This window comes from Bactrocera dorsalis, chromosome 3 (assembly GCF_023373825.1).
Source record: "Bactrocera dorsalis isolate Fly_Bdor chromosome 3, ASM2337382v1, whole genome shotgun sequence".
NCBI lineage: Eukaryota > Metazoa > Arthropoda > Insecta > Diptera > Tephritidae > Bactrocera > Bactrocera dorsalis.
In genome coordinates, this window is record NC_064305.1 from 44,497,206 (window position 1) to 44,785,563 (window position 288,358).

The 288,358-nt window shown below is 37.6% G+C and overlaps 2 protein-coding genes and 3 pseudogenes across 4 annotated transcripts; 3 read left to right on the forward strand and 2 right to left on the reverse strand.

Annotated features, from left to right (window-relative positions):
• Positions 1 to 4,460: 4,460 nt before the first annotated feature.
• On the forward strand, positions 4,461 to 5,497 carry LOC125777191 (uncharacterized). Of its 2 annotated transcripts, XR_007422144.1 has the most exons (3): positions 4,461 to 4,738; positions 4,798 to 5,171; positions 5,230 to 5,450. XR_007422144.1 is itself a non-coding variant. In XM_049451464.1 (2 exons), the coding sequence occupies exons 1-2, from the start codon at positions 4,991 to 4,993 to the stop codon at positions 5,478 to 5,480; spliced, it is 432 nt and encodes a 143-aa protein (XP_049307421.1). In that variant the 5' UTR covers positions 4,461 to 4,990; the 3' UTR covers positions 5,481 to 5,497. The 2 variants fall into 2 exon arrangements, 1 of the variants encoding a protein (XP_049307421.1); XM_049451464.1 differs by having other exon boundaries at positions 4,461 to 5,171; positions 5,230 to 5,497.
• Positions 5,498 to 19,440: 13,943 nt separating this feature from the next.
• On the reverse strand, positions 19,441 to 22,584 carry LOC125777593 (uncharacterized; annotated as a pseudogene).
• Positions 22,585 to 31,581: 8,997 nt separating this feature from the next.
• Positions 31,582 to 206,010, reverse strand: LOC115066313 (lissencephaly-1 homolog). Of its 2 annotated transcripts, none has more exons than XM_049451364.1 (9): positions 205,852 to 206,010; positions 168,766 to 168,875; positions 168,408 to 168,708; positions 160,289 to 160,445; positions 160,055 to 160,232; positions 159,857 to 159,992; positions 108,736 to 108,891; positions 59,579 to 59,774; positions 31,582 to 32,114 (listed from the first exon to the last, which is right to left on the reverse strand). In XM_049451364.1, exons 2-9 carry the CDS (start codon positions 168,801 to 168,803, stop codon positions 32,041 to 32,043), a joined length of 1,236 nt encoding a protein of 411 aa, XP_049307321.1. In that variant the 5' UTR covers positions 168,804 to 168,875; positions 205,852 to 206,010; the 3' UTR covers positions 31,582 to 32,040. The 2 variants fall into 2 exon arrangements, with proteins under 2 accessions (XP_049307321.1, XP_049307322.1); XM_049451365.1 differs by having other exon boundaries at positions 168,766 to 168,843; positions 205,852 to 205,994.
• Positions 121,071 to 121,200, forward strand: LOC125778000 (small nucleolar RNA U3; annotated as a pseudogene).
• Positions 206,011 to 238,979: 32,969 nt separating the features above from the next.
• Positions 238,980 to 251,536, forward strand: LOC125777594 (uncharacterized; annotated as a pseudogene).
• Positions 251,537 to 288,358: the final 36,822 nt, after the last annotated feature.

The window sequence follows — 288,358 nt, forward strand, 5'->3', positions numbered from 1 at the left end:
CGTCTATTATGGGATACGAACAAAAATGACATTGCCGAAGACATTTTACATCGTCTTCACTAAAAATTGGAAAGGGATCAATTTCGGTTGATACTTCCGATGGTTTGATATCAATTCCATCTGCCGTTTATCGATTGACGAAAGATGAACTCATCACGAATGTGTATCCGAATATTGGCCAAATTATCGTAACTGCGATTCCTTAAGTGTGCGCGCAATGTTAGCTGCCAAAAATACCGATGTTGTTGACTTAAACTGGAAAATTCAAAAGACGACGCCGTGAATTATCCAGTGGAATTTCTAAATTCCTTGGAGAGGATTGGTATACCACCGCATTATTTGCGTCTCAAAGTTGGGTCTGTCGTTATTATGTTTCGCAATCTTCATGCGCCGAAACTGTGTAATGGAACCCGACTGATTGTGATGCACCTATCGAATACAATGGGCAGAATGCTTGATTCTACGAGTTCCTTTGAGTAAAAAATAAATTTAACTTTCTCTTCATTTCAAAACACATAAGTAATTTCACGCAGGACAACGGCTGCGGGGTCAGCTAGTTTTAAATATTTTCATTTAGATGCAATTTATATAGCTACAAATGCCCCAGAAAGGAGTGCATTTAATAGAGTTGAACGACGTATGGCAACTCTCAGTCGCGAACTTACTGGTGTACTTTTAAATTATGGAGTCACAGAGAGTGATGACAACAACGCTAAGTTTGCTCCATTATTACTAAAGATATTATTAAATCTCCAAGCATCAACCCATCTGAAACAAGTTCCATGATAGTTATTGCCCTAGTGTCGAGTCATACTTATTTAAAAGATCGTGTAGTATATGTGGCCTATATTTTTCTTCATATTAAGCCACCAATCAACACATTGTTATTGTTCAAAATGTGACAACTTGTGACAAGGAGGAGGGAGGGGTTAAAAAGTCCTTAAATTCGTGTGACGTAATTTATGGATGGCCCCTTTTGTTATATGGGAATGTGGCATGGTTGTGCCCGGATTTCTCCCATTCTTGCTTGGAATGTTATGTACCAATTTTGGTTGATATGGGTCAAGTAGGTCCCAAGATATGGATTTTCCCGTAATTGTGAGCGGTGTTACGCCTATTTTCCGAATTTGACACCGGCTCTCTCTTTACGAATAGCTTCTCGTAAACGACGCATAACACTCAAATAGTATTTCCTTTTGGCAGTTTTGTCGGTAGAAAAGAATTCGGAAAGCACCACACTTCGATAATCGAAGAAAACTGTAAACATAACCTTGATTTTGGAAGTGCTTTGGTGTGAGGTTTTGGTTTAGGCTCACCTTTGCCACGATATTCCGACTTCACCACGATATTCCATGGATAAATTTGCCACGATATTCGGCCGATTGATCGTCCGTTTCGTGTTCGTGTTGCAGATTAGTTGGTGTTGATGACCGTCCTGGAAGTGATTCGTCGTTAACGCCTTCTCGACCCTCTTCGAATAATTTGTATCAATCCAAAACACTTGCTCGCGACAAGCAATTATCACCGAAGGCCTTTTTTAACATTTTGAACGTTTCGGCAACAGAAATTGATTCCAATGACAAAACAAAATTTAATGGAACTTCTTTGCTGAATAATTTCACACATTGTAAAAATCGCCGTAATAACACTAATTTATTTTGATGTAACATTTGGCACAAGTGTCAGTGTCATATCATCCTACAAGAAAAATATTTCAAGGATTGGGTGTTTACGCGAAATTTTAATTAAAAAGTCGTACTATGTATACTATTTATTTATACTATTATGTTATATATACTATAACGATATAGTTACAAAATAAATAACAAGTATAATTTCTAAATAAAAAAATCATGATTTTCTTCTAAACCGCTTAATAGGGGACTACCACGATTAAACGGAAACAAGTAATTAGTTACCATTTACAGTGAAATATTCAGTGAATAACATTAGGAATCAGCTATGTTTAAATGAGTTAAGCATCCGCCCACTCTACCCGGTAAAACTGGCGCACCTTAATAAACCAGCTCAGTTCACCACAGCATGATTACGATTAGTAATCGGTTAGGTTATTTTCTAAAAAGAATCGTAATGATTATTTAATTGTGCGTTTGAAATATTGGGATTATGTAATGATTACGATTATAAAGAATCAAAAAATAATAAGGATTATTATAAATTAATGAAAATAATCAAAAATAATCAAAATAAATAATTGATTCTTTTCAGCGATTCTTTTTGATTATTTTTGATTACTTTCAATCCAAAATATCAAACAATTTTTCTCTTTAAATTTTAAGACATTTTTTTATTAAAATTTTTTAAATTGTTTTTTGTATAATCTGAGCCTCAGATTCTGAGATATATGCATTTATATGTATAATATGTATATATATTATATTATTATAAATATTATATTATAAATGATGTTATTTTTGCTATTATTAATAGCAATTCAGCCATTCAATTTAATCAGCCCCATCGCGAAATTTCCCAGTTCTGATCATCAGAATAAGCTTCAATGAGCGTAGCTGATATTTACACCTGTATGAAAAACAACAATGCTGAAGGGAGTAGTGTTAGAATCCAAGAACGGTTGTTAACTTGTTGGTACGCTTACGTTAACAAATCAAACAAGAGCTTTATAAAGTGTCAGTCAGTTGTTATTAATTGTGTTTTGTGTGCAAAAACGCTCCATTTGAAGATAACATGTCACAAACTGATCAATTGGTTTTTGGAGAAAGCGACTTCTCAAATGATGGTTAAATTTTGGACAAGAATTACGTGCCAAGCCCCGGCAAGAGGAGAAGGGTCTTCAAAAAAAATTCTGGAAGCTCTATAAAAAACCAGTCTTTTGAGGTGTCTGGAAAACCTATTTTCAACGCGAGATTTTAGACGGATATTGTAAAAGTTAGTTTTTATGTGCATATGGTTCAAATTAGGGTTGTTTTAGTATTGTTTGTTTTAAAATTTAAATTGTTGTGTTTGGTGTTGTTGTAAGTGTTTAATGAATTCAACTTTGAATTCACAGATTTCTGATCAGAATAAAATGTCGACAATTGCAAAATGTGTCGGATGTGATCGGAAGATAAGAGCTACTGGTGACGTGACCTCCAATTTTGTGAAACATTTACGGGTCAAACATAGCGAATTGTATGCGGAATACAAAAGTTTGAAGTCGGGCAGCCCTTTTGGCAATTCTGCGCAAGCTGCCTTCGATAGAAAGCTTTTGCATGCTATTGTTGATGGAGCACTGCCTGTCTCAATTTTAGAAAGAAGGTCTTTCATAGACCTCTTGCAGATCAGTGGCATGAAGATAATGAGCAGGCAAGCAGCTGTAAAAAAATTTAAGGAGCATTATGGTGAAGTGGTACACAAAATCAAGTCGGAAATGGCCTTCGTAAAACACTTCTGTACAACCGGGGATATTTGGTCTGGGAACCACCGGAGCTTTTTGGGGTATACTTGCCATTGGCTTACAGAGAACCTGGAACGCAAGTCGGCTGCTCTTGCTTGCAGGAGAATATTCGGCGTGCACTCAGCTGAAAAAATTGTGCAAATCATTGCCGAAATTAATGCCGGCTTTGGTCTGAGCTCGTCCAATGTTATTATGACGGTGACAGACAATGTATCCAATTTTGTTAAGGCTTTCAAGGAGTACGGGTGTACGGAAACTTCTCATGAAGATGATAGCGAAAACGATTTGCCAGTTTTCCAAAACGAGCTGTTTCTGCCAAAGCATCTTCGATGTTGCAGCCACACGCTGAATTTACTTGCTTCCGCCGATTACGTGAAGATTTTGAGAAGTGAGCAGGCTTTGTATATCCAACATTCGATGGTAACTGAAAATTGTTAACGATTTTGTTGAACTATAATGTACTAAAGAGAATATTTTCTTCTTCTTCTTCTTTACTGGCGTAGACACCGCTTACGCGATTATAGCCGACTCAACAACAGCGCGCCAGTCGTTTCTTCTCTTCGCTACGTGGCGCCAATTGGATATTCCAAGCGAGGCCAGGTCCTTCTCCTCTTGGTCCTTCCAACAGAGTGGAGGTCTTCCTCTGCTTCTCGCGGCGGGAACTGCGTCGAATACTTTCAGAGCTGGAGTGTTTTCATCCATACGGACAACATGACCTAGCTAGCGTAGCCGCTGTCTTTTAATTCGCTGAACTATGTCAATGTCGTCATGTATCTCGTACAGCTCATCGTTCCATCGAATGCGATATTCGCCGTGGCCAACGCGCAAAGGACCATAAATCTTTTGCAGAACTTTTCTCTCGAAAACTCGCAACGTCGACTCATCGGTTGTTGTCATCGTCCAAGCCTCTGCACCATATAGCAGGACGGGAATTATGAGCGACTTATAGAGTTTGGCTTTTGTTCGTCGAGAGAGGACTTTACTTTTCAATTGCCTACTCAGTCCGAAGTAGCACCTGTTGGCAAGAGTAATCCTGCGTTGGATTTCCAGGCTGAATATTTTCCAGACATTCGTGGGAAATTATTGTGGAATGCTTGGGATCGACATTGCTTGTGCCCGTTGTAACTCGGTAGAATTCACTGTTCGACGCAGTAACGAAGTTACTTTGGGCCAAGGACAAGTTGAATCCTTTGTGCGAAAGACTCAGCTTGTCACAATTTTCTCCGAGCGATTTGCAGTATCTGGAGATGTACCAGTTGTTAATGGGGCCTATTGCTCGTGCCTTCGACTACCTTCAAGGAGAAAATAACGTGCATTACGGTAAAATGTATTAGTATTTTTTATCGGTTTCACATTAAGTAAGTGTATATTCTATGCAGGCTGCTTAATTCCGACTCTGATGACCCTCAGCAATAGATTAAATAAGCTGCAAAACAAGCCAGAAATGCAGCAAGTTTCCTCTGTGGTTGCTAAATTGGAGCAGCGTTGGAGAGATCGGTTTGACGCATTTTTTACTTCAAACCGGAGGCCAATATAGCACTAGCGGCAACTGTACTAACTCCAGATATTAAAATGAGCTGGATCAAGGTGTTGCAAAGGATAAAACCGGAGGTGACAGCAGCGGACATAAGTATCTGGGTTTTAAACACAATTTGCGATTTCTATGCAAAAGATAATCGTGCTTTCAATGCACAAATATTGAAAAGTATTGAATTATTTGCAAATAATAGGCATTTTGATTTTGACCTCAACGGTAGGATTGCTTGAATATTCTTAGATTATTTGTATTAAATTCATTTATCTTTATACAGACACAGATAACGAAGAAGGAACAAATGCTACTCCTGAGCCAAGTGCTAGTGATCGTCGGGCTTTTTTGACCCATCACTTTTTCTGTTACTTAAATGACAATTCAAGAACAGACGACACTTGGGTACAACATTGCAGTCTAAAAGAAGCTTTCGTTGCCTTTAATACTCCCCTGACATCCTCAGCACCAGTAGAGAGGCTATTTGATAGTGAACAGTCCAAGGCGCCAGTCAATGTCGGACTTATCATTTGAGAAATTGGTGTTATTGAAAGCAAATTCTAAATGGAGTTATTGTTATTTTGTTATAAATGAATTTTGTTTTTTTTTTGGTGTTACATTTAGTTATTATGTTTTGATTCCAGACTCTTGAATATCTTTATCTATAAAATTGAATAAAAAAATTTATTAAAAATTAAAAAAAGCAAAGAGACCTAAGTTGTTTGGGATTGAAAAGAATCAAAAATAATCAAAAAGAATTGCTGAAAAGAATCAATTATTTTTTTTGATTGTTTTTGATTCTTTTCAGTAATCCTGAGTAATCCTGATTATTTTTTGATTACTTGTAATCTTAGTCATTACGTAATCTACTTGGGACCAAGATAATCGTAATGTAATCAATTATTTCACTCTCAAATACAAAGTAATCAGATTACTAATAATTACGATTAGTAATCAAAACTTAACAGGTGTTGGGTTCACTGCCCGCTGGACTTACCACTTGTGCCAAATTGCGTGTTTTAAAATAAAACATCCGATTTCCCTTTCACAACTCGTATAACCGGTTTTATTTTACAATAAAAGTTCGCCTTCTAAAGGCCGTATAGAGGGGGTTTCGGACACGTTAGTTTCACAATTGTGTTACTCAAAATTAATAAAATTATAGATGCAAATTATGGAGATCGGTACAAATGGCGATAACTAGCGGCGTGTGGCGAAAAGGCGACGTGCATTCAGTAATGGACGAATCAATACTGACTTGTGTAAAAGCGGACCCTTTTTCCGTGGAGTGATGTGGTGTGTGGATCCTGCGCTCGCGCGTGTGGGTGGTGTTGATGTGGAGTGTGGTGTTGGCGAGGTGAGTGTGGTGAGTGTACGTGTTAGTGATGGGTGTAGGTGTGGTGTGGGGCAGGCGGCTAAGGCTCATTTAGCCATCCCGGCCCCCCTAGGCGAATATTTCAGCCTAGAATCCTCTGAAGCTGCTGCAGAGTGGCTACGACACTGCTGAGGCCTGAGGTGCGGCGCGGACGCGGTCGTTGTTGCTGGCGTCGTGTGGACGCCCCATTATGTGGCCGCCGGGCCCGGGATGATGATGGCCCTATGGTTCGACGGGGCCGTGCATCCCGGCTTAATGGCGGTCGTTGTACTGCCCCGCGGTTGCGGCCGGCAGGAGGTTGGCTGGTGTCATTCCGAGGTGTACGGTGTAACATAGTGTGATGCGGGCGCATACAAATTTGGCACAGATTGCCCGACGTACATTCGTGAGTTTGGTGGACAGGCATCAGGCAATTGAGACAATGGCCGTGCGCCTGCACGACCAACTGGCGTTGTTGAGGTGGCAATCCCTTAAAGATGACGCATTGTAGCAGCCGGTGGGGTCGACGACATAGGGGACATCTACGGCGCTGTGGGTCGGCGATAAGCGCGGGTGTTGACGGCAATGCGGCCGTTCCACTCCGAGGCACTGTTGGGGTGGTTGTTCGCGGTCGCTGCAACTGGGGCAGCCGCTTGGCGTTGCACATTGACAGTCGAACGAGTGGTTGGTGTTGGGGCTGCTGGCATGTCTGCATCCATATTGATCTGTTTGGAAGAGTGTTATTTCAATTAGAATTTGGTTGCATATAGGACATATGAGCATGGCTGCCACGTTATGCGGCATGAGTGGGTCGTTAAATTAATCGACTACTTTTGTGAGTGATTTTAAATATATATATGTATATATGTATTTATATAAATTTTTATTTTATTTTGTTTTTATATTCGGTTTATTTTAGCGGTTTGTCGGTTTTCGTTTCGCGGTTATCGGCGATCGGTAAGAAGCATAGTTTGACGAGCGGTCTTGTTAACTTTCCGGATTGCGTACGGAGATCGACTACGCGAATATGGCCGTCGGAGCCTGGATAAAGTTTCTCTATGCGGCCCAGCCGCCATTCGGTAGGTGGCAGGTAATCGTCGTGAATCAGGACACAATCTTCAACTTTTAGCGCATTTTCTATATTTTTCCATCGGTACTGAAATTATGATGGAGAATTTTAATTTTTTCCCATCTATTTAATAAGGAAAGCGACTCCACGCCTGGCTCAGTTGTGGCCAGAATGGGTGTTCCTTTTAAGAAATGCCCTGGAGTTAGGGCTGTGAAGTTGGAGGGATCTTGCGATAGTGCTGTGAGCGGCCGTGAGTTGAGAACGGCTTCAGTTTTAGTTAATAATGTCGTGAATTCTTCATAGTTAAATTTATAGCTGCCGGCTAGCTTCTTGAAATGAGATTTGAAGCTCTTTACAGCTGATTCCCATAAACCACCCATATGAGGAGCGCTTGGAGGTATAAATTGCCAATTGATACCTTGAGGGGCGTACTTTTGTACGATATCAGGGGACACCTGTTTTAAGAAATCCACAAACTGTTTTTCTGTGGCTCGTTCGGCTCCTATGAATGTTTTGCCATTATCGCCCATGATTTTGGATGGGAAGCCACGTCGAGCGACGAAGCGAGCAAATGCCGCGAGAAAAGCCTCCGTCGTCAGATTAGTACACAGCTCAAGGTGCACTGCCTTTGTCGTGAAACATACAAAGACAGCCACATAGCCTTTCAAGAGAGTGGGAGATCTTAGCATGGACGCCTTTATTTGAAAAGGCCCAGCAAAATCGACACCTGTCGTGAAAGGCAGAGCGAAATTGCAGCGTTCAGGTGGAAGTGCTGCCATAATCTGAGTTCGCATTTTTTGTTTATGCATAGTGCAGATCTTGCACATGAAAATGCATTTTTTGATCTGAGGCTTAAGACGGGGAATATAATACTCTTGGCGTACCATATGTTGCATGAGGCGCTGTTCGGCGTGCAACATTAATATATGGATGTAATTCAGGAGTAATGTGGCAAAAGGAGATTTCTTAGGTATTATGATGGGGTGGCGTTCGTTGTAAGTCAGACTTGAATTAGCGAGCCGACCATTGGCACGAAGCAAACCTTTCGTGTCTAAAAATGGGTTTAGTACTAAGAGTGAGCTCTTTTTGTCAATTGGCTTCGATTCTCTTAGTAACGATATGTCGCGACTGAAGTAGCGCGTTTGGGTTGAGGCGATAAGCGCGACCTTTGCTTTTTGTAAGTCCTGGTGCGTCAATGTATCGCAATGGGTGTAAGTTACTCCTTTAACTGTAAGTTTAAGTTGCTCTACGAATTTGAGCATATATGCGACTACTCTGAGGGCTCGGGGGAACGATGAAAATCGTTCAAGGATTTCATTATCATCCACTATTGTATGATAGGTGTCGATTTTTCGACTTTCTGGGGCGATTATGTTGCGCATTGTCGATTGTGGCCAAGAATCTGTGGATTCGGTTAACCATTGGGGGCCATTCCACCAGAGCGTGGTGGTGGCAAGATCCAGGGGTTTGCACCCTCTTGTACCTAGATCAGCAGGATTGTCGGCACTGGCTTCGTGTCGCCATGTGGCTGCTCCTACTAGGTCAAGTATTTGAGAGGTTCGATTAGAAATATATGTTTCCCACGAGTGTGGTGGCTTTTCTAACCAGGCTAGAACGATTTCGGAATCGGACCATAGATATAATTTGCATTTGGTCATGTTCATGTGGGTCTGCACTATGGAAACCAGCTTTGCTAGTAGCAGAGCGCCACAGAGTTCAAGTCGTGGTAGACTTATCGTTTTTAGAGGTGGTACTTTTGCTTTTGCAGCTAGTAGGTGGCTTGTGGTTGCGGTGTCGCTTTGTGTGTCGTGGCACAATATGCCTTTTCAGAGGCATCGCAGAAGCCGTGTAGTTCCACTTTGTATTCGGGGCATAGTTTACCCACCGTGGAATGGTGCAAGATGTCTTTCAGATTATTTTTCCACTTTTCTAAGCGAAGAGGTTTCACTTGTTCGTCCCAGTCTGTTCCGTCTAGCCATAATTCTTGAATCAGGATTTTCGCTTGTATCATAATTGGCGCAAGCCATCCTGCGGGGTCAAAAAGTTTTACCATTGAGGATAAAATTTGCCTCTTTGTTATGGCAGATAATGCGGTTATGGACTCTGTTGCGTATGAGAACTGGTCCGATATCGCATTCCATTGGATGCCCAGTGTTTTTGTTATACTTTCCTTTTCAAATATAAGGAAATTAGTATCCAATTTGTTATCGTTTGGTATATTTTTTAAGATACTTAGGTGATTAGCTGTGATCTTTTTTAGAGGAAACCCTGCGGTGTTGAGGGCCTTTATCACTTGTGATAAGGACTCGTATGCTTGTGAGAGGCTGTGGCTCCCAGACAGGATGTCGTCTACATACGTATGTGTTTTTAAGACTTGTGTTGCCAGAGGAAACTCTGACTTTGTGTCTTCTGCCAGTTCGTGGAGTGTACGAATGGCGAGGTATGGGGCACAGTTTACGCCAAAGGTAACTGTTTTTAATTTAAAGTCGCGTAATGGACTATTGGGAGATTTCCGGAAAATAATTCGTTGAAAATCTTGATCATCTTTATGTACGACTATTTGTCGATACATTTTTTCAACATTCCTATTGAAAACGTATTTGTATATACGCCAATTTAATATGAGGAGCATTAAATATGGTTGGAGTGTGGGGCCCGTGAATAGAATATCATTGAGGGAATTCCCCGAGCTAGTGCATCTGGAGGCATTAAAGACAACTCTAACTTTTGTTGTTTTTTTGTCAGGCTTTACTACTGCATGGTGTGGCAAGTAGAATGAGTGATATTTGCCTTTTATGATTTTTTCGCATGGGCTTACTTCCTCCAAGTCATCTAAATGGAGGTATTCTGCAAAGACACCATCATAATGTTGTTTGAGCTCACCTTTTCTAGGTTTTTTCCATACTTAGAAACTGCTGTATTGCAGAGGTGCGAGAGTGACCTATGGCGAGTGTATCTGGAAATTGTTGTTTAAATGGTAGTCGTACGACATACCGACCATTTCCTGATCTAGTAGTTGTGGCTTTGTAAAAGTCTTCACAATACTGATCTTCTGGCGTTGTAATGGTAATGGGGAGGAGTTCTTCTAACTCCCAAAATTTCCTTAATTGTGAATTAAGGAATTCATTTGATAACTCTTCCACTTGAGTTGTCATGGTGGTAACTGGTTCTGTTATTAGTCCACTTAGTATCCAACCGAATATAGTATTTTGAACTAGAAGGGTGTTTGAAATTTTCTCAACCCCTTCTAGAATAATTTGAGGTATAAGGTCGCTGCCTAATAGAAGATCTATTTTAGCGGGGGTGTTGCAGTTAGGATCTGCTAGCTTTAGGTGTGTAACCTTTTGCCAATGCTTGCTATTTATATGATAGCTTGGAAGCACGTTCGTAAGTTGCGGTAAGACTATAGCTTCTGCTTGAATGCGCTTATCTGCTTGGGGGAAAATTAGGGTAATGGGACAGATTTTATTTGAGTTTCGTACTACTCTTCCGCCCATTCCCGTAATTTTATAATTGGCATGTTTTGTTGGTAGTTTTAGCCTATTTTGTGCCCTAGACGCTATGAATGATCGTTGTGATCCTTGGTCTATTAGGGCTCTCAATTTGAAAAGTTCTCCTCGGTGTTCGATGGAGATAACTGCTGTGGGTAGTAGTACCCTACTTTGGTTTTCGCTGTGAAGCGTTTGTGTTTTTAAAGCCTTTGAGCAGCATGGTGTCTCTTAGCAAATTTCGGGATTTTGTGTTTCGGGAGTTGCGGTTGCAACTAAACCCGTGGCTCTTTTGGAGAAAGCGCTACTTTGGGGTGTGCTAGGAAAGTTATTGAAATGTAACATTGAATGATGCCTCTCGTGGCAATATACGCAATTGAATTTGCTTTCGCAATTATTGAGATTATGTGAGTGGGACAAGCAGTTTGTACAGAGTCTCTTTGCTCTGACAAAGTTGTTCCTTTCATTGATATTAAGTTTTTTAAACTTTTCGCAAGCTTTCAGCTTGTGCCCTCCTTTACACAGTTCGCAGGACGTTTGTTTATATTGTTCGGATGTGAACGATTGATTTTTAAAGAAGCTTCTGTTTAAATTGTGGTTGCTACTAGCTTGGGGTCTAATGAAACTTCAATTTAGGTCGTGTTGAACGTTTTTAGTTCTGACCGTTTTTTTATCTACACTTTCCGCGATTTCATATTGGGTAGTTAAGAAATCTTTCATTTGGTGCCACGTTGGGCATTTTCTTCGTGATGAGAGCGATTGCTCCCACAGAAGCAAAAATTTTTCCGGTAATGCCGCGGAGCATATATTTACCAGTATGGGGTCCCAGTTGTCTGTGGGAATATTCTGTGTCGCTAGAACCGACAAGCAATTTGAAACAGTGGATTGAAGTTTTATAAATTCTTCACTTGTTTCTTTCTGAATTTTTGGTAAATTCATTAATATTGTGACTTGTTTGTCGACTAATATTCTTTCGTTCTCGTATCGAGCGTTTAAAGCTTCCCAAGCATAATTGAAATTTTCGTCATTAAGAGCGAACTGTTTGACTAATACCCCTGCTTGACCTTTAGTTTTGTATCTGAGGTGATACAATTTTTGTGCATTAGATAATTTTGGGTGGTTTATGTAAACGGCTGTGAACATGTCCCGGAAGGACGGCCATTGTTCATAACCACCATGAAAAATTTCAGTGTCACATGCTGGCACTTTAAGGCGAATGCCTGAACTCGCCTCTTGGCTTTGAATTTGTGGCAGCTCTACTCTCGGTTGTGGAGTAGGTGCAATTGCTTTAATTAATCTCAATTGATCGGAGATCATAGCTCTCGTTTCCTCGTACTGGTCTAAGCAGTGTTCATATTTGGAGTATGCTGAAGATTTGAAATTTTCAGATAGATCTGATTCGTCAGATTCTACAATTGCGTCATACGCAGCTTGGAGACGTGTCCAGAAATTGCTTAGATTTTCTTTTTTGATTTCTAATACCGATTCAGAGTTATCTTGAATCGGTGAAGATGAAAATCGAGTGCAGTATCGAATTAGACTGTCACTCTCAGCAATAAACTTAGTATAGGAAATATCTTTCAGCTTTTTTTGCTTTGTAGCACCTTGCTTTGAGCGTGTAGCATCAGCAGGTATACATGGGCTCTTTTCTTCAGAAATCATTTTTTGTACTTTCAGATATTGAATCGATTTAGATTCCTTAGAATCTCCGTTCATTTAGACAATCGGTAAAGTTTAAAAATATGAGAAAGAAAAATTTCTCTCAGTGTATATCTGTTAACAATAGATACGTTTGAATCTTTAAGATAAGCGGTTTGTATGTTTGTTGTATATACACCGTATAGAATAACGAACGCCTGTTTCGTTTTCCTTATTGTATTTTTGTTGTATACGCAATGTACGAACTAACGAGTGTGTGTTTCGTTTTCATTATTCTTAATAGTTGTGCTATTAGTTTGTTTTGTTTTCTTTCTATTTTATTTATTGCTTCGTGTTCCTAATCTTCTTCTTCTTTACTGGCGTAGACACCGCTTACGCGATTATAGCCGAGTCAACAACAGCGCGCCAGTCGTTTCTTCTCTTCGCTACGTTTTGTTTTCTTTCTATTTTATTTATTGCTTCGTGTTCCTAATAGTTGTGCTATTAGTTTGTTCTTGTTTTTTTCTATTTTATTTATTGCTTCGCACTCGTTAGTTTATAATTGCTTATTGCTTGACGATAATGAGAGAGAGCAAAAGGTTAATGGCCTGCTTGCTTGTATATTAACAAGGACAAGGGGTATTGCTGAAAATGTGCCGATATGGTCTTTGAATATATAATATATAATTAAATGTTAATATGCCACCAATTCTTGGTTTTTGTTTATTTTATTTGTCCGTATATATTTTAAATTTTTTTTTTATTAATAGAATGTATTGTTTCCTTAGTAAACGGTTGCATTTACCGCACCGAAATTTTTCAATTGTATTTTTCAATTTAATTTAATTATGTACACTATGAACCTTATATGTATGTACATATGTATCCCGGCATAGGCAAATTGTATGCCGTGTGTATGCGTGTATATTATTGCCGTACGAATAACGCGGGATGAGAAAATGACAAAGTGCAGGTATGCTCTTTTATCACCAATGCAAATTTGTGGAAGTTATAAATATTTTACGTTGTTGATACATACATATGTGTGTATGCTAATTTCTTTTGTTGCCAATTTTGGTAATACATATATGTAATGTATATGTATATACGTTGTGAATATTGTGCATATATGCATGGTTGATATTGTTCCTTTTATTTTAATTTTCGAAATTGCCTTAGCTTACTTAGCGCAATCCTGCTTATACTGTTTTGAGTATAAGGGGTATTGCCGGAAAATGTTGTCAAGTGAATACTTGAAAATGATTTTTTTTTATAAACTTTGTGTGCTTGTGAACACAAGTGTAAGCATAACTAGGCTTTTAACAGATATGTACATATATGCCAGTATATATATAATTATATATTATACTATATACTGTTCATACATATATTTGGATGTACATATGTAATGTACCAAACTGTTTTCGGTTTCCCGGAAATCAACCGTAAGTTCAAACAGCTTGGTAGCAACCGTTTTATTAAAGTATACAGTTTTTAGAAAGTTGAACTGTAACTTTCAACATACATACATATGTATATGTCAATATATAAAAAATTTCTACGAATAAATGGAGTCGATACACTCACTTTGGGCCGCTTCAAGGGTATTTGAGGGCTTTAGTATGCGGTTAAGTGGGGGTTGTTTGCAGTTGCCGCAGTGTCCCAGTTGTATCCTATTTGTTTCCTGTTGCTGCTAATGTTGATGTTACTATGGTGGGCCACGGTATTCCTTTTCTTTCTGCTCTTCCGGTTGTTGTTTGGCTCGTACTTATGTAGATGTCTTTAGTATATTTTATTTCCACGATTATTAATTTTATTATTTATTATTATTTTTTGAAAATTATTGCACTTGGGGTTTATTGTTTTTCTTTCACTTGTTTGGTTTGAAGCTTCGCGCCCGTTTAGAATTAAATTAATTTACGCGCTCGGCTTTTTGTTTTTCTTTTTTTATGTATAGTTGTTCAGCACAATATTGTATTTATATGTTTTTATATGTCTCAAACGAGCTTTAAAATTTTTCGTATTAGCATGAAATTTTATTTTTTTTTTCCTTTTTGATTTTGATTTCAATTTTTTTTTGTATTTTGATGTAACGGTAGGGAACCGTTTTGTGCTTTCCGTTTTCAACTTTGTTGTTTTTTTTTGTATGTATGTAAGTATTTGTCACTTCACTTTAATAATACGTGCAATAAACTTTTTGTATATATGTACATATGTATATTGCACTAAATTTTTGTATATTTCTATATGTGTATGTATATGTCGCCTTACTTAATTTTGTGCACGAATTTTGCATTTTTTTTTTTTGAACAAGTTTTGTATGTATGTTTATGTCACAATTCTAATCTCTTTGTTTTTTTTTTTTTTTCAATAGTGCCGTTCTTTGCGGCTCGAAGGACCAATGTTGGGTTCACTGCCCGTTGGACTTACCACTTGTGCCAAATTGCGTGTTTTAAAATAAAACCCCCGATTTCACTTTCACAACTCGAATAAACGCTTTTATTTTACAATAAAAATTCGCCTTCTAAAGGCCGTATAGAGGGGGTTCCGGACACGTTAGTTTCACAATTGTGTTATTCAAAATTAATAAAATTATTGTATTCACAAAATTATAGATGCAAATTATGGAGATCGGTACAAATGGCGATAACTAGCGGCGTGTGGCGAAAAGGCGACGGGCATTCAGTAATGGACGAATCAATACTGACTTGTGTAAAAGCGGACCCTTTTTCCGTGGAGTGATGTGGTGTGTGGATCCTGCGCTCGCACGTGTGGGTGGTGTTGATGTGGAGTGTGGTGAGGTCGAGGTGAGTGTGGTGAGTGTGCGTGTTAGTGATGGGTGTAGGTGTGGTGTGGGGCAGGCGACTAAGGCTCATTTAGCCAACAGGTATGTGCTTAAGGCGGGTATTGTCACTTGCGAAGCGAATTTATTTGGCGAAGCGAACGCTTTAGCGAACATACCGCAAATTTGCATTGTGAATGGCGAATGAACGTATTCGCTAAAATACGTCGTTGCCATTCATGAAAAAAGTAGTGCGTTCATCCGAATTTGACATTTGTGCCATTTATACTTAAAAATTTTTTTATTATATCAACTGAAATTCGAAAATATGTTTAACTAGCTGGCCCCGCAGCCGTTGTCCTGCGTGAAATTATGTGTTTTGAAATGAAAAGAAAGTTGAATTTATCATTTCATTTTTTTTTTTCAATGTAACGCAGCTTGATAAACAAAATTTTTTGGTTTCTGTTCCGGTGTACAGAAAAGATGGCTTTCCAACTCGTGTGCACGCCACGTATATCTAGCCGTGTGAAAAACATAGAATTTCCAAACTTATTGCACACACTATGCGACTATCCTTGTGTCCTGTTGAGTGTCATCTCAAATGCAATTTTCGCTGGAAACTGAAATGGCAAATCGTTGGAACTCAAAGAAATTCGTTGAATCAAGCATTCAGCCCTTTGTATTCGATAGCTGCGTCACCATCAGTCGGGTTCCATTACATAGTTTCGGCGCTTGCAGATTGCAAAACATAATAACGACAGATCAAACTTTGAGACGCAAATGATGCGGTGGCATACCAAGCCTCTCCAAAGAATTTAGAAACTCCACTGGATAATTCACGGCGACGTCTTCAATGGAAAGACGATCGGTCGATTTGTATGAGCGCAAGTCTTCCGGAATTTGACTTTGAATCTTCCAGTTTAAGTCAAGAACATCTGTATTTTTTGGCAGTTAATATTGCGCGTGCATTTAAGGAATCATAGTTAAGATAATTTGGCCAATGTCCGAAGATTGGTGATGAGTTCATCTTTCGTGAATTGATAAACCGCAGATGGAATTGATATCAAACCACCGGAAGCATCAACTGGAATTGACCCATTTCCAATTTTTTAGCGAATACGATGTAAAATGTCTTCGACAATGTCATTTTTGTTCGTATCTCATAATTGACGCGGATTTAAAGGCTGATATGGTGAAATGATTATCGCGAAAAGTGTGGGAACTTCAGTGGCATTCGAAGTAGCTATCGCATCGTCCAACATTTGTTTCCACTGATTATCGTGTTCCAGCAATTGTAATTGCACACACCATACCATTCACAGTACGCAATACGCCGCGTACATTAATCAGTAGCAACCGAAGGTAGAAGCAATCATCGTTTTTTGGGTGGGTTGTGTAAATTCATCCTAATGCATTAGTTGAGAACACACCTGAATGTCCATCTACTGTTCGGTCTTGCATTCAGCGTAACTATTTGTTCGACGATGCATTCCATGAATGCAAGGTATTTTCAAATAGAGCAATGTTCTCGTAAGCGAATCACTGACGAAAGTTGAGAAAAAAACTCGTCAATGTTAGTTTTGTTGTTGGCGGTGTTACCACCGGCTGTAATGTATTCTCTGGGCGGAAATAAACTCTTTGGCCAATCTCCATATTAACTGCGAGACACACAACAATCGGAAACCGTTCATGAATTGCAAAAGTAAATATCCTACAAAGCGCTTTATTGCAGTTCACGTATGGACCGTATCGTTTAAGACCATTAAGCGCCATGTTGCTTCCCTTGGTGACGTACTTACAAACGTATTTTATAGATTACACCAAACTGCAATACTAAACATTGATATGAGTTTAGAATGTGAATTAGACAACAGTGGAGAATATAGTACGATCCATATGTTGTCAACTTCGATATTCACTACTCTAAGTTGTATGGTCGTCTGATGAGCTACGACGATGGAGTGGATATCCATCATTTCCAGTTTGCGATTCCGAAAGAAAAGCAAGCGGATAGTGTTTCGTGCATTTATTGTTAGACATATAAACCGAAAAGGGATTGTAGTGTCCGCAAGGTCCATGAACCATATTGCTTTCCACCACTTCATATAATACTGGATCTTTCACACGTAAAGTTTTCACTGAATAATTTTCAATTGTTCAATTCACAACCTGTCGTAAAGCATCGTAAATCGTAATAGTAATAATTTTTCTCTTGAATAGCCGGAATAAAAAAGCAAGCGATCGAGACTGAACTATTCAAATAATTTCCAAATCAAAATATTGAAAAAACAAAACAGAAATTGAAAAAAAAATGTTTTTGGAAAAAAGTTACTTTTTGGAATTATCCAATTTGCCGACTTTTCATGAAAAGTATAAGATGTTTTTATTTCTAAACCTTCCTTAATCCACAACGAACAACCTCTTAAAATTTCCTCAATATTGGTTCAGCCGTTCTCTTAGCGTTACTAACGAACAAACATTCATTCGTTTGTATGAGAAAAAGAAAAGGACTGTTTTTAGGGGTTTTCCGGCAATTATTCGAATAATCCCTGAACCTAAACGAATATTTTAAAAAAAGAATTATCAAATTTCGTTCAGTCGTATTAAAGTTAATAGCGTACATACATTTTGGCGATTCATTTTTACATACATACATATTTATATAGACGAAGATGTAAGGTTGTTTTTATTGTTTTTTTTTTTTTTGAAGAAATGAAATATTGAAATGATTCCTACAAACATGAATTTTGAACAAATGCTTATGATTTGAAATATAATTTTTGTATTTATGAGTTGTATTAAATTTTGACATAAAGAGATAAAAAGTATCCTATGTCCTTACCCTGGTTCTAAGCTACCTCCCCACCAATTTTCAGCCAAATCGATTCAGCCTTTCTTGAGTTATAAATAGTGTAACTAACAACAACTTTCTTTTATATATATAGATAACGCGGATCTGTATTTTGAAGATAATTACGATGTGGAAACGCGAACTAATCTTCTTCGACAGCGCCGTTTTATTAGAGATAATTCTAATCCTACAGAGCTACCTAACACAGTGTATGTATCCAGTTCAATTATAATGAATAATAAGAAGTTTTTGTTCAATGTACACGTATTTGTAGATTCGTTGCGAATTTCCGCTTAAACAAGGACGCATTTATGTATGTGCTGGATAAAATCAAAGACAAATTTCATTGTCGGATGTCGTCTTCCATAACACCGATGTTAAAATTGTGTGCCGCACTCAGATTTTTTGCACATGGCAGTTACCAACAAGCTATAGGGAATGAATTTCAGTTGGGACTTGCTCAACCAACAGTTTCCCTTATTTTAAAAGAGATCATACCCATTTTGGAAAATGAAATTTGTAGTACCCATATAAGCGTAGATATGAGTGAAGAAGAAAAGCAGCAGGCAAGGAGCAAATTTTATTCAAGATCGGGAATACCAAATGTACACCCCTATCACGCATTTCGACTTGGATTGAAATTTTCTCCGTTTGGCGACTTTGGTATCATGCGTTCCGTTCCCGTTCAGTTCAACTTCGAAATTTACAATTCTGCCTATCATGCATTTCGCTCGTAGCTCCGTTTTGCTAAGTTGCAATTTTGTTGGGGGAGAACTTTTTGTGTTTTTATTTTGCTGAGAAAATTTTATTATTTGCGTGATTTTTTTTTAATTTTCTAAAAATGTAAGTAAAACTTGTATTTAAGAGTTGTAAAACATACGATATTTCCAGTTTTAGTGATGTTTTTTGATATGCTTTCAGGTCAAAAACAACAACACCAGAGCAATATGGAAAATTGGCAGATATGATGGAGAGTAAGCTAGATATAGCCAACGGTTTCCACCAGCGTCCTAAGGAAGATGTGCAGGCTTTTTGGAAAGAGGTAGCATCAAATTTACTTGCCGTCGTTTCTTCCGCAAACGTATCTAGGACATGCGTCCTTATTCAGACGAAAGTTTTTCTGAATCTAAATAAGTAAACAAATTGTAAGAAAAATGTATACTTTCACGTGCAATTACTTACAGCCCGTCATTCATCTGGAAGGGATCGCACATATCTCGTAATCTTCTCCTTTCAATTCTCACCCAAGCATTCTGAGATGCGCTGCTCTCCTCCTCAACCAGTAATATCGCCGCGGATAAAGATTCCATAGTTACGTTTAATAAAAATAATAACAATATAAAAATTTTACTTTTATTTATTTTCTTTGAACAGCAGTAATTTGTGTATTTTTGCTTTGTTATGTTCCAGTTTCACATATTTCAAAGCAAACAGCTGATTTCGAAAGAGTTATAGCTCTTCCTCTTCTTCTTTCAATCCAATCGTAACGCATGATACCTAATTTCGACTCCGGCGGAGCGTAGAGCGGGAACGTAATCGAAATGCATGATAGGGGTGGTAATAGGCTGCATCGATGGAACCGATATTGCGATTTATGCTCCTACCACAAACAAACACCTCTATCTAAACAGAAAAGAATTTTTTAGCATAAATGCAATGATTGTGAGTTTTTATGAATTTAATACAGTAAAATTGGTATAAAAATTTTGTTATATTTTTATTACAGGCTTGTGACCATGATATGAATATCCGTTTTGTGGATGCTAGATATGCTGGTTCTACACACGATTCGTTCGTATCGAACAATAGTTCTCTAAAGGCATGTTTAGAGGCAGCGCATCAAAATGGAGATCAGAACTCTATTTATTTAGGTATTCGCAATATTTGACTACTGCGCAAGTTTAATCTTGACATATGAATATTGAAAACAATAATACATTTGCAGGTGACTCCAGATACCCACTAAGCCCTTATTTATTAACACCTTTCCGTCATGCAGAATCTGGAACTAGGGAGTCAATTTTTAATAAGAAGCACGCGAAAGCGAGAAATGTTGTTGAACGTACGATTGGAGATTTGAAATGCCGTTTCAGATGTCTTCTGAGTGATAGAAAAATGCGCTACGATCCTGCTAAAGTAACATCTGTAATTAATATATGCTGTGCCTTGCACAACATTTGTAAAAAATTTAGAATAGGTGATCCGGAGGAGGCTGAAACCTTCTTTGATGCCGTTGTACCATTGGAACCAATTAATGAAAATGGCAATGGTTCACCAGGAGAGCGCCGCAGAAGACAAATTGCTGATGCTTTGATGTAAATGAAACTATACCGACTTCAGTGAATAATATATTGTATTCTTTTATTTTATTCAATACTTTGAAATTCAATATTACATAGATAATAAATATATAAAAATTACAAAAACTACATGCTTTTAAATTAAGGCCCCTATTATGAGTTGCATTCGATCTTCGCTATTCGCTGGCTATCGAAAATCGAAAACCGTATGTCAAATTCGTATTATGAGCTATGTAGCCCTGTCGAAATTTTCGTTGAGCATCGAAATGGCTGTCGAACAGAATTTACCTATCGACAGCGTAGCGTAGTGAATGGAAATTTGTGAAAATGTAGGTTTTTTGCGTTTATTTATTACTTTATGGTAACAAATAATTAATTTATACTATTTTTTTTAATTTTATGCAGGCCGAAAGTCCCCAGGAAATCTGGTATTACCATAAAAATGTGATTTTGCTTGTTGCATTTCAGCCTCGGTATAATTGAATTTTATCCATCTTTGGCAAATGAAATTCTCCAGGGCATCGAGTACCTCAGATAGTACCACAGACACCGTGGGCTGTGCAAGTCCAAGCATGTTTTCATTGAGCACAAAATCGTAAAGCTGTTGCCAATTTTAGTATATTGGGAATAGATTTCGCTCGTGTGCATCGCTGCAGCATCTCCTCTGTAGCGGACAGCAAATCAACAAACGCCTCTTTCGACAAACGGCAGTTTTTTATAAATCTACAAATAAAATTTCCTAAATGTTGAACATGTAGTAACCTCTAACAGATAGCATTGTACTTACGTAGCGGAATCCAATTCCAAAGGGTTGGAAGCGTCCCTTAGCTTCTTTCAATTTCTAGCCAATTTCAGTAACTTTCATCCTCCTCTGAAGAATCGCCAAACCACAATTTAGTCCTAGTCATATTTTATTTTAACTTATGTTTATATTTTCTTTATTTATAAAATATTTGTTAGTTTTATCTGACTGATGTATACTATCGTGAACATTCAAAATGATTGCAATTCACAATAACGCCAATCTTCATCGAATGAGCGTCGTAATACCAAATGCAAATTCGTTCGACCAGCATTTTCGATCGTTGTCGAAGATCGAATGCAACTCATAATAGGGGCCTAAATTAAAAAAATCACAGATTCAATTCCGTCACTTCCAATAATAAAGTAAAAATAAATTCATCACATGGTTAAAATATGAAATAAAAAAAAATTCATAACATTCTTATGAAATAAACTATAAACTAAATTCAATCTATTTACAAGCACCCTATTTTTTTGCATTTTTAATTTTAAAATTTGTAGTTTTATTTCCATCTTTTCTTTATGTCTTTTTTTTCTCTAAATATTCTTCCTTCTTCCTTTCTTCTTTCATTTTCATTAATTTAATTTCTTCCTGTTTAAGTTCATATGTTTTTCTTGCATACCTTGCAATTTCATCAACTTTTTTTTCCATTTTTGCAATTTTGTTGGAAAGGATGTCTTGAACTTCGGCTTGCTTTTCCAACGCTTTCATCCGAATGACTTCACGTTCCTCTACTGTCATTCGAGGACGGCTGCTTGAGGATTGCGATGCCAAATCCATGGCTCGTTGTGTTTCCTCGGTCGTGCGCTCTTCTGGCTGAATTTCATTATTATTTGCCGCAGTTTCTACTTCATTAGAGCCATATGCTAAGCCTGTAGGATTTACAGCCGCCTGAAGGTGAAGAAGCTCATCCACACTTTCCTCTAATGGAGATAAACTTTGCTGAGCATAAGGTCCTCCTCCTGTGGCAACAGTTTCGCGGCGGTTTGTCGCTATTTTTTTTTTAGTTTCAGTTTATAATCTAACCAAACCTAAATGCTACACATAAGTAACTTCAACCAAACAAATTAATTAAATTTTTACCTTATTCCACTCGCGTCCGTTTCGCAATGGTGGACCAATGGCATTGAGTTCGGCAGCGAACAGGTCCCATTGCTCTGCCCTGCTTTCTTCGTCGATCCGAAATTCCCCATTCCTCTGGCGACGTCCGGATTATTTTCCATTAACGCAACCAATTTTTGGAATTGTTGCGTTGTTGTACGTTTTGTTCTAGAAGTATCGTTTTGTTAAATATAATTAAATAATTACATTTGCTTAAATAACGATCAAAATTTACTTACGTCCTTTCCATTTCAAATAGCGAATAAAAAACACATTCGTCAAATTCTGACACTAATGGCGAAGCGAATGACGTTTTTTCGCCAGTGGCAATACCAGAAATTTATTTTCGCCACTCGTTCGCCATTTTCTGGCGAATTCGTTAGAGATTCGCAACTTACAATTCGCCACGGCGAAACTCGCCAAAATTTTCATTCGCTTCGCAAGTGACAATACCCGCCTAATACAGCTGTAAGTAGGATTTCATATAACTAAGTAAGCAAAGGCAAACATTAAAATTATAACATAAAAAGCAACACAAAAAATAAAAAAAAAATCAAAGCAGACATATGTACATACATATATGCATATTTACCGAGTGCAGTTCAATTACACATAGCAAATATAATATTAAAGTGCATACGGGAGCATACCTGCACATTATCCACTTCGCTTTCGCGCTCTCTTCCAAGTGCGAACGTACATGTGTATGTATATATTATTTGTACACATAATCATACGGCATAGAATCTGCCTGTAATTTTATACCCTACAGTGGGTACCATTTGCTTAATTATTAAAATTATAATTTTTAATTATACATTTTTATTCATTTACCGAAAATAACTAAACGATAAGGTAAAGTAACACTGCCTTTACAAAATACATTTATTGGAACGAATCCAAAAAAAAATAATCAGATTAACGCAATATAAATCAAATTATTAATTTGAATAACATACATTAAAACATATGTACGTACATACATATATGTATATTTAAACAAACACATTGGCATCTATTCTGCAATACCACTTGTTCTTTGTCAAACAAAAACAGGGAGGATTGAGAAAAAAAACATTACCGCATATTCTTTGCCCACCAACTATTCGTGCATACTTATGTACAAAGCATATTGATCTCTTCGACGAGCTCTCAATTGCACAAAAACAAGTACATACAAGCCAAATATTAAGGTGTGCCTATATACCTATATAGGGACATAGAAAAATACTTAAAATTAATATTGCGGTTTGAAAGCAAAGCATATAAAAAATAAATAAAAAACCCATCTTTTGCAAAAAAAAAGTATATATACTTAAAAAGTTTTCAGTTAACACTGAGAAAACTTTAATTCATTTTAAAAAATATTTCTACATACAACCAAAATAATGAACAATAACAAAAATCAAAGTACACCTGGAGCTACACGCTCAAAACAGGTTGCTAGATTTATTTCAGAAAGTGACAGTTTAACAAGATACTGCACTAGATTTGCCTCTTCACCGATTCACGAAAACTCGGAATCGTTATTAGAAATAAAAGGCCAAAATCTTAAAAATTTTTGGACTCGCCTCCAAGCGGCTCATGACGCCATAGTAGATTCTGACAATTCAGATCTACCACAAAATTTTAAATCATCGGCTTACGATATTTACGAAAACTGCTTAGACCAATTCGAAGAAACAAAAGCTATGATCGTCGATCAAATAAAGCTCATTAAAACAATTGCACCTACTCCCCACAGTAGAGTAGAGCTGCCACAAATGCAACAATATCAAGAGGCAAGTTCAGGCATCCACCTCGAGGTGCCCGCATGTGACACAGAAACATTTTACGGAGGTTATGAAGAATGGCCGTCCTTCCGGGACATGTTTACAGCCGTTTTCATCAACCATCCACAACTATCAAAGGCCCAAAAACTGTATCACCTCCGATACAAAACAAAAGGTCAAGCAGGCGAAATAGTTAAACAGTTCGCATTAAATGACGACAATTTCAATTTGACTTGGGAAGCTCTAAAAGATAGATTTGAAAACGAAAGAATACTGGTCGATAAGCAAGTAACGACACTATTAAACTTGCCTGAAATTAAGAAAGAAACAAGTGTAGAATTCATTAAACTAGAATCCACTGTTTCTAATTGTTTGTCGGTTCTATCGATACTTAATATCCCCACATACAGCTGGGATCCTATTCTGGTAAACATATGCACCGCAGCATTACGAGAAAAGTCTTTATTATTGTGAGAGCAATCGCTCTCATCTCGGAGAAAGTGCCCAACGTGGCAACAAATGAAAGATTTTCTCACTACCCAGTACGAAATCGCAGAAAGGGTAGACAAAAAAATAAATACAAGTAAACCAAAAGGTATTCAGCAAGACTTTAATAGAAGCTTCCACAAGCCCCAAGCCAATAGCCACAATAATTCAAATAGAAACCCTTATAAAAATCAAACGTTCACATCAGAACAAAGAAAACAAATGTCATGCGAACTATGTAAAAGAGGGCATAAACTTACATCTTGCGAGAGGTTTAAAAACTTAAAAGTAAACGAACGAAATAATTTTGTCAGGTCAAAGAGACTTTGCACAAATTGTCTGTCACATGGCATACATATACAAATTGCAAAAGCAAATTTAATTGCTTACATTGTCACAAAAGACACCATTCGATGCTTCACTACAGCACGTTTCCTAGCTCACCTCAAAAGAGCGCATGTAATAGCACAAAAAGAACCACGGGCTTAGTTGCAAAAGCAAATCCCGAAAATTGCCAAGAAGCGCCATGCTGCTCAAAGGCATTAAAATCGCAAACGCTACACAGCGTAAATAAAAGTAGGGTAATACTACCTACAGCAGTCGTCTCCATCGAACACCGAGGAGAACTGTTCAAACTCAGAGCCTTAATAGACCAAGGATCACAACGATCATTTATAACGTCTAAGGCACAAAATAAACTAAAATTGTCAACCAAACAATCAAATTTTGAAATTACGGGAATGGCCGGAAGAGTAATCCAAAACTCAGATAAAATCTGTCTCATTACCCTAATTTCCCCCCAAGCGGATAAGCGAATTAAAGCAGGGGCCCTATTCTGTAACTCGATTCGAAAATGTATTCTATTCGAAATTCGGATCTAGTTTATAATTATGCGAAAGTTGTACCACCCTGTGCCAGAATAAATACGTACAATTTTCGTTTTTGCTTTCTACAACTCAAAAGCTATCGAATATTTTATCCGAAAATTGGCTTGAAAATCCGAAAATCGAGTTACAGAATATACAAAATCCGAATTCGAGTAAATTTTTTTTCGAATCTAGTTACAGAATAGGCCCCCTGAAGCTATAGTCCTACCGCAATTAACAAATATGCTTCCAAGCTATCATATAGATAGTAGACATTGGCAGAAGGTCTCACTCTTAAAACTAGCAGATCCTGACTGCAAACAACCATCTCAAATAGACATCTTAATAGGCAGCGACCTTATACCGCAAATTATACTGGAAGGTGTTGAAAAAATCACAAACACCCTTCTAGCTCAAAATACTATCTTCGGTTGGATACTAAGTGGACTAGTTACTGAAACAGTTTCTACCATGACAACTGAAGTTGAAGAAATATCCAACGAATACCTTAATTCACAATTAAGGAAATTTCGAGATATAAGGATACTTCCTCCTATATTAAAAGCGCATACAACTTTTTGGCCCCGCAGGATGGCTTTCGCCAATAATGTAAACAAAAAACCATTTCTAAACAAATCCTAGAGCGGTGGTGGGCTACTAAACGCCAAATTAGTGCACACGCACTAAAACATTAAATATAATATAACATAGTTGTATCAAAAAGTCGAAAAATCGACACATAAACGATCGACAAATAAAACATCCAAAGGAAGTTAAGGGATCACCACTCCCAATGCGATACAGTGACGCACCTACACTTACAAAAGGCATATGTCGCTCTTAACACATACATCTATCCAAGCGCTCCTCATATGGGTGGGTTATGGGAATTAGCTACACAAAGCATCAATAATAATTCTACTCCACGAATCGAAGCCGTTCTCCATTCACGGCCATTCCCTCCCTTCAGGGCTAAGGAGTACCCATTCTGGCCATATCTGAGCCAGGCGTGGAGTTACTATCCTTCATAAGCCGAGAATAAATAAGGTCCAAACATTGCCGATAATACAGAAAAGGCATATGTATATTAAACTACCGGTATGCTAAAACCGATAAATAATAAATTGTAAATTGTAACAGCTAATAAAATTAATAAAAGTAAACAACTTTTTTGGTATAATAATACAATAAGTCGTGAAAGCACGCAAAATCAATTATTACCTCAATCACCAATATTTACACAAAATACAATTGGCTATTAAAACCAAAATCGCTTCTTACAGCTAATAATCTGCGGCTTCGGTTACTCCACCAACAGTAAGCCGAAATACATGCAGTAGCATATACATTAGGGTGATTCAAAAAAATTTAATTTTTTTTTTTTCGTTTGGTACTCTGAAAAATAGGTTCCTAGACACCTCTAAGAAAGCCTCTCCAAATATGAGTTTTTAATTGTAACGGGAAGGTCCTCCGCCTAACGGTTTTTTATTTTTTCTCATTATCAGATAGAAAAATTTATATCTCGCTTCCAACTACTTGAAAAAATATCTTGTTAATTAGGTTTTGTAGGAAATTGAATGCTCTAAAATATGGTCTCTTATGATTTTTTCGTAAACCCAACCGTTTAAAAGATATTAACAGTTAAAATTTGATGATTTTTGGGAAAATTTTTTATTTCTTAATAATTTTATAACTCAATGAAAAAAAATTATTACGAATAGGTTTTTGGAGAGGCTAACTTAGAATTAGGAGGATGGAGTCATGTGTAGAAGTTCACGCAAGTGAGGAAAGTTCTCTGATTGCCATTCACTTGGGAGTGGCCAGAAACGATTCTTTTACATGTGACTCAAGCAGCTCACGACTTCCGGTCTTTGACCAAGTATCCTCTGGGTAGCCTAAGAACATCCGTTTGAAGGCGAGCTAACGTGAGAAGGCGAAACATCCCCTGCATAGGGTTGTGCGCTGGGTTTGGGACCCGCCACGTAAAAAAACACCCCCAATGAAAATCAACTATAAGCCTCGGATGAGAAACCCCCCTTTCGATGACGACCATGGCAAACGAAATAAGGACAAGAAATGCGATGGACGGGACAAGGACAGAGACGAGTAGGTCCTTGTGACATCTACTACAGTGGCCATATAAAGGAGCGCAAGTTTGGTGTTGGATTCGTGGTTGGAGAGAGACTCCGTCGCCGAGTACTATCATTCACTCCGGAGAATGAACGTCTAGCCACAATCCGCATCAAAGCGTGGTTCTTCAACATTTCGCTGATTTGCGCCCACGCCCCGACGGAAGAGAAGGACGATGTGACCAAAGATGCCTTTTATGAGTGCTTGGAGCGCACTTATGAGAGATACCCCCGCCACGATGTCAAAATCGTGCTTGGCGACTTCAACGCCAGGGTGGGCAAAGAAGGTATCTTTGGCACTACGGTCGGTAAATTCAGCCTCCACGAGGAAACATCCCCAAATGGGTTGAGGCTGATCGACTTCGCCGGGGCCCGAAATATGGTTATCTGTAGTACTAGATTCCAGCATAAGAAGATACATCAAGCTACCTGGCTGTCTCCGGATCGAAAAACTACCAACCAGATCGATCATGTTGTGATAGACGGAAGACACGTTTCCAGTGTTTTAGATGTGCGTGCGCTCCGAGGTCCTAACATCGACTCGGACCACTATATTGTTGCAGCCAAAATTCGCACCCGCCTCTGTGCAGCAAAAAACGCACGCCAACAAACACAAGGAAGGTTCGACGTCGAGAAGCTGCAATCACAACAGACAGCCGAACGATTTTCTACTCGGCTTGCACTCCTGCTCTCTGAGAGCACTCGTCAACAACTCGGTATAAGGGAACTGTGGGACGGCATTTCAAACTCCTTACGTACAGCTGCAACCGAAACCATTGGTTTTCGGAAAGTGCAAAAGAACAGCTGGTACGACGAGGAGTGCCGTGTCGCAGCGGAGAGAAAACAGGCTGCCTACCTCGCAACGTTACGATCGACCACAACACGTGCGGGATGGGATAGATACCGAGAGTTGAAGAGGGAAGCGAGACGCATTTGCAGACAGAAGAAGAAAGAGGCCGAAATGCGTGAGTACGAACAGCTGGATAAGCTGGCCGACAGGGGTAATGCTCGAAAATTCTACGAAAAGATGCGGCGGCTTACAGAAGGTTTCAAGACCGGAGCATACTCTTGTAGAACCCCCCAAGGTGATCTAGTTACCGATGCCCAGAGTATACTTAAATTATGGAGGGAACACTTCTCCAACCTGCTGAATGGCAGTGATAGCACAACACCGGGAGAAGGTGAACCCGATTCCCCAATCGATGACGATGGAGAGACGTTCCATTACCCGGCCATGAAGAAGTTCGAATAGCAATTTCCCGACTGAAAAACAACAAAGTGGCAGGGGCCGATGGATTGCCGGCCGAGCTATTCAAACACGGCAGCGAAGAACTGATAAGGAGCATGCATCAACTTCTTTGTAAAATATGGTCGGACGAAAGCATGCCCAACGATTGGAATTTAAGTGTGCTCTGCCCAATCCATAAAAAAGGAGACCCCACAATCTGCGCCAACTACCGTGGGATAAGCCTCCTCAATATCGCATATAAGGTTCTGTCGAGCGTATTGTGTGAAAGATTAAAGCCCACCGTCAACAAACTGATTGGACCTAATCAGTGTGGCTTTAGACCTGGTAAATCAACAACCGACCAGATATTCACCATGCGCCAAATCTTGGAAAAGACCCGTGAAAGGAGAATCGACACTCACCACCTATTCGTCGATTTCAAAGCTGCTTTCGACAGCACGAAAAGGAGCTGCCTTTATGCCGCGATGTCTGAATTTGGTATCCCCGCAAAATTAATACGGCTGTGTAAACTGACGTTGAGCAGCATAAAAAGCTCCGTCAGGATCGGGAAGGACCTCTCCGAGCCGTTCGATACCAAACGAGGTTTCAGACAAGGCGACTCCCTATCGTGCGACTTCTTCAATCTGCTGCTGGAGAAAATTATTCGAGCTGCAGAACTTAATCGAGCAGGTACAATCTTTTATAAGAGTGTACAGCTGCTGGCGTATGCCGATGATATTGATATCATCGGTCTCAACACCCGCGCCGTTAGTTCTGCTTTCTCCAGACTGAACAAGGAAGCAACGCAAATGGGTCTGGCAGTGAACGAGGGCAAGACGAAATATCTCCTGTCATCAAACAAACAGTCGTCGCACTCGCGACTTGGCACTCACGTCACTGTTGACAGTCATAACTTTGAAGTTGTAGATAATTTCGTCTATTTAGGAACCAGTATTAGCACCACCAACAATGTCAGCTTTGAAATCCAACGCAGGATAACTCTTGCCAACAGGTGCTACTTCGGACTGAGTAGGCAATTGAAAAGTAAAGTCCTCTCTCGACGAACAAAAGCCAAACTCTATAAGTCGCTCATAATTCCCGTCCTGCTATATGGTGCAGAGGCTTGGACGATGACAACAACCGATGAGTCGACGTTGCGAGTTTTCGAGAGAAAAGTTCTGCGAAAGATTTATGGTCCTTTGCGCGTTGGCCACGGCGAATATCGCATTCGATGGAACGATGAGCTGTACGAGATATACGACGACATCGACATAGTTCAGCGAATTAAGAGACATCGGCTACGCTGGCTAGGTCATGTTGTCCGGATGGATGAAAACACTCCGGCTCTGAAAGTATTCGACGCAGTTCCCGCCGCGGGAAGCAGAGGAAGAGGAAGACCTCCACTCCGTTGGAAGGACCAAGTGGAAAAGGACCTGTCTTCGCTTGGAATATCCAATTGGCGCCACGTAGCGAAGAGAAGAAACGACTGGCGCGCTATTGTTGACTCGGCTATCATCGCGTAAGCGGTGTCTACGCCAGTAAAGAAGAAGAAGAACTTAGAGGTGCTTAGGAAGCCATTTTTCAGAGTACCAAACGAAAAAAAAAAAAATATTTTTTTTGATCCACCCTAATATGCACTGATTTTTGACGATGAATACCTCGTAAACGCTTAACTTTATCGAAAAATTACAGTAGACCATTTTTATAGAGCAGTAAATTTCCTACAAAACTATGAGTTTCATCATTCATAATAATTTTTTTTCATTGAGTTATAAAATTAATAAGAAATAAAGAAATTTTCCAAAAATAGTCAAATTTCAACCGTTAATATCTTTTAAACGGTTGGGTTTACGAAAAAATCATAAGAGACCATATTTTAGAGCATTATATTTCGTACAAAACCTAATTAACGAGATATTTTTTCAAGTAGTTGGAAGCGAGATATAAATTTTTCTATCTGATAATAAGAAAAAATAGAAAACCGTTAGGCGGAGGACCTTCCCGTTACAATTAAAAACTCATATTTGGAGAGGCTTTCTTAGAGGTGTCTAGGAACCTATTTTTGCGAGTACCAATTGAAAAAAAAAAAAAAAATTTTTTTTGAATCACCCTAATATACATACGCAATACTAGGCAAAATATTTGCCCAGGGGGCCCAGGATGTTTAAATGAGTTAAGCATCCGCCCACTCTACCCGGAAAAACTGGCGCACCTTAATAAATCAGCTCAGTTCACCACAGCAGATGACACTAAAACACAACTCACCACATCAGTAAACCAACCCACTCCGCAAAAAGGATGGACAAGGAAAAAGCAGGTCACTTCGTTACACACAGTTCGCATCAACACATCAACATTCGATCTCCGCACATTAATTTTCGTCCTCAACACATTCCTTTTCCGACAACCATCCCGCGCGTCGCAATTTTCGCTAACAACGTCGTCACCATACGATTCCTGCTCGCTGCCAGTCCTGTGCGCCACGAGATATAATTCGAATCTCAGCGGTCCTGCGTGATATGGTGGTCGTTACCATGCCCAATCATTTTTTACATCTCTGAGTTTAATAAAATTCTATAAAGTTAACCCTAAAGAGTCTAACATCTATCAAATTAATGTGTTTTCTTTTACCGAATTACTGGGTGCTTATTGAACTAAAAATAAAGTGGTGGATGCTTCCCACTAAATTGAGCATCCACTTATTCAAGCTACATTACTGCGAGATTTGAATTTTATTTTTAGCATAATTAAAAACCAACTTTCGAATAAATTAAAAAGTATTAATATATCGATCTTATGTTTTATTATATATTTGAACAATCAACGACAGTATTAGCAATATATCTCCAAATATTAATCCAACCATGTTTTATTTAGCTGAAAACTAAAGTATGTATAATTAAAAAAGACGTAAAAGCATATATTGAATAGAACTGTTTATATATAAGTATCTATTTATATTTACCGACTGTAAGCTTTGTTATTTACTTTTATTATAATATTACATTAATATACTTGCTCTTTAAATTTTTCATCAGTTGCTCTAGTTCTTGCTTTAAAATAAATAATATTTTAATAAGATTTTCGTTATACTATAATCATTACTAAATAAATATATTATATCGTATTGAATTACATATGTATGATAATCTATTTTATATAATTTTACTTCTGAAATTCAAATGATGTCGCTTGGTTATAGGTAAAAGTAATCCATCAATGCAATTAACGGCATTCCCAAACCTTTACGGTCTGATCTACGCTTCCGGAAATAACATAGGGATGAGTTTTATGGAAATCTGAAAGAAATAAAAAGTTTTGGAATATATTTTCTTAGTAATGGTTTAATTTTTTTTATAAATAATATACACATACTAGATACATATTATTAATATATTCTCAAAGGCATATAGCTAGCGTAATTTACTTTTGCGTTTCTGATCAAATGGAATATATCCAAAACAAATTTTTAGAATTTAATGATTATTTGAACAACAGGAGATTTATCATGACCTTAAAACTCATGTAAAAGCATCATATGCATTTAACACAGAAATCAATTACTTAAATTGCCTAATTCGCACTGGTTTACTAATACTCCTGGAGTGGGCGCGGTGAATGGGATGATAAAAACAGAATAAGTAGTCTTTCAAATTCAGGCCATTAACATAACACATTTTGTAATAAAGTTATTTAATATTCATATTTTGTATGATTTTCATTAGCTTTTGATTTCAAGCTTTCAAAATCCACACACACAAAATAGCACACACAATTTCTTTGATATTTCCAAATTTCTGTGAGGTATTCGACATACAATATTCTCCAACTCTTTACGCCTTTACAGTATACTCCATACTAAACTATTATTAATACAATTTTTTGGAGCTAGTTTTTAAGTAGACCTTGGGCTTTTACTAGTAAAACTTTTTCAAAAACGAAAATTGTTTCCTCTATCATGGCCGTTAACCGAGTGTAACTGAAACCACAAAATTTATTCATTTTAAAACAAATAAACGTGTCGCAATTTAATAGAACTAAGTGTCTGTAAACTTTATTGGTCACTGTATGTCCGCACTCAAACTAAGTTCAGACTTCTCACCAAGAAGGCAATACATTTTTTTTGTCTTAATCTTTGGTTGCTGCCGCTTTTGTTTTACTAAGTGGCTTTATTTCTTATTCAACTTTTGATGGATATACAGTTAGTCACATAAGTAAGTATACACTAGGTACGACGGGATTATTCACCTAACAGTTTTGTTAAATAACACAAAATAAAATTAATAAAGCTTTATTTACTTAAAAGAAACGTAGGGATCATCTCCAGTACAAAAATATTTACAGAATGACTAAAATAACTTTTTTTTTTTAATTTTATACAAAATCTGATATAAATTTATATCACAAAAGTAAGTGTACGATAGATTAAGTGGTAGAAAAGTAAGTAAAAGGCAGTATTAAAGTTATATTCTAATATTTGGTTAGGTAAGGTTATCCTTTAGACTTAATAATAGTTTTAAGTCGCGATGACATTGATGTTACAAAGTTTTGTGTTACTGCTGGCGGTATTTTATTCCACTCCTCGTCAAGGATATTTTTTAGTTGTTCTTTATTTTTTATCGAATGTTTACGCACTTGACGCTTTAAGTGTTCCCATAAATGCTCGATAAGGTTTGTATCCGGTAATTGTGGCGGTGTTTTCAATTGTTTTGGCACGTTATATTAAAGCCATTCTCGCACAATATTCGATGTGTCCTTGGAGTCATTGTCTTGCTGACCCCTCCATGTTCAATTTAATAGCACTTTGTCTTAAATTATTTTTTCGGTCCACAGGATTCTCAATAAAAAAACAAATTTCCCACCCCTTTTCACGCCATGCACCCCCAAACCATGACCGAACCCCCAGCATACTTAACAGTGCCAGTCATATTCATAGGATCTAACTCTGCGTTAACTTTTCTCCATACCTTTTCACGACCATCGGATCTACTTATACTAATTCATCTGAAAATATGACTAGGTTCCAGAATGTTTGATCATGTTTTTCGTAATCTTTTGCAAATGCGATCCGTTTATGTCGGTTAAAGGTACTCACGAAAGGTTTTTTCCTAATACTACGTCCATGATAGCCAGCATTATACAATATACGTCGAATAGTTTGGGTACTACATTGTTTTCCAATCTCATTTTCCATTTCAGATTTTGTTTTAGGGGCACTAATCTTGGGATTTGTTCTTACTTTGCGTACAATTAAGCATTTTCCCTATGACTGAAGACCCGTGGGCGACCAGAGCGCGACTTATTTGCTGTGTTCCCCAACTTTTATCTACTAAACGACCGATTTCACGTACAGATTTATTTTCTTTGTGATATTTTATTATCAAAGTTTTCAAATCGTCAGAAATCTTTTTTCCTCTCGGTGCCATTGCTGAAAATTATGTCATAAATTAAAAAACCTATATTTCTTCAATTGTTTAAACTCTCTTTCTATTGTTTATTTAAATTGCTTAAACTTTTGTAAATCAAAACGAAAAATAAGATACACATAATCACCAAGCAACCCACTCTGTATACTAACTTTTGTGATATCAATTTCATTCTCATCACTAAAAAAGCCATGCGTGCCTAACGGGTTTTAAAATCAACAGTTAAATTGAACCACCAATTGGAAGAAGGGAATAATTACAAAAAGTTCGAACTGAGATAATTAGAAAAAACTGATTTACTCTCAACGTATAGATCAAATACCTATGATATCTTAAAATTAAATGTAGTAAACATTGTTGCCGATAATATGCTTTAAAAAAAATATTTTATGTAAAGAAAAACAAAAGTTAGGGTAGTTTGAAATTCTTGGAATTATTCCCTTTTGAAAATTTATGAAAATAAAGACACAAATATTAAAGAATATTAGCATTTATTATATTAATAACATAAAAAAGATATTGTATTAATCCTCATCTATATCAGGATCGATCGCAACATTCGCTTCTTTTGGTAAGCTATTTCCTTACGATGTTTACCACGCTGATCTTCTGGGGATTTACCTTCGGTGATAAGACGAGTCAATCGGAATATATGTTTATTTTTCACAGCGTATAATATGGAGAATGCTTCACGACATACTTTTATCTTTTTAGTATTTTTCATGGCAAAGTAATGAAAGCTACTCTCACCGTTTTTTTTTTATTCTCATTGTCCGATTGGCGGCGGCGGGTTATAATTGAGCATTCAATAAGGCTCATAAGATACATGTCTTGCTCATTTTTGGGTCGTCCATTATAAACTGTATCCATTATTGCTTGTCTATGTACATATATTTCTGAACTGATGAGTGCACTTTTTTGCATTTACAATCACGTTCTTTATTGCTTTTTGCCTCTACTCTCCTCCCTGTGCTTGTACTTGCGTACGATTGACACAATAGACGCTGTGTTTTTTGTATTTTCTTTTTATAAAGGTGAAAATTACTGGTACCCCTCTTTTCTTCTTTTTTGGAATGTTAATCTCATCATCAGATGATTGGTTCTCAGTTGACATTGTTCTTTCTTCTTTTAAGTAATCACAACGACGCGCACCACAAATGTTTGTATTCAAGGTCAGGTGTCAACTAAATAACTAAACAAAACAAAATCGCGATGATCTAAGCAGCCGGCTAACCAGCCAATCAAATTCAGTTATTACTAATGGTTTAAGTGAATAAAAATGTCAAATTAAAATGACCTTTAATTGTATGACAAAAGGTTGTTAGTTGGAAGAAAGAAATAAATCCATGCTTTATTACCTTCTTCCAACTTACATTTTTTTTTGGCTGCTAGTATTACAATGGCGTGTGACGTTTTTATTTCTTTTTTCAACCTGAAGCGTAGTTTTACGATTGAAAAGAGCTAATATGAGGAAAAATCTATTTCGTCAAAAACGGCTTTTATTCTCTTCTTCCAATTGGTGGTTCAATATGTGTGCTTATAAAAGCGCATGCCAATACGTAAATTCCTTGAAATTTTTTTTTGAATATACATATATTGGAGAAATACGTTAATTCCAACAATTTGTAAAGACAGAGCTGGTGTATACTTACTTATGTGACTAACTGTATGTATATTTATGGAAAGCCCATTTGACCATAACTTCTTCTTTATCTGTAGGACTATTGATTGGAAGCAAATTTCTTGAGCTTTACTTGTGTCAGATTTTCACGACCCATTGGTGCTGCTTATAGCACATTTCTTCTTCTTGGATGTTTTAAATATTTCGTTGTTTTTAATAAACTGTGCTCGTTTTTTTTCAACTTCAAGATTTTTGAGAAATTCCGAGACTCTGATTCTTATAATCGCCTTCTGCTATACTTTTCTTAATTTGCGCTTCTTTTTTCTCTTAATTTAGAGGGAAGATAGGTTTTATGAGGAAAATGCGATTGATTATTGGGAATACATTGATATGAAAAGTCGAGGGAATGACTTTTGCAGTATTTAGATCAAATTCATTTCTAATATGTGAATTTAATTTATGCAAGCATCCTGGTACTGACGGAAGTAATCTATATCTCAGTTTACGCTGTTATTAACTTTTGCCTTCTTGTGCGTTTATACTGTGTGTTTACCGTAACAAAATTTTCTGAAATTCCTTTATATACAATAAAGCACAATAGATCAGGTATTTGACTTGGATCAGAGGACCAGTAGATACAACAGCATAACAATGATCATGTGTTATGCATTTATATAACTCCTTTCCTTTTGAATTGGTAAGTCTCGATGGTTGTTGAAAAAGTTATGATATACTGTTGTTTTACATTTAATCGTGGCGGACCATAGCAGAAGCTTTAGATTTATTTGCATGGTTAATTAGGATGGTTATAATGTTTATTAAATTATGTCATTTCTACTTGCTTAATAAGTTGCTGTTTAAATTTTTTGCAAAGTGAACTTTTTTAATTTGCTGGATGCCTTACAAGACAATTAACACATTTTGCTGGTGAGCTATGCTCTTGGGATATTGTCGATTAGAAGGATTAAGCCCACACTTTGTGCATCCAAATTTTTGACAGCGATAACTTCGCGCAATGTAACTCGATTTAATAGATGACCCTACGATTCCAAGTACATTATTAAAGCGTTTCAAATCATATATTGTTTCGTTCTTACTATAGAGTTTAATATCAACAAAAAAAAACATCTGCAACGGTTGCTTTTTTGACGACTTCGAATGTTGACAATATTCCGTACTTTATGCCTTAGATTTTTAATTACAATTTAATAAGCTCTTTCATGCTATTTGTAGAAAGTAATATTCTTTGTTTTCACGTGTTTAACAAGTAGTCTATAGGAACTAACATTTTTGATCATTAGTCTAACTTGTCCGTCTCCTGCTGACTTATACATAATTAAAATCCGTTTCATGGATTACTGAACTTAAGATTTTTATCATTTTATTTATGTCACAATTTATTTTCCATACTAAACCCCGGGGAAAAACCAGTTTTCATACAGTTTCAATTTGTAATCTCATTTTGCTAAATTGGAATTTCAACAACAAAATATAATAGCGCACGGATCACACGATGTATCACATTAAAAACACATGTTTCGTACGTACGATGGATATCGGCCATCACTACTAGACAGTGCCCAATAGACACACACGTGGTGTGACTAAATATCTTGTCGGGTGCATTTAGTCAACTGTTTCGAGGCGAAATGTAAATGCCTTAACAAATTTTTGGTGAGCTCAAAACGCTCGATCTGGGGGTGTGAAGGATCAATCCTAACAACTATAACTATGAACTATTAGATGAGGCCATAATATCTTTAGGGGCTTTGGCATGTGCAAATGTGCAAAAGGTCGAATCGTCTATCGGCCAGCTACCGCTACCATTTACAAGCTATGATGCAGCAACGCAACTGTGTTCGGAGATATTCCGTTACAAAACATACGGTCGCTGAACAACAATATTAATTTCCTACATATCGACTCAAAACACCGAAAGATGGGTGATGTAAGCTTGCTCTGCCGAGGTGTTAGCCACGTTGTTTGCCTGTAACCAGCTCCTTCGGGCTCTGGTCAAAAAGTGTGCATTGGGCGTAGGATTAGTAGCCTGCGTTGGCGCGAGCGAGCGCTGGTCCGTCCGTGTCCGGGACCGTTCCAGGCCTCAGGGAACTGTGGTAGGAGCATAGACACCGAGGGTATACCCGTTCCTGTCTATTTCGGCCCGCCCCCTTGCATACGATGCGCTGGTAAAACAAAACAGAAGATAAGGAATAATTTTTTGAGAAACAATACAACCAACGCTACGAGCAACAGTGACAACAGTAGCAACATCTATGCCACTCTGATGAGTAGCGGACCTATAGTAAAAAATAACGGAATTAGTAAGGAAATAAAACTCTCAGAGAACACCAAGTTCGGATATAGACCCCTTTAAACGCGCACCAAGGTTAGGTAGATCGCTCACAAACGCGCTGAGTGTCGAAAAGCCGACAAGGGCAAAAGCAGCCTTCCAAGATAGCATACCACTGGCTAAGCAAGTACTCTCATGGGTAGACTGCATGAGAGAACTAGGAGAAGAGATTAAGAAGCTAACGGAAATGATGCGGCCACCACAGCGAACCATCAATAATAACATAAGCGACCTTCTTAGTAACATAGGAGTACTATATGGAAAAGCCCAGAATGAGCACATAAAAATGAAAGAAAGAAGAAACTTTCTGAATATGCCACCGGACACGGATGTAACACCAAAAAGACCCCGTGACGAAAAGTAGGCCAAAAGACGGACCACACCGAAGAAAAACAAAGTCACCCATGCAGAGGAGCCAAGACAGCCTAAGAGAATATAGAATATATAAAATAGATAAGCCTACCATAGGTGCTCTAGAGGTGCGGGACCTAGACGAAATAACCTCTGAAGCAACATCTGCAGTGCTATACGTGCACAAAAAAAGGAGCTAGACGATATTGATAAAGCATCAATAAAAACATCAGAGCGGCGTATGCGGGCACGCAAACAGCCGTGCTAAGCCTCTCTGCTCACCACGCGAGATTCCTACTTGACGCGAGGAAAATAAAAATAGGATGGGTTGTTTGCCGTATCAGGGAGAGACTGACCCCTAAGAAGTGCTATAGGTGTTTGAGCAAAAAGTGGACATAGCAATACTAAGCGAGCAGTACAGAAATCTGGGTAATGAAAACTGGAGCTCCGACCAAATAGAAAAAGGTGCCGTGTGGGTCTGTAGGAACAAGCCATTATCAGGACAAGCCTGCTACACACGTGCAAAAATCTGTGGCATAAACTTTTACAGCTGCTACATCCTACCGAGCGTCCAAAAAACGAAAACGAAAGAGTTCTAGATAATCTGGTACGAGACATCGCAAATATAACAATGAACACGACACATTAGCAAGACATGTGACGCCGCTATGTGCAGAAAAGGGCAGGGCACGCACAGAAAGCCTGCATACTGGGGGAATGACGAAGTTGAAGTCTTACGAAGCGAATATCACAAAGCAAGGCGTCTATGCCAAAGAAGGCGACAATCGACGAATTACGCAGTGCTGCAGGAATGCTTTAAGAGGAAGCGAAACGACCTTAAAAAAACTATTAAAAGGAGAAAGACCTGCTGCTTTAAAGAGCTGTACAATAAACTAGACGAAAATCCACGGGGTGATGCCTACAGGATAGTGATGACAAAAGTACGAGGACACAAAGGCCAAACTACTAAGGGCTGTAGTAGAAACCCTCTTTCCCGCGCAACCGTCAGAAGAATATCGTTCAGAAGAAACCGGAACAATACCTACACCGGTCACGGACAAAAAGGTTGTAGAGGCAGCAGAACGGTTCGCCAATAACAAGGCATCAGGGCTGGACGGCATACGTAACAAGGTCCTAAAGATAGCCATTAAACACAACACTGACCCGTTCACAAGACTGTTCGCAAAGTGCCTACGAGGGCTTATTTCCAAACCAAACAAATCGTCTGGAGAAGCAAACTCGTACCGACCACTGTGCATGCTAGACACGGTGGGAAAAATACTTCTTCTTCTTTACTGGCGTAGACACCGCTTACGCGATGATAGCCGAGTCAACAATAGCACGCCAGTCGTTTCTTCTCTTCGCTACGTGGCGCCAATTGGATATTCCAAGCGAAGCCAGGTCCTTTTCCACTTGGTCCTTCCAACGGAGTGGAGGTCTTCCTCTTCCTCTGCTTCCCGCGGGGGGTACTGCGTCGAATACTTTCAGAGCCGGAGTGTTTTCATCCATCCGGACAACATGACCTAGCCAGCGTAGCCGCTGTCTCTTAATTCGCTGAACTATGTCAATGTCGTCGTATATCTCGTACAGCTCATCGTTCCATCGAATGCGATATTCGCCGTGGCCAACGCGCAAAGGACCATAAATCTTTCGCAGAACTTTTCTCTCGAAAACTCGCAACGTCGACTCATCGGTTGTTGTCATCGTCCAAGCCTCTGCACCATATAGCAGGACGGGAATTATGAGCGACTTATAGAGTTTGGCTTTTGTTCGTCGAGAGAGGACTTTACTTTTCAATTGCCTACTCAGTCCGAAGTAGCACCTGTTGGCAAGAGTAATCCTGCGTTGGATTTCCAGGCTGACACTGTTGGTGGTCTTAATACTGGTTCCTAAATAGACGAAATTATCTACAACTTCAAAGTTATGACTGTCAACAGTGACGTGAGTGCCAAGTCGCGAGTGCGACAAACAGTCGTCGCCGACGTGGTCGGTTGTTGATTTACCAGGTCTGAAGCCACACTGATAAGGTCCAATCAGTTTGTTGACGGTGGGCTTTAATCTTTCACACAATACACTCGACAGAACCTTATATGCGATGTTGAGGAGGCTAATCCCACGGTAGTTGGCGCAGATTGTGGGGTCTCCTTTTTTATGGATTGGGCATAGCACACTTAAATTCCAATCGTTGGGCATACTTTCGTCCGACCATATTTTGCAAAGAAGCTGATGCATGCACCTTATCAGCTCTTCGCCGCCGTATTTGAATAGCTCGGCCGGCAATCCATCGGCCCCTGCCGCTTTGTTGTTTTTCAGTCGGGCAATTGCTATTCGAACTTCTTCATGGTCGGGCAATGGAACGTCTGCTCCATCGTCATCGATTGGGGTATCGGGTTCGCCTTCTCCCGGTGTTGTGCTATCACTGCCATACAGCAGGTTGGAGAAGTGTTCCCTCCATAATTTAAGTATGCTCTGGGCATCGGTAACTAGATCACCTTGGGGGGTTCTACAGGAGTATGCTCCGGTCTTGAAACCTTCTGTAAGCCGCCGCACCTTTTCGTAGAATTTTCGAGCATTACCCCTGTCGGCCAGCTTATCGAGCTGTTCGTACTCACGCATTTCGGCCTCTTTCTTCTTCTGTCTGCAAATGCGTCTCGCTTCCCTCTTCAACTCTCGGTATCTATCCCATCCCGCACGTGTTGTGGTCGATCGTAACGTTGCGAGGTAGGCAGCCTGTTTTCTCTCCGCTGCGACACGGCACTCCTCGTCGTACCAGCTGTTCTTTTGCACTTTCCGAAAACCAATGGTTTCGGTTGCAGCTGTACGTAAGGAGTTTGAAATGCCGTCCCACAGTTCCCTTATACCGAGTTGTTGACGAGTGCTCTCAGAGAGCAGGAGTGCAAACCGAGTAGAAAATCGTTCGGCTGTCTGTTGTGATTGCAGCTTCTCGACGTCGAACCTTCCTTGTGTTTGTTGGCGTGCGTTTTTTGCTGCACAGAGGCGGGTGCGAATTTTGGCTGCAACAATATAGTGGTCCGAGTCGATGTTAGGACCTCGGAGCGCACGCACATCTAAAACACTGGAAACGTGTCTTCCGTCTATCACAACATGATCGATCTGATTGGTAGTTTTTCGATCCGGAGACAGCCAGGTAGCTTGATGTATCTTCTTATGCTGGAATCTAGTAGTACAGATAACCATATTTCGGGCCCCGGCGAAGTCGATCAGCCTCAACCCATTTGGGGATGTTTCCTCGTGGAGGCTGAATTTACCGATCATAGTGCCAAAGATACCTTCTTTGCCCACCCTGGCGTTGAAGTCGCCAAGCACGATTTTGACATCGTGGCGGGGGCATCTCTCATAAGTGCGCTCCAAGCACTCATAAAAGGCATATTTGGTCACATCGTCCTTCTCTTCCGTCGGGGCGTGGGCGCAAATCAGCGATATGTTGAAGAACCTCGCTTTGATGCGGATTGTGGCTAGACGTTCATTCTCCGGAGTGAATGATAGTACTCGGCGACGGAGTCTCTCTCCAACCACGAATCCAACACCAAACTTGCGCTCCTTTATATGGCCACTGTAGTAGATGTCACAAGGACCTACTCGTCTCTGTCCTTGTCCCGTCCATCGCATTTCTTGGACGGCGGTGATGTCAGCCTTTATTTTCACGAGGACATCAACCAGCTGGGCAGCGGCACCTTCCCAATTAAGGGACCGGACATTCCAGATGCATGCCCTCAAATCGTAGTCCTTATTTCGTTTGCCATGGTCGTCATCGAAAGGGGGGTTTCTCATCCGAGGCTTATAGTTGATTTTCATTGGGGGTGTTTTTTTACGTGGCGGGTCCCAAACCCAGCGCACAACCCTATGCAGGGGATGTTTCGCCTTCTCACGTTAGCTCGCCTTCAAACGGATGTTCTTAGGCTACCCAGAGGATACTTGGTCAAAGACCGGAAGTCGTGAGCTGCTTGAGTCACATGTAAAAGAATCGTTTCTGGCCACTCCCAAGTGAATGGCAATCAGAGAACTTTCCTCACTTTCGTGAACTTCTACACATGACTCCATCCTAGAAATACTAGAGCGAATAATAAGCGTACGCCTGGAGCAACATCTCGAAAAAGAGCAGCCGGGACTGGCCGAAAATCACTATGGACTTCGCAGACACAGGTCAACAATTGACGCAATTAAAAAACTTACTGACGTCGCAAGTAAAGCTATAGAAGAACTAGATGGATGTATGGCTCCAAAGAGTACTGTGCGGTAGTCACATTCGATGTTAAGAATGTCTTTAATTCAGCCTAATGGCCGCATATAATAAGACCTCTCCAACTAAAGAAAACACCAATTACATCTCCAACTACCTGTCGGACAGGGTCCTGCTATACGACACAGACGAAGAACCACAACGCAATATGGTGACGGGCGGAGTTACACAAGGCTGTCCTAGGCCCACTTCTGTGGAATATCTTATATGATGGAGTGCTGCGCCTCCCATTACCCAAGCAGATTCAAATAACTGGAAACGCGGATGACATCGCGGTGACTGTGGTAGCGAAAGAAATTCATGAAATAGAGCGTCTGTGCAATCATGCAGCGGAAAAAAACAATGAATGGCTTATGGTAACAAAGCTTCAACTAGCTGGCCAAAAGACGGAAGAAGTACTAATCACAAGCATGAAGAAACTAGAGGTCGCCACACTCAATATTGACGGATATGCCATTACCACACAGCAATCTTTGAGATATCTAGGAGTGATGATAGACTCGAGCTTAAGTTACAAGACGCATATAGACAAAGCCTGAGAAAAAGCCTGTAAGGGGACGGCGGCGCTAACGAAGATAATGGCTAACATAGGTGGACCAAGTCAGAATAGACGAGTCCTCTTGGCCAAAGTAAGTCAGTCCATACTTATGTACGCTGCACCCACATATGGGATATAGCGCTGCAGCAGAAAACATACGCAGAAAAGGCGAAATCAATAGTACGACTGAATGTAATCAGAGTTGCATGTGTCTACCGCACTGTATCACATCAGGCGGCTGGAGTCAGAGCAGGCCACATGCCCCCAGACATAATGGCCATGGAAATTAAGTGGGTATTCGACAAAACGAAAAGCACTGGCGATCGCTTAACGAATGAAGAGAGGAAGCAGGAAAGACAAAGGAGCCTAAACGAATGGCAGAAACGATGGGACGAAGCAACTACGGGGAGATGGACGCACAGGCTTATTAGAAGCATACAATCATGGATTGGACGGAAGCACGGGGAAACTGATTTTTACCTTACGCAGTTTTTAACAGGTCGTGGATGATATAGCCGCGATGTCTGAATTTGGTATCCCCGCAAAACTAATACGGCTGTGTAAACTGACGTTGAGCAACACGAAAAGCTCCGTCAGGATCGGGAAGGACCTCTCCGAGCCGTTCGATACCAAACGAGGTTTCAGACAAGGTGATTCCCTATCGTGCGACTTTTTCAACCTGCTTCTGGAGAAAATAGTTCGGGCTGCAGAACTCAACAGAGAAGGTATCATCTTCTATAAGAGTGTACAACTGCTGGCGTATGCCGATGATATTGATATCATCGGCCTCAACACCCGCGCCGTTAGTTCTGCTTTCTCCAGACTGGACAAGGAAGCAAAAGAAATGGGTCTGGCAGTGAACGAGGGCAAGACGAAATATCTCCTGTCATCAAACAAACAGTCGTCGCACTCGCGACTTGGCACTCACGTCACTGTTGACAGTCATAACTTTGAAGTTGTAGATAATTTCGTCTATCTTGGAACCAGCGTAAACACCACCAACAATGTCAGCCTAGAAATCCAACGCAGGATAACTCTTGCCAACAGGTGCTACTTCGGACTAAGTAGGCAATTGAGAAGCAAAGTCCTCTCTCGACAAACAAAAAACAAACTCTATAAGTCACTCATAATTCCCGTCCTGCTATATGGTGCAGAGGCCTGGACGATGTCAACAACAGATGAGTCGACGTTGCGAGTTTTCGAGAGAAAAGTTCTGCGAAAGATTTATGGTCCTTTGCGCGTTGGCCACGGCGAATATCGCATTCGATGGAACGATGAGCTGTACGAGATATACGACGAGATTGACATAGTCCAGCGAATTAAAAGACAGCGGCTAGGCTGGCTAGGTCATGTTGTCCGGATGGACGAAAACACTCCAGCTCTGAAAGTATTCGACGCAGTACCCGCCGCGGGAAGCAGAGGAAGAGGAAGACCTCCACTCCGTTGGAAGGACCAAGTGGAGAAGGACCTGGCCTCGCTTGGAATATCCAATTGGCGCCACGTAGCGAAAAGAAGAAACGACTGGCGCGCTGTTGTTGACTCGGCTATAATCGCATAAGCGGTGTCTACGCCAATTAAGAAGAAGAAGAGGATGATATAGAGAATATCTATACAAATACCGACATGACGACGAAACAAATTGCTCCTTCTGCAGCAACAGCAATGAAAATGCATTACATATCTTCTTTTCCTGCCTAGAATATGAAAAAGAAAGACTAGAAATAGAGAGTGTGATAAACGATCGGGTGACTCCGGAGAATATAGTGCCTTATATGATCGAATCGAAGGTGGTCTGAGACAGAATGAGAGCGTGGGCAGCTATGCAAGAGCAAGAGTTAAGAAAGAAAGAGTGGCAACACAGCGAAAACAGAAGGATTAATCGGAATTAGAGAGAAAATATGTGAATGAAGAGCCGAAGCTTGGTCCCACGATGTAATTCCTAACGGCAGTTCCGTCGACCAAATACAAGCAAAGACGACGGAGTTCAGGGTTTAGTACGTAGGCGTACTGTGTCGGAAGTCCTGCTTGGGTCCGGAAAAATTACGATATCTTTACAGATTCCCCCTCCAAAAACAAAAAAAAATAAATAATAGGATAAGATAGCAGAAAACATTCATTCACAGCATCCTGGCCAAGAGCTAATACACTTCTGTTATGTTTATTACATTAAACTCAAAGGGAAAATTAAAAAAATAATTATGAATATTAGGTGAAAAGAAAATTTAATTAATCACTTTTTTCCACAATACTTCAAGAAAAATACCAGGTTGTGCCAGAATTATGTCAGCAGCCATGTGGGGCGATAACAGTTCAAACAGAATCGACCAACTTTCTTCTTCCTCTTTACTGACAACAGCGCGCCAATCGTTTCTTCTTTTCGCTACGTGGCGCCAAATGGAGATTCCAAGCGAAACCAGGTCCTTCTCCACTTGGTCTTTCCAACGAAGGTTTTCCTCTTCCTCTGCTTCCCTCGACGGGTACTGCGTCGAATACTTTCAAACCTTGCCAGCGCAGACGCCGTCTTTTGATTCGCTGAACTATGTCAATGTCGTCGTATATCTCATACAGGTCATCGTTCCATGCCTCTGCACCATATAGAAGGACGGGAGTAATGAGTGACTTATAGAGTTTTGTTTTTGTTCGTCGAAAAAGGACTTTACTTCTCAATTGCCTACTCAGTCCGAAGGCGTGTGTCGATTCTCTTTTCACGGGTACTTTCCAGGATTTGGCTCATGGTGAATATCTGGCCAGTTGTTGATTTTCCAGTCCTAAAGCCACAATGATAAGGTCCAATCAGTTTGTTGACGGTGAGCTTTAGTTTTTCACACAATACGATCGATAGAACCTTATACGCAATGTTGAGGAGGTTTATCCCAGGATAGTTGGTGCAGATTGGGGGGTCCCCTTTTTGTGGATCCAGTCTGTTTTTTTTTCCACTGTGACACGGCAGTCCTCGTCGTACCATCTGCTCTTTTACATTTTCCGAAAACCAATGGTTTCTATTGCAGCTGTGCGTGAGGAGTTTGACATGCCGTCCCGCAGTGCCCTTATACCGAGTTGTTGACGAGTGCTCTCAGAGAGCAGGAGTGCAAATCGATTAGAAAATCGTTCGGCTGTCTGTTTTGATTGCAACTTCTAGACGTTAGGACCTCAGAGCTTACGCACATCTAAAACTCTGGAGACGTGTCTTCCGTCTATCACAACATGATCGATCTGGTTAATGGTTTTTCGATCCGGAGACAACCAGGTGGTTTGATGAATTTTCTATGCTGGAATCTAGTAGTACAGATAACCATGTTTGAGGCCCTGGCGAAGTCGATCAGGCTTAACCCATTTGGGGATGTTTCGTCGTGGAGGCTGCATTTACCGACCATAATGCCAAATACACCTTCTTTACCCACCCTGTCGTTAAAGTCGCCAAGCACGATTTGGATATCGTGGGGGGCAGCTCTCATAGGTGCACTCCAAGCGCTCATAGAAGGCATCTTTGGTCACATCGTCCTTCTCTTCCATCGAAGCGTGGGCTCAAATCAGCAATATGTTGAAGAACTTCGCTTTGATTCGAATTGTGGTTATACATTCACCCACCGGGGGGATTACAATTACTTAGCGATGGAGTCTCTCTCCCAACACGAATCCCAGAACAAATATATTTAATCTTACAAGGACATCAAATAGCTGGGCAGTGGCACCTTCCCAATTAAGGGACCGGACATTCCAGGTGCATGCTCTCAAATCATAGTCCTTAATTCGTTTGCCATGGTCAGAATAACACTAATAAAAGAAACAATATCATTTTTGTTGCCTCCTTCGTTGGGGGATCTAAACTGTACATTTACCAAAAACATTGTTGCTGAGAATTTGTAAGATTTTAAACTTTTCTTAGTAATGATGGTATAAATACTGCAAAACCAACAATTTGGTAATCGCGGTGCGGTGTGTTTGCAATAGCACAACATAACTTGCCGTCCGCATCATTAGATCATTTATGTAAATTTATGAAAACCGTAAACGATTCGAAAATAATATCCAACCTGTCTGTCTTTAAGTAGACACAAGGGTCAAAAAATTATAACTTCGGTAATAGGGTCTTAAAATTGTGAAGACATTGCAAATATTGTCAGACGCTTATATTTTACTTTGCAAAACTTAAAGAATTTTGTCCAAAACTATTTGCCAATAGCGACAATCTATACTTGTCATCAGAAGCAGCTCCTAAATTGCTACCAAAGTGCAAAGACAAATTAATTCATGATGTAAATTTCCACTTCTGCTAGCAAGCTGAAAAAGCTGATTTTGTACAATTTCAACAAACGTTTGGAAGCGAAGTTCTTTCATTTTACGATATAGTCCGATACGATGACTTTCTCGCCAAGTAAAACTTGCATTGCTATTCAGTTTATTTTTATTGTGTATATTTACGTATTTTTAGATGGTAGTCAACAGAATTCTGGAGCAGTGAGAACCAATACAATACTATTTTACCCTGCGCAACTTTGAATCTGGATTCCATATTATGGGAACTACATTCATCGCAAATAGTCTTTAAGATCGTAAAATCAACGAATATTTTTACTTTCTGTCATAGATTAATAAGCCGAATGGTGCATGTTTTGATGGCAATACCAACAAAATATTAAGGGGTGTTGTATATTTTGTTGAACAGAAACTGAAAGATATTATATGACTAAAGCTTTGAAAAAATCCTATATGGTGGATTTTAAAAATAATTTTTTTTAACTCTATATTAAATTTTGCGAAAATAAAGAATAAGAAATACAAAAATTTGAACAAAAACAGTTAACCATATAAAGAATGAATGAAACGAATATTTATTTGCAAATTTTTATTGCCCATGTATTGGTGTCACTACCTCATTCTTCTTCGGTCTGTTTGAGTCGATATTTTATATCCAAAATTTTATCGAACCCATATATAAAAATAAGTTAGATTTCAAGGCATGTGCCGCTTTGTTTTCGACCAAAGACTCAATTCGATGCAATGGTGCATTTTTTGATGTCGAGTGTTCCAAAAAATAGGCAACCATTTGCGTTGATGTGGGAACAACTGTTTTTCAATTCGGCAGATCTTGAAACACCCATACAGTATACTGCTGCTTACTTTCGGGCGCATCATCAGTCACGATTTCATAAACGTGTTTTGAAGCACCGCTACCGTATTTTTAACACTTCTCCGACCAATCAACACGAACATACTTTTTGAGCGATCAGCCAATTGTGTGGGCTTCGCCGTGAACAAATGTGCATACAATATTGAATGTGTGCTGATCCCACTAATACTTATAGTTGTCTCTATCTCACGATAGGTCACATGACGATCTGGCAATATTAGTTTGCGCATAGAGTTTGGCAGTTTCGCAATAGTTTCCGGAACCACAACTGATTTTAGACGACCTTCACAAAATCCCTATTGAATGATCTGCGTCCTCGACTGAATTCACCAAACCATTGATAAACACTGGTATTTGATGAAGCTTCATCGCCAAAAATTGAATTAAGTTCATAGATTGAGATGAATACTTCAAGTTAGTGTAAAAAACACAAGCAGCAGCCGTATGACAATGCGTTCCTACTGTATTTTGTGACTTATTTTGTTCTACGAAAAACTGCCAAAAAAGGGGCCAAATACGATACCTTTTTGTTCAAACCGCCGTCATTTTGTAAAATTTCACATTTATATTATTTGTGAAATTCTTCTTTTAGATCAATATTACGGCCGCAATCGTGAAAATCGTACAGGACCTTTTTTTCTTTGTGACTTCAACAATTTATTTAACTATTATACACCCAATAAATAAACATAAAAAATCAGGACTGATTTATTAATTTAAACACTAAAAATAAAAATCGGGAAAATCAGTAATTTTTCGGAGAGTCACACTGAGACGATCCTTAACTTTTCTAAAATAGACAATAACATTCTCCACATTTTGCTGAATTCAAAGAGCTTCCCATTGTACTAATCACCTATAAACATGCCATGTAAGCCCTTTCAATCTAAAATCCCTGTCTACATGGTCCGTATCCATCGAAACAACTTGCTGCTAAATTGAAAGAAAGTTTGTGGAAGGAAAGCTTTAACGAGTGGACCAGCGCAACCTATAAATATTACATTAATTATAATAAATAAATATCATGAAATAACATATTTGTGTTAAGTAAATTCTATCCCAAATGACTAAAGTGAACCAATAATACAATATGGTATCTCTTCCCAAAATTTTTTATTTTTATTCAATGTTCTACATCTAATAGATTATTGCTTAACTGATTTACAAGAGGTTTTACAACATTGTACACTTCAACCCCACTGTTTACCCCTTTTACAGAGAAGTGAGAGGTTCAATGTATTTCAGAAGACTCCCCACCATACCATTTCAGTATGAGGTTTGCCTTTTATATTTCGATATTAGAAAACAAAAACAAGTATCAATCATCGAAAATCGCTATTTTACACTTCCAAATATTCTCCATTAAGATCTATACCTTTTTGCATAGACGTGTTTCGAAGCACTGATATCGTATTTTTTACCATTTTTTTGACCGCGACGCGACCCTTTTTGAGCAATCGACAAATTGAGTAAGATCGAAAGTAAAAAAAAAAAAACATTAAATCATATGTTCTTATGCCCATAGTTTTCGTAATTTCACGATAGCTCACATGACGATCTTGCCACATAAGTTTACGCACACCATCAATAAATCCAACGATAAATCGAAAATGTTCGCGATAGATTTCATTTTTTGGGGGAGATTATTATTTTAAGTTCCTGTAAACAACGCAAATAGCGCTCGTATGTCAAATCGTTCTGAGTACGTATGACCACGTAAAGTTGGGAATGTCCAGATTGCAACCTAAGGATTGCCAAATGCCGTAATAAAAAACGTAGATTTTGTCGTTTTATTATTAAAACCTTCTTCAATAGTGAAAATTTGTTCATTAGTAAATAGGATACTTTTTTGCGTTCCCAAACACTTTTTTTATATCTGAAATGGTTCGATCCTCGTGAGGACGACCACTTATTTTTTGTCATCAACGTTTGGAAAAATAATCAATAGTGCGATAAACAAAATTTTGTAAGATATTAAGCATAATAAGCTCATAAATTCCACTTACGCTTTTTCCACACTTACATATTTATGTAAAGCAATCACCTCACTATAATTTTTATTAGCTTTCCACTAAGAGTTAAATTCAGTTACATCCGAATATTGAATAGCTTTTTGGAGAGGCGTTCTTAGACGTGTCTAAGAACCTAGTTTTCAGAGTACCAAACAAAAAAAAAATGTTTTTTTTATCCACTCTAATATGCATTGATGTTTGACGATGAATATCTCATAAACGCTTAACTTAATCGAAAAATCATAGGAGACCATTTTTATAGAGCAGTAAATTTCCTACAAAACTATTAGGCTGTTCACGATAAGGTGGTTATGTGGTTATGTGATTAAGTAAACAACAACAAAATGCGTTATGACAAAATAACCAAAGTTGACCAACCTAGGCCCTTGTTTACAGATTATGTGGTTGTTTGCTTATTTCCAGTGTTAGAAAGTCGTTGGAATTTTACTAAATGGCAGCACAAAAAATAAATAAAACTAAGCGAATGGCATTTCCATTTAGATTTTCTTATTGGAAAATCTGCTATTAACAGCTGTTTTTTGTTTACAATCAGCAAATTATGCAAGATGTCTGCAAATTTTATACAAAGCATTTTTTGAACCCTTAAAATTCGGATTATTTAATAAGCACATACCTTCAATAAAGTCCATTTCCTGAATAGCAGAACTTATTTTAAATTCGATTATTTTGCTTTTTAAACTTTGTTTAGGCATTTTATAAGTTGGAATTTCATTGAACTAAAATTGTAAACAATGAACAGCTGTTTGTGTAAAAATAAGCAAATAACCATACAACATAGGGTGCTCACGGAGCATAGAGGTTATTTTTAATCTAATAATCACATAACCCGATAACCACCTTACCGTGAACAGCCTATATGAGTTTCATCATTCATAATAATTTTTTTCTTTGAGTTATAAAATTCATAAGAAATAAAATATTTTCCCAAAAATAATCAAACTTTAACTATTAATATCTTTAAAACGGTTGGTTTTACGAAAAAATCGTAGGAGACCTTTTTTGTAGAGCATTCAATTTCATACAAAATCTAAGGAACAAGATATTTTTTCAACTAGTTGGAAGCGAGATATAAATTTTTCTATCTGATAAGGAAAAATAGAAAACTGTAAGTAGGAGGACCTTCTCGTTACAATTAAGAACTCATGCTTGGAGAGGCTTTCTTAGAGGTGTCTAGGAACCTATTTTTCCGAGTACCAAACGAAAAAAATTTTTTTTTTGAATAACCTAATGTCCAGTCACCACCGGCGTCGATAATTGCCTGGAATCTCCGAGGCATGCTTTCTACTAATTTGACAGCGTATTCTAGTGACAAGAATCTCCAGGTCCGACGAATTTCGTAAGACAACTGCTTCAAAGTGAATGTGCGTCTTCCACGAAGCTTCTGTTTAATATATGCCCACACATTTTCAATAGGGTTTGCATCGGGCGACTGCGACGGCCAATCCAATGTAACGATGTCAGATTGAGTTTTCCACTGAGTACAGAGCTTGCTGCGGTGTTAAGGATCGCTGTCCTCCTGCAGAATCCAATCTTCATTTTTTCTGATGAACCATCGTTTGGCAGGTAGCAGTAAAGCCTTTTTGTAGATTTTTATCATTTTTTTCATTTCAAAAAGGACTTCAAATATTAATTTAATTTTTTAGTTTTACTAGTTCTAAGCACAATCCATATAGTGTTTTTATATGTTTACTTTTTATATAATTTCACAAATTTTAGATTTAGCACATTTTATCTCAATACGACGCTGCGCAAATGCAGCCCTCACGGTAATCGCAATACTACAAAACCAGCATAAAGCACTACAAAAAGGACAAACAACATTGTCGATTGAAATAAATTTTGTAAATTCCGCAACGATGCGCAAAATGAGAAACAGGACTTCATCCATTATGTTTTAAAGCTTTCGTGGCATATCGACGCTTTTGTGGTATACTCTACATTGCGGCCATTAAAATTAATCTTCGACTCTTCAGTCCAAAGTATGTTCCCACATAATAAAATCTAAGGCATAGTACTGGGTAAATATTTTTAATAAAGGAGCCTTAGGAGGGACGCGAACTAATTCTTCACATAATATGAACACCGCAATTAAAATTAATTCGTACTGAATCTCCACAGCAGCCATTATTGGTCAAGTTTTGGCATACCTGACAGTATTTCTCACGGTAACCTCTGGGACCAATGTTTTCATGCTATTTTTTATACTTTATTGCTGCTGAGCAACCGACCAATTTTTCCACTTTCCGGTCTAATTTAAATTTCGCGCGTAAACCCAACCGTCGAAATATTTTTTTTTCTAAGTTGCTAATACTGTCAGTGACGTCTGTACCAAATGTCACATCAAAATAATCATTAGTGTTTACAATTGTCATTCTGAAGTGCATAAAGTGCATTCGGTCATCTTTACGTTGTAAAAATATTCAACAAAAAAAGTTACCTTAAATTTTGTGTGCGGAATCAAACTTTTGGTGCCGAAACGTACAGAATATTGGAAACTGCTTTAGGTAATAATTGTTTGTCACGTGAAAGTGTTTTAGATTGATACGAATTAATCAAAGAGGGTCGAGAATCCGTTGACGACGAACCACATCACCATACGGATTAGTTTTAGGTGGTACGTACAACCGTTAGGTGAACAAAACTATAATACTAACTAGTTGCAAGAGTATGAAAAGAGGCCGGAATTATGGGTCGACAACTCGCGACAAAGATTTTTAAGATTAAATTAAATATTTTAAGCTTATAAACAAAGGACTTATTTACCCGTCTTTATATAACGGGTGATTTTTTTGAGGTTAGGATTTTCATGCATTAGTATTTGACAGATCACGTGGGATTTCAGACATGGTGTCAAAGAGAAAGATGCTCAGTATGCTTTGACATTTCATCATGAATAGACTTACTAACGAGCAACGCTTGCAAATCATTGAATTTTATTACCAAAATCAGTGTTCGGTTCGAAATGTGTTTTATCGACAAATTTTGTTCAGCGATGAGGCTCATTTCTGGTTGAATGGCTACGTAAATAAGCAAAATTGCCGCATTTGGGGTGAAGAGCAACCAGAAGCCGTTCAAGAACTGCCCATGCATCCCGAAAAATGCACTGTTTGGTGTGGTTTGTACGCTGGTGGAATCATTGGACCGTATTTTTTCAAAGATGCTGTTGGACGCAACGTTACGGTGAATGGCGATCGCTATCGTTCGATGCTAACAAACTTTTTGTTGCCAAAAATGGAAGAACTGAACTTGGTTGACATGTGGTTTCAACAAGATGGCGCTACATGCCACACGGCTCGCGATTCTATGGCCATTTTGAGGGAAAACTTCGGACAACAATTCATCTCAAGAAATGGACCCGTAAGTTGGCCACCAAGATCATGCGATTTAACGCCTTTAGACTATTTTTTGTGGGGCTACGTCAAGTCTAAAGTCTACAGAAATAAGCCAGCAACTATTCCAGCTTTGGAAGACAACATTTCCGAAGAAATTCGGGCTATTCCGGCCGAAATGCTCGAAAAAGTTGCCCAAAATTGGACTTTCCGAATGGACCACCTAAGACGCAGCCGCGGTCAACATTTAAATGAAATTATCTTCAAAAAGTAAATGTCATGAACCAATCTAACGTTTCAAATAAAGAACCGATGAGATTTTGCAAATTTTATGCGTTTTTTTTTTTTAAAAAGTTATCAAGCTCTTAAAAAATCACCCTTTATAATATTAAAATGACGTGTCACGTTATTTGTCCGCGATGGACTGATAAACTACTGAACCGATTTTAGCAAAATTTAGCACACTGTGTCCAGTTTGAAGCAACTTAAAAGATAGAATAATCAAAGCAATTCATAAATAAGAAATACAGCGAAAACTGTATTAAATGGACGCTCTATTAAGGGGATATCTTTATTACCATATTGACCGGTCCTACAATTTGTCGATATTTATTAAGTACAATCTATTAAGCGGAAAACTCTAATAACTGGACAGAAAGACTGGTTAAACAGTGTCTGTTTATGGGAGATTACACTGTGCATATTTCTAAACATACGCATGTATTCACAGTTCAACTGTAATTATAATTTTCAGTAAAATGCCAAACCTGAAGGGCCACTTTCTCAATTTCTGGTGATTTTATACTAAAATCTATATCACAGCAATGTGCCCGTATCCCCTAGTAGTAGTATATAAAGTTTCTGATAAATTTTCTCTTTTCCTAATGCAATATTTTTTATTCTCCTTTAAAAAAAATAAAAATTATATTGCTTTTAAAAGACAGGAAAAAAGGTTACTTTAAAGGCTACAAAATAAATATTGATGAATAATAATGATAATGTTTTGCGTTTTATTTATAATTTCCGGATCTTTGTTTGTTACAACGAATATATCAAAATCGGTTTTACAAATTCCTACAGCTGTATGTATGTTTGTCAGCAAAGTTGTTATTTGATTTGGGTTTTTTTTTTAAGTTTTATCAGAATTCAATTTTTTTATTAACAACACAATGTTACCCCGCGCCGTTTCCTCGCCTTTACTTTCATGGTATGCCCTATACACAGAGGCGTTTCATCTGAGGCTATATACATAGATATTGATTTGTATGGAGGAATCTATATTAAAACATTAATGAGGAAATTTCAAGAATATAATAATATAAACGTAATTATATAAATTCCAAGTGTAGCCAGGTCTTTCTTCGCCTTGTGTTTCTAACGGAGTGGAGGTCTTCCTCTGCTTCAACCGGCGGGTACTACGTCGAATATTTTCAAAGCTGGAGTGTTGTCATCCATTCGGACCACACAACCTCGCCAGCGTAGCCGCTGTCTCTTACTTCGCTAAACTATGTCAATATCGTCGTATATTTCGTACAGCTCATCGTTTCGTATTCGCCATTAACAATGCGCAAAAGACCATAAATCTTCTGTAGAACCTTTCTCTCGAAAACTTGTAACGCCGACTCATCAGATGTTGTTATCGTCCATATAGCAGAACGAGAATGATGAGCGACATATAGAGTTTGGTCTTTGCTCGTCGAGAGAGGATTTTACTTCTCAATTGCCTACTCAGTCCGAAGCAGCACCTGTTGACAAGAGTTATTCTGTGTTGGCTTTCGAGGCTGAAATTGTTAATTTTCTTAATACTGGTTCCAAACTAGACGAAATTAGCTAAGACTTCGAAGTTATGACTGTCAACAATGACGTGGAAGTTACGTCGCGAGTTTGTTGATGGCAGGAGATATCTCGTCTTGCTGTCATACGCTACCTGACCCATTTGCTTTGCTTCTTTATCCAAACTGGAGAAAGCAGAACTCATGGCACGTTTGTTGAGGCCGATGATATCAGTATCATCAACATACGCCAGCAGCCGAATACTCCTATAGAAGATTGTACCAGCTCGATTAAGTTCTGTAGCTCGAAGCAACAGATTGAAGAAGTCATGTTGTATGAAACTTAATTGGTATCGAATGGTTTCGAGCCTGACGGAACTTTTGATATTGCTCAATGTCAGTTTACACGGTCGTATTAGTTTTGCGGTAATACCAAATTCAAACATAGCGGCATGGAGGCAGCTCCGGTGGGTTTTAATCTTTCACTCGATAGAATCTTATATTATGTGATGTTGAGGTGGCTTATTTCACCGTAGTTGGCGTAGATTGTGGGATATCTCTTTTTGTTGAGTGGGCAGAGCACACTTGAATTCCAATCGTCGCGCATCCTTGCGCTTGTTGCATATTCAACAAGGAAGCTGATGCATACTCCTTATCAGTTATTCGCCGCCGTGTTTGAATAGCTCGGATGGCAATCCATCGACCCCCGCGACTTTGTTGTTATTCGAACTTCTTTATGGTCGGGCTTGGAAGGTCTGCTTCATCGTCATCGATTGTGGAAAGGGGTTCACCACATCCTGGTGTTATTTTTCACTGCCATGCAGCAGGCTAAAGGAGTTTTCCTTCCATAATTTTAGGCTGCTCTGGGCATCAGTCACTAGATCACCTTTGGGGGTTCTACAAGAGTATGCTCCGTGAACCGCTTTTTACCTATTTTTGCTATTCCCACATATTATTAACAAAAAAAGATGATTTACTCTATGAGTTTCATTAAGGTACCTCACGTACCATAATTATTTAATATCCTGAAGTCAGTTATAGGGCTAAGGCAAGTTTTCATCCGAGTTTATCCATTTTATGCACAAAGATACATTGTTGAAAAACACTGGCATTCAATTTCATGCAGATAACTTATACTTATGTATATTGTCCAATATTCGAAGTATATAAAGTCCGCCGCAAGTTAAAAAAAATAATATCAGGTACATATATGCTGACCAAGAGAATTATTGAGTCAGCCCAGTTTTGGTGCACGGGCATATTCTATCTGAGTTTCTATAAGATTAGTACTTTCGCAACGAACAAACAAATATATTCAATTTTAATAAATTTAACTAATTAAAATGTAACGAACGTACTAATTGTTTTTCATTTCTTTATGTTTCATTTTACTCATATAAAGCAAAACTGTCAAATACTTTTCAAACGCTTCTCAAATATGTAAACACAGGGTTGTTATATTAATTAGTGGTAATAAATTCGATATTGGCAAAATGCTTATTATATTTGTATGAGTCCTCAGTTAAGGGTCAAATTTAACTAGATTATATATTTGTACTAGCTGACCCGGCGAACTTCGCCCCGCCCAATTTTTATTTTTTTTTTTTTGGAAGTCATACAGCCGGTTTCACGAAATTTTCTAATTGAAAATTAAGTTTCATTTAATTTTAATTTTGATTTTTATTTAACTTTGTACTTAAGTTTGCAGCGTTTCACCATTATTCATAATTGGCAACCCAAAAATGACAAAGCAGGGATGTTAGTAAGAATAACAGCTGATTTATGTAAACAAATAAATTGTACTGAAACTTTGCAATTTTATAAAATTGTCTCTGAATTTCTCTTTGACTTTCTAATTCCAATGGGATGGTTACAAAGCGTTCTCTTAACAATGAAATGTTGTGGCACACTCTCCTTATTGCGCGACAGGAAGAACTTTTTGAAACGCCACATAGGTCACCGACAGTTCTTTGCATACAGCCAGTTGCAAAGAAACGCAATGTTGTTAAAAGCATTAATTCGGGAGACATAGCACCATTTCTGCAATATTTTCCAAAGAATAACATAACTTTTAATTGGAAATACTTTCTTGTATATAGGGTGATTTTTTAAGAGCTTGATAACTTTTTTTAAAAAAAAACGCATAAAATTTGCAAAATCTCATCGGTTCTTTATTTGAAACGTTAGATTGGTTCATGACATTTACTTTTTGAAGATAATTTCATTTAAATGTTGACCGCGGCTGCGTCTTAGGTGGTCCATTCGGAAAGTCCAATTTTGGGCAACTTTTTCGAGCATTTCGGCCGGAATAGCCCGAATTTCTTCGGAAATGTTGTCTTCCAAAGCTGGAATAGTTGCTGGCTTATTTCTGTAGACTTTAGACTTGACGTAGCCCCACAAAAAAATAGTCTAAAGGCGTTAAATCGCATGATCTTGGTGGCCAACTTACGGGTCCATTTCTTGAGATGAATTGTTGTCCGAAGTTTTCCCTCAAAATGGCCATAGAATCGCGAGCTGTGTGGCATGTAGCGCCATCTTGTTGAAACCACATGTCAACCAAGTTCAGTTCTTCCATTTTTGGCAACAAAAAGTTTGTTAGCATCGAACGATAGCGATCGCCATTCACCGTAACGTTGCGTCCAACAGCATCTTTGAAAAAATACGGTCCAATGATTCCACCAGCGTACAAACCACACCAAACAGTGCATTTTTCGGGATGCATGGGCAGTTCTTGAACGGCTTCTGGTTGCTCTTCACCCCAAATGCGGCAATTTTGCTTATTTACGTAGCCATTCAACCAGAAATGAGCCTCATCGCTGAACAAAACACGCGCGCGAAACACATTTCGAACCGAACACTGATTTTGGTAATAAAATTCAATGATTTGCAAGCGTTGCTCGTTAGTAAGTCTATTCATGATGAAATGTCAAAGCATACTGAGCATCTTTCTCTTTGACACCATGTCTGAAATCCCACGTGAACTGTCAAATACGAATGCATGAAAATCCGAACCTCCAAAAAATCCCCCGTTACTTACTTCTTAGTTTTGTGCTGGATTTTGTCCCTAATTAGTTCGAGTATCATCCAAGCAGACTGTTTAGTTAGACGAAATCTATCCCGAAAATCAACGTCATCATAATATATAAAAAAATTTTTTCTTTCCCTCATTATACGAGAGCGACGATTTATAAATATATTTATTAAAACCTCGCACTCCATATCACTTTCGTCGTCAGATTCCATTTTTTACAATATAAGTATTTATCTTCTGCTACTTGCAAATCAGCTGATTGGAAAACGTTAACATAGTTGCATATGACAGTATTTAATTAATATTTAAATGGCAAAGGGTGACCATTTAAATACAAATTAAGTCAAATGGTGAAACTGAAATAAATTAATTCTCACTTAAATCAGTTTCGTGAAACCGGCTGATAGACTCGTATAACTTCACCACAAATAATATAAACTTCAAACAACGCATTTTCATTTAATGTTTTTAATGTTTGTAGCGCCATCTACTGTAACATACCGCATTTACTCAATACTGCTGTTAGCGCCACCAACTGGTGGATAGCTCTTTGCTAATAATAAACAAATAATTTGCAATAAATAAATAATGCGACTATAAGGAGAGTTATAAACTATCCTATCTTTCAAGTTGGACCAAACTGCACACAGTGTTAAAAATTTCATTAAAATCGGTTCAGTAGTTTAGGAGTCCATCGCAAACAAACAACGTGACACGTGATTTTTATATATTAAGATAACCTGAACGCTTTATAACATTCAGAAGGAAACGGCGGAGATCCTACAGTGAATTGTATTATATATGTATACAAATAATTAGCGAATTGTATTGATGAAAACATTTCCGTTGCTATAAAAACTGTTAATGTGCAAAACAAACTTTTTGGTTTTGGTTGTTTAATGATTTTTTTTACATCTTACCAATTGAAGTGCAAAAATGCTGATGTGCATACAGCGTTTTCATACATCGCTTGTTGCGTAAATCCCAAACTCTAATGGTTTTGTCATCACTTGCTGATATAAGATATTTACCGCCTGGATGAAATGATAACCCTCTGACCCAATTGTCATGGCCATTCAGAGTGAACAAACATACACCAACACTAACATCCCAAATCTGTAACGAAAATTAAAAAGAGATAAAATACATATATAATGTTACGGAGCAATAACAGAAAAATATTTATTTCGTACATAGTTTCCAACTGAAATTATGTATTTTTAAATGCAGGCAGATAAAACTGAATGAATTTAAATGTAGAGTTAACTACTCCAAATGGAAATTGTGTTATAATAAACCGAATGGATTACGTTTGGTATCATATTTACATATAAAGGGTGATCCATTTCGAGGTTCTCTACTTTTTAAAAGAAAAAATACTGAAACATCAAATTTAATGGGGAATGTTTATTATCAGAACGAAAGAACATTCTTTTGGTATTTATTTTTAGAAGATTATCTTTTTAAGGTCCGTATCCAGCTCTCAAGTAATTGCTCAAGAAAAAAAGTACATATTTTCTTCAAGTATTTCTGACAGCTGGTTACGTATTGTGAATGATCCATATTAGAAGAGCAAGAGAGAATAAACAAAGAAAATGAACTTTGTGCGTAATATGTACGTATGTATGTGTGTAGTAACATAAATATTTTCATTGAAATTTAAGGAATGTTGTTGATGATTGGTAAATTTTATACAACATTTCAAAATGAAAAAATACTACATAATAATGATTTTAACTAATTTAGAATGAATTTAACGATTACTATGAATTTCCTTCAAGAAACAATTGTTGATTTCATGTTTCTTCGCAAAACCAGGGTTGCCATATTCGCATTTTATTGAAAAAATTTATTAAAAATTAGTACTAGATTTCGTTTGAGCTGTATACCAGCACAAGAAAATTTACCGCAGGAAAATGCGTTAACGGAGATGTGCTGATATAACATCTACAATACCAAGGTGCTTTGACAATTAGTCTTAGTACTTTGTTTTGAAATTGCTGCGATGATTTTCTTATCGTTTGCGTTAGTACATTTCCAGAGTTGTGCACCAGTTCTTAAGTCGGTTGTCCAGCTCCTTGCTTTTGTTTTTTACGTGAACGTTCCACCGCAGCTTAGAGTCAAGCGTCAATGCTAGTAAGTATTTAGCGGAGTTAAAGTACGGTATTCGTGCACCGTCTATGAAAATTGGTAAGTGCTGTATCTTGTTGTATGTGAAAATAATGTGTACAGACTTAGCTTCATTCAGTTTTATCTGTCATTTCTTTGCCCATTGTAGGACTTTCTTTACAGTTTTTTGGAGATTAGTAGTGGACTCCGTAATTAGTGACTGTTGTAGCTTGAAACTTATCAGTTGATAGTTTTTTTCCTCAAAATGTTTAATCGTATTTTTAATTAATATTGCCGCCACGGGTGCAATTGCTAGGATGAATCGTAGGTAAGTTTTATAGTTTTTAATTTTAATGTAGGTTTGTGACGTAAAATGTGTCTCCGATATCATACATACGTCAACATTTTCCGAGTTCAGTACAATTTCGATTTCATTCTTTTGTTTGCTTAACCCATTTGAGTTCCATAGAAGAATTTTTATAGATTTAGACATCTTTGGTATTAAAAAGATATTTTTCAAGCTTGCATAAGCGATTTTGTAAAGAAGTGTTGAATTCGTCTTGTTTGTTGAGTTTCTGTAAGATCTGCGATAAAATGCTGTTATTGGTTATATTATCATTATTATTTGCTTTTAAAACATGAGCAAAAGTAGATTTTTTGATGTTCCAGCTGTAATTTTGGGATCTTCTTGGTGTTCTACCTTTTAGGCTAGGCACTCTCGATAGTTGGCTGGATGTGCTTCCCCACAGTTACAGCATGCATTTAGGCTGCTGTTTTCTGGTTTCTAAAATTCAGATGTCTTATGCTTACCGGCGCTCTTAACGCATTTTAGTTGTTTGCCACAATAGTTTTGTGTATGGCCAAATGACTGGCAATTGAATTTAATATAGTTTTGGTTTCGTAAATCTTTTTTATGTTCTCCATGGGATCGGATGTTACCATTTAAGACGATTGACAGCACTCAGTGCATTGCTCTTTTAAGTCAGTAATAATCGATTTCGGATCACAAGAATTTTGGAAATTTTTACAATAACTCTAATTGGCCTCGTTTGCTTATTCTCAAAGCTATACCAAGATATATTTCTACTCGAAAGTGCTTTTGGTATACATCTGTAGTCCTCTATGGAGAAAGTGTTTACTTTGTATATTGCATTATTTAAAAGTTTAATGGTAAAACTGTTTTTTACTTCCGATTTTGCAATAGCATATATTTGCTGATAATTATTGCCTTTGGCATCTCCAGACACCATAATTGCTGGCGGCCGCAAACTATTTTTTTGGGGTAAGCGGTTTTATCTGCTTTTTCCGGGAGATCAGGAGAATACCTCGCTTTTCCTTTATTAGCTGATCTTTTTTTTTAGAATTTCATAATTTTTTTATAACTTTATTTTCATTATGAGTTAAAAAGTAGCAGTTGAAAAATACTTTGATATATAGTATTTCCATAGATAATTCATGAAATCACAAACTCTATGCTTCCCTGCGTTTTCACTACTATTCGCAATCAACATTTTTAATCTTCCGTTATCAACATTTTTGAACAACCAGGGAATTGTGTGGATATGTAATATACAAATGTATTGTTTTGGCCCAATAAACAATTTTCGATAATTACGAGAATATCAAAAAAATTGTTAGTACTTATTATAGGTTTTTTTTTGTAATTTTGATTAAATAAATTAATTAACTATTTCAGATTTATCTTATTTTTAGTAACAATTTTAGAATTTATTTCTTGCGCATTAAAATAAATATGTACATATATTTTTTTGTCCATTTGTTTGCATGTTTACGAAAGCAAATGCGAGTTACATACTACAGTCATGGACAGAGAAATAGCACATTTGAGAATGTAATAAAAAGACGTGCATTTTCGATATAAACAAAAAACACATGTTTAGGTCTGGACACAGAAATATCACAGTAGGCCGATTCTGCGGAAATTAAATAAATTTATTTGAAATCTAATAAGTATTATAGCGTGTAAGCACTTACAACGTTAATATTTTGTTGTGTGCGCAAAATTTTTTTAAATTGCTTGACATCGTCCGGTCGTGCTCTCCACTAATAATTGACACCTCGTTTGTGGGATTGCGTGCTATGCCTCCTTGCATTCAGTACAAAGTTCTTCCGAATTTTTTAAATTTTTCTTGGCAATCTGTATTTTAAAGACGTTCCATAAATTATCAATCGATTTTGGATCGGGACTTTGGGCTGGCCACCTCGGGACCTTAATGCTTTCTTCACTGAGCCAGTTCTTCATAGTTTAAGCTGCGTGCTTTGGATCGTTGTCATGCATAAAAATCCAATTCGCTGGCATCGATTCCAAATCGAATGGTTCTAGGGTATTTCTGAGAATATTTAGGTATGCAAATTGGTCCATTCTACCATCTACCAATTACCAATGGTCCAACACCGTACCAGGAAAACACTCTCCAGACCATTACGCTACCTCCGCCGTGCTTAACAGTTTTTGTAGTGTATCTGGAGTTACGCCTGACACCTGGGATGATGGAGAAATGGTTTTCCATACTATCCGATACGATTCACCTTAGTTTCATCGCTCCACAGAACACTTTTCCAAAATTTTACGTCCTTTTCTAAATGTTCTTCAGCAAAATCCAGCCGTGCTCTTATGATTTTGTTTGCCAGGTGTGGTTGTTTTTGACACATTCGTTCAAACAACAGATCATCATATAGACGTCTTCGCACAAATCTACTGGATCGTTAAGCCCAAATTCGTTGTTTATTTCCACCATAATCTCTTGGAATGATTTAAAAGGATTACCCTTGCATTTTCTAATGATAGTTGTATCGACAAGTTCCGTTGTTTTACGCCCAGAAGCTTTGTGGATTTTTTTTTTTATTTTTGAGCACATTCGGAACCCTTTTAACAAAATTGATGGTGTTGTATACCATAATTTCGGCAATCTGAGTTGGACTTTTGCCTTTTTGTAAGAACCAAATATTATTATCCTTTTTCCAGAGTACAATGCATATTTCTGCCCATTTTGAAAATATGTTAATTTTTTTTATAGTTATAGTTGAAACAGCGTATTTTTTGCACAATTGCTAATTAATACTGAGTATTTGTACCAAATAACTAAAAGTGTGCTATTTCATTGTCCAACCAAACTTCGTTACTCTCCGAGTAAAACGAGTAGGCAAGTCAGACCATACATAAATGTGGAAAATTGTTAAGATGCATTACTTGATAAAACTAAAAACTTATTTGAATAACTTATTTTGAAAGTGTGCTACTTCTCTGTCCATGACTGTATATACAAGGTGCGTTCCAAAGTAAACAGGACTTTTTGAATCTGGGGCCCCCTGGTGGCGCCATCTATTTGTCGACTGGTGCGTTAGAATTTGCTATCTTTATCGATTGTCCAGTGAGAATTTCATGACATTTGATTGGAAGTGAAGTTATTGTGTTTTAAGTATCAGTATGTTTGCGTTATCGGTTCGAAAATGAGCTTCGAACTATCCCGTAGTAGAGTGCACGAGTGGTTTCAACGATTTATCGCATTTTTACAGAACATTTGGGCTTAGGAAAGGTGTGTGCACGGTTTGTTCCGCACAATTTGACTGACGACCAAAAATTGCTCAGAATCCAACATTCGATTCGACGCTTGTGACCGATTATTTGACCAAAACTCACATTTTAACCATTAACCACTCCCTGTATTTACCTGATATGGCACCGTGCGACTACTTCCTTTTCGGAAAAATGCATTTGCCCATGAAAGGAAAGCATTATGCAGGCGCAGAGGCCTTTCAAAAGGCTTGCACCAGCATACTGGCGGCCATACCGGCCAGCGAGCTAAAACACTCTTCGACATGCCTTTGGACCGTGCAAAAAGCTGTATTGAAGCAGGAGACTATTTTGGAGCATCAGAAAGTTGTTAAAGTTATGATTTTTAGCTTTTGCCATCGTCGCGATAAGACGGTTTTGGGCATGCTCGAAGAGATGTTACAGTGCCTGTTTTTATTAGTGATGAGCGATATTTCACTACCGGTGATTTTTTTATTGTGATTGAAAAATCGCAACTGCGTTCACATTTTATAAATAGCAGTTCACAATAAACTTATGAAACTGTGATTTTTTAATAGTATAGTACATGCGACCACAATAGCAAATAGCAGAAAAGTAGCAGCTTTCTTCAGGATATTGTATATAAATATATAGTATATGCGGATATGCTATTTTTCGTCGTAGCGGTTTGAAGTTTTGAATGTAACGTTCTTACAATTTTTAATAATGCCAGTATCAAGGAAAAGGAGTGAAGTATGGCAGATTTTTTAAGTGGTAGATGAAATATATGCAAAATGCAATGTTTGCAAATCAAAAATTTCATATAAAACTTCTTTAACAAATTTAAGAAAACATGTCCAGAATAGACATCCTACAGTGGAACTACCACTCAACAGCTATATAAGTATGTAATACTAATAGAAACAACAAATCATACTACAACTACTGTAATTCAAATCCTTTCTAACTCGGAAGCTCCAATAGATATTGATAATGAGCCAGGAACTTCGAGACAAATTGTTACGGTGGCATAGGGAAGAGTTGAAAGTAAGTTTGAGCTCGTTATAAGTTTAAAAATTACTAACAATCGCTTTTATTTTTAGCTAAATACAACTAGTTTAAGGGGTTAGGGGTAGTTAGAATTTCCAAAAAATTATTATTTTTTTTTTGCATTTTCGTTAAGTGTAATATCTCAAAAATATTCTCTGAAAATTTCACGTTGATCCGATAATTAGTTTTTGAGTTATTCGACAAATAACAAAGAGAGCTCGGGCACTTCAAAGCGCTAGTGTGAAACTTTAAACGCGTTTTTTCTCTCAAAACTATGTTTTTTGAATCGGTGACAACTGTAACTCGAAAACCGCTCAGTAAATTTTAATGAAATTTATACAGCTTTTAGAATACATAATAAACTCGGGCCTGATCGAAGGATTTTTTGTTTTTCAAAAATTTAGATTTTTTAAGACCAATTAACTGTTGTTTTTTTTCCAAAAATTTAGAAAAAAATTTCCTAAGGCCGCCATTTTGTTAATTTTTGAAAAAAAACCAAATCCTTCTATCAGGTCCGAGTTTATCTATTTATAAAACTAATTCTTTTTGATCGATTAGTTTTAGATGAATCTTCAAGGACTTATAGTTGTCACCGCACGTACCTTTTTTTTGGAACAGGGTCAACACAAACAACTATACTTTGAAAATTAAATTTTTTTTTGAAATTTTCGTGACTTCAAGTCAACACATATGTAATAATGCCATATTACTACTTTTGTAAAATAACATGATTTAATAGCGAAAAAAAAATACTGAAAATTCTCATTTTTTCGTGCCTCTGACTACCCCTAACCCCTTAAGACAAACAAAAATAACGGCGGGTTTTGACAGGACAAAAATATCTACGAATACAAAAAAGGCAATCGATGACGCACTATGCTTTTTATAAAGGATTTACAGCCGTTTAGTATTGTAGAAGATGATGGACCTGCGAATTTGTAAAAGCATTAAGGCCAGGTTATCAGTTGCCTAGTAGGCATTCAGTTTCTAATACAATAATATCTGTATTGTATGAAACATGCCTTGAACAAATGAAAGAAAAAATATGTGAAGGTTCCAAATTCTGCATAACAACAGATTGTTAGACATCGCGTAGTACCGTTAGCTTTATTGCCATCACAGCTCATTTTCTCAATGCAAAATTTGATATGTGCGGTATACTATGGAATGCTGTCCAATGACTGAATCGCATATTTCAAAAAATTTGGCAGCGGAATTAATGGGAGTTACTGAGGAATGGGGGATCACTAGTAAAATTTTGCTAGCTATCTCTGATAATGCCTCCAATATTAAAAATGCGATTCAGAACGATTTAAAGTGGCGGAATCTTGAATGCTTTGCACATACGCTAAATCTGATAGTAAAAAATGCGATATTGTAAAAACCGCATTACTGCCGAGGTAAGTCGAGAAATCCAAAACCAGTAAAATGAGCAACTTACGACACCTATACCTTTTGTCTCCAAACTCTCAATATGGAATAAATTGGATACAAATATTGCCACAAATAGACCTAAAGGTACTATTACTTCGAGAGCTATTATAGAAATTCAGAGGTATGTATTTAGAAAACGAAGTCATCGACCGAACAGAAAATCTGTTACAATGGTGAAAAACAGTTATAAGTACACATATCTGTCACCAACTGCGCGGGAAAAATTAGCATGCGTAGCATCATGAGCGCCTTGTGAAAGGTTATTTTCTACGGCTGGAATGATAATAAGTGAAAGGCGAACGCGTTTAGACGATGAAAAGGCTAAAATACTAATATTTTTTAATACTAATGTTAAAAACATGTCGTAGTTATATACGTTTAGTAATTTTTAGAAACAACCAGAAGTTTCAACTGATTATGGAATATTTTAATTTAATTAAATTTTTAATTTTACTTATTGTTAAAACCAAATTTGAAAACTTTTGTGATGAATTTAAAAAAATAGTTTAGAGTACAAATTGAAACTCTTTTCATGGTTGCAATATTTATAAATATTTAATTAAGTTTTTAATAACACTTAGTTGTAAATTATGTGAATTTTAATAAAAATGGAATTACTTTTACTTTTTTATATTTATTTTTTTTTATTAAGATGCTCTTATAATTGTTTCGTTTAACCGAATATCATTTAATTTAAAACAACAATTGTAATTAATTAATTTTAGAAAAAATTATGGAATAAAAAAATTAATTTTTTAATATTTTCCCAAAGATTAGGAACTTTCCGTTAATAATTTGGTTTTGAAAATATTATTAGCGGGTATTCAAAACATTCTGATGGATTATGGAATTCCTGTCATTAGTTTTTCGTTGAAAATATTAAAAGCGGGTATTCTAAACAAACAAATGATCAAACACACTAATGGTAACTTCTTGTAAGAAAAATGTGAAACCATCATACCAACATACAAATGAACTATGCAATACGCTCTAAGTGTCAGGTAGCCGAACCGCTCCAACATTTGCGAAAATGTAGTAAAAAGAAAGGCGGCAAAACTTGACTCGAGTTACAGGACCCAAAAGAGAATTTGCCGCCAATAACGACAAAAGGTTTCTGTCGCTCCCGCGACAGTCGGGTCTACGTAAGTGGAACGGACCCGGATTCGGCCAAACACTGTCAAAGCGTCTAGTTTTTATAAATGAAGTGCGGTCGCTTGTTGTATGTGCGCCTGCATTTACGAATGAAAATGTTTTTATTGTAAGATTTACTGCATTTGGGCTTCGCCAATTAGCTGCCATATTGACTTGTGGTGATTATGCTATGTGAGGATTGTTGGTTTTGTCTAACAATGGTTAAATTTTGAGTAGGCATGTACAGTACCCCGCCAACCCATTAGAAACAGGGTAAATATGTAAAAATTTACGCATAACATTCCTAGAAAGTTTGCTAGGCGAAAAATTTTAATTTTTTCCACTGCCTAAGCATTAATTAGACTGTGCACTACATGTTGGCATGTGTCAAATATTAAAAAAATGTACCGTTGCAATTAGTGGGACTTAAATAAGAAATTATATTCAAATGTTTGCTTCACTTGGAGTTAGCATTTGTGATTTCTGACTCATCAGAGATAAATTGAGTGGCGTAGTGGAAGGAACCGAATTTTTTTTATAAGTGTTTGACTTTTATTTCAGAGAATCTAGAGTTTTATTTTTTAGGTAAGTATTTTTTTAAGTTTTCTGAAGCATAATAATATAAGAAATAAAAAAATGTACTTTTTAGGAAATGGGGAAAAAATCGGACATTTCTAACGAAACCCGAAGTGCTATTGGCGCACTTTTAAATGATAAAAGTGCATCCTATAGAAAAATAGAAAAAAAAATTGGAGTGATGCAGCTACTGTTGCCCGAGTAACAAAATTGTGCACACGTTCAAAAATGGTGCAGTTGCTCGCACAAGTCAGCGACAAAATGCTGCCCAAAATAGGAAAATATGTGATCGCATTCCGCATAAGGTTATGAGGCAGTTAGAGAAATTACAAAGGAGCTAAATGATGCCCATGTGAAAATATCACAAAGAACAGTTGAACGCATCTTTTCAGAAAAAAAAACCTGAAATGCCGTCGTCCAACAAAGAAACCAAAACTGACCATTCGAATGAAAAATCAGAGAGTAATATGGGCCAGGCTCCATCAGAACTACACACAGGTGGATTAGAACGAGGTAAACATAAAAAGTTATGAAAGACCCCTAAAAGTTTCCCATTAAAGTTACCTTACTAATTGACACGATTTTTTTCTTAACAAAATTATCTTTAGCGACGAATAGAAGCAGTGACAGAAGCCATTCAATTTCTGCAGCGTAGACCATGTGAGCGTTATGCGGAGAACTGCATCCAAAAAATGGTAAAACATCCCCCCAGTGCACTATGGTTCCTAGGACCACATTTTCTGGCCAAAATTCAAATAACTGTAATATAGTTTTGAAATTTTGCATATATATAATAAATAGGGTTTATAGAAAGAATGGGAGTGTTTAAAATGCCGCCACGTGCATCTATCTAATATACAGTGACTCAAACAAATGACCCCGTGGGGAATATTTTGCTATGAATACTTTCCTTTCGATTTTTTTTTAAGTTTTTTATTAAAATATAATTCAACACAAATAGCGCAAATCAACGTTAAACATTCTGCACAAAATTTCAAAAAATTCGATGAGTTTTCCCAAAATTTTGAACCTTGTATTTAGAGCTTTAAAACAAATTGAGAGTACGCAGCCCAATGAATTTTGGTATAAGGAAGTACACGTTTTCGTCGGCTCAGACTGCCCAATGATTTTAACAACATTTTTGAAAACTTTTTTCGTATAACGTATAATTTTTTTTAAATTTTCGTTGATTTGTAATAATTATCGTATATTCTCTTGGAAACTTTCAACTACAAAAACAATTTTCGTTATTCGAAAAATATTCTCTAAAACTGTGGAAAATTTTACAAAATAGGTTTGAAATTTAAATAATTTCTGATTTTTATTGGGTGATATTTTTATAATATTTGTATGTATGTTTAAACTTATTACCGTTAGTAGTAAATAATAAAATATTTTTTAGTTAACATATAAGAAGCTAACACCAGCGTAGTAACATATGTACATAAATATTAAATTGAATCATTTTCTAATTCTAAATTATTTAATAGCTCTTCGTATCCACAGTTAAGGCCCAAATTACCTTTCTCATCATTTTCATCAACGTCGTTTGCAGAAAATGTATCAGCGTCACCATCCGCAGAGCTTAATAAAGCAACAACTTCCTTAGGAAGTTGCATTCGTTTTTGTTTTTTTATGCGTTTGTCGAGACTAATCCTAAAAATTAAAGGATCTGATGTGTCAAAAGCTCTATTAATCACGTCAGTTAGATTGCTAATTCGGATGTTTTTCCGAGCATGATGTACCCTATCCGATTCATAAATTTTATTTCGCGATTCTGAGGCTTCTTCACCAGAATAACCAATTGGAAGTACCATGTTTTCGATGATCTTTTTGGAGTGAACTAAGACTTTATGCACAGTTGCTGTCATCGGGCACCAGGGATATTTTTGCATTATAAGTTCGGCGGTCCGGAAGCAGAATAATTCAAACTTTGCTAAGTTTAATGGAAGTTGGCAAAATAAACATATTAATATTATCTTTAAATTGTATATAAGTTCCTTGTTTACACCAATAATTTCAGCAAATAATTCGTGATTTTGAAATGCGCGGCGCGAAGTATTTCCGTCGTTTGTATTGCCAAATCCCCCAATTTTTGGTTTATTTACATGTAAACCGAGACGTGTCCAAAACAAACATTGAATATTCTTTTTTTCTTCTGCGACGATGTGTTTATCTGATTCGTTACGTATTTGCCACGTTTTTAAATTTTTTTTATACTGTGAGCGTCAAAAATAAGTAAACAGCAGTTCTATCAATATTAAAGTGTTTATAACAACACAGTCTTTAATGCAACAATAAAAAGTTGTATTACAGAATTGAAGGCTTATATTATAAGAGCTTAACTTAGTATAAATAATAAACAAAAATTAAACACAGCCAAAAATAATTCACAAAAACTAAAAATACTCCCGTTTTTTCGCGTCAAAAAAAAGTAAACAGTAGCAACAACCGTTGTTTGTTTTTAATACTTATTTCGGGGAAGCGCCAAATATCTTTTGGAAACCGTTATTATTCAAGAGATTAAGTGCCGTAAAAAATATTTTTTATATCATTATGTTTTTTTTTTTGGGGTTAAGTCGCTAAAATATCAATATTTGTAATGGGCAAGCGAACGACCACTGAAACGGTTAAAAATTCATATTAGATTTGCACAAAAAAGATAAATCTTTGCGCGAAATCAGAGAAATAGTTGGAAGACACTATTGCACAATAAAAAAATTATAAATAAACATGGTACACATCAGACTGTTGAGAATTTGTCACGGCCGAGCCGACCAAAGCGCCTTACTGACACTGAAGCGCGATAAATAGTACAGGAAGTAAAAACAAATCCAGCTTCAAACGCTGCTCAAATATCAAAAGATATAGCGGAGACATCGGGTAAAACAGTAAGTGCCAGTACAATCAGGAGAACTTTGCACAAAAGCGGTTTGCATGGACGAGTACCACGCCAAATAGCCTATACATCAAAAGCGAATAACAGATGAACTTGAAATTTGCAAAAAAGTATACAAATCTGGCTGAAAATTTCTGGGAAAACATTTTTTATACAGACAAAAGCAAATTCGAAATATTTGAATCGAAAAAGTTTCCCAAAATTTGGAGATCCAAAAATAAAGCCTTTACTGATAAGTGTGTTACCCACACCGTAAAGCACGGTGGAGGATCGCTTATGGTCTGGGGCTGTATGGCAGCATCTGGTGTTGGGAATTTGGTTTTTATTGAGTCCACGATTAACACATTGGATTATTTCAACATTAAAAAAAAAATGTTGCTCAAAGCATTGAAAAATTAGGCCTATTAGGAAACTGGATCTTTCAACAGGACAACGATCCTAAAACACAAGTCCAAATTTGTAAGTGAGTGGCTGTTATATCAAACACCAAAACTCTGGATAACCCTCTTCAGACCCCAGACATTAATCATATCGTGCATCTGTAGGAGCACCTTGACCGAAAAATCAGACAGAAGGACATTTCAAGCAAGGACGACCTAAATAAGGCTTTGATTGAAGAATGGAGCAAAATCTCCCCAGAATTTACAAAAAAAATTTTGCAGAATACATGCCCAGAAAAATAAGTGATGTCCAGAAGTCCAAAGGAAAGTAAACAAAATACTAGAATGAATATTAATTTAGTTTACGTACACAGATTTTAACTTAACAGAACTCTGTTTACTTTTTTTTGACGCGAAAAAACGGGAGTATTTTTAGTTTTTGTGAATTATTTTTGGCTGTGTTTAATTTTTGTTTATTATTTATACTAAGTTAAACTCTTATAATATAAGCCGTCAATTCTGTAATACAACTTTTTATTGTTGCATTAAAGACTGCGTTGTTATAAACACTTTAATATTGATAGAACTGCTGTTTACTTATTTTTGACGCTCACAGTAACTTAAATGAAATACAAACTCAAAAAACCGTATCCAACAATGTAGAGGAGAAATTTCGTACTTTAAATTACTTGATTTCGGTTTAAATTTCTCTGATTTAAGATTTCTTTCATTTAAAAAATCCTTAGGAGTAGCACAACATTGAGTTGCTTTTGTTCCGGTTAACACATTTAACACTTTTCCATCAATTGCCGTCAAATACAACCTATAATTTATTTAAATTGTTTTCTAATCGTCAATTTTTATTTTAAAGACCTCTAATTTGTCCAGTTCCGCTTTAATATCGTTGTTTTCTTTAGTTATTGTTTCTTTAGTTTCTTTAATATACTCAAGTTTTAAAAGAGGACAAAATCGTATAGACTGTGGTGTCCGATTGTACCACAAAATTGTGCCGTTTTCGTCACTCATACGTAATGGAGTAATTGTAGTGGCAAGAAGCGATGAATCAATTTGATGTGATTCAGTTGAATATTTCTGCTTGAAATTAGAATGACCTGTACTGCTGTCAAATCCATAGTTTACAATTAACTCCACTTTCAAAAAGGTTTCTTTCCTATCCTCCATCACCGCGACCACAACATCTCTTTGTAGTATACTAAGCCTCTCTGCTTTGTGTTCAAGCAATCTTTTCAAAGGAAATTTTGCCAAATTTTCGTTAACTACTCTTTCCTTCGGTCTGCATACACATTTCTTACTTAATACTTCTTTGTAAGAAGGAAAGATATCTCAATTTCGGCTAAGACTTTCTTCTCGAATATTTATATATTGTTGTTTGGTAAAGCTATTTTCCAACAAGAAAGCCAACCCCTCTTCAGCAGACATGCGAATTGGGCATTTCTCGTCGGTTTTATTTTCTACTAGTTTTCTTATTTTAGACATTTCATTTGAGTTGTTTAAAGTCCTTTTTAAAGTTACAGCCAAATCTATTTGACCTCTTTTACGGGCAGCCGTAGACGCAGCGGACACTATTAAGTCAATATTGTCGCCTTGCTGTTTCGATAATTCCGCAGCTTCTCTTCTTTGCGTTCTTGCAGATTTTTCATTAAATGTAAGGGATTTACGGCCTACTTTTGATGTGCTTAGTATAGAATATGACAACTCCGGTTTCATTATTTCGGTTTTTGTTAAAAGCCAGTTTTCATTTTGTTTCAAAAATACATCTACACGTCGATGACTTTTTCCCCATCTGTCATTAATATATTTACGTTTATATTATTCATCGGAAACGTCAATTGCAGTAACGTTTTCTAACAAAAAAATCAAAATCTGTTGTCTGTCTAAGGCACGTGTTTGCCTCCTCTTTCCATACTTCAAATAAATCAGCAAATCGCACGGAGTAGTGGTCTAAGAAACATGTGAATTATTCAAAAATCGCAAAAAAGAGCAAAATAATTTTTTGCACACAAACTCCAAATTGAGTTATTTATACAATCACAAAGTACCAAGACTATCAAACCGATTAAAGGGAAAACAAAATATGCAATTAACTCATGCGAAGTATCAGCTTAGTGATGGTAAAAAAACAGACGAAAAATCGAAACTTTTAAAAATCTATTTTGGCCAGAAAATGTGGTCCTAGGAACCATAGTGCAGTGTAAGGATTTGAAGCTGCATATCGTATGAAGTTCCTGGGCCAATTTATTTTGTTGAGGGAACGATGAATAGTGAGCAGTATATCAATGTACTTCAACATGTTTTTGTACCATATTTGGCAACACTGAACCCTCCAGCAGCCCAATACACATACAAGTATATGTATGCAAGATGGGGCGCCCTGCCACACCTCCCGACGAACGACTGATTTCCTTAGCAACTCGGATATCGACATATTACCTTGGGCGGGCAATTCACCCGTCCTAAACCCCATCGAAAACTGTTTGGCATTCCTTAAATCGAAGGTCTATTCCCGAAGAAATCCCACATCTTTATATTCGTACCTATTCATAGTGCCTCAAATCCGATGTATTGGTCCTACACCATAGCGCGAAAAGCCGCAGACCATTATGTTGCCGCCACCGTGTTTAACGGTCTTTTTTGTAGACTGTGAATGCAATTCTTTGCCTTTCGGACGACAAACGATCCGTCAGGCATCATTTTCAAACAAATTAATTTTTGTTTCGTCGCTCCACAAGATATTGCGCCCACTTTTTCTCATCACTTGGGGCGGACCAATTTGCATGATTTTTCGCGAAATGTAATCTTATCTAAAAATTTTTGCAATTATGGTATTCTTCTGGCAATCCTGCCATTCGGGAAGATATTATGCTACTAATATCGTATCCTTGAAGATACCAATGGGTCCTTTTTACCACGAGTGACGATATGGTTGTCCGTTGTTGTTGATGTCTTTTTTGGTCGACCGCGAGTTTCAACCTTCTTTTTCATCCTTAGGGAATTATGCACGAAATTCAATGAACGGCCTAATGTTTTAGCGATATTCCTAAGGCTTCGGCCATCTTTTCTGAGATTTAAGACGATTTCCTTTTCCTCCGCACTGCAATGCTTTTTTCTACCCATCTACATAATATTTTAGTTTTCAATGCTTTTTAAGCATGGAGCCAAACAACCGAAAGAACAAACCATTACAATAAATCGTCCGATTTGCTGAAAATCTTAAAATAATTACCAATGTACTTATTATTTTAACCACTTAGAAACACGAACATCAACTATCAATTGCCACGCCCACTACAAATGGGGAATCAGCATTTTCTTTTCATTATAAAAGATACTACAATATCGAAATTAATAAAATTAACCCATAGTTGCATTCGTGAACTTCACCAAACATTCAAAATGCAATCATTGTTTTAAGTTCTCCGACTAAACCTATATGGAGGTGAATGGGTTTCGCAGATAGTGAGTTTATATAAGACAATATTTTGATTCGATTTAATTGTGCGTTTTTTCTAATAATTGCCTTTTAGAGAACCTTAAATACTTTGTGAAGGCAGCATTCGCAGTTTTATATTCGATCAGGTTGGCGTCGGTTCTGTTTTGTTTAAGGGGTTAGGTAGGTTAGAAAATTTTACAAAAAACCTTTTTTTGTTTGCTTTATTAAATTCTACAATACCTCTAGAATATTGTCCTAAATTTTAAAGTTGATTTGAATAATCATTTCGAAGATACAGCCTTGAGATCTGGTGCGTTCGAGACTAGCTAGTGCCCCGTCTTTAAACGTGTTTTTCTCGAAACTGTGTTTTTTTTTTTTTTTTTTTGTTGCAATATCTTTGTATTTATTGAATCTGCTTTTTGTTTTGAAAGCCTAACAATAAGTAATAAAATCTTAAACCTATTTAAAACTATACACGCTCAAGCAAATGATTGAGCTGTTTTGGTGATACATTGCTCCTCAGTACGCGGGCATATCTCTTCTTTTAAGGCGTGTTTGATTGCAGGAATGTACCAAAGCATTAGCCAAAGGGTTTGGGTGATCACGGAGTTTACATATATATTTAATTCTGCTGTCTTCTACTTCTTTCCTTACCATAGAAATACCAAGGTCTTTATGGATATTCTCATTACGCATGTACCATGGTGAACACGTGATTGATCTAAGCATTTTTGATTGGAACCTTTGTATTATGTCTATATTAGTTGCACAGGTCGTACCCCACAGTTGAATGCCATACATCCAAATCGGCTTTATGACCGCATTATATAAAAGCACTTTGTTGTCTAGGCTAAGTTTGGAGTTTTTATTTAATAGCCAATTTAAATTTGCAGCTCTTATCTTCATGCAAGTTATTTTACTAGATATATGTTTTTTCCACGTAAGTCTTCTATCTAGGTGAATACCAAGATAGGTTACTTCATTCGCTTGGGGTACTAAAATTTTTGAAGTTTTAAAAAAAAACATTATCTAGTTATTGGACGATTTTTATATATAAAAGGCGAAAATTTGACCAAAAAATGAGATTTTTTGTTCAAAATCTGAGAAAAAAAAAGGGAAAACTTTAAAATTTTTTTATTTCCCACGTTCAAAAACGAGATTTAGATATGTAATATCTATGCTTAGTTTTTTAATTTTATATGAACCAATAATAAGTTATGCTGTCCACGGCGAGAGCACTTTTTTGTGAGACACCCAGGGAAATGAGGTCTAAACGGCTGAATTATCAACATTTTTGTATAGAAATTTCAGGAGATATTGTCAAATATGTACCTTTGATATAACATATTATATTTTTCAAATATATGATTTCTTATATTAAAAAAATATGTAAAAATACCTTTTTTTTGTACCTCTGAAACCCACCTAACCCCTTAAATCAGCACTTTTTCCTGTTTCCTGAGATGGTTATACAAGTCTATTATAGAACTTTGAAGAGTCTGCGAAATCTTCAGAAATGTTTACCTTGGTTCAATATTGTCAGATTTATGGAGCAATTAAGTACTGTGGTACAGTCACAAGTTTCCAACCTTGAGATTTCAAATTAGAGGCCATTTGTGACTTGAGTAGACTTTGCAATTCAGTGCCTGACAGTCACAAAAATCTCTGAATTGAAAACGAACAGATCTAATCAGCTGTTAGTTTTCGTTATTTAGCGAAATATATAGTATATAAACTTGAATGAAAATAAAAATGTCATAACATATATTAAGTTCTCTATATATTTAAAAAATATAATTACCACTAAAAATAAAAATATATGTTGACTTTGTTTCAGAATAGTTACGAAATTCATTCATTTTTAACTTTTTCATGTCCTAGTTGCTTACAAAATATAAAAAAACAACAACTGATTAAGTAATATAAAGGATGACCTATGTAAGTAAAGTTTCAGTATATTCAAAATGGCAAACAAAAGTTCTTTGTAGTTTTGTGACCTGCAAACTATTAGGTGTCAAATTGGAGACAATATTTTGTGACTATAGACTATCACAAATGTCACAAATTGAGACTTTACCTCAAAATGTCTCAAATAGTGACTAGAGACTGCTTACAGAATTGCTCTATTAATAGACATGAAGAGAGAAGTGATTATTAGAAACTGAGCGTTATTGTGATGGCCATTGATTACTTGATGTGAAAGTTTGAACATTATTGTGGATGAAACAAGGAAAATGGAATTTACTGGTAAATTCACTAGGTGTAGAAAAGTGTGTTGGTAGATCATCATTTATTAGGGACTGAAGTCATTAGTGATAGCTATATCGCAAAGCAGCTGTTCATTTTTACATACAATATTATGCGACAAAGTTACAACTACCACTGAAAATAGTTTCGCGTATTATTTGATTCTTTTAAAATGAATTGATTAAATATTTATGGAAAAAAACAATCACCGACAAATGAAGAACACCTGACATATTGCAATATTTGGCCTCCTTGCCACTATTAAATACCATAAATGCCACATTAGAGGAGTACTCTTTATTATAGTTATTTGGAGTATGAGGGCTAGAGCAAAGTCGAGGCGAAACTAAGGCAAACATGTTCACTTAGTTTAAATATGTTTCTTCCCATATTTATCGCAATATTTGAAAAAAGTTCAATGGAACTTCAAAAATCACTCTATTGGGTATATTAAAACTAGATACTAATTTCATACACAAGGTCTGTCGCAAAAGAAACAGAACTTTTTAAATATAACTAAAAATTTTAAGACAATTGGATATCTACAATCGATGTTATCGATCAAAAAGTGACAGCAGCTTTTGGTCACCGGTCGTAAAATGCATTTTGAACAAAGAGCAAATATTAAATTTTGTTTTAAACTTGGGAAAACATTTAGTGAAACATTTCAAATGATGAAAAAAGTTTATGGTGATCAGTGCCTATCCCGTAGGAATGTGCATGAAAATCGGCCGAAATCAGTGAAAAAGTGCAGGAATTTATTAAGAATGAGCCGAAATCTTCTTTGCGTTACATGGAAATGGAGTTAAATATCACCAAAGACTCCATTCATCGCATTTTGATAGATAAATTGGGTGTGCGGAAGGTGTGCTCCAAGTTTGTTCCGCACAAATTGACTGAAGAGCAAAAATTGCTACTAATCCAACATTGTAAGAAGTCGAAAAAGGACATAAACTACAAATATTCGACTATAACTGGTGATGAAACGTAGTGCTTTCAATATGATCCCGAAACCAAAAGTCAAAGTGCCGAATGGAAGCATCCAGATGAGCCATCACCGAAAAAAAGTCGTCTTCAGATGTCAAAAATAAAGAGAATGCTGATTTGTTTTTACGATTCCGAGGGTATTATACAACGAGAGTTCGTCCCGCCTGGCCAAACGATTTATTCTGTGTTTTACCTTGGTGTTATGAAGCGTCTTTTGTCACGCATTCGTCGTGCTCGACCACAATACCGTGAGGCAGGGTCCTGGCGCCTGTTGCACGATAATGCGCCGTGTCATCGGTCGACGCTTGTCACTGATGTTTTGACAAAAAACTCCATATTAACCATTAATCACTCACCCTACTCAACTCATCTGGCACCCTGTGATTTTTACATATGGGCATACCCAGAAACTGTCTACCAACCAAAAATATTTGAACTTAATCCAACCTAATTTTTTTTTTTAACGAAGCATTAGAATAGATATCCAATTTTATAAATTTATAAAAAAAAAAATTATTTCGATGATGATTAATACAAAAATTATTACCAAATCCTACCCTACCTCAGGTCTTTTCAGGTGTTATACAAAAAAAGTGAAATTTTTTACGCGTTCATCATTGCTTTAGTATTAACATAGATGGTCCAATCGAAAGCCATATTGTTATTCACTCAAAATAGAACGTTTAAAAAATGTGAAAAGAATGAAAATTTATAGAAAAACTTAAAAATGATGATTCATTATCAAAAAAGTAAAGGCTGACCACCGAAACCGTATGCAATTTTATAGAAAGAAAATAAAGGAACAAAAACAACAATAGCAACCAATAATATCGTTGGATGGTGCATATAAGTGCAAAAATACCCTTTACAAGGCCTTAAAAAAAGTGGGATTAGCGTTACCAAAAGACATTAACAAAAAAAGGAAATTCTTAGAATGCTTACAGAAAAATACTTGAAAGAGGAAGAAGAAGCTCAAACAAAAAATTCGGTTGACGAAAATGTTAAAATGATTTATGAGTTTTACACTAATGATGACATCTCTACGGAAACTGCCGGAAGAAAGTCCACACTTTTATCAAAATCAAAAAACCTTCCAATATTTAAAAGATTCATGGTTATGACAATTAGAGAAGCATATGAATTGTTTAAAACAACGTTTCCTGGAACAAATATTTCACGTACTAAATTTCATAACAACCGACCAAAACACGTGGAATTGTCTAGTAAGCTTCCACATAACATGTGTGTTTGCCAGATTCACGCCAATTTTTCATTTTTATTGGAAGCTATGTTTGGCATTTTTCGTATGTTCCCATCTAACTTCGGCAATTTTTTAAGAAAAGTGTGTTGTGACGAAACCAATGAAGTTTGTATGAGGAATGAATGCACCAAGTGCATTAAAGACATTACAGACGCTTTCGTCCCTTTGATTTACATTAATCAACTCGAAAAGCTTACTGAATGGAAGCATTGGAGAATCGTTGATAAACGCATCATCATTAGTTATACGAAAGGACCAATAACTGATTTGATTAATGAATTGGAATCTCAGTTACCTTCCTTTAAACTGCATACTTACGTTAAAAGGACTCAACAAAAATACTTTCAAGACCGAAAAATATCTATTAAACAAGATGAAGCTGTTCTGCAAGTCGATTTTGCGGAAAACTATAGGCTCCTCAATCAAAATGAAATTCAGTCTGCACATTTTAGTTACTCCCAAGTTACCATTTTTACTTGTGTTGCCTGATCAACTGTCACACAATAAATATGATGTTTATTGCTTTCTCCAGTTAATTGTAAAGAAACTTAAATAACAAAACGCTATTTCGAAGTTATTTTTATTTTCTGATGGCTGTGCAAGTCAATTTAAAAACAAGTTCATTTTGAGTATTATACCGTTTTCTAAAGAAAAATTAGATTTGACCAACTTTGAGTGGAATTTTTTTGCAACTGCTCACGGAAAGGGTACAGTAGACGGAATTGGAGCTGTCATAAAGAGAAAAATTTGGCAAATGGTGAAAGCTCAGAATATTGTTCTTAATAACGCCCATGATTTTTTTAAATTGGCAAAAATTAATATAAAGGGTATTTCTATTTTATAGGTAAGCAGTACATATATAAAAAATACAACTGCATTTCTTTCGGAGAGATGGGCTAAAGTTAAGAGTATTCCCGGAATAAAAAGCACCATTATTTTTCATTTCTTAATGAATAATTTTAAAATATAATTTTAAATCATAATTTCAACAAGATATCTCAAGTTTTCGCTTGCACCGGCACTGGGAACTCAACTTTAACTCATATTTATAGCGTCTACCAATGGGGATGACGTGATTCGGAATCGTGGCGGCCATGTTTGTTTACAGATTTGTATCAGTATGTTCAGTAAGGTTTGCCATTTCATCGTGTCATGTTTCACTTTGGTACAAAGCTTGGAAATTAATTTGATTTGCGGTCCCCGAAAAATTCTAAGATTTACGGTCAAAGAAAAATCGTCTTCTCAAATGAGTTTTATTTCTGGCTTAATTCGGGTGCGGTTCAGGAAACGCAATTGAAAGTTTGAGAACTCGTTGATTTTATACTCTCTGTTGTTATTACGAGTACAGAAACAATAAACATCCACCGAGTGAATCTCGTACTTTTTTCTGGCTAGGCAATATTCTAATAAATGAACAAACGAACCTAAAAAATTTTGAGGTAATATCATTCAAATTTTATTGTCTAAGAAAGAATAAAAGCAAGATTTTTGTGAGAAAAGAAAACGGCATTAGTGCAAACATATCCTCTGACACTACTAAGAATACGAATAACTCTCTAAAGGCATGCCGTAATAATAGTATGATAGCTTGCAAACATACTGTTTTAGGTGAAATAGCATATCTTAGCAATTATTAAATTTGGTTCATAACAATAACTTGACATCCTTGTATTAGAGTTTTGGAAATCAGACCAAATTACAGCTATTTTCAATATTTTTTGAAGGTGTAAAAATTGTAGAAAATATCGGATCGTAGTTCTAACCGGTGACTTTATACTGAAAATATCGGTGAATCTTCAAAATTACTTTATCAAACTAAACGTGTATCTTGTCTTGCTAATTAGGATATGTCAAGAACATAATGGTTTTCTAAGTCCCACGACATCGCGCGGATTACTATGGTTCCGTTAATCCTTTATTTTAACTCTTTCGCAATATTTTTTTTATCAATAAAATATAAGCTGCTAGTTTAGTCCTATTTTTCTATTTCAATAAATATTTAAACTTAATAAGTGCTTCAATCTTGGTTGGTATATATATTTTGTTCATATTCGAAAATACATCAATCCACTAGGCATATTCATCAATTTAACAGCAAGACTATTATTTCAAAGTATTTGATATGATTTGAATTTTATTGGAAAAAGTTATCTGACAACTTATGTTTTGCAATAACTTCTTGTTTGTTTGAATTCAGTATGAGTAATAACTAAAAATTAAAATAATACTTCATAATAATAACGATTTTAATTTTGTAAACCTTTGCAAAAAATAAATGAAATAAATCTATCAATTCAGTAAATATGCATATTCGATTTAAATTTGGCATTGCGAGTTTTCGAGAGAAAGGTTCTGCGAAAGTTGCATGGTCCTCTGCGCGTTGACCACGGCGAATATCGCATTCGATAGAACGATGACCTGTATGGAGTTATACGATGACATTTACATACTTCAGCGGCTGCGGTGGCTAGGTCATACGCATGGACGAAAACACTTCAGCTCTGAAAGTATTCGATGCAATACCCGCCGGGGGAAGCAGAGGAAGACCTCCACTCTGTTGGAAAGACCAGGTGGAGAAGGACCTGGCTTCGCTTGGCATTTCTAATTGGCGCCAAGTTCAAGTAGAAACAACTAGCGCGCTGTTGTTGACTCGGCTAAAATCGCGTAAACGGTGTCTACGCCAGTGAAAAAGAAGAAGGTACAAAAATAATTATTAAGTGAAATATATCATGTTGCATTTTGTTGCTTTTAAAATTTCTTAACGATTTCAAGACATACGTTAAAAACGTTCAATGATTATCGCTTTCAAAAGCAAATCAAATGACACAAAAGTTGAATTAATTGAAACGTATGAAAAAGGTTAATTTCGAAAACTTGAAAAGGTTTGTGCCAATTAACGTCCTTCATTGCACGTTTGCCACGTGAGGTATCGTCAATTACGTGACTGTTAATGATCAAACATAATAAAAGTTCAGAACCAATAGTGTCTTTTTAATTTTTTTTAATTTTCGAGACCTATTAAAATCGGAATTGGTTTGAGATTTTAAGTTTTTTTTTAGTTTAAGTTTTTATATATAAAGAATAAAGTGCCATAATTAAGCACTAAATTAGGATATAAAACTGGCACAGGGGATCGCAATAGTAAGGGACACCTCCGGACAAAATTTTTTGAAAAAATCGGCGTCGCCCCACCCTCTAATAAGTTTAATGTACATATTTCCTAAACCACTCAACCAAATTTGCTGAGTATAAATCTTAAAAAAACTTCTACCGACAGTGTGAAAATGAATGAAATCGGAGAATAACCCCACTCAATCCCCATATAACGGTACTGTTCAAAACTACTAAAAGCGCAATAAATGAATAAGTAAATACGTCAGAGACGTTACAATTCACCTCCGAGATGATATAAGAGAGCTTTATGGGAACCGGTGGAAAATTGGACAATGGGCGTGGCACCGACTACTTTTTGGTGAAGTCACATATCTAGGGAACAATGACCGATTTCGACTAACTTTAACACGTACCATTCCTTTCACATTCCTATGCCATGTATTCCTATATAACACAATATTAAATTCCATTTGATTTCTTCACATTCCAGTACAAACATCAAGCAGTAATTAATATAACGGGATAAAATTTTGCGCTAATAATTCCTTTAAACCTTATGACTAAAAATTTCCCAAATGCATGTGGCATGATAATAGTTAATAGATAAAATTGGGTCTACACCTATGTACAGTAGCCCAAAGTAATAATGGAACAGTAAAAAGGCAGAAGTTTCGAGCAGTATAATTGGTAGTATAGATTTAGTACAAATATTTTATATTTTATTTAAATAATTAATTAATAAATTAATTAATAAATAATTTAAAAAAATATTGAAAGTTTCACATTTTTTAATTTACTAGTTTTTCGTAAAAACATATACATATTTTAACCCCAAAATAATAATGGGAACACTATATGGCAACTCTACTTTTGTACTGCAGAAATCGCAACTAACTTCAATTTCTTATTAGTTAGTTTAGAACGAGTAAAGGGGAGTCCCAAAAATTTGGTATTCAGGTTAGACTAGTTCCGTGTTTAAGTGCTATAAGTAAGATGGCTCCACAGGGAGCACAGTTGAACAGTGGGAAACTGTCATTCGTTTGTCAAAATCGGGAAAATCTATCCGTGATATAAGTGAAATTGTGAATCGAGCTCCGCCAACAGTACTTAATATAATAAAAAGTACAAAAATAACGGTAATTTTAGCAATAGACAAAGCCGAGTTAATGCATATTTTTTTCTGAGTCCGATGATACAAGTGCTCCAATATTTGCTTCCTCAGCGGAGAAGTATTTAGGGAAAAATTGGGATCCAGAAACTGTGTGGAATGTGCTTCGGAAACACAATTATAATGAGAAAGTCGCGAGGAAAAAACCTTTTATAACCAAGGTCAAAAAACAGAGACGGATCAACTTTGCCAAAAAGCTTATTCTTAAAGATTTTTCCTTCTGGACGAAAGTAAATTTAACATATTTCGGTCATATGTTTGGAGAAAGACAGAGCTTAAACCAAATAACCTACGGCCAACTGTGAAGCATGGCATGGGGTCGGTAATGGTATGGGGCGCGATATATGCTAATGGACCAGGAGAATATGCGTAGATTGCTTATTTGAACATTTTGAAAACGAATGCGAATGTGGACCCGATACCAATGGTTGACTTTTGAGCGAAAATATCGTTCAATATGTGAGATATGAAATTGAAATTCACGCAGAATCCTTTTCTGGTAATAGTATTTCATTGTGTCAAAAAATGGTTGATGGGTTGTTGAGTTCACTGCCCGCTTCACTTACCACTTGTGCGCTTTATATGTTTGAAAATAAAAACTCTCGGTATGCACCACTTGTTGGTATATTTGGTTTTAACAATATAAGTTAACCACTCGGTTAGTGGGGGTTTCCCTTTCTTTACAATATATATTCACTTAATATATTTTTTAACAATGTAAGTTGAACACTCGATTCATGGGGGGTTTCCTTTTTTTTTAAATATGTGACCTGGTCTACGAAAATTGATCTAACGTGCGAAAACTAGTTTTCTGGGAAACAGCTGTTAAAAATAAACAACTCGTTTCGTCAGTTTCGAGTGAAAATTGATTTTTTGACACCTAAGCCCCCTTTCCGTAGACCAGGTCACATATACTTAAATTCACTTAGCATAAGTAACTGCACTTTTAGAATAAACTTTAATATTTGACGATGGAACGCTACGCAGCGGTGGCGGGTAAGCGAAGTCGATTCAAAGGCGGTCGAATCTGTACTGACTTGTGTATAGCCTGACCCTTTTTATGTTGAGTAGTGTGGTGTGTGTTTGAGTGTGTGGATCCTGAGCTCTCGCGTGTGGGTGGTGTTGATTTGGAGTGTGGTGATGTCGAGGTGAGTGTGGTGAGTGTGCGTGTTAGATATGGGTGTAGGTGTGGTGTGGGGCAGGCGACTAAGGCTCATTTAGCCATCCCGGACCCCCTAGGCGAATATTTCAGCCTAGAATCCTCTGAAGTTGCTGGAGAGTGGCTACAACGCTGCTGAGGCCTGAGGTGCGGCGCGGACACGGTCGTTGTTGTCGTGTTGACGCCCCATTATGTGGCCGCCGGGCACGGGATGATGAGGGCCTTATAGTTCGACGGCCGTTCTTCCGGGACATGTTTACAGCCGTGTACACAAACCATTCTAAATTATCTCAAGCGCAAAAATTGTATCACTTCCGATACAAAACAAAAGGTCAAGAAGGCGCAATAGTAAAACAGTTTGCATTGAATGACGATAATTTCAATTTAGCTTGGTAAGCTTTAAGACAAAGATATGAAAATGAGAGAATATTAGTTGACAAGCAAGTAACGATACTTTTGAACTTGCCGAAAATTCAAAGAGAAGCCAGTGAAGAATTCATGAAACTAGAATCCACTGTTTCAAATTGTTTTTCGGCTCTAGCGACACAAAATTTTCCACAGTTAATTGGGACCCCATACTGGTAAATCTATGCTCCGCGGCATTACCGGAAAAATCTTTGCTTCTGTGGGAGCAATCGCTCTCATCACGAAGAAAGAGCCCAACGTGGCAACAAATGAAAGATTTCTTAACTACCCAATATGTAATTGCGGAAAGTGTAGATAAAAAAACGGTCAGAACTAAAAACATTCAACACGACCTAAATCGAAGTTTCATTAGACCCCAAGCTAGTAACAACCACAATTTAAACAGAAGCTTCTTTAAAAATCAATCGTTCACATCCGAACAATATAAACAAACGCCATGCGAACTGTGTAAAGGGGGGCACAAGCTGAAAGCTTGCGAAAAGTTTAAAAAACTTAATATCAATGAAAGGAACAACTTTGTCAAAGCAAAAAGACTCTGTACAAACTGCTTGTCCCACTCACATAATCTCAATAATTACAAAAGCAAGTTCAATTGCGTATATTGCCACAAGAGGCATCATTCACTGTTGCATTTCAATAACTTTCCCCAAAGTAGCGCTTTCTCCAAAAGAGCCACGGGTTTAGTTGCGACCGCAACTCCCGAAACACAAAATCCCGAAATTTGCCAAGAGACACCATGCTGCTCAAAGGCATTAAAAACTCAAACACTACACAGCGAGAATCAAAGTAAGGTATTACTCCCAACAGCAGTTGTCTCCATCGGACAACGAGGAGAACTTTTCAAATTGAGAGACCTAATAGACCAAGGATCACAACGATCATTCATAGCGTCTAGGGCACAAAATAGGCTAAAACCACCAACAAAACATGCCAATTATGAAATTACGGGAATGGGCGGAAGAGTAGTACAAAACTCAAATAAAATCTGCCCCATTACCCTAATTTCCCCCCAAGCGGATAAGCGCATTCAAGCAGAAGCTATAGTCTTACCGCAACTTACGAACATGCTTCCAAGCTATCATATAAATAGCAAGCATTGGCAAAAGGTTACACACCTAAAGCTAGCAGATCCTAACTGCAACAGCCCCGCTCAAATAGATCTTCTATTAGGCAGCGACCTCATACCTCAAACTATTCTAGAAGGGGTTGAAAAAATTTCAAACACCCTTTTAGCTCAAAATACTATATTCGGTTGAATACTAAGTGGACTAGTAACAGAACCAGTTACCACCATGACAACTCAAGTGGAAGAGATATCTAATGAATTCCTTAATTCACAATTAAGTAAATTTTGGGAGTTAGAAGAACTCCCCTCCATTACAATTACAACGCCAGAAGATCAGTATTGTGAAGACTTTTACAAAGTCACAACTACTAGATCAGGAAATGGTCGGTATGTCGTACGACTACCATTTAAACAACAATTTTCAGATACACTCGCCATAGGTCACTCTCGCACCTCTGCAATACAGCAGTTTCTAAGTATGGAAAAAACCTACTTAGAAAAGGTGAGCTCAAACAACATTATGATGGTGTCTTAGAAGAATACCTCCATTTAGATCACATGGAGGAAGTAACCCCATGCGAAAAAATCATAAAAGGCAAATATCACTCATTCTACTTGCCACACCATGCAGTAGTAAAGCCTGACAAAAAAACAACAAAAGTTAGAGTTGTCTTTAATGCCTCCAGATGCACTAGCTCGGGGAATTCCCTCAATGATATTCTATTCACGGGCCCCACACTCCAACCATATTTAATGCTCCTCATATTAAATTGGCGTATATACAAATACGTTTTCAATGGGAATGTTGAAAAAATATATCGACAAATAGTCGTACATAAAGATGATCAAGATTTTCAACGAATTATTTTCCGGAAATCTCCCAATAGTCCATTACGCGACTTTAAATTAAAAACAGTTACCTTTGGCGTAAACTGTGCCCCATACCTCGCCATTCGTACACTCCACGAACTGGCAGAAGACACAAAGTCAGAGTTTCCTCTGGCAACACAAGTCTTAAAAACACATACGTATGTAGACGACATCCTGTCTGGGAGCCACAGCCTCTCACAAGCATACGAGTCCTTATCACAAGTGATAAAAGCCCTCAACACCGCAGGGTTTCCTCTAAAAAAGATCACAGCTAATCACCCATATATATTATATTTGAAAAGGAAAGTATAACAAAAACACTGGGAATCTAATGGAATGCGATATCGGACCAGTTCTCATACACGACAGAGTCCATAACCGCATTATCCGCCATAAAAAAGAGGCAAATTTTATTCTCAATGGTAAAACTTTTTGACCCCGCAGGATGGCTTGCGCCAATTATAATACAAGCAAAAATTCTGATTCAAGAATTATGGCTAGACGGAACAGACTGGGACCAACAAGTGAAACCTCTTCGCTTAGAAAAGTGGAAAAATAATCTGAAAGACATCTTGCAGATACAAATTCCACGGTGGGTAAACTATGCCCCGAATACAAAGTGGAACTGCACGGCTTCTGCGATGCCTCTGAAAAGGCATATTGTGCCACGATCTATGTGCGCGCACAAAACGACATCAATCAAAATACACCTGCAGGAGCTACACGCTCAAATCAGGTTGCTAAATTCATTTCACAAAGTGCCAGTTTAATAAGAGACTGCACTAGTTTTGCCTCCTCGCCGATTCACGAAAACTCGGAATCGTTCCTAGAAATAAAAAATCAAAATCTTAACAATTTTTGGACTGGCCTCCAAGCGGCTTATGATCTCCGATCAATTAAAGCTCATTAAAGCAATTGCACCTACTCCCCACAGTAGAGTAGAGCTGCCACATATAAACAATCAAGAGGCAAGTTCAGGCGTCCAACTCGAGATGGCTGCATGTGATACAGAAACCTTCTACGGAGGTTCTGAAGAATGGCCGTCCTTCCGGGACATGTTCACAGCCGTTTACATCAACCATCCACAACTATCAAAGGCACAAAAACTGTATCACCTCCGATACAAAACAAAAGGTCAAGCAGGCGAAATAGTCAAACAGTTCGCATTAAATGACGACAATTTCAATTTGGCTTGGGAAGCTCTAAAAGCTAGATATGAAAATGAAAGAATACTGGTCTATAAACAAGTAACGACACTAATGAACTTGCAAAAAGTTAAGAAAGGAACAAGTGTAGAATTCATCAAACTAGAATCCACTGTTTCAAATTGCTTGTCGATTCTTCTTCTTCTTCTTTACTGGCGTAGACACCGCTTACGCGATTATAGCCGAGTCAACAACAGCGCGCCAGTCGTTTCTTCTCTTCGCTACGTGGCGCCAATTGGATATTCCAAGCGAGGCCAGGTCCTTCTCCACTTGGTCCTTCCACCGGAGTGGAGGTCTTCCTCTTCCTCTGCTTCCCGCGGCGGGTACTGCGTCGAATACTTTCAGAGCTGGAGTGTTTTCATCCATCCGGACAACATGACCTAGCCAGCGTAGCCGCTGTCTTTTAATTCGCTGAACTATGTCAATGTCGTCGTATATCTCGTACAGCTCATCGTTCCATCGAATGCGATATTCGCCGTGGCGAACGCGCAAAGGACCATAAATCTTTCGCAGAACTTTTCTCTCGAAAACTCGCAACGTCGACTCATCGGTTGTTGTCATCGTCCAAGCCTCTGCACCATATAGCAGGACGGGAATTATGAGCGTCTTATAGAGTTTGGTTTTTGTTCGTCGAGAGAGGACTTTACTTTTCAATTGCCTACTCAGTCCGAAGTAGCACCTGTTGGCAAGAGTAATCCTGCGTTGGATTTCAAGGCTGACATTGTTGGTGGTGTTAACGCTGGTTCCTAAATAGACGAAATTATCTACAACTTCAAAGTTATGACTGTCAACAGTGACGTGGGGGCCAAGTCGCGAGTGCGACGACTGTTTGTTTGATGACAGGAGATATTTCGTCTTGCCCTCGTTCACTGCCAGACCCATTTGCGTTGCTTCCTTGTTCAGTCTGGAGAAAGCAGAACTAACGGCGCGGGTGTTGAGACCGATGATATCAATATCATCGGCATACGCCAGCAGCTGTACACTCTTATAAAAGATTGTACCTGCTCGGTTCAGTTCTGCAGCTCTAATAATTTTCTCCAGCAGCAGATTGAAAAAGTCGCACGATAGGGAGTCGCCTTGTCTGAAACCTCGTTTGGTATCGAACGGCTCGGAGAGGTCCTTCCCGATCCTGACGGAGCTTTTGGTCCCGCTCAATGTCAGTTTACACAGCCGTATTAGTTTTGCGGGGATACCAAATTCAGACATTGCGGCATAAAGGCAGCTCCTTTTCGTACTGTCGAAAGCAGCTTTAAAATCGACGAAGAGGTGATGTGTGTCGATTCTCCTTTCACGGGTCTTTTCCAAGATTTGGCGCATGGTGAATATCTGGTCGGTTGTTGATTTACCAGGTCTGAAGCCACACTGATAAGGTCCAATCAGTTTGTTGACGGTGGGCTTTAATCTTTCACACAATACGCTCGATAGAACCTTGTACGCGATGTTGAGGAGGCTTATCCCACGGTAGTTGGCGCAGATTGTGGGGTCTCCTTTTTTATGGATTGGGCATAGCACACTTAAATTCCAATCGTTGGGCATGCTTTCATCCGACCATATTTTGCAAAGAAGCTGATGCATGCTCCTTATCAGTTCTTCGCCGCCGTGTTTGAATAGCTCGGCCGGCAATCCGTCGGCCCCTGCCGCTTTGTTGTTTTTCAGGCGGGCAATTGCTATTCGAACTTCTTCATGGCCGGGTAATGGAACGTCTGCTCCATCGTCATCGATTGGGGAATCGGGTTCGTCTTCTCCTGGTGTTGTGCTTTCACTGCCATTCAGCAGGCTGGAGAAGTGTTCCCTCCATAATCTAAGTATGCTCTGGGCATCGGTGGCTAGATCACCTTTGGGGGTTCTACAGGAGTATGCTCCGGTCTTGAAACCTTCTGTAAGCCGCCGCATTTTCTCGTAGAATTTTCGAGCATTACCCCTGTCGGCCAGCTTATCAAGCTGTTCGTACTCACGCATTTCGGCCTCTTTTTTCTTCTGTCTGCAAATGCGTCTCGCTTCCCTCTTCAACTCTCGGTATCTGTCCCATCCCGCACGTGTTGTGGTCGATCGTAACGTTGCGAGGTAGGCAGCCTGTTTTCTCTCCGCTGCGACACGGCACTCCTCGTCGTACCAGCTGTTCTTTTGCACTTTCCGAAAACCAATGGTTTCGGTTGCAGCTGTACGTAAGGAGTTTGAAATGCCATCCCACAGTTCCCTTATACCAAGTTGTTGACGAGTGCTCTCAGAGAGCAGGAGTGCAAGCCGAGTAGAAAATCGTTCGGCTGTCTGTTGTGATTGCAGCTTCTCGACGTCGAACCTTCCTTGTGTTTGTTGGCGTGCGTTTTTTGCTGCACAGAGGCGGGTGCGAATTTTGGCTGCAACAATATAGTGGTCCGAGTCAATGTTAGGTCCTCGGAGCGCACGCACATCTAAAACACTGGAGACGTGTCTTCCGTCTATCACAACATGATCGATCTGGTTGGTGGTTTTTCGATCCGGAGACAGCCAGGTAGCTTGATGTATCTTCTTATGCTGGAATCTAGTACTACAGATAACCATATTTCGGGCCCCGGCGAAGTCGATCAGCCTCAACCCATTTGGGGATGTTTCCTCGTGGAGGCTGAATCTACCGACCGTAGTGCCAAAGATACCTTCTTTGCCCACCCTGGCGTTGAAGTCGCCAAGCACGATTTTGACATCGTGGCGGGGGCATCTCTCATAAGTGCGCTCCAAGCACTCATAAAAAGCATCTTTGGTCACATCGTCCTTCTCTTCCGTCGGGGCGTGGGCGCAAATCAGCGATATGTTGAAGAACCTCGCTTTGATGCGGATTGTGGCTAGACGTTCATTCTCCGGAGTGAATGATAGTACTCGGCGACGGAGTCTCTCTCCCACCACGAATCCAACACCAAACTTGCGCTCCTTTATATGGCCACTGTAGTAAATGTCACAAGGACCTACTCGTTTCTGTCCTTGTCCCGTCCATCGCATTTCTTGGACGGCGGTGATGTCAGCCTTTATCTTTCCGAGGACATCTACCAGCTGGGAAGTCGTGAGCTGCTTGAGTCATATGTAAAAGAATCGTTTCTGGCCACTCCCAAGTGAATGGCGATCAGAGAACTTTCCTCACTTGCGTGAACTTCTACACATGACTCCATCCTCCCTTCTATCGACACTAAATATTCCCACAGACAGCTGGGATCCTATTCTGGTAAACATTTGCACCGCTGCATTACCAGAAAAGTCGTTACTTCTATGGGAGCAATCACTCTCATCACGAAAAGAGTGCCCAACGTGGCAACAAATGAATGATTTTCTCACCACCCAATATGAAATTGCGGAAAGGTTAGAAGAAACAATAATCAAAAGTAAGAACAAACACGACCAAAATGGAAGCTTAAATAGACCCCAAGCTAGTAACAAAATCAATTCAAACAAAAACTTTTACAGAACGCAATCGTTCACATCTGAACAGAAAAAACAGACGTCATGCGAACTATGTAAAAGAGGGCATAAACTTATATCGTGCGAGAAGTTAAAAAAATTAAACATTAACGAAAGGAACCACTTTGTCAGATCAAAAAGACTCTGTACAAACTGCTTGTCCCATACACACAATCTTAAAAATTGCAAAAGCAAATTTAACTACTTATATTGTCATAAAAGACACAATTCAATGCTTCATTACAGTAGATATCCCATCTCACCCCAAAGAAGCGCATTTATAAAACAAACCAAGGGTTTAATTGCAAAAGCAAATCCGGAAACTGAAAATACTAAAAATTGCCAACAGACACCATGCTGCTCAAAGGCACAAAAATCTCAAACGCTGCATAGTGAAACACAAAGTGTACTAGTTGCAGAACCAGTTTCCACCATACCAACTCAAGTTGGGGACAAATACCTTAATTCACAATTAAGGAAATTACAAAAGTTAAGGAACAGTTAACAAACAAAACTATACAAGATCAGTATTGTGAGCACTTCTCTAAAGCCTCAAATACTCGATCAATTAATGGCCGGTACGTCGCACAGTGTATCGTTTAATACAAGTTAGGGGGACAAAAATATTTTAGTTTGAAATTTAATTGTTTTGGTCGTGTTGATTAATGATTTTAAGTTTCAATGTAAAATTAATATATTTTTTTTTTATATTTACGAATAGAAAACAAAAAATTGTGTAAAAAATATATTTAATTATTTTTTTAAATTTCGGAACATACAATAACATTTACTTGAATGTATAAAATACGTACTAATACATAAGTCCATTACATTTCAACTAATGAAAAACGCGATGATTAGTAAGGGATTTTTTACCGACAGACCTAATAATAACAATAACATAAAAATAACATTAACACACAATAACAAAATGTTAATACTACGATATCATTACTCATTGAATGACTCATCATCACTGTTAGATTCATCTGAACCAGATACTAGATAATCTTCATCGTCGTGGTCACATGTTACTTGACGTGGTACTTTTGATGGTATTGAAGGCGGGACAATTAAATTTAGAACTTCCTCCGGTAATTTATCTGTTCTCTTTTTAGGAACTTCTCTGAGTGAGTTGATTACCAGATCGGATGTTATTTAAAGTATATGTAGAAAATTTATATTCGTGGCTATACGTGACTGCTTTCTGGTGTGGTGTTCACGAAATCTACGGCAGTCCTTTTTAATGCCCTTTTTAGATACCTCCGAAACTTGTCCGATTGGAAGAATACAAGTTCTAATTACCTCCGTACTATGTGCCAGGATTTTGAGCACGGTGACTGGCATATAGTACCACGAATATAAATTAAGATAAAGGGTTCTGGTTTTGGAACGCGGATTTTCGAATTTATTGCAATCAATATCGCAGCCGGAGGATAGCATTCTCAATAAAATGCTAAAATTTTTAATTAGCTTAATATCCAATCCGGTAATCTGCCCACTCAGTTCCAGATTCATAAAGAACCTGCGGGCGGTATTTCCATCATTAGAGTTCATATATCCAGGTTTCGGTGTGTCTACTATAAGTCCCATCTGGTTTTTAAACTTTTATCTTACTTCCTCCGAACGCTGTTTTACACCTAGCCTTTTCTATGTCGCTTTTAGCTGGCCCCTTTTTTATGTCCAAACGATAAGCGCTATGGCCGGAGCTTCCGTCACATCCCCATTTGCTGATTAGTGTGAATGACGACTTAGAAGATATATTTTCTTGAAAACTTCACTTTGCGTTCTATTTTACATTTTCGCTAATCTTCAAATAACTCCATTTTTGAAATAGAGCAAACTCGATCGGAAAAAAAAAATAATTAAAATTTATGGGGGAAAGATATGGTACTCGATCAAAGGTCATTGTATAGCTTAAGGTTGCCGTTATACAATATTCAAAAATTAGCTTGGATATACAGTGGCGGACAAAAGTCTACATACACCCCCTATTTCCATTGATATGAGAGTTCAAAAAGTTTTTAGAAAAATGTATTTATACAGTTTTACTCTAATATTTATTACAATAACAATTAACTAAAAAAATTCTTTATTTAACATAAAACAACAAATTTATGGAAGAAAAACTCAAAAATTGCTTTGACAAAAGTCTACATACAGTTCAAATCTCATACTTTGTACTTTGTTATATTAACAGTAAGGTAACGTTAGCCTTTTTCTTTTATTTCAATATGTTTATTGTTTGATATTTATTGAATTTAGTTGTGGTTTAAACATTTCAATAGCTATAATGGCTCCGTAAAATGAAATATTGATGTAAGAAATTTGGTGATAAAATAAAGAAAAGAAAAAAAATCATATCGTAAAATTTCTAAAATTTTAAACTCGAGTCGAGCAACAGTACAGACAATGAAAATAATGGATCCAACGAAAATAAACCGCGCAGTGGACGCCCAAAAAAACAATCTCGTAGAGACGTCAGCATGATTCTCAACGAAGTAGACCAAAATCCAAAAGTAAATGCTTCAAATTTAGCCGAACGCATAGCAAGTACGTCACAAATGAGTATCCAACCAAGAACAATAAAAAAAAACTCTAAACGATAACGGATTCCACAGTAGAACACCACGGAAGAAACCTTTTATTTTTGAAAATACCGGAAACTTCGTTTAAAGTTCTCCAAAAAACACAAAGAAAAGGAAATGGATTTTTGGAAAAAGTTTCATTTACAGATGATTCTAAATTAGTGATGAAAGGGCTAAAATTTGAAGGAAAACTATCGCCACGCTTGAACCGAAGAACGTAGTATCAATTGTGAAGCTCGGTGGCGAGAGCGTAATGGTTTGGGGAGCTGTTGCGGCCTCTGGAGTTAGAAAGTTGGACTTTATTGAAAATGAAATGGACGGTTATAAGTATAAGTCTCTGTTGGAACATAATTTGAAGCCTTTGGTGGATAATTTAGAGCCCGGTTGGATATTTCAATAAGATAACGATCCGATGCATGCGGCGCAAACTGTTAAGGACTGGTTGCTTTATTATACTCCAAGGCAATTAAATACACCACCTCAAAGTCCAAATATGAATATTATTGAACATGTCTGGGAGATTTTGGAGCGTAGAATTAGAAAGCACCAAATTTCTAGCTCTGCTATACTCTAAGAGCGCATATTGGAACCTTGGAACAGCATTACATCTGCAGCGTTGACAAATTTAGCAGAATCAATGCCACGGCGTCTTCAAGCAGTTATAGATGCCAATGGGGACCCAACTAAATACTAAAACGTCTTAATAACTAGCATTTTGCTAAGTTTTTCGCACTGAACTAAGATATTTTTGTACTGTATGTAGACTTTTGTCAACACAATATTTGAGTTTTTATTCCATAAATTTGTAGTTTTATATTAATTAATGGATTTTTTTAAGTTTGTTGTTATTAGAAAGAAGATTAGAATAAAACTGTATCAACACATTTTTTTAAAAAGTTTTTGTACTCTCACATCGAAGAAAACAGGGGGTGTATGTAGATTTTTGTCCGCCACTGTATGTGGAAGTTGTAAAGGGTGATTTTTTAAGAGCTTGATAACTTTTTTAAAAAAAAAAACGCATAAAATTTGCAAAATCTCATCGGTTCTTTATTTGAAACGTTAGATTGGTTCATGACATTTACTTTTTGAAGATAATTTCATTTAAATGTTGACCGCGGCTGCGTCTTAGGTGGTCCATTCGGAAAGTCCAATTTTGGGCAACTTTTTCGAGCATTTCGGCCGGAATAGCCCGAATTTCTTCGGAAATGTTGTCTTCCAAAGCTGGAATAGTTGCTGGCTTATTTCTGTAGACTTTAGACTTGACGTAGCCCCACAAAAAATAGTCTAAAGGCGTTAAATCGCATGATCTTGGTGGCCAACTTACGGGTCCATTTCTTGAGATGAATTGTTGTCCGAAGTTTTCCCTCAAAATGGCCATAGAATCGCGAGCTGTGTGGCATGTAGCGCCATCTTGTTGAAACCACATGTCAACCAAGTTCAGTTCTTCCATTTTTGGCAACAAAAAGTTTGTTAGCATCGAACGATAGCGATCGCCATTCACCGTAACGTTGCGTCCAACAGCATCTTTGAAAAAATACGGTCCAATGATTCCACCAGCGTACAAACCACACCAAACAGTGCATTTTTCGGGATGCATGGGCAGTTCTTGAACGGCTTCTGGTTGCTCTTCACCCCAAATGCGGCAATTTTGCTTATTTACGTAGCCATTCAACCAGAAATGAGCCTCATCGCTGAACAAAATTTGTCGATAAAAAAGCGGATTACGGAACACTGATTTTGGTAATAAAATTCAATGATTTGCAAGCGTTGCTCGTTAGTAAGTCTATTCATGATGAAATGTCAAAGCATACTGAGCATCTTTCTCTTTGACACCATGTCTGAAATCCCACGTGATCTGTCAAATACTAATGCATGAAAATCCTAACCTCAAAAAAATCACCCGTTATACGTTAAAAACTTGAAAATAAAAAGAAAAAAAACCCCGTACAACGTATTAGCTAATTGCAAACCAAGTATTAAATTGCATAAAATATACATACATACCTTCTAAATTAAATTCCATTTTATCAACAGTCGTGTTTTCCTCTCCAAACCTTGTTAAATCACTATTTAAATTGTATTTTTTATTTAAATTGAAAACATAAAAATGATAACACTGTATCACTTCGATTAAGTTTATTGTACTTAATCGTATTAGAATATTTTGCGCGATTCTTACTTAAAATTGTGACATATCAAGGGTTGTTATAATCAGAGTACTGTCAATTATTTGATTGTTTACATTGACTTTTGTCCACCTACTATGACACAGGCGAATCACTGTGCGTCGTACGACTACCACTAGAGCCACAATTATCCAATACTCCTCAAATGGGTTTAAAAACAAAGTCAGGGTTACCTCTGACAGTCTAAATTATTAAAAGCACATACAACTTTTCTGCCCCGCAGGATGGCTTTCGCCAATAATGAAAAAAAAACACAATTGTAAACAAATCCTAGAGCGGTGGCGGGCTACTAAACGCCAAATTAGTGCATATGTACTAAAACATAAAATATACACAATAGTATCAAAAAGTCGAAAAATCGACATTTTCATAAATTTTCAAAATACATACAATACCAAAAGGAAGTCAAGGGATCACCATACTCCCAATGCGATACAGTGACGCACCTAGACTTAACAAAACCAAAGGTAGCTCTTATCGCACCTACATTAGCGCTTCTCATAAGGGTAGTTGGTGAGAAACTGTTGTACAACTTAAACATACCACTTAAAAAATTATTATTGAAGTTATACTTCTTATACGAGAAAAAGCATAGAATATATAACCGATATACCAAATCAATAAAATAAGAAATTGTAAATAACCACAAAGAAAACTAATAAGAGCAAACAACGCATATACATGTTCACTATAATAATAAGTCGGATAAACCCGCAAAATATAGGTCCGAACCATACGCACCTAAACCATACCAAATATATTTAAAACCAAAGCCGTTTTTAGCATTTACACGTATTCTGCGCCCTCGGGTACTCTACCAGAAGTACTTCGAAATACATGCAACAACGTGTAATACTAGGCAAAATATTCGCCTAAGGGGCCCAGGATGTTTAAATGAGTTAAGCATCCACCCCCTCTACTCGGTAAAACTGGCGCATCCTAATGCAACAGTGCAATTCACCACAGGATGCCACTACAATACAATACAAAGACAATCCACCACACTCGCACTAACCCAACTAACAAAAGCAATGGACAACATAAAAAAACCAATGGACAACATAAAAAGAATTGATTTTGCCGAAAAAAACATTTTTTTTAAGTCCTGTTTACTTTGGAACGCACCTTGAATTTGTAAATACAAATATACAAGTAGTTTGTTCTAACTTAAAACTAAATATATTTTAATAAAAAATATAAAGGGAGTGGTAAAATATATCTGCCTTTATATCGAAAAGATCAGTTAATTTGGTATTAAATGAACATATTTTCCAGACAAAAATTTTGCCTAGTGTGTTATATATGTATACTTATTCTCCGAAAACTATCGGATTTTTGATGATTGCATTGATTTTTTTAAAATAAGGATATCTGTTTAATTAACAAACATTGCGTATACATTTATAAACATACATATGCCTGAAATTGTCAATTTTAATGCATTTAAATCTGAATAGAAAATGTGCCAATTTGTTGGTATTACAGTTTTTAAGCTGACACATTTTTTTCTTGCAATTTTTGTGGTGAGCATTATAAGTAGGCGACGGATCATTGCAATCAAATAAAACAAGAATTTTCTTTAGTTCATATCATAACGCTTTACTTGTACGAAGGATTTGATGAAATTATTATTCCCATAAAAATAGTGTTGATTTTACTGAAAAGTTCGTTTTTTGAAGGTCTCTAAGTTTAGTTTTTCTTCCCTAAAAAATTATACTAATTGACTTTGTGACGAATATATCTGTATAAAGCGGGGGTTATCCATAAAATATTTAATCAGTCAATAAATTGTTTTAGTTATTTAGTGAAAGTAAGAGAACGTTTTTTCTTGACCATAATGAAGCTTAGCGTCAAATATTAGTTCAAATACTTAATTATCGATTTTCTCCTCGTAGGTTCCCTTATACATTTCGGAATTTGACAACACTAGTGTAGCAATCTAGAAAGTCAAAACATTTTGAGTTACGAACGCTATTTGTGTGGTTTACAGTAACTTAAAAAATTCATCTCGGCACAGTAAAATCAGAGTGGTACACAATCATTTTTTAACAGTTGTCTTTCAAGAAATCAGGAAAACCATCCGTCGAAGACGGAACTCTTTTCACCTACAGAATGCGACCACTCATCACACATCGACTATAGAATTGCATTTTTGAACGTAAAAAACAAACTAAGAAGTTGACGTTTCCCCGACACCTGAAGAGACGGTTGATGCGCAGAACGCGTGTTTTGGAGACATTTGGAGACACCCACATTTCTGTTGGATTCTGATTGATAGAAGCAACAGCTGATCCAAGATACATTTGCCCTTCAACTTCCGTAATAGCAGATAAATTGGAAAACTTACATTTCATATTTTGGTGGGCCAGCTGTTTATAATAGCTCCAAATATCAAACGGGGTTTCTGTTGCACATTCATCCGAAGATTCCGACGTACTAAGGCCATTATTTGCATCCGTTATGAAACTATTTAAATACAAAACTGTTTTGTTTTTAGCCAGTGCATCTTTAAAATGCAGCAATTTGAATCTCGGATCCAATACAGTAGCCAACGCCAGAACTGAATTAAATTCAAGTTTGTCAAATCTCTTATCCATGTTCTTTTGCAGTTCACTTTTTAGCTCCCCTACAATAGTGTCTTGAGCTGAAATTTTTGTCAGAGCTTCAGTTAAATAGCTTACTAAAGGTGTAACCTTGCTAATGGTAACGTAGGTATCAGCCGAAATCTCCCTGGCCATAATTTCAAAACACTTTAATAATTCAACCACCTCCTTAATTTTGTTCAGCTCGGAGGCATTAATCATAGAGGGTGCTTCTGGGCGAGTGAGCAGTACTTCACTTAAAATAGGGGCTAACTGGACAAATCTCTCTAATATATAAAAACACGAATTCCATCACGTTCTTACGTCAAGAATCATTTTCTTGGTATTACTTGTAGAAGCCCCGGTGTCTGTTTGTTTCTTCCGCAATTTACCACTGGCATAAACACTTCTTTTAATAAACTTAACAATGTCGCGCACCTTAGTCATCAAAGCTGATACTTCCGTGGACTTATCTATTGATTGCGTTACAACCAAATTAATCGTGTGAGCGAAGCAGGATATTATTTTTCTTCGCCAAACAAGCTTCTATTTAATTTCGTCATGGTTGACTCATTATCAGTTACACAAGCAGAAACTTTATTTATGGAAACGTTCCACTCGTTGAAAAGTTTAAACATAGTTTCTTCTAAATAAGCTGCTGTATGACTTTCGTGCAGTTCGATTACTCCTAACGTCCCATTCAACAAACGTAAATTGTACAAAAAATGAATTGTTACCCCAAGGAACGACTGATTTTTCATTGTCTCCGTCCATATGTCATACGTTAGGCAATAACTGTCGCACTTACGAATATACTCTTTGAAAATTGAAGACAGCGCTTCATATTTTTCATGCACTCGTAATTTTATTGTTTCTCTACTTGGAACTTTAAAAAGTGGAACCAGTTCTTTCATCATCTGCAGAAAACCTTTTCCTTCTACAGTGGAAAATGGCTTGTTGTCCATTATAATATATTTCACAATTGCTTCAGTAATCTTCCTTGATTTCGGGCCATCTTGGTAAGAAATACTTTTGACCTGCTCAAAAAAGTCTTTCACATTAGGTTGGCAACTGATCCGATTTATTTTGCAGTACTGACGGAGTACATGTACTAGGAGACGATTCAATACATGCAGTCTTCTTATTACTATTGTCGGATAACTCACTTGACGCTGTTGTCCCTGCGGTTGGTGATATGTTAGTAGTTTTGGAGGAGCATTCTGCATTATCAACTTGATCGAGTAATACTTTTTATGTACATTCTCAACGTGACAGCGAAAATTCGACGAGTTACCTGGTGTTTTTAGTTTCTTGTTGCAGAGTTTGCATGTGGCAGAAGCATCTGAATTTCTTATAAAGAAGCTCCAGACCTTGCTTTTTAATTTTGAAGGCAGCATTTTGAAAATCTGAAATATTATGTACATTGGAGGATGAAGTCACGTGTAGAAGTTCACGCAAGTGAGGAAAGTTCTCTGATCGCCATTCACTTGGAAGTGGCCAGAAATGATTCTTTTACATATGACTCAAGCAGCTCACGACTTCCGGTCTTTCACCAAGTATCCTCTGGGTAGCCTAAGAACATCCGTTCGAAGGCGAGCTAAAGAAGGCGAAACATCCCCTGCATAGGGTTGTGCGCTGGGTTTGGGACCCGCCACGTAAAAAAACACCCCCAATGAAAAACCACCAACAGCCTCGGATGAGATACCCCCCTTTTGATGACGACCATGGCAAACGGCAAACGAAATAAGGACTACGAATTGAGGGCATGCACCTGGAATGTCCGGTCCCTTAATTGGGAAGCTGCCGTTGCCCAGCTGGTTGATGTCCTCGTGAAAATAAAGGCTGACATCACCGCCGTCCAAGAAATGCGATGGACGGGACAAGGACAGAGACAAGTAGGTCCTAGTAGCATTTACTACAGTGGCCATATAAAGGAGCGCAAGTTTGGTGTTGGATTCGTGGTGGGAGAGAGACTCCGTCGCCGAGTGCCATCATTCAATCCGGAGAATGAACGTCTAGCCACAATCCGCATCAAAGCGAGGTTCTTCAACATATCGCTGATTTGCGCCCACGCCCCGACGGAAGAGAAGGACGATGTGACCAAATATGCCTTTTATGAGTGCTTGGAGCGCACTTATGAGAGATGCCCCCGCCACGATGTCAAAATCGTGCTTGGCGACTTTAACGCCAGGGTGGGCAAAGAAGGTATCTTTGGCACTACGATCGGTAAATTCAGCCTCCACGAGGAACCATCCCCAAATGGGTTGAGGCTGATCGACTTCGCCGGGGCCCGAAATATGGTTATCTGTAGTACTAGATTCCAGCATAAGAAGATTCATCAAACTACCTGGCTGTCTCCGGATCGAAAAACCACCAACCAGATCGATCATGTTGTGATAGACGGAAGACACGTCTCCAGTGTTTTAGATGTGCGTGCGCTCCGAGGTCCTAACATCGACTCGGACCACTATATTGTTGCAGCCAAGATTCGCACCCGCCTCTGTGCAGCAAAAAACGCACGCCAAAAAACACAAGGAAGGTTCGACGTCGAGAAGCTGCAATCACAACAGACAGCCGAACGATTTTCTACTCGGCTTGCACTCCTGCTCTCTGAGAGCACTCGTCAACAACTCGGTATAAGGGAACTGTGGGACGGCATTTCAAACTCCTTACGTACAGCTGCAACCGAAACCATTGGGTTTCGGAAAGTGCAAAAGAACAGCTGCTACGGCGAGGAGTGCCGTGTCGCAGCGGAGAGAAAACAGGCTGCCTACCTCACAACGTTACGATCGACCACAACACGTGCGGGATGGGATAGATACCGAGAGTTGAAGAGGAAAGCGAGACGCATTTGTAGACAGAAAAAGAAAGATGCCGAAATGCGTGAGTACGAAGAGCTTGATAAGCTGGCCGACAGGGGTAATGCTCAAAAATTCTACGAAAAGATGCGGCGACTTACAGAAGATTTTAAGACCGGAGAATACTCTTGTAGAACCCCCAAAGGTGATCTAGTCACCGATGCCCAGATCATACTTAAATTCTTCTCCAGTCAGCTGAATGGCAGTGAACGCACAACGCCAGGAGAAGGCGAATCCGATTCTCCAATCGATGACGATGGAGCAGACGTTCCATTGCCCGACCATGAAGAAATTCGAATAGCCTGAAGAACAACACAGCGGCGGGGGCCGATGGATTGCCGGTCGAGCTATTCAAACACGGCGGCGAAGTACTGATAAGGAGCATGCATCAGCTTCTTTGCAAAATATGGTCGGACGAAAGCATGCCCAACGATTGGAATTTAAGTGTGGTATGCCCAATCCATAAAAAAGGAGACCCCACAATCTGCGCCAACTACCGTGAGGTTAGCTGCCTCTATGCCGCGATGTCTGAATTTGGTATCACCGCAAAACTAATACGGCTGTGTAAACTGACGTTGAGCATTACCAAAAGCTCCGTCAGGATCGGGAAGGACCTCTCCGAGCCGTCCGATATCAAACGAGGTTTCAGACAAGGCGACTCCATATCGTGCGACTTCTTCAATCTGCTGCTGGAGAAAATTATTCGAGCTGTAGAACTTAATCGAGCAGGTACAATCTTTTTTTATAAGAGAGAACAACATCCGCGCTGTTAGTTCTGCTTTCTCCAGACTGAACAAGGAAGCAGCGCAAATGGGTCTGGCAGCAAACGAGGGCAAGACGAAATATCTCTTGTCATCAAACAAACAGTCGTCGCACTCGCGACTTGGCTCTCACGTCACTGTTGACAATCAAAACTTTGAAGTTGTAGATAATTTCGTCTATTTAGGAACCAGCATTAACACCACCAACAATGTCAGCCTGGAAATCCAACGCAGGATTACTCTTGCCAACAGGTGCTACTTCGGACTGAGTAGGCAATTGAAAAGTAAAGTCCTCTCTCGACGAACAAAAGCCAAACTCTATAAGTCGCTCATAATTCCCGTCCTGCTATATGGTGCAGAGGCTTGGACGATGACAACAACCGATGAGTCGACGTTGCGAGTTTTCGAGAGAAGAGTTCTGCAAAAGATTTATGGTCCTTTGCGCGTTGGCCACGGCGAATATCGCATTCGATGCAACGATGAGCTGTACGAGATATACGACGAAATTGACATAGTTCAGCGAATTAAAAGACAGCGGCTACGCTGGCTAGGTCATGTTGTTCGGATGGATGAAAACACTCCAGATCTGAAAGAATTCGACGCAGTACCCGTCGCGGAAAGCAGAGGAAGAGGAAGACCCCCACTCCGTTGGGAGGACCAAGTGGAGAAGGACCTGGCTTCGCTTGGAATATCCAATTGGCGCCACGTAGCGAAGAGAAGAAACGACTGGCGCGCTGTTGTTGACTCGGCTATAATCGCGTAAGCGGTGTCTACGCCAGTAAAGAAGAAGTAGATTTACCTCATACAAATAATTATATGTGCATTTTTGATTTTGTTTATATTTTTTGTTCACTGATATTTTTTGAATTTTGGTGAATGTAGAATAAACGGCTGATATGTTGCCGTTAATATGCAACGAAAATTGTTGCATTCTGCTGTCTTTCGTTGTACCGTTACATTAAGAATGTGCTTGTGCATTGGGTATTGCGTAGTAAATATTTATGTATATGTGCAAAATCAGTCTAGCTGATCTTTCTTGCTGATATTGTGGCGGATAAATCTTTTTGCGTGAAAATTTGTTTGCAAAACTATTGTAGGTGCAGTAGAAACTCGTTTATCCAGCCCTCAGTTATACGGATTCGCGATTATCCGGACTACCAATCGCGACCAATTTATATGTACCTACGTAGAAATTATAGAATCATGAACGTGTCGGAACTTGAATATTCCGCTCGCGCAGTGTGGGGTCGCTGCCGCTGCCCCGCGCGTTTCATTATTGTTTTAGTTCATTTGCAACGTGACGTGACATTTCTGACGTGCATGTCACGTCTACATATTTAAACCTGCCAAAGCGTAGAGACAATTTAACGACGCTATATGACTTTATGTAAAAAGTTAGCTAAAACAGGGTTGCGATTATATTTTTCCATGACATTGCACGCAAATATACATGGTTTTTGGTCTGACATATTTTACAGCCCTTGCAAATAATTTTCTGCGTGTGTTTGTTGTTGTGCCGGTGCACCGAGAGGAAATATATGCAATTCTTGCACCGTGCAAGGGATTTGCAAGAGCGAGAGAATACCCCTAGAGTGATACTGTGAGTCTACTACAACTGAAACGAATTCGTGATATAGCAGCAATGAAGAGAAAAAGTTGCTTATGTCAAATGACAATTACTAAATATTTTAAACCAAATTAAACTTATTACCTACCTACTTACTTCATGATTACCAAATGCAAATTACCAAATACATATTGTAGACAAATTATTCGTACATACAGTGGGCCAATAAAGTTTTCATACACCTAATTCTATTAAATTACGACGCGTTTATTTGTTTTAAAATGAATACATTTTGTGATTTTTTTCTATCCATATCAAGATATGTATATTTAACATTAAATATAGCATATAAAAAAAAATTTTGTTTTATACACAAATAAAAAAAATTTATGCTAAAGCTTAAAATGCGCCTAATTCATATCAAGAAAATTTACGTACACCAATGATTATTTATATAAGTCAAAAGAAATTACAATAGTTTTAGCGGTTTTTGGCCTACAATTTGTTGCTATTATTGTCCCTAGACATCGATATTCGCTCCCCACTCAATTTCTAGTATTATTTCCAGATATTTTGACCCACTAAGTCCATGATCCGGCTTTTTGGCCTTATTTTGATGAAATTCGAAGTTTTCGAATACGATTTTCCAAAAAGTTCCAGATATTTTGAATAGGATTAATGTATGGTGATTGCCGGACCTATGGAGTTTTTTTTAATTCCATAACAACCCTGCACGTGATGAGATGAGACGGGTGTTTTGGGTCATTATCGTGTTATAAATAGAAGTAGCCGCTATTAATGACCGATTTAAGCACACTTAAAATTTAATTTTTTCCCTTAAAATGTTTAGATACACATGATTATCCATTTTTTTACTAAAAAAATCCAAATGTTCAACTCCAGATGAAGCCACATACCCCCAAACCATAACATGCCTCCTATCGTGGCAATACATTTTTTCCTTGCTACTCTTCATTGATCTTTCTCCACATTTTTCGTGATCTTGTCGAACCAAATATATTAAATTTTGATTCGTCGGTGCACACGATGTTGTCCCAAAACCAATACGGTTTCTTAAAATATTGTTTAGCAACCGCCGACCTCTTCTTTTTATTAACCTTACTTATGTATGGCTTACGACGAGCGATTCGTCTATGATAACCAGCACTTATTAATACATTCCCTACTGTTTGGAGATTTATTTTTTTTTGTACATTTCAAAAATGGATAAACACATGTTTCTGAACATTTTAACAAAATAATTAAAATTTTAAGTGTGCTTAAATCGGCTGTTAATAGCGGCCACTTCTATTTATAACACGATAACGACCCAAAACACCCGTCTCATCTCATCACGTGCAGGGTTTTTATGGAATTAAAAAAAACTCCATAGGTCCGGCAATCACCATACATTAATCCTATTCAAAATATCTGGAACTTTTTGGAAAATCGTATTCGAAAACTTCAAATTTCATCAAAATAAGGCCAAAAAGCCGGATCATGGACTTAGTGGGTCAAAATATCCGGAAATAATACTAGAAATTGAGTGGGGAGCGAACATCGATGTCTAGGGACAATAATAGCAACAAATTGTAGGCCAAAAACCGCTAAAACTATTGTAATTTCTTTTGACTTATATAAATAATCATTGGTGTACGTAAATTTTCTTGATATGAATTAGGCGCATTTTAAGCTTTAGCATAAATTTTTTTTATTTGTGTATAAAACTAATTTTTTTTATATGTTATATTTAATGTTAAATATATATATCTTGATATGGATAGAAAAAAATCACAAAATGTATTCATTTTAAAACAAATAAACGCGTCGTAATTTAATAGAACTAGGTGTATGTAAACTTTATTGGTCCACTGTACGTACATACCTAAATATTTTATTGTATTTCATGATTAATGCTGCAGTTCAGTATTACGTATGTAGTGTAATCTAAGAAAATATGTACATACATACATATGTACATAAGTAAGTGTTCATTTCTTAATACATTGATTTTCGTTGCAGGATATGAATATCTATTCATACATTCGATTATCCGCATTTTCGATTATCCGAATGCCTATCGACAACAATTAGTCCGGTTTATCGAGTTTCTACTGTGTATTAACTTAATGGATTATTTGAAATTTTAATACATTTATTTAACTTTAAGCCTAAAATGCCTCGTGGTACTAGTTTGTCAGCCAAGGAACAAGGATTAATTATAGGAATGCATGAAAGCGGCTCCAAAATATACGAGATTGCATCCAGACTAAAGCGGCATCGAAACTGTATATCAAGATTTATTAAAAACCCCACCAATTATGGTACAGTCGACGCAACGGTAGGAAAACCAAAATTGATGATCGGTGCAAACGAATGATTCGACGGCTAGCAGTAGCGGATTCGATGAGTAGTGGTCAAATACGGACCAAGTTAAGACTGCAAATAACAAGGAATAGAATGTTCAAATTATTCATGAAAATAAGTTTATCAAACACACCTCCATGGTACCTAAACCAAAGCTCTTGCAAAGGCATATTATAGCACGCTTGCAGTTTGCAAATAAATACCAATTCTGGGCCGAAGAGTGGCAGAATATAGTGTTTAGTGACGAAAAAAAATTCAATTTGGACGGCCCAGATCATTGCAAGAAATATTGGGGAGATTCGCGTCAGGAACGACGTTCCTGCTACAAGCGAGGCTTTGGAGGGGGTACCTTGATGGTATGGGCTGCAATCTGATTCAATGGAAAGACACCTATATGCTATATATCCACTCAAATGAATACTAGTATGTATGTAAATCTTTTGGACAGTGAGTTGATAGAATTTGCTGGCAATATTTATGGCGATAACTGGACATATCAGCAGGATAACGCTTCAATCCACACGGCACAGGTTACGAAGCGCTTCTTTAATGACAGGCAAATTCCCGTATTACAATGGCCAGCATTAAGTCCGGACCTAAATCCGATCGAAGATCTCTGGGGGATCCTCTCTGCACGTGTTTTCCAAAACGGAAGGTAGTTTGAGACAGTACGTCATCTTAAATTAGCCATAGAGCCAGCCAATGGGCCAATATTGACATAACTATTCTACAGTCAATAGTTAATTCTATGCCAAAGCGACTTAATTTAGTTTTAAAAAATAAGGGCAAAACTATTGACTATTAAAGTAGAGATGTCTTTTAGTTGAACTCAAATAAATAAGATTTACAGGCAAAAATAGAAAAATGTACATATAAATATTTACTATAAGCATAAACTTAAATTTTGTTTTTTAGTTTAAAAAAATATTTGAAATTTGAAATTTGTTATTTTTTGTTTTTTTATATCTTATGTAATAATAAAAATAAACCGGCATACCCAGAAATATTTTGCAATTTTGTAATCTTTTCTTTTTTTGCAAAAAGTTGATGCACATATAATTATTTGTATGAGGTATTTACATATATTTTATATTCACTACACCTGTAATAAAGTTGTGATTGACAACAGATGAATTCGAAACAAAACTTATGCATATTAAACGCTCAAAAACAACTTCTAACACACATAGCACGAAATAGACTGTCACACAAAATGTATTTTCGATTTTTTGTAAAACTTATTTCGCATTAATTCATAAGCGAATTCTCAGTATTAGATATTCAAGTGCACATTCAACCAACGAATTCTCCGTATTTTACAACAAAACACATGACAGTTTGCTAAAGCGTTTCGAAGCAGATGTTTTCGCATTAATACCGAGAAAAAGTGCTGCAAAGATGTGGAGTAAAATTTGAAAAAACATCGGCATAAAACACCGATCCAGCCAACATTTTAGAATCGAAACATCGATGCTTTTTGACAACAAAAACATCGATGCATCGTTTGCATCCCTATTCATGTGGCGTATCTGAACAAGTGAGTATAGTAATTTCTATTGTTAGGTTGGTTTTAATATAGATATAAAATTTACGATACGATGTTACGTTTGCATTAAAAAATAATAATAAAATAAACGGATTAAAAATATAGTAAACTGTTTTCAAAGTACATACTTTTATGGTTTTGTCTCGAGATCCTGATGCCAAAAATGGTCCTTGATGGTGCCCTTTTTTATTATCAACGCCAGTACCTTCATTTATAGCAATTGTGGATATATCCGGTGCCCAAGCTATACATTCAACTGTGTGATCGTGATCTCGAAGTTCGGCCTATTCAAAAACAAAAAAAATGTATATATGTATTGCGAATATTTCAACTCAAAAAACATGAAAAAAATTAGAAGAATTATGGTATATTGATATGTACACATAGCCCATAAAGTCTGCGTTCACCTGACACATTTTTTTAAGAGAAGTAAAAATACTATGTTAATAGGCAATTCAGTTTAAATTGTTTACATTTATTTCTTCCTTATATTCTTAAGTTCCAAATGCAAAAACAAAAATATGTATTCCTATTTTCATATTTGTGATAACGGGATTTTAGTGTAACAACAAGTAAACTCTGCGTTCAGTTTGCTTAAATTGCAAATACCGTTACTTTTCATGAATTTGTTTCTTCTTTTTGCATAGGTTATATTGTATTTTAGTCTAATTTTTTTTTTTTTTTTTTTTTTTTTTTTTAACTTAAACTAACAAGCAATATTTTTCATAATTTATAAGGTACAACATAAAAGCTCTATTAAAAACTTTATTCAAAAACTAAACTTTGTGTTAAAAACTAAATATTATAATATCTGTTATTTGTTACTTGTTACTTGCTTAAAAGGTCACGAAACGTTGTCCTTTTCAGTCTGCGCCTGCTATTTCGAGTTTCTCCCAGTTGTCGGGCTTCAGCGTTTATGTGATTTTGTAACCTTGTAGCATGTTTCGATGCCGTTTCGTGAATGACTTCCCGAACCATTTTTATGCGGAGATCTCGATGTAGATCTGAATTGCGTATGTACCACGGGGCATTTACAATTTTTCGCAGGACTTTGTTTTGGAATCTTTGCACCGCTTCGATGTATAACGGTGCAGCGCATCCCCGTAGTTGGATACCGTATGTCCAAATGGGCTTTAACGTTTGGTTGTAGACTAGGATTTTATTTGAGGTAGTTAATGGTGATTTCCTGCCGATTAACCAGTTTATTTTGTTATATTTTAGTTTTAGTTCCGCAACTTTCCTTTGTATATGCTCCCTCCACTTTAATTTTGCATCCAACGTCAAACCAAGATATTTCGCTGAGGTGGAGTACGGTATTACCTCATTACCAATATGTAGGGGGATATACGTAGCACTTTTGTTAGTGAAGTTTATATGTACAGACTTCAACTCGTTTAGAGTAATGTTCCATTTCTGTGTCCATTCTACAATCTCGTTGATTGAAGACTGCATTCTGTTCGACGACTCGGATTGATTTTTGCCGGTAGTAATTATGCAGGTATCGTCTGCAAATGTGGCGATTGTGCAGTTTGGCGGCGTAGGCATATCGCTGGTAAATAGAATGTATAGAAGGGGTCCCAAGACACTTCCTTGGGGTACACCCGTTTTTATTGGCTGTAACGTAGTATACGATTGTCCCTGTTTGATTCGGAAGTAGCGGTTGCTCAGGTAGGAGGCAAGTAGCTCAGTTAGTTGCTGTGGAAAAAGACGTCTTAATTTATAAAGTAAGCCCTGATGCCATACTCTATCGAACGCCTGCGATACATCAAGAAAAACAGCTGTGCAATTTTCTTTTTTTTCCATCGCATTTTCTATTACATCTGTTACTCGATGAACTTGATCGATTGTGGAATGTTGCGATCTAAATCCAAATTGATGAGTTGGTATAAGGCCATTCTCTTCAATTATGTTCTGAAGTCTTCCTACAATTACGGCTTCAAGTATTTTGGACAAAATAGGCAACAGTGAGATTGGACGATATGACGAGGCCTCTTGGGCGCTTTTTCCGGGCTTTTGTACCATAATGATTTCAGATACCTTCCATGACAATGGGACGTATCTGAGATCTAAGCAAGCGTTTAATATCGATGTAAGTTTTTCTAATGCTTTTCGCGTTAGATTTTTTATTACATCAGCAGTCAACAAGTCGAAGCCGGGAGCTTTTTTTTGGCTTAAATCTAGTTTTAATGATATTTTCCACTTCTTTAATTGATGCTCGTTGGATTTCTCCTACGTATTGTGATCGTACCAGCTGCGGTAAAGTTCCATGGGTCACAGAGGGACTAAAAGTTTTCGTTAGTTTCTCTGAAAAAACTTCCGCTTTTTCTTCGTCAGTTTTGGCCCAGGATCCGTTTGGCTTTCTGAGGGGTGTATTAGACAATATTGGTTTTCTTGCATTTTTTACTGCTTTCCAAAGGGAATAATCGGAACTTTTATTTGGCGTTAATTTCTCAATATAATTAGAAATATTTTGATTCACGAGTAGCTTTATTTTGGTACTGAGAACCTTGGTTAAATTGTTCAATTCTGTTTTGTATTGAGGAAAACGCGTTATTTGCCATTTTTTACGTAATTTTCTCTTTTTCTTTATGAGATCTAAAATGTCTGATGGATATTTAGTATAAACACTTTTTTGTTTCGGAACAGGAGTACTTTTCCATGCTGATTAGTCTAATTAATCGCTTAAAGAGCTCGTGACGCGTTTTAATTATATTTAAAAAAATGGAAACTAAAGGAAAAGAAATTAGTCTGTCGGAAAGAAAAATTATCATTAAGTTGTGGAAAGATGGTGAAAGTTTCAGAAAAATTGGGCAAACTATTGGAAGAACGTATTCCTCGGTCCAGCGTGTAGTAAACAATTTCAAAAAAACCGGAATTTTAACGTCAAAACCGCGATCTGGCCATCCAAAAATATTATCAGTCCGGGAAGAACGCAAAATAATAAATATGGTGAAAGTTAACCCTCGAATTTCGTCAACAAATATTATTGAAAACGTAAATATAACCTTTAAGAAAACAATTTGTGCCGAAACTGCTAGAAAAGTTTTACGAAAAGCTGGATATCATGGCAGAGTCGCTCGAAAAAAACCATATATTTCACTTGTAAACAGACGAAAGCGCATTTAATTTGCTCATAATCATATAAATAAGTCTCCGGAATTCTGGAATCAAGTAATATTTTCGGATGAAAGTAAATTTTGTATTTTTGGCATAAAAGGTCGACAAATTGTGTGGCGTAAATCAGGAACTGCCCTTGAAAAACAAAATCTTGTTGGTACAGTGAAACACGGTGGTGGTGGAATTATGGTGTGGGGCTGCATGGCGGCTGGTGGTGTGGGTCAACTTGAATTTATTGAATCCACAATGAATAAATGGGGTTATTTGATCACTCTAAAAAATAATTTGAAAAAAAGCGCAGAAAATCTTGGATTATCTTCGACGTTTTGGTTCCAGCAAGATAATGACCCGAAACATACTGCTGAAATTGTTAGACTTTGGCTCTTATATAATGCCCCTAGACAGCTTAAAACGCCCCCTCAATCACCTGACCTCAATCCTATTGAGCATCTATGGGATCTGTTAGAAAAAAGAATTCGTCAGCATACGATAACAAGTAAAGAGGCTTTACGAAGTGTTATGCAGGCAGAATGGTCCCGGATTACAGCTGAGGAAACAGATAAGTTGGTAAAATCAATGCCAAATCGATTGCGTGAGGTTTTAAAACAACGTGGCTATCCAACAAAATATTGAACTTAATTTTTTTTTATCATTCTTAATGCTTTTGTAACTAGTTTTAAAGCTGAACGCAGACTTTATGGTGCCTATCAGAGATCTGCAACGGATACACAATTTCCGTGCACACTCGAACACTTACCCGAAACCGGCTTGTATTGCTTTCTTTGAACGAGCAGAAAGATTGCTTGTTAGCGACTGTGCGCAGACGAACGTGTTGATCACAACACTCGAGTGTCGTTCATACGTGTTTGTTTGGGTTCGGGTGTTTTGCGGATCAATATATTCGAGTGTCCGAGTTTAGGCTCGAGTGTGCAAAGCATTTTTTGTTTATGTGTAATCGTCAGAACAGTTGATTAATTTGCTTTGTGAGTGTTAAGAATGTTATATGATACGTATTACATGATATTTATTGAAAATAATGGCCGAAAAAAGAAGATTTTATTGGTTGCAAAATTGCGAATGGCAGTTACAGCTTGTCTGGTCTTATGTTATGGTTATGCAAATATATTTTTAATTTTAAAATGCGTCATTCCTTTGATACATGCATACATATAGTTTAAATGCTGTATTTCAATAATATTGACTGTTAAAGTGTATACAACATTAATAATTTCTCATATTTTTGCTCAGAAAAATTTGATACATTTCTTCTACACCCGTGTTCTGTCCGAGTATCCGTGGCAATAGTTGAACACATTTCGGGTTAGCTGCGGGTGTCGAGTGTGGACACTCGCTTGTGATCGTTTTGAAGAGAGTATGATCAAACAGACTCGAACACTCAGAAAGCAGCTGCCGGGTGTGCCACTCGATCGAACCCATTGCTGCCGAGTGTGGTGCTCGCTCGTGCTCGATTTTTAATGAGGGTGATCGAACAGGTTCGAACATACCCAATGCAGCTCTCTGGTGCCTATATTTACTTGTTGTTACACTAAAATCCCGTTATCTCAAAAATTAAAATAGGAATACACATTTTAGTTTTTGTATTTTGAACTGAAGAATATAAAGAAGAAATACATGTAAAAAATTTAAACAGAATTACTTATTAATATTGTGTTTTTACTTCTCTTAAAAAAAATGTGGCCGGTGAACGCAGACTTTATGGGCTATGTGTATATAGTATGCGAAATATCACCAAAACGTTTTTAAACGAAAAAAACTAATTAATTTCATTTAGTTATTGCTCATGAAATGGTGAAATTTTTTCAATTAAGAAATTTTTCAATTTTTATAAAATGTTTGTATCGAGGTCACTGATTTGATTTGAAATTAATCCTGACGTGATGGAGCAAAACGGACTTCAGATTCGGTTTCAGCGGCCCAAAATATATATAGTACACCATGTTTGGCCAAAGGAACCTTTCATCGATTTTTTTTCTGGACCTGTGTAATTATTAAAATTGAAAATAGTTTTGATTTATGTATATTACGAAAAATGTTGCAACCAAACTTATGTACTATACTGTACTGCGCTGTGCAGATTTATAAGCAAATTTCATTTAAATTAGAAAAAAATGTTGGTATTTGGACATCCTTGTAGTCGCAAAGCTTTGTTTCACAGAAGTTAACGCGACGCTGTTTTTCGAAAAAATTCAGTGATTTTCAAGCACCAATTCCTTTATTGATCATAAGTTAATGATCGCCATGAACGTGGTTCACCGTCAACGGGTTCTCGACCCTCTTTGAATAATTTGTACCAATAAAGAAAACAATTGCTCGCCACAAACAATTGTCACCGAAGGTCTTTTCCAACATTCTGAACGTTTCGGCAGAGATTTGATTCCGCACACAAAATTTAAAGCAACTTTCTTGTTACGTGTGAAATTATTCACACACCGTATACTCTCATTTTTATGATGTGTGAAATTATTTTACAAAGCAGTTGCTTTAAATTATACTCCAGAAAGACAATCATATACTAAACACTAGTGATTATTTTGATGTGACATTTGGCATAGATGTCACTCACAGTCATACTAACGTAGAAAAAATATTTTTCGTCAAACGGGTTTTCGCGCAAAGTTTAAATTAAATTAAAAAAATTACACTCACTTAAATTGACAGTTTGATGTGGGTCTTTGTGTGGTGGAATCATCGGTAGGTATTTCCTTCAATATGGTGACGCCGTTACTGTCCATTGAGAGCGGTATAGATCGATAATAACTAAACTTTGTGTTTAGAAGAAGTTGATCTTGACAACATCTGGTTTCAACAAAACAGGGCCACACGCCACGTGCAACAACCAAATATTTCGAGAAAAGTTTGGCCACCAAGAAGTTGTTATTTAACTTTATTGGACTACTTCTTGTGAGATTATTTGAAGTCATTGGTCTTTAGCAATAAACTAGTCTCTCTTCTTGCATTAGAAGTCAATATTGAATGTAATATTCATGACACATGACTTGATTTGGTGGAAAAAGTACTCGAAAATTAAGTTCATCTAATTCGTGTCTGCAAAAAAAGTTGAGGAGGCCATTTGAATGATGTTATTTTCAGAACTTAATTGGATCAACTGTATTTTACAATAATTAAAAAAATTTGAATTTCCTTAACAATTAGTGTGCTTGTTATTGTAGAGAAGTCATATCACTCTTATTAAAAACCCCTGTTTTAAGGTAGGGTGAGTTAGACCAAAACCAACCTCATTTCTATTAAGCACCACACCACTAAGATAATTTTAAAACTTTTGCGACTTTATTAGAATATTAGACGTTTTCGTCAACCTAAACAATTCAAAGTCAGATGGAAAGTCGGAAATCAAGATGTATTGGGAGCATAGAAATGGAAATGCTGATCATATTAATTATTGACATTGTTCAAGTTAATGAGTTATTCGGCGATTTTTACTTGTCACACGATATATTGTCATAGTACTCAAAAACACAAGCGTATACTAAACACTGATCGTTTTCATGTCACCTTTAGCACAGATGTCTCAGACAGTTATACCAACCTAAAGCTTAGTACGCAGCTCTCAAGAAACGTAAAAACTTCATATAAAAAAACGCTTAAGAAACGATCCAAAAAAGAAAGCTAGTACTAATTTTTAATACTTTTTTTCAATAAAATGTGAATATGGCAAACCTGGTTTTGCGAAGAAACATCAAATCAACAATTGTTTCTTGCAGGAAATTCGAAGTAATCGTCAAATTCATTCTAAATTAGTTGAAATCATTATTATAAAGTATGTTCCATTTTGAAATGTTGTATAAAACCAACCAATCATCAACAACATTCCTTAAATCTCAATGAAAATATTTGTGTTACCATACACATACATATATACATACATACGCACAAAGTTTGTTTACTTTGTTTATTCTCTCTTGCTCTTCTAATGTGGATCATTCACAATGCGTAACCAGCTGTCAAAATTACTTCAGAAATAATGTATTTTTGTTCTTGAGCAATTACTTGAGAGCTGCGTACCAACCTTAAAACAAAACACTTCAACGAATGGGTTTTCGCGCGAAATTTAAATTAAAAAGTCTTTACTGTATCAGCACATTTTATGACATGCATGTCCAAAGATATTTGAACATGGAGCGTGTCAATGGTCAAATTACGCCCATCCACGAACTCCATGTGTCTCTTTCTCTTTCCGGTATATGTACGAACCAAGACGCAATCAATGCATGTACATATCAAAAAAAGGATATGATTAATAAAATTGAGAGAACGTATTGTTCTAATAACGGTGCATCTTTGTGTCCAAAATGAGTAAAATCGGATGAAAACATCCCCAGCCTAGCATATAACTAATATCATATTTTTGTAAAATCCGATTGACTTTACTCATATATTAGTGATGGTACCTTAATTAAAGTCAGAAAGCATATTTTTCTGTTAAAATATTTAGTAATGACAAAATAGATAAAAATTGGGTCAACACTGATAGAGGTAGTGGTAGGTATACCTAAAATAAGATTTTAAAACATCCAGTTGGCATATATCATATATATTAGTCCACCGTGGATTTGTTCCTCTTGGACAAACCGTCAAACGCCAAGTTTTACGTGGAAGTCGGCAAGAAACTCAAACGTAGAGTCTATAGGGTCCGACAAGAAATCACAGCCGATTGGAATTGCACCACGACAACGCACCTAATCAAGGCCGGCATCCCAACGCTTCCCTATCCGCCCTACAGCCCAGATGTGGCCACCCGTACTTTTTTTTGTTTCCTTGCCTGAAAAGGCCGATGAAGGGTGATCCAAGCAACATGCACCTCGGCTCTCAATAGTATTCCGAACAATGCCTTCGTCACACATTCAATGCTTGGAAATTGCGCTGGCAGCGCCGCATCGGTGCAAAAGTAGCCTATATTGAAAGTTTTTAAAGAATTGTAATGATTGGTTCAATATTTTTTTTTTAAATCGACTCAGTCCTGTCACTTTCCGGACAAACCTTGTATAAAGATTTTCCTTATTCTAATAAACACACTGCTGAATATGTCAGTTAGTGTATCATATAAGTTATATATTTATAAAAATGCTTGGAAATATCTTGTTGAATATACCTGGCATTTTCTGCCCCCAATATTGCCTACATATATAGTTAATTCCCACCTATCTTTGAAATGTTAGGTTGCTCAAAACGTATGACATTTTAGTGAAATTAAGAGAACACGCTTTGTTAAAAATTATGTGGTTTAGCGCTGAATAAGGTTAAATACAGCATATTGTTTTTACTTACAATTTCTCCTATATCTTTTATAAATTTATTATTTTCGTAATTATTAATAGTTTTCCTTTCTTCAGTTTTAGTGCGAGGCATTTTTCTAATTTGAGTTGATGCTAACCTTACTCTGTTACTAAACTATTTAAGCTATATCTATATATGTATATAGAAGAAAGTTGTGTTAGTTACACAATTTATAACTCAAGAACGGCTGAACCGATTTGGCTGAAAATTGATGAGGAGGTAGCTTTGAACCAGGGTAAGGACATATGATACTTAATGTCTTTATGTCGAAATTTAATACAACTCATAAATACAAAAATTATATTTCAATTCAATTTTATGCTTGTAGGAATTATTTGAATATATGCGTACAATTTTAAACCTTAATTTAATAAACTAATAAAAGCATTTTCAATTTGACTTTAGTTTTCAGATAAAATAACAGTACTATGTCGCGCCGAGAAACCTGTCCCATTTCAATAAATAATAAAGGTAAATATGTTAATTTTGTTTGTTGTTACAACATAAACATTGCTTGTTTTTCTTCATGTCATTAAGAAATAAATGTCTTATTTGAAATAAAATGAATTTTTTGAAAAAATTAACATACTTTGCATACTATTCATATTTTAAGTTAAAAAAGCATAGTTTTTCGGTGTCCATTCTGAAGTTTTATAAATTATATAACGTAACTAAATGTAATCCGATTACGGCTTAAAGTGAAAGGGCCAAGAAAAAAGGCTCCTCTAAATACAAAAATTAGGACGAAATTGGACTCTAGAGGATTAGAAAAGGATTATCGTAACTTATAAATACAGTGATAACTAGAAACAAATATCCAGTGAATAACATGGTTTGGGGTAGTATTTCCTACTATAATAAAGCAGAATTAAAATTAGCTACAAATGAAGGATGGAATACTGACATAAATATTTCTTGCATCTACAAGCGCGAAAGGATTACTTTTAGGTACAACACCTTCTTTGTCAAAAGATCGAAAAATTCATCAAATTCAAAGAAAAATAAAATTAAATCATACTCATACACTAACGTGGCATTGTGTTTAACCCTCTAACAGGTAAGACCGCCCTGAGTGTGGTGTTTGCCCAACATCACCATGTTCATAATATGATAGCTGATTTCTTCGACATTGTACTTAAAAATAGATGCTGGTGTAGAGCTTCCCAACTTTAAATCCAATTTTTCCACAGGTAGTGGTCGCATTTAATGAAGTCTCTTGTCCGATTCGTAAGAAAGGTGTGGGAGGTAAGACAAACGAACCACTCGTTTGTTTTGGCAATTATTGGGAGAGGGTTTTGACTTCAAACTTAAATTCCTCAACGTTAATGAAGCATAACTAAATGAAAAAAATAAGTTCTACTAAATTCGAACTCTCAAACATCCTTATACCGATTCAATATCTTCCAGAATTTCTGAGCATCTCGCGTTGGTGCCAAGTTACATATGCGTAAATTGTGGAAGCAATACATTCACTGGAATAACAATTTTCAAACAACGTTAATTCTATTCGGAAAAAGTGACGTAAACAAGTAACAGAAATTGTCAAATCAAATATTACAGCTCCACGTTGTTGGCGATGCCAGCAAAAATGTCTTCGGTGCTGTTCCCTATCTTCGATCTCAAACCTTGTCGGGTTAAACTGAGGTAGGATCGTGTCACCGCATAAACTTAAGCGGTTAGGGGTAGTCAGAGGCACAAAAAAATTAGAATATTCAGTATTTTTTTTGCATTAAATCGTGTTATTTTACAAAAGAAGTAATATGGTGTTGACTTGAAGTCACGAAAATTTCAAAAAAAAAAACTTTAATTTAAATTAAGTTATAGGTGTTTGTGTTGACCCAGTTCCAAAAAAAGGTACTTGCGGTGACAACTATAAGTCCTTGGAGATTCATCTAAAATCAATCGGACCAAAAAAAATTAGTTTTATAAATTTATTATGTATTCTAAAAGCTGTATAAATTTCTTTAAAATCTACTGAGCGGTTTTCGAGTTACAGTTGTCACTGGTTCAAAAAACATAGTTTTGAGAAAAACGCGTTTAAAGTGCCCGAGCTCTCTTTGTTATTTGTCGAATAACTCGAAAACCAATTATCGGATCAACGTGAAATTTTCAGAGGTATAATAATATATAATATATAATATAAGGTATTGCACTTAACGAAAATGCAAAACATATAGTATAGAGTATAGAGCGTACACTCGGAGGTACAAACATATATAAATTAAACTTTAAACGCGTTTTTCCCGAAACGACATTTTTCAAAGTTGCTGACATCATAACTCAACAAGAAATTACTCGATATCGACTTCAAATTAAAATTGAGTATTGTTGAATACAGTTACAATGACCTTTGATCTTTTTGATTGGTTGAAAATTGTCAATTTGGCATTAAAACACGAACTTTTTATCATAAAAAAATAAGTTTTTTTTTCAAAATTACGCATTTTTTTTTAATTTTTGTAATTTTTCAAAGATCATAGGTCATTGTATAGAAAATATCTTTAAGTTCAATAAACTTTTTGAATTTTTTTGTCTGAGCTATTCATTCGGTCGGAATCATGTCAGCAGTTGGGGTACTTTTTTTTGTTCCTTTGAAGACAGCACATATCCGTTATTTTCCAACATTTTTGTAATCTTAAAATATAGCTAAAAATATACCTTTCTACTATTACGTTCAAAGAACTTCGAAACATACAATCGAGTACTTTCTTTTAAAAAAATTCACGAAAGTCGCCTAATTTTTCATGCGTTATACTGGTATAGCCTCTTAGGGCCGCTGTTCTGAAAACTTGTCACATCCACTGCATCGCCGACAACATCACAGACTGTTTTCTGTTAAGAAGCTCGAAATTTATTCATTGTAATCATTCCTTATAACGGGAGGCCATCTAACGTTTTAAATTTGAATTATCTATATATTTAGACATTGGAAACGTCAAATACCATTCGGAAAGTGACAGATATTCAGTAAAAAGTCTAAAATTTACGAAATGGGACGCTATTTACTAGAAGAAAACTGACATTGGAAACGTCAAATACCATTCGGAAAGTGACAGATATTCAGTAAAAAGTCTAAAATTTACGAAATGGGACGCTATTTACTAGAAGAAAACTGGGAAATATTGACAGATTAGGCACAAGATCGTTTGACCGAGGATGGTCAATTTTATCGAAAAATCATTTTTTCGGACGATGCTCATTTCCACCTCGATGTTTACGTTAAAAAGCAGAATTGTCGCATTTGGGGCACAGAAAACTCGCACGTAATCGTCGAGAAGCCAATGCACCCAGCACGAATCACTGTATGGTGCGGATTTTGGGATTGAAAAGAAAGACTTGAACAACATTTGGTTCCAGCAGTACGGCGCTACGTGCCATACAGCAAACGCTACACTCAATCTTTTACGCCCTATCTTTAAATTTAAAATTTTATATGGCCCACCACTATATAACAGATATCTGTACATTTATAAGGATGAATCGGGTTGATTTACAGGGAAGGTAAATTTGTGCCCACAATTGTATTTACAAAATATTATAACATATATGTTTAGTTCATTATTTTTTAATGTTTTTAAATTGTTTCTAATACAAAATGTAAATACATGTTATTGAAGTTATACTTCTTATACGACGCCGGAAAAGGTTGCGATAGATTCTGGTTGCGCAACCTTCCATATAAAAGTAACGCAAAGTTGCGCAACCTCGCTCCATCCATATGAATGTAACGCAACCTTGTCTGCGAAGATGTGCGAGCAGCAAGCGAAGCGGTGACAATCGGCGATCGTTTGTTCGTTTCTTTCGGCACAGCTCGGCCGACACAACACAATGTTGCCATGCTTATGCTGTTGTTGTTTTTGTAGAACAATGTTTCAATTTTTGGTTGGTGACATATTCACATGTGTGCGCATATGTATGTTTGTATGCTTGTGCATTATTGAAGTTATAGTTCTTTTTCTTTCGTTTGCCTTTCTGCGAATTCTCAACTATTTTGTGTGACTTTTAATTGAAATACTCTGCGTTGGCCTTTCAGAATCACACAGAATCATTTCTGTGGTTTTTGAAATTGACCCACGAGGACGAGGTATATCGTTTTATCTGGGAGCGCGAGATTTAAGAAAATCGCTCGCTTACAAGGGATAAAACGACTTCTGAGTGGCGATTTTAATGAATAAATTCACAGAATCATTTCTGTGCTTTTGGAAATCAATACTAATAAATATTTTTTTCTTACTAATAGAAAATAAATTTATCACAGCAATATACATAAACATATACATAATATTGCTGTGATAAATTTAATTTCTATTAGTAAGCAAAAAATTAATAATAAATTTATTAAGACTATACTTCTCAGGGCATCACAGCAATGTTATGTATATGTGTATACATATTATGCATATGTATTGCTGTGATAAATTTATTGCGAAAGCAAATGTTCTACAAAGTATGTATATTTCTATACTTAAACAAAATTATTAGAACCATCGTATGTTTCTTGCATTCATAACCAAATCATACTTAAGTCAGCGCAACCTAATTGTCAATGGTGGTGTTGGTGGTAAGCGCTTGGAAGGTCAAGATGCTAACACAGGTTCCAGGTTCGAATCCCGACAGAATAAATTTTTAATTTTTTGCTTTTAACATCGTATACAATAAAAATAAATATTTTTCTTTATTTTAATTTCCATTAGTAAGAAAAATATTTATTTGTATAGTATACGATGTTAAAAGGCATACATCTTCTATCCTATCTTGTGTATCTGCACATGCTCATATGAGTGTATGTATACGCATGTGTGCGCATTGGCTTGCATGTTCATACATTCATATATACTTATATGAACATATATTTGCATACATTGCCGAACAAATAAATCACAAGCATACAAACATACATATGCGTACACATATGAATATGTCACCAACAAAAAATTGATCTTCACAAGTCAATATGGCAGCCAAATTGGCGAAGAACAAAAGAGAGATGATTACGCTGCATATTCTCTTCCGCAACGAAGAGACGGAACTACTTTCTGAGTCAAAATTCATTCATTTAGACTTTGCTTTATTCTTCATTTTATGTGCATAATAAATTTATAAAATGTGAATTTAAGTTTTCTAGTTTTCTTTCATACAAAATGATATGCATTTCTGAATATCACTAAGAAGTATAACTTCATCCGCGCGTAGGGACTCCACGCACCTTTTTTTTAATATCATATTCATAAAGACTTACAACATTCTATATATTAAATATGAAATTTGCAGAAAAAGCATAAAGTACAGGTAAACCTCCTACAACGTGGTGAATAGGTTCCTGAAAAACTCCGCGTTATAGGAAATCGCGTTATAGGAGACTCTAACTCCATACAAAAATCAGAGTTTGGTTCCAAAGGAAAAAAATTTTCAATAAAATATTGGATTTTGTATAGTAAAAATATGTGCTTAATATAATTTTGTATATTTATTTTTTGAGTCATAAAAACATACATATTACGTAATTTAATACCATTCCATTTATTTAAGCAAAAACAAAACAAAATAAAATAAAATTTCAATTCTGCGCAAAATATTCAAGTTAAAAGATTTAATAAATTAAAGCCAAAATAGAACGATAACTCATCTCACTTAGTATGATATGTTTACAACGTTTTGTTCGTACTAGTTCAAAATCTGAGCTTGATCCACTATCTGATTCGGGTATCCTTTCGACGATCGAAAAAATCGTGCATTGAAGTTTGTTTGCTCTTATTTCGCAAATCTTTATAAATTTCTTGATAGCGGACTAAATTGTTTTGAAGATTTCGTTTAAATATTTCTGCTCTGTCACTTAAAGGGTCTTTCTCCAAAATATATTCTTCCAACTGCTTTGTTTATTTAAAATTTTCTCGATATTTTTTAGTGAAAGGTTTTCATTTTCAACATCGGAAAGATGGCCAGAGCTACATACCTCTATCTGATTCTTCATTTGCCATTGTCACTAAACTTGCTTCGTTTATTTCGTCGTCCGCAATTAATTCTTGAATATCAGCCATTGTTATTTTATCAAATCCATCACCTTCTATTGCATGCGCCAATCTCACTATGTTGCTACATATATTCATCTTCAATTGGTGTAGAAACAGTGCTCTGAAAGTCTATTTCTGGTATTAGTGCTTTCCAGCAAGCTTTTAGTGTTGAAGGACGAATTTCTTTAAGTGACGCATCAACAATTTCAACGGAATCAAAGTATGGGAAAAATGCATAGAATTTTATTTGGGCAAGAAAACCTTTTTCAAACTAAAATAGTAAATATTTGAAAAAATTTCCGTAAAAATCGCGTTGTAAGAGTAGCGTTGTAAGAAAAAACCGCGTTGTAGGAGGTTTACCTGTATGTTTAGAGCCTACATTATCATACAAATGTTCTGGCAATAACCCTACTAGATAACAATGCTACAGCCCGCAGATTTAAGAGAAATCAGGTTCAGATTTACTTTTTAGGGATTAAGTTTTGTATATATTGTAGATAAAACCTTAATTCGAATTAGATTAAAATTGTAAATAAATAAGTTAATACCAGCCAAAAAAAAAAAAATAAACAAAACAGCTATATATTGGACCAAATATTTATTTTATGAATTTTTATAGTATTATGTTTTTATATCACTTCGATACAAAGCTATACGATTGAGAGTTTTTATTATTACTTTTTGAGTAACACATGTTCTGCAATTTTTATTGAGATAACTTAACTGTTGGCCGATGTATCCATCATAAAGCCACTTGAAAGTTCGAAAATCTTTATATTAGGTATATGAGCGCTCTAGAAAGTATTGATTCGATTCAACCCATTTTGGATAACAGAATTACTATCATCAGGAAAGAAATCTGTCTGAATTTCAATTTGGTTGGAGTTGAACAATTTTTAGTCATAAGGTGACATACTTTAAGGACATTATTAGTGCAAAATTGTATTCCGTTAAGTTAATTACGTCTTGATTTATATACTAGAAAGTGAAAGAATCACGTGAGGTTAAAAATTTTATTACATGGGCAGTGGGCGTGGCTGTAATCCGATTTCGCCCATTGTCCAATTTTCACACTGGCTAGATCAAAATCCTGTCATACCATCTCGGGTGTAAACTTCCATCTCTCTGGCGTAATTAGTTACTGATTATTGCGGTTTTAGTAGTTTTTAACAGTACCGTTACAAGGGGAGTGAGTGGGATTATTTTCCGATTTAATCCATTTTCGCACTCTCAATAGAAGTTCTTATAATATTTGAGCTTGGTAAATTTGGTAGTTGCAGCTTTAGTGGTTTAGGAGATATGTATGTACATTAATTATTGCACATTGCAAGTTACCGATATTTGTATACTATCGGTAACTAACGCGTATCATTTTAGCTCCATTTAATTTTAGGCGTGCACATTAATTTATTTATGTTTGATGTGGGCTATTTTACAATGTACAGTCACACAATAAAGTCTAAAGTTGGAAAACTCGGATATTGCTTAAGTGCATCCAGAAACTGTACGGAAGTGTTTAAGAGGTAGCGGATTTCATAGTCGTGTACACAGGAAAAAATCGTTTATTAGTGCAATTAATAAACAGAAACGTGTTGATTTTGCTACAAAATATATTGAAGCAGATGAATGTTTTTGGGCCAATATCTTATTTAGCGACGAAAGCAAGTTCAACTTGTTTGGTTGTGGTGAGAAACAAAATATTTGGCGCAAAAACAAAGAAGCGTTATTATCCAAAAATTTGCTTCCTACAGTCAAACACGGAGGCAGTTCCGTAATGGTGTGGGGTTGCATGTCAGCGGCTGGGGTGGGTAATTTAGTGTTTATCGAAAAAACAATGGATCGTACGGTGTATCTGAACTTATTAAAAGATAATCTGAGGCAATCCGCAGATAAAATTGGTCTTGCAGAGGGTTGGTACTTCCAGCAAGATAATGACCCAAAGCATACTGCACGTATTGTTAAAGAATGGCTGCTATATAATGTACCTCATCAACTTCATTCTCCTCCCCAGTCGCCTGATTTGAACCCCATAGAGCATTTATGGGATGAATTAGATCGTCGTATCAGAAAAAGAATGATAAAAAACAAACAGGACCTAAAAAACGCACTACTAGAGGAATGGGATCTTATTTCAACAGACTATACAAAAAAAAATTGTTTTTTCAATGAAAAACCGATTAAGCGCTGTTCTGCAGAGCCGAGGTGGTCCCACTAAATATTGAATTAAATATTATTATTACTCTGTTTTGTTGAAAATACGTTTTGGTTAGGAGTATGTAGACTTTTCTGTGTTTGGAAAACAATAAATATAGAAAAAATATATATATAAATAATAAGCGTTCGTTTGGTATGTATTTTGTTTTTCCATTGTGCATAGATGACTCAGAATTGCAATTTTCGTGGGGGAGTACGTAGAGTTTATTGTGTGACTGTAGGTAGTATTCGATGTCCACACTCCACATTTCCAAAACAATTAAGTTTTAATCTAAAGAAATATATTTAGTTTAAATAAAAGCTCCTTTATCATGTTACAGTATTGCCCGCCACTGTGTATACAGTTTAATTTTTTACGTGTTCTTAAGTTAGCTGTGTCTTATGTTTGTCAGTGCACGGCGCGGAAAGCCCTTCGACGAATTGGTTTAGTCTCAGGTATCAAGCAAACAAAACAGCATTTCACAAGAATGTCAAAGAGCTGTTCTGATTTTGTAACGATGTTAAAGCTTGAAACGCTTCAAGAAGACTGGAACGGCATATGTTGAGATGAAATAATAGTTAATCGGATACAATACTTTGGCACCGACCAGGGAAAACCCTGCAAAAACATCAGGTGAAGAAAACAATGAAGCATAGCGGAGGTAGTTTAATGGTTTGGGACTGCTTCACCTGGTGTCATCATGTCCCAGTAGTAAAAATTTAAGGAATTATGAAACAGAAAAAATACCTAGGTATTTTTAAATAAAATTTGCTTACCCCGAAGACGAGGAGCAAGATGGAGACCCAAAACAAAGCTAAAATCGTGCCAAATTGAAGTCTTAAAGTGGCCTGCATAAAGTCCAGATTTATGAGCTTTTCTTAAAAAAGGTTGACTGTCTATGAAAGAATCTCTAAATATATGGAATATATAGTATACTTTCAGACACGCAAATTTTGATGCAGAAATGCGCAATATTATAGCAACAGAATTGTTGCATTTAATTATGAACATATTAGTATGAAAATGTCAAATATTCTTCTATTAATGCTCCCCACGGAATATCGATAAATCTGTGAGATATCTTAATGAAATATAGAAAGCATCCCTTCCTGGTAATAATGTGTCCAGATGCTAAAAATGGATGATTTGGAGTTGACACTTTGCTTTGTCCTCATATACCCTTTTTTCGCAATATTTTTTTATTTATTGTATCTGCTTGGTAAAGCCTAACAATAATTATTCGAATCTTAAATCTGTTTAAAACCAAAAAAGCTCACGAATGTGATTGACTCTTTTCGTAGAACTTTGCTCTCTAGTAAGCTGGTATATGAGGTATGACAATTAAGTAATGAGACTGATTCCATAAAAACCGTATATTTGAAAATTATTCTACAACTCTGCCATCACCTTCAAAGTAGTCCCCTTGGGCAGGTATACAGCGATTTCAGCGCGTTTTCCATGCTTCGTAACATTTCTGGAACGCTTCGACTGAGATTTCCGCGAGTACGAGCAGTTACGAGTTACAGTTACGAGCGATGTCTGGGCGCAATCTTTCGAGTACTTGGCAATAGTAGACTTGATTCACAGTTTACCCCGGTGGAACGAATTCTTTGTGGACGATTCCACGGCTATCAAAAAAAGGTAAAAATCATCGTTTTTACCTTCGACTTGCTCATGCGAGCTTTTTTCGGGCGGGGGGCGCGCGGAGACAACCATTGTGAGCTTTGGCGTTTGATTTCCGGGTCGTATTGCACTATCACCATCCACTCTTACAATTTTAGCGTACGTTTCCGAAGTTGTTTCGTCCAATCTGGCGCAAAATTTTATCGCGACGCGTTGCTCTTGATTTCGTTTTTCTATTTTCGTGACGAGCACTACAAACACACATCTACTCAACTTGACGCAGCAGATGAACTAAACAAGCTAGAGCGACGGTACATATATCAACGGAGAGGGGAGGTATGTCGGAAAAAGATAAAGGGAATTTCAAGATCACAGGTTTACCACAAGCGCGGCAATAAAATCAGTCTCATTACTTAATTGTCAAACCTCGTATAACTTGTAAACGTGTTAGATTGCAGGAATTTACCACGGCATTGGCCAATGGGTTTGGATGCTCGCGAAGTTTAGAAATATATTTCATTCTGCTGTCCTCTATCTCCTTCTTTACCATAGGAATATCAAGATCTTTTTGAATGTTTTCATTACGCATGTACCATGGTAAACTCGTGATTGTTCTAAGAATTTTAGATTGGAACCTTTGTATTATATCAATGTTGGTTTCACAGGTCGTACCCCATAGTTGAATGACATACATCCAAATCGGTTTTATGACTGCATTGTATAACAGGACTTTGTTGTCTAGGCTAAGTTTAAAATGTTTGTTTAAAAGCCAATTTAAATTTTCTGCTCTTAACTTCACGAAAGTTATTGTACTCACGTGAGCCTTCGATCCAGGTGAATCCCTAGATAAGTTACTTCATTCGCTTGGGGTACTAGGACATTGCTTATTTTAACTGTCCCAAACATTTCAGGTCTTAGCGAGAATGTAACATGGTTGCTTTTTTGCTCATTAATATTCATACGCCAGTTGGGTAGCCATTCTTCGACAAAAGGTAAGTGCTGCTCTAATACTCTTGATGCTCTGATGGGGAATTTGCTACGGCTTACTAGAGCTGTGTCATCCTCGAAAGTGGATGTGAATGCGTTCATAGCTGTTGGAATGTCTGCTGTATGTAATATGTGCAGAGTTGGGCCTATCACGCTACCCTGAGGTCTAATATGAAGTCTGCTACTTTAACTGTAAATTTGTTAGTGTTGGGAACTATCGAGTGATTTCAACTATCGATTGTTAATGACTGAATGATTTTGACTATCGAATGAATTTTTTCGTTCATTCATTTATTTAATCAAATTCAATAACTAAGCAAAGGCGTACTCTTCAAACAACAAAAAAGTACTGGAATTTTATTCATTTTTAATTAAACCAATACAAAGGTTTAATTTAATTCAATATTTTAATAAAACATAAAAATAGTAAAACACAGAAAAGATATTCAATATCATATAAAATAAATATAAATATCAGAAGAACGCAAAAAAATATTAATTATATATTAAAATTGCTATTTAAAAATATTATTTGATCTAGCTTTTCACCTTTAAGTCTATTTCTTCTATCATTTACTATTTGCCCAGCTTTAGAAAAAACCCTTTCGGAAGGAACTGAAGTAGCAGGTATACATAAATATTTTTAGGAAAGCTCGTAGAGTTCTGGAAAAGTTGCCTTTTTGCTGTCCCAATAGTTTAAAGGGTTGTCTAAGATATTGTTCCAAAGAAATATGTGCATTAACACTAGGGGCGTTGTGACAAATAGTTTTTGCTTCCGCTACTTTTTGGTCAAGTAGAGTCCAAAGAGATAATTTACTTTTATCCGCGGGTAATTCTATTACTGGGGCTGTAGCAGTCCTTTGGTTCCGCTGTATGAATGCTGATACCTCTTCTCCCAACCATTTTTGAGCATTACTAGAGTTACTTTCATTTCCAAAGGCAAACTTTTTAAACCGTGGGTCTAAGAAGGTCGATTTGGCACACATCTTGTCAGACTCTAGTTGGCCAAGTCGTCTCGAAATTACTTCCAACAAACTACTTTTCAAGCATTCTCCCTCCGAAGTTTTCATTTGCTGGGATCTTATTGCATATTGCAGTCCTCTGACTATAGGCCCCACTAGTGACATCGTTGGGTAGTTTTGTGCTGAAAGTTCTGTTGTCGTATGCTCTATCGGCTTCAATACAGTGATGGAATAACGTAACCTTTCCCATTCTGATGCATTTAGAAAGTTCGGTGCACTTGGTAAGGAAATTAGTACAGCAGAGAGCGGTTCTTTTATCAAGCATATACGTTCCATCATTATAAGGCCAGAGTTCCATCTAGTAGCAACGTCTTGCTTCATCTTAAGTTCAGCTACTCCCATTTGCTTTTGCATATTTTTAAGTTTTTCTGCTGCTTGAGAGCTATGATGGAAATATGTTACTATAGCTCTGCATTTCGTTATAAGCTCTAAAATCTGAGGAGCAGTCTTTATAGCATCCACAACGCATAAATTTAGGGTGTGAGCGACACATGGGTGGTGGTGTTTTTGCAGTATATCCCTTAGCGCTTTTTTAATATTTGCACCGTTATCACTCACTATCGTCACTATTTTGTTAAAAATTTACCACTCGTCAAAAATGCTTTTTAATTCTGTGAGCCGAACACTTCTTTAGTTGCCAGGACTGCTGAGTTCATTTTGCTTTCCCAAATGAAATGACTAGTTACAGACAAAAAAGACTTCTGGCTGTCAGTAGTCCACATATCTGTTGTTATAGAAATGTGTGAAATATTTTGCAAAATGGCATGAAGCTTTTTCCGTGTCTCGTTATATTTTGAAGGCAACATTGTGTTGGAAAGAAGTTTTCTGTTTGGGATTGAATACAAAGGCTGAAGCTTTTTTATATATTCTCGAAATCCTTCATTTTCAACAATAGAGAGTGGTTGCATATCTCTTGTAACCATTTTAATAAGAGACTCATCTATACTTGTCTTTTCAGTTTCCGAAAGCTCAGATCGCGTGCTTGTAACAAATAATTTTGTTTGCATTGCTTTTCTTTTTAATGGTCCACCACCTGAAACATTTCTACTGGGTATTGTTGAAGAACTTGTAGTTTCTACGTTCACAGGAGGTTCCAAAGAAGCACTACTTATCTCACTTTCAATAGTTTCTACTGTTAAGTTCACATATCTTTGCGTTGAAGAACAGCTTGGCATATCTAAGTCACTTACAGCAGGTGCTCGTTCGATTATCGCCGAAGAAGTCTCCTCCACACTATGTGATGATGGATGACTTCGTCATAGGTGATCGTTCATATTTGATGTGTTACCAGCAAACTTTAAATTTTTTTTAAAAATATTGCAGTTGACGTTATTACCATTATTAGTAAAAAAAAACTCCCACACGGCTGATCTCTTTAATACAGGGCGCATTTTTGTATTATCTAATTATGTATAAAAACATTTTCGCCATTTTCTTTACAAAATACATAAATAAATTTTATATTACCACAGAAAACACTGCAATTAAAAATCTAATACCAATATCTATATAAGTTGCGACCCAATTCAAATGTTTTACTATTGATGCTGCAAATAATACCAACAGTTAAAACGGTTAAGTGAATGTATACATAGCTACAATTTCGAATCGCAATACATAACCAAGTTGCCAACCTGCTTAATTCAAAACCATTGGATTTTATCAAACGGACTAGAAACTGTCATTTAATCTTCCCAAATACCGATGACCATATGAATCTACTTTAGTCATTTTATTAATTTAGCGATGCCTCCTACATTATCGCTTTATAAGTCTATATTTATTATTATTAATACTTTTCACTTAAATCTATTTTAAGCATCTATTATCTTCTACCACTCATACATGCATTCAATTTAATTTCCATTATCACACATAATTCAACATAAATCATTCAACATAATTTTGAAATACACGCAATTTAAGCATTATTCGTACATTTGCTGAATATAATACCATTTACTTGAAATGTAATAAATGAATTCGTACAAAAAATCTTTGCTAGATATCTACTTGCATAAAATCATTCATTCGAAAAATCATTCAATAGCGAAAATATACTAATGAATAAAAAAATAGTAATGAACGAAAAATTAGTAGCGAACAAAATATTCGTTTTGAACGAAATATTGGTATGAACGAAAAAATAATAATGAACGAAAAATTAGTAGCGAACAAAATATTCGTTTTGAACGAAAAATTGGTATGAACGAAAAAATTCGAATGAACGAAAAAATAGTAATGAACGAAAAATTAGTAGCGAACAAAATATTCGTTTTGAACGAAAAATTGGTATGAACGAAAAAATTGGAATGAACGAAAAAATAGTAATGAGTGATTTCTTGAAAACTATCGAATGAATGAAAATTGCTGAACTATCGAATAACTTGATTGTTTTTATTCGAGAGTCCCCAACAATAAAATTTGTTGTTTCTTAAATATGACTCCAAAGTTTTATGCAATTCGTAAGGTAAAACGTTTTTGATTTTCCATAAAAGGTCTTCATGCCGACCTTATCGGACGCCTGAACTACATCTAGAAAAATAGCTGAACAGTACTCTCTGTGCTCGAATGCTTTCCTGATTTCGTTAGAAGTTCTATTTACTTGCTCTACAGTGCCTTGTTTAGTAGGAAAACTGAATTGGTGCGTTGGTATTATATTGTTTTCGTGGAGGAAAGAAATCATCTTTGATACTAACACTTCAAATATTTTTGAAATACAGGGTACGAAACTTATTGGTCTGTAGGAACACGACTGTGTTGTCTTTCCCAGGTTTATCTATCATGATGATCTGCGTCATTTTCCACAAAATTGGATTGTATCCGAAAACAAGAATTCCAATAAAGAGCAAGCAGAGCACTTTTATAGCAATATTTGGTAACTCAATTATCATTATCTGATGCCTTTTTCGGATTTAGCTCTTTCAGAAGTAAAAGTCTTAATAGAAACAAGCGACCCACCTTGCCCAATACCGCTAATTGGGCAAGGTGGGCAACTTAAAGTTGTTCTTTGAGCAATTAGGTTGATTGTTTTTTTAGGGGATTTGCAAAGCATTTTGCCTTTTCCTCATCACTACGTGCCCAATTACCATTGAAATTGTCTTCGAGGCATGTTGGAATCTACTAGTGGTTTAAAAGGCTTTTGGCCTTTTCTAAGGGAGTTTTGCTCACAAGAATTTTAACTCATTTTCAGTGTAGTGTTCTTCCTCACATTTAAGCGCTTTTTAACTTACGTACAGCAGTTTTCAGTTGAAACAGAGTTGAAGCGACTTAACTGCCATTCACGTCTAGCTCGCCTTTTCTCATATACAAGTTTTTCTATTTCGTTATTAGTGATCTTTCTAAAACAACTGGTTTATTGTTCTTTCTGGTGTTGCTAAATACAGCTGCAGTAGTTATTACATCATTAAATTCTCTTCTACTTTCATTAATCAGAAAGAGTCCTGTAGATGTATATTTTGTATCAATATTGATGAGGCTGCTGATATATTTGCTATACTTCAACCAGTTAGTTTTATGAGATGTTAGAGAAACTTTTGGCTTATATATCATGGCCTCTTCGTTTATCTTTATTATTACAGGAGAATAATCAGATGGTAAGCCTGTACATGTATTAGCTGTTATAAACGAACTATCTATATTTTTGACTACACCACAATCTATTAAGTCGGGTATCTGTAATAATAAAATGAGGTGGACAGTATATAGCCGTAAGGTTTAAGTCACAACCCCGATTTTCTAGGGATATTGTCGTAGCTTGTAACTGTACTGTAGCATGAGATTTTAGAGCATAGTGGTTTAACGGATTTCTAACCAACACTACCGTCTCACCATACGCTTTTCCATCCGGATGATTTGTAACAAAGAGTCTAAATCCCGGTACATTGAAATTGTTTTTATTTGTTAGATGAATTTCTGATATAAGCATTTTATCTATATTTTTTTTCATAGAAATCTAATAATCTCTAATTTATGTTGGTTAATACCGTTAGCATTCCATATAGATATTTAGTATGTTCGTTTTTTACTTAATAAATTGTGCAGCATTTGATTTTGTGATTTTATAAAATCTTGGATCATGTTTTGCACGGTAGACATAAATTGTGTCATACACTGATTTAAAATCATAGTTTCAATACCTCCATTTGGAAGATTTTGCGGCAGTTGCATTTAAACAGCGTTGCCTTTCTCTACATTTACATAGCTTCCATGCATAGTATTATTCTAAAAAGTAATACGATTTGAACTTCTATATGAGATTGCTATAATTTAGTTACGGGGTGTTTGTAATATTTGATTACAATGTGCTTGAATTCCGACAGACAATTTCGAATATTAAGCCTTTATATACGAGGCGTGTTCAAAAAGTATCGCGAATTTTGAATTTTCGCGGGTTACGTATATTCGAATTTCAAATTTTTTGTGGCGTTATGTTGGTACTCATGTCTCTCACTTATGCCGACAAGCTCGGCCATTTTGAATGTTCATTTAATTGTTGACAGCTGCTTTGCTTGCACGTGTTTTGGATCGTCTTCGATTTTTACCTATCAAAAAAATTGCACCACGATAACGCCCCTGCTCACACATCTTTGCTTGTGCGCGACTTTTTGGCCAAAAAGAACACACTAATGATACCGCAGCCACCGTATTCCCCAGATCTAGCCCCCTGTGACTTTTTCTTGTTCCCTAAACTGAAGAGGCCCGTGAAAGGACGACGTTACGCTTCTCTTGACGGGATAAAGACGGCATCGAAGGAGGAGCTGAAGAAGATAAAAAAAAAAATATTTTTTGAAGTGCTTCGAAGATTGGAAAAACTGTTGGGACAAGTGTATAATATCTCATGGGGATTACTTTGAAGGGGACAAGATATTCATGAATAAATAAATAATTTTTGAAAAAACACAAAATTCGCGATACTTTTTGTACACACCTCGTACAGAGCAACCACAATTACTACATTTTTTTTTAAATCCTCTTTTTGAAGAGTAGATTTTGAAGTAAGATGTAGATCACCACGCACCACACCACCCACCTCTGTAGGGTGCAATATAAGTATGTTTTCGTGTGTCCATACTCTTGGCAGTTTGTACTGCACCATTTCTCTTATGTGGTTCCTCTACGGTGATTCTGCGATGGAGCAGATATTTTAAATTGTAAATCGGGTATTTTTTATTTTTCTTGAGTTAGTTAGAATTTGGCATCAATTCTATTTTGAACATTGGTTGTGGGACTTTGTTCCTGTTAAAAATATTTGCTACTGATTTAATACCAAAACCACCTTCTTCCAGTGCTTCTTTAATATCGTTAGAGTCTACCGTAGACTCTATACCTTTTATTACAACAAGTAGGCCTTTTGAGATCTTCAGTTGGTAAGAGTAGTAATTCTTGTTATTATTTGACAAGTACTTTACAACATCCATGAAATTTTTTTCAGTGTATGTTTGAATTTGCATCTATGTTACCTTTTTTCAAGGGCACAATATGAAAATTTTTTGTACTTATTAAATTGCTTAACTTATTTTTTAATTTAATTTCATTTACACTATAATTAAAATTAATATTTTATTATATATATTTTTTTTAATAAATCACGAAGTTTAGCCCGTATATCAATAAAATCGGGCGCTTTAGAATAAGCACAGAAAAGCTAATTTGTGTTTTACTCAGTAAACGTAATAAATTAAAAACTATAATTTTAATTAGATAATATAATTTAGTTTACTTTTGATTACTAAAAACATAAAAAAAGCCAAACTGAAAAAAATCCTGAACGAACGAAAAAGACCCATATAGTGGTATGGTTTGCGTGGCCACAAGTGTATTTTACTATTTCGATTAATTTATTTCTATTTCTATAGGGGAAAACATAAGTATAAAAGACGAAATGTCTTAATTATTGAGTTTTTGGAAAAAAATCCAGATATTTAAAGATATTAGATTTACAAAACGTAATGAGTGCAATTTTCTCTTAAAATATTTCTTTAATTCGGACCTCATTAAAAACTTTAATAGGATTGCTTCCAAATGTATAAATTTGCAAGTTTTGACACATTAGTAAACAGCTGATTTGAATATTGGTTTTACGTATGTTCGAAAAGACGAAAAACCAAACAGATTCTGTCACATCATTGAAAATCATAATTGCAATTCTGACAGCTAAGCAATTATGTCTTGGATTCCACAACATCCCAGATTGGTTGGTTACCTTTTGCACAATCTAAATACATGGAGCCACGGATACGTGACAAAGTAATTTTCGTCTTTCCAGTTAACTTTAAACCGTTTTTATGTCAATATTTAAATAGTTTAAGCGGAAATAGTTAAGCGCTAAATAAGAATGAAATAGGTCTTCACATTAGTCTAAACTCTATACTCTTGACCCATTTACAGCCAATGGTCGGTTTTTCGACCAGAAACTTTGAAAAATCGCCGAGTCGAAAATTATCAAGATGTGTCCTGAAGGCAATAATTGTATGCCATCGTGCATCTTTCTAATCTTGACAAAGATTTTCTTTTACTAATTAGCAAGACCCCAATTTTTTTTTTTTTTTAATTCGGAAATAATAGAGAAAATTTTTGAAAAAAATAAGTTTTCCTATATATTGCAGTGTTTGTCGCATATTTCACGCAGAATGTATTTTTCAGCAGATCGGTTGTAGTATAGAATGAGAAGGAATGCGCAAAATTTACTGGTTGATAAATCGACCACCGGCCGAAAACGATACGACAAATATTTCCACTTCACTATTTTTGTGTCCTTACATCTAGGAAGTTAACATAATGCAGGCGAGCTAATAAAACTAATGAGTGTAAATGTTTATTGTTGTTGCTATTATTATTTAAGAGAAAGAGAGAATTTAATGTAAGGAATGATTAAAGGAAAGACCAATTAGCAAGTATGGAAATTATCGAATGAGAAAAAGAGATATGAGAGGATAAGTAAGACAGGTAAAGAAAGAATGAAGAGAGAAGTGTATGTTGTTGGTAGTGGGAGTACTACAGGGTAGGCCATTTAAAGTTGACCCATTTGTTTCTAAAAAAAAAAGAACAAAAGAAAACAATGTTTTTTGTTCATTTCAAAAATAATTTATTTTGGTCCAAGGGGATTTGTTTCAGCTAATATTTAAAAATTAGATCGCGTAAATGGGCACCTTTAGCTTTGACAGCTAAATGCACTCTTTTTTCGACATTTTCCATGACTTTGGTCAATGTTTCGGATGATATGGCGGCTGTTTCACGTCGAATGTTGGCTTTCAGTTGAGCTAAGGTCTTTGGCTTATTAGCGTATACCTTGGATTTCAAATAACCCCACAAATAAAAGTCTGGTGGCGTCAAATCTGGTGATCTCGGTGGCCAGTCAACATCACCATTTTTCGATATCAATCGTTTTCAGCCATTTCGATGGCCCATTTGCCAAAATTAAGGCGTCGCGGATAATCAGCTGGGTTTAGTTTTTGTGCCATTTGAATTTTATATGGAAACATCTTCAAATCTTTATGAATTATGCGTCGGAGAGTGGTGCGAGAGATGTCTAATTCCTGAGAGCGGCGATAACTCGATGTCGATGGAGTCTCCTCAATACTGGCTCGTACAGCTTCGATATTTTCATCAGAACGTCTTGTGCGTTGTCTGGATGCATGACTGGCATTACTGAGATTACCGGTGTTCACAAATTTTGCGTATAAAGACTTAATTGTGTTCTTAACTGGAGCACTTTTCACTTTATTTTTTTTTGCGAAACGCACGTTGAGTTAACACAATTGAAAAGTTATTTTGAATATAAAGCTGAACAATTTCAGCGCGTTCTTTTGGAGTGTACTGTTCCATGGTATAAATTGTCTTCGAATGACGCTTCTAACGCGGTATGACATTAGCCGATTTGTCAGCGCTGTTAAAAGTTACAGCGTTGCCAGATGGGTCAACTTTAAATGGCTGTAGTATATGACTATAGTATACTTTCAATTTAAAATAAAATCTTTGTTAAATTGTTGATTACTGAGTTCTTTCACAAACAAGTAGACGCAGGAAGTATCATAATGAAAAGAATGCAGGGCAAAGTGCCGTCTTACAGTTCATACAATTTTTCGTAATTACATATAAGAAAATAAAAAAATCGAATAAATACTTGTTCATGGAACATTCAAGAGCTTTCTTTCGAAATATTTCTAGAATAGAATTTTCCAGAAGCTTCCAAGATCACGAATATAAAAAGGAACCCTTCTAGGCAGGTACTTAGTCGGTTGTTGTCCACGAGCATTAGCAGGTCTTCCAGTGAGATTCGCAGGTATGCCTCCCTGCTGTGCGGTAGTAAAGTATTCCGTTCTTGAGTATAATATTGACAGTGAAATTTTGAGTTTTCGAAAATGTTTCGTAAGAGATACCGGAGTCAAAGAGAGATTGAGGAGCCTATGGGGCACGCCGATCATGAAATCGCAAATCGCATTCTCCATGCAGATATGGTCGACTTAGTGGTCTTGCTTCCGGAAACTACAGATGCAGTAAGTGTCACAGAAAATATCGATGAAGAGCAGCAAATACTCAACGATGGAAGTGCGTTTGTGCCTCATGAACTACATATGTTGCGCGTACAATGAAGACAATCCGAATGCGTCAGCTGATTGCGACGAGACCGAAGAACATTATACTGAATTATGTATGTAGAATCTAGTTCAAATTCGCCTGTGACATCCAAATATGCCACACATCTTAAGAGCATACAATAATCGAATGGGTGGTGTCGATCTCTTCTATAATGCCATGAACAATTATCGAATTCGCGTTCGAGGAAAAAAGTGGTATTGGCCACTGATAACAAATTGATTTGATGCTGCAATGGTGAACGCTTGGAAAATTCATTGTGCTCTCATCAAATATGAAAAGGGAATGTCACGCACCCCCGAAAGATGTATTGCATAAAAAATTGAACCATTGGATCAATTACAGTTCGATATTTACGTTGCAGAATGTTTGCTTTGAATAACAATGCCGTCGATGTCGTCTTCGGGGACGTTGACTCCACAGTCAACAGCTGTTCGAAGATCCAAAGACGCCGCTCTGGAAAGTGTTCTTAAAGACAAAGTTGGACATGGCATTAACAAATTAGAGAAGCCTCGCCGTTGTCAAAATTGTCACAAACATTCGTCATACTTATAAATGCACAAAATGCGATGTAGCTCTACATGTTTTGTGCTTCAATCAATTTCATCAAATATAAAGATAAGATATTGAACTTTCAACAAAAATTTTTCAAAACTTACCAATGACGTGCACCTTTCTTTTATTGTAAAAAAAATGTAATGTGAAATTGAAAAATTTAACAAAATAAACTTTTTGAATGATAATGCAATGTATTTGACAAATTGTTAGCAAGTAAAGCAGATAGAAAACATTGTAAGGTTTATATTTTTAAGATCATATTGAAGCATCAATTAAAATAATTTTTTAAACAAAAAGTAAATTGATGTAGAGAAAAAAAATTTCAAATCCACGGTGGTTCCTCCCATACGACAAAAATAAAAAAGTCTATGTTTATATATTGGGCTTATAGCTAAACAAATAGTTGCTTATGCCTTCAAATTTATGTATTTTGAGTTTGTTTTGATTATTTCTAACGGAACTTCTTGAGTGAAAGCAACATATGTACGGCCTTGCACAGAAGTAAATAGTTGACAAAAATAAAAGCGAAAGCAACGTGTACATTCAACTGCAAAAGTTTAATTTAAAAAAGTGTCTAAATAAAAATACTGAAAAAGGAGATTAAAGTAGATGGTAATAGTATTATTTTTCAGTAATAACAAGTTTTTAAATTGTGCTGTTGTTTTTAGAATAACAAATTTTAATGAAGTGTCTTTTTGATTCAGTTTTGTTGTTCTTTGTTAAATGTATTTGGAGATTTAGTAACTTTGTCAACCGAATGCAGTGACCGGATTAGTGTGTAAATGTTGATAAAAGTATAAAGTTTAAAATAATGTGCAGGGATTTGCAGGTTTCTAAATAAAGTTCAATAAACTAACCTAACTTTTTAGTTTCAAAGTGTATTTTGTACATCAAATGTGCGTGTTATAGCATTGGTTTTTGCAAGTAATGTCAATAAACAATTGTAGAATTAGTTGTTGTTGTCTCACTCTCTCTCTCTGAGATTAAAATAAACGCGGACAAATTTAAGCAATTCGCACTTGAAACTGCTAAAGGGCTTGTAGAGAAGTACCCTTGGTTCTATCTTCCACCTTCAGTTCACAAGATCCTAGTGCATGGTTCCGAAGTCATCGAAAGTGCAATAATATCCATTGGAGAACTATCAGAGGAAGCTGCGGAAGCCAAAAACAAGGATATTAAGAGGTATAGGCTTCAACATACGAGGAAAACTTCTCGAATTGCAACAAATACGGATTTACTTAATATGTTATTGTTGAGCTCAGATCCATTTATTACAGGTCAACGAAAATTGCCATGCAAAAAGAAAAGCGCATTATTAAAATCTACAATAGAATTGTTGGAAGACTAATTACGTAAAGGAATTTTTTATTGAGGTTTACAACGTCCTTATTTTTCTTCCAAATTAATAAAAAATTTATTTGAACTGTAAAAAATAAATTGTTTGATTTTATAAAATTAAAGGCCACATCTGTTTTCCTTTCTATTTATTAATAATAAATCCGGGAATTGGAACAAAATTTATCACATGCTCAGGTATTTTAACCTTAGAATTATATATGTACTAGCTGACCCGGCGAACTTCGCCCCGCCCAATTTTTATTTTTTTTTTTGAAGTCATAGACTCGTATAACTTTACCACAAATAATATAAACTTCAAACAACGCATTTTCATTTAATGTTTGTAGCGCCATCTACTGTAACATACCGCATTTACTCAATACCGCTGTTAGCGCCACCAACTGGTGGATAGCTCTTTGCTAATAATAAACAAATAATTTGCAATAAATAAATAATGCGACTATAAGGAGGGTTATAAACTATCCTATCTTTCAAGTTGGACCAAACTGCACACAGTGTTAAAAATTTCATTAAAATCGGTTCAGTAGTTTAGGAGTCCATCGCAAACAAACAACGTGACACGTGATTTTTATATATTAAGATGTAGAATATGAAAAGTGGGCGTTATACAATTGCGATTTTTTTCAGAATATCGTACTTGCATGAACAGAAATATGCTGTGTATATTGCAGGTCAGTATCTCTATTCTAACTATTTTTGTCGCTATCCTCCATACAAATGGAACCACTGTGCATTCCACCATAATATTGCCAGGGCTATCTCAACAGTCTAGAGCACTTTATGCCAAACATTTGGAGGTTTTAATACGTTTTCTACATAAAATGCTTTTTGTTTTTTCTTATTTCCCTCAATTAGGTAGGGTAACTTTTTTGCAACGCGGTCTTGAATAACCGCTTCGCGCAACCTGTTACGGATAGTGTGTACTCAAGGGCCCTATTTTATATGTTGAACGCAAATTTTCAAAACAGATTTAAAATGATGAGAATTTAAATGAACAAAATTCTTTTAATATTTCTCTCAGTTGTAATTTTTGGGCGCCCTTGTCTTTTCTTTCTGACTCCATTTTATTTGTTTTAACCAGCAATAACTTTTCAGATTGCAAACTGGCTTTTATTAAAATTTTCGGAAATATACCAAGTCAAGTCAGGTCCTTCTCCACCTGATCTCTCCAACCGAGTGAAGGTCTTCCTCTGCTTTCACCGGCGGGTACTGCGTCGAATATTTTCAGAGCCGAAGTATAATTTTATTACATTGGACGCTCTTTAGATGATTTCGCACTCGTTTTACTTTGTCCACAATATGGCCGTATATGTTGCTGCCACCCTCTTTTATTTATAATTATATACATATTAAATTTACAGATTTTAATGTTGCCACAATATATAATTTCCACATTTATAAAGCTGCCACAGTTCGACCATCCTGACTTGTAATCGTCCCCATTACGCTTTCATTAGAGAGATTATGGTTTAACCAAGGTTTCATATATGCTACTTCCCAATTTCCTTCATAAGAAATTTGGCTAAATTGAAATCTTTCGACGTCTCTAAGCAAATACCTGTTATTAGAAACGTTTTTGCAAACTCTATAGGGACCTTTGAGCTTGGGGACAATTTGATTACATACACCTGGAGTATTTATATATTTTTTTACCATAACATAATCCCCTTCCATATACTTTCTTTGCGTCCCGTGTTTATCTATCAGCAATTTATTATAATTTTGAGACTTTGAAATATTTTCTGCTGCCTTATCCCTAATTTCTGCTAAGTTACGTTCAATTTTGTTTAAAACATTTTCTTCTAGTCTTTCTCTAAGAAAGTAAACGGCAGTTCCCCTTTGCGAAACTTCGAAGAGTAGCTCGTTTATGCCCGGTATCACAGTTCAAACTTAAGTTGTGCTTAAAATAAAACAGGAAAATAGTGTTTTACAGTTCATACTTAAGTTATGCTTAGGTACTGAAAATGGGAAGCTTAAGCAGTGATTAAGTAACAGCTCATTTTTGTTTTGAATTGTTTTGAATTTTCAGTTATTTGTGAAAATAAGAATAATAAGAATTATTTTTGTGAAAAAAAATATGGAATCGGATTGGGGTTGCGATTTTGACCTGAGGAATACTATAATACGAATCAGATCCCGGCCAAAAATTCTTCAAGCTATATGACGATAAAGATTTCCGCGACAGATTTCGGATTAGCAAACAGAGTGGAATGTGATCGATTGTGTTCGACTACAAATTGAGCACAAAATTATGTATACATTTCTTTTAGGATCCATGCACTAACGCCAGAACAAATGGTTTTCTTTATATTTCATATAAATTTAGAAAAATGGAAAAAAACTCCATCTGATTACCTCGAGAAATACATAATTGTTTGTTATTTTTTTCTAATATACTACAAAAATTGTACAATAATATGTCACTAAATTTAATACAATTATAACTCATGTCGCCGCAAAGAAAACACATTTTCCTTTTTTTTGCCTTTTGCCAATCGGAGCTACTTCGGACTAAGTAGGCAATTGAGAAGTAAAGTCATCTCTTGACGAACAAAAACAAAACTCTATAAATCACTCATTACTCCCGTCCTGCTATATAATGCAGAGGCATGGACGATGACAACATCTGATGAGTCGATGTTACGACTTTTGAAAAAAGAGTTCTTCGAAAGATTTATAGTCCTTTGCACGTTGGCCACGGCGAATATCGCATTCGATGGAACGATCAGCTGTAAAAGGCAGCGGGTGCGCTGGCTAGGTACCGGGGGTGGCAGAGGACTAGGAAGGCATCCACCCCGTTGGAAGGACCAGGTGGAGAAGGACCTGACTTCGCTTGGAATCACCAATTGGCGCCACCTTGCGAAAAGAAGAAACGACTGGCGCGCTTTTGTTAACTCGGCTATAATCGCGTAAGCGGTTTTTAGGCCAGAAGAACTTATTAAAAACTTCCTGCAAAATGTATAAAAGCTCTTCATTACGGGGCATCTCGACAGGCAAAAATTTATTGTATACTAACTGTATTGCCGTGCGTATTGCCTATGGAGACTCCATATTGCTTATAAAATACTTATTAGTATGCCATATATTGAAATCAATGTACTGTCACTTCAGCAGTTTGACAGATTAGTTTTCATATCTATGAAAACTCCGAAGATGCAACACATCCCATTTACACATATACCGACTGCAGTTTCATTTCGGTAATATTAGGTTGTTAAATATCTCCCTTCCGCCTTTTTGTTTTTTGAATTTCGCGGCTATGTATAAAGCACTACAGAGCTCGTATCTGGCAATACTATACATCTTTGAAAGGTCTTGACATAACCTACAAAACGACGATATGTATGTTTAGTTTGGATATTCCGTTCAACATTTATAAACGTGTAAACATGGAATTCACTAACGCCGACATTCGCGCTATTTTAAAGTTTTCCTTCGTTAAATGCAAATCCGCTAGAGAAACGTTCTGTGAGATTAATGGTGGTTTGGGGAAGTGTATTGTATCACTTCGAACTGCGCAGGAATGGCTTCGACGGTTCAGAGTCGGTGAAAACGACACCATGAGTAAGCCAGCCGGCGGAAGACTTGTGACGACGAATACCGATCAAATCATGGAAAACATCGAGTTAGACCGGCATGTGGCATCTCGTGACATCGCCCAGAAAATGGGAGTTAATCACCAAATAACTTTAAACCATCTGCAGAAGAAGCGATATGCTGCTGTAACGAAACGAACTCGACCCATTTTTGAAGCGTATGGTGACTAGCGATGATAAAAGGATCACATACGTCAATATCAAGCGAAAACGGTCGTGATCGGAGGCCGGTGAATCGTTCCAAACAGTGGCCAAGCCGGGATTGACAGCAGGGAAAGTTTCGATGGAAACAAATTAAGGAACGAAACTGCGCATATTTGAACTAAATCCGATCACTGTAACACTTTTTATAAAACATTGAATAAAGAGCAAAAAGGCGGAAGGGAAATATTTGACAACCTAATATTAAATTTAGTAGAGCGAGTATTAAGACGGTGGTGTTAAATTATAAAAATGAAGTACATTTTCAAAATAATTTAATACATTTTTCCAAAAAATTTCTGTGGCAATTGAATATTTGGAAATGCTTCTAAAAATTCGTTGCATTTTAGCTTGCGAACTTGAGGAGGGAGCCTGATTTAGAAGGTTCAAAAAATGGATTTTTTTGAGGATGTCTTTAGGAGGAAAGAATTAATTGATTAAAACCAAATTTATGGGGTTTATAGTTATATATTTAAACATCATTCTCACATTGTTTGAATACTAAAAAGTTCTAAAAAAAAGTAAAAATCTAAAAAATTTTAAAACTTAAAAAAAATGGGTTTTTGCCAAAAATTTTCCACTTTATGTTGTTTAAAAAAATGTTCAAACATGACTTTTCATAGTTTTTTTTTTAGTTTAAAATGAAGATAATTTAATGCCAAAGAAAATTTTGCCCCAATCTGAATATTTTTTAGTTGTGCTTGCCATAGTTTAAAGCATTCATCACTACCAAAAAAGTCAGAAATAAATTCTTTCCCATCTGCGAACTTTTGCTTATTGGAAATGTTTCTTGTTTGATCATCAGTATTTCTCAACTGTTCTTGAGAAGTTCATTTACCATCTTCTTTAGTTCACATTCACGCTTCAACAATTCTTATTCAATTTTTAAAAGACGCTTCTCGTTTGCACCACTTTTTGCGTCGTTTTGTGGTACAATATCATTGTTAAATTCACCACACTCGTCGGTAATGTTTGTACTGCTCGCTCCTTCGTAGATTTCGTCAGGAATGGTGGCTGGTGTAAAGTCAGCATCAGCGTCAATGTCAGCGTGAACCGTCGAGTTTCGAAAATTTCTACGAAGATCCTCAGGAATTTGTTGTAGTCGAAAAATTAGTTCGCCTTTATTACCGGTTGTTTTATGCCCGAGCAAACGCAACCATGATTTTAGATGTGCGACGGTGTATAAACTAAACAAATCCTTACTGGACGACATTTTAGGTACAATACAACCACTTCTGATATTTTAAATAATTTTATTAAATTGGTCGCTCTTTAGATGATTACGCACTCGTTTTACTTTGTCTACAATATAGCCGCATATGTTGCTGCCACCCTCTTCTATTTATATTTAGATACACATTAAATTTACAGATTTGGCAGAATATATAATTTACATATTTACAAAGCTGCCACAGTATTTTCATCCATTCGGACGACATGACCTGGCCACCGCAACCGTATCTTGTAACTCGTACATTGAGACATTAACCACTGCTAATGCGCAAAGGACCATAATCCGTAGAATCTTTCTCTCATCAGAGGTTGTCATCGTCCATGTCATTATAGTGAGACACTATACAAGGTCTGTCGCAAAAGACACAGGACTGTTAAAAAAACAACAAAAAATTAATATTTTTCAAAAGTTATATTTTTTTATTCAAAGTAGTTTCCTTGTGCTTCGATACAGCGTTTAGCCCAGTCAATTAGCATTTCAAATGAGTGTTTAAGGTCATTTTTCGGAATGCTCTTGAGAATATCGGTCGTCGCCAGTGAAACGTGTCTTTTTGAAACCAGTGTCCTTTCATGGACAAATGAAGTTTTCCTAATAGGTAAAAATCACGGGGTGCCAGATCAGGTGAGTAGAGTGAGTAATTAATGGTTAATATGGAGTTTTTTGTCAAAACATCAGTGACAAGCGTCGACCGATGACACGGCGCATTATCGTGCAACAGGCGCCAGGACCCTGCCTCACGGTATTGTGTCCGAGCACGACGAATGCGTGACAAAAGACGGTTCATAACACCAAGGTAAAACACAGCATTAATCGTTTGGCCAGGTGGGACGAACTCTCGGTGTACAATACCCTCGGAATCGTAAAAACAAATTAACATTGTCTTTATTTTTGACTTCTATTTTTCGGTGACTTCTGATCGTCTCAGAGGTCCTCACGACTTTCTTGGAATCGCTTAAACCACTCATGCACATTACTACGGGATAGGCACTGATCACCATATACTTTTTTCATCATTTGAAATGTTTCAGTAAACGTTTTCCCAAGTTTAAAACAAAATTTAATATTTGCTCTTTGTTCAAAATGCATTTTACGCCCGATGACCAAAAGTTGCTGTCACTTTTTGATCGATAACATCGATTGTAGTTATCCAATTGTCTTAAAATTTGTACGAAATGTCAACAAGAGATCAAACTTTTATTTCATATACCCACCAATAAGTGGCGCCACCAGAAACAGTTATATTTAAAAAGTTCTGTTTCTTTTGCGACAGACCTTGTATAGTATAGGTTTTTGTTGATCGAGAGTGGACTTTACTTTTAAATTGCCTACTCAGTCCGAAGTAGCACCTGTTGGCAAGAGTTATTCTGCGTTAGATTTTGAGGCTGACATTGCTGCTGGTGTTAATAATGATTCCAATGTAGACGAAATTATCTACGACTTCAAAATTAAGACTGAGTGCGACGACTGTTTATTTGATGGCAGGAGATATTTCGTCTTGCCCTCGATCCCAACCAGTCTCATTTGCTTCACTTCCTTATCCAGTCTGGAGAAAATAGAACTAACGGCGCGGTTGATGAAGCCAAGGATATAAATATCATCGGCGTACGCCAGCAGCTATACACTCTTATAAAATTTTGTACATTCTCGATTCAGCTCTGCTGCTCGAATTATTTTCTTCAGCAGTCGATTGAAGAAGTAGGTACGATAGGGAGTCGCCTTGTCTGAAAGCTCGTTTGGTATCGAACGGATCGGAGAGGTCCTTCCCAATCCTGACGGAACTTTGTATTAGGCAAATATTCACCATTTGTTTATGAGTTCACAGTACTTATGAATCTTTGCTTAGGTTTCTCTAACAATTATGAGGCCCAAGCACTTGTGAGTATACGAAAATGCTCAATTGTGTGCAAGCCACTTGATTCATTTGAGCCGTAACGCTATGAACCGAAATCCATTACGAAAGTATTAAAAGTTACTATTATAAAACAAATATTTTGTGACTAGTTCCAATAATGATCACATACAATACAATATGAACAAATAAAAAAAATAAATTTTTATATTTTATATATATTTCCTTTATTATAATAGAAATCACATATACACTCATCTTCTATCACTGGGCCAGTATGTCAGCTTATGTATTATATCCAGCTTATTCATAATAGTGTAGTACAGCTGTCGTTCCTTATTATTTTTATTTGTTAGATGAGTTTCTGATATAAGCATTATATTTATATTTTTTTCAGACAGAAATCTAATAATCTCTAATTTATGTTGCTTAACACCGTTAGATATTCAGTACGCTCATTTCTTACTTAATAAATCTCGTAGCATTTGATTTTGTGATTTTATTAAATCTTGGAATTTGATATTGCATGATATACATACATTTTGCCGCAAACTGTGTAAGATTTAAAATAATAGTTTCAATACCTCCGTTTGGAAGATTTTGCGACAGTTGCATTTGTACAGTGTTGCCTTTCACTACATTTGTATAGCTTCCTTGCATAGTATTACTCTTAAAAGTAATAGGCTTTGAACTTTTATCTGAGATTGCAATTATTTCATTACGGGATGTTTGTAACATTTGGTTACGTCGTTTCAAATCTTTATACACACCCTGTAGTTAGCAGTGTGATTTCCTTCACAATTGCTGCATTTTTTATTTAAATCGTCTTTCCTAAGGGTGCATTTTAATATGGATGTAAATCACCGCCTACCACACAAACACTGCGTAGATTGCAATATGATTTGGTATGCCCATATTTTTGGCAGGTAGTACATTGTACCGGACCGTTCCTTTTGTGTGGTTCTTCAACAGTTACTCTACCATACAGCAAATATTTCAGATTATACTTGTATATTGGATGTGTTTAATTTTTTTAAATTGATTAGACTTTGGCAACAATTCGATTTTGAACATTGGCTGTGTTACTTTGTTTCTATTATATATAGTTACAACAGCGTTAATACGAAAACCGCATGTTTCTAATGCTTCTTTGACTTCACTAGAGTCTACGGCGGACTCTATACCCTTAATTACAACAACTAGGCCCTTAGAGCTCTCCAGTTAATACGAATAATAGTTCTTGTTTTTATTTGACAAAAATTTAACTATTTCCATAAAACTTTCTTCAGTGTAGGACTGAATTTTTCTTTCATCCATATCGTCTTTTTTCACAGCTACTATATGAAAATTGTTAGTACCTACAATTTTACTTAATTTAGCAACAAGAGCATTACTGCTACGCTCGCGCAAATATATTTGGAGGTGGTTTGACATTAACGACTTTGGTGGTACCCTTCGCATCGTCGTCTGAAGCATTGCTTAGTAAGGCAAATCTGTTGCCATTTAAAACTTTCGGTTTACTCTTATTTGGGTGCCGCCATGAAATATTTTAGGACTGACTTTGAAGGACTTAATTTCCTTTTTATATTAACGTAGAGGTCAATGCCAGTTTGTATAGACTTGCCTCTTCGCTGCCTGCGTGCTTGCTGGTACCTAATCAGTTGTTTGTATAGTCACGTTTGTTGCTGGCCGTTGTTGACTGCCGTTCTCTGCTGTTTTTGTTTTTTATAAGCTCTGCTTATGGTGCTGCTCAGTTGGTCGCTGCGATGACTCATCCTTCTCACCGTTGCCTTGTTTGTTGGCAGAAGTAGTAGAGTAGGCATTCAGAGAGTGCCTACGGCCTTGTTGGTGGGGCTCATGCTTTTGTTTTTTTTGTTTTTTTCGCACTTATTTATTATTTTATTATGTTTATTCAAACAGTTTAATTTTTTTGTGATTTTTTATGTTTTGATTATCTTTTTCGTCGTTATTGTCTAACTTTTGCACTTAATGCACTTTTTAGATATTTGTTTATTTTGTTTCAATTTTTTGTAGACAATTTTCACGGAGCGCATCAGAACACGTCAGTATAGAATGAAAGCTAACTCCATCCATCAATGTTCTATTTATTTTTCGAGACTGTATTCACTGGTATGTTTTGTTAAAAATAACAAGTACATAGGCGCGAAATTCGTGTATAGCTCAAACATTAGTATAGAGAGAAGCAAGCCAAGCCAAGTGGAAGCGATAAATGATTATGAGACATGTTCATACTCATTATTACACAAGAAAGAAATGCGGAAGTGAGAAGATAATCACCCCAATCACGCATTTCGACTTAGATTGGAATTTTCTCCGTTTGGCGACTTTGGTATCATGCGCTCCGTTCCCGTTCAGTTCAACTTCGAAATTTACAATTCTGCCTATCATGCATTTCGATCGTAGCTCCGTTTTGCTAAGTTGCAATTTTGTTGGCGGAGAACTTTTTTTTATTATTTGCGTCATTTTTATTTAATTTTCTAAAAATATAAGTAAAACTTGTATTTAAAAGTTGTAAAACACACGATATTTCCAGTTTTAGTGATGTTTTTTGATATGCTTTCAGGTCAAAAACAACAACACCAGAGCAATATGGAAAATTGGCAGATATGATGGAGAGTAAGCTAGATATAGCCAACGGTTTTCACCAGCGTCCTAAAGAAGATGTGCAGGCTTTTTGGAAAGAGGTAGCATCAAATTTACTTGCCGTCGTCTCTTCCGCAAACGTATCTAGGAGATACTTGAATGCGTCCTAATTCAGACGAAAGTTTTTTTTGAATCTAAATACATAAACAAATTATAAGAAAAATGTATACTTTCACGTGCAATTACTTACAGCCCGTCATTCATCTGGAAGGGATCGCACATACATATCTCGTAATCTTCTCCTTTCAATTCTCACCCCAGCTTTCTGAGATGCGCTGCTCTCCTCCTCAACCAGTAATATCGCCGCGGATAAAGATTCCATAGTTACGTTTAATAAAAACAATAACAATATAAAAATTTTACTTTTATTTATTTTCTTTAAACAGCAGTAATTTGTGTATTTTTGCTTTGTTATGTTCCAGTCTCACATATTTCAAGGCAAACAGCTGATTTCGAAAGAGTTATAGCTCTTCCTCTTCTTCTTTCAATCCAATTGCAACGCATGATACCTAATTTCGACTCCGGCGTAGAGCGGGAACGTAATCGAAATGCATGAAAGGGGTGAATATTTGTAGTGAAAACAAGTTTGAGTGAAAAAGGGGTAATTCATGAATTTGAAAGTATAATCATAAGCTAAGTTATTCACTGCAGATCACTGGTGCCAGTCCTCTTTTAACGGGTCTTTTCCAAGATTTGGCGCATGATGAATATCTGGTCAGTTATTGAATTTCCAGGTTTAAAGCCACACTGATAAGGTCCAATCAGTTCGTTGACGGTGGGCTTTAATCTTTCCACAATACGCTCGAAAAAAACCTTATATGCGTTGTTGAAGAGGCTGATCCCACGGTAGTTAGCGCAGATTGTGGCGTTTCCCTTTTTTGCGGTTTGGCCAGAGCACACTTAAATTTCAATCGTCGAGCATGCTTTAAACCAGATCATATTCTACAAAGAAGTTGATGCACGTTCCTTATCAGTTCGGCGCCGCCGTACTTGAGAAGCTCGGCCGGCAATCCATCGGCCCCCGTCGCTTTGTTCTTCTTCAGAGTGATAATTGCTATTCGAACTTCTTCATGGTCGAACAATGGAACGTCCGCGTCATCGTCATCGGTTGGGAAATCGAGTTCACTATCTCCTGTTGTTATGCTTTCACTGTCATTCAGCAGGCTGGAGATGTGTTCCCTTCATAATGTTAGTATGCACTGGGCATCACCTCTGGAGGATCTACAAGAGTAGAAACCTTCTGTTAGTTGCCGCATCTATTCATAGAATTATAGAGCATTAACCCTGTCGTCAAGCTTGCCAAGCTCTCACGCATTTCGCCCTTTCTCTTTCTATGTCTGCAAATGCGTCTCGCTTTCCTCTTCAGCTCACGAAATCTATCTCATCCCAAACTTGTAGTGGTCAATGGTAACGTTGCGAGGTCGGCAGTCTGGATTCTCTCCATTGCGACACGGCATTCCTCATCGTACCAACTGTTCTTTTGTAATGCCGTCCCACAGGTCTCTTATACCAGATTGCTGATGAGTGCTCTCAAAGAGCAGGAGTGCAAGTCGAGTAGAAAATCGTTCGGCTGTCTGTTATGATTGCAGCTTCTCGACGTCGAACTTTCCATGTGTATGTTGAAGTGCGTTTTTTGCTCCACAAAGGCGGGGGCGTATCTTGGCTGCAACAAGATAGTGATCCGAGTCATTGTTAAGACCTCGGAGCGTACGCACATCTAAAACGCTGGAGACGTGTCTCCTGTCTATCACAATATGATCGAGCATTTCGGTTCGGAGACAGCCAGAATTTTCCTATGCTTGAATCTAATACTACAATAAACAAAATTCAGGCCTCGGCGAAGTCGATCAGCTTCTTCCCATCTGGGGACCTTTCATTATGAATTTAATAACCGTTGTGCCAAAGATACCTTCTTTGCCCACCCTAGCACTAAATTGCGAAGAACGATTATGACATCGTGCCGTGCCTTCATAGGTGCGCTCCAAGCACTCATAAAAGGCATCTTTGGTCACATCGTCCTTCTCTTCCGGTGGGGCGTGGGTGCAAATCAACGATATGTTGAAGAACTTCGCATTGAGTGCAAGTACTTGGCGACGGAGTCTCTCTCTCACCTCGAATCCCACGCCGAAATTGCGCTTCTTAATATGGCCACTGTGGTACATGCCCTTGTCCCGTCTTGGACGGCGGTGAGGTCAGTTTTTACTTTAACGAAGACATCAACCAGCTGGACATCGCACCTTCACAATTAAGGGATTGGACATTCAAGATGCATCGTTATCAAAAGGGAGGTCTTCTCATCCGATCCTATTTTCTTCTTTGTAAATTGGTTATGTTAGTTATGTTATTATTAGTCGCTTAAACTTTACCAATTGCCAGATACTTTTTTATTAACTCTAAAAAAATTTGCATAATTTTTCAAAAAATTAAATTTAAATATATTAAAGATTTTCTTACCAATTAGATTTCAAAATTTATAAAATAAAGAATTCTGGCGCCTTTATAATGAATTTTATTTGTTTTCGAATTTAAATCCAAAAACACTGATTATTGCACTTGATAAATTACTTTTTCTACGCTTTATCATTGAGTATTTTTATAAAAATGGAGGATAGAGTCATGTGTAGAAGTTCACGCAAGTGAGGAAAGTTCTCTGATCGCCATTCACTTGGGAGTGGCCAGAAACGATTCTTTTACATATGACTCAAGCAGCGCACGACCTCCGGTCTTTGACCAAGTATCCTCTGGGTAGCCTAAGAACATCCGTTTGAAGGCGAGCTAAAGTGAGAAGGCGAAATATTCCCTACTTAGGGTTGTGCGCTGGGTTTGGGACCCGCCACGTAAAAAAACACCCCCAATGAAAGGAAACAACAAGCCCCCTTTTAGATGACGACCATGGCAACCGAATCAAGGACTATGATTTGAGGACATGCACCTGGAATGTCTGATCCTTTAATTGGGAAGGTGCCGCTGCCCAGCTGGTTGAAGTCCTCGTGAAAATAAAGGCTGACATCACCGCCGTCCACGAAATTTACTACAGTGGCCATATAAAAGAGCGCAAGTTTGGTGTTTTCGTGGTGGGAGAGAGACTCCGTCGCCAAGTACTATCATTCACTCCTATGAATGAACATCTAGCCACAATCCGCATCAAAGTGAGGTTCTTCAACATATCGCTGATTTGCGCCCACGCCCCGACGGAAGAAAAGGACGATGTGACCAAAGATGACTTTTATGAGTGCTTGGAGCGCACCTATGAAGGCTGCCCCCGACACGATGTCATAATCGTTCTTCGCAATTTAGCGCTAGGGTGGGCAAAGAAGGTATCTTTGGCACTACGGTCGGTAAATTCAGCCTCCACGAGGAAACATCCCCAAATGGGTTGAGGCTGATGGACTTCGCCGGGGCCCGAAATATGGTTATCTGTCATGTGTCAGTGACAAGATGGTACGAAAAAGCCTAAAAAAGAATGGGCTCAAGGCTAGAGCGATGATAAAAAAAAGCCGTTCTTAAGTGATAAGCACCGTAAGGCTCGATTAGAGTTCGCATCGATGATTGGAAGAAAATTAGTTGGTCCAATGTAACCATAATTAATTAAATATAATCAGATGAGCACGAATGAATATGAGATGACAAAGTCCACAGATTTGAACCCAAAGTTTTGCCGAAAAGAAAGCTCCAAGAACTGTAAATGAATTGTTGGAGCGGGCACTCCTTGCATTGCAAAATATAAGCCCAAATATTTTAGAAAATTTTATAAATAGTATGTCAAAAAAAATGGAAGCAGTAAAAAAAAGTCACACGGTGGTCACACAAAATATTAACATGTTATTCACCGAACTTTTGTGTCAATGGACAAAAAAGTTCACACTTACATATTTCAAAGATGAGTATCTGATTAAAGTTAAGAATTTTTAACTACTTCAGTTTAAGGTTATCTGTAGTACTAGATTCCAGCATAAGAAGATTCATCAAGCTACCTGGCTGTCTCCGGATCGAAAAACCACAAACCAGATCGATCATGTTCTGATAGACGGAAGACACGTATCCAGTGTTTTAGATGTGCGTGCGCTCCGAGGTCCTAACATCGACTCGGACAACTACATTGTTGCAGCCAACATTCGCACCCGCCTCCGTGCAGCTAAAAACGCACGCCAACAAACACAAGGAAGGTTCGACGTCGAGAAGCTACAATCACAACAGACAGCCAAACGATTTTCTACTCGGCTTGCACTCCTGCTCTCTGAGAGCACTCGTCAACAACTCGGTATAAGGGAACTGTGGGACGGCATTTCAAACTCCTTACGTACAGCTGCAACCGAAACCATTGGGTTTCGGAAAGTGCAAAAGAACAGCTGCTACGGCGAGGAGTGCCGTGTCGCAGCGGAGAGAAAACAGGCTGCCTACCTCACAACGTTACGATCGACCACAACACGTGCGGGATGGGATAGATACCGAGAGTTGAAGAGAGAAGCGAGACGCATTTGTAGACAGAAAAAGAAAGAGGCCGAAATGCGTGAGTACGAAGAGCTTGATAAGCTGGCCGACAGGGGTAATGCTCGAAAATTCTACGAAAAGATGCGGCGACTTACAGAAGGTTTTAAGACCGGAGCATACTCTTGTAGAACCCCCAAAGGTAATCTAGTCACCGATGATCAGATCATACTTAAATTATAGAGGGAACACTTCTTTAGCCTGCTGAATGGCAGTAAACGTACAACGCCAGGAGAAGGCGAATCCGATTCCCCAATCGAAGACGATGGAGCAGACGTTCCATTGCCGACCATGAAGAAGTTCGAATAGCCTGAAGAACAACAAAGCGGCGGGGGCCGATGGATTGCCGGTCGAGCTATTCAAAACGGCGGCGATGTACTGATAAGGAGCACGCATCAGCTTCTTTGCAAAATATGGTAGGACGAAAGCATGCCCAACGATTGGAATTTAAGTGTGCTATGCCCAATCCATAAAAAAGGAGACCCCACAATCTGCTCCAACTACCGTGGGATAAGCCTCCTCAACATCGCGTACAGGGTTCTATCGAGCGTATTGTGTGAAAGATTAATGCCCACCGTCAACAAACTGATTGGACCTTATCAGTGTGGCTTTAGACCCGGAAAATCAACAAAATTATTCGAGCTGCAGAACTTAATCGAGCAAACAACAACCGATGAGTCGACGTTATGAGTTTTCGAGAGAAAGGTTCTGCGAAAGATTTATGGTCCTTTGCGCGTTGGCCACGGCGAATATCGAATTCGATGCAACGATGAGCTGTACGAGATATACGACGACATTGACATAGTTCAGCGAATTAAAAGACAGCGGCTACGCTGGCTAGGTCATGTTGTCAGGATGGATGAAAACACTCCAGATCTGAAAGTATTCGACGCAGTACCTGTCGCGGAAAGCAGAGGAAGAGGAAGACCCCCACTCCGTTGGAAGGACCAAGTGGAGAAGGACCTGGCTTCGCTTGGAATATCCAATTGGCGCCAGCCACGTAGCGAAGAGAAAAAACGACTGGCGCGCTGTTGTTGACTCGGCTTTAATCGCGTAAGCGGTGTCTACGCCAGTAAAGAAGAAGAATTTTTATAAAATGCCACGCAAATTTTTTATTAGACGCCCGTCAATTCTCTAACTGTTGCACGAATTGTCATCCGTTTAATTATTAGAAAAGTCTATAGAAAGGTTCATGAAGTCAATGTCAGTGACAAGATGGTACGAAAAAGCCTTCAAAAGAATGGGCTCAAGGCTAGAGCGATGATAAAAAAAAGCCGTTCTTAAGTGATAAGCACCGTAAGGCTCGATTAGAGTTCGCATCGATGATTGGAAGAAAATTAGTTGGTCCAATGTAACCATAATTAATTAAATATAATCAGATGAGCACGAATGAATATGAGATGACAAAGTCCACAGATTTGAACCCAAAGTTTTGCCGAAAAGAAAGCTCCAAGAACTGTAAATGAATTGTTGGAGCGGGCACTCCTTGCATAGCAAAATATAAGCCCAAATATTTTAGAAAATTTTATAAATAGTATGTCAAAAAAAATGGAAGCAGTAAAAAAAAGTCACACGGTGGTCACACAAAATATTAACATGTTATTCACCGAACTTTTGTGTCAATGGACAAAAAAGTTCACACTTACATATTTCAAAGATGAGTATCTGATTAAAGTTAAGAATTTTTAACTACTTCAGTTTAAGGTTTTCAATTAAGTTAATGCTTTGAAAGTACATTTAATACCCTCTTTGAATGAATAATATTTCATATGTAGAGCTGCGCCCACTGTTCATGGAAAAATCAATGGTTTTGTAAGAATTGCCTGGTTTATTTTTAAATCTTTATTTTCATTTTACTTTACAAAAAACAGAAAACACTGAATTCTTTGTAATATCAGTTTTGTTTTGAAAAATTAGTATACATCCAACCAAAGACATACTCGTATGTATGTTATATTTCAATAAAACGTCTTTAATGAGCCTTTCTACCACCACTAAAACTTATATCCTAGTTTAACCGCTCAGCTTGTTCCTTACTAAAACCCCCGAAAATTTATCGCTATTATTACGGAGATAGTTTAAGTTGATACTCAAATTTGCTCCTAGAAATGGTTTGTCAGTATGACTATGAACAAAAAACTTTTCCCCACCTTCAATTTCTGGAATATTGGCAACTTTGCCATACTAAGTTCGGAATTTTATTTTTACTAATTATCATTAAAACAAAATCTTTTCCGCCCAACTCTTTTACCAATTATTGTATTAAATCACTAAGTTCATTTTGAGGGAATAATTTTTGTGTAGATGTTTCACCCTTTTTTCACATCCATTGATGGCCTGTACCTATATCTGGGTATTTGGCAACATCAATGAGTCATCTGAGTAATCCGTGCGAATTACTCTTGAACCGAAAATGTCATTGTGTAAAACAAGACTTTTTGAAAACTGTAATTCTAGATCCACTTTTGATTTTTAGAATAACCTTACAACTAGATCCCCGACATATTTCGCAAATTTCAGATAAGCAGCCCTGAGGTGTATAATACATGATGATCATCAATACTTTCATGAAGAAATTCTTAAACTGGGTATTTGAGAACCTCAAAAGTTGCTAACATATCCAGAACAATAAAAAAATTGGTTGCTTCGTAGAGCTGCGTAATTTATTGCTGCATGGCACGTAGCGCCGTCCTGCTGGAACCAAATGTTGTCCAAGTCTTCCTCTTCAATTTGCTTGAAGAAAAATTCGGTTAATATTGCTCGATATCGCTCACCATTGATGGTTACGGTTCCTTCTTCATTTTCGAAGAAAAATGGGCCGATATTCCACCAGACCAAAATCCGCACCATACAGTGATTCGTGCTGGGTGCATTGGCTTCTCGACGATTACGTGCGGGTTTTCTGTGCCCCAAATGCGACAATTCTGCTTGTTAACGTAACCATCGGAGGTGGAAATGAGCCTCGTCCGAAAAGATGATTTTTCGGTAAAATTGACCATCCTCGGTTAAACGATCTTCTGCCCAATCTGCGAACTGCAGAATAGTGAATAGCGACCCATTTCGTAAATTTTAGACTTTTTACTGAATATCTGTCACTTTCTGAATGGTATTTGACGTTTTAGATGTGCGTGCGCTCCGAGGTCCTAACATCGACTCGGACCACTATCTTGTTGCAGCCAAGATTCGCACCCGCCTCTGTGCAGCAAAAAACGCACGCCAACAAACACAAGGAAGGTTCGACGTCGAGAAGCTGCAATCACAACAGACAGCCGAACGATTTTCTACTCGGCTTGCACTCCTGCTCTCTGAGAGCACTCGTCAACAACTCGGTATAAGGGAACTGTGGGACGGCATTTCAAACTCCTTACGTACAGCTGCAACCGAAACCATTGGTTTTCGGAAAGTGCAAAAGAACAGCTGGTACGATGAGGAGTGCCGTGTCGCAGCGGAGAGAAAACACGCTGCCTACCTCGCAACGTTACGATCGACCACAACACGTGCGGGATGGGATAGATACCGAGAGTTGAAGAGGGAAGCGAGACGCATTTGCAGACAGAAGAAGAAAGAGGCCGAAATGCGTGAGTACGAACAGCTTGATAAGCTGGCCGACAGGGGTAATGCTCGAAAATTCTACGAAAAAATGCGGCGACTTACAGAAGGTTTCAAGACCGGAGCATACTCCTGTAGAACCCCCAAAGGTGATCTAGCCACCGATGCCCAGAGCATACTTAGATTATGGAGGGAACACTTCTCCAGCCTGCTGAATGGCAGTGAACACATAGCACCAGGAGAAGGCGAACCCGATACCCCAATCGATGACGATGGAGCAGACGTTCCATTGCCCGACCATGACGAAGTTCGAATAGCAGTTGCCCGCCTGAAGAACAACAAAGCGGCAGGGGCAGACGGATTGCCGGCCGAGCTATTCAAACACGGCGGCGAAGAACTGATAAGGAGCATGCATCAGCTTCTTTGCAAAATATGGTCGGATGAGAGCATGCCCAACGATTGGAATTTAAGTGTGCTATGCCCAATCCATAAAAAAGGAGACCCCACAATCTGCGCCAACTACCGTGGGATTAGCCTCCTCAACATCGCGTACAAGGTTCTATCGAGCGTATTGTGTGAAAGATTAAAGCCCACCGTCAACAAACTGATTGGACCTTATCAGTGTGGCTTCAGACCTGGAAAATCAACAACCGACCAGATATTCACCATGCGCCAAATCTTGGAAAAGACCCGTGAAAGGAGAATCGACACTCACCACCTATTCGTCGATTTCAAAGCTGCTTTCGATAGCACGAAAAGGAGCTGCCTTTATGCCGCAATGTCTGAATTTGGTATCCCCGCAAAACTAATACGGCTGTGTAAACTGACGTTGAGCGGGACCAAAAGCTCCGTCAGGATCGGGAAGGACCTCTCCGAGCCGTTCGATACCAAACGAGGTTTCAGACAAGGCGACTCCCTATCGTGCGACTTTTTCAATCTGCTGCTGGAGAAAATTATTAGAGCTGCAGAACTGAACCGAGCAGGTACAATCTTTTATAAGAGTGTACAGCTGCTGGCGTATGCCGATGATATTGATATCATCGGTCTCAACACCCGCGCCGTTAGTTCTGCTTTCTCCAGACTGAACAAGGAAGCAACGCAAATGGGTCTGGCAGTGAACGAGGGCAAGACGAAATATCTCCTGTCATCAAACAAACAGTCGTCGCACTCGCGACTTGGCACTCACGTCACTGTTGACAGTCATAACTTTGAAGTTGTAGATAATTTCGTCTATTTAGGAACCAGCATTAACACCACCAACAATGTCAGCCTAGAAATCCAACGCAGGATTACTCTTGCCAACAGGTGCTACTTCGGACTGAGTAGGCAATTGAAAAGTAAAGTCCTCTCTCGACGAACAAAAACCAAACTCTATAAGTCGCTCATAATTCCCGTCCTGCTATATGGTGCAGAGGCTTGGACGATGACAACAACCGATGAGTCGACGTTGCGAGTTTTCGAGAGAAAAGTTCTGCGGAAGATTTATGGTCCTTTGCGCGTTGGCCACGGCGAATACCGCATCCGATGGAACGATGAGCTGTACGAGATATACGACGACATCGACATAGTTCAGCGAATTAAAAGACAGCGGCTACGCTGGCTAGGTCATGTTGTCCGGATGGATGAAAACACTCCAGCTCTGAAAGTATTCGACGCAGTACCCGCCGCGGGAAGCAGAGGAAGAGGAAGACCTCCACTCCGGTGGAAGGACCAAGTGGAGAAGGACCTGGCCTCGCTTGGAATATCCAATTGGCGCCACGTAGCGAAGAGAAGAAACGATTGGCGCGCTGTTGTTGACTCGGCTATAATCGCGTAAGCGGTGTCTACGCCAGTAAAGAAGAAGATTTGACGTTTCTAATGTCGAAATATAGATAATTCAAATTTAAAACGTTAGATGGCCCTATATTATAATAACTTTGCAAAATAATTAAGAAACTGAATATTAAATTAGTTCTTAGTTTATAGGCAAGCTTGACTTCGTGGAACCAATAGAATAATTCGCATTCCATGTGGAATAAGTTATAATTACATACAACTGTTTGGTATTTTTCACCCCAATTTAATTTATCATAACGCACATGTTACGTTAAAGTGTAACAACTCAAAATTTCCAAATTTTAGTTTTTTGCAAGAAAATACTGTGCAGTGGTCATCTCTACCCACTGTAAAAATCGTTCAGTGATTTGTCTCGTCTTTCGTTAAAAAAAACCGTTATGACTCTCTCTTTGTTTTCAGAATGACTTCTTTCGACTCAACTGAAGAGTTACATTTTTAGTTGTCTCCAAGTGTTTTATCAAATTGGTTCGTTAGTGTATCACATAAAGTGTAACATTTTGAATTGTTAAACAGAGACAACTCAAAATATTACCACTATGTACATATATAAAAAAAAATTCAGGAAAAGAGTAATAACTCAAAAATTTATTTTCGTGCAAATACTAAACAAATAAAAATGAAACAAAGGTTATATTATTTTTAATGATATTTTCGTGCAATTGCATTGTTTTTTCTTTGTAATATATTATTAATATTTACGGAAACAGTTTTTCGTCTCTACTGAAAATGTTCAAATTTTGAGTTGTTACACTTTAACGTAACAAGTGCAATATTTTAATGATAAAATCCGAAAACTTAATTTTTTATCCGAATAAAGTTTTAACCGAGTTCATCAGGGAACATCATTGGCCCTGAAATATTACCGCATTTTTTTAGATAAGTGAGATGGCAGATGCTCTACTTAGCCTATACTATTTAATGGTGTCAAAATACGTCAAAAGCGATAGTAAAAATACAATTTTACTATTGGTGATATTCCCTAAGTAACTTTGATAAAAAGATACAAGTTCAATGTATTGTAAAAAGTTGTATAATTTAAAAACATACCTTGCAATCCTTTGTACTCGTCTGCCAAATACGAATAGAGTGATCATTTGAACAAGAAGCAAATATACTTCCATCCAGGTGCACACGAACCATACGCACCCATTCTCTATGGCCAGAATATGTTTTTACACAGTATCTAATAACATTGAAAAACTATCACATACGTAATCATAAATGGTAATTAACAATATTTCATACCCTGTGGCCACTTCCCACATCTTTATGGTTTTATCTCGTGATGCTGAAATTACGTAATCTCCAGCCGGCACAAACGCTACAGACGAAACATTATGGTCATGTCCATGCATTGTTTTTACGCATTCGTAACTTTGTTGAAAATCCCATAATTTAATGGATAAATCAGCGCTGCATGATACTAAAATAAAAATATAGTCCTAGGTAAATAAAACAGAAGTCATAATTAATACACACCTAAAAGCTTTCCTTGGGCGTCGAATGCTACGTCTTGGACAGAATCGGTATGACCTTTTAAAGTACGTTCATATTCTCCAGTTTCAAAGTCCCAAACTTTTATAGTAGCATCCTCTGATGATGAAACCATCAAACCAAAAATTGGGTGAAATGCCACCTAATGAAAAAAACAGTTATTGTACTTTGTTTTGATAACTATTACACAGGTTAATAAAAAAAATTCTAGTTCTATGCAGTGAAGGAGATAGGGGCCCCACTCGGGCCGGAGTCCTCAATGCAGCCCAATACTTTTCAACATTTTTGTTTTTGTAATTACATATATGTTGATAATTTAAAATTATGCTCCTGCAGACTTCTCAGCGATAAGTGTCAATTAAAAAAAGAACTTTTTTTCAGATCCCCACATCAAAAAAAAATGTGGTTTAATAGCCCGAAGATGTCGTACCCCGCTGTCAAAATCTTGAATATACATACTTTTAGGCTCGTATATATTGTGACAATAAAAGCATCCGAAAATGTTAATTTAATTCCCGGGGTAAATTTTATTAAAAAAAATGTATTTTGCTAAGTTGGTAGGATTGTCCTTAATTACTATGTCAAATATGCGCGCGATCTGTCCATCAGTTTGTTTATATCAGCTGCTTAAGTCGGGACACTTCAGTAGTGCGTGGCTATTTTTACAGTGGATAAAAATATCGAACAAAAAATTTGTTTCAGATTTTGTATTTGTAATCAAATTTCCTGTTCAGAATCATTGCAAATGTTGGAAATTGGAAATCCTTCAAAGATGGTCGAGAGATCGTTGGAGACATGTTTCGTTCTGAACGACCTTCAACTTCGTCAACTGAAAATATTAAAAAAGTGAAAGATATAGGCTTAAAAATCGTTAAACAAGTGTTATACAGATGGCATTACAGCTCGACATCTCACGGGTCCGTTCGAATGATTTTGGTAGATATATTTGGTATAAAACGCGTTCTTGCTCGGCTCGTCCCGATAAAGCTAAATTTTTTTCAAGAATAGTACCGTAAAAAATTTTCTTGCATGCTTGATCGTGCAAATTCCGATCCAACATTCATGGAGAGCATTATAACTGCCGATAAGACATAGATTTGTAAGTTTGACATGCAAAGAAGTCAACAATTATCAGAATGGAACACGTTTTCAGTCAATCGAAAAGATAACACAAAATTCGCGGAAGGAGCTGAAGGCCATCCCAAAAAGTGCTTGTTAAAAGTTCTTAGAGGACTGGAAAAATCGTTGGCATAAGTGTATTACATCTGGTGGGGATTACTTTGAAGGCAACAAAATAGATATTGATAAATAATTAAATATTTTGGGTTTTATTTATAATTTCTGTGTACTATTTTGTCACAATGTATATCGATAACACACGTCTGCAACAAAAATGCTGTCTGGCTTTTTCAACTGAAATATATATATTCAATATTGAAAAAACATTAGATTGTAGAAAAATTAAAATCATATGATAGAAGTTAATAGTGGATGTATGAACCCGAAGTAAACAGCATTCGACTGTGTGGTTGTTTCCAAATGAGCCAAATCGAACAAAAGTTGTTTACATATGAAGAACTTCCAAGCAAATGGTTGTCTATTTTTTTTGGGAGAACCTGACACATCGCAACCAAACCACTAGAACGCAGAGTAATAAATTCTGAGTGTTACAAAACCAGGTTTTGCCAATTGTCTTTCAAGAAATCGATTGATTGATCATCGATTGAAACAACTGCATTATTGAGTACTCAAAACATCGACCGTAAGGTACTGATTTGAAACTGAATCACTTCTTTTTAATCTTGAACGTAAAAAAGGTCAATATTTTTAAACACTTGGTTGATGCGTTCAGAACGAAGGTTTTGGAGATACCCCAATCAGAGGGGCAATGGAGCTTCGACAATTGGTTCAAACGCATGCGAAATGGTATAGATATTAATGGAGAATATTTTGAAGAGCAATATAACGATTTTCTTGGATTAATATTTGTTTATGTTTTCTAATTCCGAAATATACGAGGTTTATGCATAAAGTATTGCGAAATTGTTATATCGTTTTTTTCAATTCGTAAAGTTTTTAAAAATTTATTTTTTGCGATCTTGTTTAGCTCCTCCTTCGATGCAGTTTTTGTCTTGTTGCCCTATATGAGCCTCTTCAGTTTTGGGAACAAGGCCTCTGAGAACATTCTGTACCACCGAGAAACGTTGGTTTTGTCTAAGGTTTTTGGTTTTCACACAAAATTTAATACAGATTCGTTGATCCATTTTTTGGAATAAGCAATAATCGCAGAACCGAAACCGAAACGATTCCAACCAAACCAACTGTCAAAAATTGACTAAACATTTAAAATAGCCGACCTTGTCACCATAGGTAAGGGATATGAGTACTTACATAACGCAACAAATCAATCCATAATCAAATATACGTAGCCCGCGAAAATTCAAAATTCGCCATACGTTTTGTACAAACCTCGTAAAAGCAGACATACGTATATATGTATATACATAAGTCTTCTGAAAACTAAAAAAATACTCAAAAATGTCTTTTTTTTTCAAAACAGAAAATTTGTATTAAAATGGACGGGTTTTTGAATTCATAAATATATAGGAATAATTTTATTCCATTATTTTACATTAAATTGCTGTCTTTACTTTCAAAATAAATATGTTCTGTGTGAGCTAAAACATAAATTTATTGTAACCTGAGCCGCACCGTTTCGATAGTGTGGAAGAGGCGCGGCACAAACTCGCGAGCAAAATAATCAAAGTAATACAATTAATTGTGTAATGTGAAAAGACATGATTCAAAATGCAAGCAGTTAATTTCACACTCTAATCTGCAATCAGCTACTCGTCCCATTACTCATGGGACCGAAATACTACATAAAATCATTATTCTTTGTAAAGTCACATCTAAGCGATGAAAATTGCTTCAAATACTAAAGGTTCTGATATTCGACGGCTTATTGCTGATCCACAGTTGATCACAAGGTATGGGTACGGATCTTCAAAAAAGGGGGTGGATTGTCTGTCATAGAGATATAACGTCAAAGGAATCAAAGAATTTGAAACTTTAGGTAGTTGTCATTGCCTAATGAGTCTAAAACTACATTTTATCTATTCTCCCTTCGACAACTTTTCAGAAAATTCAAGAGATATGAGTTAAGAGCAAGGTGAACGATTTCACCAAGATACTAAGGAAATAAGAAAAGTATCCGGGGAAGATGGACCTTGTCAATGATGGCAGACTACTATTGGGTGTTTCATAGAGATCGCTACAAACGCGAAAGTAACAAAAGGAGTTTCACTGGGGGAAAATTAAATGTTTTTAGTACTCACTAATAAATAATCTTAGATAAAATAACAAATTTTGCAATGCAATTATAAATAAACAAATTTCTTTAGCCTTTTATTTTAAAAAAACTTGTTTACATGGTTAGAAAACGTGACGTTCTATGCTAATTGAAAGTTATTTTATGATTCTGCACACCCAAAACCAAATGTACTACAAAAAATCAAAATAACTCTCAATTTAATTTTTTGCAGACTGGTGAAATTAACCAAAAAAATTATTTTATCATACTTAATAGTTTATAGGTCGCTGGAAATCCCTTTAGCTACACTCAGCGGTTGCTGCCAGCACCGTCTCGGTTCCCTGGAAATAAAACTCAACAGAGGAAAAAAGGAAAAAAAAGGGGGCTGAAATATCAACCCAAACGTTGGTGAGAGAAGTGGCTGCTACCACCGGCAGATATAGTGCGTGTCGACTTGCTGTGTTGCCATCGGCCATACCTCTGTTGTTAAGGGAGCAGTTTACAGCGGCTGTAGTACTATTGCTAAACCCGCTTTACAACGCAGAGGCGCCACGCATCGAGGAGGGGATTGCGGTCAAAAGGCAGCTGTTTGCTCTCAGCGAGGTCAGGCAAACGGTAGAAACGAGCTGTAAAGCAAAGCGTCAAGGGAGACCAAAATAAGCCGTTAACCTTCGAAGCCGTGACATCGGCCAGTAAGATAGCCAAGAGGCACTTAATCGTGGCGTAGCAGAGGAGTAGAAAAGTAGTGGAGTTGATTTGGGTGAAATCCTGGAAGCCAAACAGAAAAGGGTAATCCGGAGATGCAACCCCACCCCGAGAAAAAGAAACTGAAGGTTCTTTAGATAAACCTGCGGTTGTAGTTTAGGAACTATGGATAGCTTCGGAAAATCTGACATTTGGACTAAAGTCGCCGTCATACCCGAGTGCAACAACAAGGAAAGGGCTGTTATACTGGTGGCTGTAAAGGATGGAAAAGATGAGACACTACCCCTTGCATCCTGTTACACGCATAATAATGAATATTGAAGATTGGAAGGCGCTTCGAATACACTCGTTTCCTGAGCATAGGTATATAGGAAAATTGTAAAATTATCACCCCCAATAAAAATGAAACTTTTAAAAACTGAACTATAGGAAGGGATCGTCACACTCCGCATGCCGTCCATCTCATGCAAAGCGTAGTTCGAAGCCGCCTTGGTGGAACAGGGAGCTCGTTTCACGTATATCCATTGTTCGGGAACTTTTTAAACTAGCCAAGATAACCAATGAGGAGTTTTGCTGGGTGGAATTATACGATGTACTTAGTGAATATATAAAGGAAATTCGCAGAGCTAAAAGAGCTGGAAAAGATAACTTTGGTAACTAGACCTAGGAAACTACCATTCAAGTACCGGACTACCTCTAGGCTAATACGCAAAAAATGTGTACAGGGGCCTGGGAACAGTGAGGAATGATTGGAAGACCTAATAATACGCATTTTTCAGGGTGTACGGGCGCTACTTCTAATCTGAAGGAAAAAGAGTAGAGTACGTTCTCTCAGATATCACAACAAAGTACAAAACACTTTGGGCACTTAACAACATCGATGGCAATCTATTTAAGGCTTAACACTGTGCCTATTATTCGAATGAGCTCCAAGGACTTTAACATTCAAATGCCGATGAGATGGAATGACTTAGGGACAAGCTTAGGGCAAGATCATGTGTAAGCCGTTTTCAACGATTTTAACATGTACTATAGAAAGTGCATAGAAATAATCAGAAGATAGACGCCAGACCACCACCTCTGCTCTATCTAAAACTAACAAGATATCTAGGATCTTTACACTTCGAGAGACTGAAGGAAGTATCAGAATTGGATATCAAGTCTCTACTAAACTTCTTAAAAAGTGTTGACATCCTACACGACGTAAACTTCAACTGGTATTAATAATATACCTCCATCTGGCGTTACAAAGGATCAGTAGATGATTTGCATGATCTCATATTTGCAAGACCGGTCAAAAGCTATTTAGGAAACAGTCCACAATGGGACCAAAGGGGCTCATTTCACAGATTAATAAAACAAAAAAATTAAGCTCTTTCAAGTCAAACTATGCTTACTTAAACTACATACGATTCTAATCACTAAGCCAAAAATTAATGTACATATATCAAATAGGTAACTGTGCTTAGTAGTGAAGTTATGATCTTATTGTTTGTAAAAAAACACGAAAATTTGCACAATTTTGTTTAAGTGAGGTAAAAAGAAACTTGTTAAAAAGCAAATCAGTTAAAATGTTGTACTTGTATTTTTTCTTTAAAACCTTAAGTTCAAAATGCATAAACAAAAATGTATATTTACAATTCCAGTTTTGTGATACCGGTATTTTAGTGTAAGAACAAGTAAACAAAGTCAAAACAAAGTCTACGTTGTTTGCATGAATTGAAATAGTGTGAAATTTTCAAAAAATCGAATTTTATTTTTTTTCTTATTTTGATAGGTTATACCTTACAAACTTAAATAACATACTAAAATTTCAAATCGATATCTGAAACAGTTTTTGAGTTACAGCCATTTAAAAGAGTAGCCGCTCGGCAGTTAGATAACGATCATTTTATCTATAAACGCGTTTTTCTCGAAACAGCATTTTCCAAATTTCGATAAAATGCGACTATTTTTTTTAAAACGTCGCCATATTGTCAATTTTTGATTTTTTTATTGTAGGTCATTGTACAGACAATATTATCTAGTTTAACGAGAATTTTTTTTTAGATTTCATCCACGGAGAAGGCCGGAGTCACTGCAGCAGTGAAGGACCTTAATTTTTTCGTGCCGTTGGAGATCGACTATAACTTAAAAAACTATAAGTTAAAAAATTCTTGTAACATGTATAAATATATTCTTGAAATTTTGAAATAATTGATAAAGTTTAAATAAATTAATAGAAATTCCCAAAAATCACCTTTTTTTCGGCCATTACACTAGGTGTGCCCCTTAATGTGTTTTAATATAATTAGCCGTTTCAAAAGACGCGTTTCAAGATTATAAAAAAAATGGAAACCAAAAGAAAGAAATTAGTCTGTCGGAAAACAAAATAATTATTAAATTGTGGAAAGATGGCGAAAGATTCAGCAAAATGGGGCTAAATATTGGAGGAGCGTTCATCTGTCCAGTGTGTAGTACACATTTTCAAAAACAAACAGGGCTTTAAACGACGAAATCGCGATCGGGCCGCTCAAAAATATTATCAGTCTAGGAAGAACGAAAAATAATAAAGCAGAGTCGCTAGAAAAAAAACATAATTATATAAATAAGTCTGCAGAACTTTTGAAATAAGAAATATAGGGTTTGTCCGGAATTAGTAGGACTAATTTTTTCCGCTGCGACTGTATTTCGGAGCCTGCGTTCGCCGATTGGATTCAGTAGAGGGCGTTTATAGCTGTGTTCTGTGAGCGGTGCAAGCCGAAAATGCAGCATTCGTTAGAGCAGAGGTGAAATTAAATTTTGTGCGGAACTCGGTAAATCTGTGACCGAGACTTTTGATATTACCAAACAGTCTTACCCAGATGTTGCTTTAGCAAGAAGTGGTGTGTTTCGGTGGCACCAGGCCTTTTTGGAGGTCCGGGAAGAGTTCGCTGATAAATGAGCAAATCCAAAGTGAAAACAATGCTCGTTGTCTTTTTTGACATCAAAGGCATCGTCCACCATGAATTTGTTTCTCCTGGACAAACCGTCAATGTCAAGGCAAAGTTTTCAAGAGAACCAAACGTAGGGTATATAAGGTCCGACAAGACATCACAGCCGATTGGAAGTTGCACCACGAAAACAAAATCTTGTTGGTGCAGTGAAACGGGGTGATGGTGAAATTATAGTGTGGGGTTGCATGGCGTCTGGTGGAGTAAGTCAGATTGAATTTATTTAATCGACAAGAGATAATTGGGGATATTTGAACATTTTAAAAAATAATTTAAAACAAAGTGCACAGAATGTTCGATTATCTTCGACGTTTTGGTTTCAACAAAATAACGATCCGGAGCATACTGCTGAAATAGTTTGACTTTGGCATTTGTACAATGTTCCTAGACAGCTTAAAACGCTCCTTTATCTCCTGACCTTAATCCTAGTGAGCATCCAGGGAATCCAATAGAATTCGTCAACACACAATAAAAAGTAAACCGATAAATTTTTGAGATCAATGCCAAATCGATTGAGTGAGGCTTCAAAACAACGAGGCTATCCAACAAAATATTGAGTTTAATTTTTATATTCTTGCAACGTATTGCTACATAGTATAGTAAGAGTACTGTCAAAAACTACCAAAAGCGCGATAAATCAATAACTAAATAAACTAGAGACATTAAATTTTACCCCGAGACGATAAAAGAGGGCTTTATACTAGCCGATGTAAAAATCACTTATCGCAGGGCCTTCTCGACCGATTTAAACCCAATATCGCCAAGTAAAATTCCTGTAATATTTTATATCACAGTATGAAAATGAACGAAATCACCCGAAATTATTAAAAACGGACCCGAAATTATTAAAAACGCTATTTTGCTTATTGCCCAAATATCAGGGGAAGGACAAGAAGCTCGAGTATTTTAATGTCAGTTTGTATAAAGATGGCAACGATATATATAGACCATATTCAACATAAGTTTTACTTTTAGCGGCACCAAAATAACTTTAGATCTGCGTTATCAAATAATAGATCTCATTTGTAACCATTAATATGTGCAATATCGATAAATTTTATTTTACGATTCGAGTATGTAGCTCGATTAATTAATATGATATACTTTTACTTACCCGTGTAATGCTAGCACGATGTCCAGTTAAAGAAAATTTTTCCGGAGGACGTGGAATCCATTCACCAGGGCTTCGTTTTGCTTTAGTAGGAGCGCCTTCAATAACCTCCTTCTCAGCTTCTGATAATTTCGCTTCCAACTCCATAACCTTTTTTTGCAACCGAATAACTGAAGTCCATTTTTTTTCTAAGAGTCCACTCACTTTCTTTTCATTTTCTGTGGAAACGTCGGCTTCTTTGCGGAATACATCCAAGGACTCAGAATATCCACTACTGCCTAAATAATCGGCAATCGCTTGGTTCCTATAATTCAATGCTTTTTACAACAAGTACTATGAAAATATAAAGTATATATCTTACAGTTCCTCGCGCTGCCTCTGCGACAAAACCATTTTCATGTTCTTCGTCAGAGCAGACGTTGACAGTATTCGATTTGTCCTATAAAAGTAGAATATTTTAGGGAAGTTCCGCTGAAAATTTATGAAATGATTTTATTTAACTTGTGTAAAACAACGCGTTCTTTTTAAAATTATTATAAACATGCCCTCTAAGAACGTGATAATCAAATTTTTTATAAACGAATGGATTACATTAATTGATTAATGATTTGATTTGTTGGGTCTATTTATTAAAAGCGAAGGAATTATGCTTAAATAATATTTCTGCCAATTTATATTACCGAAAATATAGAAAGATATACTGACGAACTTCTTTAAAAATTAAAAATAATTGGAAACAAGTAAGAAGGGCTAAGTTCGAAAGCAACCGAATATTTTATACTCATGCAACTTGCAAGAATCAAAGCCAGGGAAATAATTTAAGGTGTAAAACTAAACTTATAGAGAAAGTCAGCCAGATGATATTAGTTATATAGGGGCCAGGCCAATTTTTGGCTCAAATTTATCTATTTTGAGCACAAAGATACACTATTATGAATAAAACACGCTTTCTTATTTTCATTGGGATAACTCACATATGTATATGCGGTACAAAGTCAACCCAAAGTTCGAAAATCTTTATATTAAGTATATGGGGGCTCAGGGAAATATTGGTCCGATTCAACTCATACAGACGTACCATTATAATAGAAGGATTATCAATTAATTAAAGTTATATATATCCCACATTGACCGACATTTTCGATCAAAAGTCAACTATAGGCACTGGTTCTAAATAAAAAATGGTTGTTGTCCGATTTTGTCCATTTTCGCAATGTGACATAAGAATAAAAGAAGAATGTCACGTACTACATTTTGTCGAAATCGGTTGGTCGAATCCCGAGATATGGGATTTAGGCGGAGCCATGCCCATCGTCCAATTTTCACACCGGCTCTCATACCATTTCGGTGGTAAAGTTTAAAGACCCTGACGTATTTAGTTTTTGATTTATCGCGCTTTTAGCAGTTTTTAATAGTACCGTTATCTGGGGATTGAGTGGGATTATTCTCCGATTTCATTCATTTTCACAATGTCGTTAGAATTTTTTTTTTTTAAGATTTATACTCAGCAAATTTGGGTGTTGTAGCTTGAGTGGTTTAGGAAATATGTACATTAAACTTGTTAGAGGGCGGGGACACGCTTTTTCAAAAAATTTTGAGCTACTGAGATCCTCCGTACCAAATTACAGCTTTATATCTTATTTTAGTGCTCAGTTATGGCACTTTGTATGTTTTCGATTAATGGCGATTTGTGGGCGTGGCAGTGGTCCGATTACACCCATCTACGAACTCGAAATTTTTTTTGTACGAAGGATTTCATCAAATATATCAATTTTTACTCAAGTTACAGCTTGCACGGACAGACGGACGGACAGGCAGGCAGTCAACCGGATTTCAACTTTTCTCGTCATCCTGATCATTTTTATACATTTATAGCCCTATATCGCTTAGTTTTAGGTGATACATACAACCGTTAGGTGAACAAAACTGTAATACTCTGTAGCAAGATGCGCCACGCTCCGGAAGGCCTGTTGTCGAAAATTGCGATAAAATCGCTGAATTGGTCGAAAGAGACCGGCATAGTAGTCATCAAACCGTTATAAACCATTTGAAGAAGCTTGGAGTCACTAAGAAGCGCGATATATGGGTGCCACACTAATTACTTCAATAAAAATACCGCAATACTTTTTTGACAACGCAATACTTAGTAAAGGGTAAACTTCTTTCTGATATATTGAAAACGCAGGGCTAAATTTTCATTTATTTTATGAATTATTGAGAATGTATAATAAAATGTATGTATTTCCTATTAGTTTGGAGATATTCAGTCTTCACACGAATTATTTTTGCAAGAGTTATAATGTAATATCGTGTAAACGTGGATAATTTTTATATATCTGTAGTTTTCTGGAGAGATAATAAAATTGTTAACTTGATTTCAAGCTACTATGGCAAAACTCCAGAACTAACAGTTAACGGTTTGATAAGAAATTTGGCCGAAAATATCGTTTTTTATCGTTTAGTTGCCACAGCTTTAGTAAATGCTTGGCTGTTATATAAACGAGTGGAAACACAACAAGGAAAAACAGTCAGTTTGACAATTTTCGCCTGAAAGTAGATGAAACCCTCTGTAAAATTGGTTAAGCTGGCATTTAGAATTATCCAAAAACTTGACTAAAGTTAAAGTAAAGTATTTATTTGTCAAATATAAGTATAATCCCTTTACTTTAATTCTAGAAAAAGCACCAGAGAAATAGCCCGATCACAGAAAATGAAGTACGGTTGGACCACATGGATCACTGGCCAACATGGGTAGACACTTGCAAATTACCAGGTTGTGATGGATATACTATGCATACATATGTATATTAGGTGCAAAAATGTGAAATTAATTTAAAAATGTAAGTTTCAGTAAATCAAGAAATTGTTTAAAAAAATTTCATAACGAATAAATTTAAATTTATTGTAAAGTAAAGAATTTACTTCTGTCCACTTTTATTCAATAAAATAAAGAGCATATTAGATCAGTAAGTTCCTGTTACGTAACTCTGTTGCTAGAAACACGGAAACCATAAAATTTCGAATTTGTCCTCTTAAATGTCCACATTAAGAATATGATCCAAAAAAATTGTTATTCCCACGGAAATAAAATCGTGCAACGAAAGGTTAAGTCGGTACACCTCAGAAGTGCGTTGCGATTTTTACAGTGGACAAAAATATCAAACAAAGAATTTGTTTCAAATTTTGTATTTGTAGAAAATCATTGGAGACATTCCTCGTTCTGAACGACCTTCGATATAGGATATAGGCTACAAAGCAAGATTATATAGATGGCAAGAGAGCTCGACATCTCTCACGAGTCCGTTTCAATGATTTTGGTGGATATTTTGGGTACCGATAAAACTGATTTTTTTTTTTTTCAAAAAGAGTATTTTGACTGAATTTAAAACCAAAAACGCAACGAACACCATCGATCAACCACCGTATTCACCACATTTGTTTCCATGTGATTATTTCAGTCGATAGAAGAGATAAAACAAAATTCGCTGAAAGAGCTGAAGGTCATCCCAAAAAGAGCTAATGAAAATTGTTTCGGGGATTGGCAAAATCGTGTATTACATCTGAAATATTTTGAACCTCAGTTGACTGCTCTTGTCTGTATCACCAACTCAATTTAACAGTAATTTAAGAATGAAACATTCAAGTGCGTTTTATTTGTCAACGAATTATCTGTAAGCTTAGAACGGGCAAATCGAACATATATAGAACTAGTGGTAGTTACTAAAAATTGCATAAATACAAAAACACATTAGTAACATAAAATTAAATTGTATTCCATAAAAATAATATTTAATAGGTAGAGATGTAATTGCTAAACTTGAAAGTGAAACCCCAGGTATATACGAACATATGAACATTAAAGAGGGCCGTGCGTTTGTGTTTGTGGTTGCTGCTTGCCAGCATCTCGTCTTAACATAAATTCTGATGAATTCGCAGAAAATATATATATTCTCGGCCGATAGCCCATGATGCTAGTGCTGCGTATTTTCTTAAGTTTGTATAATAATTGTATTATTATGTAAGCTTTTATAAAATAAAAAAAAATAAAAAAAAAAAATAAAAATATATATATATATTCTCGCACATGATGCTACAGAGTACAATAGTTTTATTAGCTGTTTTAAAACTAATAGAGATACGTTATCTAGTCTTAAATTGTCAAAATATTATTTCTTGGGATTCGGAAAATATACCACACATAATAGAAGGAGAATAATTTGAATAATGTATGAAAAATTCCAAAAGTGGTTGAAATTGAAAACTACTACTAGTGCGACAACTCACTAAATAAATACGTCAGAAGCATTAAATTTTACAACTATGATGGAAGATGGGATCCATCGGAGCATGTACACGGGGCCAGATACCGAATATTTGTGGTCTAGTATCAAAATTCGTATAACAGCATGTACTTGTGCCAAAAATGGATAAAATTAGGATATATACATACGCTACTTAATATACATATGTAGATAGTTTCGGCCATTCGATTGTGACTAATTACTCTAGCTGACACTTACTACACATGATTTGATAATGATTTTCGTTAGTCTGGGAGACTTTATGCCCAATATTTCGGTCAGTGTGGGAATTATTTACTATATCCAAAAATTTGCGTGAAAACATTTCGGGAGTATACCATACATGAATATTGTCAAACGTGAATGCCATCTTCCCCTATCTTCGATATACGAAACATAGTGACTTCCATTAATTTATACGTGAAAACATATTCTGGAATTCAGATCTTCCTCTATCCCAAATATTAGTAATATAGTGACTTCCACTCATTTTGGCTTTAAATTTGTCTAGTAAGCGTTTACGTCGGTCAATATGTGTGCTATTTTAATGAAATTGGGAGGACATTTTTTTTAAAGTGGTTTAGCGCTGTATATAAAGAAGATTGGTCTAGCCTAAGCCTCATATCCCCAATATACTAATTTCCCATCCTCAGGTTCATTGGTTACTTATATATCCGATGTAATAAACTTTTCCTCTTTTTTTTTCCTTATCTCATAAGAGTTAATTTAGCTTGATTTGAATATCAAGCTCTCGGACAAGCAAAATGTACTAATGAAACAAAGTGACATGGTCATAGAGAATATAAGTAATTGAGATACCAAACTCCACTATAATCCATCCGGTTTCTTTCAATAATGGATGTAAATTCTTACGCAAAACTGTTTAATATAACTATTTGAAAAGAATTGGAATACCCGAAAATATTTTCTTATTTTTGATCTTTGCAAATTGTGAGAATATGAAAGGTTCGGTTACACCCTTAGCCCTTTATCACTTGTTTATTATAATTTGTATACTCAAATATGTATATTAAATTAGAATAGAACTAATAGTTGTACGCTTAATTTCGGTACTTTAATAATGAAGTGATCGAAAGCGAAGGATTTGGGAAATCAACGTGTTGGTATTTATAAAATCATAACACTCTTATAATGTTTTAATAGTAATTGGTTTATTATAAAACATGAAATTCAGAAAGTCGCTGAACAATATATCATTAAACACAACCGTCTACAGCGTTTGTCTGATAATAACATATTTGAAGTTATTTTGCATACATAACATTAATAATCTTTTTGAAATTTTGGTTTTAGATCAAAATGGCGGCCACAATCGTGGACATCGTACAAAACCGTTTTTTAAGCATCATTCCAACAATTTATTTAACTATTATATACACAATACATAAACATAAAAAAATACGTCATTAATGTATTTATTTATAAAAAAAATTCGGTCTGATTAGTTAATTTCAACATTAAAAAATCTCAAAAATCAGTGATTTTTCGGATGGTCACACTGAGATAATCCCTTGATGGCTGAGTTTTGAATATTTTCCTTTGATAATATCATATAATTTTTGTTAAATACATGTGTCTCTCTTTGAAAATATACCGTTTTTCTCCAGGAAACCCATGTAACATTTTAATGAGCAATTAAGTTACATCAATGGCTGTTGTCCAACTGCGCCATTAGCAAAGACTGTTTCACAAAATTTATAGAGACGGCCCCTTCTTACACACGTAACAGTTGGTTACTCGTATTACTCGCTTAACTTACTTAATATGCCTTTAAATTATCTCATTTTAGTGTTAATGTACGCAGTTTTGCTCCAATATTTTTATTTTTCACAAATCTCTCCAAAGTTTTATAAATATTCCGAACTAAAAATTTCAACTATAACTTAGGGCATACACACAGAGCCTAAATGGAAATTACCGATTTGTTTTTTTTTTAATTAAATTACTTACGTTACTGGGTATTTAACTTTAGCAATGGTCCAAATAATACAAAATTGGGAATAAGCGAAAATTTTAGGTGGGTTGATGATTAATTTTTTTTATTTATTTATCAACAAATTTAATATGATTTTTAATATACATACATATGTATATTACTTGTATAGTATGGATAACTTTGAAATCGACAATTGCTTCACATACGCCCAAACCATTACGTTTATAAACGTCGGCCCGTAGACAGAGATCTTTGAATTTGGTCCACTTTTCGCAGGCGTACTGAAAGCGATGAGCGTGCTTCATCACAGAAAATTATTATCAGGTTTTAACACAGCCACTGACGGTTGAAAATATTAGAATTGAGCGTTTGAAATAAGGAAAACAATAATAAAAACAAATACGCATATACTTTATAGATATTTAGCTATATCCTGAATTTCATTTTTACATAAAAATAAAGTAGTTTAACTTTGCAAATCGAATATAGCTGTTCCAAAAATGTAATAATTTGATGTGAAATTAGTGCCCTTTGGCAGCTCTATGTTTGCGACGAGAACAGTTTGAAGTTTCAGTAATGATAGGTCTCCGAAAATTTGTCTCAAACGAGCCGTCTATCTACCTCTGTCAAGGAGGTCATCCAGTGAAACGATGTCAAAAAATCGATTTTGCATACATTTGTAAAATGTGCTGGTTAAGTAATTTTCAGAAATTGAATGTATTTAAAAAGTTACAGGAGTGAGAAAGTGACGCTGAATTTTCTAACATGTTTTTTTCGAAACTACATTTTTTAAACTGGCGTCCACGTTCCATCGTTTGCTTTCAATTTAATTAGATTAATCACACATGTGGCTATCGCCTGAACTGGGATATTGAACCTTTTTTTCATAAACAAGCAGTCGCAAAAAATTATAAAATTTTGGGTTTTAATGTTGAAAAGAATTCAAAAAAAATTAATTTTTAAGATTTGTAAAATATCAAATTTTTCGTTGTGATTATAGCTAAGTCAGTCTGATGGAATCATGTATGCCGTTTATCTACTTTTTTCATGGGATGAAGCGAGTTTAATTAACAAAATAATGCATAACTACAACTAAAAGTTTAATTAATACATAGTAAACATCGAAGCTCTGTTGTTTCATTTCACTATAAAAATAGCAAAAGAATCTTAAAAGCCGGCCATCACCGACATTCATGACAATTACATCGAAAAATTAGAAAAAAAAGCGCTGGGAAATCATCGTGCTGGCTGCAGAGAAATTACAGAGAATTCTCATAATCACTTATGGATCAACTCAACGCATATGGTAAATGATAACTGAATACCATTTCATCAATGGCATCATTACTGATGAACTGACGTTGGTTTAGGAATACGACGTTGAAACTGTTCAAGTTCTAACGAATAGCTCGCTGAAAGCACAGAAGTCTATGCCAATCGAAGCTTATAACAAGTGTATGGAAAATTTTAGTAAGCATTGGCAAGTTTTTATAGACACAGGAGTGTATTTTGAGGGCGATAATAAAGACTTGTATTAAAATATTGGAAAATTTAGTCAATTCGGTTCATATTTAATTAGATGGTAAGATTCTTTGCTTGCCAAAAATTCAACCTCCAATTATATTAGATTTTTGCAAAATCTGTGGCTTCAACTTTGTTATTTTATTATTTTGCATTTCCAATTCAGTCCCTATACAAGTCGGCTCATAAACTTCTATTATACGCGTGACAGACATGTAATAACAATACCATATGTGTGTCACCAAATACTAGCAAAATACCATATGAGCAATGTAGTATTTTGCTGGTAACAATACTACGATGTTTCATTGTGGTATTTGTATACACACAGCACAAAAAAGGTAACAAACTTTGCTAAAAGATGTTACACAAAATCTCTTCGAAATATTCTGTCAAAATTACTTAAAAAATTAATTAATGAAATGGAAAACAAAACATTTTTCACAAGTTTTCTTCCGGAAAAGCAGGAAATGATAAATTAATGTGAATATTTAATGCCTACGAAAAAAGCTAGTATTTGAGTTTAATAAATTGTCATGTGTGTCATCAACGTAGTAAACAGAATATCATGATACCTTTACTATGGTACTACATGTCTGTCACAGATATAAATCGACCTTTCAACACAGCGCAGATTTGGAAAACTCTTTCAGCGAGAAATCCTAACAGTGTATCCAGTAGTAGAATTTCTCATGCCCTTATATGGGATGGCATGTGGTAGTGTATGTGTTGTTATCTTATCGATAACAGTTATAATTACAAGTTTACTTACTCAATAATACGCCACAAAGCTAGTTTAAAATAGTTATTAAAAGTATTTCAACTTTTTACAATGTACGTATATCAACAATTTCAAATGGATTTGAATTATCCTTCAAAAAATTCTCAAAAATTTTAAATTTTGACAAATATATTATTTTATATTTTGTCACGATTACGATTCTTGCGGCGCCGCGATTTGATTGTACCGATGGATAGAGGAGGTCTTCAGGATTAAAAAATATATACACATATACCGTCCTAAGACGCATAGTTTTCGAGATATTTCACTTCAAAGTTCCATAATTTTACATGCAATTCACTCTTATTTTGTTTTGTTTTTCTTTACATGTCATGACAAATACCAGTGTTGCCACATATTGTCTTTTAAAAAAACTATTAAAAATTTTTCTGTTTAACATATTCATTCATAGTTCCTTTGTGTCGAACTACTTTCTGCACTGGCGGCCTTCGGCCGCGCTTCAAAAAAAAAATAACCCTCATCGATCGAACACCGGGATATTCATAGTTCCTTTGTGTCGAACTATTTTCTGCAATGGCGACCTTCGGACGCGCTTCAAAAAAAATAACCCTCATCGATCGAACACCGGGATATTCATAGTTCCTTTGTGTCGAACTACTTTCTGCACTGGCGGCCTTCGGACGCGCTTCAAAAAAAATAACCCTCATCGATCGAACACCTTATATGTATGTACATTAGGGTGATTCAAAAAAATTTTTTTTTTTCAATTGGTACTCGCAAAAATAGGTTCGTAGACACCTCTAAGAAAGCCTCTCCAAATATGAGTTTTTAATTGTAACGGGAAGGTCCTCCGCCTAACGGTTTTTTATTTTTTCTTATTATCAGATAGAAAAATTTATAACTCGCTTCCAACTACTTGAAAAAATATCTTGTTAATTAGGTTTTGTAGGAAATTGAATGCTCTAAAATATGGTCTGTTATGATTTTTTCGTAAACCCAACCGTTTAAAAGATATTAACGGTTGAAATTTGACTATTTTTGGAAAAATTCTTTATTTCTTATTAAGTTTATAACTCAATGAAAAAAAATTATTATGAATGATGAAACACATAGTTTTGTAGGAAATTTACTGCTCTATAAAAATGGTCGACTATGATTTTTCGATTAAGTTAAGCGTTTACGAGATATTCATCGTCAAACATCAATGCATATTAGGGTGGATCAAAAAAAAAAATTTTGTTTCGTTTGGTACTCTGAAAAATAGGTTCCTAGACACCTCTAAGAAATCCTCTCCAAAAACCTATTCATAATAATTTTTTTTCATTGAGTTATAAAATTTATAAGAAATTAAAAATGTTTCCAAAAATAATCAAACTTTAACTGTTAATATCTTTTAAATGATTGGGTTTACGAAAAAATCATAAGAGACCATATTTTAGAGCATTCAATTTCCTACAAAACCTAATTAACAAGATATTTTTTCAAGTAGTTGGAAGCGAGATATAAATTTTTCTGTCTGATAATAAGAAAAAAATAGAAAACCGTTAGGCGGAGGACCTTCCCGTTACAATTAAAAACTCATATTTGGAGAGGCTTTCTTAGAGGTGTCTAGGAACCTATTTTTGCGAGTACCAATTGAAAAAAAAATTTTTTTTTGAATCACCCTAATGTACATAAATATAAATATATCATATAAATATATAAAGCAAATTTTTGATTATATATTCAGGACACAAAGTATGGCAACACTGCTATTTGTCATAAATGTAAACACACAAATCGCTTGAAACTTCGAATGTGCAAAATTGTTTTAAAGTATATTTATTTTCTTAAAAAATATAAAATTAATATAAATTTTTGATATATACGAATGTCTACAGTGTAATTAAATATATATTAATTAAAAAATGTGTGAAAAGTGGGTTAAACATAGTGAAATAACGAGCATTGTTTTAACAAATTTTTGAACTTTAAAGTGAAATATCTCGAAAACTATATGTCTGAGGACGGTATATGTGTATACATTTTTTAATCCTGAGGACCTCCTCTATCCATCCGTACCATCAAATCGCGGCGCCCCAAGAATCGTAATATTGCTTATATTTTAAAAACGATTTTCATTTGCTGCCAATATCTGTATCGATGTGAAATATCAAATCTTCGAAATTAATGAAATCACATCTTAATTTAATTCAATACATTTGCCAAAACGAAATCACATGGTTTTTAATTTGAAAATATGTAAATCAATGATATGTTTGTATGTACTAGATAAAATTAAAACCTTTCAAATATCGTCTGAAAAATGCAATAAAGTAAGTCAAGAAAAGCTGTGCGTTTCGGCGGTCTTCCACGTTGTTCATTTTTCACATTAAAATATTTCTCTTCGAACCGTTAAACCATCTTTTCTTGACAAGCATGTTTAAATGGAAACAAAAATTAATACTTTCCGCAAATAATCACTTTTCGATATAAAATTTTATTTAGGTCATGCCAACCAAACAGAAAAAATTAAGGCTCGTTCACAACAAATATTCTCTACAAACACATTTGTATAATATATTAACGGTCACTTCATACCAGTACACCGGTATGCTAATAATGACACATAAATTCATTTACAGACTATTTACTACTTTTTATGGTAAAATTTGTTCTTATAAACAGCCTCCAAACATCTTGGATTTACGACATAATTCAGAGGTCTTTTCGACAAAATTTTGTATGCTCGGATTTATCTTCAAGATAGGATTATAGGTTTTCAAGAGGATTCATGTTAGGACTTTGAATGTAGCACTGGCTGTATGTTTAGTATCACTGTCATGTTGAAACCAAAGCACGTTTCCTTCAATACACGTTTTTTCCGCAGTGGAACTCAAATTCTTAAAATCAATTTTATCATCTATAAACATAAGGTTTCCGACCCACAGCAAACATGAGAATTTGGGTGTGGTGTTTTTAATTTATAGCTCTGTCATTGGTTCCCACAAAACCATACACCGACCATCCGACCCAAAAATTCGTAGTTACTGACTATTATAAAAACAAAAAAGTCTACCGTTTTTTTCGAATATTTAACTAATTAATATAGACGAAGCCTCGAAATTTGCAGATATTCGTATTGCTACTAATGAAAATAATATTATGTATTTATAACTGTGAACTTGCCATCTATCCAACAAGATAATTTAAGCTTTAAATTACACGAGCAGTAAAAACAGGAGAAGAAATTGAGAAATTCCAAAAAGCGAAATATTCGAAATTAATCTTATAAGAACTTAGTATAATACTATTTGTAACAAAGAAGAAGTTAATCAGCATCCAATTTCGGTAATTTCCAGCAAGCTTTGAAGTTATGAAACATGTTTATATCATTGGAAATGTTAAAATAGTTACGCACGAATAGCAGCTGTTACATCGGACCACTGAACATACAAAAAAATAAATGTTTCCATCACTGTAGTACTGATCTTATTGCTGGCAACAATACCTGGGTGAATTGGTCTAAAAACATATAACAATCATAGAAATCAAAGTCAAATACCAACTCCGCTACATAGAAAAGTGTTCTTCAGCACTCACTATAGGAATGGAAGATTTGTTGTAGATAATTCACCCATCGCTGATGTTCGAATTGCAAAATAAGAGCAATAAAAAATTAGAATTACCATTTGGTTGGGCTACACTCGCAAAACATTTTATGCTGACAACACATCCTCGAACGCTAAACTGTAGTTTAACACATTTCACAGCTGTAGAAATTTCAAGTTTAGGCGGTTGGCAGGTGATCTCGAAGTAAAAATAATTTTGTTATGTTATGACGAACCAATAAAACAAATCCGAAATCAAATTGTCCTGCGTGAAATTACGTGTTTTGAAATGAAAAGAAAGTTAAATTTATCTTTTAATTTTTTTTTCAATGTAACGCAGCTTGATCATTTTTCGTGTTCTGTTCCGGTGTACAGAAAAGATGGTTTTCCAACTCTTGAGTACGCGACGAATACCTGGCCGGGTGAAAAACATAGAATTTCCAGATTTATTCCACACACTTCTAGCGAATATCTTTATGTCCTGTTGATTGTCATCTCAAATGCAATTTTCACTGAGTACGGAATACATTTGATCGGCGCATGAAGATTGCGAAACATAATAACGACAGATCCTACTTTGAGACGCAAATGATGCGGTGGCATACCAAGCCTCTCGAAAGAATTAAGGAATTCCACAGGATAATTCACGGCGCACATAGGTTTCTGCTAGTGCATACTGCGGCTAAAAATATAAGGAGTTGTCGCAGGACAATGACATTTGGTACATCATTGTTTTGGATTCCAAGCAAGAAAAAAATGAAAAAATCAAAATCACGCCCCCTATTTTACGCCCACCTCCCATATAAGGTTTTTGACCTACAGCACTGATTTTTGGTACATAGCATTTTTATGACATTATATATGTTGGTGTTAAATTTCAACAATATCCGCCCACTTTTACGCCCACCTCCCATACAACTAAATTCTCTTTTATCAAGTCTCTTTTAGCAACTTTTTTACATCTTCGTTAAATTCTAATTTAATGTAATTTGATCAATATTGTTATTCAACAATATTCAATATTACGGTAAAAATATCAACAAAATGTTAAGAAATCAGTGCCAAAAACAATTGCATTCAAAGCCAAACGTTTATAAAGTACGCTATATATTGCATACTTTTGGGCGGTAACTAGCCATTTTAGAGTATCTCATTGTTTTTTTCAAGGGAGGGGGGCAATTTGGGGCAGCTGAATTTTTTTTTATAATTTAGCTGAGACTTCAGGATTTAATTCGGTATATGTATGTCGACAGCGGTAGACAGCGCTAAAAAGATGCACCACTTTGAATTTGAAGAACATTGAAATTTTGACATCCAAATTATGTTGTTCCACAAAATTTTTTATGCATTATTTTTTTCAATGGATTTTGACGCAAATTTTTTCTTTGATACATATTATAAATGAAAAATAATAATAATGTTGAATTTCAATAGTTGTTTTATTGTATCAATGATTTGACTTTTGAGTAAATTTTTTGCTAATTTTGGTGTTCTCCACATTCACCTACTTTGGGCAGTTCTGGACAAAAATCTAATGCAGATAGAATCCTAACACTTTGGGAAAATAATGTATAGATAGTTGGTAACAAACTGTGAAATTTTCATTCAAATCAGACAACATGCCATTTTTGAATTTCAGCCACGGAAATCCCTATGTGCGGCGTCGTCTTCATTGTCAAGACGATCGATCGATTTGTATGAGCGTAAGTCTCTCGGAATTTGACTTTGAATCTTCTAGTTTAAGTCAACAACTTCGGTTTTTTTTTGGCAGCTAACATTGTGGGTGCACTAAAGGAATCGTAGTTACGATAATTTGGCCAATGTCCGAACATTCGTGATGAGTTCATCTTTCGTGAATTGAAAAAAGGCGAATGGAATTGATATCAAACCACCGGAAGTATCAACCGGAATTGACTCATTTCCAATTTGTAGCGAAGAAGATGTAAAATGTCTTCAGCAATGTCATTTTTGTTCGTATCCCATTATTGACGCAGATTTGAAGGCTGATATGTCGAAATGATTATCGCGAAAAGTGTGCGAACTTAAGTGGCATTCCTGTGATTAACATGTTCCAGCAATTGTAATTGCTGGCTTACTTCTCCAAAACACACCCTAATAAAGTTGAGCCGCGTACATTTATCAATGGCAACCGAAGGTAGAAACAATCATCGTTTTCGGGGGGATTGTGTAAATTCGTCCTAATGCATTAGATGATAACACACCTGGATGTCCATCTACTGGTTGGCCTTGCTTTCTGCGCAACTATTTCTTCGACGATGCATTCCATGTATATATAATATCAAGGTATTTCCGAATAGAACAATGTTCTTGCAAACGGATCACTGACGAAAGTTGAGAGAAAACTCGTAAATGTTAATTTTGTTGCTGGCGGTGTTACCACTGGATATACTGTATTCTCTGGGTAGAAATAGACTCTTTGGTCATTCTCCAAATTAACTGCGAGACGCACAACAGTCGGAAAACATTCATGAATTGCAACGTAAATATCCCTCAAAGCGCTTTAGTGCAGTTCACTTATCGACCGTATCGTTCAAGACCAATAACTGCCATGTTATAATACTTCCTTTAGTGACGTACTTAAAAACGTATTTTATCGATTACACCAAACTGTAATACTCAACATTGATATGAGTTGAATGTGAATTAGACAATAATGGTGAATATAGTACGATCCATGTGCTGTTAACTTCGATATTCACTCTTCTAAATTGAATGCTGAATGTTCTGCCATTGTCGTTTCATTTCTATTGGCAGACACACAAACCGAAGTGGGATTGTGGTGTCCACAAAGTCCACGAACCTTATTAGTTTTCATCACTTGGTATAATACTGGATCTTTCTCTGCATCAGGAATTTGCGCAGAAATGAGTTCATCAATTTGATCTGGTGTAACAACCATCCACCATCCTCTCTTTTGCCACTCAACAGTATCCATCTAGCATCTAACAGCACCATATGTACGTTGCTTCAAGATAAAGTCCATGTTGTTGTTGTTGTTGTTTTAACGGATATGCTAATCCCCGTTAGGATGGTAAGGGCTATCTGTGTTGTCGTCGAGGTCATCTAACGGTAGGCCCAGGAAACGCGCTGTTTCGACGGGGTCGGACCAAAGGGAGGAAGGTTAGATGGGTTGGGTTTGTGAGGCATGCAAAGAGGTGGCCAGTGTCATGCGGGGACTCGTTGCACGCAGGACCTATATTGGATATGTCGGGGTCAATTCTGGATAAATAGGAGTTTAACCTGCTACAGTACCCAGAACGAAGTTGCGCTAGGGTCACTCGCGTTTCTCGCGGCAACTGGAGCTCTTCATCTGCAATAGGTGGTGCTTTGACTCCAAGAACGCCATTCACGGGAAGGGAGTCGGTGAAGGTGTTAATGGCTCCACTGTGAATGGCGGTCAGTGCCTGTCTGAAGTCTGTAGCGTCCGAAGTGCGGTCGGCGTACTGTACGATGTCGTCGACGTAGTTGCTCCCAGGAGGCGGCTCCGCTCCAAGCAGATGGCTGCAAGGGTGATTCCTACGGAAACACCCCAGCAGGAACTGCCTGGAGAGGAGTTCATTATGCTCCTTTACAGGAAGCATGCGCGTCTCACTATGGAGGTGTTCGATAGGAGACATCAAGAGACATCCCGTCGTAGTCCGGAGTGCTGTGTTCTGGCAGGTCTGTAGTTTCCTCATCTGCGTGCCACTGCATCCAGGCGACCATATCGGTGCTGCGTAGTTGAGGACCGGCCGGCCGATTGCCTTGTAAGTTGCCAACAACGTTTCTTTGTCTTTTCCCCATGTGCTGCCGGCTAGCGACTTGAGGATCTTGTTGCGGCTCTGTACTTTGGCGATAATCGCGGTCGTATGGGGAGAGAAGGAGCATAGACTATCAAGGGTTACGCCTAAAATTTTAGGGTTATTGACAGTCGGAATTTTGACGCCATCGACTGCAATATCAAGCTCAAGTCTATACTCCTTCGTCCAGTTTGTGAATATGGTCGCTGTGGATTTGGTGGGGGAAAGTTGGAGATTCCGTGCAGTGAGGAAACGAGAAAGGTCGGAGAGGTAGCTGTTCACTTTCGAACACATGCCATCGATTCCATTGCCCGACGTCAATATCGTGCAGTCATCATATAGAAATTAAACAGTAGCGGGGAGAGGACACCACCCTGCGGAACCCCCTGTTTAATTCTTCTAAGTTTGGATGTTTCACCTCGAAATAGTACGGATGACTGACGACCGTTCAGATAGTTCATGGTCGACCTCTTAAGCCCTGGAGGGAGAGTGGTTTTTTCAATGTCCTGCAGTAGCGTTTTGTGGTTGACCGTGTCAAAAGCTTTTGACAGGTCCAACGCTACGAGGATCGTTCTTTCGCAGGGTGGTTTCTGGTTGAGGCCACGAACTATCTGGACGTTTATGACGCTAAGTACTGTGGTGGTGCTGTGCACTTTGCGGAAACCATGCTGGTGGCTGGCTAGGCTCAGGTGGTGAGTGAAGGTCGGGAGTAACAAGGCCTCTAGTGTCTTCACTACTGGGGAGAGGAGAGTTATCGGTCGATAAGATTCCCCTTTGTTGGCGGGTTTCCCAGGTTTCAGTAGTGGGACCACTCTTCCGACTTTCCACACATCGGGTATTTGAAGAGTGGTGAGCGACAGGTTGAGGACCTTGGTGAGATATTTTTCTCCCGTCGAGCCTAGATGCTTTAACATTAGCATGTTGATTCCGTCTGGGCCGATGGATCTGGAGGATTTTGCCTTGTTGATGACACCCTGAACCTCCTCATCGGTGAAAGTAAGTGGCGCGCAGTTGTTTGGCATTTTGCGCAGCCGTCGGTTAACACATCTCTTGGCCTTGTCTACCGAAGGGTGCAGTGTAAACTGCCGGCTAAAATAGCTCGCGCACTTCTTCGGGTCCGAAGAGGCATGACTATTGAATTGAACTTCAACTCGGTCGTCGTGTCTCTTCGGATTAGACAAAGCTTTGACAGTAGCCCAAAGCTTACTCACACCGGTGGAGAGGTTGCAGGACTTCAGGTGCTCTATCCATTTCGTCCGCTTATGTTGATTCACCATTCGCCGAATCTCCAAATTGAGATCCCTTATTCGGGGATCCCCGGGATCGGCATGGCGTAAGGTGTCGCGCTCATTAGCTAAGACAGCTGCTTCGGCTGGGAAATTGGGGCGGATTTCCGCTATTCTTCCAGCCGGGATGAAGCGAGCAGTAGCTGCTGCGATCACCTTGCGGAATTGACGTTCGCCAACGCATACTCCGTAGGAATGGGTAGAGCGTTGAAGGTGCTCTCAGTGAATTCTGTGAAGCCGACCCAATTAGCTTTTTTGAAGTTAATGAAGGTACGGTTGTCCACAGAAACGAAATCGGGAGGCTTCTCGATCGAGATAATTATGGGCAGATGGTCTGATGCGAGAGTTAACATAGGTCGCCAGGTTATGCTGTTTATCAGGCCACCGCTAGCAATGGTAATATCCGGCGAGCTATTACAGGTGCCCATAACTCTGGTGGGGGCTTCGTCATTCATTGTGCAGCATGTCGAATCGTCAATCTGTTCCGCCAGCTCCATTCCCCTACGATCGTTTCATGAGTGCAACTATCTCCTCGATCTTGCTCTGGAGTCCGTTGCAGTTGAATTGAAGTAATTTCGTTTGTCGCGGGTGTCCGTGAATGATCCTGGGGGTGAGGGAGTGACGTGTTGGTGGTGGTTGTTGCAGCTGCAGAACCCGCGGGGGCGGTTGTCGCACTGGGGTGTTGGTTGGCGACGCCACTGTTGTGAGATGCGGGGGCAGACTCCTGCAGCATGGGGCAACGTAGGTGACACTCCACTCACGTGTGGTGCGCAGGCCGGAACATGTCGGGAAGTGGCACCAGCCAGTGCAGGAATTGCACTTAAGTGATGCGACGTTCCGACGTATGACGGTCTGACACACGGAACAGACTGTGCGAGGAACCAAGAGTTGCTGATTGGTTCTCGCACGAGGATTGGAGCGGGATGAAGGTTGGGGGGGGGACAAGTCAGAGTGGGAGCTGTGTTGCCTGTTTGAGCTCCTGACCGTGGAGGTCCTTTGTTGGCCACTCTGATTGAGTGGCGGCGCGGCGCGCGAACATTGTGCAGGTTGCACAGCCGTAGAGGCTTGTATCGCATTATTGCGCAGGCAACACGGGGCCACGTAACGCGTGGTCCACTCCCTGTGGGTCTTAAGCCTGAGCAGGTCTTAAGATGGCTCCATCCATTGCATGTATTGCACCTGACCGAGGTGGAGTTTGGATGGAGCCTTTTAGCGCAGACGCAGCAGAAAAATTCCTCCGGGCCCGGGTTGGACTCAATGCCAGCACGAGTCAGGAGGATACGGAGCAACCCTGCTGCAAGGCGTTGCTCTAAGGACGACACACACAGATTAACACTCACCGATCCAAACGGGGTTAGATCGCCGAAAGAACAACCCTTGGTCGGATAAAATCCGAGTCAATTCCGGTGCGTAGAACCGGCTGTCGTGGGAATTGAGATAAAGTCTATCGAAGCTGTTGCTTGAAAAGTCTTGATGTGTCATCGTGACGATCGCTTTCTGATTGACCGCGATCCATAATACCGCACGTATATCATCGCATCCTGGGAGTACTCGGTCATGTGCCTTGGGCTGCTAATGTATGTTGATGCCAAAAAGAACGCCGACCGATATTAGCGCGACCTTTTCGTGGCAGCGTTTACAATCTGTAATTGATCACTTTGTGTGCAACACGCATAACATTTTCACTGAATAATTTTCAAAATTTTTTGAAGCAAACAAGAAATTTGAACGATTCAAATAATTGAAAAACAAAACAAAAAAATTGAGCAAAAAATTTGTATGGAAAAAATTAACTTTTTGGAATTGTCAAATTTTCCGACTTTTCCTCACGAAAAGCATACAGGTTTTTTTATTTCTAAACCTTCCCCGATCCCCACAGAACATTCTCTGAAAATTTCATCAAGATTGGTTCAGTCGTTCTCTCAGCGTTACTAATAAACAAACATTCATTCGTTTGAATGGGGGAAAAAAGGGCTGGTTTTAGGGGTTTTCCGGCAATTATTCGATTTTTTTTCTCCGCATAAACCATCCCTGACCCTCAACGAACATTTTAAAAAAAGAATTATCAAATTTGGTTCAGTCGTATGAAAGTTATGAGCGTACATACATTTTGGCGATTCATTTTTATTTATATATGTAGATAGATATACATATATATACATATATAAGTTATAACAATTGTATGTATATACATGCGGGTTGCCAAGAGATGACGTTCCTCACTCATAAGTAATTGTTTCACTCAAATGGAATGATTTTCTTCATGACTTTAATATGAATAATTCCTTAACCAAAAGTCCTGGTTTTCACAATTTAAAACCGGTGATTTTGGCTTAGAAGACGATAAACGTTCTGGGCGACCAAAACAGTTTGAATATGAGTAACTAGAAACATTTGATGAAATTTTTCCAAAAATAAAGAAAGTATACAGAGTCTTTGGGAGTCACTCAAGCAACCAATTAAAAACGTTTAAAAGCCGGATATATTAAAAAGTAAGGAAATTGAATTTTAGCCAAGAGACGTTGAATGATATAAAAACAAGTTGTTTTGAAACAAAAACTTATCAAATTGAAAAGAGCGATTGCCAAAAAAACGCACTGATTTTGTGGCTAACACGATGCAATATTTTGCATTAAGACTACGCTAGGTCTCATGTTCCGGTCGATGCATACACTAATTCTTGGCTGCCACAACGTCACATGAAATCCGAAAATTAACAAGATAGAAAAATATTGGGCAATACTTTAAATAATGCTATTGTATTTGTTTTTCTTACATAAACGGAACAATTTTGAAGAAAAACCAGAATATAGTCATAGACCGAATAGTTTATATATGTATATTGATAGTAAATATAATAACCTTGTAGGATTTGATGAAACGAAAGGAAGAAAAGTAAAGTAAAGAGGGCGGCCCACCTCCACAGAACGAGAAATGGTGGTGAAATTATACAAAGAAAAATTTATTAGCGAAATATCCAATGTCGTAAAATGGCAAAACTTTAAATCGTTTGAACTAAATGTTGGTACGAACGCCCAGAAAAATCCATTTAAAACTTCCAATGACATGAAAATGGAACTAAATGATCCAATCGCAAGTTGTACAGCACATGACCAATTTCAAAAAGTGTATTAATATACTGCAACTCTTAAGTTTCCCAGTACACGCTTGGTTCATCAAAATTGGAGAATCGTGTTTTAGTGGGATGAAACAAAAATAAACTTATTTGGATCTGGGCAAAACGTTATTTTAGTCGTCATGAAAGACTCTTAATACACAAATAAAGCAGTTAAGCATGGCTGTGGTTCGATTACGATATTAGGTTGCTTCTCATCATCTGGTTAAGGAATAGAAAGTGTGCAGTGTAGACTATTTAAACATTATCAGAATGTTGGTCCCGAAGAGTAGGACTTTTAACTGGATGATTCAGTTCCATTTTGAAGTTGTTAGAAGCAGAGTTCGCAAATACTCATCACTGAGGAGTAAAATTTCTATCTTCCTCCTCAGTACAACACAATTGAGGAGCAATAAATTTTGATTTCCTCAATTGTGAGTTCAAAGGAAAGAGTGCTCTTCTAGAATATTTCTCTTTAATACTTATCTTATCTTTTCGCTCTAATATTTACCTCAAACGTACGTGCTCCTCAAAATAATACTCCTCACAAGAGCGCTAAGTTTCTTTTTCTCATCTCAGGTTTCAGCACTCAGTATTTTGTATCGCTGATAAACTCAGTGATGCAGCAGAGAGTGCTCTTGAGCAATTTCTTATTCTCTTAGAGTATGTATATTTATAAATTTATGTTAAAGTTTAATTGTTGTTGGTGTAAATATTAACAGTTTTGGGTACATGCATGATTAACCGTTAATTTAAGTTGTATTGTGTGTATGTAAATAATTTAAAAGATGAGTTTTATTTTTCGCATCACTTGAACACTCAGAGCGATAAAAATAAAGATGATGCGTTAGGCAAATAGTTATCTTTTAAAAATGCTCGCTCATGCTAATATATGAGTGAGCCAAATACGTGAGGAGTTTTTTTGTGATGAGAATGTTAGTTAAGCTTGCGCTCCTGAGTATTTGAAATGATGTCCTCTTGCGGAATATTACTCATCAGAGCAAGAGCGTATTTTGATGGTTTTACGAACTCTGGTTAGAAGCTTTAAATGGATTTGAGTTACAGTTTTACTACTCCTTCCTCTAGTTCAGGGGCTTTTCGTGTGATGAAGGGCAATAAATATCATGTTTTTATAGCAGTCCATGTTATTAACTAGTTAACTTCATACTTTTTTCTTCCGTCAGAGTCTCAATGTCTTCGAAAGTTCAGAAGAAGCAGCAGAGGACAAAAATTAACACTCTCCAATTTTTCCATATAATTCTCTAGAGTAATATAATTGGGATATTTTTAGGACTTAAAAATATATGATGTTTAACTTTTCAAATATGATAAAAGTCAAAACATTTCATAAACATAAGCATATGCTCAAAATTCAAACAAGAATATTAATAATTATAATTAAAATTTTGACTCAAATGTAAAATGAAAAACTCATATAGCAGGTAGCAAGTTTAAAAAGTGGACCGTAACGAAAAGGGTTATATCATCGTACCTTAATAATTAAAAAACTATTAGTCTTAGAAACAAAAATGTGGTGTGAATATTTCGCTTATATAGTCACCTCGCTGTTATGACATTGAGTTCGTGTCGTGGTCGAGGGGGAGGCATACTGCGTGCGAAACCGGCGCTCTCGCTTGTTTCTATTTAGTGTAACTGGCGACTCCGACTATATAACGCGGTGATTCTTTCGTGTGCTTGCCAAGTTTATTTAAACCGTTTGATTTATACACAAATAAGTGTAATTTGGACAGTATTTATACTTAAAATAACCAGAAAGTGATAACAAATATATACAAATTTTGGTAGCGAGACGGTTTCGGTAACGTCGCAAAGCTGCTGCTGCCGACCTCGCGAGAACCTCTACCACTGGAATACCTATACTTATGAACATAACGGATGAACAGACGATCGATATATCTATTGGATCTGCCACGGAACTGAGAGATGTCAATATCAGTAGAAGTGAAGCGAGGCAAAGTCATTGGCGTTCAGCGGACAAACGTTTCAAAACGGTATTTGAGCTGCCATATACATAAACTGATGGATCGGAATCAAGTTCTTGTATGGAAAACTTTCACATTTGACAAGATATATTCACGAAACTTGGTATGGATTACTACTTAAGGTAATAGCATAATCTCCGAAAAAATTGTTCAGGTCGGATTACTATAGCATATAGCTTCCATACAAACTGATCGATCGGAATCAAGTTGTTGTATGGAAAACTTTCACATTTGATAAAATACAAGGTATGACAATTAAGTCATGAGACAGATTCCATAAAAACCGTATATTAGAAATAGAATAAAATTTGAGGTTCTACACCGCGACCTAGGGTCTATTGTGCCCTCCCCTATATCACATGACCTCCCAAAGCCCCAGCAGCCTGAACAGTTCCAGTAGTTTGCCGGGCGCCAGTAAGGTGATGTGATCCCTGCTGATATATACGGAATCCAAGGCCTTGAGCCTTTTTCCACAGATTGCTGTGCAATCCAGGATTAGGTGTACTGGTATTTCCAGCTCCAAGTCGCAGAACCGGTAGGTAGCACAGGAGACCATGCCTATGTTGGACAGATGCTTCCTGAGCTTACAGTGCCCTGTGTAAACTGCGACGAGGAGACGGAATTTCTCATGGGGGAGGTTCATTAATTCTTTGAACCTGGAGAGGTTATATCCTCCTAGAAGCAGCTTGGCGTGACGCATACTTGCTGCCTGCCGCCAGTACCGCTCCCTCTCCTCTCTCTCCTCAGTGCGAAGCAGCTCCTTAAGAGTGTGGGGTCCTACTGCTATATATGGCTCTGGTCCCAACATCTTGGACGCTGCCGCCTTGCGTGCCAGTTCGTCGGCCTTCTCGTTTCCCTTTACTCCCTTGTGCCCTGGTACCCAAATTAGGTGCACCCGGTTGCGCAAGGACAAGCGGTTTAGCCTTTCTATGCATTCCTCGACTAAAAGCGATTTGGTCTCGTACGACAAGATCGCTTTTAGTGCCGCTAGACTATCACTGAGGATAGCTATGCGCTGGTTGCGATAGTTGCAGCTGAGGTTAACTTCGGCGCACTGACTGATGGCAAAAACTTCAGCCTGGAAGATGCTTGGGAAGCAGCCCATAGAAATGAACAGCTTAGTATGCGGACCCGCTATACCTGCCCCAATGCCTTCCGGTGTTTTTGAGCCATCAGTGTACCACTGAATGGTACTGTCCTCCAGCAGTCTTTCCAGAGTGGAATCATTCCACTCCGTTTTGCTGCCTAGAGTTACTGTGAAGTTCTTCTTGAAGTTTAATTTCTTTGATGTGCCGTCTCTTGGGAGGAGGGCTAGCGGTGTGCTTTCCGGTAGAGCATCAATCTGTTTAGAGGACAATATCTTTCCTCTTCCTCTTCCTTCTGCTGACTTTAGCAGCATGGTGTGTTTTGCTGCTAGCTTGATCACCTGATGCAGCGGTGTGAGCTCTAGTATGACCACCACCGTGCCACCGTGGGGCATGTGCGCATTGCCCCCGAAGCACAGACACATGCAAGTCTCTGCAGCTTTGATAGTCTCTGAATCACAGAGGACTGTGCTGCTTTGTCGGCCCAGGTAACCGCTCCATAGGTGACGATAGGCTTTACTATCATGGTATACAGCTATCTGATGATATTAGGCTTGCATCCCCATGATCTTCCGGCCAGGCGTCTGCATATCATGAGCGCTATAGTTGCTTTGGACAACGTTAAGTCCTCTTTGATCTTCTTTGACATTTCCACCTCTGTTCCCCCAATTGTTAGGGACCTCAAGCCTGGAAGAGATCTCCGACTAGTGAATGGGATCACGGTGGTTTTTGCTGGGTTGATGTTTAGCCCTACCGTGGTACACCATCCTTTCGCCAGGTTTAGGCCCCTTTGAACAATGTCACAGAGAGTGTTCTCAAATCTGCCTCTCGCCATTATGACAATGTCGTTCGCGTATCCCTGACAGCGGATTCCATTGCTGGTGAGCAGCTCGAGTAGTTCGTCTACCATCAGGCTCCATAGCAGAGGGGACAGTACTCCACCCTGTGGGCAGCCCCTCGTGGTGCCAAGACGTATCTTACTATTTCCTACTGATGTTTCTGCAACCCTCGTGCGCAGAAGGGCTTCTATCCATCTGCGTATCGTGGGGTTGACGTTCCTTCTCTCGAGTGCCTTGATCACGCTAGTGTGGGACGCATTATCAAAGGCACCCTCAATATCAAGGAAGGCGCAGATCGCAACCTCGCCATTGTCCAGCGAATCCCGCAGCTCAGACGTGACGTATGTTTGAAAATTACTCTACAACTTTGCCATCCTCTTCAAAGTAGTCCCCTTGGGCAGGTATACAGCGATTCCAGCGCGTTTTCCATGCTTCGTAACATTTCTGGAACGCTTCGACTGGGATGCCCGCGAGTACCCTCGTCACGGCCGTCTGAATGTCTGTAATCGACTCAAAATGGGTTCCTTTGACCACCGATTTTGTTTTAGGTAACAAAAAAAGTCACAGGGTGACATGTCGGACGAATAAGGCGGCTGTTGCAGCACGGCGATCCCTTTAGAGGTCAAATATTGGGACACGCTGAGGGCGGTGTGGCACGGCGCGTTGTCGTGATGAAGGATCCAGTTACGAGCGATGTCTGGGCGCAATCTTTCGAGTACTTGGTAATAGTAGACTTGATTCACAGTTTACCCCGGTGGAACGAATTCTTTGTGGGTCGTATTGCACTATCACCATCCACTCTTACAATTTTAGCGTACGTTTCTGAAGCTGTTTCGCCCAATCTGGCGCAAAATTTTACCGCGACGCGTTGCTCTTGATTTCGTTTTTCTATTTTCACGGCGAGCACTACAAACACACGTCTACTCAACTTGACGCAGCAGGCGAACTAAACAAGCTAAAGCGATGGTACATATATCAATGGAGAGGAGAGGGATGCCGGAGAAAAAGAGAAAGGGAATTTCAAGGTCACAGATTTACCACAAGCGCGGCAATAAAATTAGTCTCAATACTTAATTGTCAAACCTCGTATATTCACGAAATTTGGTATAGATTGTTTATTAAAATATTTAAAACAGCGTCAATCTTGTTTTCATTTCAATCTTTTACTTTAAAAGCTATTCGCCAACAAAGACGTTTCACGTTAAAACCAACGGCCGTATGCCCCGGCACAGCCCCAACCGGTTTTTTTTTGGTTTGAAATTTGGAAAAAAAAAAGTGATTTCTAATATAAGCCTGAAGTACAATCCCTTGAATTCTTATACCGGCAATAAGTTCTCGCCATTATTGGTAAATAATAATAATCATGTTATAAGCGTCATAACACGTCATAAGCTTATAGCTAAATCGATGACAAATACAACGCACTTAGCTTATTTCATACACGCCATACAAATATAGTGAGTCTATTTATTTGAGGTCAAGAATAAAAAAAACGAAAACATATAAAAATTAGGTGTTTAGTTACTGCCAACGATTTAACGATTTTTTTTTGCAAAAACTCAACCATTGTCAACTAAAAAAAAAAAAAAAAAAAGCAATCATTTGGTAAAAGCTCAAGTTCAGTATACAAGCTAAAACAGCTTTTGATAAGCCAATAAAATTATGTTGTCTAACATACAAAATAAGCTTAAAGGGATATACCAGTGTATCCCACGAAAAATTAGGCGGTTTTCGTGAATTTTTTTAAAATAAATCTCTTTGGAAATAATAAGATACATTTTCAGCTACATTTTAATTTTTTTTTAATACAAAAATATTGAAAAATAACGGGGTTAAGTACTGTCTTCGGAGGTACAAAAAAAGTTTCCCAACTGATGACATGATTCCGGCCGAATGAGTAGCTGAAACAAAAAAAAATTCAAAAAGATTATTTCCTATGCAATGACCTAAGATTTTTGAAAAATATCAAAAATTAACAAAATGACGTAGTTCTGAAAAAAATGTCGTTTTTTTAGGCAAAAAATTTTCGTTTTTTTGATGCCAAATTGACAATTTTCAACCAATCAAAAAGATCGTAGGTCATTATATAGTAAATACATTAAAAAATACTCAGTTTCAATTTGAAGTAGATCAGTCCATTTCTCGTGATAAGTGTGATGTCAGCAATTTTGAAAAATGTCGTTTCGAGAAAAGTCTAAAGTTTCAACTGCCTTCGAATACCTGTGAGCGGTCGCTCTTAAGAACGCTGTCATTCAAAAACTATTCAAGTTACGACCTTTCCGATTTCATTGAATATTTTTGAAAATATAAACTATCGAAAAAGCAAACAATTTTGAAAGTGTCACACTGGTATATCCCCTTAACGTAATGTTCAAATAAAATATGCCTAATAATAATTATTAATGAATAGATTATTTTAACACTATTCAATATATACCATACAGCAACAAGTAAGGAAGAGCTAATTCAAGTGCAACCGAACATTTTATAATACTTACTGTACTTGCAAGAATCAAAACTAGGGAAATACCCTAAAGTGTAAAACGTCAACCAGAGGATCGGAATCCAAGCAATTTTATATAACATGTACTATGTATTTTTGTCAATACTACATAAACATTAATATTCCACATACTAATAAAATAATTAATATATATGTATATAGTATATATTTATATCTTCTTCTTAATTGGCGTAGACACCGCTTACGCGATTATAGCCGAGTTAAATTTATTTATATATATAACTCTATATCTTTCTCGCTTAGTTTCAGATAGCACATCCAAATGTTAAGAAGCCTATAACGTGCTATAAAAGGTCAAAGTTGGGACTGCGGAAAACATATAATTAAATCTAACAATTATTCTCATGGAACACAATTCCTATACTAGCTGTAGCAATAGTCAAAAAATATGAATTACCAAACTCAGCTGACTAGTTGAATGTATGCCACCTAAAAAGAGGCGGTATTTTTATTTTAAATTTTATTCTGATCATGAATATTTGTTGTCAAATATCTCCCTTCCGCTTTTTTGTCCTTTATTCAATGCCTCATAAAAAGTGTTACAGTGATCGGATTTAGTTCAAATATGCGCCGTTTCGTTCGATTATCTGTTTCCATCTAGACGGCAACTTCTTAGTACCCTCCTCGTAGAAGTCCCCTCCTTATTTGCAAAGAACTCGTAGTCACTTTTCACAAGCCTCTTTTGAGTTCAACTTTACACCAACAAGCGCGTTTGCCATGAACAGGAACATGTGGTATTCACTAGGCGCTATGTCCGGGCTCTTTGGTGGATGCGATAAATCCGAGCTCCCGTAGCTTCCGACGAGTCACCACCGAAATGTGTGGTCTGGTGTTGCCCTGGTGTAACTCTACACCCTTCCTGTTTGCCAATTCTGGATGCTTCTGGTCGATCGCCTGCTTCAAGCGGTCCAGTTGTTCGCAGTAGATGGTAAAATTAAGCGTCTGGCCATATGCGGCAGCTCATAGTGGATGACTCCTTTCCAATCCCACCAAACACACACCAAAACCTTCCTGGTCGTCAATCCCGACTTGGCCACTGTTTTGGACGATTCACCGACCTTCGACCACGGCCGTTATTGCCGTATGTGATCCATTTTTCGTCGCCCGTCACATCCGCTTCAAAAATGGGTAGAGTTCGTTACGTTTCACCAGCATATTGCAGGCGTTGATTCGGTTTTTGCGGCACCCAAATATCAAGCTTTTTTGTGTATCCAGCCTTCTGCAGATGATTTAAAAAGGGTTTGGTAACTAACTCCCATCTTCTGGGCTATGTCACGAGATGCCACATGCCAGTCTAACTCGATGTTTTCCATGATTTGATCGGTATTCGTCGTCAAAGGTCTTCGGCCGGCTGGGTTATCTATGGTGTCATTTTCCCCCTCTCTGAATCGTCGAGTACCATCCCCTAAAACACCATTAATCTCACGGAGAGTTTCTCTATCGGATTTACCTTTAACGAAGGAAAACTTTAAAATAGCGCGAATTTCGGCGTTAGTGAACACCATGTTTACACGTCTATAACTGTTGAACGGAATATCCAAAGTAAACATGCATGTCGTCGTTTTGTAGGTTATGCCAAGATCTTTCATAGATGTACATATATTATTGCCAGATACGAGCTCTGTAGTGCTTTATACATAGCCGCGAATTTCGAAAGACAAAATGGCGGAAGGGAGATAAGTATTGGACAACCTAATATTTTTAATATAATTAACAAGTACAATAGACCTAATGACGAGGATATACAGCCATGGTCACGCAAATAGCACACTTAGTCATAAGAAGCAATAAGCGCTTATACAATTGACATAAATCTTTAAAAGAGTAAGAAGGACTTAAAATATGATTACTTGTTTATTATTTTATCCATTTAAGTAAAAAATAGCAAATAGAAATTCACGAATAATTAGTATTAACTAAAAAACTTGAAATTCTTCTAAAATGGCTTGGCCACCCAAATAGCACATTTTTTTTTTTTTAGAAAATGAAGATTTGTTTGCAAAAAAAATTATACGGAGTAAATTTTTATTACTAATTAAGGTTGTCTAATGGACCGTGGTAAACGCTGTAGTTCTGAAAAAAAGTCGCATTATGCACAATATGAAGAAATCCGGGAAAACTGTTACAGAAATTGCTGTTTTGTTGAATTTTTCCTGCAAAATGGTTTATAATGGTCTTAAACTCATAAAAGCTAAAGAGATCTATTTGATCAAAAAAACTACAACCACCGCGAAAGACAACAATTAATGAAGATAGAGCCATAGTCTAGAAAAGTAAGGCCGACCCTTTTAAGTCTTCATGACAAATAGTACAGGAAATCAATGAAGAATATAGATTAAATATATCTCGGAAGACTGTTGGAAGACGTTTAAATGAGGCACAGCTTTTTGGCTGTCCGAGACGAAAAAAATCACCTCTATCAAAGCGGCACGTCCAAAATCAACTACGTTTCGCGAAAATACATAGGGATAAATACCTTATTTGAATACGAAAATTAATAGAGTGGTCCTGATAGGGAAAGTAATGTTCATCGTACTAAAGGTCAATCGTTGTATCTAAAAAAGATAAAATACGCAAATATGATGATATGGGGTACCATTTCCTGGTATGATGTGGGCCCAATTTTTCCCATTTAGGAGATAATGAATACAGCTATGGACACATAAATGGCACAACGTTTCATTTCATATAAATGCTAAAGTTGTTTAAATGTAAAAATCTGCATTCAATTTGGTGCTGCTGAACTAGAGTTGAACTGTACTGCCCAAATATTCCGTTATGTTTTGCTTTTTGTTTACCGTTATCAATTATGCGTAGTCAATGCTGATTTTGAGTAGACACATAAATAGCACAGAATGCTTCGCAGAAGTAGTACTCGTGCAGATTTTAATTTAAGAACATGATTTTTTGTGTTGTTGAAATATAAATAACTGTAATTAAAAGTATTTCAGTGAAAGATATAATCTAAAGTGGGAACCAAAAATATACTACAATAGAAGAAAGGGGAATAATTTGGAATAAGTATAAAAAGGGCAAAAAGTGCCCGAAATTACTAAACTAATGGAAATTTCTCGTAAAAAAGTATACAACGCAATCGAATCGTGTATGGGGAATTCCTAAGTATTGGTCAAAGGCAGGATTCGGAAGCCAAGACCGCGTAAAACGGATGTGCGTACAGACGCAGACGCTGCTATACTTAGAATCGTCAAAAAAAGGTCCATTTAAGGGGGGAGCCTGATTTAGAAGCTTCAAAAAATCGATTTTTTCTTAAATCTGAATATGTCCCCAAAGTTTTAGATGAGAATTTGAAATATTTTCGAAGCGAGAAGGAAAATAGTGACCAAGCGCCTAGCAGATATATGAGCGATTGGACAGAAAGCGAAAACTTTGACGCGCGATTTCTCGGTTTTTCATTTTTACGATTTTTCTTAATTGGAGAAGAAAAAAACTAAGCGTCGTATGGAATTGGGGCAAAGTTTATTATCTTTGGTATTAAATTATCTTCTACTTAATTAAACTAAAACACTAAGAAAAGTCAAGTTTGAACATATTTTTAAACAACATAAAGTAAAATTTTTTTGGTCAAAACCCACTTTTTCAATTTTTAAAAAATTTCTAAAATTTTACACTTTTTTTTGGAATTTTTTTAGTTTAACTAGAAGATAAATTATTAAAAAATATGAATCTCTTTGAATTTATTTTCCGATAGAAATTGCGACCTGCATCCTGCCCCTCGTCCGACAAATGCACATGCGAAATGCATCGGGCAATTGCTTCCCAAAGGCGAAATATCAAAGATTTCGTATCCAAAAAAATTTGTGAATGATGTTTAAATATATAACTATAAACCCAAGAAGTTTTGCTTTAATCGCTTATTTCTTTCCTTCCCAAAATTTTTTGAAGCCTCTAAACCAAGCTCCCACTCCTTTCAAAAAAGATATTTCAAAACGACTGATCTTCAGCAAAACTCGTCAAGAAAGCCAAAGCTTAAATTTTTGGAAAAATGTATCGTGAAGTGACGAAACAAAGGTTAACAGGATAGGACCAGAAGGCAGAATATTTGTATATCGTCCTAAATGCCAAGAATATAATCCTAGGTACACTCAGAAGACGATACAGCATGGTGGCGGAAATATTATGGTTTGGCTGGCATTTTCTTGCCATGATGTAGGTCCGCTCGTTAGAATCAATGGAAAAATGGACAAGTTTTAGTACTTGCACATTTTTAAAAACCATTTGGAACCATATGCTTTTAAGTATATGCCAATTAAATGGAAATTTATGCAAGACAGCGATCCCAAACACGCTTCGACGCTAGTTAAAAATTGGTTTCCTGCAGAGGATAGATATTTTTGATTTGGGCAAAGCAATGACATAAATCCAATTGAAAACCTTTGGAATAAAGTCAAGACTGAAATTGCAAAGGTTTATTATAAAAATACGGACGATCTCTGATCTGCCGTTAAAAAAAAACTTGATATGCTATACCTTAAGTGTCATAATCTCGTAGAAAGTATGGGTCATAGGTGTGAAGCAGTCATTAAAAATAAAAGTTACAACACAAAATATTAACAATAAAATGTATGGAACAAAATTTATAAAAATGCAATATGAACTAAATTGTCCACTTTTTTTAGGTTGTGCTATTTATGCGTCCAGCTCATTATACCAAAGTTTTCGCATTTTGATGATTATTTTTTTTAACAATGAATTGCAACTTCATTTTGCACTGTTATTGAAGACAAAGAATGAACCTTTAAAAAAAAACACAAGTACTTGTTATTTATTAAAAACATGATACTGTAACACAAGAAAGAAGATATAAAAAAATGTGCCATTCATGTGTCCTTAGCGTATTAGGGAACGAAATGGAACTACTTTCTTTCAATTACATGCCCCTTCGCTGGACTTTTATGCAGGGCACAGCGAAAATCACAAAGGATTGACTTAAGAAAGAAAAAATAAATGCTTTGGATTAGCCCTGACATTAATCAATTAAAAAAACTATGAAACGACATTAACCTTAAAATTGCTGCTAAAATTCTTACAAATTTTGAGGATTTATGCGAAGATATTAGGAAGCTTGGTACTCCGTCGCAAAGAAGACATGCGAGAAACTTGGTATGCAGATCTAGGCTATAATTGAAAATCTATAATGTAGAACCAAGTATTAGAGACGTAAGCATATTATGGCACCAAATCGCTGATTAAATTTCACTAATTTCACATGATTTTTGCAGGTTTGGTAAAAAAAAATTCAAGTTCAGTTAAGGGGTTACATACGTCCAGCAGCACCAAAAATGCGCTAAAAGAAAAACTGTTTTAAGAAGGGATAACAATAGAAATTAATATAAAAAAATTTTATACAATGTTTATTGGTACTTAAAGTTCAAAAAAAAAAAATATTTTTTAATTTTTTCTTTACAAAAATTAGTACACAAAGTACAATAAAAAAAAAGTTGCTCCACGGTCTGCATAATAACTCACACAGTTTTTAACATTTTTTGATGCGTTTTTTTTTTAAATATTCGAAAATGTTTTCTCTATAGTCTGTCGAGCCGAATTTTTTAATTCCGAAAAATTTACGGAATTTAGAAAAAAAAATGCGTTTTACGTCATAAATGTCACACTTTAATTATGTTTATAAAATTTTTTAATAAAAATATCCAAAATCCGGCTCGACAGACTATAGAGAAAAATTTTCGAATATTTAAAAAAAACCGCATCAAAGAATGTTAAAAATTGTATGAGTTATCATGCAGACCGTGCCATGAAAAGTAGTTTCGAGAAAAACGCATTTAAACTTTCACCTGTGTGTATAAAACCCTCGTCGAGCGGTCTGATTTTCTACCATAACTTTGTATCTATGGGGAATTTTTACAATCGACTTTCACAGAAATACGCCTAAAACTATAAAGAATAATAAACTATAAAAAAAAATAGATTTTTAAAAATTCTGGAGGTATGTAACCCCTTAATACTCTTTTGTTGGCAACTTATAATGGTACTTTGCTAAAGTGGACGAAGTTAGCTAGCGGGATATTTCATTAACTCATTTGAATCGTAAAAGTTGTGAATTTTAACAGAATTTTCGTGAGTAAAAAAATGCCTGGCAAATTTTATCAATTAAAGAACGCAAGCTTATCATATATACATAGATCCTTTGTGGAAAACAAAATCAATATCGCAACCAATTCAGCCAAAAAAAGTTAATCCCGAAACTGTGTGAAAACCTATTATTAAGGCTGGTTTTAATCCTCGCACGCCTGACTGAAAGCCACTTGTAAACGTTATAAGCCATAGGAAGCACATTGCTTTCGCTCAGAAGTACCAGAATGCATCTCCTGCGTTTTGACGGAAGGTTATATTTTCTGATGAATCTAAATGCAACATTTTTGACGGCTGAGTTAAAGTATAGAGGAAACCGGGAAAAGCATACAACCCCAAAAATACAATTAAAACAGTAAAGCACAAAGGTGGAGGAGTGATGGTATGGGGTTGTATGGCTGCTGATGGTGTTGGCAAACTCGAAATAATAGAAGATTTATGGACCACCGTGCTTATATAAACCCTTTGAAGCGAAATCTGAAACCAAGCGTAGAAAAATTGAACTCGTCTGAATCATTTTATTTCCAGCAGGACAACGAACCCAAGCACGTGGCTCATAAACAAGGATGTGCTTGGCGTACAATGTCCCGAATTTACTAGAGACACCACTGTAGAGTCCTGTTCTTAATCCAAATGAGCATATTTGGAACCTGCTCGAAGGATGGATCAGGACTCATCATATACAGTGGGGAGAAAAAGTGATTCCACCATAAACATTTTCATGTTTGAGCGCGCATAAAAAATAAACGAATGAAGTAAATTAAAAAAACCTTTTTCTCGAATATCTAGTTTATTTGTAACAATTAGGCGTAAATAGCAAAATAGTAACAGAGACAATGGCATAGTTATAATTCAAAAACAAAAAAAAAACGGAGTGTACCCAGTTTTGCACCATCCGTTATTCGCAAATATCTTTGCTGTTCTTACTTTCTTTCAATTGACCTGCAAATTTACCGTTATATGTATTTTTGTATTCATTATTCGTTGTCATAATTCAGAGAATCACTCTTTTCCACAAGTTTGTAGTCAATTTATTGAATTTGGAAATTAGTCTCTAACTTGTTTTTGAAAAATGAAGAAGCTGTCTCCAGATAAAGAAAATAGTATTGTTTCCCTGACTAAGAGTGGCTGTTCGACACGCACTATTGCTGAGAAACTGCAAGGAAGTCAATCAGTGGTAGTCAAGGTGCAAAAAAGACAAAATGTTTGTGTTGAAAACATGTTGAATGGTCGCCGCCGCCTCTGGCGCTCGACTTATGATGTCCAAAATAATGAAAAATATGTAAGCTTTTAACGCCAGCAGAGGCTTTCAAGGAAATAAATAAAGGAGTGAGTCAATGGACAGCTAGAAGAGCGCTGGGTAGGATTGGTTACGTCGCAGCTGTGAAAAAAAAAACAAACCAGCTTTAGAAAAATGTTAAGGCACGACTAAAATTCGCAAAGGCACACAGAAACTGGACAGTTGAAGACTGGAAACGTGTTATCTGGTCGGACAAATCCAAGTTTAACCGTTTTCAATCGGATGGAATACAGTACTGTTAGCGTAGACCCGGTAACAAGCTTCAAAGGCATCACTTGAAGCAAACAGTAAAACATGGAGACAACATAATGGCTTGTGGTGCTTCACGTTTTGGAACGTGGGACCGTTGCACAAAATTGACGGGATTATGCGTAAGGAAGATTATTTAAGTATTTTGCAAACGCAGCTTCCCAATTTTTTTGACCAGTGTCACTTTGCAACAAGATGGGGATCCCAAGCACACTGCGAAAATTGTAAAAGAATGGCTGGGAAACCAAAATTTTAAGGTGATGGAGTTTACAGCGCAAAGCCCCGCCCTCAATCCAATTGAAAACCTATGGTCAATTGTGAAGCCCCATCCAACCTAAACGATCTTTGGGGGCGTGTTGGACTAGAGTGGAATAATATTCCGGAAGGAATTGTTGAAAATCTAGTTGCGAGCATGCCAGAACGTATAAAAAATGTCATAGAAAATAAGGGTCTATGGACAAAATATTAATAATGCATTTTTTTTTTCTCATCCGTTTTTTTGTTTTTGAATTACAGTGGTCGTCAGCTTATTTGATGCTAAATGTTATAGAAATGTTTTTTTTTTTTAGAATTTTGTTTTAAACATTTTGGTTAATGTTTTGTATGATAGCCTTTTTGCTCCAGCACAGCTTTCAAACGATTTGGCATTGAGTCAAGCAATTTTTGTGTTATTTCTGGTGTTATTTTGTTCCATTCTTCAAGCAAGGCGCGTTTCAAGGTTTCTCTACTAATAATCTGGTGATTTCTTATATTATTTTCTAATAACGCCCATAAATTTTCTTTCACATTTAAATCTGGAGACTGTGAAGATGGTTCCATCACATGAGGGCAGTTCCAAATGAGCCACGTCTGAACAACATTTGATTTATGTTTGGGTCGTTTCGAAAGTTCCTTCTAAGACCAAGTTTTGAAGCACTTTCAACCAAAGCTTCTTTGATAATGTTTAAATACATGGTTTTATCCATGTTTCCTTCAATAAAAACCAGGTTTCCAACACCTAATACGGCCATACAAGCCCAAACTATAACGCTTCCTCCCCCGTGTTTAACAGTCACATAAGGTTCTCAGATTTGAGCTGAGTATTTGGCTTCCGCCGTACATAGGACTTTCCATCTGATCCAAAGATATTAAATTTCGACTCGTCTGTGTATATCACAGTATACCGGAAATCCAATACTTTGGAAATGTGTGTCTTTGCAAACGCCAATCGGGAGCTTTTGTTTTTCTGACTAATAAATGGCTTCTTGAGTGGTACTCGGCCATGAAAGTCATGCGAACGTAAAGTACGCCGAATTCTTGATGCACTGCAGGCCTTGCCAATACCTTTAGCCACTTCATCCGCTTTGTGCGGATAATCTTGGGTTTTCCTTAATTTTTCTTACTATCCAACGCACGTCTCTTGCAGAAAAAAATTTGTTAGGAGTTCTACCCTTATTTTTTATTCTATTTTCCTTTCAATAACGCTCTATTATATGCTGGACAGTAGAGGCGGTAAATTTAACATTTCGCTGTTTTTCCAGCTTTGAAATGATGTATAACCAACTCCCGGATTTCTATTGTTGTCATACGACCCATATTCAAAAACTAGATAATGTTTTGTTTAAAAACTGAAAACGACAATAAATATACAACACGTAATACCGAAATTCCAACAAGAAGTGAAATTAAAAATAAGTTCATATTTATTTGCAAATATAACGGTATTACTAGAGTTAAAACTTGTTTGCATCAAATAAGCTGACAGATTCAAAATGACTTTTCTTTTTGTTTTCGCTATTTCTTTGCAGTGAAAAGACAATATAAAAACAAAATAAAAGCATTTAGTTGTTGGATATGTGTGATGTAATAAAATGTATTAGTTTTATTTTGATATTCAATGCATTTGCTCAGTTACATTGATTTAAAGTTTTTAGATTGACCACTGTACAACTATGCCATTGCCTCTGTTACTAATTTGCTATTTACGCCTAACTGATACAAATAAACTAGATATTCAGGAAAAAAAAGTTTTTGTCATTTACTTCATTCGTTTATTTTTTATGCGCCCTCAAACATGAAAATGTTGATGGTGGAATCACTTTTGCTCCCCACTGTAAGTTCAAAAGCTCGACTAAAAGAAATACTTCAAGAGGAATGGATATAAAAAGATGTACGATATACACAAAAGGTTGCGGAATCGATGACAGACCGCCTTAAGCCGTCATTAAAAACAAGGGCTATCCCAGAAAATATTAAAATCATACACATTTACATATGTAGATTATGCGTAAAAATCATTTTTGGAGTTTGCGAATATCTCGAAAACTATAAATATTCTGCATATGGCCACATAAATTATTTAATCTGGAAAACATCTATTCGCCTATACCAAGGGTTCAAGGATTCCAGAAAGTTTTCCCAAAAAAGTATAGCAAGTTGAATACCGTATTTTCATTTAAATTGGTTATATAAATAAAAAATTTGAAAATAAGAAAAAACAATTTTTATCACATAACTATCAAAGATGTCATTATTTCAATAAAACAAGTGGTAGTGCATTAAAAATCTTCGGATCTTCGGAAGTTTATAATAAACGTAGTCGTTATAGTCCCACCATCCACTTTTGTATAGTTTAGAAAGCTACATACGTATTTTGGTTCATTGTTCACTGAACAAATAACAAAAATTCAGTATCACACTTATATTTTAGGCCGAATATATTCCAAAAATGAACAATCATTAATTTTGGGCGACAAATGATATTGTTAGAAAAATCGATAGTACCAATTAATGAAGATGCGTCATCACCTATGTATACATAGTCTTGTGTATATCTTGCTTAAAAAATTTCTTTAGAACACCTAGGATTCAGAAAATGGTTATCAAATGGGTCTTATTTTTTGGGTAGGATACAAATGGTACATTTAGAATATATGCAGATTCCGAAAAAATAACAAGTGTATCAAAATAAGACGACGTAAACCCACTAGCCGTGTAGCTAATCGATTAATTTTTACACAGCACTGTTTTTCGAACGATTTTACTTACTTTCAGAATTTTTTTCTAACTCCGAACACAAGTAAAATTAGATAAACAAACTTGTTCAAAATATATTAAGACGCCCAATAGACAGAAAATAGATTTTTAGTAACTGACAGTTACATATACACTTATGTGGATATTTAATCTCACGATGTAGCCATACTTTAGAAATACTTAAAACACACAAAGGTGAGTACTATAATCAATTCCACATTAATGACGGCGGTAAATTACAAAAGATCTCAACGTCTTGTATAGAGTCTTTATCTACTAAGCTAATAGCGGGATTCTGTAACCAGTCTCTAGTCTCTATTTGAGTCATTTTGAGGTAAAATCTCAATTTGTGACTAGTTACTATTCACTAAACCGTCTCTAGCGTTAGTCTCAAAATATTGCCTCAAATTTGAGACCTGGTAGTTAGCAGGTCACAAAACTAAAAAGAACTCTTGTCTGCCATTTTGAATATACTGAATAGAGATCATGATAGATATTAATCGATTGTCGTTTCTTTATATTTTATAAGCAACTCAAACACGAAAAGATGAAAAATAAATCAATTTTACATAAATTTTGTAAATATTATGAAACAAAGTCAACATATATTTTTATTTTTATTGATAATTATGTTTTTTGACTATGTTATAGAAAATTGAGTATTTGTTATCGACATATTTATTATCATTCAAGTGTAAAAACATCTCTGAATAATGAAATATAATAGATTTTGTGACTGTCAATTACAGAATAGCAAAATCGTCTCAAGTCTCAAAAATCCTCTCTAACTTAATATCTCAAATTTAGAGACTTGAGACTGTCTCACATTACAGAATCGCACGGTAAATCAAGCCGGTATAGCCATCTCAGAGGTTAGTTAAAAAAACTATCATACAAAAATTTTAAAATATGATTTTTTGGTACCAAAATAAATAAACTTTTTAAAAAACGGTAGGCTAATGGTCCAGGGGAAACTTTAGTATATCATCCCACGATTTCAGTGGTGGATAGAGGAAGATGAAGAGCTTATAAATGTATGTATATAAATATAGTCGCCGCAAGCTTATAGTTTTCGAAATATTTGAAGTTAAAGTTGAAAAATTCAATTCATTTGAAATAATTTTAATTAATTTTACACTTATGTATATAATATATTGCACTTTTATACCCACTTTTGTATTTATTTTACATTATATAGCTTATATATAAAGTACTAATTTTGAATACATTTTTTCAATAAAATGCGAAAATGGAAGAAACATGAAATCAACAATTTTTTCTTAAAGGAAATTCAAAGTAACCATTAAATTCCTCCCACAATTAGTTAAAATCATTAGAATGGAATATAGTTCATATTAAAATTTTGTATAAAACCTACCAATCTTCATGTTAGATAGATAGATTTATGAGGTAATGTACCGCAACCTAGGATATATTGTGCCCTCTCCTATATCAGCAGTCTGTCTCTCTTCCCAGAGCCCCAGCAGCCTGTATAGTTCCAGGAGTTTGCCAGGCGCTACTGATGTGATGTGATCCCTGCTGATGTACATGGAATCCAAGGCCTTAAGCCTTTTTCCACAGATTGCTGGACAATCCAGGTGTGCTGGGGTTTCTTGCTCCAGGTCGCAGAACCGGCAGTTAGCAGTGCCCTGTGAAGATCGCGACCGTCCTGGGAGAGGTGAATTAGTTTCTTGAACCTGGAGAGGTTCACCCCCCTAGAAGCAGCTTGGCGTGGTGCATACTTGCTTCCTGCTGCCAATGCCATTCTCTCTCCACTCTCTCCTCCGTGCAGAGCAGCTCCTTAAGAGTGTGGGGTCCTACCCGCCATGTATGGTTCTAATAATACCCAACGATTACCCTCCTCCCGCCCAACCGACGCAAGGGGCGCAATCCTCGAACGAGCGGAATTAGCCGAGTCATAAAAGGCAAGAGAGTTTTAAGCGTTGCGATCTTAAGCTGCTCAGCTACAGAAACAAAAATTTCAACAGCCAAAATTAAGGATTAAATTAAAGTTTATAATTTTTAAATATGACTTGTTGCGAGTAGATAAAATAATTTTTTAATAGTAAAAAGTGAGTCTGTTAGATCAAATGTGCTAGAATGAGAATTGAAATCATGACATATACGGCGGAATGGTTCGTTTAACTCAAAATTTGTTCTAGAAAATTTTAAAAGTAAGGGTCTAAACTGCCTGGTAGACCGACCGGGAACGTTTAATATCAGATAAGAGAGATGGGCTACAGACTGACCCATTCATGAGTTTTACAAGAAATATTATACCAAGCATCTTCCTACGACTAGCGAGTGTCGGGAGATTTATAAGTTTTAAGCGGTTAGTGCAAGGGGGAAGATTTAAACTGGAATCCCAATGCAAATGATTTAAGGCAAAAAGTAAAAATTGTTTTTGAACGGACTCTAACTTATGTATCTGAATGGACTTGGTAACTATGGTTCCAAACCATAGAAGCATTATCTAATATAGGCCTCACCAGAGATGTAAAAAGAATTTTTGTGGTAAACGGATCGCTAAATTCTTTAGACCAACTGTTTATTGGAGTTAGTTTCCCTATTTATTTTGCGGGGGATACTTACTTTATCTTCAGTCAGATATCCCTTTGTGGATTACGTTAAAAAAAAGATGTCACAATTTTAGTGGATGTATAGATATATATTTCCCTTTGCGGGCGAAACTTCAATATTTTTAATAAAATGAATTTCAAGATATTTTAGATATATACAATTCTTGGTATTTGCACTACACTGTTCACTGTGCACTATTGATGCTCCTGATGTTCCAGCTTCCTGCGCACACACACACACGACCGGATGAGAAATCCAAATTTGGACCAGAACTGCTAAACGATTATAAGGTGTCGGATCAACGTGAACGAGTTGGCGATCGAAAAAAAGCGAAGTGGTTTGAATACCGGCGTAAAACGAATTGTGATACACCCCCATCTAACCAATCCTTTTTGATCGGCTGAGTGGTGAAAAAACGATTATGGTGTGTGTGTAGTGTGGTTGGTTTGTTGCGTGGTATGATGATGCAGGTTGTGTGCTGAATGTTGTGTTGTATGCTGAATGTTGTGTTGTGTGATGAATGTGAGTGTGGTGATGAATGTGGTGTGGAGGGGCGAGATGCCATGAAGTCGCATAAACATCCCGGCCCTCCTAGGCGAATTAATTGCCTAGAAGTCGCTGCAGTTTCTGTAGGGTGCTCACTACAGCGCTGAAACCCGTCGCCTTTCGCTGGTTACAATGATGATGATGTGGTGGTGTCTGCGAACGTGCACCACGGGATTGTGTAGAGCGATGGGCTCGTCGGCGTTGAACGTGACTCCCATGCTGATGGTGCCGCTGTTGACCATGCCGGTGACCGATGGGCGTTGACTGAACCGAGCGTCGAGGAAAGCGGTGGAATAATGTGTGATGCGGTCGGTGGCAGTACTGACACGACCCGTCGGACATGCACTCCAACGTAGCGTGCGTGTCTGCCAAGAATGTCATGCAGTGGCCGTGGGCTCTGTTGGCGCTGAGCTGGCGTCATCGTCTTGAAAATGGTACACCTCTTCAGGACATGGGGTCGATGGCATAGGCAACATCGCGGCGGCACATACTCCTCGAACTGCTCCTCGACCGCTTCCCTCACTGGTTGACCGGGTGATTGGCTGGGCGGGCTTGTGTCTTGTTGCCTCCTTGGTGCGGCGATGGGTGCAGCGGATGCTGCATTTGCATTACTTGCGGACCTCACCGAATGGGGGTTATTGCGGGTTTCATCTACGTCCATTTCTAGTGGAATAGGAATATGTATATTAACTTGGTTATGCTAGTAGTATGAAATATGCGACTCATTATATATGTATATGTGTATACTATATATATATAGATGTATGTATTTATGTATATGTGTGTACTATATATATAGATGTATGTATTTATGTATTGTATATTACTTATATATGGATTTTATTGTTTATTATTAACCGCGTTCATTATGCTTTTGATTTATACGTACGGATTGTATAACGGTATATTTTTAATTAATTATTGTTTGATTTTATGTATGCGTTTGCGTTCGCTTATTTTCGGTGATCGGTTCTGCGGTATTTGGAAGAAAACACAATTTCACTAGTGATCGAGTTAGTAGGCCAGTTTGTGTTCGCACATCTACTACTCTTATATGGCCATCTCGTCCCCGATGTACCTTTTCAATGCGACCTAGTCGCCATTCGGTTGGGGGAAGGCATTCGTCCTGTATGATGACGCATTCGCCTGTACTGGGTTCCTTCTGGATCGTTTTCCATCGATATCTCTTATGGAGATCTTTAAGATAGTCCTCCTTCCATCTGTGGCTAAATTCATGATGGAGAATCTTGATTCTTTTCCATCGATTTATTAAAGTGAGTGAGTCTCCTTCTGTCTCAGGTATGGCGAGAAGAGGAGCTCCTCTGAGGAAATGTTCAGGTGTAAGAGCTGTGAAATCGGAGGGATCTTGCGAGAGTGGTGATATAGGTCTTGAATTTAATACGGCTTCGATACGAGTGAGTAGTGTAGTAAACTCCTCATAATTAAATTTATGATTACCAGCCGTTTTCTTTAAATGGGACTTAAAGCTTTTGACTGCTTATTCCCAAAGTCCGCCCATGTGTGGAGAACATGGAGGTATAAACTGCCAATCGATCCCTTGAGGTGCATATTTTCTAACAATTTCGGGGGATACTTCTTTCATGAAGTTTATGAATTCTTTCTCGGTGGCTCTTTGAGCTCCGATAAAGTTTTTCCCATTGTCGCTCATAATCTTTGAGGGAAATCCGCGTCGTCCGACAAAGCGTGCGAATGCTGCGAGGAAAGCCGCAGTTGTCAGATCTGAACAAAGCTCGAGGTGTACTGCCTTTGTCGTAAAACATACAAAAACAGCCACATACCCTTTTCTAAATGTAGATGATCTTAACATTGAGGCCTTTATCTGGAAAGGTCCAGCAAAATCAACCCCAGTAATAGTAAAAGGTAGAGCATAATTGCAGCGTTCAGGTGGTAAAGCTGCCATGATCTGCGTGCGCATTTTATGTTTGTACAAGGTACATTGTTTACACATAAAAATCGTCTTTTTAAGTTGTGGCTTTAGTCGCGGTATATAAAATTCTTGCCGGACCATTTGCTGCATCAAGCGATGCTCACCATGTAGTGTAAGCTGGTGAAGGTATATTAGGAATAAATGAGTAAACCGGGATTACTCAGGTATAATAATGGGATGTCGTTCGTTATAACTAAGGCTGGAGTTGGCTAATCTTCCATTTGCCCTTATTAATCCCTTAGCGTCCAAGAATGGATTTAAAACGAGAAGAGAGCTTCTCTTTTCAAGTGGTCGTCTTTCGACCAACTTTGCTTTCTCTCGACTGAAATAGCGAGTTTGGGTGTAGGTAATGAGACTAACTTTGGCATGTTGCAAATCGGTATGCGTTAGTTGTACGCAAGGATCATTTGGTGCTCCTTTCATTTTTAGTTTAAGTCTTTGAATGAATTTGTGCATGTAAGCGACTACTCTTAGTGCTCTAGCAAATGAAGAAAATCGGTGGAGAATATCATCCTCTTCGGGAGTGATATGAAAATTTTCAATTTTCCGACCTTCCGGCGGTATTATATTACGAGCGGGAAACTTTGGCCAGAATTCTTGTGATTCTGTTAGCCATGTTGGACCATTCCACCAGAGTGTAGTGCTGGTGAGGTGCAGTGGCTTGCAACCTCTTGTCCCAAGATCCGCTGGGTTATCTGCACTTGCAACATGTTGCCATTTTGCTGGGCCAACTAAGTCTAAAATTTGGGATATTCGGTTAGACACATAGGTCTTCCAGCAATAGGGTGGTTTTTCTAACCATGGGTTTGGACTATGGAAATTAATTTTGCTAATAGAAGAGCACCATTCAGTTCAAGCCGTGGCAGACTGAGTGTCTTCAAAGGTGCAACTTTGGCTTTGGCTACCAAGAGGTGTGCAGATATTTTGTTATCGTACTGTGTGCGTACGTAAACTGTTGCGCAATAAGCTTTTTCAGAGGCATCACAGAAACCGTGTAATTCTGTGTTAATATTGGGGGTGAAATTTACCCATCGAGGGATTCGAATTTCTGATATAGTATGCAAATTGTTAGCAAATTGTACCCATTTTGTTAAACGTACAGGTTTTACCTGTTCATCCCATTCAGTGCCATCTTGCCACAATTCTTGAATGAGGATTTTTGCTTGTATCATTATTGGCGAAAGCCATCCTGCGGGGTCGAAAAGTTTTGCCACCGAGGAAAGTATTTGGCGTTTTGTACTAGCGGACATTGCAGATATTGACTCAACTGTATATGAGAATTGATCTGTTATCGCATTCCATTGAATCCCTAGGGTTTTTGTTGTACTGGCCGTTTCAAATTTAAGGAAATTTGTATCTAATAAGTCTTCCTTTTTTATGTTTTTTATTATTTCGGGATGATTTGATGTAATTTTCTTTAAGGGGAATCCCGCTGAATTTAGTGCTTTGATCACTTGAGATAGTGATTCGCACGCTAAGGACAGACTGTGGCTACCTGATAGAATATCATCCACGTATGTTTGTGTTTGTAACACAGAAGTTGCTAAGGGAAAATTTGTTTCACACGTTTTTGCCAAATAGGGTGCGCAATTGATGCCAAAGGTGACGGTTTTAAGTTTGTAGTCGCTGATTGGACTATCACTTGACTTGCGGAAGACAATACGCTGGAAATCTTGGTCATCTTTATGTACTAGAATTTGTCTGTACATTTTCTCTACATCCCCATTAAAAACATATTTAAACATGCGCCAATTCAGTATTAGCAGCATGAGATCAGGTTGTAAGGTTGGGCCAGTATATAGTACGTCGTTTAGTGATTTGCCTGAGCTCGTACACTTTGAGGCATTGAAAACCACTCGTACTTTTGTTGTGAGTTTATGAGGTCGTATTACCCCGTGATGTGGCAGATAAAAAGATAAATATCTACCTTTAGATACTTTTTCATATGGTACAGTTTCTTCCATATGATTGAGGTCTAGATACTCGTCCATCACATTATCATATGCTGATTTGAGCTCAGTTTTCTTTATCAGACTTTTTTCCAAGCTTAGAAATTGCTGGACTGCTGATATTCTAGAGTGACCTAGAGCTATAGAATCTGGGAAGGTGGGTTTGAAAGGGAGTCGCACAACATAACGACCACTTTCGTTTCTTGTTGTTGTGGACTTGTAATAGGCTTCGCATGCCTGGTCTTCTTCTGAGGTAATTCTTCCACTTCCCAGAATTTTTTGAGTTCATTATTTAAATATTCATTTGAAATGTTTTCAACTTCAGTTGTAAACGAATTAATTTTTTCTGTGACTTGGCCACTTAATATCCACCCAAAGATTGTATTTTGGGCTAACAATTTATTGGATATTTTTTCAATACCTTCAAGAATTATTTGCGGTATTAAGTCACTACCTAATAACAAATCGATTTGTGATGGGGTATGGCAGTTGGGATCTGCTAATTTGAGATATGAGCATTTTTCCCATTGCTTTTTATACACTTCACAGCTTGGAAGCAAATTTGTGAGTTGCGGCAGAACGATGGCTTGTGCATCTATTCTTAATGTATACGGCAGTTAACATGTCCCGGAAGGACGGTCACTGCTCATAACCTCCGTGAAAAACTTCAGTATCACAAGCTGGCACTTTCAAGAATATACCTGTATCTATTTCTTCTTTTTGAGTCGTACCTACTCTCGGAGGAGGAGTAGTGGCTCTACATGACCTTAATAAATTTATTTGGTCCAATATCATTGCCTTCGTATTCATATTGTTCGAGGCAGTTTTCATATTTAGCTGACGCCGAAGCTTTCATGTTTTCTGGGAGTTCAGCATCGTCAGTATCTAGTACTGTATCGTATGCTGCCAGAAGGCGTGACCATATGCTATCTATGCTTTGAATTTTTAAATTTAGAACCGATTCTGTGTTATTATTAATTGGGGAAGCAGTAAATCTTGTGCAGTATCTAACAAAACTGTCACTTTCAGTTATGAACCTTGACACTAAATTATCTTTGGTTCTTTTTTGTTTGGCACCCTGCGATAAATACTCGATAAAGATGCGCATACATAAATATGTCTGTTAGTTAATTTTAATTTTTCAACGTTTCAATGTTGATATGGATATCCTCCGTGTACATGTATTTCGATTCCGTTTTGTTCCGCTTTTTTTTTTCTTCTTTTAAAGTTCGCTGACCGGAGTAATAAATATATTTTATATATTATTACTTGTATGTAGATATGTTTGTATTTGTAACCTTTTTATTGGTACGTTATATTAAGACAGAGAGACAACGTGAGAGAGATAACGAGAAATAGTTGGATCGCGATATACATATGTACATACACAAATATTAACTGTTATGTTGTTGTTTTTTTTTTTTCTCTGCCTTTGCTTATATGTTAAAGCGATCCTGCTTGTTGCTTTGTTAGCACAAGGGGTATCACCAGAACTTGCAGGTAATAATTCTTGACTTTGAAAATTTTTAGTTTTTTTTTTTTGTAGTGTGTTTAGAGACACGAAGTAAGCTTGAAGGCAGGTAATTTAACAACAGTTTTTCAAAAAATTTTCCTTAAAGCAGTTGACTTATGCATGTACCATATGCCTATGTATATGTATATAAATTGCGGAATATAAATTTTAGCGCGCAAAGTTTGATGGCCCACAAATTTTTGTATGTATGTATGTATATGCACACATGTATGTATTTATGTATATTTTATACGATTTAGTAGCTTTTCTTATATGTGTACATATGTATGTATTTGCATTTTCTTTTTTTTTTTTTTGCTCGCCTTTGCTTATTTATTATAGGCGATCCTGCTTGTTGCTTTGTTCGCCCAAGGGGTATCACCAAAACATGCAAGTAATAATACTTGACTTGGAAAAATTTTTTTTTGGAAAATTATACTATGCTTGGAAACACAAAATAAGCAATAGGCCGGTACCGTAATTTTTTCATTTACTTCGGTACCTATATACATACATATGTATATACCGAACTGTCTAACCGGTTTTTTTATAGAACAGTTGGGTTATTTCTTATTAACTGTATGTCGTATTACAGCTCAAACTGTATTTTAACATACATATGCGCATAAATACTTTTATTAAAAATTAAATTGGAAAGGACTCACTTTTTTCTCCGCCAAGGGTTTTTGGGCAATACTTATGTATGTATGTATGTGTTGTCTCTAGGTCGTTTCTCTTTTTGGTTTTTATTTTCCCTTTGATGTTTTCCGTGTTTAGTTTGTAGTCTGTTCCCACGTTGCTGGTACTACTTGTTTGCTCTGCCGTATGTTTGGTGTTTTTGTCACTGTATGTATGTATGTACGTACTTGAGCACTGCACTGCACTCTAGGTACAAGTATGTGTTGTTTCTATGTTCTATGTTCTATTTTCACTTCACTTTAGTTTTATTTTATTAGTTAATTTGTATTATATCGCGCCCGTTTATGCATTAAGCAGAGTTGAGGTTATTGACCTTTCTTTTGTGTTATAACGCGCCCGTTTAATATATAGTTATAATAATTCCTTCACTTTTTTGTTTTTTCTTTATGTATTCTGTATTTAACTTTTATACAAAAATTTTTTTTTTACTTGTGGTTTTTTATCTTACATATGTACATACATAGGTGCCTTTCTGAGCGGCTCGAAGGACTATTTGTTTATTGGAGTTAGTTTCCCTATTTATTTTGCGGGGGATACTTACTTTATATTCAGTTAGATATCCCTTTGTGGATTACGTTAAAAAAAAGATGTCACAATTTTAGTGGATGTATAGATATATATTTCCCTTTGCGGGCGAAACTTCAATATTTTTTATAAAATGAATTTCAAGATATTTTAGATATATACAATTCTTGGTATTTGCACTACACTGTTCACTGTGCACTATTGATGCTCCTAATGTTCCAGCTTCCTGCGCACACACACACACGACCGGATGAGGAATCCAAATTCGGACCAGAACTGCTAAACGATTATAAGGTGTCGGATCAACGTGAACGAGTTGGCGATCGAAAAAAAGCGAAGTGGTTTGAATACCGGCGTAAAACGAATTGTGATACACCCCCATCTAACCAATCCTTTTTGATCGGCTGAGTGGTGAAAAAACGATTATGGTGTGTGTGTAGTGTGGTTGGTTTGTTGCGTGGTATGATGATGCAGGTTGTGTGATGAATGTTGTGTTGTATGCTGAATGTTGTGTTGTGTGATGAATGTGAGTGTGGTGATGAATGTGGTGTGGAGGGGCGAGATGCCATGAAGTCGCATAAACACCTACGTTTAACAAAACTAAGAGCGCCTTTAGCTTTAAAAACCGTGGCAGATGCGTGAAGATTAAAATTGAGTTTGGGGTCCATAGTTACACCCAGATCAACAAAACTGCATACTTCTTCCAACCTAAAGTTTTGTATTGCGTATGAAGTAGGGTCTACAGATCTACGTGAAAAGCACATCGTTTTACATTTTTTAAGGTTCAATGGCATGTTATTTCTATCACACCAAGAAACTAGGTTATTTAAGTCTGTTTGCAACTGACATCTTTCGCTGTTTGAAGTATACGTTTTAAAAAGTTTTGCATCGTCAGCATATAATAAAACTTTTGAAGACTTAACAACAGATGATATGTCATCAATAAATAACAAGAACAGAAAGCAATGGAACTCCACATTCAACTGACAAAGTCAGTTCTTCCCGCATTTGGGTTTTAAGCACAACCACCACGATAATCCCCGAGGGGCCAGTCTGCATGAGCAGGTTGGAGTTACCTCCAAGCGCTCCTGCTCCTTGTGGTACCAGAATTAAGCCTCCGGCCAGACCTCGTAGCCGAAGCTACTACCAGTTGAGCTTCCATACTGTTCTGGACTGGTGGCCAGGGGTTGCACCCCATACATACATCACATACGCACACCACTCATTCAAAAAACTAGCCCTAATTTCCAGCTAACCGCCTTCACCGCTTAAATAATTCACCCGCAAACGACCCTAACTGTTCGGTATTCCGACTAGTGGAGATCACACTACTAACATCTAATCGTCCATCAGCAAAAATGCATTCAGAGACCCATGCCCCGTAAGCAGAAAACCCAGACTCAGACAAAATCTGAAGTCTGGGTTATCCTCAACGAACTCAACGTCCCGAATGCACTCGTACGTCATTCGGCCGTTAGGACTATTGTCCCAACATTCTTGCCACCGACACCTGACCCTATTATCTAGAAGCCTCTTGCTCCCTAGATATCCCTCCCTCTCCACATCAACGCCGGAAATCCAATCGTTCCGCATCCATGACACACTCAAACCCCTTCTTAACCTGAATGCAACAGCACGCTGTATGACAATCAGGTCAAGAGGGGGTGCGCCTAACAAAACCTGCATCGCATCCGTTGAGACGGTGCGACATACAGGCAAACAAGCAAGCATCGTACAACGCTGAACAGCCGTGGCTGCCTCCCACCATACAGAGGCTCCATATGTGGCACAGGCCACAAACAAGCCACGATATATGGTACGGACAGCACGACGTCCGAGACCTCAAAATGCGTCGTATTTTGGCTACGGTTGCCTGCAGTCGCTCCTTCACATTCGCCAAGTGTGGAGTAAAACACATCCTTTCACTCTTGGTCAACCCCAGATTCCTTGCGTGGAAAGTATCCCTCCCAGAAGCACTTATTATAAATGCCTCTAGGTATTCCGGAATGAACTTCCATAAGCTTTTGCACATTTCTCCGTTCAAACTATCAAAACCTGGGGAGCGTTTAGACCTAACCAGGCAAAAGGCGTACCCTAACTCCCCATTATCTAATGGAGAGACAGGCACTTCTTGTGCTTGAGGTACCTGCACCTCCGACCTAGGAAAGAACGCACCTAGCAGAACCCCCGCACACTCTCTCCACGCCGATAACAGAGTGTCACCGACGCGAAGAGAGGTGACATCCTCCCTCCTACGACCCCGTTAGATCCTATAGATCTGACCCCAGGGATCGTTCCTATTCACTTTGACAAAACTCTTCCAATCTTTCCCTCTAATTTTCACTAACATCTCCTTATACTCCCTATCCGCACAATTAAATGTCCCTAAGCTGGAACAGCCTATCAGAATTGGACCATCGGGCGCGTTGAAACTTTCGCCTCAATCGCCTGACAGTCTTCCTCTTCAAGGTTAACTCACGCGTCCACCATTTAATTTTAACTTTGGAACACTCATACCTACCAAAACCCCTATCATTAACCCCCCAAACTAAGTCATAGAGACAAGCAATTTGCTCGTCCACCCCCAACTCCTCAGAAATCCTAAGCGGTATTCCCAACACCGCATCCCTAACCGAGAGTCCATATTGGTTCCACTCAGTACCAGTGGTACGCCATCGCCGCAATGGACTCTCATAAGACGAGGGAGGGGGCCGAGGGGTATTTGGATCAAATTATGATCACTCAATCCCCACCCTCCCTTAACCTCCCATCTAACGTTGAAAGCCCTATTTGCTGCCTCATTCATAAGCGTCACGTCAATGTCGCTCACGCCCCCAGGCCCATCGAACGTATACCATTCGCTTGGCTCATTCAAAATGTGGAGGCTATTAGCCACCACCCATTCGCTTAATGCCTCGCTTCGACTGTGGCTTTAGTATCCAGACGAATGCCGGGGTGCCTTTTTAAACCACATCGAGGTATCACATTCAGCCCTAGGATAAATGGGCTACTACTCGCAAGTAGTAGTAGCTTATCCATTTAGCCTAGATAGGGCTCTAGGGACTCGCTATATTAACAATAGAAACTAGCGACCATCATCCTACCGAACTCCCCTTCTAAAGCTACACATATACCCAGTTTTGAAGAATCCACAACTACGCAATCGCAGCTTTGTGGCCTTCTTGACCGAACCTCCGGCAGACATCTGCTTTAGCCCTACACTCAGCCACCCTGTGATCGAATCCCATGCAACGGAAGCAGCCTGCAACGGGGCTATTCGGTCGCACCCTGAAAGAAAGCAGAATTTATACCTTAACCTAACTGCTTAAACTAGTGGTACATGTAAGTACTTATATATTTAAAAAAGGGGTAATTACATTTATCTTTCTTCAATAAATTCGTTAATTTACTGTAATTGATTAAATTGTATTATAATATAACAGATTATATGAGAATTTTATAGTATGCATTTTAATTAAGTATTTTACATAGAATAACGTCTATAATTTAATTCATGATCTTTTAACTTAAATAAGCATCAGAGCGATTTTCTGAATGGGATTTGCATTTTTTTATATAAACGTCCAAAAATCCAATTTTCTTTTTTTTCCTTCGTCCAATATCGTCCTTACTAAAAACGTATTTTTTATTTTTATTTCCGATGATCCTGAAAGAAGTTCTGCTGACAACGCGGATGTACCTTTTTCCGCGGGACTGCCGGAAATGCCATTTTTTGAAAATTTTACAAAATGTTTATTAAATATGAGTCTTTTAAATAAAAAAAAAAATTTCATTAAAATATTTCATTTTTATATGTAAAAAAAATTATTGAAAAAATGCCGTTTTTTGCCCAAGGAAACCATGTAACCCCTAAAGTCTCGTAATGGACCACAGTCGCCAAAACTTTTTCTAGAGACACCAAACAAGCTGCCTTCGCTCGAGGTCGTTGATACTTGTGCTGTTGGCAGTGCATCCTGCGAGTAAGTGTTGTGGAGTTAACGTTTCGCCGTCGTTGGAGTCCTGGTTCAAAGGTGCTAGAAAATTGATTACGGCTTTTACTTTGGCCAGCAGCGCACAGTGGTTCGGTTTGTATGAAATCGCGGTCACAAATAATTCCCCTTGAGATATCGCTATGAAATTTTCTTTAAAAAGAGTTTTTGCTAATACATAGCACAGTATTTACATATTAGGTTGTCAAATATCGCTTTTTTGCTCTTTATTCAATGCTTTAAAAAAAGTGTTACAGTGATCGGATTTAGTTCAAATATACGCCGTTTCGTAGAAGCCCCCCTCCTTATTTCGGACAACCACTTTTCTCAAGCCTCTTTTGAGTTCAACTTTACACCAACAAGGGCGTTCGCCATGGACAGGAACAGGTGGTACTCACTTGGCGCTATGTGGATGATTCCCTTCCAATCTCACCAAACCTACGGCAAAAACTTCCTGGTCGTCAATCCCGGCGTGGCCCGGCTTTCGACCAAATTAATATTCTTCCGTATCAGAAATACAAAAAATATATATTTTTTAGTTCTGTACTTGCGTGTTAGCGCTCATATCAGAACGTTCCTTTATTGTAGGACTCTACTATATGGTTGCTGTATAACAAAAGATATGTGTATAACTTATTGAACTAGTATTTATATGTTTGCTCTACATATACATTTGTTACTGATTAGCATGTGGCGTGATGTTACGTGACGTGATATTTTTGGATGATGTCATGCTTGTCAGAATGAGTATTAACTACCACGACCGTTTTCGCTTGTTATTGTCGTATGTGATCCATTTTTCGTCGCCAGTCAACATCCGCTTCAAAAATGGGTCGAGTTCGTTCGTTTCAGCAGTATATCACAGGTGTTGATTCGGTTTTCTGCGTCAAATCATGCGGCACCTCAACATCGATCTTTTTTATGTGTTTTTGTTTTGTGTGTTTCTCAAGCGGATTCGCCTTAACCGAAGAAAAACTTTAAAATAGCGCGATTTTCGGCATTAGTGAACTCCATGTTTAGCGTCGTTTTGTAGGTTATATCAAGACCTTTCAAAGATTTATTGTATTGCCAGACGCGAGCTCTGTAGCGCTTTATACATAGCCGTAAAATTCAAAAGACAAAAAGGCGGAAGGGAGATATTTGACAACGATTTTGCGATGATGCACAAAAACATTTTCCATGGTAGCGGAGCACCAAAACTTTAAATAAGGCTTTGAAAAAATATTTAAGAAATTGGAAAAGCAGCTAAATATGATTTGTAGTTAAGTTCTTTCCCCATCCAATCCCCATTCTTCATGTATAACAATAACATCCCCCTGTAGGAAAAATAAATTCTAAAGAATATACCATATATCTAACATATAAAATATCCATGTCACAATGTTAGTTATCTTTCCTCTACCACAGCCTTCTGCTGACATTAGCAGCATGGTGTGTTTTGCTGCTTGTTTTATCACCTGATGCAGCGGTGTGAGCTCCAATATGACTTCCACTGCTACCGTGGGGCATGTGCGCATTGGCCCCGAAGCACAGACATAGGCACGTCTTTGCAGCTTTGACAGTCTCCGAATCACCGAAGACTGCTCTGCCTTGGTGGCCTTACATGATGGTATACAGCCATCTAATGATGCTTGGCTTGCACCCCCATGATCTGCCGACCAGGCGTCTGCATATCATAAGTGCTTCAGTCGCTTTGGATAGCGTTACGTCCAAATGCCTACTCCACCGTAATGATGAGTCTAAAGTTGACCTCATTCGACATTTCCACCTCAGTGCCTCCGATTGTTAGGGACCTCAGGCCTGGAAGAGATCTCCGCTTAGTGAAAGGGATCACGGTAGTTTTTGCTGGGTTGATGTTTAGCCCTACCATGTTGCACCATCCTTTCGCCAGGTTTAGGCCCCTTTGAACAATGCCGCAGAAAGTGTTCTCAAATCTAACTCTTGCCATTATGACAATGTCGTCTGCGTACCCTGGACAGCGGATTCCATTGCTGGTGAGCAGCTCAAGGAGTTCATATACTACCAAGCTCCATAGCAGAGGGTATGGTACTCTACCCTGTGGGTAGCCCCTTGTGGTGCAAAGACGAATCTTGCTTCCTTCCACCGTTGTTTCCGCTACCCTAGTGCGCAGAAGGGCTTCTATCCATCTGCATATCGGAGTGGTTACGTTCCTTATCTCAAGTGAGACGCTTTATCAAAGGCACCCTCAATGTCTAGGAAGACGCAGATCTCAACCTCGCCGTTATTCAGCGAATCCTTCAGCTCAGACGTGAGTTGGTACAGAGCAGTGTTAGTAGATCTACTCCCTCTGTACGCGTGCTGTCTGGCATGTAGAGGTGCGATCTTCAGCGCTTCCGATCTGATGTGGTTATCTATTACTTTCTCCATCCCATTTAGCATGAAGTATGTGAGATTTATAGACCGGAAGGATTTTGCTAGCGAATAGTCACTCCTCCCTACCTGGGGGATGAAGATTACTTTTGCAATTCTCCATGGTTCCGGGATATGCGACATCGCCATCCTTCCTACCTTGAGGATGAAGATTACTTTTGCAATTCTCCATGGTTCCGGAATATGCGACATCGCCAGGCTGTCTCTCATCAGCCCTAGCAGGTGTGGCAGGAGAATATCCATACCTTGCTGCAAAAGGGCCGGGAAGACGCCGTCCACTCCCGGTGACTTATAGTTTAAAAAAGAAGTCAGTGCCCCCTTGACTGAGTCTGCAGTAAACAAATTCCTCGCAGTCTGTCAGCCTAAGCGATCCGGCCTACGTGTGACCGATGCTGGAGTTAGGTCAGCCTGAACCGTCTCCGGAAAGTGCGCTGTAGGAGTGTTTCTGTCCTCTCCCCCTCGCTAGTCGTATAGGTCCCGTCCTGTCTTTTTAGGGATAATACTGTGTCCGTCTTACCTCTCGACAACGCCTTGTGAAGCCGAGCTTCCTCCGGGGTCGAGGAGACGCTGTCACAGAACTTCCTGAGACTGTTTGTCTTGGCAAGCCTAATCTCCTTATTGTAGATTGTTAGGTGCCGTTTGTATTCTTCCGAGCTGTCTGTGATAGGCGTCCACAATGGACTGGTTTATGGCATTCAGTCTGCTTTCCAGTCCAGCTGTAGTGGATCTACCATCTGCCTGCCCACTCCGCTTATATTTTTGCTCAAGGTCTCTTTGAAAATGCCCCAGTTTGTGTTCCTAAGAGTACGTGTCGGAGGTCGGTCCTCGACTTCTACCCTCAGAGCAAAATTAATGATTCTGTGATCTGACAATGAGGGCTCTTTTGACACCCGTCATTGCTCAAGGTAATGTCCAGGACCTCCCTGCGAACACTAGTTACGAAAGTGGGCTCACAGCCCACATTCTCTATACTCATATTATTACTAATTATAAATTCAAGAAGTGACTCACCCCTCACGTTGCAGTCCGTGTTACCCCATTCCGTGTGATGCGTATTGGCATCACATCCTAGAGTCAGGGGAAGATTGTTGGTTCTGCAATATTCCACCAGACTGAGTACCGATGGGGGGTACTTTGGCCGTCTCTCCCGGAAAGTAGGCGGATGCGAGGACGAAGTCCGAACCTTCCGAACCTTCTTGCGTTAGAAACTCTGAAATACAGAAAAAGTCTATATCGGTTCTAACGACTACACAAGAACGGGGTCTCTCGCTGGAAAGATCTCATATTACCTTGCTTTTTCTTGAGTTGAGGCCTCTTACCTCTCCTCTAAACACCCAAGATTCTTGGATTAAGAGGATGCCCAGGTTATCCGAGATGAACCTTTTCACGATGACAGCCGATGCGTGATGTAGGTTCACTTGAGCAACTTCTATGTCGGCGCTGGAGCTTATAGTATCGATTCGATGAGAGACAGGTCCTCGCCCACGATCTCTTCATCAACCTGTATCTCCAGCCTTCCAAAAGCTCTTGAGTGGATGGCAACATGCCTTTCTGCTCATTGTGGAGCTCGTTGCTCCTGCTTTCATCCGCGGCGGTGGTCACAGCCTGCCCAGCCGAGATGGGGTCGTTGGGGGACTCGTGTCGCTTTCCCGTAACCACAGCGGCAGTCGCCTCATGCACTGCTGAGCTGACTACGGATAGAGCCGGTGCTACGGTCATCCCCGTCGTAGGTTCTTGGCTCGCCGTTGACGTTGCCTTGGGCCTCCATGGCATCATTACTAATTTGCCGGAGCGGAAGTTCAGCCTGAATCCCTTCTGCCTGATATATTTGTAGGATTCGTCATCTACCGTTATGTTGAGGTTCCACCCTGAACCCTCAACACTGCTCGGTATGACCTTCCACGCCGAGGTCCGTAAGCCCTCGTTTTGGTTTTTCACTAAACCAAGCGTGAAGTCGTAGTTCTTGTCCGCACTTCGAGGAAAGAATACCACCATGCTGTGCAGTTGTGGTATTTCCTCGCCTCTCTTAACACACAGAGCCGGACCCTTCCAACCCTCTAGCCTTGGCGTAATTTCCGTCAGCCAGGTGGCCGACCTGCAGTATACCACCCTTGAAAAAGATGCCGTTAGCCATCGCCCATGAATAAGGCGTTTACTAGGCAGTCCTGGAGAGCCGTCTGCTGTTCGGACCCTAGGGCCTCCGCCGGGTAGTCGCGGGGCATCACTGCCATCCGGATGCTTTTCACGGCTTCCGAGTATTTACGACTGTGGTTTTTCTTGAGCAATTGCTCAAGAGCTGGATACGGACCTTCTAGTGCAAAAGTAATTTTAATTCAAAGTTTAACTTGTTGTTCAATTCTATTTATTTGACAACAACTAAAGGGTTGCATTCTGTCAAATTATCAGTGTTACCTTATCGACAGCTTTTGTTAATGAACTAAAAGAAATAAAGAAAATAAATTATACCCAAAAACAGAATTAGTTGTCTATCGCAAAAAATTTATTGCCCGTCATTGGGGTGTGTCAATTTTTTTGGCGAAAAATCCTTTCGCTTCAAAAAAATAACTCTGGTCGGTCCAAAATAGGAGTGTGTCAAGTTTTTTTTGGCGTAAAACTCCTTTTTACATTGACGACATTCCCCTCCGACTTCTTTCGTCTCTTCGAAATTCAACTTTTCTCTTCGTTCGTTTATATAAATTAAACAATTTTATTTGGTTTACAAAAATTTATTAACCACTTTGCGCACTGATGATACGTCTGATTAGTCCAGTTACCGCAAACAGAAAGAAAGACTTAATTCTAATTAGAATACCTTAAAGCTACCACTGCTCATTTTCCGTTGCTCACTTTCCGCTGCAATCCATAGGTAGTATTTCCAACAACACTCCAATAAGATACCGCTTGCGCACTCTCTAATATTGTATTCCAATTAGAAGGACTAGCCATAAGGCCAGCGGGCGCTCTGTCTCCGCTGCCAGCAACACATACCGCTCTCCCAGCATTCAACGTACTTTTGTATTGCAAGTGCTCGCTAAGCCGTTAGCATTTACTTAAATATAATGATGGGATAATCGCCTGAGTCAAAATATGTTACGTGGGTGACCATCATAATTTATTGGCTTAACTCCTCCCCCTCTTAGTGAGGAGCGTCCTCGATCCTTTATATTTAATATATGTAAGCACGTTATAAAGCGGAATGAAGTTACATGCAATGGCTTGTCAAGTTACAAATTGAAAGACGTATAGGCTTGTTGACTAGACACAATGGTTTTGAGTTTGCCAATATTATAGTATCGAAAAGGCACTGTTGCAGGGGTATTACTTCCTTGTAGCGAAATGTTAAAGTTCTTCAGGGTGCACTCATAGTTTGTGGATGAAAATTTTGCTTTTATTTTGGAGCGAGTGGTAACTCAATGTTCTGCTTATTAAAAACTACTTAATACTAAGTACTGATAAGCTACATATGTTTTAGCAATTTTGTAAATAAAATATGAAATAATTTTGGTTAAACTTAAATAACTATTTAATTACTTGTGAGATGCTCAGTTCAAAATTACAATATGCAATAATACCTTGAATTAAATATAGGCCTTCGATTAAATGCAAGTGGCGTGTCTAAACTTTAAGCTTAAGATTATACGAAAGCTTTATTAAAAAGAAGGTCTATTTCAAATTGTCCTTATGGACCACCCTCCCTTTAATAAGAACTGTAGTTCCTAAATCTTTTTCTACGATCTGTTCTTCGTAAAGGGGGGTTAATTTATTTCCTAGCCTAGTATTTCGTTTTACCATAACCTTATCACCTACACTAAATGTACGTTCTATTCTGTTTTTGTTATGGTTTTCTAATTCGTATTGCTGAGCCTGTCTAATACGGGCCGATATATCATTATTTATACCTTCTGTAGCGGGTCGAAATATGTCGACTGGTCTTTTGTTTGTTACAGAATGTATTGTTTTATTATATTCTATAGTTGAAAGCAATATCAAATCTTTTGGGTCGTCAATGCTCCTCTCTAGCTTCATGCACCTAGCTATCTCTACTAATGTACTGTGAAACCTTTCCACTTGGCCATTGGAGGTGCTGTGAAGAGGTGGAGCATTTACGATTTGAATACCGAAACTGTTGGCAAGAAGATATCTGACGGTATTTGAGTTCAATGATTTCTCATTATCGCAGTAAATAACTGTGGCTTTAGGAAAAACGTTCAAAAGCTGTATAAGTTGAGGTTTTATATCCACGATAGTTCTAGATGGTATCGCTTGAACAATTGCGAATTTGGAAAACTTGTCCAATCAAGTTAAAAAATATTTCGAGTCTGTACAAAAAATGTCAATGTGAAGGATTTCTCTCACATATGACGGGATTGGTGTTTGGGATATTTTATGTTTTTGGCGATGCCTATTATACTTTGCCCTAGAACATATTTTGCAGTTTCCGACTGCTTCTTTTGTTTTTTTCTCCAGTTTTGGAAAAAAATAGTCCTTTAAAATCTGCTTGACATTTTCTTGTGCCGCGCGGTGTGCGCGATTATGCTCCGTAACTATAATCTCAAGCTGGTCGTTAGGGTCAAAGATATCTGTTACAAACGTTCTTGCGTATTTAAATTTCATATTTGGAAATATTTTTACTATGTCATGTTGAATATATGCTAAAACAGATAGACTACAATGGATAGCATTTACCACGTTGGGGTTCACAAGATCATGAATAATTCTTAAAAGCGTGTTTTTATCCCTAACCTGAATAATATGCCTGGTTCTGTTTCCAAAAATAATAAATGTTCGTTTCGATGGTATTTCAGCTTCTTCAATAATTATTTGATTTTTGAAGCAATTTACCGGCCTTTCAACTGCCGCTATGGTATAACTTAATGACCGTTCGCTATGAATCGTTGGTGAGTTTGAATTTGAATCTTCTTCTATTATGTTCAGTGGCTGACGCGACAGAGCATCGGGGACGTAATTTTCTTTTCCAGGCTTATAATATAATTTGGCGTCGTGTTCGTCGATGAACGCTTTCCAACGCTTAAGCTTTGCATTTGAATTTTTATCTGAAACTGCAAACATCAGAGGCTGGTGATCAGTAAAAATATTTAATTGTCGTATACCATAAAGGTAGTTTCTAAGGCTCTTTAAAGCCTAGACAATGGCCAGAAGTTCTCTTTCGTTTGTTGCAAAGTTAAGCTCTTGATCCTTTAAGGTTCAAGATATCATGGTTATGGGCCTGCCTTCTTGTGACAGAACAGCACCCAAGCCATGGTTGGAAGCGTCCGTCGTCAAATCAAACGGTTTTTTATAATCAGGATAGTCGAGCATCACATTTTCCGACACCAAAATCTGCTTCAAAGTATCAAATGCTTGGAGTTGCTTTGGATTTAAAACTATTTTCACTCTTTTAGATTGATTAGCACTGACCCTTCCATTTTCACCCTTCAGAATGTCAGTTAAAGGCTTGGCTATACTGGCGAAGTCCTTCACAAAACACCAGTAGTAGCTGGCTAATCCTATAAACGATCTGAGACTGTACAATGTTTCCGGAGCCGGGAAATTTAGAATAGCGCTAACTTTGTCTGCGCATGTCTTTATGCCATGCCTTGACACTACGAACCCGAGGTACTCAGTTTCGCTTTTGAAGAAATTGGATTTTTCTACTGAGACCTTCATGTTAGCATCACATAAGCTTTTTAAAACCCAGTCTATGTCTTTAACATGCTGTTCTTTCGTAGGTGAGAAAATTATCACGTCATCTACGTAAACATAACAGCTTCTACCTATTTGTTCCCTAAGTACATCATCTATCGCTCTTTGGAATATGCTAGGCTAAAGAACGTGCCGAACCGAATGGTACCCTACAGAATTCATACTTTCCGTTGTTTACGAAAAAGGCTGTTTTCTCTCTGTCTCGCTCTGCGAGCTCGATTTGATGAAACCCTGATTTCAAGTCGAGGGTTGTAAAGTACTGTGACCGACCCATGTTTGATAAAATGGACATAACATTTGGTATGGGGTACTTGCCGTCAATGGTAATTTCATTTAGTTTCCTAAAATCGATTACCACACGTTTCTTTTTGTTTCCTAGCTCATCGAGTCCCTTTTTATCCACGACCCAAATCGGGTTATTGTAAGGGGACCTAGAAGGCCTAATAATTCCATTGTGCAAGAGTTCTTTTACTTCCTTATTCACAAAGTCTACAACTCCCATTGGGTATGGGTATAACCTAGAGTAGACGGGTTCCTCGTGTTTCGTGCGACAACATTTGTATTAAAAGGTAGAGCCGTATTTGGATCGGCAAAAGCATTAAATCTTTTCTTGATCATATTTAAAAAATCTTTTTTTACAGCGAGGGGTACATTGTCTTGTCGTATTTTAATAACATTTATGCTTTCGCATTTTACAAATAATAACTTTTCAGTTCCAAAGTCATGACTAATTACGCCCTTTTTTAAGTCTACAACGGCGTTAACCTGCTTTAGGAGGTCAAGCCCAATTATGGCATCAAATGCTAGCAAATTAGGTAAAATAATGAAGTCGGAATTTACACCAAATAGATTTATTGTGCATTTCTTATTTACTCTCGTTTCTCCGTGTATTGATCGGATGAAGGGTTTAATATATGTAGCTTTTTGAAGCTCCTGTATCAATTAACATTTTTATAGCCCTTCCCTCAGTTCCTATTGATCTTCTAATCCAAGGGAGTAGGGTGCTTTCCCTAAAAAATTTATCTCTTCTTCAATATCTTCGACTTCATTCTCCACTATGTTATCGTAGCAGTTTTTTTCGGCTTTATCCTGTGAAAGGTGATTTATCCTCTGAACTTTTGGTCCAGTAATCCTGTCGGATTCGGGGCGTCTTTTAAACTGTTGACCGTGATAAGCAGTATTAAGTGGCCTCTGCCTGGAGCTTTGAAAGTTATTAGTTTTTTGATTTTGTCGTAAAAAATCATTCGGTGGATTTTGCGACTCGTAGTTGGATGACCGACGTAATCGGGATATAGATGGATCTATATCTATCGGCTCTGGTTTTTATTGTCTATTATTGTAATTAAAACTGCGTTTCTGTTGCCTATTGTTATTGCTTTGGAAATGTGGGTTTTTTTTGCCCGCCTGAATTGGCTAACTGATTATTGCTGCTCTCAGCCACTACTTTTTCCATAGTTTGACCTTTGCCACTTTCATCGAAACGCTGTGAAAAGTTTGTAGCAAAAATATAACGTTCGTGATTTGCTTCTACCTCCTGCGCAAGTGCCAACGCAGACGGTAAGTCGGCTGGACGTGTAGAAAATAAAATATCGCAAAGAGGTTTTTTTAGACCGGAAATAAAAACGAGCAGCGCGTCCATTCTGTACTTTTCGTTTATAGAGTTCGCTATATGACCTTCGTAAGTCATTATTGCCTTATTAGTAAGAAGGGTAAGCTTTCTTTCGACCTCATCATAAAACTTCAACACCGTCAGATTGCCCTGCCTTAGAGTACTCAGTTCCTGTTCTATCAAATAAACCGGTCTCTTATCGGCATAAGTAAAATCTAGCCTCGCTATTATGGCGTTAAAATTCAACACGATATTGAATGAAGCCAAAACACCATCTGCGGCGCCTCTTATTTTATTTCTGATTATTGCGACCGCTTGGTAATGTTTTGCACTTCCATCGTACCTTTCGTACAGTTTGTAGGCCGTGTGCGCCGCTTGCGTCCATGAGACATAGTTCTCTTGTTTGCCGTCGAACTCGGGCAAGGATTTGACGAGGTCGAGGGTTTCATCGCATTGCACATTACCCACAATCTGCACTTCTGCAAAATATTCTACATTGGCAGTCAATGTTGTCGTAAATTTATTTGTAATTTCATGTAATTTCGTTTGAAGTTCATCGGCATTCATGTCTATTTTTTTCTTATCTTGTAAAGCTAATGAATTGAAAAGGCTAACAAGTTCAGATTCGCTCATTAATTGAAGGTACCAAACTTGGTTGAAAGAATAGGCTGAAAAAAAATTGCACCTACTTTTATTTCTATTGAATTTTACTAATGCTTTATGAATGCGTAGATAAAGCACATTCATTTGTTTTGGATTCTGATTCAATTGCTTCGTTTGGTGCTGGTTTATCTTAATCAGTATCCAATAAACTTTATTGATTTTTATTTACCCGGTCCCACGTTGGGCGCCAATTATACAATTTTATTTGGTTTACAAAAATGTATTAACCACTTTGCGCATTGATGATACGTCTGATTAGTCCAGTTGCCGCAAACAGAAAGAAAGACTTAATTCTAATTAGAATACCTTAAAGCTACCACTGCTCATTTTCCGTTGCTCACTTTCCGCTGCAATCCATGGGTAGTATTTCCAACAACACTCCAATAAGATACCGCTTGCGCACTCTCTAATATTTTATTCCAATTAGAAGGACTAGCCATAAGGCCAGCGGGCGCTCTGTCTCCGCTGCCAGCAACACATACCGCTCTCCCAGCATTCAACGTACTTTTGTATTGCAAGTGCTCGCTAAGCCGTTAGCTATTTACTTAAATATAATGATGGGATAATCGCCTGAGTCAAAATATGTTACGTGGGTGACCATCATAATTTATTGGCTTAACTTATACATATGTATATATAACCCTATATCTATCTCGCTTAGTTTTAGGTGATACGAATAACCGTTAGGTGAACAAAACTATAATACTCTGTAGTAACTGGTTGCAAGAGTATAAAAAATACCAGCTGATAATGTGGGGTCTCAAAAGATTGGGACGTGCCCATACAAATGATTTTAATCCTCCCAAAAATCTGAAACTACCACATTTATAACCGTTCGGAGTTTTTTTTTAATAATAAAAACTTAAATTTTGGGATATGGTTAGTTCTGGACCTAGGCAAGTCTATAAAGAAGACTCTCTACCATCGTATAGGTGATTTTATTCAATTAATGAGCTCTTTTTCATACAAAATACGTTAACCCACATCAGAGTAGACTGTCTTATTAAATCAATTAATTTTAAGGGGATCACTCTATTATCGAATGCATTCCAGACTATAAAGTGTATTGAACGCCTCTTGGAAGTCGATAATGACGAGATAAAGAGGGAAGCGTCATCATTTCAATAATTTTTTCGTGATATGTTCGTTCCAATATGTATTGTTTTCAATTAATTATACTTTTTAAGGAAAACGAATTGAAATAATATGGCAACACAATGACACATTCAAAGCTCTAAAGCTTATTCACAAAAGCGCAACGTAAACTTTTTCTATGGTGAACAAATATACAGGGGAGTGAACACTTAGTTAGAGCCCGCCTAAAAGTATGCATTTAATACTTTTTTCTTACGGTTTTACTCTCACTTTTTTCAGTTAGTTAGTAAAATAAAAGTTAAATACTACATTTTGAGCATTATAACAAAAACTCAAACCATTAACCAACCTGCGCCAAAGATATGCAACAATTCAACTCCCAGATTTTCATGCCTAATTATTTGGTTTTTCGATTCTTACGGTTTTACTATCACTTTTTTTCGGTTAGGTCACGCAGCAAAATCCCTATCTTCTCCAAGCCTGCCGTAAGGAACTTCGTTCCAAAAACATAAATGATCTTTGCAATGTGTGGAAAGGGGAAAGTTACCCACTGTTTTATTCGCCATGCTTCGTTTCGCTTGGATGTGAACGTACTCATACAAATCTCTCAAAACCTCAAACTTTTCTATCAAAAGAAACGTCTGACCAAAGCAAAGCAAAAGTTCTACTTGAATCAGCCACAATTCACACCAGATTATATCAGCAATTTGCCGTTGAATGCCATCAAGATCATCGGTACTACAAGAGGCTGCCCAAGGGATGGTAAATGGACCATCTTCTCGTAAGCAGGTCTCTGCCTGGCCTCAAGAACCTAACACTCGGAGGCAGAGTGATAGGGATGACTGATATGGCCAAATATCTTTGTCTCACGCTGGATTCCACTCTGTGGGGGAAGCAGCATGTTGATCTGACCATGATCAAAGCTACGAAGGCACGTATGGTGTGCAATGCCTAGCTCGTAGATCTTGGAGTTGCAAGCCAAAAACAATTTTTTTCCACACCGGTGTTTGACCTTTGAAAGTTGCAAGAGAACAAAATGTTCGTGTACATTCAAACCTAGTTCTTTTTTACTTATTGTAAATTGAGACATTTTAAGCTGTTCGCCAACACTTATAATTTCTACACTTTTCAATTGAATGGGAGACAGCGTAAGTAGGAGAGAAAAAATTCAAGCTCATCAATATATTAATATGTTAAAAGAGGAAATTTTGGCGTTTCAATAAATTAAATAAATATTTTAATTATTTAGATAGAAATCAAGGCGAATTTTTTTAAACTGAAACTTTCTTTATTGCAGGTTAACAAGCCGAGAAAGACTCGTGAATGTGCACATTCATAATTTCTTCGGATATTGCATCGTTGTAAGATAAAAAAGTCTACAAGAAATTGATTTTGGTTGGTTATCGGTACTATGTTATCCGTTCTATATATAATTTACATAGTTTGGCATGCTTCGTTTACTAAATACTTCTACTATTGGTCTCTTACAGGATCTTATGGTGGATGACGAAGCCTTAGAGCTATGATTGCTCTTAGAGAATTCCTATTCAATGGAGAATGGTGTGGTAAAGAACACCAAAATTCTGCCAAAAGAACAACCCATGAATCTACTGAAGAATCGAGAAAAAATTACCCACACACGTGATATCTGTTTAAGGTCGTCTATGTCATCGAGGTGGTAGAGGCAGTAGCATTCGAAAATAATGTGCTGGTCACCAATTATTTTCAACTTACGAATTTTAATAATATACTATTTTTTTCCTTTTTTCCGATGGTTGTGCGATAAAGGTTTTGAGGCGCTATTCCATCCGCATTTAATAAACACTAAAGTATAAGGCATCGCAGGGTTAAAGTTAAACATCAAAAAAACGCTCGATATCGATATACGACGGTAATTTACAAGCATATCGTGCCATCGGTGTCTCGTGTGCTCAAGAATGAAGTGGATAAATTGGCGGTCAGTAATTGGAGGATGGAGTCATGTGTAGAAGCTGTAGAAGTGAGGAAAGTTCTGATCGTCATTCACTTGTGAGTGGCCAGAAACGATTCTTTTACATATGGCTCAAGCAGCTCACGACATGCAGTCCTAGACCAAGTATTCCCTGGGTAGCCAAAGAACATCCGTTTGAAGGCGAGCTAAAGTGAGAAGACGAAGCAGCCCTTCCACAGTGTTGTGCGCTAGTTTGGGACCCGCTATGTAAAAAACGCCGCTAATAAAAATTTTTCAGCAGCCTCGGATGAGGACCATCCTTTTGATGATGACCACGGCAAACGAATTAAAGATAACAATTTAAGAGCATGCAACTCGAATGTCTGGTCCTTTAATTGGAGAGGAGCCGCTGCACAACTGGTTGATGTCCTCGTTAAAGTGAAGGCTGACATCACCGTCGTGCAGGAAATGCTATGGATGAGCCAAGGACTGACGCGAGTAGGACTTTTTGACATTTAATACGGTGGCCATATAAAAGAGCGCAGGTTCGGTGTGGGATCCGTGATGAGAGAGAAAATCCGGCATCGAGTACTATCATTCACCCCGATGGATGAACAGCTAACCAAAATCCGCATCATAGCGAAGTTCTTCAAGATATTGCAGATTTGAGCCCACGCTCCGACAGAAGAGAAGAACGATGTGACCAAAGATGCCTTCTATGAGCGCTTGGAGCGCACCTATGAGAGCTGCCCCGCCACGGTGTCAAAATCATGCTTGGCGACTTTAACGCCAGGGTGGGCAAATTCAGTCTCTACGAGGAAACATTCCCAAATTAACGATGACTTCGCCGAAGCCCGAAATATATTTATCAGTAGCACAAGATTCCAGCATAGAAAAATGCATCAAGCTACGTGGCTGTACCTGGATCGAAAAGCCACCAAAGAGATCAATCATCTTGTCATAGACGGAAGACACGTCTCCAGTGTTAAAGACAGGCGTACGCTTCGAGGTCCTAAGATCGACTCGGATCAAGATTCGTACCCGCCTCCGTGTAGCAAAAAATGCAATAGAACAGCTGGTACGATGAGGAGTGCCGTGTAGCAGCAGAGAGAAAGACCTTGCAACGTTACAATCGACCACAACACGTGTGGAATGGGATAGATACTGAGATTTGAAGAAGAAAGCGGGAAACACTTCTGCAGCCTTCCGAATGCTAGTGAAACTACAACGCCAAGAGAAGACGTACTCGATTCCCCAATTAACGACGATGGAGCAGACGTTCCATTGGCCGACCATGAAGAAGTTCGAATAGCAATTACCCGTCTGAAGAACATCAAAAAGGTGGGGCCGATGGATTGTCGGCTGAGCTATCCAAACACGGCGGCGAAGAACTAATAAGGAGCATGCATCCGCTTCTTTGTAGAATATGGTCGGACGAAAGCTTGCCCAACGATTGAAATTTAAGTGTGCTCTGCCCAATCCACAAAAACGGAGACTCCCCAAACTGCGCCAACTACCACAGGACATTCTCGTCAACATCGCGTATAAGGTTCGTTTGAACGTATTGTGTGAAAGATTAAAACCCACCGTCAACAAACTGATAGGACCTTATCAGTGTGGCTTTAGGCCAGGAAAATCAACAACTGACCAGATATTCATTATCCGTCAAATCTTGGAAAAACCCCGTCAAAAGATAATCGACATGCACCACCTCTTTGGAATCCCCGCAAAAGTAATACGGCTGTGTAAACTGACGTTGAACATCACCACAATCTCCGTCAGGATCGGTAAGGACCTCTCCAAGCCGTTCGATACCAAATGAAGTTTCATATTAGCTGACTTCCTTTCGTGTGACTTCTTCAATTTACTTTTGGAGAAAATAATTCGAGATTCAGAACTAAACAAAGAAGGTACCATTTTCTATAAGAGTGTACAGCTGCTAGCGTTCGCCGATTATATTGATATCATTGGCTTCAACACCCCACGCCATTACAACTGCTTTCTCCAGAATGGCTAAGAAAAGAACTTCCTATGCTTCCCCCGGCAAGTACTGCATCGAATACTTTTAGAGCTGGAGTGTTTTCTTCCATATGTACGATATGACTGTATTTTTCTTCGCTGAACTATGTCAATATCGTCGTATATCTCATTCAGCTCATCGTTCCAATCAATGCGATATTCATAATCTTTCGCAGAACCATTCTCTCGAAAACTCGCAACGTCGACTCATCAGTTGTTATCATCGTCCATGCCTCTGCTCCATATATCAGGACGGGAATAATGAGCAACTTATGAAGTTTTGTTTTTTTTCGTCGAGAGAGGACTTCACTTCTCAATTGCGTACTTAGTCCGAAGTAGCAACAGATATGCTGCTTTGGATTTCGAAGCTGACGTTGTGGTTGGTTGTCACCCTTGTTCCAAGATAGACGAAATTATCTACGAGTTAGAAGTTCCGACTGTCAACAGTGACGTGGGTGCCTAGTTGCGAGTGCGACGACTGTTTGTTTGATGACAAGAGACATTTTGTCTTGCTCTCGTTCACCACCAGACCCATTTGCTTCGCTACTTTAGCCATTCTGGAGAAAGCAGAACTAACGGCGTGGGTGTTGAAGCCAATGATATCAATATAATCGGCGAACGCCAGCAGCTGTACACTCTTATACATAGAAAATGGTACCTTCTCTGTTTAGTTCTGAATCTCGAATTATTTTCTCCAAAGCAGGTTGAAGAAGTCACACGAAAGGAAGTCAGCTATCCGAAACTTCATTTGGTATCGAACGGCTTGGAGAGGTCCTTACCGATCCTGACGGCGATTGTGGTGTTGCTCAACGTCAGTTTACACAGCCGTATTACTTTTGCGGGGGCTCTAAAGAGGTGGTGCGTGTCGAGTCTCTTTGGCGGTTTTTTTCCAAGATTGGGCGGATGATGAATATCTGGTCAGTTGTTGATTTTCCAGGCCTATAGCCACACTTGTAAGGTCCAATCAGTTGTTGACGGTGGGTTTTAATCTTTCACACACTACGTTCCATAGAACCTTATACGCGATGTTGAGAAGGCTTATCCCACTTTAGTTGGCACAGTTTGGGGGATCTCCCATTTAGTGGATTGGGCAGAGCACATTCAAATTCCAATCGTTGGGCATGCTGTCGTCCGATATATTCTACGAAAAAGTTGATGGATGCTCCTCATCAGCTCTTTGCCGCTCTCCCACCACAAATCTCACACCGAACTTTCCAAGTAAGAGACTAAACATTCCCAATGCATGCCCTTAAATTGTTATCCTTTGTGCGTTTGTCATTAGGGGGTTTTTTGCGTAGCGGGTCCCAAACCCAGCCACTGTGAAGGGGCTGTTTCGTCTTCTCACTTTAGCTCGCCTACAAACGGATGTTCTTTGGCTACCCAGAGGATACTTGGTCAAATACTGGAAGTCATGAACTGCATGACTCCATCAATAATATATGTATGTATTTACTTTGAAACAGTGAAAACAGTGAGTGCAGTTTGCTTTTTAAATACAAAAAGGCAAGAAAACCAAGCTTTTTTCGTAAACAAAAGTGGCTTAAGAACTTTTGTTTTCACTGCGTAATTTTAAAGAAGGGGCAATGGAAAAAATGCAAAACTTCTTTTAAACAATTCGATTTTATCCTCCGGATATACTATATAGTATATTTATCACATTTTCGTTTGTCTCGTCTAAATAAACACTTAAATACTATGTAGGAATAAAATAACGGCTTGGAACCTTTTTGGTTAACGTAACGCGGTGAATATTCGATAAATCAAGCTTTACATATTACCTTATGGGAGCTGAGTCACGGTAGAGTCACTTTTCGTGAATTGTCAGATAAATTTGATGTTTCAAAAGGGACCGCCCACAAAATTGGCAAGATGAAAAATTAAAAATGTGAACCATCAATTTCCTAGCAGCAAACAGTTATGGAGCGTTTCCAAGCGAGTCGGCCTAATTGTCTAGAACTATTTTAAAAATTTTAAATATTTCCTATGTTTTTGGCGTATACGACAGCACATTTCGTTTCTTAGATGTTTTCAGCGGCTACCCAGGGAGCTGCCATTACGCTAACGTATGGGAAAATATTTCGATATACGAAGGAATTATGTGGCAGTTTTCGGAGTCTTCAGTCTTCTCGTCCCTACTCACATCAGCGCTATCGGTTATGGAGCTTTGAAGGTTTTTGGCTGGCGGTTGTATGGATTGCCGCCTTCCGTAAACGTCGTTAAGCTCTTCATAAAAGTTTAATTTAGTTTCAGGCTGGAAAAGACAATTAAAATATTATAAGAATAATTAATTATAAACGAAAATAAACAGCGATTTCGTTAACCTCACTTCTTCCTTCACAAATTTTACTGTTGCCGATTTTATCCGCCCGCATGAAATGTCAAAAAATTGCTCAACGCTTAATATTTTCAAAAGTTGCCACAGTTTTGAGTCGAACTAAGAAGAAGAAGACTAGAACATACCCTCTGTTTTTTAACAATTAAATAAAGCAAAATAATATAAGAAATGCAAGGCAGGTCGCCTCCAAGTTGGTGCATCCTGGGTAACGCTAAATGACCTGTGGCCTTCACGGCCTAACAACTCCCTGTACGTCTTTAGCTTTGGACTGGTTTTTGAGAAACTTTTTATTGGATTTGGTAGAACCCTGGGCTGGTGGTGGCGGCATTCTGACACCTGAGTACGATGAGGTGACACTCATCAGAAATGGCTGACAGGCTAATGTCGCAACTGCCTCCGTCCCGTTAAAACCCTGGCAGGCCTCAGAGTACGTTGCCCCCCGTCGTCGTTAAGTTGGCGTGGTAGGTGTATGTTGAGATGACTCCTTCTTTGCGCTGTTCGGCTCTGAACATATTGCCTCATAAGGGCGTACGTCAACCCTCGCCTTGGCCTCGTCATCGAGACAACCTTGGGACCATAAAAGGCGACTACCTGCCGGGGACCGATAGCGGCTCTGAGTGGGGACCCTTTTTGCATAGACAATCATAATAATTTTAAAAATGACGGAAGTACGACGAAGGGAGGTGAAGGGCTGTCGAAATCGGCACCTAGATCCAACCCAGGCGGGGATGCTGCTCCTATGTCTCCTCAGATAGCAGGCTGGGGGTAACCGGCGCTAAACCGCCGGCAACAGAAGTAGCGAAGGGTGGATCCTTCATACGCGGCGGAATCGCCAGCACTAGCAGGGGAACCTCAGCTAGATTTATGAAGGGATCCACAGGGGGAAAAAGCACAGCAGCTTTAGCTAGAAAGCTAAAGTCAGACCGTCGATTGGCGGCCAAAAGGTTTCTGAGCAACATGCTAGTACACTTGAGTGGGCCAAGAAAGTGTTGAGCGAGGACGATAGCGTAGGACCGGAAACCAGCAGGACAGAACCGGCGGTCAAGCGGCAGAGGTCGCACGAGGGAGAAACCTCCCTTGTTAAGAAACCGCGAACAGGAAAGGCGCCAACCTTTAGCGAAATCGCTAAAGGCGCTGGGGCCATAGTACTGGGGGTGCTCGACCGTAGTAGGGAGGACGGAGCCATCTCCCATGATAAATGGAAGAGGGTAGCGGCGGCTATCTCATCGGTGTTCCTAAGGGTGGTCAAGGAAAACCCGGGGCCACCCCCAAAATGTGTGAGTGCCGGTTGGAACCAGGGGCTGCACAAGCTCACAAGTTGTGCTGATGAGAGATCGGCCACCTTATACAAGAAGGCAGTATCTCAAGTGGGGGAGGTCTAGAAGGGAGCCAGACTGGAGGCCGTGGCCAAATAGGATATTCCTCTTCGTCCTAGGGCTCGCGTTTGGCTGCCGGCCGAACCTTCCAATCCGAGCGAGATCGAGGAAATCCTCAGATATTGTAATCCCTCACTTCCGACGCAGGACTGGAGAATTTTAAGGCTGAAGAGAACTGATGAACCGTATCGGCAATCGCTGATAATGCTAAACACGGGATCCATCGGTCCTCTCAGCAAAACAAAGGGAGCCATAAGCTATGGTTTTGAGATGGTAGTGCTGAAGGAACTTTCATCTGATGCCAGGGCTGATGGCCCCCAAGCTGCGGTGGCTGCGGTGGATGTGACAAGGGGTACTGACGGTCAAACGACCGTAGAAATTGATGCGTCAGAGGGCGCCGACGGTCAAATGGCCGTGGAAGTGGTCGATCCGAATCTCTCGGATGTGGCGAGTGTTGGGGGCGGTTCGTCGATTGGCGACTCCGTCTTCAGCCTCGAACAACTGTTCGAGGAAGTTCGGGTCGATCACGACTTGGGCGCTGAAATAGCGCTCCTGGAGGAAAGTCTGAAGGATGAAATTCCTCCAGATTAACCTCCAGCATGCGAAGGCGGCATCCGCCAATCTATTGCTCCGTCTGGAACAAGACGGAGCTGATGTCGTCCTGATCCAGGAACCGTGGCTGACTGGTAATGGGATCTCTGGATTGAGGACAAAGAGCCATAGGCTCCTGACGGCCAAGGATGCAGGTAGGAACAGAGCCTGTAGGCTGGTAAGGAATGAATTAACGGTATTTCTTTTACCTAATTTCAGCAACGCTGACATAGTGACAGCGAAATTGGAGTGCGACGCCGGAGATTTCTGGCTTATCTCCGCATACATGCCACACGATGATGTGGTGGAGCCACCTCCCTTACTGATGAGGAGGACCTTAGCCGAAGCATCAAAAACTGGTACTGACGTCATCATCGGTTCCGACGCTAACTCGCGGCATCAGATCTGGGGAGGCTCAGATACCAACAGTAGAGGTGAGTCGCTTTTTGATTTCATTATTGGCGAAAATCTTCGCATCTGTAATAGAGGAGACTCTCCTACTTTGGTGACCGCAGGCAGGGAGGAGGTTCTCGACCTCATCCTAACCTCACAAGCGATTGCCCCGCTGATATCGAACTGGAGGGTCCTCGACGATCAATCCTTTTCGGATCACAGGTACATCGAGTTTAGTCTAGCCGGAGAAGGTCCGCCTAGGAAATCTTTTAGGAACCCTCGGAACACAGACTGGGAGGGTTACCGCAGGAGGCTTCGGCAAACTCTCCCACGCTCACCGGGGGTGGACTCGTTGGCCACTACCGATGCGGTGGAGGAGTGGGTTGAAGTCTTCAGCTTGGCGTGCAAGGCTGCGCGGGAGAGGTCTTTTCCACTGAGATCGCCGAAGGGCAAAGAGAAACCTCTATGGTGGACTACGGAGCTCTCAGATATCAGGGCGTCTTGTAGACGGCTTTTCAACAAGGCCCGCAGAAGTGGGTTATCTGAGGACTGGGCTTTGTATAAAGCAGGACTTTCAATATATAAGTCCGAGTTAAGGAAGGCCAAGAGGACTTCGTGGAAGTGCTTCTGTGAAAAAGTGGAAGGCTGTCACGAGTCCTCGAGATTCTGGCGTATTCTCGCAAAAACCCCAGTGTCCCTGGGGTATCTCAAGGACGCAAATGGGAAGTGGGCCTTCAGTAGCGAAGAAACACTTCAAATGCTTCTCGACGCTCACTTCCCGAGCAACATGTCCTCTGTGAGGGGATCTCTCGGGGTGCCGCATGACGATTGCGCGGCCTTTGTCGGCATCCTGGATGAGCGACACTTGACGTGGGCGTTTAACTCGTTCAAACCATTCAAGTCCCCGGGACCAGACGGCATCATACCAGCGCAGCTGCAACAGGCTGTTAAGGTGTCATGCAGCTGGTTGGCACAGATGGGAGGTATTCGCCCGCAACCGGCAGATACAGTGAAATATTTGGGGCTCATACTGGATAAGAGGCTTTCATGGAAGCCGAATATCGAGGAGAGAGCAAAAAAGGCAGCTATTGCCTTATACTGCTGCAGAGGAGCTATTAGCAAAAGATGGGGTCTCTCACCGAAAGTGGTCCTCTGGCTCTATGACACCATAGTAAAGCCCATCTTGTTCTATGGTGTCCTCATGTGGTGGAGGGCTTTAGGGAAGACTACACTGACCAAGAAACTCGAAAGCGTTCAACGGGCTGCGCTAATTAGCATATGTGGTGCATTAAGATCTACCCCAACCATGGCACTTATTGCAATTTTGAATATAACGCCGGTAGACATTGCCGGTAGATGCATAGCCGCGAAGGTAGCTATCAGAGAATCTGGTTTCTTAAAGGAAAGTGCATCTGGTCATTCGGATATCCTTACAAACTTTGACTGCATACCGGATCATCTGGATCATGGAGTCGCCATACCGAACTCTGGCGGCTCCTTCTCTGCCCATATACCGATGAGGAAGATGTGGGTGGGAAGAAGCCGTTGGAGGAGAGGGGCAGCAAGCTTCTTCACGGATGGGTCAAAGCTTGGGGGGAAGGTTGGTGGGGGGTCTACTGTCGGGAGCTCTCCATCAACTCCTGTTTCAGACTTCCCGACTACTGTAGTACATTCCAGGCTGAGGTCGCAGTCATCAAGGTAGCAGCTGATTTGCTGCTACGGAGTGCATCCACCTTCGGAGAAGTGACTATTCGCTCAGATAGTAGAGCGGCTATATTGGCCTCGAACTCATTCGTAGTTCGTTCAGGGTTGGTCGAAGAATGTCTAACGTCGTTAGCTCTAGCAGCTAGAGTTTTTGTGATTAGATTGGTGTGGGTACCGGGCCATAGCGGAATTGCAGGCAATTGCATAGCTGATGAGTTAGCAAGGAAAGTAATCCCAGAATCATTATCGGTAGAATGGGAACGGATCGGTGCTCCTGTTTCTTCTTGTGGTCTACTACTAGATAGCTGGGCCACGCGGATGCTCGTCCAATGCTGGGCCAGCACCGGCACCTGTGCGGTTGCTAAAGCCTCCTGGCCCAGAATAGATCGTCGGAGATCCAATGATCTCTTAGCCCTCAGTAAGGCTAACCTCTCATTGTTAGTGGGTCTTTTAACAGGCCACTGTCCTCTTGGCCTACATGCGGTAAGACTGGGAATCTTACCGGATGCCGACTGCAGAAGCTGTTTGGAAAAAGATGTGGTAGAAACAAGCCAGCACTTCCTGCTTGACTGTCCCGCTTTTGGGAGGTCAAGACTCAGACACTTGGGGACGCATACCTTTGGACACCCTACCGAACTGGCGGGTGTTGAAGTTAAGCATCTGTGTAACTATATATTGGCTACAAAGCGTTTCGCCAATCTGTAAGTCCGAACACGGGAGTTCCTTTTCAATGGCATCACAAAGGACTAACTGTTAGTCTACGTGGGATCTTTGATCAGCCATCTTACCTAACCTAACCTAATATAAGAAATACTGAATTTTATTTAAAAGAATTTAAATTGTTTTTGGTAATAAAACGGTAACCAATATACTAACCTATAAATTTATCAGAAGTAAAAAATGGGTAATAAATAATATAACATATCGGAAAAATCAAGGTAACAGATATGCTTGCTACTGGTAACAAATAGGTAACATGTTAATATTTTAAAGGTAACGAAAATAATAACACTAACAGAAATTTGGGTAGCAAATACTTTTTTTACGTATAACACATAGGTAACCTATTCGCTTAAAAAAGTTTTTGTTATCCTTAACAGACTGTAAACAGATTTGATAACTAACGTATGTCATTATATTAACCAAAACATAACAAACAAAATACGCATATAAAGGTAACTTAGATCAAGACATGACATGCTATATTTGCAATTGGCTAGAGCGAGAAAACAATTCAACATCAAATGGCGATGTCTTACTTCTTTCCACTCTCTGAACAAAAGTAAAAATAGTCTAACGTAAGAAAAGTGAACAACAAGTCGCTTACTCATTTGCTAACAAATACCCGTCTTGCAGGGTACATATCTGTATTTCTTCATTTTCTGCAGCCTAAGAAGTAAAATTGACATTGTTAAAATATAATTTTTAATGGTCAGCGTTATAATAAGGATATAAAATGTATGGCCATTTTCACAGTAACTTGCCGCTGATGCTTTTATTTAGGGACGGCAAAATTTTGCTTAGCATCGTTAATTGATTCATCTTCCCCCTCATAATTAAACTGTCTTTTATACTATGTTCGGACCGACATTGAAAAAATTTTGAAAACACATTTGTATGTTGTCGTTCGGACCGACAATGTGTGTTTTCGATGAGTTTTCACTGACAACTATCAAAAGCGGCATTCTCTTGCTCTTGCAAAATTGCACGATGACACAAAACGCAAAAATCCTATACCGAAATATGCGAGGCCAAGAGAGCACCCACTGCAGAATCTAGTGATAGATGACGGCACGAAAATAAATATGGGTTTTGGTCTGACATATTTTACGGCCATTGCAAATAATTTTCTGCGTGTGTTTGTTGTTGTGCCAATGCACCAAAGGGAAAATTCTGCAATTTCTGCACGGTGAAAGGTTTTGCAAGAGCAAGAGAATCCCCCTAATATGAGAATATCAAGCGACAGCTGTATTTGTATATGAAATTTAAACAAATATCAAGTGACAATATAGGGCCGGCAAAACATGTCTTCCAAAAACATCGATTAAACTAGAGCAGGCACCGATTATAATGAGTGGAATGTAAGTTTTCAAGTAGTTTTCAGCGAAAACTGTGTTTTCGTTTGACAGGTTTTACATGGATGAAAACACAAGTTTTCGTGGAAAACCAGTTTTTCCCACGAAAACATGTTTTCGATGTCGGTCCGAACATAGTATTATGTTTTCTCCAGCAAGATAAATATACAAACACAACTACTACTGTTACTAAAACTAATAATAATTTTAATAATTTGTATTAAAAGGCGAATATATAAACTATGAGTTTTTTTTGTATACAAATGAAATAAATTAAGTAATTTTGAACATTATTATTTATTTTATTTAAATAAAAAAATTATGTAAAAGGTGTTAAGAAAATTTGCGGGAAGGATTTAGCATACCGTCCCAGGATTTCGGGAATAAAATAGGTATGGTCGGATAGAAGAGCTTCTCCAGATGAAGAATATATATGTATAGTTATAGCCGCAGGAAGCTTATAGTTTTCGAGATATTCGCGTTTAAAGTTTAAAATTGCCACTATTTGAAGTACGTATTTTCTCGATATAAAATTAGTTTTGCACTTATATTATCACTTTTATATCCACCAGCACTTCGCTTATTCGTTTGTACACATTTATTTAACACTAGCTGACCCCGCTGCCCTTGTCCTGCGCGAAGTTATGTGTTTTGAAATGAAAAAAAGTTAAATTTATCATTACGTTTTTTTTTTTAATGCAACGCAGCTTGATAAACAACATTTTTCGCTTCTGTTCCGGTGTACAGATTTTTTTTATTCTTGATCTGTAGAATCTCCCCTATCCGACCATAGCCATTTTATTCCCGAAATCCTGGGACGGTATACTAAAGCCGAACCAAATTTGTTAAAATGCCACCCCAAAATTCTATGCAAAACGGCGCGTTACCGAAGTTAGTTTTGGGTGCTCGGTTCCCCTTTAGGCCTATATCACCTATTAATAAATTTATTTACATAAATCAACAAAACGATAACAATTCATTAGTGTATAAAAAAAAACAAAACGATAAAATTATACATATAACGATTAAAACAAAACAATAACAATTCATATACTTAAAAAATATCACAGTAATATAATTATTTACATATATACAAATGCTTACATTTACATCCCAAATTTTAATTTTCCTTAAAAAAAACTGCTTTCTTATTTTAGAGCCTTTTTATCCTAACTGTTTACCAAAATTTATACTTTTTTATTTTCTATCGTAAGTTTAAGTTCGCTTATTGTAACCACTAAAAAATAAAAAAAATTGAAACCTATAGGTGTGAAACACACAAAATTTTATTATTAAAATTAGGGACAGAAAGGTATTTATTTAAAAATTTAGTTAAAAAATATATTCTAATTGTAATAAGGGGCCATCCATAAATTACGTCACATGAATTTAAGGACTTTTTAACACCTCCCCCCCTCCTTGTCACAAGTTGTCACATTTTGATTTAGCCCCCCCCTTTCGTGAGGTCACACATTTTCCAATTTTATGGATTTATCAAAAAAAAGGTTATTCTATTTATTCTTATATTTATTGAATAATCTTTAATAAAATCAACATTTCGTTAAATATTAAAGTACAGACACAACGAATGACTAGTCAAGAAATAATAGATACTTAATTATGCTAATTAAAAATACAAAACTTAATCATGTTGTGTCCATGGAATTTTGACCCACTCTTTTATATCATTTATTGCTGGTAAATCAGGCGCTTCATTTTCGTTCTGAATTCGGAGGACAGGAACATTTTTCGTATCAACATCGTCTTCTTCCATCCATAAAGCATCGCCATCATTCATTAAACAGAGAATCTCTCGGGCACGTCTAGCCGCAATTCTTTGAGGACGAATTTTCGCGATAGATAACAGCTCTTATTTTTTATGTGATTGTTTGTGTTGATTGGTGGCTTAATATGAAGATAAATATAGGCCACATTTGCTACACGATCTTTTAAATAAGTATGACTCGACACTAGGGCAATAACTATCATATGGAACTTGTTTCAGATGGGATGATGCTTGGAGATTTAATAATATCTGTAGTAATAATGGAGCAAACTTAGCGTTGTCATCACTCCCTGTGACTCCATAACCTTATGATGTCTGTTTAACCCTTCGTTGCATAGCATTGCATATATGCAATGTTAACTTCTCGTTGATCTGGCAGCTACATCGTTTCTTTATTTACAGTTATTTTTTCGCCAAATGAAATTTATATCTTATTACTATTCTCCTTTGGTAGAGTTTCGCAAAAATTCTTGAGTTTTTGTGAATATATGTAGTAAAGAGTAAACTTCTTTCTGATATATTAAAAATGCAGTGCTAATTTTTCATTATTTTTGTGAATTATTGAGAATGTATAATAAAATATTAGTATTTCTTATTAGTTTGGAGAGTTTCTTACCCAAATAGCAAATTCGGTCTTCACACGAACTATTTTTGCAAGAGTTATAATATATCATTGCACATGTGCAATACCATGCATTTAAGCCTAAAATTTTACTTGTAGGGCGCTTACTTATAATGATAGCGCACGATTAATAGAAAACCGGGATGAAAGCAAAGATGAGTATTTACTCGTAGATGATCTTGATGAAGCAAATTTTGAATTAGATATACATATATCAATACGAATATAAACAGCAAGAAGCAAACCAATCAATACATAATTTTAAAGAAGTTAATGTTATAATAGACGCAGGATGATTAGATCTCATGGAAATTTATGCGCTTGTCAAAAATAGCCAGAGAAATGAATGATATAGACAAACAAGATCTGAAAAAGTTTTTCGGATATATTGTGATGTCTATTGTTCAAATCCCTAATATTCGAAGATATTGGACGCCAAAAGTAGGCAAGAACTGAATACAGGACACTATGTCAGTGAATAAATGAAAAAAATAAAAGTTGTATGTTTTTGCTGGTATATCTGGATATAATTACAACTTCGAAATATATACTGTCCTAGAGAACAGCAGCATCAATAGACTTCCTGAGGAATTGATTTGGGATCAAGTCCCTACGCAGTTATAGGACTTCTAAGGGATATTCCCCCATAAAAGACCTTTTTTTTTTATATAAAAATTACTATACATTTTTTGGCACCTATGTAAACGTGGAATTTATTCACTGGGAACAGTTCGTCGGATCCGAATTCCCAATTTAAAGCTTCTAGACGAGATATTATGATGAAAAAGCATACGAAAAATCCCTTGAATATGCAAACGTGGATAACTTTCATATCGTAAATTTGACTCCAATCTACTATGGCAAAACTCTATAACTAGCAGTTGAACGGTTTGATGCGAAATTTGGACGGAAAATAACGGTCGCTTGCCCAATCGTTCTATCAAAGTATAACAAATTCATGGGGGGTGTTGATTTCCTAGATTCTTAATAGGCCGATACAAAATCAAAATGCTAATAATCTAATCTTATGCTTTATTCCTAAAGAATGCACCAGAGAAGTAGTCCCTTCACTGAAAATGAAGTACGGTTGAGCCACATGGATCCACTGTCCAATATGGGTGGACACTCGAGTCACTTGCCAATTATCAAGTTGTGACGGATATACGTACATATGTTAGGTGCAAAAACATGAAATTAATTTATGTTTCGGCAAATGAAGAAATTGTTTAAAAAAATTTCATATAGAATAAACTGAAATTTATTGTAAAAGTAATGAATTTACTTCTGTCCACTTTTATTCAATAAAATATCCATTTAGTAACTTCCTTGTAAATTTATTAGATTTGCTGCATGATATTGCATATATGCAATGTTACGTAACTCTGTTGCTAGAAACACGGCAATCATAAAATTTAAAATTTGTCATCTTATAATAGCCCACATTAAAAATATGATTCAAAAAATTTTTTATTCTAACGGAAATTAAAGCATGCAACGAAGGGTTAATTAACACAGGTGGTGGTAAAAATCCTTCTTTTAATAATTTCCAACGACTACAACGTCTTACACCGCAGCATGCAATAGTTTCACATTTAACTATTTTTAAAAAATATTGTGACTCACGTACATTAGCTTACCAAGTAGCATTATTTTTCAACATCATAGCCTGTTCAATATCTAGTCCAGTAACAGTTGGTGCAACACATTCAACAACGACTGGAAAATTATCAATGACTAACTGTCCCCAAAGGTCAGCCAACACATTGCCCGCACTTTCGAAGCTTCATTTTTCTAGATCTAAGTCAGTAGTTCGATTACTTGAATCAAGATGTGACCCAAAATCATCATTACTTAATAGTACACCAGTAAGTTCCCGACTGAGAGGTACCATGCGTGGGGCATTTGTAGCTATATAAATGGCATCTAAATGAAAATATTTAAAATGTTGTAAAGCTGAAACTATAACGCGGGAGATTTTGATTAATATTATAATAAAATACGATTCGCAGAAGAGCCCCAATGTTTACAAATTTATTGTAACGAACCCTGGACACGACGAGTATACCTCAGCAAGTTATACTTGTAAGAAGCAGGGGCAGAAAAAAGCTTCGTTACAACTTAAGTATTAAAAACAAAGAGTGTGTTTATAAATGTTTAATATTTTTTGTTTACCTATAAATTACACGTTTGTACATCACAAATTTTGAAATGTGATGTCACAAAGTTTTTGACCCCCCCTGCTCCTTGTCACACAATGTCACTTCTGAATGATACCCTCCCCCCCTTCAAGGTGTGACGTAATTTATGGATGGCCCCTAAAAAGGGCTAAAACTATTTTTGGGTCACAATTATCACAACACAAAAAGGGCCTAATATCTTTCTTTTTGTTAAAAAAAATATCTCCTAATCCCATTTTATGACAATTTCTGTCGAATTCTTCTAAAAATCTTGTTCTCAAAATTTTTACAAATGAAATAAAATCCTCAGGTGGCTTGACTAAGTTGCATTTGTCTATTTGATTTTGATGCATGAATATGAATTCGTCCGAAGGAATTTCATCTCCTAAATATGGTAAAGGCAGGAAACATGTGTGCAGTTTGAAAATTTTTAAATAAAAATAGCGGCAAAAGTAGCTAAACCCATTTTCTTGCAAAAAATTAATTTCTAAACTACTATCTAATGCGATTGATCTAACGAGATAGAGTTCAGGCCGTGGTTGAAAATCTTGCCAAGAAAGGTCATTCAATAGTGAATCATTACACACATTAAGTAGAACATTATTACTATGTTCCGAAATTACTGTAGCATCAGGTTCAAAAGGCAGCTCACAGTTTCCTTTTGTTACGACGTTTACGTAACGTAAGCCCCACGATTTCCTTAACAAACTAGAGAACATATAGAGCGTTACTCTAGTACCTCCTCTGCTACGAATCTGCCCAAAAAAATGTTCTAAACTGTCCTGACATAGTCGTCTCGTCTTCAAGTACGGAAAGCCTGAGTGTGACAAAAATCGCCACAATCGTCTTAAACTGTTAATATTTAACACCCACCCTTTTACGAGTATAAAACTAGAATTATTGGTTGTGTTGCTTTCTAAATCGTCTACGACCCGAATAGTTTTTAAAACTTGTTCTGCCTCATTTAAAAACTCTAACTGTTCAGGGGAACCTACAAACACTTTTGTAGAGGGTACAACTGCCTCAACGAAACTGCTATTTAAAGTATCAAATAATTTATTAAAAAACGAAACGAATTCCGCGGTATTAATAAAGCTCTTACTATTCGAGCTTAAGGTTCCCGAGCTATATAGGGACAACATACCAGAAGCGACCGTATTACTCAATACTTGAGACGCGAATTTAACCTTCATTTTTTGGAAGGTATTTGGATACATATGAGCATCGGTTAATTTATGCGTACACCGATAACTCGACTTAGAGTCGGTTTCATAAAAATGAACAATATCTGACCAGCTTATACGACTATTTTTAAAGAAACCCGTATTTTTTAAATTTTGTAAACAGTTACGACTACTTTTTATTAAATGGGGGCTATCGTAAAAAAATACACTTCCTTGCCATTAATATTAAAAAAGGCCGTGACGCTGAAACACCTAACAAATTAGCGAAATTCTGAAAATTGGTGCCCTGATCGCAAACAAAATGGCAACGAATTAGTCCTATATTTTGCAGTTGGGTAATGGCTTCAAGAATGTATTTCTTGAGGACATCCCTTTACAGGAACCTTTTACGAAAAAATAAGCCAATGGGTGGGACCAAGGCTCTGCACCTATACCTTGCACCATTATAGTCATTGCAGTAGTTGCTAATCTAGAAGTGCGATTTTCATTGCCATAATCCTATCACCCTATCGAATTTCCTATCATACTGCAAATGAAATTTCAGTGACATTTCATCACATGAAACCGACACGAACTTTTGTTCGAAAGTGAATCCCCTACTCCTAATCTCTAACGATTTTATGCTACTTTAGGTGCAACCTGGGAAACGGCGCCAGTCTGTAACAAAGTTTTGCAAAGTACTTTCGGATGGAAAATCTAATTGGTGCTTTAAGTGCCGATAAGCAACTGGCGATAGAAAAAATACACCCAAAGCTATCGTTTTCAAAAAATTGTCATATCGCCGACCATGGGTACGGCGATTACTATTTATAAAACTACTCCTAATGCAAGCACCTAACTGAGGTGGAACTTTACTACAAACTAAAGAAAGAGGGTCGACTGTTCCCTCAATGAACTATTCCTTAGCTGTTCCCTACATCTTTCTAACTCTGCGGCCATTTCAACTAACTGGGCCTTTAAACTTCTATTTTCCTGCTCTTTTTCATCTAACTTTATTTTCAAAACCCTATTCTCTTCAATCTCATTTTCAATACTTGGAAAAAACTGCCTCGATGCATTTTGTGCATTTGAGACAGCTTCTTCAACTTGGGGAGCAAAATCTTCTAGACCCAATAAAATTTTATTTTTTAATTCAGAATTTGGGACGTCAAATGTAAGCTCAACTTTTAAATTTATATCGGGAACGGCCCTCGAACGCAATCCCTTTTCAAAGCGCATTTTTTCATCGAAAACACCTAAACGGTTGAGCCAACATTTATGCCTATTAAAAGAAACAAAATAAAATACAAAAAGGTAAAAATTTAATTATAAAATATGTATTATAATAATAATAGTGCAAAAAGTGTATATGTAATGAATATTTAAAGTACGACTTTTTTATAACTATCATAAATATTCAATTATAAATCGTTAGTTTAAAATAATTTTTTTAATTAATGAACAGCAATGGCAATAAATTGACAGTTACGCTCTGAACAAGTAGAGCGCGACAGAATGCAAACGACATTTGTCAAATATTAAAATACACGTGTTCTTAAGGACACAGTTATTGGGGCAACTGCACGACTACATAACTGTGTCCATAAGACCGTGTGTATTTTAATATTTGACATATGTCGTTTGCAGTCTGTCGCGCTCTACTTGTTCAGCACATCACAATTAAAAACACACGGAAATTCAATTTCATTATCCAAAATTACTATTTTCATTGCACAATCGAAACACTGATTTCATCGAAATTTTTCACAAATTCACAAACACTTTTTGCATTTAATGTTTTTCACTCACCGTTCGAGGTCTGCAAATTTATTTAATAAAAGTTAAAATACTATATACTCACTTCTTTCAATTTACGTGCTGTTTCGCTATTCTGCGAACTAATGGCCGTCACAAAAGGAGACAAAAAAATGAAAAATGTCTCCATTCGAATAATAATTTGGCGGGATTTTAATCTGGTCGTCCCTCTTTTCCAATTGCTAAACGTCAAAACCTCCTGAACTCGATTAGCTGTCAAAATTTAGGTGGTTTTGACGTTTTGGACATCTCATTATCTCTGTTTCAAATTATGAAATTGCTTGAAATATTGGTTGTCAGTCACTGAGAATTAACATACCATATGTTTTGTATGATAACTTATCTCTAATAACAGATAGTGTTCAGATTGAAAAACTACTCATGGGCACCGATTGCCGTTTACGTGGTCCCAATTTTCAAACACCAATTCAACCATCACAATGTGGTCTTAGCTTCCAGGGTAAAGATGGAGCACTTAAGCTTAATAAAAGCACTAATTGATTTTCATACCTTGTTACTGTTAAAGACATCCCAGGAAGTCAATAGGATGATTTCATTACTTTCAAGAGTTTTCTTGCAACGTCGAACTTCTGCTTTTTGTACATCTGGCTTGATAGACATCCAAGCTAATATTACCAAGAAGTTCCGCTCAGACTTCAATCGCTCTACATTTAGTCGTATAGCATTTAGTTCAAGTATTTTTCTGAACTTAATCCAATTCTTATTTCTTGAATTACGTCCTGAAGGGGTATCAATACCCACCTCCACCTCTACTATACTGAGAGACTATTTTAAATTTGGATGCTGAAACTAATCGGTACCCTAAATGCAACTAAGCCTCTCTTTCCAAATACATAAAATCACACCCTCAACACACTATACTACAAAGCATAAACCTGACGCTCACCAATGTACCACACAAGATCACCATTTACCATAACACCAGACACGATACGTTATTCAGACCAAAACTAAACTGACAACAAACAAAAAGGATTGTGTGCGAGTAGTTTCCCTTCTTAATCAATAGTCACGTCGTAGTGAGAGAGTATTTAGAGTACCTCACCCGTTGGTCATCCCCTCATAGTACCAAGATGCATTTTGCATCTGCGTACTGGACCTGTCACATTCCTCTCCTCCACTTGCGTGAAAATGCATATTGCCACCTTTCCGTTATCCATTGATCTTTTGAATTCCGCTATTAGCTAATATAGAGCAATATTGATGGACCTACCAAGCTTTCTGTTTTGCGTGAAGGGTTACAATTTTAGCGCTTTCGACCTTATTTCGATATCTATAATATTTCCTAGCCCGGGAAGAAAAACCGACACAGTGTGCTTATTCAAAATTTTTCTTTTCTCTCTTCGCGCAGAAGACTAAAGATGAACATGAGATGGAATTGGGTAAGTTTAGTTGATTAAAGTCCCGCAATCCGGCTTTCGATACATCCTCCTATTATAAAAACAAAAAAACAGGTGTTGCATCGAACAGTGTTAGTTATTGATTAAAACTAGTCGAGCCCTGTATAGCTGTCCTACATAGGGGAGAACCTGTCCGATGAAACATTCATTTGATGACGGTTTCCCGCGAATGCACTGCGCGAGACGAGTGCCCATAACAGCTCTCTGAAGTTCGAACCGTGGCTTAATAAGAGCTTTCAGCGGAAATTTTAACTGGGATCGAAGACAAATGCCAACGATCTGGAATGTATGAAATAAACCACTTCCGAATTGGAACGTTTTACACCTCTAATAGCTGTTTACGTCACTTCTTCCAGACATTAATAACACTGTTTGGTAACAGGTTATTTCAAAGAACTTATAAGTAATTATATAATGAATTTTTCCGTGTTGATAGGTTTTTTTCTTTATTTATAGCTGCTTCATCAGTGTTGTTAAAATTCCACTGGAATCAAAAATAATCTGACGATGACTGCCAAGCCGAACCAACAAAGAATGCGAAAGTGAAAGTATACCTAATTCAAATTTACAAACATTAAAAGGAAATCACGTCTAATAAAAATAGTGGTAAACTCCAAAAAATTTCAAATCAACACTCCAAACGTAGAGATGTATGAAACTAAATGATAACTGATTTGCTTTATTGAGTAATGAAACCAACGACGATCCGAATGGTACCACTAAAGTCAGTAATAACATACCGCTACAATATATTTGTACGCAAGTATCGAACGTAGCTCTAATGATCTTGTAATATGTAAGGTTACAGTTGTAATAAAAATTTTTAGTATAAATAAAGTACTACAGCCAATGTTCAAATTGGAATTGATGTCGTTTCTTATTTTCGCTATGTGGCGCCTTCCAACGGAGTGGAGGTCTTCCTCTTCCTCTGCTTCTCCCGGCGGGTACTGCGTCGAATACTTTCAGAGCTGGAGTGTTTTCGTCCATCCGGACAACATGACCTAGCCAACGTAGCCGCTGTCTTTTAATTCGCTGAATTATATCAATGTCGTGGTATATCTCGTACAGCTCATCGTTCCATGGAATGCGATATTCGCCGTGTTTAACGCGCAAAGGACCATAAATCTTTCGCAGAACTTTTCTCTCGAAAACTCGCAACGTCGACTCATCCGTTGTTGACATCGTCCAAGCCTCTGCCCCACTTAGCAGGACGGGAATTATGAGTGACTTATAGAGTTTGGTTTTTATTTGTCGGGCGAGGACTTTGCTTCTCAATTGCTTACTCAGTCCAAAGTAGCACCTGTTGGCAAGAGTTATCCTGCGTTGGATTTCTAGGCTGACATTGTTGGTGGTGCTTACACTGGTTCCAAGATAGACGAAATTATCTACAACTTCAAAGTTATGACTGTCAACAGTGACGTGAGCGCCAAGTCGCGAGTGCGACGACTGTTTGTTTGATAACAGGAAATATTTCGTCTTGCTCTCGTTCACTGCCAGACCCATTTGTTTTGCTGCCTTAGCCATTCTGGAGAAAGAGAATTAACGGCGTGGGTGTTGAGGCCGATGATATCAATATCATCGGAATACGCCAGCAGTTGTACACTCTTATAGAAGATGGTGCCTTCTCTATTTAGTTCTGCAGCTCGAAATATTTTCTCCAGAAGCAGGTTGAAGAAGTCGCACGATAGGGAATCGTCTTGTCTGAAACCTCGTTTGGTATCGAACGGGTCGGAGAGGTCCTTCCTGATTCTGACGGAGCCTTTAGTGTTGCTCAACGTCAGCTTACACAGCCGTATTAGTTTTGCAGGGATACCAAATTCGGACATCGCGGCATAAAGGCAGCTCCTTTTCGTGCTGTCGAAAGCAGTTTTGAAATCGACGAAGAAGTGGTGTGTGTCGATTATCCTTTCACGGGTCTTTTCCAAGATTTGTCGCATGGTGAATATCTGGTCGGTTGTTGATTTGCTAGGTCTAAAGCCACACTGATAAGGTCCAATCAGTTTGTTGACGGTGGGCTTTAATCTTTCACACAATACGCTCGATAGAACCTTATACGCGATTGGGGAATCGGATTCGCCTTCTCCTGGCGTTGTGCGTTCACTGCCATTCAGCAGGCTGTAGAAATTTTCCTCCATAATTTAAGTATGCTCTGGGCATTGGTGACTAGATCACCTTTGGGGTTTGTACAAGAGTATGCTCCGGTCTTTAAACCTTTGTATCATTGCTGTATTTATATACAAGTCGATCATCAGAATCACGGTGGATTCACGGTATGAGAAAAACATTTTTAAACTACACGACAAATTTATACCATTAGACATTAAGATAACATTTTGTTTGTAATTCTGAAATGTGACTTTTTCTGCATTATAGTTTAATGCAACATCGCATAGTGCTTGGTTTCTTATTGATAAAATATTGCACTAAACTATTTGAAATAGACAGTACCGAAAATTTGAAAAATAAAAGGCTAGCCACTGAAAAACGCTACTCCCTTCCTTCCTTTTCCTTCCTTATCGGCAAAATGTGTGCACAGTCAAAAACATGGTAAAAACGCAGAAATCAGCCATCTTTGCTTTGTTTTCATTTGAACAATGTTGTCATTGCCCACTACGCATATATAGTTTTGAGCACATCTTTGTTTTCAATTACAATTTTTTACAATATAAAATATCAAAACTGAAAACAAACTATCAAAAATAGTTTATATATTTAAAAATAATAGCATTCGACTCTGCTTTTGAGTTATTTTAAGAGAATTGCAAACATATTGAACAAATTGAATTATAAAAGTTGATAATTACTGCAGTATATCGATATTGGCAACCCTGCGTTGTGAGAGAGCAATCAGCTGCGACGTTTGCGACGGCAAAAATCCAAATGTCGCGGATTCTCACGTCATCGTCACGTCAGAGAGAAGGAAGTAGCGTTTTTTACTGTTCAGTTACATTGCGCGCCCATAAGATAGGTCGTGCCAGCTGACACGACCCACGATTCTGCGTTGTTCACTGACTAGCATATAAAAGTATATTAAAAGTAATAATCATTCAGATGAAAGCAATAAAACTTATGAACTTCAATACTGAAGGTATGTACATAAATATATGTATATACTAGGCGTGTTTTATTTTACGATCACAAGCTAATAGCTAAATCATGAACAAATAAAACACACTTAACTTATTTCAAATTTTCGCTTAAAAACGAAGTGTGTAGGCAATGCGGGCGGGAACAGTCAGATGATATTCAATTTGTTTCCAAATCTCTGACTTGGAGAAGAGATTAGTTTAAATTCTTAAATTTGTAAAAGTGATATTAAAATACTATATTTATTTTCTTCATTTGATGATATTAACACAAAGAATAATAACAAATGTTTATATTTGTATTCATTTTAACTTAAACAAAAAACAAAATTTTGTAATTTGCATTATTGCTAACTACTTTTTTTTGAAAAAATCGTAGCTATTCTGAATGAAAAAAATCGATGAACTGGCAATGCATCTAGTTCAATATAGAAGCTGTCATAGCTTATGACTAATATAATTATAGCCGTGTTTTATTTGACCATCACAAGTTAATAGCTAAATTATGGACAAATAAAACACACTAAGCTTGCTTCATATATTCGCTTAAAAATGAATTGTTTTGGCAATGCGGACAAGAACAATCAGCTGATATACAATTTAGTTTGAAATTTTAAATTTGCAAACGGAGTATTATAGCGGGATTCTGTAACCAGTCTCTAGTCTCTATTTGTGTCATTTTGAGTTAAAATCTCAATTTGTGACTAGTTACTATTCACTAAACAGCCTCTAGCATTAGTCTCAAAATATTGCCTCAAATTTGAGACCTGGTAGTTAGCAGGTCACAAAACTAAAAAGAGCTCTTGTCTGCCATTTTGAATATACTGAATAGAAATCATCATAGATATTAATCGATTGTTGTTTCTTTATATTTTGTAAGCAACTCAAACACGAAAAGATGAAAAATAAATCAATTTTACATAAATTTCGTAAATATTATGAAACAAAGTCAACATATATTTTTATTTTTATTGATAATTATGTTTTTTGACTATGTTATAGAAAATTTAATATTTGTTATCGACATATTTATTTTCATTCAAGTGTAAAAACATCTGTGAATAATGAAATGTAATAGATTTTGTGACTGTCACTTACAGAATAGCAATATCGTCTCAAGTCTCAAAAATTGTGTCTAACTTAAAATCTCAAATTTAGAGACTTGAGACTGCCTCAAGAATCGCACGGTTAATATACTATATACAAATATACTTATTTTATTTATTTGAGGTCTAGAATACTAAATACTGAAAACAAGTGTTCACATTTGTCTTAATTTTAACTCAATACTGATCCAAAAAATCTGTAATTTTGGTTTGTTTACATTTTCATCTGCCAAAATGAGGTTTCTCCCTTTTGCCGACTACTTTTTTTTGGAGAAAACCTAGCTATTGTGATTGAAAAAAGCTATGAACTGGCAATGCCTCTAGTTCAATATGCAAGCTATAATAGCTTATGACAAGCCAACAGAATTATGTTGGCAAAGTCTTCCATACAAAATAAGCTAATAGCTTAATTTGCTGGTCAAATATAATGTGTAACTAAATATAATTATTTCAATATTTTAAGCAAAGGAAAATGAGCCAAATACCATTCGGAAAGTGACAGATATTCAGTAAAAAGTCTAAAATTTACGAAAACGGAAATGGGTCGCTATTTACTAGAAGAAAACTTGGAAATATTGACAGATTGGGCAGAAGATCGTTTGACCGAGAATGGTCAATTTTACCGAAAAATAATATTTTCGGAAGAGGCTCATTTCCGCCTCGATGGTTACGTTAACAAGCAGAATTGTCGCATTTGAGGCACAGAAAACCCGCACGTAATCGTCGAGAAGCCAATGCACCCAGCACGAATCATTGTATGGTGCGGATTTTGGTCTGGTGGAATCATGGGCCCATTTTTCTTCGAAAATGAAGAAGGAACCGTCGTTCGTCGTGGTGAGCAATATCGCGCAATGTTAACCGAATTTTTCTTCAAGCAAATTGAAGAGGAAGACTTGGACAACATTTGATTCCAGCAGGACGGCGCTACGTGCCATACAGCAAACGCTACACTCAATCTTTTACGCCCTATCTTCGAAATTTAAAATTTGATATGGTCCACCCTATATTTATTTTAGATCAACTCCAAATTTGCATGGAGGCGATTGCCGGTATGAAAGTGGTTATACCTGTAAACAAGTGGAATCACCATATCGCAGGGGAAACCTTACTAATTGCGAGGTTTCCATTTCCAAGTGTGGGTGACGTAAAATGATTACATGCGTAAATAAATAACGACAATCGCGAATGTTATGTAATATATTGTCAAATTTGAACTGAGTCTAAATTTTTTATAAACTAATTTCCTTTCTTTACGCGTAAAGGCTATGAATATTTTTTTAAACCGGCAGGGGTCATTTAAAACCTTGACGCCCGGAACACATAGAGCGCGGCAGACTGCACGCGACATCTGTCACGTGTCTTATGGACAAAGTTATGTAGTTGTACAGCTGCCTCAATAACTGTGTTCCGGACATGAGTATGTACTGATTGACACTGTTGTACAAAAATACAAAGTTGAAAGTATTCATTGAAAAAGATCTTTAAGAAGTTTAAAATACTTTTAAAACACTCTCACGTACAAGTAAATACTTTGAAAATTTTTTCAAGATATTACAACTGTATTACGTTTTGATGACCCTGAGGCGGCCGAGAAACAGTTGCGCAAAGCAAAGCGAGTATGATATGAATATTGACATATAAAACCGGTGTTTATTATTATTATTTTTTTTTTTTCAATATTTCTTTAAATATTGGGTCTGCTTGTTAAAGCCTAACAATATGTAAGTATGCAATTCTTAAATCTATTTAAAACTAAAGAAGCTTAAGAATGTGATTGAGCTTTTTTAGTAGAACGTTGCTCTTTAGACGGTTGGTAGATTTATATCTACGATTTGTATGCACTGTGTAAGTAGTGAAATATATCAAGTGGTAGGTGATTTAGGGAAATATAGAAAGATGTAGGTGGTGAAGTAGCTAGTGAAATATATATAGTAAAGTTTACGCTGTTTACGCTGGTTCCAAGATAGACGAAATTATCTACAACTTGGAGGACGGAGTCATGTGTAGAAGTTCACGCAAGTGAGGAAAGTTTTCTGATCGCCATTCACTTGGGAGTGGCCAGAAACGATTCTTTTACATATGACTCAAGCAGCTCACGACTTCCGGTCTTTGACCAAGTATCCTCTGGGTAGCCTAAGAACATCCGTTTGAAGGCGAGCTAAAGTGAGAAGGCGAAACATCCCCTGCATGTGCGTTGGGTTCGGGACTCGCCACGTAAAAAAACACCCCCATTGAAAAAGCAACAATAGCCGCAGATGACATCGCCATGTCAAATTCATGAGTGAACTTTATTGCTGTAATCTGGTGGTAACCAGTTGCTAACCCGAACTGGCGAGATACTTAAAAACGACCCCATGTCGAGTGTAGTATATACAATACAAACTCATACGTGTGTGATATGTATATAAGCCTTGACTCTGCCCGCCACGGTAGAAATTTCAATACAAAATTACATATTCTTTCTTCATGCACTAACGCCAACGCACACGTTTGGATTTTTTTTTAATATCCCAAAGAGAAAAAAATAAGTCTCCTATTTTTGTATCTTATTGAATGAGAAAACATAATTGTCATTAGTCCCAAAAGAAAATCGCAAAAGAAGCAAAAAAAAAAAAATTGATTCAAAGCAGTTAGCAACATTTTGCATACAACACTGGTAGACACATAATTTGTGACGTGTTCTTAGGTGTTTCTAATGCAGTTTGATACCCTTAAGTCAAATCTGAAAACATAATTTTTCTATCACCCACACATATTCTGTAACGTGCGGCTTATAGATTTTACAATACATAAAATTTTATAATTTTCATACGATCAGGAATTTAAGCGGTTTAGACCGCTCTCGCTTGGTTGAAATAAACAGCGTATTTTACGATCATTTTATTTTACAAAATTTATCAGGAAACTAACGGTGTCCGAATCGGTAACGTGTTCTATATTTGGATAACAAAACGTTTTTCAGTTCACATTCTTTTACGGTTTTTCAATTACTGTGTTTAAGATTTTTAGGCACAATGACTAGGCAATGCGCAAATAGTGCTAACAGTTTTTATTATGTGTGCGGAGAACTAACTTTTTTATTTGAAATAATTTCACAATCTTGTATTAAGGTGTAGAATCGATTTTTTAGTACATATACATTAAGCAATCGATATCAAGTTGCGTAAAAATATGAACTTTACATATAACAAACTTTTAAAACGTAATTTACTCCGCTGTGCTAAATGCTTACGAACTGCACTTTGGTGTTAAAATTGAGGACCAAGACAAAGCATGGTCTCCACATACGAGGGCTGTCTGATAAATAACCGACCTCAACGTGAAGCTAGCGGCACATCTGAAAAAAAGTTTCTACTTCAAATTGTGCATATTATAATAGCTACTCGCCAAAATTTCAGAAATTTATCTTGCGCAATTATCTGTTGACAGTCGTTTTTGTGAGTCTATTTCGGTGATTTCCCCAAAATGGAAAAAATTGAATATCGAGCTGTAATTAAATTTTTATTTTTGAAAGGCAATACGCCTTCACAAATCAAAGATGAGTTGGACTCTGTGTATGGTGACTCTGCACCATCGTTTACCACCGCAAAATTTTGGGCAGCTGAATTTAAACGTGGTCGCAGGAGCTTGGAAGATGATGAACGTCCTGGGCGTCCAAAAACTGTAACCACTAACGATAACATCGCTAAAGTTCATCAATTGGTACTAGACGACCGCCGGATTAAAGTTAGGGAAATAGCTGAGATTATGAAGATGTCAAAAGAACGTGTTTGACACATATTAAACCAAGATTTGGGCATGAGAAAGCTATCCGCGCGTTGGGTGCCGCGTTTGCTTACGCTAGACCACAAACGTGCGCTCATGAACATTTCCAGCGCTCTGTTGGGAAGGGTTGCAGAAATGGGAGCATCGCTGGGAGAAATGTGTGGAATTACAAGGAGACCATGTAGAAAAAAAAAAAAAAATTTTGAAAAAATCGCGTGCATCATGGTTAGGTCGGTTATTTATCAGACAGCTCTCGTATCTGTTGCAAACTTGTGTAACATTGTTAACTGCTTGGTTAAAAGGTTCAAATCGTAAAATACCCTTGCTGTGCCAATGGTTTCGAGAGAACCTAAAGATCATGATACAGACTGCTATTTTTGCCTCACGAATATTAAGGGTATTGGGCCGAAGTCTAAACATACGGCTAAGTACTGTAATTTACCATCAGCTTTAAGAGCTGCCAAACACAGTGAACAATTTCCTATTCCAAAAGCACCAGAATCTTGGAGTCTCGATGAAGAACTAGAATCGACTAGCTTTCAAGTTATGTTACAGAAATCGCAAAGGAAATGACAACCGATTCTTTATTTGATGTACCAGGATGTTCAACAGTGCCGCATCTAATTTTACAGGGCGACCTTAATGACTTTGTTCAAGATCTAAGCTTTTAAAAATCGCAGTACGAACTTTTAGCATCCATACTAAAAGGTTGGAACCTTCTCCAAAGTGTAAATGTTACTTTTTACAGAAAAGGCAGAAAGACTTCACAAATTGCTTTCTTCAACAAGGGAATCTAGTATACTGTTCAGAAGTTAACCTTTTGTTTAACGCATGATCCACCTGATTGGCGACTATTCATTGATTCCTCTAAACATAGTTTAAAGGTGGTATTGGTTCATTATGGTAACAAATATCCATCTGTGCCCTTAGCTCATTCGGTTTATATGAAGAAATAATATGAGAGAATTAATTTAGAGCACATCTGTTATCATGAGTATGGTTCTTCTTCTTAATTGGCGTAGACACCGCTTACGCGATTATAGCCGAAGTTTTCATTGGGTGTTTTTTTTACGTGGCGGGTCCCAAACCTAGCGCACAACCCTATGTAGGTAATGTTTCGCCTTCTCACTTTAGCTCGCCTTAAAACGGATATCCTTGGGGTACCCAGAGGCTACTTGGCCAAAGACCGGAAGTCGTGAGCTGCTTGAGCCATATGTAAAAGAATCGTTTCTGGCCACTCCCAAGTGAATGGCGATCAGAGAACTTTCCTCACTTGCGTGAACTTCTACACATGACCCCATTCTCATATGAGTATGGTTGGGAGACCTAAAAGTAATAGGCCTTATTCTTGGAATGCACTACATTAAGATATAAAGAAAAAGCTGTTATTTGGTTTGCAAGGGGCACCTGTGGGCAAACTTCTTTTTTAAATTGGGCGTGGCCCGCCCTATAACCAGTTCAATGTACTTATACATATCTCCTAAACTACTCAAGCTTCTTCTTCTTTACTAGCATAAAACCCGCTTACGCGGATATAGCCGAGTTAACAACAGCGCGCCAGTCGTCTCTTCTTTTCGCCGCTACGGAGTGGAGGCCTTCCTCTTCCTCTGCTTCTCCCGCCGGGTACTGCGTCGAATACTTTCAGAGCTGGAGTGTTTTTGTTCATCCGGACAACATGACCCAGCCAGCGTGGCCGTTGTCTTTTAATTCGGTGAACTATGTCAATGTCGTCGTATATCTCGTACAGCTCATCGTTCCATCGAATGCGATATTCGCCGTGGCCAATGTGCAAAGGACCATAAATCTTTCGCAGAACTTTTCTCTCGAAAGCTCGCAACGTCGACTCATCAATTGATGTCATTGTCCAAGCCTCTGCACCATATAACAGGACGGGAATTATGAGCGACTTATTGAGTTTGGCTTTTGTTCGTCGAGAGAGGACTTTACTTTTCAATTGCCTACTCAGTCCGAAGTAGCACCTGTTGGCAAGAGTAATCCTGCGTTGGATTTCCAGGCTGACATTGTTGGTGGTGTTAATGCTGGTTCCTAAATAGACGAAATTATCTACAACTTCAAAGTTTTGACTGTCAACAGTGACGTGAGCGCCAAGTCGCGAGTGCGACGATTGTTTGTTTGATAACAGGAGATATTTCGTCTTGCCCTCGTTCACTGCCAGACCCATTTCCTTTGCTTCCTCTGGAGAAAGCAGAACTAACGGCGCGGGCGTTGAGGCCGATGATATCAATATCAAATTATTTTCTTAGGCAGCAGATGAAGAAGTCGCACGAAAGTCATTTGGTATCGAACGGCTCGGAGAGGTCGTTCCCGATCCTGACGAAGCTTTTGGTGTTGCTCAACGTCAGTTAACACAGCCGTATAAGTTTTGTGGAAAGCAGCTTTGAAATCGACGATGAGGTGGTTTGTGTCGATTTTCCTTTCACTGGTCTTTTCCAGATTTGGCGCATGGTGAATATCTGGTCGGTTGTTGATTTCCTAGGTCTAAAGCCTCACTGATAAGGTCCAATCAGTTTGTTGACGGTGGGTTTTAATCTTTCACACAGTACGCTCCATAGAACCTTATACGCGATGTTGAGGAAGCTTATCCCACGGTAGTAGCCTTTTTTTGTGGATTGGGCAAAGAACACTTAGATTCCAATCGTTGTGCATACTTTCATCCGACCATATTTTACAAAACAGATGATTCATGCTTCTTATCAGTTCTTCGCCGCCGTTTTTGAATAGCTCGGCCGGCAATCCATCAGCCCCCCAGCTTTGTTGTTCTTCCGGCGGGTAATTGCTATTCGAACTTCTTCATGGTCAGTCAAATGAACGTCTGCTCCATCGTCACCGATTGGGGAATCGGGTTCGTCTTCTGAAGGCGTTGTACATTCACTGCCATTCAGCATGCTGAAGAACTGTTCCCTCCATAACTTAAGTATGCTCTGGGCGTCGGTGACTAGATCACCTTTGGAGGTTCTACAAGAGTATGCTCCGGTCTTTAAACCTTCTGTATACCGCCGCAACTTTTCGTAGAATTTTCGAGCATTACCCCTGTCGGCCAGCTTATCAAGCTCTTCGTATTCACGCATTTCGGCCTCTTTCTTCTTCTGTCTGCAGATGCGTCTTGCTTCCCTCTTCAACTCTCGGTATCTATCCCATCCCGCACGTGTTGTGGTCGATCGTAACGTTGCGAGGTAGGCAGCCTGTTTTCTATCCGCTGCGACACGGCACTCCTCGTCGTACCAGCTGTTCTATTGCATTTTCCGAAAACCAATGGTTTCGGTAACAGCTGTACGTAAAAAATTGTAAATGCCGTCCCACAGTCCCTTGTGTTTGCTGACGTGCGCTTTTTGCTGCACAGAGGCGGGTGCGAATGTTGGCTGCAACAATGTAGTGGTCCGAGTCGATGTTAGGACCTCGGAGAACACATCTAAAACACTGGAGACGTGTCTTCCGTCTGTCACAACATGCTCGATCTGGTTGGTGGCTTTTCGATCCGGATATAGCTAGATAACTTGATGTATTTTCTTATGCTGGATTAGTACTACAGACACCCATATTTTGGGCCCCGGCGAAATCGATCAGCCTCAACCCATTAGGGGATGTTTTCTCGTGGAGGCTGAATTTACTGACTTTTGTGCCAAGATTCCTTCTTTGCCCACCCTGTCGTTAAAGTTGCGAAGCACGATTTTGACATCGTGGCGGGGGCAGCTCTCATAGGTGCGCTCCCGACGCTGATAGAAGGCATCTTTGGTCACATCGTCCTTCTCTTCAGTCGGGGCGTGGACGCAAATCAGCGATATGTTGAAGAACATCGCTTTGATGCGGATTGTGGCTAGACGTTCATTCACCGGAGTGAATGATAGTACTCAGCGACGGAGTTTCTCTCCCACCACGAGCCCCACACCAAACTTGCGCTCCTTTATATGACCACTGTAGTAAATGCCGCAAGGACCTATTCGTCTCTGTTCTTGTCCCGTCCATCGCATGACTTAGACGGCGGTGATGTCAGCCTTTATTTTCACGAGGACATCAACCAGCTGGGCAGCCGCACCTTTCCAATTAAGGGACTGACCATACCAGGTGCATGCTCTCTATTCGTAGTCCTTATTTCGTTTGCCATAGTCGTCATCAAAAGGGGGGTTTCTCTTCCGAGGCTGTTGGTAATTTTTCATTGATAGTGTTTGGGCGGGTCCCAAACCCAGCGTCCGACCCTATGTAGGAGATGTATCACCTTCTTACTTTAGCTCGCCTTCAAACGGATGTTCTTAAGCTACCAAGAGGATACTTAGTCTAAGGCCGGAAGTCGTGAGCTGCTTGAGCCATGTGAAAAGAATCGTTTCTGGCCACTCCCAAGTGAATGGCTTTCCTCACTTGCGTGAGCTTCTACACATGAATTCATCCTCCTACAAGCTACAACAACCAAGTTTGTTGAGTATAAATCTTATAAGAACTTCTATCGACAGTGTGAAAACGAATAAAATCGGAGGATAACCCTGCTCACTCCCCATATAACGGTACTGTTAAAACTTACTAAGCGGGTAAAATCAATAACTAAATACTTCAAAGACATTAAATTTTACCGCACATTGTGAAAATTGACGAAATCGGACACGAACCACGCCTATTTCCCATATAGCACAATTTTAAATTCCACTTGATTCGTTCAGTTTCCAGTGCACAAATTAAGAAGCAATAAATTTAACGACAAAACTTTGCACGAATAATGTCTTTAATGTGTGCCACCCTATGATAAATCTTGTTTAAATTCAAATAAAACTGAAATTAAGGGATAGTCCTCCTCTTATAATGGTATGACTTTATGTCAAAAATGGAAATTGATCGAACCGGGAAGTGTTGGTTCGCCCCTATAATAACAATAATAACTTGCAAGTTTCAAGAGTAAAAATGTTCGGTTGTTCCCGAATTTATTCCTTCTTTACTTGTTATTTAATGAATTTCTTTAGAATTAATTCTGTATAAATTTCACAATATAAAGAAAAAAATTTAGTTTAAAGTTTTTTTTTTTAATTCTAAAATTATTTTAAATTATTAATCAGACAATGCAACACTGCATCATTTTTCGATTATGTATATTAGAGCAGCTCAGTTATATTTTTTTATATGAGGTTACTGAATGAGCGCAGAGATTTATGTTAGCACATATACGTAAGTGCCACGGGAAAATGGTTAGAATTCGCACAGCACCATGGCGGGCTTATAAGTTTTAAGGGTTTGAAGACCTAGTGTTTCATAGTTTTTTCACCGCATTTGGCTGGAACGGAAGTTGTACAATTATTTACAAATGCATATTAATTGCATGACAATAAAAACATACACATATTCAACAGTGCCGGATTAAACTAGCGCGGGGCCTGTAGCAAATTCTGTCACGGGGCTATTTGTTTGCTATAGGTTCTCAAGTTTAGGGTATTAAATAAAATAAAATCGTTACAAATAAAGTTTTCTGGGTTTATTATGGGCAAATTTAGAAATACTCGTAATACTTTTAATATCGACTTCCTTAAGCAAGTCATGTGTCAAGTATATTGAACATAGTGAGATGATTAATACTATTTTCGGATCAACATTGAAAACATTTTGAAAACACATTTGTATGCTGTGGAATGTAAGTCGTTCGGACCGACAATGTGTGTTTTCGATGAGTTTTCTCTAGCAAGTATCAATACGGGGATTCTCTTGCTCTTGCAAGATGACAGAAATAGCAAAAGTCCTATACCGAAATATGCAAAGCCAAGGGAGCACCCATCCCCTACTTAGGGTTATGCGCTGGGTTTAAGACCCTCCACGTAAAAAAACACCCCCAATGAAAATCAACAATCAGCCTCGGATCAGAGGCCCCGCTTTTGATGACGACCATGGCAAACGAAATAAGGACTACGAATTGAGGGCATGCACCTGGAATGTCCGGTCCCTTAATTGGGAAGGTGCCGCTGCCCAGCTGGTTGATGTCCTCGTGAAAATAAAGGCTGACATCACCGCCGTCCAAGAAATGCGATGGACGGGACAAGGCGTCTCTAGGTCCTTGTGACATTTACTACAGTGGCCATATAAAGGAGCGCAAATTTGGTGTTGGATTCGTGGTGGGAGAGAGACTCCGTCGACGAGTACTATCATTCACTCCGGAGAATGAACATCTAGCCACAATCCGCATCAAAGCGAGGTTCTTCAACATATCGCTGATTTGCGCCAACGCCCCGACGGAAGAGAAGGACGATGTGACCAAAGATGCCTTTTATGAGTGCTTGGAGCGCACTTAAGAGAGATGCCCCCGCCACGATGTCAAAATCGTGCTTGGCGACTTCAACGCCAGGGTGGGCAAAGAAGGTCTCTTTGGCACTACGGTCGGTAAATTCAGCCTCCACGAGGAAACATCCCTAAATGGGTTGAGGCTGATCGACTTCGCCGGGGCCCGAAATATGGTTATCTGTAGTACAAGATTCCAGCATAAGAAGATACATCAAGCTACCTGGCTATATCCGGATCGAAAAACTGCCAACCAGATCGATCATGTTATGATAGACGGAAGACACGTCTCCATTGGTTTTCGGAAAGTGCAGCTGGTACGACGAGGAGTGCCGTGTCGCAGCGGATAGAAAACAGGCTGCCTACCTCGCAACGTTACGATCGACCACAACACGTGCGGGATGGGATAGATACCGAGAGTTGAAGAGGGAAGCAAGACGCATCTGCAGACAGAAGAAGAAAGAGGCCGAAATGCGTGAATACGAAGAGCTTGATAAGCTGGCCGACAGGGGTAATGCTCGAAAATTCTACGAAAAGTTGCGGCGGTATACAGAAGGTTTAAAGACCGGAGCATACTCTTGTAGAACCCCCCAAGGTGATCTAGCCACCGATGCCCAGAGCATTCTTAAATTTGAGGGAACACTTCTCCTGCTGAATGGCAGTGAACGCACAACAGCAGGAGAAGGCGAACCCGATACCCCAATCGATGACGATGGAGCAGGCGTTCCATTGCCCGACCATGAAAAGTTCGAATAGCAATTGCCCGCCTGAAAAACAACAAAGTGGCAGGGGCCGATGGATTGCCGGCCGAGCTATTCAAACACGGCGCCAAAAAACTGACGAGGAGCATGCATCAGCTTCTTTGCAAAATATGGTCATACGAAAGCATGCCCAACGAATGGAATTTAAGTGTGGTATGCCCAATCCATAAAAAAGGAGACCCCACAATCTGCGCCAACTACCGTGGGATTAGCCTCCTCAATATCGCATATAAGGTTCTATGGAGCGTATTGTGTGAAAGATTAAAGCCCACCGTCAACAAACTGATTGGACCTTAGCAGTGTGGCTTTAGACCTGGTAAATCAACAACCGACCAGATATTCACCATGCGACAAATCTTGGAAAAGACCCGTGAAAGGAGAATTGACACTCACCACCTATTCGCCGATTTCAAAGCTGCTTTCGACAGCACGAAAAGGAGCTGCCTTTATGCCGCTATGTCTGAATTTGGTATCCCCGCAAAACTAATACGGCTGTGTAAACTGACGTTGAGCAACACGAAAAGCTCCGTCAGGATCGGGAAGGACCTCTCTGAGCCGTTCGATACCAAATGAGGTTTCAGACAAGACGACTTCCTATCGTGCGACTTTTTCAATCTGCTGCTGGAGAAAATTATTCGAGCTGCAGAACTTAATCGAGCAGGTACAATCTTTTATAAGAGTGTACAGCTGTTGGCGTATGCCGATGATATTGATATCATCGGTCTCAACACCCGCGCCGTTAGTTCTGCTTTCTCCAGACTGAACAAGGAAGCAACGCAAATGGGTCTGGCAGTGAACGAGGGCAAGACGAAATATCTCTTGTCATCAAACAAACAGTCGTCGCACTCGCGACTTGGCTCCCACGTCACTGTTGACAATCATAACTTTGAAGTTGTAGATAATTTCGTCTATTTAGGAACCAGCATTAACACCACCAACAATGTCAGCCTAGAAATCCAACGCAGGATTACTCTTGCCAACAGGTGCTACTTCGGACTGAGTAGGCAATTGAAAAGTAAAGTCCTCTCTCGACGAACAAAAGCCAAACTCAATAAGTCGCTCATAATTCCCGTCCTGCTATATGGTGCAGAGGCTTGGACGATGACAACAACCGATGAGTCGACGTTGCGAGTTTTCGAGAGAAAAGTTCTGCGAAAGATTTATGGTCCTTTGCGCGTTAGCCACGGCGAATATCGCATTCGATGGAACGATGAGCTGTACGAGATATACGACGACATTGACATAGTTCAGCGAATTAAAGGACAGCGGCTACGCTGGCTAGGTTATGTTGTCCGGATGGATGAAAACACTCGAGCTCTGAAAGTATTCGACGCAGTACCCGCCGCGGGAAGCAGAGGAAGAGGAAGACCTCCACTCCGGTGGAAGGACCAAGTGGAGAAGGATCTGGCTTCGCTTCGAATATCCAATTGGCGCCACGTAGCGAAGAGAAGAAACGACTTGCGCGCTGTTGTTGACTCGGCTATAATCGTGTAAGCGGTGTCTACGCCAGTAAAGAAGAAGAATAATTGCCACTTAAAATAATAATATTATAATTTTACTGCAGATTCCCATTTTTACTAAATAAATCTATAATCTTTCAATCAATACACATTCAACCTATACCAAAAGTAAATCAAGCAGGAATGTATATTAATGAGCATTTTTTCTGTGATGGAAAAGTTAACAGATATTATTCAAAGTATTGACCATTGCTTTTTACACATTTTGACCAACTTTCTGACAATTTGACCAATCCTGCACCTAATTCTCGACTCCTGCGTAGGAATCGAAGTGCTGCTCAGCCAATTAAAACAAATAGTATATAATAAGAAGGGGACAAGTCCAATGAATACGGCAGGTGAGGTAGCAACTCTGCGCCAAGTACTTTGATTGTATTCTGAACAATTTTGCTTTATGTGCAGATACATTGTCGTGTAACAAAATTACTTTGTCTCTTCTAGCCTATTCTGGTCGTTTTTTGATCAATGTATTAAAACAAGGTTTTAGAAGCTCATGATATACCATACCCCTCCAATCCCACCAAACACAGAGCATTGCCTTCTTTACGAATCGATCTGTTTTCGCAGTCGATGTTGATCGTTGTACCGGATTAACCCATGATTTTCCCCAATTAGGATTCTTAAAATCCATTTATTTTTAATCGCCAGTGACAATTCGATGATTCACACTTTTGGATCCTTCCCATAGCTTTCTAACGGTCTGAAATTGTTTGTTGTGCAGCATTTAACATGGTTGCTTTTTGCTTTTGCTCAAATTGTCATCTTGGACGTTCGGCGTCTTCAACCTTTTTTGGTGGTCTTCCTCGTTCTTCATTTCTCACATCAAATTTATTATCTTTGAAATCATCTTTTGCATATTGCTTCTGATGGATCATGATCACAATATGCCTTGACAAGCATTCATTGCAACTCTGCAGCACTGTTCTTCAGATGAAAACAAAAAATTAATGCTTTCCGCAAATCAGCACTGTTCCGTACAAAATTTAACATTTTCAACAAATGGAATGACAGATGTCAGAACCGAGTATTTATTTAGGAGTAAAATTAAAATGAACTGTAAATATAAGTATAATAACCAAACAAAAGTAAAAAGTCGAAAAGGATACGAACCCTATTTGTGCAATCATTGCAAAAGATAAAACCATTTATCATAACAGTAATGCTAACAAATTTACTATTAATGGTAATTACTTAGTACGATTTGAAAAATGTAATGTTCAAATTGAAAACGTTGATAATTTTTAAATACAAAAAGAATAAGAGCATATAAGTTAAAGTTAACATCGAACAAATGCCGATGCAAGAGCAAGCTAGGTCTATCGATCAAATCAAGGAAAGAATCGAGTACTATTTCTCTTTGAATTGCTTATATTCAGAGGTGGGGTAGTTAACACCACCAATAATATAAATTGTATAAATAGACATACATAAATATGTGTCAAATATAATATAATATTTAAATATATCACATATGGTCCGCCTTAAGTGGACTCAGGGTATAATACTTAGATTGTAAGATGAACAGTTTAAATTTGAATACAACTTTTGAAAAGTTAAATAATATAATATTAATAATAATTGTATACTATATATTTTTGTAGCAAACACTACCGGCTCTCACCTGTTTGGATCGTAGAAAATAACTTCCGAGTAAAAATCGAAAAGGCATGTACGGTTGATATGCGGTCGCGGTCTTGTAGCGTGTATGCGCACTGATCAAGAACAAAAGAGGCTGGTGCCTAGTCCGTCGGTCCCTTTTGTTATTTTTTGTGCGGTGTCCTCATGTGTGTTGAATTCGTAGCAGCGTGTGGTGCGGCCGGTGGCACATTTGGCACAACCCACGTGACTCACACTCGGTAGTTGCATGAGTGTGCGACAGGCAGTTGATGCAATGCCCGTGGGCCTGAGCAACTTGCTGCCGTTGCAATGGCCGCATACTAGTGTTGGGAACTATCGAGTGATTTCAACTATCGATTGTTAATGACTGAATGATTTTGACTATCGAATGAATTTTTTCGTTCATTCATTCATTCATTTATTTAATCAAATTCAATAACTAAGCAAAGGCGTGCTCTTCAAACAACAAAAAAGTACTGGAATTTTATTCATTTTTAATTAAACCAATACAAAGGTTTAATTTAATTCAATATTTTAATAAAACATAAAAATAGTAAAACACAGAAAAGATATTCAATATCATATAAAATAAATATAAATATCAGAAGAACGCAAAAAAACATTAATTATATATTAAAATTGCTATTTAAAAACATTATTTGATCTAGCTTTTCACCTTTAAGTCTATTTCTTCTATCATTTATTATTTGCCCAGCTTTAGAAAAAAACCCTTTCGGAAGGAACTGAAGTAGCAGGTATACATAAATATTTGTTGGAAAGTTCGTAGAGTTCTGGAAAAGTTGCCTTTTTGCTGTCCCAATAGTTTAACGGGTTTTAATGTCTCTCAACGAAATCTTGTCTAAGATATTGTTCCAACGAAATATGTGCATTAACACTAGGGGCGTTGTGACAAATAGTTTTTGCTTCCGCTACTTTTTGGTCAAGTAGAGTCCAAAGAGAAAATTTACTTTTATCCGCGGGTAATTCTATGACTGGGGCTGTAGCAGTCCTTTGGTTCCGCTCTATGAATGCTGATACCTCTTCTCCCGACCATTTTTGAGCATTACTAGAGTTACTTTCATTTCCAAAGGCAATCTTTTTAAACCGTGGGTCTAAGAAGGTCGATTTGGCACACATCTTGTCAGACTCTAGTTGGCCAAGTCGTCTCGAAATTACTTCCAACAAACTACTTTTCAAGCATTCTCCCTCCGTAGTTTTCATTTGCTGGGATCTTATTGCATATTGCAGTCCTCTGACTATAGGCACCACTAGTGACATCGTTGGGTAGTTTTGTGCTGAAAGTTCTATTGTCATATGCTCTATCGGCTTCAATACAGTGATGGCATCACGTAACCTTTCCCATTTTGATGCATTCAGAAAGTTCGGTGCACTAGGTAAGGAAGTTAGTACAGCAGAGAGCGGTTCTTTTATCAAGCATATACGTTCCATCATTATAAGGCCAGAGTTCCATCTAGTAGCAACGTCTTGCTTCATCTTAAGTTCAGCTACTCCCATTTGCTTTTGCATATTTTTTAGTTTTTCTGCTGCTTGAGAGCTATGATGGAAATATGTTACTATAGCTCTGCATTTCGTTATAAGCTCTAAAATCTGAGGAACAGTCTTTATCGCATCCACAACGCATAAATTTAGGGTGTGAGCGACACATGGGTGGTGGTGTTTTTGCAGTATATCCCTTATCGCTTTTTTAATATTTGCACCGTTATCACTCACTATCGTCACTATTTTGTTAAAAATTGACCACTCGTCAAAAATGCTTTTTAATTCTGTGGCTATATTTTGAGCAGTATGTGAGCCGAACACTTCTTTAGTTGCCAGGACTGCTGAGTTCATTTTGCTTTCCCAAATGAAATGACTAGTTACAGTTAAAAAAGACTTCTGGCTGTCAGTAGTCCACATATCTGTCGTTATAGAAAGGTGTGAAATATTTTGCAAAATGGCATGAAGCTTTTTCCGTGTCTCGTTATATTTTGAAGGCAACATTGTGTTGGAAAGAAGTTTTCTGTTTGGGATTGAATACAAAGGCTGAAGCTTTTTTGTATATTCTCGAAATCCTTCATTTTCAACAATAGAGAGTGGTTGCATATCTCTTGTAACCATTTTAATAAGAGACTCATCTATACTTCTCTTTTCAGTTTCCGAAAGCTCAGATCGCGTGCTTGTAACAAATAATTTTGTTTGCATTACCCTTCTTTTTAATGGTCCACCACCTGAAATATTTCTACTGGGTATTGTTGAAGAACTTGTAGTTTCTACGTTCACAGGAGGTACCAAAGAAGCACTACTTATCTCACTTTCAATAGTTTCCACTGTTAAGTTCACATCTCTTTGCGTTGAAGAACAGCTTGGCATATCTAAGTCACTTACAGCAGGTGCTCGTTCGACTATCGCCGAAGAAGTCTCCCCCACACTATGTGATGATGGATGCCTTCGTCGTAGGTGATCATTCATATTTGATGTGTTACCAGCAAACTTTAAATTTTTTTTACAAATATTGCAGTTGACGTTATTACCATTCTTAGTAAAAAACTCCCACACGGCTGATCTCTTTAATCCAGGGCGCATTTTTGTTTTATCTAATTATGTATAAAAACATTTTCAGCATTTTCTTTACAAAATACATAAATACATTTTATATTACCACAGAAAACACTGCAATTAAAAATCTAAAACCAATATTTATATAAGTTGCGACCCAATTCAAATGTTTTACTATTGATGCTGCAAATAATACCGACAGTTAAAACGGTTAAGTGAATGTATACATAGCTACAATTTCGAATCGCAATACATAACCAAGTTGCCAACCTGCTTAATTCAAAGCCATTGGATTTTTTCAAACCGACTAGAAACTGTCATTTAATCTTGCCAAATACCGATGACCATATGAATCTACTTTAGTCATCTTATTAATTTGGCGATGCCTCCTACATTATCGCTTTATAAGTCTATATTTATTATTATTAATACTTTTCACTTAAATCTATTTTAAGCATCTATTAACTTCTACCACTCATACATGCATTCAATTTAATTTCCATTATCACACATAAATCATTCAACATAATTTTGAAATACACACAATTTCAGCATTATTCGTACATTTGCTGAATATAATACCATTTACTTGAAATGGAATAAATGAATTCGTACAAAAAATCTTTGCTAGATATCTACTTGCATAAAATCATTCATTCGAAAAATCATTCAATAGCGAAAAAATACTAATGAATGAAAAAATAGTAATAAACGAAAAATTAGTATCGAACAAAATATTCGTTTTGAACGAAATATTGGTATGAACGAAAAAATTCGAATGAACGAAAAAATAGTAATGAACGAAAAATTACTATCGAACAAAATATTCGTTTTGAACGAAAAATTGGTATGAACGAAAAAATTCGAATGAACGAAAAAATAGTAATGAGTGATTTCTTGAAAACTATCGAATGAATGAAAATTGCTGAACTATCGAATAACTTGATTGTTTTTATTCGATAGTCCCCAACACTACCGCATACCCCTAAATATTCCACAATGGTGGAGACGATGAGGGCGTCGACAGTTGGGACACCTTATCCGACGGGTCTCCGTAGTCTGTGATGGGTTTGGTGGTGGTCGCGTGCCACCACGAGGTGCGGAGGGTAGGACCGCGGCAGGCGCGGTTGCCGGTACAGGTGCCGGCGTTGTTGCTGGTGCGGTGGCCGGTGCGGCGGCCGATGCTGTCGCAGCTATCGTCCGGGGCGCTGGGGTGGGCCCGTTGCGTGGCACATTCGTGGCCGCGCGAGCGGCTGACGTATTTGCGGCTGGAGTATCTATATCCATGGTAATCTGTATAGAGAAGATTATTGATTATAAATTTCTATCAGATAAGCAAACATGGTGCACGTGTCGGTACGTGTCGTCGTATTGATGGACAATTTTTTGGCAAAGATTCTGGCTTATTTTATACGGCGTCTTAATTCACACGGTTTATTATTTTTTTTTTTAGCGGTTTGTTAGGCGAATTTCTCGTTTTAGTGTTAAATTTAGTGATTTTATTATATCGCGACACTATCGGTTTGGTTTTTTCGGTTTTCGGATTCGCGGTTGTCGGAGGTTGGTAAAAAGCACAGCTTCACGAGCGGTCTGGATAGTGTTCCGTTTTGGGTACGGAGATCCACGACTCGTATGTGACCGTCGGAGCCGTAATGTAGCTTTTCTATGCGGCCAAGCCGCCACTCGGTTGGGGGTAGACAATCATCGTGGATGAGGACACAGTCTCCAAGTTTAGGCGCCTGTTCAGGAGTCTTCCAGCGGTATCTTTTGTGGAGATCCTTTATATATTCGTCCTTCCATCGGCGGCTGAAATCATGATGGAGAATTTTAATTCGTTGCCATCGATTTAATAGAGATAGCGACTCCACGCCTGGCTCAGGAATGGCCAGGATGGGTGCTCCTTTTAGAAAATGCCCTGGAGTTAAGGCGGTGAAATCTGAGGGGTCTTGCGATAGTACTGTGAGTGGCCGTGAATTGAGAACGGCTTCAATTCGATTTAATAGCGTCGTGAACTCTTCGTAATTGAATTTATAATTTCCAGCTACCCGTTTGAAATGGGTTTTGAAGCTTTTTACAGCTGATTCCCATAAACCGCCCATATGAGGAGCGCTTGGGGGTATAAATTGCCAATTGATACCTTGAGGGGCGTACCTTTGTACGATGTCGGGTGACACTTGTTTTAAAAAATCCATAAATTGCTTTTCTGTGGCTCGTTGAGCTCCGATAAAGGTTTTGCCATTATCGCTCATGATCTTTGATGGGTAGCCACGTCGAGCGACGAAGCGAGCAAATGTCGCGAGAAAAGCCTCCGTCGTCAGATTACTACACAGCTCAAGGTGTACTGCCTTTGTCGTGAAACATACAAAGACAGCCACATAGCCTTTCATGAGAGTGGGAGACCTTAACATGGACGCCTTTACCTGAAAAGGCCCAGCAAAATCAACACCTGTTGTGGTGAAAGGCAGAGCGAAATTGCAGCGTTCCGGCGGAAGTGCTGCCATAATCTGCGTTCGCATCTTCTGCTTGTGCATAGTGCAAATCTTGCACGTGAAGATGCACTTCTTGATTTGCGGCTTAAGACGGGGGATATAATACTCCTGGCGTACCATCTGTTGCATGAGACGATGTTCGGCGTGTAGCATTAAGGTGTGGATGTAGTGGAGGAATAATGTGGCAAATGGTGACCTCTCTGGAATTATTATGGGGTGGCGTTCATTGTAGGTTAGGCTCGAATTAGCGAGCCGCCCATTGGCACGAAGCAGACCTTTCGTGTCCAGAATTGGGTTTAGAACTAAGAGTGAGCTCTTTTTATCAATCGGCTTCGATTCTCTTAGTGCTGATATATCGCGGCTGAAGTAGCGCGCTTGTGTGTATGCAATTAGTGCGACCTTTGCCTTTTGTAACTCTAGGTGCGACACTGTGTTGCATGGGGAATTTTGTGATCCCTTGATTTTGCTTTTGAGTTGCTCTATAAATTTGAACACATAAGCAACTACTCTGAGAGCTCTTGGAAACGATGAAAATCGTTCAAGGATGTCGGTATCATCCAATAATGTATGAAAGGAGGCGATTTTTCGACCTTCTGGGGCGATAATGTTGCGCATAGGGGATTGTGGCCAAGAATCAGGAGATTCTATCAACCATCGGGGGCCATTCCACCAGAGGGTGGTAGTGGCAAGGTGCAGTGGCTTGCACCCTCTTGTGCCTAGATCGGCAGGATTGTCAGCACTGGCTACGTGACGCCAAGTGGCTGATCCCACTAGGTCAAGAATTTGAGACGTTCGGTTAGAAATATACGTCTTCCATGCATGTGGTGGTTTTTCAAACCAGGCTAGTACAATTTCTGAATCGGACCACATATATAGTTTGCATTTTGTCATATTTAAATGCATTTGCACCATGGCTACTAATTTTGAAAGTAGTAGTGCGCCACATAACTCAAGTCGTGGGAGACTTATAGTTTTTAAAGGTGCCACCTTTGCTTTTGCTACTAATAAGTGGCTTGTGGTCGTGGTATCACTTTGCGTGCGCAGATAGATCTGAGGCGTCACAAAAGCCATGTAATTCGACTTTGTGTTCGGGGGAGTAGTTTACCCATCGTGGAATTTGTATCTGAGAAATGTCATTCAGATTTTTTGCGAACTGGGACCATTTTTCTAAGCGAAGAGGTTTCACTTGTTCGTCCCAGTCGGTTCCATCTAGCCATAATTCTTGTATTAAGATTTTCGCTTGGATCATAATTGGCGAAAGCCATCCTGCGGGGTCGAAAAGTTTTGCCACCGAGGATAAAATCTGTCTTTTCGTTATGGCTGATAATGCGGATATGGACTCTGTCGTGTATGAGAACTGGTCCGATATCGCATTCCATTGGATGCCTAGCGTTTTTGTTGTACTTTCCTTTTCGAATATAAGGAAATTAGTGTCCAACAAATTTTCATTTGGAATATTTTTGAGTATATTCGGGTGATTTGCCGTAATCTTTTTTAATCGAAACCCTGCGGATTTGAGGGCTTTAATTACCTGTGATAAGGCTTCGTATGCTTTTGGAAGAGAATGACTTCCAGACAAAATATCGTCTACATACGTTTGTGTTTTTAACACCTAGGTCGCCCGAGGAAACTCTGACTTTGTGTTGTCTGCCAATTCGTGGAGAGTGCGAATGGCTAAAAATGGTGCACAGTTAACGCCAAATGTAACTGTTTTTAATTTGAAGTCGCGTAAAGGACTGGTGGGGGATCTTCGGAACATGATACGTTGAAAATCTTGGTCGTCTTTATGTACGCCTATTTGCCGATACATTTTTTCAACGTCCCCATTGAATACGTATTTGAATATACGCCAGTTTAATATCAGAAGCATTAAATCTGGTTGGAGTGTGGGTCCCGTAAATAGGATATCATTTAGGGAATTCCCTGAACTAGTGGTTTTCGAGGCATTAAAAACAACTCTTACTTTTGTTGTTTTTTTGTCTGGCTTTACTACTGCGTGATGTGGCAGGTAAAAGGAGTAGTATTTGCCGTTGACGATTTTCTCCATGTGATCTAACCGGAGGTATTCTTCCAACACACCATCGTATTCAGATTTGAGTTCGCCTTTTTTAAGTAGGTTTCTTTCCATACTTAGAAACTGCTGAATTGCAGAGGTGCGAGAGTGACCTAAGGCGAGTGTGTTAGGAAAGTGTTGTTTAAGTGGTAGTCGTACGACGTACCGACCATTTTCTGATCTAGTAGTTGTGGCTTTGTAAAAATCCTCACAATACTGATCTTCAGGGGTTGTAACTGATAAGGGGGGGAGTTCTTCTAATTCCCAAAATTTTCTCAATTGTGAATTGAGGTACTCATTTGAGACTTCCTCAACTTGAGTTGTTAATGTTGTAACTGGTTCCGCAACTAGTCCGCTTAGGACCCATCCGAAAATGGTATTTTGCGCCAGAAGTGTTTTGGTAATTTTCTCAATACCTTCGAGAATAATTTGTGGTATGAGATCGCTGCCTAATAGGAGATCTATTTGAGCGGGAATGTTGCAGTTGGGGTCTGCTAACTTAAGGTGTGAAACCTTTTGCCAATGCTTGCTATTTATATGATAGCTTGGTAGCATGTTGGTTAATTGCTGTAAGACAATAGCTTCTGCTTGTATGCGCTTATCCGCTTTGGGGGAAAAGAGGGTAATGGGGCAGATTTTATTTGAGTTTTGAACAACTCTTCCGTCCATTCCCGTGATTTCAAAGTTGGCCAGTTTTGTCGGTAACTGTAGCCTGTTTTGTGCCCTAGACGCTATAAATGATCGTTGGGATCCCTGGTTTATTAAGGCTCTGAGTTTAAACAGTTCTCCTCGGTGCTCGATGGAGACAACTGCTGTGGGTAAAAGTACCCTACTGTGATTTTCGCGTGTTTTTAACGCCTTTGAGCAGCATGGTGCTTCTTGGCAGTTTTCAGAATTTGTTGTGGCAACTAATCCTGTTGCTCGTTTAACGTTTGCATTGTTTGGAGGTAAGCTGGAAAAATTGGTTATATGTAACATAGAATGATGTCTTTTATGGCAATAAACGCAATTAAATTTGCTTTCGCAATCTTTAAGCGTATGCGCATGTGACAGACAGTTGGTACATAATTTTTTCGTTCTTACGAAATTGTTTCGATCGCTAACATTCATTTTTTTGATTTTTTCGCATAATTTTAATTTATGACCTCCTCTGCACAGTTCGCATGACGTTTGTTTATATTGTTCGGAAGAGAACGATTGATTTCTGAAAAAGCTTCTATTTAAGTTATTGTGGCTACTTGCTTGGGGTCTATTGAAGCTTCTATTGAGGTCGTTTTGAACGTTTTTCGTTCTGACTAGTTTTTTATCTACCCTTTCTGCAATTTCGTATTGGGTAGTAAGAAATTCTTTCATTTGCTGCCACGTTGGGCACTTTCTTCGCGATGAGAGCGATTGCTCCCACAAAAGTAACGATTTTTCTGGTAATGCAGCTGTGCATATGTTTACCAGAATGGGGTCCCAATTATCTGTGGGAATATTCTGTGTCGATAAAACCGACAAACAATTTGAAACAGTGGATTGAAGCTTTATAAACTCTTCACTTGTTTCTTTCTGAATTTTTGGTAAATTCATTAATATCGTCACCTGTTTGTCGACCAATATTCTTTCGTTTTCATAACGTGCTTTTAGAGCTTCCCAAGCAAAATTAAAATTTTCGTCATTGAGAGCGAACTGTTTCACTATTACGCCTGCCTGACCTTTGGTTTTGTATCTGAGGTGATACAATTTTTGTGCATTAGATAATTTTGGGTGGTTTATGTAAACGGCTGTGAACATGTCCCGGAAGGACGGCCATTGTTCATAACCCCCATGAAAAATTTCTGTGTCACATGCGGGCACCTTCAGGTGGATACCTGAACTCGCCTCTTGACTTTGTACTTGTGGCATCTCTACTCGCGGAAGTGGAGTAGGTGCAATTGCATTAATTAATTTTAGCTGATCTGAGATCATCGCTTTCGTCTCTTCGTACTGATCTAGGCAGTTTTCATATTTGGAGTAAACTGACGATTTGAAATTTTCCGGTAGATCTGATTCGTCAGATTCTACGATTGCGTCATATGCCGCTTGGAGACGCGTCCAAAAATTGTCTAAATTATCTTTTTTGATTTCTAAGACCGATTCAGAATTGTCTTGAATCGGTGAAGATGAAAATCGAGTGCAGTATCGTATTAAACTGTCACTCTCAGCAATGAATTTTGTATAAGAAATATCTTTACCCCTCTTTAATTTTGTAGCACCTTGCTTTGAGCGTGTAGCTTCAGCAGGTGTACATGGGCTCTTTTCTTCTAAAACCATTTTTGGAACTTTTAGTGATTGTATTGCTTTAGATTCTTTTGAATCTGAGCTCATTTAGAAAATGTTTTGAAATAATTTAAAATGTCTAAGTGTAAACTAGACTTGTAGATGTTAGAAAAGTTTCGTATAAATTGTTCAACAGAGGACTCTTTTGTATGCAAGAGTTTTAAAAAAATCAATAAAACCAATGGCTTTTGGATAAACCGAGATTTCAAAAAAATATTTTCGTTTATATATGTATTTGATTAGACGTGAACTCTTTTAGGTAAATAAGAGTTTTGAACGAAATTGAAATATAAGATAACGCTTAACGTATTTAATAATATGCGCGATCGCGAACTCTTTTAAGTTAATAAGAGTTTTAAAATGGAATAAATAATTAATCGCTTAAATTGGATTTAATTATTTTCTTTTTTATGACCGGAAATTATTTTAAGTATTTTATTTTTCTGAGTATATTCCTTTTTTTTTTATATTCTTTATGCCCAAATATCCTATAGGGTATACCTATAGGTGGATATTTTATTATGTGCTAATGAGCGCTCGTATTAGAGATCACTGCACTTTGTACATATGCATGTATGTACATATGTATAGGGTGATTTTTTAAGAGCTTGATAACTTTTTTTAAAAAAAAAAACGCATAAAATTTGCAAAATCTCATCGGTTCTTTATTTGAAACGTTAGATTGGTTCATGACATTTACTTTTTGAAGATAATTTCATTTAAATGTTGACCGCGGCTGCGTCTTAGGTGGTCCATTCGGAAAGTCCAATTTTGGGCAACTTTTTCGAGCATTTCGGCCGGAATAGCCCGAATTTCTTCGGAAATGTTGTCTTCCAAAGCTGGAATAGTTGCTGGCTTATTTCTGTAGACTTTAGACTTGACGTAGCCCCACAAAAAATAGTCTAAAGGCGTTAAATCGCATGATCTTGGTGGCCAACTTACGGGTCCATTTCTTGAGATGAATTGTTGTCCGAAGTTTTCCCTCAAAATGGCCATAGAATCGCGAGCTGTGTGGCATGTAGCGCCATCTTGTTGAAACCACATGTCAACCAAGTTCAGTTCTTCCATTTTTGGCAACAAAAAGTTTGTTAGCATCGAACGATAGCGATCGCCATTCACCGTAACGTTGCGTCCAACAGCATCTTTGAAAAAATACGGTCCAATGATTCCACCAGCGTACAAACCACACCAAACAGTGCATTTTTCGGGATGCATGGGCAGTTCTTGAACGGCTTCTGGTTGCTCTTCACCCCAAATGCGGCAATTTTGCTTATTTACGTAGCCATTCAACCAGAAATGAGCCTCATCGCTGAACAAAATTAAAGCGCGAAACACATTTCGAACCGAACACTGATTTTGGTAATAAAATTCAATGATTTGCAAGCGTTGCTCGTTAGTAAGTCTATTCATGATGAAATGTCAAAGCATACTGAGCATCTTTCTCTTTGACACCATGTCTGAAATCCCACGTGATCTGTCAAATACTAATGCATGAAAATCCTAACCTCAAAAAAATCACCCGTTACTACGCCTTGTTTTTCACACAATCCTGCTTGTTTTTGTTGATCAAAAATCAAGGGGTATTGCGAGAATATGCCAATGTGGACTTTGAAGCAATTTTTTTTTTTTTTTTTTGTTTCAATATCTTTTTTATTTATTGAATCTGCTTTTTGTTTTGAAAGCCTAACAATAAGTAATAAAATCTTAAACCTATTTAAAAACTAGACACGCTCAAGCAAATGATTGAGGTGTTTTGGTGATACATTGCTCCTCAGTACGCGGGCATATCTCTTCTTTTAAGGCGTGTTTGATTGCAGGAATGTACCAAAGCATTAGCCAAAGGGTTTGGGTGATCACGGAGTTTACATATGTATTTAATTCTGCTGTCTTCTACTTCTTTCCTTACCATAGAAATACCAAGGTCTTTATGGATATTCTCATTACGCATGTACCATGGTGAACACGTGATTGATCTAAGCATTTTTGATTGGAACCTTTGTATTATGTCTATATTAGTTGCACAGGTCGTACCCCACAGTTGAATGCCATACATCCAAATCGGCTTTATGACCGCATTATATAAAAGCACTTTGTTGTCTAGGCTAAGTTTGGAGTTTTTATTTAATAGCCAATTTAAATTTGCAGCTCTTATCTTCATGCAAGTTATTTTACTAGATATATGTTTTTTCCACGTAAGTCTTCTATCTAGGTGAATACCAAGATAGGTTACTTCATTCGCTTGGGGTACTAAAATATTGTTAATTTTTATTGCCGGACACATTTTTGGTCTAAGCGAAAATGTAACATGCTTACACTTTTGTTCATTTACCTTTATACGCCAGTTAGCTAGCCATTCTTCGACAAACTTTAAGTGCTCGGCTAATATTCTTGATGCTATTATGTGGCATTTGTTACGGCTCACTATAGCTGTGTCGTCCGCAAAAGTAGATGTTAATACATTGTTAGCTGTTGGAAGATCTGCTGTATATATGATGTATAGTGTTGGGCCTAGAACACTGCCCTGGGGTACACCAGCCCTTATCTGTCTTTCATCAGATATGAAATCTCCCACTTTTACCATAAATTTTCTATTTTTTAAATACGATTCCAATGTTTTATATAACTTTGAAGGTAGAATATTTTTAATCTTGTATAAAAGGCCCTCATGCCATACCTTATCAAACGCCTGAGCCACGTCTAGAAATATAGCTGAACAGTACTCTCTGTGCTCAAATGCTTTTCTTATTTCGTTAGTAATTCTATTTACTTGCTCAATCGTGCTATGTTTTTCACGAAACCCAAATTGGTGCATTGGTACTATATTATTTTCGTGGAGGAAAGGAGTCATCTTTGATAGTAACAATTTTTCAAATATCTTTGAAAGACAGGGTAGAAGACTGATTGGTCTGTATGAAGACGGCTGTGTTAAGTCTTTCCCAGGTTTGTCTATCAAGATGATCTGCGACTTTTTCCACGAATTTGGATAGTGTCCGAGATTAAGAATTGCATTGAAGAGCAAAGAGAGCACCTTTACGGCAATATTTGGTAACTCAATTAGCATTTTTGGGGTAATATTATCATGTCCAGGTGATTTTTTGGGGTTAAGCTCTTTTATTATTCTAGTAACTTCAGAAGTAGAAGTCCTAATAGACACATGCGACTCTTTTGCGGTATTGGGCAAGGTTGGCAACTCAAAGTTGTTCTTTGGGCAATTGGGTTGAAATACCTTTTCTAGGTGATTTGCAAAGCAATTTGCCTTATCCTCATCACTACGTGCCCAATTACCATTCAACTGTCTTAGAGGCATGTTGGAATCTACTGGTGGCTTGAAAGACTTTTGTGCTTTCCAAAGAGAATTTTGCTTGCGCGAATTTGGACACAGTTTCTTTATATAATTTTCAGTGTTGTGTTCCTCTTCGCGTTTAAGCGCTTTTTTTAACTTTCGTACAGCAGATTTCAGTTGAAGCAGAGATGAAGGGGATCGATTTAACTGCCATTCCCGCCTAGCTCGCCTTTTCTCATTTACAAGTTTCTCTATTTCATTATTGGTGATCTTTCTAAAACCAACTGGTTTGTTGTTTCTTTTTGGTGTTGCCAATACAGCTGCATTAGTTATTACGTCATTAATTTCTTTTATATTTTCATCAATGTCTCTTTCTGTATTTATTTTGCAATCAATATTGATGTGGGTGCTGATATACTTTCTATATTTCAACCAGTTAGTTTTATGTGATGTTAGAGAAACTTTCGGCTCAAATAACATGGGCTGTTCGTATAACTTTATTAGTACAGGAGAATGATCAGATGATAAGTCTGTACATGTGTCAGCTGTCATAAGCGATCTATCTATATTTTTGACTACAGCAAAATCTATTAAGTCTGGTATTTTTCTTCTATCACTGGGCCAGTATGTCGGCTTACCAGGAGATATTATATCCAGTTTATTATGCTTATTCGTAATAGTGTAGTATAACTGTCGTCCTTTCGGATTAATAAGACGTGAGCCCCAGTATGTGTGTTTTGCGTTATAATCTCCACCTGCTAGAAATCTTTGACCTAGTGTTCCAAAAAAGTCTTTAAATTCGATTTCTGTAATTTTAAAACGAGGTGGACAGTATATAGCCGTAAGGTTTAAGTCACAACCCCGATTTTTTAGTGATATTGTTGTAGCTTGTAACTGTGGTGTAGCATGAGATTCTAGAGCATAGTGGTTTAAACGATTTCTAATCAACACTGCCGTGCCACCATGCGCTTTTCCATCCGGATGATTTGTAACGTATAGTCTAAATCCCGGTATATTGAAATTATTTTTATTTGTTAGATGAGTTTCTGAAATAAGCATTACATCTATATTCCTTTCAGACAGAAATCTGATAATCTCTAATTTATGTTGGTTAACACCGTTAGCATTCCATATACAGATATTTAGTAAGCTCATTTTTTACTTAATAAATTTTGCAGCATTTGATTTTGTGATTTTATTAAATCTTGGATCATGTTTTGCATGGTAGACATAAATTGAGTCATACACTGTGTAAGATTTATAATCATAGTTTCAATACCTCCATTTGGAGGATTTTGCGGCAGTTGCATTTGCACAGTGTTGCCTTTCACCACATTTGCATAGCTTCCTTGCATGTTATTATTGTTAGAAGTAAAATGATTTGAACTTTTTTCCGAGGTTGCTATTATTTCATTACTGGGTGTCTGTAACATTTGGTTACGACGAGCTTGAATGCCCTGTGACAACTTCGATTTCAAATCTTTATATACGGGGCAACCTCTGTAGTTAGCAGTGTGATTTCCCCCACAATTGCTGCATTTTTTATTTAAATCCTCTTTTTTAAGAGTACATTTAGAAGTAGGGTGTAGATCACCACACACCACACAGACACTGCGTAGAGTGCAATATGCTTTCGTGTGTCCATACTCTTGGCAGTTTGTACATTGTACTGGACCATTTCTCTTGTGTGGTTCCTCAACGGTAATTCTGCGATGGAGCAGATATTTTAAATTGTAAATCGGGTGTATTTCATTTTTCTTTAGTTGGTTACAATTTGGCATCAGTTCTATTTTGAACATTGGTTGTGGGACTTTGTTTCTGTTAAAAATATTTACTACTGATTTGATGCTAAAACCACCTTCTTCCAGTGCGTCTTTCACATCGATAGAGTCTACCGAAGACTCAATTCCTTTTATGACAACAACTAGTCCTTTTGAGCTCTTCAGTTGGTATGAGTAGTAATTTTTGTTATTATTTGACAAGTACTTTACAATATCCATGAAACTTTTTTCAGTGTACGTTTGAATTTTTGTTTCATCAATATTTCCTTTTTTCAAGGGCACAATATGAAAATTGTTTGTGCCTATTAAATTGCTTAATTTGGAGACAAGTGCATTTGAGCTACGCTCACGCAAATAAATTGGAGGGGGTTTTGCATTAACGACTGTGGTGGTACCCTTCGCATCGTCGTCTGAACTCTTGCTTAGTAAGGCAAATCTGTTGCCATTTAAAACTTCCGTTGTATTTATATTTGGTGTGCCGACTTGAAATTTTTTAGAATTGACCGCTGACTTTGAAGGACTTAATTTCCTTTTTATATTAACGTAGCGGTCAATGCCAGTTTGCACGGACTGGCCTTTTTTTAATGGTACATTCTCACCTTGCGTTATGTTATTTTTCGCTGCCTGCGTGCTTGCTGGTACCTGCTTAGTTGTTGGTGTTGACACGTTTGTTGCTGGCCGTTGTTGGTTGCTGTTCTCTGCTGCTTTTGTAATTTGCTCTGCGCTCTGCTTATGGGGCTGCTCAGTTGTTCGCTTCGATGACTCATCCTTCGCACCGTTGCCTTGTTTGTTGTTAGGAGCTGAATTCGCAGGCTCGACAAAGCTGAAGTAGGCCTACGGCCTTGTTGGTGGGGCTGCGCTGCACCGATGTTATTTGTTTCTTTTATTGTTTATTTCGCACTTATGTATTTGTTTTTTTTTATTATTGTTTACAAAAGGTATAATTTTTTGTGTTTTTTATGTTTTTATTAACTCTTTCGGCGTTATTGCCTAACACTTGCACTTAATGCACTTTTTTGTTATTTGTTTATTTTTTAGTTTTGTTTATTTAGAAAGTTTTTACGGAGCGCATCAATACACGTCCGTTCAGATTGAAAGCTCGCTGATGATTAATTTACAAATTACAAATTTTAGATTTTACAAAATATGCTTTTTTTGTTATATGTATTTATTGTTATATAGTTTGTACCCAATGTCGATTGGGTATTTCTTCCAGTATATAGAATATATTTATATGCGCCCGTATGTTGGTGTATATATATGCGTATATATGTATATATGTTCGCGGTACGAATAAACCACGAAAGAGAGAATTAACCGGTAGTTTTATCAAATTCAATTGTTTGTATGTATATATATATTTGTATAACTGCGCCACATACACATATGTATGTATATATATATGTTCGCAGTGACAAGAAGCCGTGAACAGAAATAAAGATTGATTTTAGTTGTACATATGTATGTATGTATATATATTTAAATATACAGATTTCGATGTTGTTAAATATACGTATTAATTAGTTGAAATAATAAATGAGCAAGTTATGCTCTCTGTATGTAATACTAATATATGGTATGAGACATATATGTATGTATGTATTTATAATAGACAAGATGTTATTTTGCCATATGCTTTTATTTTTATTTTTGCTTACGATTGCCGTAGCTTATTTTAAGCAATCTTGCTTATACTTGATTAAGTATAAGGGGTATTGCTGGAAAATTGTGCAAGTCAGTACTTGAATTTTTTTTGTTTTTGGGATAATTTTTGTGTTATAACACAACAGTAAGCATTTACCGGCAATCAATAATCCGCTATATGCAATATCAAACTGCTTTGTTTGCGATTTCTCGGTTTCTATCCGAAAATAAACAGGATACCGAAAACAGTTTGATAACGGTTTTCTGTTCTTTTTTGACCGTAATTTTGGTCAGACCGCAATTTAAACAAAATTTTTGTGTTTGAATTTTAAACATACATATACGTATAAAAAGACAAAGATATAGATATGAAACGATACCACTCACTTTGATTTCCGCCAGGGGTTTTTGGGGAATAATATTTGTGTGAGTGAATGTGCCTGAATTTGCGTGTGCCTGTGCCTGTGCTTGTGCCTGTTGTTACTCTCCCGTAGTTGTTGTGTTTCCTTGTTCCTCTTTGTCTCGTTTTGAGTTTCGCTGCAATGTGAAATTTCTTGGCTGTCTCCACTTTTTCCGTCTGCGCACCACAACTTTGTCACCTCACTTTTTCTCTTTTTTTTTTTTTTGCTTTACCATACATGCATGTGAGTGTGTATGTATTATGTCGCACTTTCGTTCACCTTTTTCACACTTTTGTTACCACTGCTTCCTTTTACCCTTTTTTTTTTTCCACAGGTTTTCGTTTTTTTGTTGTTGTTTTTTTTTTGTTTTTCAGCTTTTGTCACCAACGGCTTTTTAATTTGTCACCACCTTATTTTATCTGCATATTTTACAGTTTTCTCAATTTTCCTTTTTTTTTTTTTTCTTAGTCACTTTTCCACTAGTTTGTCTTATAGCTTTTCCATTTCTTCACTTAGTTACTTTTCCACTATTTTGTCTTATAGCTTTTCCGTTTTTTTCCTTTTTTTTTTAATTTGCTTTTTCACTTACACTGCCGTTTTGTTCGTACAGAGTGTTTTATAATTTTTTTTTTTTTTTGATTTTTTACCGCGTCGGTGTGTATGCGGTGAGAAGATGATGTGTTGAGTAAGGTGTGTATTGTGGGGTGTAGATGTTATTATATTAAGAAGGGGGTCAGATGCTCATTTAGCCAGTCACTTAAAATAATAATATTATTATAATAATAATATTAGTGCATATTCCCATTTTTACTAAATAAATCTATAATCTCTCAATCACATTCAATCTATACCAAAAGTAAATCAAACAGTAATGTATATTAATTTAATAACCACTTGGCACATATGGACTGAAGATATATTTCTTAGAATGTAAACAGAAACTATGTATCTAGACTTAAGAAATATCTTGTATAACCTCCTCTGTCCTGAGCGCAACCTAAGAGCTAAAATTTCTTAAAAAAAAACTTTTTCATGCTAAGTATATACACGTTCATTTGAAGACAAAGATTGTTCCAGGACATAAAGGATAACAGGACTCCAATGCATGTCCAGTCGGCTGGACACTTGTAACTAATTTAAATAAAACACATTATAATACAAGAACATTAATTATATATTTTTACTTCTAATTACATTAGAGAAACGATAAGTCTTCAAATCAGATGTTTTTATAATATAAAACATAATAAATTAAGTGTGGAACTCCATGAA

Excerpts from the sequence above, each read along its gene's own strand:
- LOC125777191 (XM_049451464.1), top strand. The coding sequence starts at position 4,991 with ATGAGCTGGATCAAGGTGTTGCAAAGGATAAAACCGGAGGTGACAGCA. Across the intron at positions 5,172-5,229 it reads TTTTGATTTTGACCTCAACG|ACACAGATAACGAAGAAGGA; the intron begins GTAGGATTGCTT and ends ATCTTTATACAG.
- LOC115066313 (XM_049451364.1), bottom strand. The coding sequence starts at position 168,803 with ATGAAAATGGTTTTGTCGCAGAGGCAGCGCGAGGAACT. Across the intron at positions 160,233-160,288 it reads CGCCCAAGGAAAGCTTTTAG|TATCATGCAGCGCTGATTTA; the intron begins GTGTGTATTAAT and ends TTTTTATTTTAG. Across the intron at positions 59,775-108,735 it reads CTCGAGACAAAACCATAAAA|ATTTGGGATGTTAGTGTTGG; the intron begins GTATGTACTTTG and ends TTTTCGTTACAG.